The following is a 276,502-nucleotide window of genomic DNA, read 5'->3' on the forward strand; positions in this document are numbered from 1 at the left end:
ATGGATGGAATCATTAATTGTTAATCCTGTATATTTTCAATAGTAAATTGCCGAAAAAAAAATGACATTGGACATTCTCTGGTTTTCTGGTAAAATTGCGGTCAACGGCCGGATACACCACAGTGGTGTGCTCATTGGCCTGGAACAGCATCTTAGTACCGTTTGTATTTATTTACGTATGTTCGTATGTTCGAAATTCCATGAAGGAAGGGGAACATGGTTGAGAACTAACGATTAAATTAGTTAAAATGAACAATTTATAATTACAAGATAATGTCAATAATGGCAGACGAATACATTTTTATGAGCTGTACGGATGGCAAAGTGTTAATTAAACCGTCCTCACAGAAATATTTATGTATCGTTGGCTTATTTTCTTTTGTTTATTTAATTTGGTTGAGTAGGATAAGAAGCAATCATCTTTCAGTGCTTTCTTAATCTTAAGTTTAAATGGCTGGGTTGTCTGTGGTGGGTTGTAATAATTATATTGCCAAGTGATACAGATTAGACCGTGAGTGTTTCTTTGTGAGGTTTGTGAGGCTCCTGTAGTAAACTGGTTCCAACGAGTGCTGCTTATTTATAGGGAAAGGAAAAGGGTATGGCAAGTGAATTTGGGGAAGTGTAGTTGGCTAAATAAAATCATAAATACTTTTCAGGAAGACGTATATAGAGAACATAAACTAAAGGTTACATCTAGCTCTGATATTGCCAACTGTATGTGTGCCCTTTCGAACCTCTCAATCAGCAGCCAGTTCAGTTGTTTCATTGCAGCATTTCTACATTTCGTAGGTAAACTACGCACTCATTATCATGATATCTTTCACATAATTCGATAATAGCAAGACCTACATGATAGAGATATGCACTGTGCACGAAATTATTTTTTTTTATTAATCCGATTATTTTTACAGGCTCAGTTACATAAGTTTAATGGAGCCAAACTCTTAACTATATTTCAACTGACATATATCAACATGTTGTTTCCTTAATTCTATGGTTAATGAAATAGGAAACCGATTACTCGCGGTCGACTCGAGTTTAGAAGGGTGACACATTTTCATTAGGAAAAGTATGGGATGTAAGGAGATGTGTGTTTACACTCGCACTCACATTCACATTCACATTCACATTCTCATTCACACTGACACTTCACACTCAATTCTTAAAACTATCCTTACATTTAATATGTGTTTACAATTTAACTTATTCTAATATAGTAGGAAGGGAACCGATAGCTCGCGAAGGACGAAAAGGAGGGGAAAAGGATGTATGAACAATCACACTCGAAGATCGATAGCTTTACGGAAAACATATATTTGGGCCATGTAATCAAGGTCTAACCGAGCCAACACATCTCTCACCGGCACATTGGACTGCTTTCCTCCAGCCCGAAGGGAGTTTTCTAAATTCGATCTGGCGACAAGATACAACTCGCACGACCAAACAACGTGTTCGATGTCGTGGTAACCATGGCCACAACCGCAGAGATTGCTGTCGGCAAGATTAAAACGAAAAAGCAGCGCGTCTAACGAACAGTGATTGGACATGAGTCGGGAGAAGGTGCGAATAAAGTCCCGACTCAAGTCCAGACTTTTGAACCACGGATTGAGGCTAACCTTAGGGATAATTGAGTGGAGCCACCGGCCCAATTCATCTTCGTTCCATTTGCGTTGCCAGTTAACGATGGTATTTTTACGAACTAAAGAATAAAATTCATTGAAGGCGATTTGACGCTGATAAATTTCGCCTTCAATTGCACCTACCTTTGCTAATGAGTCAGCCCTCTCATTACCCGGAGTTGAGCAATGTGAAGGGACCCAGACAAAGGTAATGACATAACAGCGTCTGGATAAAGCACTCAAAATTTCTCGTATTCTCTCAAGGAAGTACGGCGAGTGCTTTTCCGGCCTCACTAAACGGATAGCTTCGACAGAGCTCAGACTATCCGTTACAATGTAATAGTGTTCAACAGGTCGTGAGGCGACGCTGTCCAGCGCCCAGTGTATTGCTGCCAATTCAGCAATATACACTGATCAAGGATACTGAAGACTGTGTGAGGTGCTAAAAAATTTGTTGAACACTCCAAATCCTGTGGACTCATTCATAGAGGACCCATCAGTAAAGTACATATTATCACAATTGACACGCCCATACTTTGCTTCGAAAATCGTAGGAACGATCCCCGATCGATGATAATCTGGAATTCCATGGATATCCTGCTTCATGGACAGATCAAAATGCACAGAGGAATTGATGTAGTCAGGAAAACAAACACGGTTGGGAATATACGAAGAAGGATCAACCTGCATGGAGACGAATTCATGATATGAGCTCATGAATCCAGAATGAAAATTTAGCTCGATCAGCTGCTCAAAATTTCCGATCACCAATGGGTTCATAACCTTACACCGGATGAGGAACCGAAGAGATAATAAATTGAAGCGATCTTTTAGTGGGAGTAGGCCTGCCAAAACCTCGAGACTCATGGTATGCGTTGAGGGCATACATCCCAACGCGATACGGAGACAAACATACTGAATTCGCTCGAGTTTAATGAGGTGTGTTTTGGCAGCTGATTGAAAACAGAAACTGCCATACTCCATCACTGAGAGAATAGTTGTTCGATACAACATTATAAGATCTTCGGGATGGGCTCCCCACCAGGTGCCGGTAATTGTACGGAGAAAGTTTATTCTTTGTTTGCATTTTTTACTCAGATACCTAATATGGGCCCCCCAAGTACATTTGGAGTCGAACCAGACCCCAAGATACTTGAATGACATAGCATGAGTGATCGGTTTACCCGAAAGTTGAAGCTTTGGTTTTGCTGGTCTACACGAAATTAATAGACAACAATAATTCCAATGAAATCTCTATCGATATTTGATCATTTAAACAAGACTCTCGTCGAAACTCATCTCCTCTTCTTTGATTCTGTCAACTGAAGAGTGCTTGCTGTCGGAAAATGTAGAATAATTCTTTATATGCATCGATTCGCCCTGTTCGCCACAAAAACATGTAACAACGAATAAGAAAACCAGACCTTGTGGGCTATCGCTCGAATTGTCTGCAAACATGTTGTTTGTGGCTAACGTAAGCAGCGAGTAAATTTCAAAAAAATATTCCTATTTTATTCCCTTAATTGTTTACTTGTTTTACTATCTTCTTTTTATTTAAAGGTGAATAGCACATAACGTAGTTAAACTTTATTTCTGCTACGCGCGAAGGACAACATAAACAAACTGCAGCGCGCCAAGCGGCTGCCATAATAATTATGTGGACAAACCAACATCAATACATCGGACAAACCATGGTCAAAATTGAGGTCATCGAGATGCATTAATTACGTGATCGAGAACTCTGATACAAATGGTGTGCAAGCATGACGTTTACAATATTCTTAAGTGTTATAATCGAGAAAAGGTCTGAATACGTACCAAATAATCATCTGATGGTCGATTGACAGTTAGTTCAGATGAAGCTCATACAGTTGACACGAATTGAAGGTGGACTTTATAAATCGTTAAAACATGTGAATCCGTGAAAAAAAACAGGAAGTGTGTTATATCTATGGTTTAACCGCAAAGGTGACGTAGGACTATCGTTGATTTAGTGATAATTTATTTGAAGTCCATTCTGAATGAATGAATAAATGAATATTTGGGGGACTTCGAAAACGAGAGCGTTACGTTGGAGGCACAAGGTTTTATGCATCCAATAATAATCTCCAGAAGCTTTCCTGCTAACTGCACTTGATTGACAAATCACAAAACCAATTTTATTTGGTCGCAGTATTGTATGGATAGAAAACATTAAAATAAACTCTTTCGCTTGAATGTAATTTTCAATTCCAAAGGGAACTGGCAGATAATTTTGCAGCAACGATCACATCTTTCTGGATTCTGCTCGATAACCAGCAAACGAAAAGAGTTGCGCGCGTATATGTGTGTGGCGGCTGCTCCGATGCCTCAACCAACCAATTTTCGATGCCGTTACTCTCTTGGTCGCCTTCTTCACAAAACAAAATGTATTCGGTCACAGTATTATATGAATAGAAAACATTAAAATAAACTCTTTCGTTTGAATGTAATTTTCAATTCCAAGTGGAACTGCCGTGATGAACGGGCATGCAAAATCGTTTGCATGAGAATGCACCCAAGAGGTAGAATATGATTTCGCACACACTCGGGCAATTAACTAGGTGTTCCCGTGATATTTTTTATTCACGGAAAAGATATTTCGGATGGAGGATTGAATAAGCTTGTCTTGATGATTTGAATGTCGAACATAAAAAAGAGACCTCAAACGAAAGAATATTATTTCGTATATGTTCAAATGAACAGACCGCAAGTCAATTCCAAGGGAAAACAAAATATCCATTCATACATTTATTGAGAATTTGTTTAGATGCGACTTCCAACAAATGATTACTATGCCAATGGTAGTCCTACGTTAACCTTGCGGTTGAATCACAGATATAACGCGCTCCTAGTTGTTTCGTTTTAGGTGGGAAAAGCTGCAGATTTAAATAACGACATACTTCAACAACTGGAAGGTCAGGATTTAATTTTCATGAAGTCCCATTTGCAGACTATCGACATCGCCAACCACCTCAGGATTAAATGAAGCAGTTCAGGTTTTGTTAAGAAAGCAAAACAAAAAAGCCATGTCCATAGAGTATGTAGACAACTCTTTGAGCTTATGAGGACAACATGATTTCGCGAAGAATCTACTTCGAAGAAAGCACTGGTAATTCTTCTCACTGTTGAGAGGAACAGTCTAGTCGGAATTGCCATCAAAAAGGTTGTATTAAATCCATTGACTGAAAATTTGCTACTGGAAGGAGAATTCCCAAGATGCTTCTAGATAAGAAAACAAAATGAGCAAACCAGGCGAAATATCTTCCGGACCCGGTCCAACGATGGAAGAGGGATTGTCGGAGTGCATTGGTCATTGTTATTACAAGAACGGTCGAAAAGGTCGCCTAAAGAAGAAGCCGACATTTTTGAAGCATTTCAGGCTCGACACATGTTATAAGCACCTGACAGTGAACTGAAAATGTCGATTTGACAAACTGGTAACTACGAAGTTTCGGAAGCTTAAGCAAGAAGCTTAACGAACTTAACGGGAAGCACTTGTATAATATCTCAGCTCCTAAAGATATTTATTTGATAAGATATATTTGAGTCACATTTCGACATCCAAAAATAAACCTTATTTTTGTGATTTCTTGTTCGTCCTATCTAATATTTTATACAAAACGTTTCATGTTCAGATAAGTTTGGAGGTTTGGAGTTAGTGACCCGTCTCTGGTGTCACCCAGTCACGCTACGCCACTGACGAGAACAGTCATTTTTTCATTAAAAAGTTTACCCTAAAATGGAAAACTACTGTTGGATCGATGTTTCAAATAACAAATAGTCCGCAGTGCTGCCAAGTTTGGCCATCCCTATAATAGAGAAACACGTTTATACATATTAAAGAAAATGCGGGTTTGCGTCATTATTGCCCTTCATTTCATGTTTGGTGTGCAAGTTGGAATTGTCGTTTTTTTGGAGAAAACACAATTTTCAAAAGAACCCTAAAATATTTTTATTCATAGTAATCCCCGTTTGATTTCACACATTTTTCCCATCTCTCAGGTGATTTGTGGATTCCCTTCAAATGAACTTTTCTTGTTTCGACGAAAACCTTACGCCAACCCATTTTTCGTCATCTTTATGTTTGGCGAAGTTCTGTTCTGCAAGTGCATTTCCCATTGAAGCAAAAAGGTGATAATCCGACGGGACCATGTCTGGAAAATACGGCGGGTGCGATAACGATCCTCAATTAGGGGTTTTAGGGGTTAGCTTTGTGCTCCGGTGCGTTGTCATGTTGTAATATCACATCATCTTATCTTTGAGCTCATTCGGCTCTGCAGTGAATGAGCCAGCTTCACCAGATGCAAGCCATTATATTTTGACGTAGGACTACGTCTTTCATTTCTATACCGGGGTGTAAAACCAAGGTTTCGAGAACGAAAGCGTTACGCCGGAGACCGAGATTTTGAGCGTTAATAGCTCTTAAACAGCTGAACGAAATGGTATGATAAACACTTCATTTGAAAGATAAAATGTCTACGCGTCATATACTTGTTACTTTTTCATCCAAAAACTTGTTTCAATAGTCTTAAAATTGCTTTCAAAACAGGCTATTGAAATCAAAAATCGGTATATAAGCGAGCGCCGCTCGTAAACCCACTCAGTTATGATTGAACAGCGATTGGAGCATGTTGTCGCTGTTGTTGTGAAGCTAATTTCGTTTATCATGAAAGCGCTGATGAACGGTGTCACCAAGAGCCTGTTTGTGCACCTAAGGCCAAAAAGGGAATCCATCAGGAGGAGAGTGATGCCACGGTTCCGCTTGAAACATCGGAGCAGCCACCACACACACACACACACACATACACGCGCGGAATTCTCGTTGCTATCATCGTTGCTGAAAAATAATCTGCCAGTTCCCCTGGGAATTGAAAAATACATTCATGCGAAATAGTTTATTTTAATGTTTTCTATCCATATAACACTGCAACCAAATACATTTGGTTTTGTTATTTTTCAATCAATCGCAATTAACAGGAAAGCTTCTGAATATTTTTTTCCCCATCAGTGGAAATTTTCGTATCCAAAATTGGATGCATAACATGAAAAACGGAAAATGTTTCACATCGCGAAAATCAAGTCATTTTCGAGCGATTATTTGCTTTCTACTCATATAATGCTGCGACCAAATACATTTCGATTTTGATTTTTTCAATCAAGTGCGATCAACGTAAGACCACGTCTTTCGGCAATTTATTAGAGGTGCAATTAATCTTTAGGAATTCCCGCTCTACGCGCACTGACAAACAATGTTTACTCAACAATTTCTCAAACTAGAAATGGGTGTTGTGAGAAAGGATTAGCGAACGCGAAAACGACAAACGGGAGAAAGATACGTTTGGAGGTTGAAGGAAATTGGCAGAAAACTTCTTCATTCTATCATTCAAATAATGTGATTCATACCACATCGTTTTGCCAGAAAGAGATTATTAATGCTCAAAGGAGGAATCGAGTCCTCCGAGGAAATTACCCAGCGCAAATTAGAGTCGACTATCGATTGCGGCATTCGTACACAAATAATTTTATAATGCAGTTTCACCAAAGTGATTTCTTCGATATGGGGATATATTCACTACATCATGTCATGTATTTCATATTCTTCATTAAGAAATCCATATCCATGGCACCTACCGGTAACGAATTATTATCGAAACCACGATTTTCGCTAAATGCTCCTTTCAGTTCGACCTGTAAAAAACTTTTCTGTACTCTAATCCATCAAATTTGGAGCCCTGAAAAGGGCCGTTGATTATATGCTAAGCTAATATAGCACGCTCTCCTCGGATACGATGGGCCAGCTGGATGTCCTTGGGCATGATGTGACGCGTTTTGCATGGATAGCACACAAATTGGTATCTTCGAATAAGCCTCCTGCAGCGTCATAGCCGCGGAACTTTGGAAGCGCAAGTCGGTTTTGAAGTCCTGAGCAATTCCACGAACCAAATGCTGCAAAGGTAGCTTGCGGATCAGCAATTCGGTCGACTTCCGATAGCGATGAATTTCACGCAAAGTTACCGGTCGATAGCGATGTGGCTTCTCTACCTATCCTGCTACTGGTGCGCTTATCCGAGCTGACTTCGTGTGTCTTACCACCGAATGACTAACGAGCTGTCTGCGAAAGACTAACGAGCTGGAGTCCTCACGGTGCGAGAGTAGAGTAAGGAATGGACGAAAGCAAAGGAAGCGTCATTTTATAAACCATAAAAGTATAGAATCTAAATCCCACCCTTATTATATTCGTGAGTATACAGTAAGCTTATACAATAAAGAGGGTGGGGTTTACATTCGATTCTTTTATGTTTTATAAAATGACACTTCCCTTGCTTTCGTTCATTTCTTACTCTACTCTCGCACCGTGAGGACTCGTTTCATCGGGACTAAGCAAACAGCTCGTTAGTCTTTCGGTGGTAAGGCACCACGAAAGCAGCTCGGATAAGCGCATCAGCCGCAGGAAGCGTGAAGAAGCCACATCGCTATCGACCGGGAACTTCGCATGAAATTCGTCGCTATCAGAAGTCGACCGAATTGCTGATCCGTAAGCTACCTTTGCAGCATTTGGTTCGTGGAATTGCTCAGGACTTCAAAACCGACTTGCGCTTCCAAAGTTCCGCGGCTATGACGCTGCAGGAGGCTTATTCGAAGATACCAATTTGTGTGCTATCCATGCAAAACGCGTCACATCATGCCCAAGGACATCCAACTGGCCCATCGTATCCGAGGAGAGCGTGCTATATTAGCTTAGCATATAATCAACAGCCCTTTTCAGGGCTCTAAATTTGATGGATTAGAGTTCAGAAAAGTTTTTTACAGGCCGAACTGAAAGGAGCATTTAGCGAAAATCGTAGTGTCGATGATAATTCGATACCGATAGGTGCCATGGATATGAATTTCATAATGAAAAATATGAAATATATGACATGATGTAGTGAATATATCCCCATATCGAAGAAATCACTTTGATGAAACTGTTTACCGTTTGTCGTTTTTAATTGTTGGGAAAGGGCATTATTTCTGCTGACTAAATTCCAAGAAAAAATCCATTCCTTCTTTAAGCGTGATTCATTCTGCTTCGGATCAACGGAACAGTATGATAATTATTTCATACAAAAGATAAAATGTCCAAGAGTTATATGATTGCTATTTATTGAGTCGAAAAATTGTTTCAATAGCTTAATGATAGCTTCGAAAACAGGTTATTGAAATCATTCGTATCCGTATGTAGCGCGCCCACTTGGAAACCCATTAATCTTATTGGAATATGAGATGGGGAAGCTCATACTTACGTCTATGCATTATGCTGTACACTTCAATTAGAGCCCCCGCACACTATAGACTTTTTTTCAGCCGACAGTTTGGTCGGATCGGCCTACCGGTGCAAAAACCGACGCAACTGAATCGGTGTAATTTGCGCACGTGCATACCTCTCCGTACTGATTAAGAAGCCGACCGAACTATCGGTCGACAAGTCAGTCTGCAGTCGGCGGGGGCTCTTAATTTCGTTTTTGCAGGCCGAACCGAAAAAATTTCAGTCGAGTTAACTCTTTTTTACAGTAATGCTTTTGAATCCGGACACTTTGCATTACATTCAATATCATACCACAGCCATAACATTTTTTTCATGTTGAATTTATGCGATTAATAGTTGCTAATATAGTTACTGATAGTTTCTTGATAGTTACTAATCAATCGCATTAATTCAACATGCAGAAAATGTTGTGGCTGCGGTATGGTATTAAATGTAACGCAAAGTGCCCGGATTCAAATACATACTATACTTTTATGGTTTATAAAATGACGCTTCCTTTGCTTTCGTTCATTTCTTACTCTACTCTCGCACCGTGACGACTCGTTTGTTTGGGACCAAGCAGATAGCTAGTTAGTCTTTCAGTGGTAAGGCACACGAAAGCAGCTCGGATAAGCGCACCAGCCGCAGGATAGGTGAAGAAGCCACATCGCTATCGACCGGGAACTTTGCGTGAAATTCATCGCTATCGGAAGTCGACCGAATTGCTAATCCGCAAGCTACCTTTGCAGCTTTTGGATCGTGGAATTGCTCAGGACTTCAAGACCGACTTGCGCTTCCAAAGTTCCGCTGTTATGACGCTGCAGGAGGCTTATTCGAAGATACAAATTTGTGTGCTATCCACGCAAAACGTGAAACGTGATGTGACGACATCATGCCCAAGGACATTCAGCTGGCCCATCGAATCCAAGGAGAGGGTGCTATATTAGCTTAGCATATAATCAACGGCCCTTTTCAGGGCTCCAAATTTGATGGATTAGAGTTTAGAAAAGTTTTTACAGGCCAAACTGAAACGAGAATTTTCGTGTGGATGCCATACAGCATTGAGAAAATTCCGGAAAGATCTAATCGTTGCTGAAAAATAATCTGCCAGTTCCGTGGGAATTGAAGAATACATCCATGCGAAAGAGTTTATTTTAATGTTTTCTAATTATATGGCGAACACAGCGACCAAATACATTTGATTTCGTAATTTTTCAATCAAGTGTAATTAGCTGGAAAGCTTCTGAAGATTATTCTTTCCCATCAGTAGGATATTTTCGTATCCAATATTGGATGCATAACATGAAAAACGGAAAATGTTTCGTATCGCGAATATTATATAATTTTCAATCGATTATTGCTCAGTCGCCGAAATTTTCATACTCAGAGAGTTCATTCTCCTCTAGTTTGCCTTCCAAATTGCCATCGTAAACCACACCTTCTCTCGATTCAATCACGCACGAAAAGCATGCTAAAATGATATTGTGGTGGTGAAACCGATTCATTTTTCGTGAGGCGTCGTGCACAAATTACGTAACGTGATAAGGGGGGAGGGGGTAGATGTTGCGTTACTTTCTGTTTATTAGAGATAGGAAATTGCGTTACGAAAGGGGGGGGGGAGAGGTGGTTCAGAATTCGGATTTTTAGCGTTACGTAATTTGTGCACGACGCCTGAGGACATCGACAAGACAACATCGTTACTGAACGAGCTGAACGGCGAGGGATCGAGGGATTCATTACCTGGCCTGACCTGACCTGAAATGCAATCAGTTTGTTTTAACTGTGAGGGAGCGCAGAAAAGCCGATGCTGATACTCTCGTGACCAAGAGAGTATCAGCATCGAAAAACGGTTCCTCGGGAAGACATAGAAGCAGCCGCCACACACACACATACACGTGCGCAACTTTTTTCGTTTGCTGGTTATCGAGAGGAAACCTGGAAAGAAATGATCGTTGCTGAAAAATAATCTGCCAGTTCCCCTTGGAATTGAAAATTACATTCAAGCGAGTTTATTTTAATGTTTTCTATCCATATAATACTGCGACCACATACATTTGGTTTTGTGATTTGTCAATCAAGTGCAGTTAGCAGGAAAGCTTCTGAAGATTATTCTTCAGAACAAGGTTTTTTGTATCCAATATTGGATGCATAAAACCTTGAGTCTCCAACGTAACACTCTCGTTTTTGAAGTCACCCAAATATTTATTTATTCATTCATTCAGGATGGATTTAGATTCAACTTCAAACAAATGATCTCTAAATCAACGATAGTCCTACGTCACCCTTGCGGTTATACCATAGATATAACCCACTTCCTGTTTTTTTTAGCTCAGTTTTCCCGAAATAACGTTAAAACAAGCAAACGATGTGCTTCGACCGCTTTTGTATTCAAATAGAAAATGAGATTAATGTCAAATTTGAAAATTGACCTGTTTAACTGTTAAAACTATTTCACAAAAACGTGAAATGTTTTTTATTCTGACACCCTGAAGGATAGACTTAATCGAGAAAAAAGGCAAACTATGTAAGTATAACAAACATGTAGTGGGCTGTATTGTTATATTCTTATATCATCCAAGAGTATATCATATTCGAGCTTTTTCCGTTCAATGCGTATCAAATCTATCACAATCCCCGCACTGTTCCCTCAGGTGGGAAGCGGAAAATTGAAATCAATCATTCTTTGTCCACAGGAAAAAGAAAGGAACATCCATTCAAAGGTACTAATCCTTGAATGCTTCGAACGACGAATATCGTTCCGATTTCCGGACAATCAGCTCTAGCGAAACACAAATCACAGCCCCACCAAATGATTGATGTTTCTGTCATTAGCATAAGAGTGGATCGATGCATAGCCCCGGGGTCCCGGACGGTGCTGAAATTCCTACCAACGAAAATTCCTCATCGGGCGGCTGAACGGTGGACGCAGGACCAGCTCGAGCAGATCCTTCGTACTCCAGCCTCAATCATGAAAATCGAACAGATTGCCTTCGGAACGACACGACTTTGACGAACGTATCCCATCGCAACGTATCACTCACTCGCATATTTATCATACTTTCCTCGGTAAATATTGTTTCATTTTCATTGCCTCAAAATGTATTTACTTTCTAGATCCGATATTCGAGGGCTTTGGGTTTCCCACCCAGGACGAACGAAATCAAACGCTGGCAAACCAGCGAATGTGAATCGGAGTCGGTCGGTACGAAGTTTATTATCTTGATCCTACGAATAACCTCTTCTATATTGGAATTGTTAATGAAAATTTCTCCAGGCTCTTGAGAATTTTAGCAACTCCACTCTGAGGTCCAATTTGGGTGAGGGATGCAGACAGGAGGCATTTCGTCCGAAAGGGAGGGGGAGTGAGAAAACGAATTACCATGCAGAAAATTTTGGATGATAGATGAAGACAACAAATAATGTTGGTTCTTAGTAATATATTCTGCTGTTGTCGGTATATTTTTCTCTGCCGCACCGCCCCACTCTCTCTGTATGGCACACGCTCGAATGATGACGAGGAGGAAGGAGGTTGGGATGGAGATGAAGTACACAAGAAAAATACTCCAGCGCTTGGCAGGAGAAGAGTGATTATTTATAGCACCCAAGAATAACACCGTGCCTACGGAGGCGTGTTGACCTGGTGAAAATTATCCTCCGCAAAAGGCTTGAACATCGGAATGATATATTGAAATGTGGAGGTGACTTTGCTTCCCAACGTGGAACTTTGTCGTCTCGCGCGTGATATTACATGTTTAATTCTTCCGGTATTTGTAGACATGATTTTTTTCCCAGTCTAGAACTAAGGCCGTTGTTGATTCACACCTATATGCTCTAAGCTACGGGAGTTCCACCCTAACAGACGATGAATCGAGTTAATTCTATTCTTAACAATCTTAATGCACTGACAAGGACGAATTGGGACGATTGATGATTAAGCAGATAATAGGATTTCGGGACACACTTTTTCATATCCTGCTTGTTTAACTAGTCGTCAATCAAAACGTTTGAGTGATAAGATGTCTTATTGTGAAACATCTCAAGTGGGTTCGGTAAATCGGAACAAGCACCCATCGTCATGCCAATTATGAATTCCCTCTAGAAGAGCGACGGTAACCGAGTAATGTGTGATTGAATCATTCCAGAGCTGTGTGTGATCATCAACAACTCAGTTTTGGTTATTGAAATTTTGGAGAAACAAAATTTGGATTTAGAAGCCAAACAATGGCTACCAAAAAACATGTTTTAAAACAGAACACTTTTCAACGTAATCAAATTTTTACGTAACGTAGGGTTTCTCAGCTCTAAAACATTATTTCAGAATGCTGCGTCCCGGGAAGGAAACCTTGATGTATAACTGAATTTGGCATTTAGCAGAATTTCGTCAGCTATCAACTACCACCAGTAGAGATGATGCCTACACCGGCTATTTTCGGAACATGGTCGTGGCCCACAATGGGACATGAACCAAGCTGGCCAACGCAAAGTTTATATGGTGTCTAACGCTTGTTGCGTCCGTTTGCGGTGTTCAAAGCTCGCTGTTAATTAAATATGCAGTGACACGAACTTTTGGAAGGTTTCTTTGTACCCGACAACTGGAATGTGATTTTCGCGTAGGAACGCATACCCTATCATGTATTTCATTATCGAGCACATTACAGTATCGTTCCGAGTCTTATTTCGGACACTTTGTAATAATATCTTGAAATGCTGAATGCCCTGATGATATAGCTATGAAATTAATATCACAATTGATTCTTTAGTGTTACTCTTTGGTTTCACTATCATTTTATGAGAATTACATTTGAATTATAACATAATAGGCAAAAATCTAATAGTAGTAATCATTATCGCTTGTGTTTGACGTTCGCTTAGAATGAGCATGTAGAATAGAGAGATAACCACCTCCTTGAATATTGGGTGCGATTGCGTGCATCTGAGTATTTTTGAGTTCTGAGGGAAATAGTTGAAGAAAAATGAAAACGTTATTAACCATAGATTATTGACAAATAATAAAATTATTCATGACAAAAAATAAAAAAGTTGGAGATGTAAACGATAATTAAAAATAAAAGAAAAAATTGTAAGGGGTTGTATCTAGAACAAGACCACATATTTTCGACGTAGAACAACGCAATTATATTATGCAATCCACTTGTTTACCACTTCAAATTTTATTTTAGAATACATCGAAATTTATGTAACAGATTATGTTCTTCGTTACAAACAAATTTGATGAACGTCCTTTTGCGTTTGATATGATGCCTAGGACTACCAAAATATGTGAACGGAAAAATTGTTAAACGATCATTGTATTTTACGTTTCCCTCTGAGATTATTGCGCATCTCATGTTTACGTAGTTCTCGAGCCGTGAAAGTTCATTCACCTCTCATTCATCTGAAATGACGATTTTCCCAGGCTTCTCAGTTTGAAAGTATGTTTTAGGGAAACATATTCCGGTCTGCACAACGACAAGCGAGTACAAAAGTACTCAACATCAAAAAATACCCCCGACTTTTACCCCCGTATTTACAAAGCGAATTTCCCCAAACAAATTAATTTTGAAGCCCGTGTTAGGAAAACACAGCTCGGTGGGAACTTTACAGTTGTTCAATTGAGGGGCTTAGAATGAAAGAGGTGTAAGTGATTTGATCGATTTCTCTACATCGACTTTCTCTTTTGGTCATAATTTAGCTGCAAATATATTCCCAGCTGTATATGATAATATGGAAGATAGGTCAGAACCTCATCGATCGGATTCAATCGCAAACTTAAATTGGAACGTTTTTGCAGTTGAGTTATTAAATAAATAAAAAGTTGATGAAGAGAAATCGATCAAATCACTTACACCCCTTGCATTCTGAGCCCCTCAATTGTTCATCTCATGGAAAATAACATTTTATTAATTGTGATAGACGCGTAGAAATATTTCCTATCAATCGATGCAAACATCTTTCCGATCTGTTAAGAAATATTAAGAAAGGAAGTTTCTCCAGTTTCCATGAATTTAAACCGTTTAGAGATTAGTGAATTGTAATGTATATCAAACAAATCTTAGAGAATTTCCGATTCGATTGATATGCGAATCATGAGAATTCGTTCACAGTGAAAATAGTTATTAACGTTAACTTTATTTCATAAAAACGTGACCTGCATCGAGATTACGAGTAGCCAGAACGTCGCGGATCGAAACATAGAGTGGCATTCCCTTTTTGCGAAAATTGTCTATTAAAGATAACCCGTTATTTTGAAATTCAGAGCAATACCACACAATGTGATCAATATCGTGGTAACCTGTACCACAAATACATAGGTTGTTAGTTCGAAAAAGATGTACATTCGAGGAATAATGATTAGACATGAGTCTGCCCACTACCCGAATGAAATCACGAGAATAATTATATCCTCTGAACCATGGTTTGAGGAAAACTTTAGGAATGATAGAATACAGCCACCGACCTTTATCACTACCATTCCTGCTTGTCTGCCAAGATTGAAGTGCACATTCACGAGACGAGGAAAATGGAGATATTCATCAAAAGTAATGGGCCTATGAAATAAGAGTCCTTCCATAGCGCCCTTATTAGCAAGAAGATCTGCTTTTTCATTTCCTGGTATCGAACAATGAGAGGAAATCCATAAAAAAGACGAGTGGGTAATGTCGGGGACATAACCGGAGTGACGTAGGACTATACAAAGGGGACAGCTTTTGTTAAATATATATTTTAAATATATTGTTTTATTTTCTTCTCCTACGTGAATACCTACCTATCTACCTGAAAAATGGATTAGTTTACTGTTTACTCTTTATGAATATGTTGATGGTTCTGAAAAGAACCTTTGGTGTTTTTGTTATCACTCGATATTCCCATCTTGTTCTTGTTCGGTTAAACCTTCCTGTTTAGCTATTGCGTTTGCCACTCGCCACAGCTTTCACAGTTGGAAAATTTCTTCCCATACAGCTTGTGACATATTTTACAGTAAATTACATTCAATGGCACGTCGCATTACCACAACTCAGTATCGGATTGGAGGTAATTTTAACCTGTTATTGAACATTTGCGATGACAGTGGTACAGTGTCGACTTTCAATGTGGGGTCATAGTTTGGACCCCGAACTCTATGTTTACAAAAATGTCCAACTAAATATGTCGCACTGCAGGTCCGTCCAATTAGCTAAATGTCGAGATAAGTGTAAATTACTGTACTTTCAATCTAGAAGCAATTTAAGAATTGGTGAAAATCAATAAGCTCAGAACAACTGCCAAATTCACATACTCATCAGATCCTGGCAAACAAATGATGAAAAAATCAATTTGTGTTTTATTATTATTTTGGATAATGTTTTAGAAAGCATTGAACTGTATTTCCTAAACTCTTTTTTGGAAGGTTTAATGGCCCTGAAAAGCGCCTTGTTTTATGGAATGGTTCCAATTTAGAAAACTTAGTACTCGTGGTTTTGAAAAAAACCATTTCGAACGCCCTCGATGCCGCCTTGTTCTGGATTTGCCACCAAAGCAGTTTGTATAAAGAACAAACTTTTTTCTTCTGCTACCTGATGCCGTTTTGCGATTGCGTTTGCCACTCGCCACTCACTGCGACTGCCTGTTGTTGTATTGATGTCCACCGAACCGAATGTGTTCTGTTCCGAATGCGGGTTTTCTTATCGTCGCGAGCAGCTTTGCCAGCTAACTCGATCACTTCGGCGGCCGAAACTATATAACGCCGGCTAGGTGGACTGTTGCACTGGTACTAACGCGCTCGGCCTAGCTACCCTTGCGGAGAATTCCAGATCAACACGGTTCGAGCGGGATTTTGCCTTTCCCTTCACTTTTCCTCCTTTACCATGTCCAGACATGGCTGCTTGGGTTGGTTTGTTGATGTGTTGTGATGCGAACCGATGTGGTGTACGGTTTGGATGAGAATGATCGTTACGGCAGCGGAGCGGGGATTTTTAAGCTGACTGGCTGGCTCGAGAATTACGCATGTGTGAGACTGCGACCAATGTTTCGTTCATTTTTTTTTCTTTTTCCTTTCCAATCGTGCTTCATTCTATTTCGCTGCTGCTCTGGTTGCCCGTTTTGGTCGGTACGATTTGAGTAGCACAAACTGGACCAATCAAAAATGGGCACATAGTGCATTTCGACAATGCTTGATATTTCACAATTATTCAATTATTTATCTCAAGAAAAATGAAATGTTATTCGTTATGATAGATGCGTAGATATATTTCCTATCAATTGATGCAAAAACCTTTGCGATCTATTGAGAAATGCTCGAGTTATAAGCGTTCCAAAACTTGCATTTTTTCCTGCTTGTTCAGTGCCTAGATTTTCATTTCACCCCCTATATCTTCCGGTTAGACGTAGTCCTACGTCAAAAGTGATATCAAAAGATCTACTAATCAAAACACTTAAAAGCTGTTGGATTCCAGACAAGAAATACGAAGAATATCTAGACCTTACCAAACGAAGTGCCTCTAATGAGCTGAGACTATCAGAAAAAATGTAAAAATGTTCAGGTGACAAGTTCTGAATATGTTGTAAAGCAGTGTAGAATTGCAGCCAATTGCGCAACAAACACCGAACAGGGTAAACTAAGCTTACGGAATATGGAGAAGCCCATTCACAAAATTACGCCAACAGCCTCTCTTGTTGGCTTTTATCAAACTTTTGAATTTACGCTCCAGATAAATGCAATTGTCGTAACGTTCGCAGGAGCCCGATTTACGCCAATCCTTGAAAGCATTCGATTTTTCTTTGTGAAGATTTGTACAATCTTGATCCCACCACTGATTAGGAGGACGTCTGCGGAACGAATTTCCAGGAAAACGCTTCGTCTGAACATCAATAGCACTGTCATGAATTAAACCAGCTAGAAAATTATATTCTTCTAACGGGGGTAACTCATTAAATAATGCCACTGATTCTGAAATAATTGAAGAATATCTCTTCCAATCAATGTTTCTAGATAAATCATGCTGAACATTTATAGTTCCAGACGATTTAGAATAATTTGAAATAGAAACGGTGATCGACAATTGATCACTTCCATGTGGATCTTGGATAACCTTCCAATAACAATCTAATGATAAAGAGGAAGAACAAAGGGATAAATCTAAGCGACTTGCGCGGCCTGATGAAGGAGCAATTATTGTTATATCACCTGTATTTAAAACTGTCATGTTGAATTCATAAATAGAATTAGCTCTTCGATCATCAAAAGATTCACCCCAGCCAATGCCATGTGAGTTGAAATCTCCCAAAATAAGATGAGGTTGTGGTAGAAGCTCAATTATATTCACAAGGTTTCGATAATTAAGCATTGTACTTGGTGGGATATAAATAGAAGCAATGCACAAATCTCTACCCCTGATGCGTGCCTGACACGCAAGAATTTCAATTCCTGTGACTAAAGGCAGGGGAATCCTGTAAAATGGATAACATTTTCTAATACCTATAAGAACTCCTCCATAGGAATCATCACGGTCTAAACGAATAATATTCAAATCATGGATGTTTAATGCATTGTCCGAACGAAGCCATGTTTCAGATAGAGCAAACACATTTTTTATCCCTTTTGTTTATTTTAGGCTCATTAGCATTTTAGCTGTAAAAGAGTCGATTTTTAATCGTGTACATGTCACATGTTTATCATATCTATGATTAGCACATTACTCAGTTGCCATTTTTCGTCGTTATAGTATTCCCTTCTATACCATTGCATATGGTACATATTTACACAGTAGCCATTTAGGCGTAAGAGTTTTCCTTCTGTTCTTCCATTATCCAGTTAGACCGGATAGCGGAGACAGTTGGTTGATCATTGTTGAGTTATTTATAGAACAGCAGCCCGATGTGTCTTGCAGAGCAGAGCAGTTGTATGGATGAATCGATCTTATTTCGACCGTGGATCGATCTTCATCGCTGATGATTGTTGCGTGAACGTGGTTATTCTGTAACAATACGAAGATGGTCAATGAGGGCCCTGAGTTTTGAACTCACGATCGATCGCTTACTAAGCGAACGCGCAACCAATGTGGCTACGGAAACCCCCAGAGCAAACACATCACAATTCAAAAAATGGAGCATTTGCTTGAAAGAGTCAAGTTTTGGTAGAAGACTTCTACAATTCCACTATAAAATAGTAGATTTCACTGACTCATCCAATAAATTAGGCATTTAAATTAATGAAGGAGAGGAGGGGCCACTTTGAAACCATTTGCTCAACTAACTGACTGATAGTAGGAAGCCAAGCAGAAATGAGACATTTCAATGAATCTGAAATTCCGAATATATCAAAGATACATCCAACAATTGAAGAAAAACAAATACCTCCTGAAAATGATTGGGGTTCAGGAACCGATCGAGAAGCAAATCTGGAATGACTTGACAATTCAGGGCAAGGAACGTCATAGTTAGAGGATCCCCAACCAGGAGGGTTACTGTTGAGAGGAGCAGAAAAATGAGAAGAAGCTTCTGGATGATTAGAGGATAATCCTCTTTTTTAGCAGGCTTGGAGGAGGAAGTATTTTTTCTCTTCCTGGCTCTTCCCGCGATTATTGGATCGAAAGCAGTATCCGATTCATCATTCTCTGATAAAACAGAGAAATGATTTTCTGAAATCTCGGATACCTGAGGTGAAGCTGCCTTGAGTATATCAGCAAATGATCGCTTAGAACGATCCTTAAGAGACTGTTTAAGTTCAATTGAACGGGATTTGTATTTTGGACAGTCCTTAACTGTGTGAGGAACACCTCCACAAAGAATGCTTTTATCAGCATCCTTATTGCAAATACTTTCATCATGAAAGTATTTTATTCATTTGTTATCAAAGAATTCAGGGATCGAACTTCCAAAATTTTCACATGAGCATGTTTTACATCATGAAAAATACCCTCTGCTTTTTCGAAATCTGCTAGTTGGAGAGATTTTTCCGAAACCAAACCATCAATTTCAACAATGTGTGCCGGAATATACACTCGATATTCATCAGTGAACAAAGAATTATTAACAATTTTTTTAGCGTCTTTGCAATCCGAGAGCACAACACGAAGTTTGTCTTTATTCACTTTTGTAATCTCCAAGACACTTGAGTACTTAGACCTCAAGTCTTTACAAATTTGGGTCACTCTTAACGGTTCGGGAGAATACCACCCAACGATTTTTCGATGAACCCGAAACGTTCTGGTATTGTCGTATTCGAGAAAGATTCTTAGGAGGAACATTCTCAATGATTGGATGTTGAGGAGAATTAATTGGATTTTGAACCGAACTGAGTGAAACAGAATCAATTGTTGGTTGTGTCGAATTTAACTGTGATTGATTTTTATTTTTCTTCGAAGGACGAGCTTCAGAAAAACTGTTACTAGGAGAAACTACGATGTTCATATCAACATCGGAGGGTTCGTTCCCCTCCATTTAGATAGAATTGTGTAATAAAAATGGGAGCAGAAAAAGCATAAAATGGCTAACACTCACAGAAGATAAAACTATTATATTTGTATATATAAAAAAATTAATTAATTAAGTAACACAAAACAAAACTTAGCTGTTTTATATTTTCCAGAGGCAGGGGATTTTCAGAAATCCTGCTCCAAGGTTCAATACAGCGGGAAGCTTCACACACACCGAAAAACACTTGAAAATTCAAAATTCGTATACCTTCTTCGGGGAATTCCACTCGCTAAACAAATGGCTCCAATAACATCACAACTTCTTCGAGAAATAGTCTTCCAAACACTGAAATGGCTTACAAGAAAAAATTACAAAGAAAATCTGCAATATTAGTTATGATGAAAATTATACGTCACCTTTATTCCACGGCTTGCTGTTGTATGAGCAGCCGGACTTGAGTGAGAAATATTTCAGAATCGACTCTTCCATAGTCAACTCTTATTTTTTTAACAAATAAATATTTTAAAATTCCTTGTTATCATAGTGTCCACACCCGTTTACTGTCCCTATAATGCCCAATAAGATTGATTGAACAGCTCTACAGCTCTCAAAACCACTATCCATTATTTTCGTTTAATTATAGGAAGCCAAGATTTTAATTTTCGCGGTTCTCCGGCTGACCATCTAAAAATGTTTGTGTGGCGTTTATGTCAATTACTTATTGTCATCGTCGGTTTATCGCTTTCCAGCAAATTATTTTTTATCAGGTCGCGGAAAAGGATCGACCGAACAAAATGGTGAACATTATTAAAGAATTAAAGACGATATAGGGGATCCCGATTTTGGGCTGAATCGGCGCCATATTTGTCGGGGTAACGGTTACGATTACTGTTATGGAATTTCTTGTAACCAGATCTGTGCCGGCGGAGTTTTAATTCATACGCTCGCGGCGAAAACGAGAGGATATTAAATAACTTGGATAATTGTGATAACGCAACTGGAGCCCTGCCACAAAATGAATGAATGAGCCGCTTTATAGCATACATTCATCTACCCAATTATTGCCGGATGGTAGGCTTCATAAAGCTCTCGTTTTATGAGTGCCGAATGTGAGCGTCGTGTTCCATAAATTGTGTATCCCCCGGGACATTTTGATTGTGATTCCGATGTCGAAGGACTATGCATGTGCGCTCTCTGTTGTTACAAAGCATTCTGATCTCCTATACATCCACCCAGATTGAATTTATCTTCTTACCGACAGCTGCGAGCGCTACTAAGAATATTGTTATCATAATCAAACGCGACAACAGTGTTGACATTGCGGAAAAATTAAAATCATAAACTAGAAGCAACAATCCGTCACAGCAGGGCCGAGCAATAAACGAAAGGCTAATCATAAAATGATTGCGATGACAAACATTTTATTAACACATTATGTACATCTTTGTGTTAATGTGACAATAATTGAACAAAAAATAACATAGCAACAGAAGTATGTTCACTCCTTAAACACGTCAGTCTAACACCTAAGTGTAGGGAAAATTGGCTTACGAAATCCCCGAATTACCCCGAATTAATTACACACCCAATAACCCATTGATACATTCATCACAAATACGACGTGCGTAATTAATAGTTATGTTTCATATTTACAAAAATCAATCAACCACAGAAACACTGATGCCAATTTAATACAAAAAGAATAACAATTAATCGTGAAACGTAAAATATGATGGACAGACTGTCAGATTTTTCTCCCACCATATCAAATCGAATTTATGTGATGCTGTCGACGCTTTGAATAATTTTTCGGCGATTGATTTTGTTCGAAAATTTCAAAAGTTAGTCCCCTTTATTCTGCGTGACGAATGAGGTGAGATGATAAAGTTTCTCGCTTTATTCTGGAGGCCACCTTACTGTGTAGCTCCTATTTGATACCAGAGTCGATAACATATGAGGACACAACTTCAAATCTCACCTAGTGACAAATTATAGTCATCCCATTCGCCTCCAGGAACACCGTGACTTGAGCCATCTCACGTCATTCGCCACGTAGAATAGGGGGGAGTATCCTGAAAACGTAATCAGCGCCGTTTCCTCACTGTTTATTCAAGTCCAAAGTTCTAAACGAACAAGCGTAAGCCTGCCATCATTGATTTAACATTTATTTTTTTACGGCCACGAAGCCATTTCAGAGACACATTTTTTACTAATTCATATATTTATTCGAGACGAGATAGATGAGAGAATTTTCATCCGCAGAAAAATTCAACCGTCATCACCCGAGCGAACACCCAAGAACACTCGTTGGCGGTGTGTTTTTACATCAGGACAATTTCCTTCATAACCGTTGCCGTTTAGGCCATTAAAACGCCACCAAGTGAGGTGAGAAAGCCCACGCAACCGAAAGATATGAATTATTTCGGATAATTAAATAAATCGCTCCCAGGAGGACAAAACACACCGAAAAAAAAGGCAAATGATGGATGGGAAAATTGCTTGCATTGTTTTGGTTTTCGAATATCTTTTTCGCTCGCTTCCAAGGACATGGCCACGGTCAAAGGAAAAACCGCAGACGGAGTCGGACGAAGGGGACGGTGAGAGGTCGAAGCACTCGAGAATTATTAATTTATTCGTCCTGCATGATTCAGTCAGACATGTGCCGACGATTTAATGTTGGCTCATGCTTGCTGGCAGTATTCGGAGAGGACCGGGAAATGGTCTATCTTGCGGGGAAAGAGCGATCAATGTACCCTGCCCGCATGATGACGTACTTGGGATATGGAAGAAATGCTGCGATTACGATGCATAAGTTATCATAAAAAGACCCAGTGGTTTACCTTTAAATCTAGTGAAAATAATCTGATATACAATCCCAATTCCAATTCTATCAGAAACGACCCATAAAAACACAAAATATGAATATTACACTCGCGCCCTCTGCTGTTTTCCCACAGTCACTTGTTGATTAATCCATCCCCAGACGGCACTTTTTCTTCCATTTTAATGATACTTTTCACTTCCACTACAACACCTTAAATTGTCCTGCAATGAGAACTTGTGGCATAATTTAGTCACCTTCTTCTTCTGCATGCCAATGTGGGTCCCCCTTCTCCAGACTACCAAAATTCAGGACAAAAAAAACACCCCCGACATATGTTCCTTTTCACAGTTTAATTTATGCTCGACTCTAAGGTCTCGTTTTTTCTTACCTTCGCATAACATAATCTTTTCATTAGGGTACCACATTTTCAGGAATGTAAAAAGACATATGTGCTTCTGCTAGCGGTATAGAAAATGGGCCACCCCCCAAACACGCCACACACCTTTACCGCGACGAAACGCTGTCAGCCAAGGATTCTTTGGCAGCTTTTACGAGAGAACACGCGAGTAGTTTTGTGACAATAAATATGTCATCCCCTAATGCGGGGAGCCATTTTGTGGAACATATACGTTCACATCCATCTCAAATTGTTATACAAACTCTCAAGCCAATTTCAGCGCCCTTTCGTCGAGCTTCGAGAATCCGACAGCTCCGAGAAAAACGGGTAATATTTTCTCTTCCACACGCTGCCTGGGCGTGAATTTGTTTGGATAACTAATTTTCATGCCAGAGACGAGTTCCTAGGAACGAAAATGCAATTTGGACCGTTGGTTGTCCGACTGATTTCATCATCAGGTAACCTCAAGAAATTTATGGAGTTATATTTAATTCGAAAGCAAGAAAAACAAATGCAAACTCCGGGGAAGGATTGTAATCTTCATCTGTGGCTGATTTGGACGCTGTTCGTGGGCGTTGAAGGCATATTTGAACCTTTACAGCGTTGAATGATTACGCGTCGATAATCATTTTGGATAGAAGCTTTGGTAGGGCATTTTGTACGTGGGACTATGGCTATTCTTTTAATATAGGGGCCAACCTTAAAATTTCGGGTGGAAAAAGTGAAAGATTTTGAACGTTAATATCTCTTTAGTTAATGGATGCATTTCGATTCCGAATACACAAATCAAGAGTAAAGATTCCCACGTATGTTTTTGTCCGGGACATGTATAGTGGAAATAGTCAAACAAGTGAACAATGTAACGATGAAAGAGCTCGATTTTACTCGTACATGCTTTCTAATGCAACAAGCAGCATTTCTCCATTCCATTCAATTCGGGAATAAGCTTACATGGCATGGCTTCTGGGAATGTAGTTGCTATGCCCATTTTCGCGCTGCTCAGAGGATCATGTTGCATCAAAGCGCGATATATATATATAAGAGAAGGGCGCAAGATAACAAGATAACAACATAGAGCCTAATGCACTGCAAAGTTTAAAGTCTCTTAAAAACAAAGAAGAAGAAGATGGAGAAGAAGAACAAGAGCAAGATACAACATTCAGCCAAACCCCGATCAGCATGATGGGTGTTGAGAGTTTGAGCAGCGCACAAATGAACATAACAATAACATTCCCAAATAAACCCTCAACATCGGGGTTTGACTGAATGTTGTAAGGAACGAAGGAAGGTTATGAATTATAGAGACATTAAACTTTTTCAGTTTATTCGTCTCTAGCATTGAGAAAGGCCCTTGGAAGTGTAACCTGCATTACACTTCCACCCTCATTGCCTTAAGAAAGTCACTCGATCCCTCGCCATCTAGCTCGTCAAGCAACGATGTTGTCCAGTCGGTGTCCTCACGAAGGCTGTGAATGGTGTATCTTCCGCCCTTCTCTTATAAATGCATCGCGCTTCAATGCAACATGGTTCTCTGAGCGGCACGAAAATGGGCATAGCAACTACATTCCCATATAAAAAATCACGTTGCTTCGAAGCGCGATGCATATGTGAGAGAAGAGTGGAAGATACAACATTCATTCATGTTCCGACCAGCTTGATGTGTAGACGTTGAGAGTTTATTTGGGAATGTTGTTGCTGTGTCCATTGCTCGCCCCGCTTCGTAAAAGCGTTCTGTACAATGAAGGATGCATTGATAAAATATAATAAGTTGTTCCGAGAGATGTATACATCATCCGTTCTGTGGTTTATATTTTAGTAGCAATTACAATTCAACATTCAAGCAGCAAGCAACGTCTATTTAGACACCAAGAAAATACGTTCTGGAGTTTTTTATGTGATTTGGGGTTTTGCTTGCCAGTAGCAAAACTTTCTCCACTAAGCATGACCGCTGCGCTCGAATATGAAAAAGTAATGCAACTTTTTTTCGAGGACAGTAATATCGACAGAAACCGTTTCTTTTGAGAATAGAGCAAAATGGTGAGAAGTGTTTATATATTTAGTCGCTTCAAGCCTCCGAACGATGTCTAGAGGTACGATTCCAATGAGGGAATACTAAATAACAAATATCACGATACTATCGAGTATTACCATTTTTGTTGTCTCCGTGCAGTGCCAAAGATAGATGTGATACAATCACATGTAGCCGAGTGTTTGCCAGTTGCGAAAAAGACCACCGGAATAACGTTCGAGAAAAATTCTTGACATGAACCAAATTGCGACAAACGATCAGCTTGTGTATTGTTCTACGAGAGCAAAAACGAATCATCAATACATTATCGTCAACTGATTCTACGAATAACCATTTCAGGGCGACCAAACCATTCTACTAAACAGTTATTCCTAACATTTCGCAGCATTCTAAAATAATATCCGAAGTTATAAACAGGCAAATTGAATAAAATAACAGCATAGTCCTTCATTAACAATGCGGTCGTGTCTTAGACATAACCTTTTATATTTTTTTCAGTAACCTCTAGTTTTGAAACACTGTTCGATGTTGTTAATCACTAAGTGATTGTGAGATAAACATAAAGTGATTTTCAATACACCTGTAAGTAACCTAAACAGAAAGGGCACGAAGTATTAGTATGGATGTTTTGACGTAAGACTACGTCTAACAGAAAGATATGGGGAGTAAAATGAATATCCGAACACTGAACATGCAGGAAAGAATATTAGAGGTGTGAACCAGCCCACGAGGCTGAAAGCCTCTCAAATCTATGTATATGAACATGGATTTCTGTCTGAATGTCTGTCTGTCTGATTCTTATGGACTCGAAAACTACTGAACCCATCGTCATGAAAATTGATATGTAGGGGTTTTGGAAGGGGGCGGTCTACTAAAAAAAATGAAGAATAAAGAATAACTCAAGAACTAATCAAGCAAATCTGTATATTTTCTGTATCAAACATTTATTCCATGTAACGGATAAACATGTTATTTGCAAATGATTGAAAAATCTTGAACGAAAATTGTGTCTGAAAGTAATCTGATATTATAATGACGAGTTTAGGTAGAAGTACTAGAATTTTATAGTAAAAAGTAATGTTAAAGGGTAGATTAGAAAATAAATCAATCAATGAACAGTTCTGCGATTGGACCCAAGAACGTGTGCTTAGTAAGAAAACGTTGATGTGATAGCGAAAAATAAATTTTGGGCGGGACGAAGTTTGCCGCGTCAGCTAGTACGGAATAAAAAAGCTAGGAAAAATGCAAAGGACAGGTGGGTAATGTCGTGGACATAACCGGAGAGACGTGGGACCTTCCCACTTCCTTCCTCCACTTTTCATTCGGCGGAAATTAAGATATTGAATGGACATCATCGCTACCGCCGGTGACTGGTTGCTAGCTGACTGACTGTCGAAATGTAATTGATACTAAAAATTTAAACAGAACACAGAACGGACAATGTATGCATCTATTACTCTCGATGCAACATATTCTATTTCTATTTTCCAGGTACATTGATTTTGTAGTCCGTGTTAGCGAAACACAGCTCGGTGAGAACAAAAATACCCCCTACTTGCATGGATATTTGTAAAAAGGATTCCCACAGGTACATTGATTTAGAAGTCTGTGTTAGGGAAATCGTAACTCGGACCAATCAAGACTTGGCAGTTAGGGCGTTTAGATAACGCTTGACATTTTACAGTTATTCAATTGTTTATCTCATGAAAAATAACATTTTATTAATTGTGATAGACGCGTAGAAATATTTCCTATCAATTGATGCAAACATCTTTCCGATCTGTCAAGAAATGTCCGAGTTATAAGCATTCGGAATCTTTCATTTTTTTCCTGCATGTTTTGTGCTTAGGTTTTCATTTCACCCCCATATACTCCGGTTAGACGTAGTCCCACGTCAATAATTATAGATTTTTAATAAACAGCTACGCGTGTTATCGTATACATGATCGCTGCCCAAAACACAACATCAAAATCGTCATCGCTGATTTGAACGCTTAGGTCGGTCAGGAGGAGGAGTTCAGGTCCCTGAACCATGTAAACTTTAAAAATAAATACAATCAATAATAACGAAAACAGATTCAAATTTTGTGCAAGTGTAATATTTTTAAAAGAAGACAAGTTATTGGCTTTGGTTTGATATATCGACCATCTGCATCGGTACAGTAGTTCGAAAGCTATGAAATTATGGAAAACGACGTCATTTTTGGAAAAAGGGGGTTAAATGCATTTTTGGGATCACCCTAAAATAATAAAAAAATACGTGTCTCATATTTTGCGATAGGGAATAAAATACAAATTTTTACGAAAATCTGAGAAGGGTTTGACATGGAAAAGCTGACACAGGAAAAATTCATACGAAGTAAATGTCCAGACGGCAACAAATGAAAAATCATGAAACAACCAAAATTCTAATAGATACCATTAATCGACGTGCTGAAGTTCGATGTCGCCATCTGATACTCTAGACTTTGATAACGATAAAAACCCGGAATGCTTGTTCGCCTGGTCAGAAAGCGTCGTCAATCCCCCCGAGTAATATTTCACATTGAATCAAATTTCTAACGAAGTTATCTAATTCTTTCATCGCCAAAAATTAAAAGTAATGGCCCGTATGATATAGGATAATGCCATCCTTTCATGGCAAAACCCGAAACTCAGTTCAATACCGTCGACTGAGAACTTGCCAAAGTTATAATTTAGCCAACTGACCTTCTTCGGGCAAGCAGGCAGGCAGGAAACTTTTTTCCCTGTCCGTAGTCGCTCTCTCCGTCGTTCTAGCCGCCACCCGGCGAGGATATCACATCCTCAAGAAAAGAACTCCATAACAGTCGGAGAGTCGAGTGTCAGAATGTAGCTTGTTATGCCACCGCTACTCGACTGCTCGGCTACGGCATTTTCTGTGTTCAAACTATTTATAAATGGAAAGAGTTAAAAAGCTTTATCTTGTTATCCGGCAGCAGAATTGATGTTACTTGTGCAAACAAAGTTTAATTTTTATTTTATAGATTATTCCCGAGCGCGCGAGTGTGTGTGTGAGAGTGAGATGGTCCGCACTGCTTCCACAAATGTCCCCCGCGCTGTAACCCTTTCCACATGCAAACAGTTCGACATGATAAATAAATGTGTTTTTCTGTGTTCAAAACCATCATTCCGATTATTGCCTTCTTTTTGCGCAGCCCGTTAAAGTTGCGCTTTTATTGCTCTCCGCTCATAGTTTTCGTTTTGGCTTTTCTCCGGGAAAAAGGGATTACACTTTTCAGCAGCTTTTAGTCTCCATCATATTTGCCCCCGCCGCTGCGGTGGCAACATTCGCTGGGGTAAGACGACAATAAATGGATGGATCGAGAATAAAATATTATTTCATTGAACAAGAAAGGATTGCTGTTCCACCGCTTCCGCACTCGGCGCAGCAGCTGAAGAAAAGTGCAACCACAGAGAGGTTATTTCTGGATTTTCCTTTCAATTGATAGTTTTGTTTTTAAAGGGGGAAACGTGCAAGAAAATACGCATAGAAAAAACGACAGCAGTGGAACGGAGATATGTTTCTGATGGCATGTTGGGAGGATGCAAATTGAATTAGTTTCCAAGTTACAACTTTTCTTTTGCTGTGACCAACGGTCAGATTATATCGCAGTCTATCAATTCGTTCGGCAACTATTTGCGAAGCTTTCCAATAATGTTATTGATATATATTTTTTTCGTAATCAACTTTTCGATCTTCTTTGCAAGAGATATCATTTTACGACTGACCCGATTCAATGGCATTCTTTCCTCGTTCAATCAATGTCGGGTGTGTGATATTAATCACAAAACCATATGGTCAACAAACATATACTTTGCTCATGCGGCTCATGCGAGAAGAGAGTCTCTCAATTGATGACTATACTCGATTGTGTTAATGGTCTTGGTCTAGCCTATACTATTCATATATTTGAACGTTAAATATTTGCCGGACATCAGCCATTGGGTAACTGGCGAACAGAATCATTTCCGACAAATATTGGGCTTCTGTTTTCGGTGTCATAAATTTGGATCATTCCAAGTGTGTGAAGATAGCAGAACTACTATTGATGTCATAATGACAAGTATTAATGGCAGCACTTTGCACTCGGGAAGCCGTTCGACCAGCTGTGACATTTCGCGTATTGCGTTCTATGTACATTTAGATGGATGTTGTGAGGTATCTCCTGATTTCTCTTCATTAGTAACAAAAATGTGTTTTTGATTAGATTAAATCTAAACCCGAAGCTTTAATCGATAGCTTTAAGAAAAACTTATATTTTGGGACATGTAGTCAAGGTCCATATAAATGTCTAGAATAATGAAACCCGGGATTTGAGCTCGAACTGCGCTGTCATAGATCAAACTAATAAGGAAGTTATACTTCTCCAAAGGAGGTTAACTGTCTCTTAATCTGATGGCGATCGCGTCCGCATATTCTTCCCAATCATTCCAAAATCTTGTGAGTCGTATGCCATGTTTATTGATTCAGAAGAATTCAACCCATTGGTTACAGGAATTGTGATTGGCAAGTAATCACTGCCATTGGGATCCTGGATTATGTTCCACTTGCAATCTAACGATAGCAAATTCGAGCAAAGCGAGAGGTCAAGAGCTCTGGGTTTGGCAGAAAAATTAGGTACACGTATTGGTTTCCTCAGTGTTCAAAACAGTAATATTACAAAGGTCATTTATCAACAATTAACGATTGTCGTAGGCTGTTCCTTCCTTATTGATCTCCAATAGCACTCCTCCATATAAGTCATCACGATCCAAGCGTTTAATATTAAAGTAATGGAAAGAGAGATCATTTCACAAAGAAAGGCAAGTTTCGGACAGAGCGAAAACATCACAATTGATGTTTAATTAATTGAATTAAAAAAATTGAACGTATCAATTTTGGGACTAGGACTACGACAATACTATCACCGACCTCTCTATTCAAATAAGCCATGGAAAGAGATAATCATGGCAAGGAGCAGCGGCGTAGTGTAGGGGGGCGGAGGGGGCGGTCCGTCACCCTCAAAGGGGTGACACCCACGACCATAATAATTATATTATTTCGAAAAAAAATGTTCAAAATTTTTAATGAACGTGATTCTTTTTTGTTCATTTCATAGAGGCTTTACACTTCAAAGTTCATTTACCTTTACTTTACTGGTGGTTTTATTTAGTGAGTAAAATTTAGAAATGGAAATATTCATATAAAATAATCATTCTTGGGTTTTTTTCGTTTTGGATGGAAGAAATGTTGTTTGTTACGAGTGAAGACATCTGTTATCAAATGGAGAGTGACGGTTCTGCTTTCATGAAGTGCCTTTCTCAATTTTCAACAACATTCGAATTCAAATGGAGGACAGATTTTGTTGAGAAAGCAAACAAAAAAGCCGTATTCAAGGATTTGTAGACCACTAACTTAGAACTTAGAAGGACAACATGCTTTCGATGAGAACTGATGAAGTAGTTTTCTCGTTTCGTAGTTTCAACTCATAGCATATGCTCCTGAGCCAAGTAAGTGCCTGGTCCTCCTTCAGGCCTTTCTTGTATTATCTGTACTTCTGGTGCGATGTATTACGTGAAGTAGATCTAACGCAGAACTATTTACAAACCCAAAGATTTTCTCTGAGTAACGTTGAAACCAGTCTCAATACACTGGTTATTTTTCCTGTTGCAGAAATACATAGAGAGGTTTTCATTGGGTGAGCGATAAGAGCGATAAAAATCGCCAAAACGAGTAGCCGAAATTTTCAAACAGATTCAAGCAAGGCACAATTAACTGAAAACGTTGACATCCTAACTAACAAATTTTGACGACGAAGTTTCGGACATGGACATTCGAGGGTTATCCTGACCGATGCCAATTATTGGACTGCATTGGAAGTGTTACAGTTCATGGTGAAATGCGGCTTCTAAGAAACGCTTCTAAATTTTACAGTGAGTTTGGCTAACAACGTTGACGTTTGACTAGCGATTACTAACGATTTGCGTTTCTGTGGCACCTAGTGAAAGAATACACGACCTAATTCGAGTCGACACGTGATTTCAACAAGATGGTGTCACATGTTACATAGCACACGGAATGATGAACCTATTCCACAATGAATTTGGCGAGCAAATCATCTCTCGGTTTTAGACCAGTCAGTTGACCACCAAAATCGTACGATTTGACGCCCTTGGATTGTATTTGTGAGGGAATGCCAAATCGCTGGTTTTAGCCGATATATCAACATCAATTCAAACACTTGAAGACAACATCACACGTATTATCGTTAAGATAGCAGCCGATATGTCCCAGAAAGTAAATCGAGATTGGACTTCACGTATGGATCACCTAAAACTTAGTTTTGACCAACATTTACATTAAATATTCTTTAAAAGAAGGCAAGGATTGATTTTTAACCCCAATAGTGTATGTTACATTTCTTACGATTTCCCTCTGTTTGTTCTGTGAATTGAAATCCAAACGCTCTTAAAATAACCTTTTATGATTTTATTCTTAAGTTTGAGATTCTTGGATCGGTGAATTTTCTTTAGAGAAAGAAACGAAAACTTGATAACAAGATTTGGTTGGAGGGGTGACACCCAAGCCACCCGCCCCGGGTGTCACCCAGTCACGCTATGCCACTGGCAAGGAGAAAACAGTAAACATTGAAAAATATTGAAGAACGTGAAGATTTCGTCAGATAACTCTATAAATCCCGATTAGGAAGTTATCTGCATTCATTATCTTAGGCAAGCTAACTGGGGGTCACCAATGGCACTTTTCGTTGAATTTTGAGAGTGGACAAAAAAGACGGAAAAAGTCGGTTTGTCCTCGTTAGCTGTGTCCGCTTCCAATTCGTCAACTGGTAACGGGGCGGGTCAAAAGTGTGCTTCAAGAGCGCTTCTGTTTCCCCAAACGACTCTTGTGAGTTTCACGTGCCGAGAGTACATGTAAAGGCGCGTCCACATTATGCCGAATGATGCCGATCGGCCTGTACCAGGCGGCATATTCGGTTCGTTATGGACGCCACATCGGGTGCACGAAACCGAAGCCCCATCGGATGTACGAAGCCGTCACGAACACACGAAGCACAATGTCGTCAACGCTAATTTACTTCGTTTTGTTTTGGTTCGACTTGCTCGAACCGGACCCACTTGTTTCGGGTTGGGTTCGGTTTGTTTCGAGTCGGTTTTCGGCACGTCGGCAAGCCCGGGCGGTTCGTCCAAATTTAGTCGGCTTTACCGAGCGGCCAAGGTCACTCGACGTAATGTGGACGCGTCTTAAGGCTTCCTGCAATATGGACACCTATGCTCAGTCACACTGCAGGGTTAGCCCACATGATGCTCTCCGCAAGTGGCTCAGCACTTCTTGTTGACGCAATGAGCTGCAGTGTGATCAACTGACTTACATTTTTGACAAGTCATGGGAATTGGCACAAAGACTCGCACCGGTAATCATAATTCACCCACCATAACGTAGTCAGGATGGGTGGAACCAGCAGAAGCAACTCAAAGTAACCTTATCGAGTTGGTGACAATCCAAGACTATGACTTCCATCGAGGGGAGCTTCTTGAACTTGTCTACTTCTTTACTCTGAATAGATTCGCATATCAGACCCGTTTCAATTATCACCCCTCCAATTTCTAAGTTATGGGAGGGAATAAATGTGCGATATTCGAGTGTGAAATGCTTATCAGCAACAATTTTGTTTACGTGCTTCCGGTTAGTCACGACAACTCGCAGTTTGTTCGGTCGAATCCTACGAATTTTAGATACGTAAGCATATCTGTCCAAATCTTTCATAATCTGAATCACGTTAAGGTCGTTTTCCATTTGGTTCTGGCCGGAAGAAAACAACCCACGGGCCAGTTCCAGGTGAATTTTCTGACACTGGGTGCGAAGATAACAGAGGGAGAAGGCCGGGACGAGGGTTGAGTTGGATCGGGATCGGGGAAGGGAAATCGAGAGGGGGAATGGGAGTATTGGAGAGTTGAGGGAGGAGGCTAGCATGAGCAAGTTCGTCCCCAGGAGAAATATCTTCCGTAGCAGGAACTCGTAAGTCATTTTCCAGTCCCTTTTTTGTACGAGCCTTAGTATCTGGATATTCGCAAATTTTCAATAATATTGCATTTCATTATATTGGTATAAATAATTTAGTTGACGGAATATCCAAAGAAGTTACAGTATCGATTTCCTCAGGGCTTATTTTGTCGACTAATCAAACTAGAAATGTGTGTATATGGCAATTCTTGATTTGCCATTCGATCGAATGTATCCAGCAACGTCTGGAACCGAATACGTGTAAGATTGTAATGAAAACCATTAATAACCTCATTTTTTGTTCGAACACATGCCATAATGTCATGACAATGCATTGCCTTTCGACCTGGCCGTAGCAAAGGCTGCGTCGGCGTTGCTCATGGTAGCGTCTCGAGTGAATGAGTTCTCCCTTACATTGCTCCTGTTGATTGTGTCGGAGGAATCGTAGCCGCTCGGTCTTTACCTTCGTGTTGGCTCAGCTTACGATATCGTAGATTGACGTTGTCCTGACCGCGTCGAATGATCATACAATACACATAAAAATCCAACAAACGTACTTTGTTGTTCGGTTCGTATCCTTGAACAATATGTTCATAAACATTGATACAAAATGAGTAATGATGTTCATAACAAAGTACCTGTGGCGGAATCTCATTGTTTGATGTTTATGCAATATACGTCTTGTCTCTTCAGAACGGCCGGGATGTTTTTGGGCAAAGATTTTTCAATTGATGTGTACTGTGGCTACACATATTCTAGAACTTGTCACTCAAAATACATTCAAGGCGTTTTGCGTTTTCTCAACTAAGTACTAATAAAAATGACAAAGAAGTAGAGAGCGTCTTGTGAGCGGTATGTGTCGACGATGAACTCCAGATTCTTGTTTCTTCTTCGAATCATAATATTCTTCATCGCTGTGCAGTCACCTACCATGATTTCAACAACGTCATCAATAACATTGGATCCAAACACATGCTCTCGAGCTGGTGTTTTATGAGGATCGAGAACAATAGCGTGACTGAAATTTTGCAGTCGCGATCAAAAACAGGACAATTTTTTTTAAACTAAGAAAAAAAAATTCAGAATGTTTTTTTTGCATATGACCCCCCTAATCGGTAATCGGTACCCTAGCGGTATCTTATATAGTTTATGGCCTATTTTCATGCCTATCAAGTTTTTTGAGTGTAATTTCATAAGAATGTGTCGAGCCGTTTCGAAGGAGTTCAACCACGAATTTCGTTGCACGAGGTTTTTCTTGTTTTCTTGTCGATTATTCAAAAATTTCCTGGAGTTTATGTTTTTCATTCTTCTGTGTTCGAATTATCCACTTCATTTCCGACGAAATGTTCCAACGCTTGTGATAAATCATGTAAGTTACTATCTCACATAGTACTGAGTTACTCCTCTTCATCATCTGGAATTTTGACAAAATCGAAATTTGACTAACCTGTTTTCGAACCTTCCATGTTATTGTTTGTTGATGATCAGAAGATGACATGATAGAATAGAATAGAATTAAATTATTTTTATTTTTCTAGATTTTTTCATTAGAGTGACAGATCAGAGTACAAAATTATTACTATTCGAAAGTGTTCCTTTATTGAATCATAAACGAAAACTCGCACTTAATATATACTTATGCGAAATTGTTTCGCGAACCGCGAATCCTCTTAGGAACGATAAAAAAAACAAACCTCATTCTTATCTCGGGAAAACCAATGGCAATTTGTTTCCCTCCAAAGTACTTTTTTAACCGACACATTAATGGGGGGACGGAAAAACTAACACCCACTGCGCGGTATGTTTCTTCGCCCGAATAGCGCCACTAAAATTTTATTTGCATCCGAATTTCAAATTTCTAATTCTTTCCAGATCCATAACAATTAAAAGCAAACAAACATTCGGATGGAAATCGCCCTGTGGTGCCGGGCCAGCAGCGCGCGCTATTTGCTGGGACAAAACCAATTTAAAATCACCGCATTTGTCGAATGGTTTCCGCCTCACCGAAGTTATTCCGAAAACAGACAACGAACGAAAGGATCACAAACTATAAGCTCGAAGCAAACAAGGCGCACACTAAGAGCCTTCAATGCGATGGGAGCATATGTGGCCCGGGACATGAGCCACACATTCCGACAGAGCCCCATTATTGCCAGGCTCTCCGAGATTGGGATCGTGTTCCGTGCGGCACTAGAACTCACCGGAGGGAAATTTGTGCTAGCTATAACATATTTTCCACACATTAGCGGAAAGATAGGGCTGTTTGTTGTACACTCGAAATATCCTACCGACAGAAACAAAAAAAAATACACACACAATGATTTTCTTCTTTCATCACATTCAAAGAGCACCCGGAGGTGAGCGGCGGGGGGTTTGGATCCTTCCGAAAAACAAAATGCACGCCGAAGTAGTGAAGGCTGTCTTCCGACGGAAATGATTTTCTCCGACAGTTTTCGGTGGCACACAAAAAACCACCACCCCCCAGCCAAAGCGGCTCTTTCCCGGTTCCGAGCAGCATTTATTTGCAAATAGATTTCGTTATTATATGAAATGTTTGAAAGCCAACTGAGCACAAACAATCGCAAGAAGCACCATCTTCGGTGTGCTCTCGGTGCTTCCTTCCTTCCCCGCGGCCAAGATGAATGAATGGAGAAAAGATGCTCTCGCTGAAAACGGGAGATGTGACGACAAAACTGAAAGGGCGAAACTTGTTTAAAAGATAATAACGGCGGCTGCTAATAAAGGAAGTCCTCTGTCCCCGGCACCGAACGAACGGAACCCAGAGACAGGGCTTCCTTATTTTGAAAGGCAGAAGCGAAATAACAGTTAGGAAGATACTTTGGCTGGGAAATTGTGTGCATTTAAAATAATAATAATGTCGTTCGGGATGAGCTAAGAAGGAGTCCCCCTGGAATGGTCGCTGGTGGCCATTTCTTGTGGTAATCTGATTAGCCTCAAAGTATGGGCGCAAGGGGAGTTAAATGTTTTTCGTTTCTGGCCCAATGCATTCTGAGTGTTTTGATATTTACGTTCGCCGTAGCTTCGGGGTTATACGTGAACTTACGACGTGATTACACTAGGATAGAAAACGTAAAATTTGAATTGATATTGTAAAGAGTGTCCCACATCACGGTAAAAACGCTGTGCAAAATTACCCATTGGGTATTTTCTCTTGAAAATTCGGGTGGAAGTAGTTTAGAGTGTATTGTTTACACTGTATTTTTGACGCTGTCGTTTTTTGAAGAATTGGAATGGCGTCTCCCGAAAGCAACGTCGCGAATTGATTTTGCGCAAGTACTTGGGAAATCCTCAACTCTCATCGGAACTACTCGGACTCGTGCAGTCAACGGTGAGTCATGTGATTGAACGTTACTACGAAACTCTGAGAGTCGAACGGAAAAAAGAAATGCGGTCAGAATGGATGTTCTATTAGTTCTATTAGGATCACAAGCGAGTCGTGAATGTCTTTAAGCAGAATCCCAATGCTTCGGTCAGGGATGTGGTCAAAAAGTTTAACCTGCCCAAGTATTTCGTTCAGTGAGCCAAGGACACGAGTATACGTACAAAGTGCACAAGGTACAAGGTTCCATATCGTGACGAACGGCAAAATACGGTTGGAAAGTGTCGGGCCCGGAAACTGTACACCCAAATGCTGACGAAGCCTCATGGTCTCATCGTGGGTGATGAGACTTACGTCAAGGCGAATTTCCGGAACCTTCCGGGGCTACTGTTCTTCACCGCCCAGCACGAGTTTGATGTTCCGGAGAATGTGAGGGAGTAGGAACTTTCAAAGTTTTCCAAGAAATACATGATTTGGCAAGTGATCTCTCCTTGACTACCGGGACTGTAAACTGGCAAATGTACCTCAAGGAATGTCTACAGAAGCGTCTGTTTCCTCTGTTGAAGCAACATGAGGGCCCTACGATCTTCTGGCCGAATCTATAATCGTTCCACTATTCATAAGATGTCTTGGTTTGATACGAAGCCAACGGAGTCACTTTCGTACCCATGGACATGAACCCCCCAACGCACCGGAACTAAGGCTCATCGAAAAATACTGGGCCATTATGAAGTAGGCACTATGAAACCATCCCAAGGAGGACAAATCTGAGGTAGACATGAAGAAAAAGTGGATTTCCGTGCAGAAGAAGCTGCGGCCAGATGTTGTACAGAACCTTATGAATGGAGTTAAGCGTAAGGTGCGAGCATACGGTTATGGTTTTGAAGTTCAATAAAATACTACATGGGCTGAAAAGTCCCGGAATTTTCCAACAGATGGTGCCACTAAAAATGAACAAGATTCATTCCGAAAGGTTCGAAAGGAAAGTTTATGTTTGAAGTTTCATGACGTTTCGTTTATTTGTTCACAAACTACAGTTGTTTAAGTGTCGCTGCCTGAGTATTCGTGTAGAAAATGGAAAAAAGAGGACTATCGTATTTTAAAACAAACATTTATTTTTGATGGGAAAAACTCCTGAACAATCAATGCAGTGGTTGATGAAATATAGTTCCACTTGCGCTCCTTCGAAAACAACAGTTTATCGGTGGTTTAATGAATTTTAAAAGGGCCGTACAAGCACCGCAGATACACCTCGCTCTGGAAGGCCAAAAAAAGGCTAAGAATCCAGAAATCGTAAAACAAGTGCGTGAAGTGAAGTTACAAGAGTTGGCTGAGGCCCTAGGCATTTCAAAAGAACGAGCGGGATACATTCCGGACAACAGAAAGCTATCCGCGCGATGGGTGCCGCGTTTGCTGATCATCGAGTCAACAGCTGGTTTGGCGTTGTTGAAGCGTAATCTAGTGGACTTCTTTCTACGTTTTGTGACATTGGATGAAATGTGGATCCATTACCACGCTCCTGTGTCCAATAGGCAGTCTTGAGAATAGCTGAAAAGCGTATTTCGAAGACTTAGGCGTTTCTTACTACAGAAAGGGAATCGAAATTTTGGAAATTCGCTATACCAAGTATATTTCCCTCGAAGGAATCTATGTTGAGGAATAAATACAGCTTTGCCCAAAAACCGATTGCTTTCATTGAAAATCCCGGACTTTTCAGCCCATGTAGTAAGTATGTCAAAAGCTCACTAATGGGTTATATTTTATTGGTAATTTTCTACAGCCTTTTTTTCTTGATGCTATTTGATGTGGGACACCCTTTAAATGTTGACAGCTTCTCATCTAACAAATTGTGCCAATTGTGTCATGTTGCCATATTGATTATAGCCCAACACTCCTGAATTACTGCCTTGAGACTGGAAATGTTGTCAAATTGTCATCCGTTTGCATAGACCATCTCGGCCAAGATTCTCCATAGGTTCTATATGGGATTGCAATCGACTGCTAGCAGGTCATTCAAGAAGCGGAATGTCCTTCTCGGCAAACCATGCCTTCGATTGCTTTGAAACGTGGATCTATGCATGATCCTGCTGGAAAAACGACATCCTCGGTAGCGTTATTCTCAATATGGCCAATCAAAACGTCCTTCAGTAATTGAAGATACTTTTCGGAGTTCATTCGGGTAAAAATGAAACAAATGGGAAACTTGCTGTGATAGGAAACGGCTCCCCACACTGTCAAACTTCCGCCCCCAAAGTTTCGCTTCGATCTCACGACATGCCGTTGACTTAAAATGTACCATTAGCAACTGTAACAGTCCGGACCATCCAAATTGAACTTTTTTCGCCGGAAAATACAACATTTCTCCATTCCAGTTTCCATTACATGTATTGCCGGGCGAAAATGAGATGGTTCTGCTTATGGGTGGCGGTCAGTTTCGGCTTCCCTTGAGGTTTCTTCCACATGATGTTTGGTGATTCATTCAAGATGCGCGCAATATGCCTCTTCGTTACTGGAACAACCGATTCTGCCTTAATGTATGAGCAGGACATCGTTTCCTGGTTGCTTCGTGTCTTATTCGACCTTTAAGACACAAAGTAACTTTGGTGTTTCCATTTGTTGGTCGTTATATCCCATATTTCTGGCACTATTTAAAGAAATTCCGTACCACTTCCTCAGATCGACCAACTTTTGTTACGATCGAGCGATTAGAAAACTTTTGTTCACTGAATATCTTTATTATTTCCCGCCCCTCTTCCGTCAATAGAATACCTTTAGCCATTCCTTTAAATTCTACGTAAATCACTAATCTGACCTAATTGAACATTCCCAAGTATTTTTTTCAAAAAACACAGATAAAGGCTTGGTGATTATGCGAAAACTCGATTTTTATGCCCTGCGGCTAAACGTCTCGGGAAAAAAACAATGTTTGAATGTTTATATCCACCAATGCCGCCTTGTGTGTGTGTGATTATGACGCACGTCCTTTCAATAGGATTGACTTAAATATACTACCACTACAGCAAATAAGTATCCCGATAAAAAGAACATTCCTAGTTGTTTTGTAAGTGTTTCAAGTTTTTTTTCAAGTGCGGCTAAACGAATGTCTATCACTGTAGATCAGGAGAATACGAAGGGTGGTCGATGACACAAACCTGTTTTTTCATAACAGTTCACGAACTTACGGAAAAATTCACGAAACAAAATATAACATTTGCTCTTTGTCCCATTGTATTTTTACGACACAAGCACAAAACATACTGTCATTAAAAAGCGCGTAACTTTTTAACTTTTTAACCGATTTACATAAAGTTGGCTGCGTTTGAAAGATGAGACCTTTACCTTTCTAATGTTCATCAGATGGCGTTACGTGTTCCATGATTTAAACAAAAAAGTCCCCTTATTTATTGAACATACTGTGTACAAACTGAACCTACCTCAATTTCCATGTATTCATCGGATTCCAGCTGTATTCCACTTTCACTAGCATCACCGCACATCGCAATCGTTTCATTGCATGAATTTGAATAGACTGCGCTAATTTTGTAGACGGCGACTTTATTGTTTACTGCATTTCGACAATTCAACTTCTCTAGATAGGTTTGAAATTCCGAAACACATCAGGTAACACCAACAGTGTTTACATTTGAAAGTGTATTCATTCAGCCAGGTTCGAACGAAACCAATGATATCTTCTCCGAAGGTGTTCGAATCAGAGCTTTCGAACGCAAGCAGACACGGCCGTTAACAAAAATAAGGGTGGTAATTGTACGTCAAAAAGCATTTATTAGTTGATTGCAGATGGCATCCGAATGCATAGGAGTATCTGGTTCACTTTTGCTGAACCAGAGAAAAATAAGATAGAAACCCTGATGCTGACCACGCAAGCAGGGTTACCATATCTACAGAATAATCTGTATTTATAGAAAATTTTCAGACTTTTTGAAACCAAGAATCTGTAGACACAGATTACAGTTTTTTTTTTGGTTTTCATACAGATTTACAGATGTTTCAAAATAACGATCCAACATTAGTTATAGCTTGATCTCAATAATATTTTTCCCAACTCACCAATTTTATTCATATAGAATTCGAATCAGTCAAAATGAAAGTCATTTTGGCATACATATGTAGCACGTAAACTGCTTTCTCATGTTCAATCTAAGGCGAATAGATAGGATAACTTTATAATAAGTAAATAACACTGTTCCTCTTTTTTCTACTAAAGCACAGTGAACGCGAATTATTGCGTGAATGCCATCAACTTCGTCAAATTCATAATAACTATGCCAACGAATGATACTAAAGCTAAGATTGTGCTTCATAATCTTATATATATAAAACAAGGTTTTTTCCACATACGTATAACTCATCATCACAAGAGAACGAATAATCAGATTTGATTCGTCTATATATCGATGTGTCTGTTCCCCTCAAATTAGAATGATAGAATACTTTGAACAATATTCAAAAAAAGAAAAATTCGAAAAAAGGGGTTTGCATATGTACTGCAGTGAAAAATGAAATCGACAAAAAAAAACTATATCTTTGTTCTACAATGATAAGTTTGTCCGGTTGGAGATAATTTCTTCAATTGTAATTAATTTTGACGACATTGATATTCATGTTTCGTCATTTTGTAAATAATAATGGATTTTCAGGTGAAAAATAAAATGAAACGCCAAATTGTGTAAAGGCGATTCGATTGAAACTGTCTTTATTTTGTTATATCCCTCTCTGAGTAAACCAATGTAACAATAAAAAAAAAGAAAAAATCGGAAAAATTAAATTATCATATTCTCCACAGCAATGAACAATTTGAAATTGCTTTCGAGCTTGGTAGTGTGCTAGAGTTAATTGCTTCTCACCGCCGTGGATGTCAGAATTGTACATACGTCATCGCAAATTCTAGACTTTATTTTCTATCATCGAATGTTAAAACTTCGTTAAAAATTCATTTGACTCTAGCAGTGACAAATGCCAGTTAAAAGATTGATCAATTCATCGCTCTGGAACTGAAGCCACGAACGGGACAAAGTTCACCGGGTCAGCTATTTGAACTTATAAATTCAACCCTTTGCGGTCGTATTAAATTTCGACATGTGTGTCGTACTGGTCGCAATCATTTTTACTTAAAAAAGCAGTGATGTACTTCGTGAGATTATCAAAGATGAACTAGAGTCCTTTATTTTTTTGTAAACTTCTGATAAATTTTCACTAAAACTGTTTTTATGTTTATGTTTAAAAAATATTTGCTATAATTCTTCCTCATGTGATATCTTTCGCATGTATCACGCAAATAATTAGTTTGGCGTCTTTCGCCGTTTTATCGTTCTGTTTGAACATAAAAAACAATGTACTTTACACAGTGCCGCAATACATAAAGTTTTTCATTATCCGTGCTTTCATCGACCACGGATGAAAACTTTTGTTTATACGTTTTGGTTCGTGAATAAATTCACAAGACATTAAAATTCGTTTAGAAAAAGTGTGAAAATCATAATATTATTATATTTCTTTGTTGTGGTGGCTGAGAGCAGGCAAACGACCGCAAAGGGTTAATACAGATTTCGATACAGATTTTCTGAGAAAAAACTCAGATAAAAAGATTTTTTTTGAAACCAACAACACAGATTTTATTATGGCAACCCTGCCCGCAAGGTTCCTTATTTCCATGCGCTTCATTTATATTTGCTGCAAGATCACATATATTTTTTGACGCAAAACTACATCTTTCAGAGAGGGTGCCAAATCAGAAAGCAGGTCACGTTATTATGGAATAAAGTTAACGTTGATAACTGTTTTCACTGTGAACGTATTCTCATGATTTGCATACAAATCGAATCGGAAATTCTCTAAGATTTGTTTGATATACTATACATTACAATTCGCTAATCTCTAAACGGTTGAAATTCATGAAAACTGGAAGAACTTCCTATTTTCCCATACATTCGTTCTGCCTATTTGTGTGCTAACCCTATCTGTATTTCGAATGCTTATACCTCGAACATTCCTTAACAGATCGGAAAGATTTTTGCATCAATTGATAGGAAATGTTTCTACGCGTCTATCACGTTTGATAAAATATTATTTTTCATGTGATGAACAATTTAATAACTGTAAAATGTCAAGCGTTATTTAAACGCCCTAACTGCCAAGTTTTGGTTGGCCCGAGTTACGGTTTCCCCAACACAGACTTCAAAATCGATGTAGCTGTGGAAATCCGCTCTGCAAATGTACATGCAAGTTGGGGGTATTTTTGTTCCCACCGAGCTGTATTTCCCTAACACGGACTTCAAAATCAATGTGCCTAGGGGAATCCGCGTTGCAAACACATGTAAGTCGGTGGTATTTTTTGGTGTTGAGTACATTAGTACTCGCTTGTCGTTGTGCAGACCGGAATGTTACCCTAAAACGTACTTTTAAACTGAGAAGCCTGGAAAAATCGTCATTTCAGATACGTAAACATGAGATATGCAATATTTCCAGAGGAAAATGTAAAATACAATGATCGTTTGACAATTCTTCCGTTCACATATTTTGGTAGTCCTAGGCATCATATCAAACGTAAAAGGACGTTAATCAAATTAATTTGTAACGAAGAACATAATCTATGACAAAACTTTCGATGTATTCTAAAATAACATTCGAAGTGGTATACAGGTGGATTGCATATTATAATTACATAGTTCTAGTAAGTAAGTAAGTTCTAGTAGTTCTAGTAAGATAGTAAGATCCAGTTTTCATGGCAAGTTAGAAGTATACTACGACCACAGCATATGAACAAATATTTCGAAACTGTTCGTGATTGCTTGTGGTTATTTTGACAGGTATCGGACAGCACGTGGTAATTATGATTCGACTCCGTCGAGTTTCCACAACAGCCGATCCGTTTTAATTGATTCCTACCATATGTCAACAATCGACACATTTTGATTGACGATTGAAAATCCTGCCCCGCTGTCGCTGACGTACATAATTGGAAATTTTAACACTGCATAGCTGCAATGCCAATGTGAGCTAATCTATGCATCCGTTCGAATATCATATTTAATATTCACCAGCTGACGCATCTGGTTGGCTGATAGCGAGATTTAAAAACATCAAGTGGTCATTGTACGCTGATCATGACGCCGACAGATTGGAATGGTTTGATTGGAAAGCTTCGTTTATTTTTTCCGCCAGAATTAAATCCTTTCCATCCAGAAAAAAATTCTAATGTTGAATCAACAATCGATACGAGAATGCAGGAGCAGGAATCCCTGTAACGTGTTAAAGCACATATTAGGTGTGCCTGGCTGTTGGAAAATGCATCTCCAGACGACTCAAGCTGCTTCCATTGCTGATTGTTCTTGACATACCGAAGATTACCGTTCGTTTTGCACGAACGTAAATAAATCACCCACCCACCTTCCTTCCGACCCTAACGAATCATAATCCGATCGGCCGCATTTGACGTCCTGCTTGATATAAGGCAAATGCATCTGTCCCCTAGGGATACCACAAAAGTGTTGTTCCTTATTCTGACCATCCCTGTATACTGTGAAATTTTGATCCGACAACAAAAACATTCGCAATTATTTTTTATTGGACCTTTGGAAACCCTCAGTGTGTGTGTGAAGGGAGGAGGGATTTAGCGTCACTAGCGAAATTGAACGAAATGCTCTCACATTCTACGTACACTTTTTTCACATATGCAATACTCCTCCGCATGGCCACCTTCTTGCAGCACTCGCGTCGGTCTGTGATATAGGAGCAACGCCAACGACGATGTTAAAGGCAAATCAGCATGAAAATTTCCTTCCTGCTTCCGGTGTGCGGCTGCCTTGGCTAGCAGGCGCCCCGAGGGGATTTTGTTTGAAGCGTGTTCATAGCTTTTATTCGCTGGTACCAGCCGGGAGCAGAGCTTTCAAGCGGACGTCAATCGCACTTGGAGGTGCGAATACCCCTGTTCGGGGCCAGCAAAGTGTGTCGAGGTTTCCCCAGAATAATCCGAATGAGCCTGCAACGAACAGAAATTCATCAATTCGATCAAACACAGATATGTGTCAGCGAAAGGACATACATACAAATTAGGGAATTTGATTGAGTATTCATCGCCGAGAAGGCAACTCAAAATTGGTATCGGTCGTGAGCAAATTATGCTAATCAGTATAATTCAGTTCACGATCATTTATTCTCCGCTTATTCAACACATAATTTCACGCTCCGTAAATTGGCAAGCTCCTCTCATGGTTGCCAACGTCGAAAGTAAATATTCCCCATTGCTCTAATTGAAATTTACCTCACGGAGGATCCAAAAATCAGACCAAAATCGTTCCCAATCTACTCCCGGCTCTAATTCAAATTCAAATTAGCTTTTTTATCGAGCTCTGTTCTCTATGACCCCACCTCTAACGGATCCCCGAAGGAAACAAGGGAGTTGATGGTGGTAGTGTCCGATTTTGAGCGGGTTTTTTTTTCATTAATTCTCTACATTTCATGAAGGGAGCAAGGATAGACCGGTAGTGTTTTTGGGGGAGCGAAGGTAGCCAGAATAATACACACGCTAATGAAATCCGAATGATGTGCTAACGAATGGAATTTTCCCGATTATTTCAGCAAAAATTATCACCCTCTGGCCGGCACCCTTACCTGGGCGGTCCGCCAAGGTTGTGAAATGAATGAACCAGGCGTGTGATATTGGTCGAATGCTTGATAATCAAGTTTAAAAGAGCTCAAAACCTAGAAAGGCGCATTCAGGGGAGGTGAAAATTTTACATTCGTATAACAAAATTGCTGTTACTAGAGTTGTTTTTTTTTGTTTAGCGTCGGCTCATCCAAACTTTTTTGTCGCGTGTATTGTGTCAACGGATGTCGAAAAAAAAAATTGTTGAGAAATTCTAACTAACTAACTAACTAACTAACTAACTAACTAACTAACTAACTAACTAACTAACTAACTAACTAACTAACTAACTAACTAACTAACTAACTAACTAACTAACTAACTAACTAACCAACTAACTAACTAACTAACTAACTAACTAACTAACTAACTAACTAACTAACTAACTAACTAACTAACTAACTAACTAACTAACTAACTAACTAACTAACTAACTAACTAACTAACTAACTAACTAACTAACTAACTAACTAACTAACTAACTAACTAACTAACTAACTAACTAACTAACTAACTAACTAACTAACTAACTAACTAACTAACTAACTAACTAACTAACTAACTAACTAACTAACTAACTAACTAACTAACTAACTAACTAACTAACTAACTAACTAACTAACTAACTAACTAACTAACTAACTAACTAACTAACTAACTAACTAACTAACTAACTAACTAACTAACTAACTAACTAACTAACTAACTAACTAACTAACTAACTAACTAACTAACTAACTAACTAACTAACTAACTAACTAACTAACTAACTAACTAACTAACTAACTAACTAACTAACTAACTAACTAACTAACTAACTAACTAACTAACTAACTAACTAACTAACTAACTAACTAACTAACTAACTAACTAACTAACTAACTAACTAACTAACTAACTAACTAACTAACTAACTAACTAACTAACTAACTAACTAACTAACTAACTAACTAACTAACTAACTAACTAACTAACTAACTAACTAACTAACTAACTAACTAACTAACTAACTAACTAACTAACTAACTAACTAACTAACTAACTAACTAACTAACTAACTAACTAACTAACTAACTAACTAACTAACTAACTAACTAACTAACTAACTAACTAACTAACTAACTAACTAACTAACTAACTAACTAACTAACTAACTAACTAACTAACTAACTAACTAACTAACTAACTAACTAACTAACTAACTAACTAACTAACTAACTAACTAACTAACTAACTAACTAACTAACTAACTAACTAACTAACTAACTAACTAACTAACTAACTAACTAACTAACTAACTAACTAACTAACTAACTAACTAACTAACTAACTAACTAACTAACTAACTAACTAACTAACTAACTAACTAACTAACTAACTAACTAACTAACTAACTAACTAACTAACTAACTAACTAACTAACTAACTAACTAACTAACTAACTAACTAACTAACTAACTAACTAACTAACTAACTAACTAACTAACTAACTAACTAACTAACTAACTAACTAACTAACTAACTAACTAACTAACTAACTAACTAACTAACTAACTAACTAACTAACTAACTAACTAACTAACTAACTAACTAACTAACTAACTAACTAACTAACTAACTAACTAACTAACTAACTAACTAACTAACTAACTAACTAACTAACTAACTAACTAACTAACTAACTAACTAACTAACTAACTAACTAACTAACTAACTAACTAACTAACTAACTAACTAACTAACTAACTAACTAACTAACTAACTAACTAACTAACTAACTAACTAACTAACTAACTAACTAACTAACTAACTAACTAACTAACTAACTAACTAACTAACTAACTAACTAACTAACTAACTAACTAACTAACTAACTAACTAACTAACTAACTAACTAACTAACTAACTAACTAACTAACTAACTAACTAACTAACTAACTAACTAACTAACTAACTAACTAACTAACTAACTAACTAACTAACTAACTAACTAACTAACTAACTAACTAACTAACTAACTAACTAACTAACTAACTAACTAACTAACTAACTAACTAACTAACTAACTAACTAACTAACTAACTAACTAACTAACTAACTAACTAACTAACTAACTAACTAACTAACTAACTAACTAACTAACTAACTAACTAACTAACTAACTAACTAACTAACTAACTAACTAACTAACTAACTAACTAACTAACTAACTAACTAACTAACTAACTAACTAACTAACTAACTAACTAACTAACTAACTAACTAACTAACTAACTAACTAACTAACTAACTAACTAACTAACTAACTAACTAACTAACTAACTAACTAACTAACTAACTAACTAACTAACTAACTAACTAACTAACTAACTAACTAACTAACTAACTAACTAACTAACTAACTAACTAACTAACTAACTAACTAACTAACTAACTAACTAACTAACTAACTAACTAACTAACTAACTAACTAACTAACTAACTAACTAACTAACTAACTAACTAACTAACTAACTAACTAACTAACTAACTAACTAACTAACTAACTAACTAACTAACTAACTAACTAACTAACTAACTAACTAACTAACTAACTAACTAACTAACTAACTAACTAACTAACTAACTAACTAACTAACTAACTAACTAACTAACTAACTAACTAACTAACTAACTAACTAACTAACTAACTAACTAACTAACTAACTAACTAACTAACTAACTAACTAACTAACTAACTAACTAACTAACTAACTAACTAACTAACTAACTAACTAACTAACTAACTAACTAACTAACTAACTAACTAACTAACTAACTAACTAACTAACTAACTAACTAACTAACTAACTAACTAACTAACTAACTAACTAACTAACTAACTAACTAACTAACTAACTAACTAACTAACTAACTAACTAACTAACTAACTAACTAACTAACTAACTAACTAACTAACTAACTAACTAACTAACTAACTAACTAACTAACTAACTAACTAACTAACTAACTAACTAACTAACTAACTAACTAACTAACTAACTAACTAACTAACTAACTAACTAACTAACTAACTAACTAACTAACTAACTAACTAACTAACTAACTAACTAACTAACTAACTAACTAACTAACTAACTAACTAACTAACTAACTAACTAACTAACTAACTAACTAACTAACTAACTAACTAACTAACTAACTAACTAACTAACTAACTAACTAACTAACTAACTAACTAACTAACTAACTAACTAACTAACTAACTAACTAACTAACTAACTAACTAACTAACTAACTAACTAACTAACTAACTAACTAACTAACTAACTAACTAACTAACTAACTAACTAACTAACTAACTAACTAACTAACTAACTAACTAACTAACTAACTAACTAACTAACTAACTAACTAACTAACTAACTAACTAACTAACTAACTAACTAACTAACTAACTAACTAACTAACTAACTAACTAACTAACTAACTAACTAACTAACTAACTAACTAACTAACTAACTAACTAACTAACTAACTAACTAACTAACTAACTAACTAACTAACTAACTAACTAACTAACTAACTAACTAACTAACTAACTAACTAACTAACTAACTAACTAACTAACTAACTAACTAACTAACTAACTAACTAACTAACTAACTAACTAACTAACTAACTAACTAACTAACTAACTAACTAACTAACTAACTAACTAACTAACTAACTAACTAACTAACTAACTAACTAACTAACTAACTAACTAACTAACTAACTAACTAACTAACTAACTAACTAACTAACTAACTAACTAACTAACTAACTAACTAACTAACTAACTAACTAACTAACTAACTAACTAACTAACTAACTAACTAACTAACTAACTAACTAACTAACTAACTAACTAACTAACTAACTAACTAACTAACTAACTAACTAACTAACTAACTAACTAACTAACTAACTAACTAACTAACTAACTAACTAACTAACTAACTAACTAACTAACTAACTAACTAACTAACTAACTAACTAACTAACTAACTAACTAACTAACTAACTAACTAACTAACTAACTAACTAACTAACTAACTAACTAACTAACTAACTAACTAACTAACTAACTAACTAACTAACTAACTAACTAACTAACTAACTAACTAACTAACTAACTAACTAACTAACTAACTAACTAACTAACTAACTAACTAACTAACTAACTAACTAACTAACTAACTAACTAACTAACTAACTAACTAACTAACTAACTAACTAACTAACTAACTAACTAACTAACTAACTAACTAACTAACTAACAAGCAATGAATCCTATCCTAAACTATGTAGTCATTCCATGACATAAGATCTTGGTCCTGCAATCATCAAATCAGGCGCTAAATCTGACGTACGTAATTATCGTGGAATTGCCATTATCTCTTGCATTCCTAAACTATTCGAAGCAATAGTCAACGAAAAAGTCTTCCAACAAGTAAAGAATAGAATTACGTGTATGCAACATGGCTTCTTCAAAGGCCGTTCAACTGCAACTAATCTGTTGGCTTTTGTGACTTTTATTTTGAATGCAATGGAAAATGGCAAACACGTAGAAACTCTTTACACTGACTTCAGTAAAGCATTTGACCGCATCGACATTCCATTACTACTCTTCAAATTGCAGAAAATAGGAATGAAACAAAGACTCTTAAACTGGCTCAATTCTTATCTAACAAACCGTGAACAAATTGTTCATTTTCAAAATTCTCTTTCAAATCCAGTAAAAGTCACTTCGGGAGTCCCACAAGGCTCTCATATTGGTCCTCTTCTTTTCATTCTGTACGTTAATGACATCTCCTTCGTTCTCAAGCGTATCAATGTACTTGTGTATGCCGACGACATGAAGCTTTTCGCGGAAATTGGAAATGAAAACGACATCGAAGCGTTTCGAAACGAAATACATGTATTCCATACTTGGTGTGATAAAAATCTACTAACACTGAATGTGAAAAAGTGCAACTCTATAACATTTAGCAGAAAAAAACATGTACCAAATATTGTAATATGTCTTGGAAATCAAAATGTAGAAAAATGTGAAATAGTTAGAGATCTAGGCGTCGTCCTGGACTGTAAACTCACATTCATAGAACACTACAACTCTGTAATAAATAAGGCGAATAGTGTGTTAAGTTTTGTCAAACGATTCTCACATAACTTCCAGGCCCCATACACAATAAAGCTTTTATATATTACATATGTAAGGCCTATTCTGGAATACTGTAACATCGTTTGGAACCCGTATATGGTCGTACATGAAGAACGCATTGAGTCAGTCCAGAAACAGTTTCTTCTATTTGCACTTCGTAAACTCAACTGGACCTCATTTCCACTTCCTTCATATGAAGCACGTTGCATGCTCATAAACATCCAAACACTAAAAGAACGCCGTGAATTTGCAATGCTTTCTTTTGTTAATGACCTAATTTCGCAACGAGTACAGTCAGCTGAATTACTAGAAAAACTAAATTTCTATGTACCTGGGCGTCAACTAAGAACGCGAAATTTGTTTCTAACCAAAACATCCAGAACAAATTATGCAAATAACGCCCCTATCAATCGCATGATGCGTATATACAATCAGCACTGCGAAATAATTGACACAACAATGAATAAAAAACAGCTAAAAAGAAACATGTACCGCAAAAATAATATTTAACCTAAGAAAACATTGTAACATTAGTGTATAAGTGTGTAGTCTACATTTGTTTGACGAAATGAATAAATAAATAAATCGATTGGTGAAAGTGTCCGGCGATCCAGGCGATCCGGTACAGAATCGGTCAACGAAACCACGTGCTAGTTCGGAGGACAACAAGCGGTGAGCGGAAGTGGAAGACGAATGCTTTCGACAAGGACCTTTTCGTCGAAGCACTTCGTCTAGCTAGCGGAGCTTCAGATTGGAACGCAGAAAAGTTGACAGATCTACTGGTGAGAGCATGCGACACTACCATGCCGAGGAAAGTTGTATCAAAAAATGGAAGACGCCCAGCTTACTGGTGGAACGACTCTCTTCGCAATGTCGTCTTCAAGCCAGAAGACGCGTTCAGAGAGCACGAAATAGCGCTGATAGAGAGGAACGTAATACGGTGTACCGAGCAGCTAGAGCCGCCTTGAAACGGGGAATTACACTGAGCAAAGCGAACTGTTTCAAGGAGCTGTGCCGAGATGCAGATGCCAACCCATGGGGCAACGCGTATCGAGTCGTGATGGCGAAGATCAGAGGACCTGTGACGCCCGTCGAATCGTGTCCCGAGAAGCTGAAGGTCATTGTGGAGGGTTTATTTCCGATGCATGATCCTACGATATGGCCACCGACACCGTACGCCGAAATAGCTACCGAACGTTCTCAAGTTTCCAGTGAAGAACTGGTAGCAGTGGCGAAGAGACTGCAGGTAAACAAAGCGCCCGGCCCCGACGGAATCCCCAACGCGGCCTTGAAAACGGCGATTCAGGCGTTCCCGGACATTTTCAGGATAGTGCTACAGAAATGCCTGGATGATGGTCACTTTCCTAAGAAATGGAAGATCCAAAAGTTAGTGTTGCTGCCAAAACCAGGAAAGCCCCCGGGGGTACCAACATCCTATAGACCTATATGCCTGCTGGATACTCTTGGGAAACTCTTGGAAAGGATTATCCTCAACAGACTGACGAAATGTACGGAGAGTGACCATGGTCTGTCAAAGATGCAGTTTGGATTCCGGAAAGGTAGGTCCACCGTTGATGCTATCCGGACAGTGGTTGAAAAAGCAGAGAAGGCGTCACAGCAAAAGCGGAGGGGCGACCGACATTGTGCTATAGTAACGATCGACGTGAGGAATGCTTTCAACAGCGCTAGCTGGGAAGCCATTGCCGAGTCCCTACACCGTATGAAGGTTCCTGGATACCTGTGCAGAATTCTAGGAAGCTACTTCCAGAACCGCGTCCTAGTCTACGAGACGAGCACGGGGCAGACAACGTTGAATATAACGGCCGGAGTACCACAAGGCTCTATCCTGGGCCCAACGCTCTGGAACGTAATGTATAACGCAGTACTGAATCTGAAGCTTCCCAAAGGCGTGGAGATCGTGGGCTTCGCGGATGATATCGCTCTCACAGTGGCAGGCGAGACACTCGAAGAGGTGAAGATGCTTGCAACCGAGTCCATCGTCTCAGTAGGGAACTGGATGCAAGCAGCGAAACTGCTGATTGCTCATAATAAAACGGAAGTATTGTTGGTGAGTAACTGCAAAGCCGTGCAGCGAGCGGAAATCACAGTCGGGGAACACGTGATAACTTCTAAGCGTAGGTTGAAATACTTGGGAGTTATGATCGACGACCGGCTGAATTTCAACAACCACGTCGACTACGTCTGCGAGAAAGCAGAGAAGTCCATTAGCGCGATAGCGAGAATAATGCCGATTAACGCAGGACCTTGCAGTAGCAAAAGACGTCTCCTGGCTGCTGTATCCTCGTCCATACTGCGGTACGGAGCACCAGCCTGGTCTGCGGCTCTCGAAACCCACCGGAATCGTAGAAAACTGGACCGTACGTTTCGGCTCATGGCGATGCGAGTTGCGAGCGCGTATAGGACGATCTCGTTGGAGGCAGTCTGCGTTATCGCCGGCATGATCCTCATTGGCATCACTCTGGCGGAAGACAGAGAGTGCTACAGACGAAAGGAAATCAGGGGTATCCGGAAAACAGCGAGAGTAGAATCACTCTTGAAGTGGCAGCAGGAATGGGACACGGCGGAGAAAGGCAGGTGGACGTATGGGCTCATACCGGTACTATCGACCTGGCTGAACAGGAAGCACGGGGAGGTGAATTTTCATCTGACACAGTTCCTGTCTGGACATGGCTGCTTCAGGCAATATTTGCACCGGTTCGGGCACGCAACGTCGCCACTCTGTCCGGAGTGTGAAGATGTGGAGGAAACACCAGAACACGTGGTATTTGTGTGTCCCAGGTTCACCGCAAGACGCGAGGGGCTGCCTGCCCTTCATGCCGGGAACATAATGGAGAAAATGTGTCGCAACGAGGGCACCTGGAACGCTATGAACAGTGTAATCATACACATCATGTCCGAGCTACAGCGGAAGTGGAGGGCCGACCAGCGTAGTAATAACCCCTGACCATAGAAGAGGAACAAATGCGAGGGCTGTTGCAATGTGTAGTACCCCACGAGAGTCGTTGTGACGGAGTGCGCGTTATGTTGGAGGGCACTGCCTAATCGGCGCTCCGTTGGGAAGAGAAATCCTGCGAGGGTGGCTGTGACGGGGCGCGCGTCAAGTTGGAGGGCGCTTCCTAATCAGTTCACGTCTCGACAGGTGAGAAACCCCGCGAGGGTGACTGTGACCGGTTGCGCGTCAAGTTGGAGGGCAATTCCTAATCGGTACACGTCTCGACGGATAAAAGGAAGCCTGTGCAGCGGATGTGCGTGGCGGAGTACAACGGAAGCGTAAATGAGATGTATAGAAAAAAAGGGAAGGATCAACGCTAGTTAGCGTTGAAAACTCGTGAAGTGCAGCCGCCCCCTGAAGTAGTCGCCTAGAAGTGGTCCCGGGGGGAATGAGGCTACGAGTATGTCATGTGGACACATGAAATGAATGAATTCGTGATCCGCGCCTATTACATCTGCACTGCTTTGGAGACGGACATGAGCGGTCGCCCTCGAATACTAACAATGTTCGAGGAAGCGTATCCAGAGTTCGTCGGGAGGCTTGATCAGAACGCGATGAACGCGAGGCGTAGAGCGATAGTACGCAACAACATGCTCTCCCAAACGCAAATCGACGAGATCAAGCAGCAGGTGCAGAGAGAAATAAGCTCCAGGAACAACAGAGCCAGATCAACAACTACTACGCGATCTGGTCTTCCACTACGACGAGGCGATCTCACAGTTCCGCGACACAGACCCATTGTCGCGCCCCAGGATCCCGAAGTTGCAGCATTCCCGCAGGCTGACAAGTGCAGTAAAGCTCATGAACGAGCACGTTCTTCCGCTGCACTTGGTTGATGCTGAGAACATGGAGGAGCTGCAACTGAAAGTTTACTGTGCTGCTGTGGCGACCGCCAAAAGTTTAGGACGAGTTTTCAACGCTAACTAGCGTTGATCCTTATTAGGCCAAGAGGCGGACTGCTCCAACATCTCCGTGAAAGGCGTGAGCCTCCATGGCGAAGGAGATTGGAGCAACGGATCCTAAACAAGCGCGCCGCAATTGGAAGACTGATGGCGTACAAAAGAGGCAGCAGATCGGCGAAATTATGTCGCCAAGTTGCTGTGATCGTGCGGCCTACTGAACTTCGCCAGCTGGGAGCTCACCAGCTGACGGAAAAACTCGACACACTGGTACAGCAATTGAGCGACCTAACTAAACGGCTGAAACGTTACTCTGACTCTGCAAAGCGCCAGGAACAAAATCGGATGTTCAGAGATAACGAAAAAGCGTTCTACGACCACATTAGCGACGAGAAGCCCGACTACCGCGAAGGTTTGCCAGATATTAGCGATGTGACGAACTTCTGGGCTGGTATTTGGGAGACCCCAGTAGAACATCGCGACGGGCAAATGTGGTTAAGACGGGAGGAGGAGAGTTGTGGTGAAATTGGAGAGATGCCAGCTATCATCGTCGAAGAGAACGATGTCCGCGAAGCCTCGCGGTACCTGAGGAACTGGGCAGCACCGGGCCCCGATGGTGTTCAGAACTTCTGGCACAAGAAGCTGACCGTCGCACATCAAAAGATAGCTGAGTGCTTCAACAAGGTGCTACGTGACCCACACAACCTCCCTGAATTCGCCACCCGTGGCGTCACCTTCCTCCTCCCGAAAGACAGCAACACATTGAACCCATCAAAGTACAGACCGATAACGTGCCTATCGAGTCTGTACAAAATACTGAGCAGCATAATTACCGCCAAAGTTTCTGCTCACTGCGAACAGCATCACATCATCGCAGAAGAGCAGAAAGGATGCAGGAAAAATACGCATGGCTGCAAAGACCAGGCCATCATCGACGCAGCCATAGTCGGCCAGGCGGTATATAACCAGCGGAACCTAAGTATGGCCTACATCGATTACAGGAAGGCTTATGACTCCATACCTCACTCGTTTCACGTCCGGGTATTGGAGCTCTACAAAATTGATCCCGTCGTCGTTAGGTTCCTGCAGCATGCGATGAGGCAGTGGAGTACGTGTCTGCACCTCAGTGATGGGGAAAATGTGTTGCAGTCTAGAACGCTGCAGATAAAGAGGGTGATATTCCAAGGCGACTCTTTCAGCCCGCTTTGGTTTTGTCTGGCACTGAACCCCCTCAGTAGGACGCTCAATAGAAACGGTCATGGCTATAAAATAAGGTATGGCGACGGCGCTCACGAAGAAGTGACCCATACCTTCTACATGGATGATCTCAAGGTCTACGCTGATTCACGTCAGCGTCTAGGTGTAGCTATCCGGGTTGTCGAAGAAATAAGCAGGGACATCTGTATGGAGTTCGGCCTCGACAAGTGTCGCTGTGTCCACCTGCTGAAAGGACAACTTACCGAATCCGGAGGCTACGATGTCTATGACGGCGAGTTTATAAGAGACATGGTTCGTGGCGAATCCTATAAATATCTTGGATTCCTACAGCTCACCGGGATTCGCCACTCCGACATCAAGACGGAGCTGCGAGACAAGTTCTTGAGTCGAGTGAACTGTGTCCTGAGGACTTTCCTCAACGCGGGGAACAAGGTACGCGCGATCAACACATTCGCGGTTCCCCTGCTGACCTTCAGTTTTGGTGTAGTCAAATGGAACAAAACTGACCTAGAGGACCTTGAGAGGAGGATGAGGAAAGCATTCAAAGAGGCCGGAATGCACCATCCTCAATCGGCACTGGAGAGAGTTTCACTACCACGCAAAGAAGGGGAACTTGGAATCGTCGACATTTCTGCACTGTGTACAGGTACGACAACTGCGCGAGTACTTCGCAGAACGCTCCAACCAAAACGCGCTATACCGGGCTGTCTGCGCCGCTGACAGAGGATACAGCGCTCTGCACTTGGCGCAAGCGGAGTACCAACTAAACTGCAATCTACAGACAGTGGAGGAGAAGATTGCAGCTTGGAATCAGAAGGCAGTGCATGGTGCCCACCCCCATCAACTGGATCGGCCACACGTCGACAAGGCCGCATCTAATCTGTGGCTAACGCGTGGTGAACTCTCTTCAGTAGTAGAAGCCGACATGATAGCCATCCAGGACAGGATAATGCCGACGAGAAACTGCAGGCGGTACGTCTGGCATCAACACGTTGATGACATTTGCCGGATGTGCCATCAACCAGGTGAAAACATAGAGCACATTATGGGAGGCTGTCCCGTTTTGGCCAACGCAGCCTACACCGAGCGCCACAACAACGTGGCCCGTATTGTTCATCGATAACTGGCGCTCCAATGTGCTCTGCTGGAAGACAACGTACCAAACTACCGGTACCTGCCTGCACCTGTCCTGGAAAATGACCGTTTCAAGCTGTACTGGGATCGCACTGTTCTGACCGACCTCTCGATCCACCAATACCGCCCAGATATAATGGTTTACGACAAGAACGACCGCAAAGTCACCATCATCGATGTCGCTATTCCACTGAACCAGAATCTGGAGGAGACCCACGGTCGCAAAATCTGCAAGTACCAACCATTGGCCGTGGAGCTCAAGGAACTGTGGGGGCTAAGGGAGGTCCCAAGAATTGTTCCAGTCGTTCTCTCTGGAACTGTAATTATCCCGAAGACACTTCTGGAAGCGCTAAAGGTGTTGAACATCGAGAAGGAATTGGCCGGCATCCAAAAGTCGGTCATCCTTAGCACCTGCGCGATTGTCCGACAATTCCTCGGTCAGGACTAAAACAGCACGAGCATGCAGATACGTGCATTCCGCAGAGTCTAGTCCCCCTTTGGCATTCAGAAGCCCGGGGGCAGGTGAAAATTCTGGCTAGGTTCGCCTAGTTAAGAAGTGAGATAAGTCTGCCAAAAAAAAAACTAACTAACTAACTAACAACTAACACTTTGAACTTTGCAACAACTAACTAACTAACTAACTAACTAACTAACTAACTAACTAATTAACTAACTAACTAACTAACTAACAAGCAATGAATCCTCTCCTAAACTATGTAGTCATTCCAGGTCTTGTTCTGTTCCTGCAATCGATTGGTGAATTTGTTCAATTTTTCCATTAACTGTTGTATTTCTCAATTGCGCGGGGTCGTTGATAAAAAAGTGTCTAGTGTATTACAAATCTCATCGAATCGTTTCAACGTAAAATCGGACTTTTTCCGCCTCTACGCATCACATCAAGCCACTAGGTTCCGTACAATATCCTCAGATATGCTGGCGGCGGCGCTTTTTCATCTCCTCTTGAAATAATTAATGCCATTCGCTTTGTTCTTAGTTTCGAATAGTTTTCGATTAATCTGAGCCCAGTACTTTTCCTCTGGGCGAAGTTCTGGACAGTTCGGTGGATTTGCTGTTTTTGACACATATTTTACCTCATGTGCATTATATCATCCCAGGATGGATTTTGCACAGTGACAAGAGGCTAAATCTGGCCAAAACACGACATTCCTTCGCATTGCAGTATAAAAAGCAAGACCCGGAAGCTGTTTGAAGTCCCTTTTTCGCCAAAACTGGGTGTAGAGCACCTTAACACGACCTTTTCCAGTGAAATTTTGCTTATCATCACGATTGGGCACCTTTTTCACTTTGTACGCCTTCAGCCCATGCCTCTGCTTCACTTTTTGTACATATGATTTTGATTTTCCAACCTTTCGATTTTTCAACCAACATTTCTAACTGAAATGTTGGGATGTTTCTCAATAATGGCAACCACCTTTCGGTCCATCTGTCGGGAGTATACTTTTCGATTTGTTCCGCTTCCAACCTTCCGATCCACAGTTAGGCGCTTGTCAAACGATTTGCACACACTAAACACGGTACTCTTCGGCAGTTTTAGCTTTTTGGCGAGATCGCGTACCGACAGTGTTGGATGTTGCTGCCGTTCGCGAAAAATGCCATAGATTCGACGCCATTTTACCAAACTGAAGAAGAATGTAAACATGTTGGACATCGAAATAAATAGGTGGGTTCCTGCCTTCTCGGTTTGATTAGTGAAATATTTGACAAATTACACTGAAAAAAATGTGTCCGAAATTTAACGTGGACAGGCTTCAATAGGTAAAAATGCATGTTTCTGTAAGTGTGAGCCAAACGAAAATAACAACACCGCTAGTAACTCGAATAGTTATGAAAGATATTATTTAATCGTCATATAATTATCATTGCTAACGAATTAATAATATTTGTTATATACACTAATTTTTTCTCTGAGTGTGCCGATAAATCGGTTATGTTGAGAAGATCAATCGTATCGAATAATGAACAGCAGAAAAATATTCTATTAGTTGATGAACGAATTATTTCAAAAATCGGACATCACCTTTAGCAACTAAATTTTTGAGTTTTTTTTCGGGGTCCCCATGCTCTACAACAAACGAGCTCAGAAAGAAATGAGAGAATGTATGTGTTAACCCTCTCATTCTACTTTCTACTGGTATTTTGACGTAGGACTGCGTCCAACCGGAATATATGGGGGTAAAATGCTGAACATTGAACATGTAGAAAAATATAGAAGATTTGGAATGCTTATAAGTCGACCATTTCTTAAAAGATCGCAAAGATGTTTGCATCAATTGATAGGAAATATTTCCACGCACCTATCACAATGAATAACATTTCATTTTTCTTAAGATGAACAATTGAATAATTGTAAATCAAGCATTATCCAAACGCGTTAAGTGTCACGTTTTGATTGGTCCAATTTGTGCTCCTCAAATGGTACCAACCAAAAAGAGCTGCCGGAGTAACAGCGGTCACGGACTTCAAAACCAAGGTGACCCGGCATTGTCGTTTTCGATCGTTTTCTTCGGTGTGGATGAGACGAGAGCGTACCATCGGTAGGCCTTGTAAGATTCTTGGCAGACAAAGGATTTAACCATTTAGCGTAGAAAACACGGGTTATTCCGTGATCCATCCGTAACAGACGGAACGTGAAACACGAGAAAACTCGTGAGAGGTCTGCAACAGATGAGACGCAAAACACGAGAAATTTCGTTAGTGGTCCTTAATATGTTAACACGGACTTCAAAGCCAAGGAGTTTGAGGAAATCATCATTGCAAATACATGCAAGCTGCGGGTACTTTCGTACTCGCTTGCATTTATACAGACCGGAATGTGTTTTCTAAACACGGACTACAAAACCGAGGAGCCTAGGAAAACCGTCATTACAGATGCTAAAGATGAATGAACTTTAAAGTTCGAAGCCTTTATAGTATTAAAAACTGAAGTTGAAGTTATTGATTCACGCAAGCCGGGGGTACTTTTGTATCCATATGCATTTTTGTACTACGGAATGTGTTTTCCTTACACGGACTACAATAGCGGGTACGAACACAACACTCCTTCGATCAATAATTTTACCAATACTCACAAATGATTACTAAATTAACGGTAATCCTACGCCAACCTTGCGGTTTTATCATACATACCTATAACCCACCATTTTTTTAAATTTCACTTGAATCGATGAACTTATTAGGCGTTTCAGGCCCAAACTGAATCGATATGGGTGGATTCAGCTACAGAAAGAATCATAAACTGTTCGTAAGAGATTGTTTCAATAATTTTTTTTGTCTGTATTATAGTGACTTTCAACACTTTTGGCTGGTTCATAATTTTACTTCCACTTCGGAAGAATGTCGGGAGTGAGAATTGAACTCGTGATCTCTAGCATGAGATGGACGGATGTTACCACTACGTCAGATCGCCTCCACGTTCAATGATCTTATCCAAGCTCCCTAAACGAATTTGAGAATCTTATCTGATGAAAATGTTGCATTGTTTAAGACTATTTGCCGAAGAAACTTGATTGGATTGTGTACAGAAGGTGCAAACAATATGATGAAAACAGAAAGTTTACTTGACCATATCTTGGAAAATGCTTGCCGTTTACTTTTCAGCATGATGCATAGATAATATTTTTTAACAAAAAGCGCTAATAATAAAAACGTCGTTTTTTTAAACTTCCCGACAAATCCAGACTTTTTGCAACCATGGCATGACAGCAGAGTAGTTTTGACGTGTTACTTCACCTGATAGTATATTTCTAAGCGCCCTACTTACTGTGCAATTGTCAAAACAAGCAAATACCCTCACGAAACCGTCGCGTCTCATCATTTTGATCGAGCCACCGTAGCGACATTGGAACCACATAATAGCCGCCCCGCTATGTGTGGTTTCTCTAATTCATATTCCATTATCGAGTCCCACAACGGCTTATCATTGAACGATCCGAGAGCCGCCTAGCCTCTTTGTACTGTCAGAAATAAAAACAAAAACAATAACTGAAACTGAATTTTCGATTTTCTGAAATATATGACATTTGCGACGCAGTAAACATCAATCTCTTAGTTCCGTTTTATATTTCTATTTCTATGTGAGAGGTTGCTTTTGCGAATCGACCAATCAGAACGCGGGATTTTCGTTTGAATAATTCTTGAGATTTTTCAGTTGTTCGACAGTTAGTTTATAGAGTATATGGTATTCCTAATTGTACTGAATTGTTATGGAGATTGAATCGATTGATGCGAAAATCTAGAAAAATCATCAGAAAATGACTATCCAATAAGCGTTTAAATTGGCCAATTTTCGCGATGCGGCTGATTTTCGTTTTTTAATCCTTCGTCGAAATAAAAAAAAACACACACACACTCTAACACATTTCCACCTACATCAACAAAACTTCAAACCAATCGTACGTACAACAGCCGAGTCGTATCATTAACAAAAAAACACGAAATCAAAAATACGGAATACACAATTCGTAGTGAGAATCCGTAACATTTTTTCCTGAAAAATGAGAAACTGGTTATCCGTGCGTGTGAGCTAGCAATACGATTTCACTCGATGCATTTTGCTGATAATGAAAAATTCGAGGGGTTGTATCCGAGATACGATCGCCTAGGACGCAGGACTACGCAAACTTTGTTATTTGAAATTTGTTGGTTTATTATTTCGGATATTATTTGCGAATAAGTCGAAATTTCATAAATAACTCTTTAGTAAAAAGTTCCGGGGACCCTGAAAGGGTTTAATGGCTTGCGTCGTTTTGTAGAATTATTTCAAGAAGCAACGATTCTTTCTTGCCTTGGCGAGAACAATACACTAGTTGATCATGTGTCGCAATTTGTTTCTTTATATCAATGCACACATTGCACTGAGTATTTAACGAGAGGCGTGCATCGCCATTCAACAAGCATCAAATATGCGTCTAACAGATGCACACAGTTGCAGCGATAAAAATGAAACCTCGCGACAATAACCGTTTATGAAAAATCGTTTCTCGACTCTCGGTCAGAACCGTCAACAAAGCTAGGAGCTTGTTGTATCAGAACAGAGCCGATGCGCACGAGAGCAAATACGAATGGCAACTAAAAGTATCGAAGGTGTGCTATTCACATGTACAGGAAATGAACAAGTTCTAAGTTTCGCGCAACGAAAACAAACAACACACACAAAGCCAAACACTGAAGGCTAGAAGTGACCTATAATCATTTGCACTCTTCTCTTGCAATGCCAGATGCACTTCAAATGAAATATTCGCTAGCGTTCACAGCTCGAGAGGAAACATAAAACACAAAACGAGCAGAATAAGCGACCTTTGTTGTTTCGGGCACAGAAAGATTCTGAGAATTTTCCTCAGAGGAGATGCAATACTTATACGCTAGCGACAGCTTACTTACTTTGCAAGGGTGAAGTTTAATTCGCAAATATTCTCTTTTCGCTATCCCCTTTCGTTGTTTCTATTCTAGGAACTGCATAAGTTGCCCGTTATTGACAGCTCTGTTCGGGAAAGCACACAAATGGAAAGAACAAATGTATGGGGAAATAGGAATGCTTCCAATTTTCATCATTTTAAACCATATACAGACTATGGGATTGTAATGTATAGCATTTCAAACAAATCTTAGAAAATTTCCAATTCGATTGGTATACAGATCGTTAAAGTCCGTTCGCAGCAAAAATAGTTATTAACGTTAACTTTATTTCATAAAAACGTGACCTGTTTTCTGATTTGGTACCCTCAATGTAAGACGTAGTCCTACGTCAAAAATGGTTTAAAAATAAAATTTTAATTGTATTAAGATTTCCGCTCATAGTGGAATTCAAAACCACGATGTGTACAAGTTTTTTTTTTCGAATCTTGAAGAATTGAAGAATGAAAAAAGAGGCATTATGCAAGGATATTTTTAATAAAACTGTTCAATTATTCGAAATCGCTCCATTCACCGCTGTCGCTAGAAATTGGTGTGGTCTAAACTTTCCGTTAACTCCGAAACAATAGCAAAACCAATAGTGCTGGAATTGACTATCACCGAAAGCAAAGCGTCTGTTTGACAGGGTCTAAACAACGATCCCACCGGATAAGGTATGGTCCCTCCTCTAGTGTACATGACAGCAACACAGAAACTTATTGTATCATTGTGCTACCCAGACGGCTGCCCGGAGGATGAGATGCAAAAGGATCGGGAACACGGCACATTCATCCCCCCTCTAGCCAGTTAATTAAAACCCTGAACAAATAATCCACTTTCAACAACAATTTTGAAATGTGTATTCCAGGCATGTTCGAGCAAAAATATTAACTTAATTGAAATAATTAAAAGTTGGAGGTCCAGCGGTGGTGCGACGATTACAGGTTTGATGGGAGGCACGTTTAAGTTGGCAGAAAAACTCACACACCTGACCGGTCACTTTTTCCGCCTGACATCAGCTATTTGCTTTTCCACTCTCCTCTCCTGTACCTTCTCTAACTTTTTCTTGCATAACTTGTTTGAGTATGGCCATTTAGGTCTATCTACAATGAAGGATAAGCTGGGCAAAACGTATGTATGCACACCTGCTCGAAAAAGGTCAGGAACGTGACATGATCGCAAACATTATTATTACGCTGGCGTGATAATTACAAGGGAGGTGAATTTTTACCTGTTTGTACAACCCAACCGCTGCCAAACGGATATTTTTACCTCGTGTTTAAACGAGAATAAATTGTTTTGATACGTAATCACGGTATTGTGTAAATTCAAACGGGGTTGGAATTTCGACCAAAACTTTTCAAGCAAATCCAACGTATCACCGTCACTGGAGCCGGAAGCTAGTAAATATCCATCTAATTTCTTATCCGCTCTTCTCACACTCGCACAGTCTCAGCGCCATATTATTGTCGCCATCAGCTGCCACTCGGTGTCTGTTTCACACTGTGACTCGCATTAACGTTCACATTTGGGACACATAGGAAGTGGCTCCTGGTCCTTCCCCCGCAAGCGCTAGCGAAAAACATAATCCAATTCAGCCGTATCTGCATCCGACGCGTGCATGCATGATAATACGTTGGCTGCTGTAAGACGTGACTTCCCAAGCTAATGCATACAATTTCCATCCGTTCGTTCGTTTGTCTTTTCCTTACACTCGCAATCACTCAGCGGCAGCATCAGCATCAGCACTAGCAGCAGTCCGTTGTTTCAAACTCCATACTAGAGCCCCAGTCTCCTTTTTTCGCTAAAATTGTGTCACTCTGTTATGTCGGAAATACTGAAGCAAATCCTCGTAAATTGTATTGCTGATGGTGGTACTTATGAATGAAGCTGCAGCAGGATACTTTTCGTTGATTTGTATTGAGGTCGCTGCAGCCGGAGGAGGAGCCGATTACTTATTATTCATAGAGTTTTCTTGCATTCCCATGCGGGTCAAAAAAAATCTGAAATACCGTTCCGAATCATATTTCGGACGCTTAAGGCATATAATGCAGAGAACAGATCTAAACTTTATGCACAGGTATTATTTGGTAGATATTTTCAATAAATTAGTTCAATATGCTTTCAAGCTTTCTACTTTGGTACCTATTTGATTGAAAACATAATAAAATCATCGAATAAAACACTTTTCAAATGAAGCGAATAAGAATCAAACTTCGGACACTAAATCAAATTTCAGACAGATTGAATTCAAATTTCGGACACTTTATTTTGTAATTTTATGGACGAAAATTACATTGCACTTGATTATATCTTATAGTCAACTGCGAAACACTTACCAAGCAATCACAGTAAACTGTTAACGATGATGAGAACTGATGAAACACGGGAGAAATTTAAATATTTATGAACAGGTAAATTCTACGTGCTCACGCTAAACAAACGTCAAACATAATCGATAATGACTGGTGTTGTTGAATGTTTTCCTACTATGTGATAATTCAAATGTTATTCTCAAATGAAGTGATAGTGAAATCGAAGGATCACTCTAAAGAAGCAATTGTGATATTAAATTTATAGTTATATCATTAGTGCATGGAGCATTTCCATATATTAGAACAAAGTGTCCGAAATATGATGTTGTCCGAAATATGATTCAGAACGGTATAGTGCTAGAAGTGAATACCGATTTTTCAATATTTTCGGAATAGTTTATTTCATTTTTTTTAAGTTTTCAGTGTAACTGACATAACTTTCTCTCATGTACACGTCGACTACTTACTACAGCCGCACTCATATTTCACACGTTATTTTGAACCTGGTTTTCTAACTGGACCCCTCGATATAGCTTGAACTTGAGCTTGAGTAGACTGTACACTTCGTAGTCGCTCTCCGTGATTGACCCGAACCAGCGAAATTGCACGAAGAACACACTGAATGACGCTTGGGGTAGCAAACCATTCTAATTGTGCAAGTATCGGTGAATCGCGTCCTTTAAATAGTCAATAAGGACGCCGTCCAGGGTACGTTTATGACAAGATAATCTGGACTCGAAGTGTGTAACGACACGATTCACTTATACACTCTCAATTATGACATCTTAGATTTCATGGAAGGCAGCGATCGCAAAGCAATTCATAACAAGTTTTTTTTGTCGCGAATATTACGTGTTTTGCTACTTTTTTTATTGAAAATACATCCATAATACGTGAGATAGAGGAGTTAGTGAACCATCAAAGTTAAAATGACGGATCTAGTATCCATAATATGTTGTTTCTGTGCTGCTTTTTGAAGCATGTATTTTTATGGCGGCTCGACTGCGAAGGAACACTCTGTCCAACTTCTATAAGACCACCTTGATTCTATCTTGTTGCAACACAAACAGTGAGAATTTCAAACAAGATACATGCATACATTGTTGAATGCTTAGACTAAAGTATATTCAACGACAATTTCGTTCAAAAGAGTTGTTAGTTTATTTTTGGTGCTTAAATATGATAAGTTCAGCTGTCCAGTTTCTATAAGACCACTTCAAAATTCATAAGTATTTTCAATGAAAAATTCAAAACGATCGACTGATTTACATGTCAAAAATTGGTAACCTTGCCATTTCGACTAATAACCTTGGAAATGCGTGTGGTAATACTATTTACCTAATTCTGCTGAACGGATTTCTCGATATTTTGCCATTTTTCGAAAATTGCGACCTTGAGCTCTTCAATCGTGGTGTACCGTTTCCCTCAGCGTAGATTCTGCGTACAAGGATCCCCCCCTAAGATTTTCAACAGGATTCAAGTCTGGAGAGCGAGCCGGCCAGTCCAAAAATTGAGTTTTTGGTCCTTAATATATTGCTTAGTTTACTTGCTGGTATAGTAATAGTAGTAGTAGCATTGTTTTGCTGGAATGTGAATTTTTTGTGACGTTATCCACGCATAAACGGTAGGAGAGAAGATTCCAGAACATGTGTGTAATCCTTGTATGATGTAAAAGCTATCTTGAGCTTTCCGGTTGCACAGAATCCCGCCCAAACCAAGCACGAGCCTCCACCAAAATTCCTGGTTGAAAAATACTGTTTCTTCTTCCGTGAATCACGCCAGTACCCATTGAAACCATCAGGACCATCCAAATGGACCTTTTTTTTCGCCAGTGAAGACATACATTACATACCTATACATTGAAGAACTTTTCGTTATGGTATAAAGCAAAATGTGTTATTTTTGGAACATTCTTTGTCACAACATACCATGCCCCACTGTAGGTTCATGTGAGCTTTGGCAAAACTCAGTCGTCGTCCGATGTGAGATGGTGTAAGATGAGGAGCTTTAACCTTTCAAGCCCTCTTTATGTGAGGGTTTTTTACCAAAACTTGACGAATTGTCACCTGAGTAACATTTAAATTGAAATATTACTTTATTTGCATAAGCGATTTTGAAGTATTCGAAGCTGTTCTAGCTATTTCCCGCTTATCCTGGTCAGAGAGCTTCGATGTACGTGGAGCTCTCTCCTTCTTACCGTATCCTTGAGGATTCGCCAAATAATTGAGCACTACTTGATGGGATCGTCCAATCCGACGAGCAATTTCTCTGATACCAACACTTTCTTGGTGAAATGCATCGATTTGTCTTTTTTCTTTCTCCGTGAGCACTTTTCCCTTTCGGCATTTTCCAGATTTATTGATCAAAACAACTAAAACAACGGAAAACGTAACTAGTCTTATAGAAACTTGACACTTGAAAAATACAAAAACATTCGTTTACGCTCAGCGCTTGCACATACACATATAAAAATCACGTAGTGTATGGTAGTCACCAATACCTACATACTAGAATATAAATTGAAGCATTGTTTGTTTCCAATGACACGAAGCAGCAAGATTATCACCTGGTCTTATAGAAGTTGGACAGAGTGTATTTCGCTTTTCGGTTAATTTGGCATGAAATTACTCTATAACAGATTTTAAATGATGAAACTCGATAATTTTAATGCTCGTGTTAGTGTAACCGTTATTAATCCTAATAACTACAACTATTCAAATAATAAAACTAACAAACCAATGATCCCGCTCGAAGCTCTCTAACCAGTAGAATCGCAACGCTTTCGCATTTCCAAATCAAACATTAAAATCCAATCAATAAGCGCTCGCCAGAGTAGAAAGCACACAAAAAACGCCAATAACGTCTGATTATACAACATATTGAAGCAATAAAACACCCATAAAATCCAATCCGAGCGCGATTTCCCTTCAGTTATTTCCATAATTAATACACAGCTCGATTCCTGGTGAGCTCATCCTGCCTCCCAACCTCCCGAAGAACGCGTCAATCGGCAACAGCTGACGCGGAATGTTGGAATGCCAAAACCAGAGAAGGAGCAAAAAATATATATAAAGTGGAAAGCACTTACCGCTGGTTCTTCGTTTCTCTACTTATGCAACTTTTTTTCCTCCACCTCTGTTCCTCAATCTGTTTTCCATTTTCCAAAGACTCGAATTAAAAAATTAAACTTTCAACAGAAGAAGCATTTAAGAAGTGGGTGGGATAAAATATTCCCACACCGTACGAGATTTCGAAAGCTGAGATGCAATAGCAGTGCTTGATCCAATGCAGCAACATTGTTTCAATGTATGTCAGTTGATTATAAGTTTTCCTTTCATTTAATTTCCAATTCAAAACCTCAAGCAAACGCGTGACAACCATTCCACAGTGTCGGTGTTGCTTGTGAACTCTGTTCATTTTCTGGGCTTCTTTGCTCCCACCCCCGAAAGCTCCTAACTAAACACAGCGAACCATAACTAACGTAACAACTATGCTAAATCTTGTTTATTATTCCTACTTCTAATGTAAATTAAAACTTATTTCGCCGATCGCCGGAGCAAAACTGGCAGAAAACATAATCCCTTCATTAGCGCACAGTCCTGGAAAACAAGAGTAACATTAGGAGACAGAGAGTACGCGGGAAACGGTCCCACCATCCAAACTCCTTGTTATGGATCTTTATGGCAGCGGTCGGTAGCCGGAGTGTGCCACGCATCGCATCCTTTCCCGGCCTCTCTCCGGCCATTGTCACCATAAGCTGCTGTTGCTGTTAAAAACCAGCGGGAAAAGACGGCAGTCTCCGTGTCGGATGCTCCTGCTGTTGCTGCGGTGTTTACTGGCCTTGCAAAGATCAACATCAACAGCGAGGGTGGGACTTGTGAAAGTAGTGGACCTTGGTGGAGAGCAGGATGGAACAGTAAACAGCGAACGATGGGATTCAACCCTGGAAAGGGCATCAGGCGGGGGATGACCGCGAAGCAGCGCAAAGAGCAAATGAATACACAAAGTATTCGAAACGGGTGACGTTTCCAAGCACAGGATTTAGCTCTGAAAAGAAGAAATAGCAAAGTGTGTACTGCCATAAGCGGATTGCTTATTGCGAGCGCAAAGCGGCAAATCGAGCATCCTTCTTTGACCAAATCGAGGAGGATCGGGTCCAAGAAATAGGTGTTTTCTCCTCCTTGCTCGCCGGTGACCGTAAAAAAAGTGCTTGCATAATGCAGAATAAACTCAGCAGGTTTATGAACACCGCAAAATACTGCACGCGGTCGACATCGTGGCTATCCGGGGAACTTGTGGTGGCGTTCCATGAATCGGAATAAAATATGACGGGTACGAATTCAGGCCAATGTGTCGGCCAACAATCCTTTTCAGCGCTTCGAGCATGAGAGTAGAAACACAGCTGTGTTTAGCTTAAGAGCACTTTGCAACTGCAAAATGATTGTAGCTCCTACACGAATTCATCATGAAATTGAAAACTCAACTACGATTATGTACATTGTTTGCTTTTCCATTTTGACCAACAAGGTAGTATAAGTTAGTATACGTTAGTTAGTCCCCCTTCCCTTATCCATCTGGCTAGCGAAAGTAAACGAGAATGAAATCTATCGAATGTTTGGAGAGAATGTATATGAGTGTGCTTGGAACAAATCCCAAGTAAGTCGCGGGTAATCGGTGTCTCAAAACTAACCTTTTTTAAAATTTAAGTTAAGTTTTTACTATAATTGATGGATGGCCAAAATTTGCCCTATCGGACAATTGTGCCTTATCTATGTCATCAAAGGAAAAAAACTGCAAAATGAATAAATTATCATTTGTTCAATTTTTTCTGTTTCCATGGCTCCAACTTAGGGAACATGTTGGAGGGTAGGCTCATATCTGGGCTGTACGTAGGATGCGTGGAGCATGAATCTTCAGTTTCATTGCACATAGCATCATAGTACTTTGCACCAGTGAATCATTCCCGGTTTCAGTCCTCACTTTTTCCCAAATATACATGTGCAAAGAGCAATGTGGACTATAAAAATTGCATACTCTAGATGGTCGGCCCAATTTTTCTTTTGAACAAGTATGACGTCTAAATGTCATCAGCGAATCAAATGACTTCGTATCCCAAATTAGTCAGGTCGACAACTAGAGACTACAACAAAGAAGACAGAATTGCTTCTTGAAAGCAACCTCTTGTTGGTTACATTGATAGAGATCCTACTAATTTGACTGTTATTAATCAGTTGGTTAGCATGTTGGAAATACACATATCAAGCCATATTTTGACGCATGACTTCGTCTTTCTGTAAGGATGCCAAATCGAAACACGTTTTTATGAAATAATGTCAATGTTAATAGCTATTTTTGCTGCGAACAGATTTTTGTGATTCGCATTTGGAATCGAATCGCAAATTCTTTTAGATTCGTTTGATATGTTATACATTACAATCCTCCAGTCTGTAAATAGCATACTAGTAGCATTCTCATTTCCCCATACACTTGATCTATCTATTTGTGTGCTTTCCCGAACAGAGCTGTCAATAACGGGCAACTTATGCAACCGCTAGAATATAAACAACGAAGAGGAATAGCGAAAAGAGAATATTTGCGAAATAAACATCACCCTTGCATAGTAAGTAAGCTGTCGCTAGCGTATAACTTTTGCATCTCCTCTGAGGAAAATTCTCAGAATCTTTCTGTGCCCGAAACAACAAAGGTCGCTTATTCTGCTCGTGTTGTGTTTTTTTTTCCTCTCGAGCTGTGAACGCTAGCGAATATTTAACTTGAAGTGCATCTGGCACTGCAATTAAAACAACGATCCGAGCCATGGCAAAGCAGACGAAAAAAGAGAAGAGTGCAAATGATTAATGGTCGCTTCTAGCCATCAGTATTTGGCTTTGTGTGTGTTGCTTGTTTTCGCTGCGCAAAACTTAGAACTTGTTCATTTCCTGTAGGGTAGCACGGGGTGAGTTGGACATATGGGGTTATTCGAACCACCCCATTATCTCAAAAAGTACGGCTCAACTTGGATTTTTTATAATGTCATCTTCATTCATTAATGAATCGTATGTAACTAACGTATAAATACTATGGTAAAATTCTACAGGTGGAAGGAAATGGTAGCATGAACACAGCAAGCACTTTGATTGTCAAAAAATGTGAATTTTCCGATCGTGCTTTTAAGGTTTTTCCGCTGATTAAACTAACATGTCATGTATCGTGCAGTAAAGTTCTATTCGCCTACAGAAGAGGAACAATTTGATGCAGCTAAACTGTAAGTTTGATACAAATAAATAAAATAATTTGAATTTTAATTTTTGCATGTTGTGTGGGGTGACATGAACACGTTTTTGTGGGGTGAATTGATGAGGTTCTTCTTTGTTCTAATTGATTACAGATGCCACTGAATTACAAAAAGAGGATGGGCAGACTACGTTGGAAGAAGGAGGAGCTTGAAAGAGCAACGCAGGCCATCAAGAACGGATTTTCTTTGACCAAGCATCGAAAGTGTTTAAAAATGCTCGAACAACAGTGAAAAAATCCATGCAGAATTCGAGATGGTCTCAATCCAATTTTTCTGGTCTGGAATCTGGCCAAGACACCTGTTATCGATCCCAGAACACTGTTATTGATTGTAAAATTATTCCAAAATACTTTACATAGACGTAAGTATGTTTTTTTTCGATGAAACACACACTGGACCGAATCACCCCACAGATGGTCCAAATCACCCCGCATCAAATTTTAATATCCAAAAATCATTATTACATTATCAATCATTACTTTATATATAAAAGACGGATATTTTATAATAAAAAGGGAAAATTCGGAAATAAGAGATACGCATATGTATGTTTCGCAGTGAAAATCATCATTTGGATCAATTTTACAGATCTGAACGATTACATACAAAGACTTTTGAAATATATTCGTTATTTCTTGCTAACGAAAAATATTCTCCAGAAATAAATTATATGGCAGAACAGCGTTTGCCGGGTCAGCTAGTATACTATAGATAAGAATAGCGTTTTTTCCTTCGTTACCACGTTGTCTGGAACAGTGTTTGTAGGGGGTTGTAAAAACTTTATAGCCAGGTAATATATTAGGCTGTCAAAAAAGTCCTGCGGTATTTCCGCGAGGTGTCGTTGTAAGCGCGTAGTTCTAGTTGTATTCATTATATCGAGTCATACTATAGTCCTTGACAGTGTTTTGTTTGGTTAAGTCGTTCGTGAGTTATAGTATCGCAAATATGGAGCAAAATAAAGAGAAAATCCGACATATTTTACAGTACTACTATGACAAAGGCAAAAATGCATCTCAAGCTGCCAATAAAATTTGTGCAGTTTATGGACCCGATACAGTTTCCATTTCCACCGCACAACGATGGTTTCAACGTTTTCGTTCTGGTGTAGAGGTCGTCGAAGATGCGCCACGCTCCGGAAGGCCTGTCGTCGAAAATTGCGACAAAATCGCTGAATTAGCCGAGAAAGACCGGCATAGTAGCAGCCGTAGCATCGGCCAAGAGCTGGGGATAAGTCATCAAACCGTTATTAACCATTCGAAGAAGCTTGGATTCACAAAGAAGCTCGATGCATGGGTGCCACACACGTTGACGCAAAAGAACATCTTTGACCGTATCGACGCATGTGACTGGCGATGAAAAGTGGGTCACTTACGACAACGTGAAGCGCAAACGGTCGTGGTCGAAGCCCGCTGAAGCGGCTCAGACGGTGGCCAAGCCCTCATTAACGGCCAGGAAGGTTCTGCTGTGTGTTTGGTGGGATTGTCAAGGAATAATCTATTATGAGCTGCTTCCCTATGGCCAAACGCTCAATTCGGACCTGTACTGCCATCAACTGGACCGCTTGAAGGTAGCACTCATGAAGAAGAGGCCATCTTTGATAAACAGAGGCCGCATTGTCTTCCATCAGGACAACGCCAGGCCACACACTTCTTTGGTGACGCGCCAGAAGCTCCGGGAGCTCGGATGGGAGGTTATTTTGCATCCGCCGTATAGTCCGGACCTTGCACCAAGTGACTACCACCTGTTTTTGTCCATGGCGAACGAGCTAGGTAGTCAGAAGTTAGCCACAAAAGTGGCCTGTGAAAATTGGCTATCCGAGTTTTTTGCCAATAAGGAAGCGAGCTTCTACAACAGGGGTATTATGTAGTTGGCATCTCGTTGGGAACAAGTCATCGAACAAAACGGCACATATTTGACTTAAAACAGATGATTGTAACTAATTTTATGAACAAATGAAAATTCAAAAAAAATACCGCAGGACTTTTTTGACAGCCTAATATATTGAGTATCCTATGGCCATGAGTGGGAAGTTCGGGAAGTTCGTGTAGCTGTTGTAGTGAACTGATTTCATTGGCTTCTAAGTTCTGCTTATGTATAGGAAAGGAGAAGGAGAATGGGCAAGTGCATTCGATCAAGTAAAGCGAGCTTCTAAGGAAGACATATATGAGGAAAATAAGATTAAGATCGCGACAACTCAAGCTATCATAATCTGATATGGGTGAGTATACCTTTTCGAACTTCTAAATCAGCGCCCAGTTAAGTTTAATACCTGCATTTTTTACATGCTCGACAAGCAAAAACATGCTCGATATTATGACATCCTGGACCACAATTACATAAATTGTTAGCAGCAAAACCTACACGATAAGGACGTGAATTGTGCCCGAATTGATTAAGGTGAAGGTGGAAGCTAGTCACAAATGGCTGCCACAATGGCGCTCATTTCTTTCATCTCCGTCCCTCACCCCTCGCCCGAAAATCGAAGGAAATTATCGTTTTCGCACACTTCCCATGAAGTAATATCAACCAAAATCTAATCGATTACTCACAAGATATTAAATTTTCATCTGCTGTCGCACTGCATAGTGAAAAACGTCGGAAAACTCGAGCAAGTGCTCTGAAAGTTAAATTTTCATTTTTCAATCTTCGGCAATGGTTTTGTTTGTATTGGTGAAAGCATCGTTATTTTTTCGACACTGATGCCAGACAACATCATCGAAACAGCTATCAAAACCACTCAATAAAATGTTATTCCTGAGTCATAGCCTTTCATGTCATGAAAATCAATAGAATAAAATAGTATTGATATCAATACAATCATTATTTTTACGTTTAATGGGTCTATAATGTAAGTTTTAGCAACTTTAATATTGGGTAAGAAAATTGTATTGCAGAGCTCGGAACACTGCCACGGCTGCCTATGCTTTCAAAAACAATAAACGGAAAAGTATTACATTCAATCAAAATGTCTCAGCCAACGAAGAGAAGGGTTAAGGTTCTCCAACGTGAATATGTGAAAACGAAGGAAAATATTGGGGAATTATCAGCATCGAGTTACTATGCGGTTGAACTTGTTAATATCAAAAGAGCCCCAATTCGCATGTGTTATAAATTTGTTCATGTTACGCTCGCGTATAATCAGAATTTTACTTCATATGCAAAAATACCCCTTCTATATATTTATGTTTGCAATTGGCTTGGTTCATCGGAACATATCGTTCATACATTTAACTTCAGTATTGAATTGTTATTTTTTTTTTTTTTCAAATGTATTCAAAGACTCGTGTCAATGAAGCGCCACACAGTCTGATAAGTGAATTGATCTATTTACATGTGCTTTGCTCTTCTCTCACAAACACTATTACCCCATTTTTACACGTGGTTTTACCTATACTACTACAATGGCTAGCTTCCACCTTCACCTTAAACTTTGGGGATAATAGAGCAAAACCATTTTCCAATTAAATCCTTCCATTGATTCTGTCAACTTAAAAATGCCTAGCTGTCCGAAAAATGGAGAGTAACTCGTGATATGCACCGACTTACATTGTGAGCTAACGCCGAATTGTAGGCAAAAGGCAAAGACATAGCACTTGTCAAAACAAAAATCAGCCACCGATTAGTTTCTCTAACGCAGTTATAGTTTACAATTCTTCCACAAGTGCTAATTTATTTTACAAGTGTGTAAAGTTTATGTATGACCATTGTATACAGCGAGTATACGAAAGTCAAACATATATGAGGGGCTTAGAATGCAAAGGGTGTATGTGACTTGCTCGATTTCTCTTCATCAACTTTTTCTTTAGTTAATAACTCAACTGCAAAAACGTTCCAATTTAAGTTGGCTATAGTATCCGATAGATGAGGTTCTGACCTATCTTCCACATTGTCAATACAGCTGGGAATGTATTTGCAGCTAAGTTATGACACAAAGAGAGAGTCGATGTAGAGAAATCGATCAAATCACTTACACCCCTTTCATTCTAAGCCCCTCATATATATTTCGATTTTGCACGTATGAAACTAACGATGTCCTTATTCTTTCTTCATTCCTTCCAGTGACAAAAAGGACTAAAATATAATAAGAATAGTCCTATGATAATGTTATGCATTTTACCCAATAAATACTCCACGCCACTAAAATGAATTTATACACTTCTTTGAACAATATTCTAAAACTGAAAAAAAAGTCACTTGTCAAATAAGTAACTCCGCGTTGGTCTAACAGACCGATCATAGTAAAAAAGTGCCACACGTCTCCTTCGTACCAAAAGTTGCGATACGCAAAACAATGACGAACTGTGCCATAGTTTATGGCAACATTTATTCACGTTTTCCCCAGTGTCGGATAAATTCTCTTCTGTCGAAACACAGCATCATATCTGTCATAATTATTATACCACAAGAGCTCATTTCAATCATGTCAATGACGCGTGACCTTTGGTCAGTATATTGAGTGGATTTAGAAGCAGCACGAATGATTTTCGAAAACAAAATGCATTCAGACATCCTGCTTACTGCCAATAATTTCATGTGAGTGTCACGAAAGTAGAGTGGAACTTCATCGCTTGCAGTGCATTTCTATTGAAAATGAATTTTATTCCCATATTTAGAAGAATGATTGGACCTGGGATCCGAAAATTGCAACATGAGCGTTGAGCATTGAGCGTTTAGCATTCAACGTTGAGCGTTTAGCACTGAACGTTGACGTTTAAAGTTGACCGTTGAGTGTTGAGCGTTGAGCGTTGAACGTTGAACGTTGAACGTTGAATGTTGAACGTTGAGCGTTGAGCGTTGGGCGTTTCCGTTCCAGTTCCCGTTCCCGTTCCCGTTCCCGTTCCCGTTCCCGTTCCCGTTCCCGTTCCCGTTCCCGTTTCCGTTCCCCGTTCCCCATTCCCGTTCCCAAATTTTATGTGATGAATGGCGTTCCCTTACCACTGATCGATTTCACTCTCAATTAGATGACGTTTAATGTTTATGCTTTGTTGTCTAACTCGCGATGATCTTCAATTTCGACGTTTCGAATATCAAGATGAAAATGAAGATGGAAACTGAATTCATGTTCATTCCACTGGCGTTCATTGGTAGTTTTGTTTCATCTTTATCGAGTCTCGCTTCAGCAATAGGTAATCAATACAAGATAAGCTGAAATTCACCGTATTTGAATGTCGTGAAAGTGAATATTCTCGGCACTGATGCCGAACAACGAATGAGGAAGCTACCGAGAATCGCAAAGTCATAGTGTTGATATTTTCTTCGAAAACAGCAAATTTTCGCTTTTTCGGTCTGTGAGATCGGTGCGCGAGAAAAGAAAGATTAACTAAGTTATTTATCAAAATAATAACAGCGTGGAGGCGATCTGGCGTAGTGGTAACATCCATGCCTCTCACGCTGAAGGTCACGAGTTCAATTCTCACTCCCGACATTCTTCCAAAAATGGAAGTAAAAGTGACGAACCAGCCAAATGAGTTGAAAATCACTAATAATACAGATAAAAAAAAATAATAACAGCAAATACCTCCTTGGATTAACATGTCTGAAGAAATCTCTAGTACACATCATACGGCCCTTGGAGTTCTCTACGGAATGATAATTGAATCGTTTGTTTAAGATACCACATAAACGCCATTTTCATCAAAATTCACTTTTTGACAGATTTTGAGTCCTTGAGCGTCCTACATCGACTATCAATCTTTCAGAAAAAGTTAGTTCTACGAACCCCCTTAAATTGGGGCTGCAAATATTCGCTTGTTTGAGAAACCCCATGAGTCCATGTTTCTGACTATCACCATAGGCAACGCTGCAATAGATATACAATTTCGTTCATTGTTTACATCCGATGTCACAAGAAACATACGCAACTCAACATAATCGGAATGCTTTCTGATTTGGATTGTGACCCAGACATGACCGCGAAATGTAAGCGTGGTGTTCAGCTGTTCGGCTGTCAATGGAAAGGATGTTCCAGCTGTGACATTACTCAAACGATTAGAAAGACAAATCATCCCTCGGAAACCCCAAGCTGAGAATTGTGTTTACCTTGTAATACAACACATTTCGTCATCTCCCGTAAACGTATCCCCCGATACCATCGTCGAGCAAACTACCAGAAACTATCAGAAAATCCACATCAAGTTTTCGTTCATCCAGTTTTCTCATTCGAAAAACTTCAAGGACTAGACGGTGGAAAAGAATCTCATACGTGATCCTCTATCTCCCTCCAGAACGTATTTTTTGTAATTCTTATTCATTAAGAGTAAAACAAATGATACATATCCGACCCACCTTACCTATCTCTCCTTTAGTGCTGAACAATACTTATAAACAGCCCCATTTCTACTTGGTATGAGTATTATGCACATTAGAAGTACATAAAATTGAATTGAATCACTTCAAAACCGCCTAATATACCGCCGATTTCTCGTTTGTTTGAGAAAACTCGTAAGTCCCCCAACTTTGAAGCGTTATATGTATTTTGAACTTAACCTGTTTACATATCAAATCAAAAAAAATTAATAATATGTTTTGGGTCTAATATTTAAGCCTCATACCAACAAATCGGAGGACCAGGCCAAAATTTTGAGAAAAACAGTTTTTGTCGTTTTCTCGCAAGTGCGTCAAACAAACGATTCAATTATCTCTTCAAAAACGACAACGACAAATTTTATATAAAGCCATTCATTTGAAGTGTTTTCTCGTCTTCTCTGCTAAACTTGCGTATTTCAACACACATTCCCAACCACAAAGTGAATTCATAGCTGTGTTTACGAGCATGGCGAAAAGTTCCACGAAAACACACTGCACACTTATTCGCTCCCCCAAATCTCCATAACCATCCAGGTCGAACAAATGAAAAACTTTAACTTACCGATCCGACGATGCGCATCCAAATAGAGGTGCATTATCCGAATGTTGCAGAAAGATAAGTGCATCTTTGGCTCCCATCGCTCCCCCGCAGGGGCCGCAAATCTAGAGCAAAATTGATGCCAATTCCTTCGCCGTGCGCACACAGATGAAATGTTGAATTTTATTTGTCTAATGACGGCTTCAGAAAACGGGCGAAGCTTTGGAAGGAAAAAGTTGCTCAACCTTGTCGAGTTTTTGCTTCCTGCTCATTCCGATGAATACCAAATGGATAATGTTTCTCAACAGAACAAACCACCTCCCCCCTCCCTCTTATCGCCACAGCGGACAAGTTTTTAAAAGCTTTTCTGCTGCTTTTAAAAGGGATTATAAACAGGAGGTTTTAGAGTGATAGCAAAAATCGGGCGAGAAATTAGCCTCTACATACTACTCGCTAAGCTGCTCATTTCTCATCGAGGTGGTTGGGAATATAATTGAACATGCAAAAATATTGGGTAGATTTAATTGTAATGCTTCAATGAGTGAGTCCACCTTAGAGTCGGTGTTGCGAACACTCACAGGACACAGTGCTGTAGAAATTTAATATCCTCTACACTGCTAACTCAAGTATCGCATTTTTGTAGACGATCAAAATGCAAAGAATCTGCACAGATCATAAAATACCACCTGAAAATTTCTGACTCGTAAGCAGGAGTGCTAACAATGTATTAAACAAATTTTATGGCATTGGTAAAGTAGTAGAGTATGGCATGTGCTGATCCAGTATCGAAGTATCCTTCTTGATAATATCAATGTTTGTGGATTAGCGCATCAAAACACAAAAGTTACTCTAATTCACATTTCGTTTATGCTAATGATGTATGATCCACTGCAAGATGTTTCCACTTCAGGGAAACTATTATTATTATTACCAAGTAGCTTAGTCTGACTGCTATTGCCAGCACCGGACGCATTCTTCGTCCTGCTTCAGTGGAATATTTACAGGATAGCGAAGGCTAATCCAAATCAAATCATCTATTGCACGAACAGATTAGGGCATTCTTTTCGTCTGGTGGTCTTCTCCGCTGGTGCAAGCAAAAAATGGAACCATAAAGCAGGATAATCGACCAGAAACATTTAACCTTCTCACGTTACCCATTTCACGTGGCTGGATGATAGTTGAACGAATGGTGGAAAGGATTACATTCCATATTCGCCAGCTCGGTCCAGCAACACCATTCCATTCGCTCCGTCCGGTACTTACCAGTTGAACACCTAATATCACTCTTCCATAATAGTTTGTATGTATATGTGTGGATGTGTGTGTGTGTGTGGGTGCGTTATAAAGGTTATCACGTCCGATATCGTTTACGCTGGAGTTTTAATTCCACATTTTATTGTTCGGCTGGAGCTGCTCTGCTCGTAGGATTATCGCATGCTGTACCCAGCTTGACTGCGATCCAGAGATGTGCATAACCTATTCCTTCGTACTGAGCCAATACAGCAGAAGCAAGCTAGCCCCAAAACGTCGTTCACCCAGGCGAGGAAATGGCGGACACGTTTTTCATTTTAACACGCAGCGCAGCATCCACCAGATAAGGTAACGATTTAATTGCTTTTAAATGTCTGTTCTAACAACTTTTAATTGAGTTTGATGGTAATTGGTGATATCAAATCGGAGGAATGTATTCGCAAATAATTGGTCCAAGTAGAGCGTCCTGCCTGCTGTACTCAAGGAAAAGGATCCAACGGTGGATAGGAGGATAACGATAGTTTACGGCATTCCTAGCGCTTACAAATTGTTCCGTGATTGCTAATGCTTTATGGGACTTTGTGGAAGGATTTACGAATCGTTCTCGATATCGATGGATGCGAAGTGATTAGTTGGGAATTTGTAATTTCAAATCATCCCGCTGATCATTTTTAATTTTCATTTATTTTCGTTAAGTTGGTCAGTGGTCAATTTTGAGCGCGATCTGTCATTTTGTTTGTTTACAGTCTCGTTAAGAACAAGTTAACTTTTTTTGCTCGTCGATTTTTGACATATTGTTGTTCAGTCGGAATTCCTTCAGGAATGCTCAACGGTCAACAATGATGTCCATATTCTCTGTGTAGTGAAGATAAATTTAAATTCACCCACTTACTCCGTCTTCCTCCACGAGAGCACTCCTCTTTGGTCCATAGTTCACTCTAGTCGCCATAGTTCAAGATATGTGCGAGCGCCTGATGATGGAAGGTCAGGTCAGGACTACAACTTCCATTTCTATACGGATGTAAGTTCAAAGCTTCGAAAACGAGAGCGTTACGCCGGGGCAACAAGATTTTGAGAGATAATACCTCGTAAACAACCAGACAAAATATGATAAATACTTCATTCGAAAGATAAAATGTCTACGCGTTGTTTATTCTTGATCCAAAAGCTTGTTCAAACGCTTTAAATTTTCCTTCAAAACAAGCATATTATCACTGTTGTGGCGAAACTTCGTTCATTATGAAAGTGCTGATGAGTGCGCCGAGTTGCTGACAAATAATCTTCCTGTTTTGCTTTTAACAAAGAATTGTGTTGAAGCGAAAGAGTTTATTTTGTTTTCTATTTAGAATATAACACACACAATAATACTGCAAGCAAATACATTTTTAACGTAGTACTACGTCTTTCATTTTTATACTGGGGTGTAAGTTTAAAGTTTCGAAAATGAACCATGGAGCCAGGGGAAATTGGCACAGTAAATTAGATGCAAGCTGTGGGTACTTTTGTACTCGCTTGCTTTTTTGCAAGCCGGAATGTGTTTTCCCAATACAGATTCCGAAACCAAGAGGCTGGGAATACGGCATTGCAAATACGTGCAAGTCGGCAGTACTTTTATACCCCCATGCATTTTTACACTCCGGAATTAATTTTGTTAACACGGTCTACAAAAGCGGGTACAAATGCAACGCTTTGGCTCAGTTATGCAAGACTGCATTGGAAGATATCCCTTCATGTCGCAAGCTCACTGAATTTCTACTCATACCATTCGATGATTAGGCAAAGTGTTGATAACTATTTGCTGCGATAACTACTACCATAATGCATGAATTGACCTAAATTTGTATGCAGTTGAATACGTAAATTGTTTCATTCATCCACTAGTTTAATCAATACACACAAAAGATAGCTCTACGCAGCGGTGATATCGTACTCAATGAGAAACATCCGAGAGCGATTATTGCTTATTGAAGAAACCCAAATGATTACTAAGCCAATGGCAGTCCTACGTCAACCTTGCGGTTATACCATAGGTATAACCCATTCATAGTTTGAGAATTAGTGATAAACAATGTATTGTTTATTATGTATAGGGCAAACATAAGAAAGCGGAATGATAAATTTTACGGGATTGCTTCTTTTGCTGAATATTTTGCCTTCACTACATACAAGTTGTTCAACGACGAATATTGCTTTGCTAGCCTTGCCATGCAACACCCACGTATTAATCATCACTGAGATGAAATCTCAAGCAGGCCTATATTTATAGATTTTTTGTGATTTCAATAATTTGTCGCTGTCTAGAGTTATAGAGACTTGAAACTTCTTCAGTTCATTCGATTCTATCAAAAGTATGCTTGCAAGGTATACAACTCGTGAACATTTTACATTTTAAAAAGAGGTAATAATCATGTTACTTCGTCCAGTCGACGAAGATGTATTGAGGCTCGAAACCGCTCTCGTTTTCGAATTCCACGAAATATTCATTCATCTATTAATTGAAGAATTGATTCAGATTCAACTTTAAACAAATGGTCACTAAACCATAGAGATGGACACTTCTAAAGGGAACAAGTTTTCCTACCAATACGTTTTTCATGTTTTGACGTGGGACTAGGTCTTACGGGAATATATGGAGGATGAAATGAAAACCTAAACAACGAACATGCTGGAAAAAAATAAGATTTCGAATGCTTATAACTCGAACATTTCTTAATAGATCGGAAAGATGTTTGCAATTGGTTGATAAGAAATATTCATACGCATCTATCACAAAGAATTAAATATTATTTTTCATGAGATAAACAATTGAATAACTGTGAAATGTCAAACGTTATTTAACGCCATAACTGCCACGTTTTGATTGACCCGATTCACGATTTCCCCAACACAGACTTCGAAATCAATATGCATGGGGGAATCCGCTTTACAAATACATGCAAGTTAGGAGTATTTTTGTTCACACCGAAATGTGTTGCCCCAACACGGACTTCAAAATCAATGTGCCTGGAGGAATCCGCTTTGCAAATACATGCAAGTCGGGGATATTTTGCTCACACCGAATTGTGTTTTCCAAACACGGACTTCAAAACCAAGGTGCCTCTGGAAATCGGCATTGCAAATACATGCAAGTGCACGGATGATTTGTTGTCAAGTAGATTACCTTCAGTTTTACAACATCTAGAGCAATTCCTGAAATGACAATTTGTTTGAATCGACCTGGTTTTTAGAATATAATTTTTTCAGTGTAATATAATCTAAATAATAATTTGAAATATATTTTTTAAAATATTTTTTTTTTAATCCAAAATATATATTTTATTAAGGCTTATATGGCGTCAGCCTAACGGGGCCGGGAGTTCAATATTTTGACAATGTTTGCTCAGACTATGTTAATAATATGTAACCGATTACTCGCCGTTGACTCGAGGTTAGTATTACAAGTGTTCTCATAATTGGTATGTCGCAGTCTTCGATGCTCTGTACGTGTGCCCGACACGGGATACTTCCTATTGGGATGCAGCTGACCATTAATCAGCAACGCCCCCCTAGTATGTACCCCATATCTAGCGTGGTGCGTCTTTCTCGACTCGAGGAATCCAGGATAGAATGGTCACTAGCCGGCGCAATCATCAGCTCGTGTAGAGTTATCATGAGCGGTACAACCTTTGGCTCTTGTTGAATAATCAGTGGACTGCACAACCTTCGGCCCGTGCATCTGTAAAGAGTGTGTGTATGTATTGCCGCGACTAAGTAAAAGTTTATCGATCGGATAGGAGGGATATGAAACGGGGACACAACGAAGGAAACATCATTAAACGTTGACATCGGCGTTTCTGAGGAACAGGTATAGATGAAACAGAAGATCAGGATCCCGGCTACCTAAGATATCCCGGACGGGGATATCCGATTGTCTGCCTTGTGCTCTCAGTGCTCTAGAGAGTTGAGAGCGAGCAGCATGGAACCGGATACACGACCAGACAACATGCTCGATGTCGTGGTAGCCATCGTCACAATCACAAAGATTGTTTGCTGCGAGCCCAATGCGATAGAGATGCGCGTTTAGGTTGTAGTGATTGGACATAAGCCGAGATATCACGCGAATGAAATCACGACCTACATTCAATCCCTTGAACCATGCACTCGTCGAGACCTTAGGGATAATCGTGTGTAACCAACGACCGAACTCATCTCCACTCCACATGCGCTGCCAACTTACGAGCGTATACTGGACGAGGAATGTGCAAAAATTCATTATAAGCAATTTGCCTTTCAAAAAGTGTGCCTTCTAAAGCGCCCACCTTAGCTAGCGAGTCCGCTTTGTCATTCCCCGGAATCGAGCAATGAGAGGGAACCCATGCTAAGGTAATCTTGAATAATTTTTCGACCAAAACACTCAATAGTTGTCTTATTCTAGTTAGGAAATAAGATAAGCGTTTATCAACTTTCATTGAGCGGATTGCCTCTATTGAGTTGAGACTGTCTGAAAAAATAACATAGTGGTCGATGGGCAATGTTTCAATGATCCCTAATGCGTAATATATCGCACCCAGTTCAGCGACATACACGGAACAAGGATCTTTGAGTTTGAAAGAGGCACTGGAATTTTCATTGAAGATGCCGAAGCCAGTGGACCCGTTTATGAATGAACCGTCAGTAAAGAACATTTTATCAGATCTAACTTTCCCATATTCTGCCGAAAATATCGGCGGAATAGAATCGGAGCGTAGGTGATCTGGGATTCCATGGATTTTTTGTCGCATGGACAGATCAAAAATGGCAGAGGAATTGCAGAAGTATGGGGAGCAAACTTGGTTGGAGATGCCTGGTGAAGGGTGCACGTCGTGTGTAAGGTACTCATGGTATAAAGACATAAAACTTGACTGAGGAGTCAGTTGGAGTAGATTTTCGAAGTTATCAATTACCAATGGATTCATGATCTTGCAACGGATGAGAAATTTGTAGGATAGTTCTGTGAACCGAAGAGTAAGCGGGGGTACTCCTGCCAAAACTTCGAGACTCATCGTATGTGTCGAATGCAAACACCCCATTGCTATACGCAAGCAACGATATTGTATTCTCTCCAGCTTGAGAATATGAATCCTGGCAGCTGATCGGAAGCAAAAACTGCCATATTCTAACACTGATAATATCGTTGTTTTGTACAACTGAATGAGGTCTCCTGGATGGGCACCCCACCATGTTCCGGTAATTGTTTGGAGAAAATTGATTCTTTGCTGGCATTTCTGTTTCAAATACGCAATGTGTCTCCCCCAGGTACACTTAGAATCAAAATATACACCCAGGTATTTGAAAAACATAGAGTGTTGGATCGTTTTGCCGGATAGGTGAAGCTGGAATTGGGCGGGTTCGTGCTTCCTAGAAAAAACGACCATTTCAGTTTTCTCCGTAGAGAATTCGATACCCAGCTTGAGGGCCCACGTGAACAGATTGTTCAGGGTATCTTGCAACGACTTTTGCAGAACGACGGGATTAGTACCCGTGATGGAAATAACTCCACCGTCTGCAAGTTGTCTCAGCGTGCAGTCTCTAGTTAGACAATCATCCATATCATTGACGTAAAAACTGTACAAGAGGGGGCTTAGGCAGGAGCCTTGTGGTAGGCCCATAAAACTGTAACGAGAAGATTTCGAGCTGCCATGAGAGAAAATCATGTGCTTTTCTGACAGTAAATTATACAGGAAATTGTTAAGAATTGGTGAAAGTCCACGATTATGAAGCTTCTCTGAGAGAATTTCCATGGAAACTGAATCAAATGCCCCTTTGATATCGAGAAAAACGGAAGCCATTTGTTCTTTGCGAGCAAATGCGATTTGGATTTCAGAAGATAGCAGCGCGAGACAATCATTTGTCCCTCTACCTCGGCGGAAGCCAAACTGCGTATTTGACAGCAAATTGTTCGTTTCGACCCACTTGTCCAAACGAAGTAGAATCATTTTCTCTAACAATTTACGAATACAGGATAACATTGCAATCAGCCTATACGAGTTGTGATCGAAAGCCGGCTTGTTGGGTTTCCGTATGGCTATCACTCTCACTTGTCTCCAGTCATGCGGGACAATATTCAGCTCCAGAAACTTGTTGAACAAGTTCAGCAAACGCTGTTTTGCCAAGTCGGGAAGATTCTTCAACAAGTTGAATTTAATCTTGTCCGACCCCGGAGCTGAATTGTTACATGAGAGAAGTGCAATTGAGAATTCCACCATCGAAAAATTCTCATAATCGTATTTTTAAATATTTACTTTAAACCATTTTCTATGAGTCATTAATAGAACACATTCCACAAGTTAACGATTCCTCCTGAACCCTTTTTGTTGAGATGTACAATTGAAATGTCGCCGAATGAACTGCTCAACCGTATTCCAAAATATTGCTAAATTTTGCCTGTTTTAAGATCGACCGGCAAGAGTTCTTTAATGAAGGCTTTTTGTTGATTCACACGATTTGCCATCGAATACAACGATTCCCAACGCGTTTCCCCATCGAAAATGAACATTTCTATTTCGTTTTGTCTCTTCTAAAAGAATTTACATAAGTCTGAGATCGTCTTTTTTTACCAGCTTCCGGACATTAGTCAAAGAAATTGACACAGTTCTCCTTTTGAAAACATCGCACACCGACAATTGAATGTCATGGGCTGCATAGCGAACTCCTGTTAAATTTGGTTGCTTAATTAGTGGAAGATCATCTTCGGGCGTTTGACCATAGTTCTTCGTGAGATAAATCCAGCATTTCATGCTTGTCATCGTGATCTTCAAAATCGGTACCCGGTTGTCTATTGAGTCAAAGAAATTTAATTAAGCTAACTTGCACTTACAAGTGTAATGGAATGAGTTCAAACTCGTATAGAATTATTCGAAAAAACTAATAATTAACATTTATTATCAATGGTTGAACTCATTAATTATACATACATTTTCCTCACAACCACTTATCTATTTAACAACATTGAATGCGGAATATATTCCTCAAATTCAAAATACTTTTTATACAAACATTATCTTGAACGGCATTAACCACCTATACCTTTATTTGCTTCACCGGGTTTCGAACCTAGACCCTATGCTTGCATCTTAACCAGGCTTCCCTTTATACCGATGGGCATGTGCTCACTATCGGTATTGTTCTATTCAGAACACGCTTCTACTTGTGTGCATAATGTGTGACATTCGTTAGTGTGTGGCTTCCTATTTATTCCTACATGCGTATTAATTTGTTTGGACAAAAAAGGTCTCTATTCACGATCTAGGTTTAACGTGATCTGCTTTACCGCCGTGCGAGGTTAACGATGAACGGCGGTAAAGTTCGGTATTGTTCTATTCAGAACACGCTTCTACTTGTGTGCATAATGTGTGGCATTCGTTAGTGTGTGGCTTCCTATTTATTCCTACATGCGTATTAATTTGTTTGGACAAAAAAGTTCTATTCACGATCTTGGTTTAATGTGATCTGCTTTACCGCGGTGCGAGGTTAACGATGAACGGAACAATAAACAAAATACTTTGCTTTCGATTCTATTATATTTACAGTTGTCTTCCGCTTGCTGGACTTTCTTTAACTTTCTTAATCTTTGACAGGGCGTGGGCTCACAAAATTAGAGATTATATATATAACCGGGTCCGCCTTTATGTTTTAATTTAAACGCTAATTGATGAAAAAACTACCACCGCTGTTATATTCATATTATAATTAATTCAAGAAATACCTTTTTTTGAACAAGATTAGTGTAAAAGTAATTTATTTACCTCTTATTTCCGTCAATATGACTTTTCGGTTCAACATCATCTTCGTCATCGTTCTCAATATTGGAGTTTTCCTCTTATGAGGTCTCGTTCATTTCAGTTTTAGTGTTCCAACCATTGCCAGTGTTACTACGACGATGTTCCCGTTCAAAGCCAACTGGCTGTTGATACTTCAAACTGTACATCTGTATTTTTAGCCAAAAAATCTGTATAAAAAATCTGTATTGGAATGTAAAGGAAAAAAAATGAAAGTTTATTTTCACTTTGAACTTATTTTTCCTATTTATGGGTTATGAAAGTCGTGTCAATACAATAAAAAAATCATAGAAAAGTTTTTCGTCTCAGAATTGCATGATGTTTTTACATGGTTTCATTGAACTTTGCCTTCGAATTTTCCTTCAACTTCATCTTTGACGCTCCTCCTTGAGCCGATACATAGTTCTTCGCTCTCAAAACAGAGTCCATAATTGTGGGAACCAACCGATCTCCGGATTTTGTATTGATGGCCCTGTAACACAAAAATATGACGTAATATATAATAATATATTATAATATTCGACTTGAGTAGCCTGAATTCGTAATCCAAGCTTTGTCTATTACCTGTTTCAACGAATTGAGGAAATTGTCGCATCATTAACGTTTGGTAGCTTTACGAAATTTTGACGGTTTATTAAGGCTGCAGCTATGTTTCACCAGTTCAATATAGAAGTCACGACAGATCGATTTAAAGATCAACTTCCTAGCTGCATCCAATCCTTTTCCAGCTTCTTCTGCATCGATACCAACGCAAACATCCTCAAGCTTCTTCAGAAAAATGTTTCACATCAAAGCCAGCATCACGTAGCTTTCCAAACATAGGTTATCCAACATGATCAACAATAACACTCTTCTATCATTACAAAGTTCGCAAAATTCAGAACTTTATGATTGAAAGGAGCGATTGGCGTTATTGATGAGCGGTAGAACAAAGTTCAGGAACAGTATAATTGGTTTAGCCATAGAATCGTCTAATTGAGTCAATATACGATTGGCGGATTGATTATGCACATACATAACTTGGAACGAAAAAAATAGTTTAAACTTTTGAAATAAATAATATTTCGCCGTTAATATTACGTGTTCTCCAGTTGATAATTTATCTGGATTGATGACAATAGCGTGATTAACATCTTGCTATCCGAGCATGTATGATCTGAAGGAATTCAATAATTCATTGAACTTATTCGATAACGTTTCCAGTACCTCGTCGATGCCCCTAGCTTTAGACGAATTGAGGTTACTTCCGCATGTGTGAGTGAAAGCTTGATGAAGCATACGTAGCGCCATTTGTCATTCAACACCGTAAATAAATTCGTCCTGTTGGAAAATTGAGCGGCGGTTTTTTTTTTTTTTTAAATTTAGATTCTAATGTTTTTTTCTGAAACCAAATTGTAAAAAAATACACAAAAAAATTATTCTATTTATTCAGAAAAATTGATTTTTTTTTGCATAATGTCACCCTAATCAGTATTAACTATACGGTAATCGTTATCCTAGCAGTATGTGATATAGTTTGCGACCTATGCTCATGACTAACAAACGTTTTGTGCATAATTTCATTAAAATCGATCGAGCCGTTTCGGAGGAGTTCGGCCACGAACATCGTGACACTAGATATTTATATATACAGGGTTTTCCATTTCGGGCTTCCGAAAGTATGCAGTCCTGCGCTGACAACCGTTTGACATAGCTGTCAACCAAAGCGTCATATCGTTAGTTGAATGTCTGCCATTTTACAATATGGATCGTTTTAGCATCGCACAACGTGTTAATTTTGTTAAATTATACTATAAAAATGATGAAAAACCGGCAAATGTTTTTCGAGTATTACGGACGGATTTTGGTCGTCATGGACGGCCTACAGAGCACACAATCGCTAATGTAGTGCGTAAATTCGAACAAACTGGATCCGTTGCGGATATTGTGAAACCTGTGCATCATCGTAATGTGCGTTCGGCCGAAAATATTGCTGCTGTTGCTGCCAGTGTGGAGGATGACCCGAATGTTTCGATTCCACGGCGTGCTCAGCAATTGGGCTTGTCAAACACATCATTGTGGCGAATTTTGCATTTGGACTTGCACCTAAATCCATATAAAGTCCAACTGGTACAAAAATTAGAGTGTGGTGACCATGGAATGCGTCGGGCATACGTCGATTGGGTGAACGAACAACAGCAGCAAAATGCGGAAGTTTCGCATCAAATTTTATTCAGCGATGAGGCACATTTCGAGCTCGGTGGCTATGTGAACACCCAAAATTTCCGTATATGGGGCTCAGAAAATCTACACGTGATTGTTGAGAGGCCATTGCATCCGCCAAAAGTCACTGTTTGGTGCGCATTATGGTCTGGTGGAGTCATCGGGCCGTATTTCTTTGAAAATAAGGACGGCGAGACGGTAAATGTGAATGGTGAGCGCTATGGCCGCATGTTAACCGATTTTTTTTGCCACAAATTGAAGATATGGATACGGATGACATGTGGTTTCAGCAGGACGGCGCCACGTGTCACACAACACGACCGAACATGAATATGGCCATGTTCGAACGAAATTTGAGGGACGCATAATTTCGCGTTTTGGTGATGCCAATTGGCCGTCCAGATCATGCGATTTGAACCCGCTAGACTTTTTTTTGTGGGGTTATGCGAATAACCATGTCTATGCCAACTCTCCGCAAACTCTTGAACATTTGAAAGACAACATTCGTAAAGTTATGACCGAGATACTGCCCCATATGTGCCGAAAAGTCATCGAAAATTACCTGTTCCGGATCAAGGTGTGCGAGGAAGCCCTAGGTGGACATTTGAATGATGTTGTATTTCACACATAATGGCTTTGTTTTCTGCCGGTTTTTAACAGCAACCAACCATATCGGCGAAACAGCAGTCAATGTTTAGTGTTGTTGTGTTGCTTAGATACGTTCTATGTTTGTAAACAAATTTGATCTATACGTGACCGGCTGAACGGCAATTTTGACATATTTTTTTTCTTCTACTTAGCTCCCTTTGGTTAGGAGCAGATCAGTTGAATTTCCACCGCTAAAGCAAATCCCTATATGACATCCAGGGATGCCTGGTTTGAGGACATGTCTTCATTTTGAAGACATTTGATCTACTGTGAAGACATTTGATTTGTGAAGACATTTTGAAGACAATGGGACTGATTCTCGAATACACTTCACGGTGGAAACGGAATGAAACGTATCCGCGATGACAACGGTACGGTGTCGACATCTGGATACGATATTAGTTTCCCACTAAACTTATCATTATAATATCAAATTATCTTCAGATGAAATTTTTATATGAGATTATTATATCACATGAAGAAAACAAAGTTTTCCACTCACATTGAATACCAGTTTGATACGAAGAAGTTAATTTTCATTAATGATTTTTTATTTGAAAAGTGCTCAATCTGCCTGAAAACTCATTATTATCTTGGACACTTCACTAACTCGTAAAACGTAGTTCAATGACGTGCCGTTTATTTCGTTTCCACCGTGAACTGTATTCGAGAATCAGGCCCAATATGAAATTTGTGAAGACCTTCAGTATGATAACGTATGTGGGTTTTTTGAGAGATATTATTTCCTAAAATTATATCTTATTAGTTTTATGGTTACTAAAACTTCAAAGCTGAAATAAACAAATTGAGTTACCACTGTTCCGTTTTTGTGGATGAACTGGGGCTATATTAACACAATCAACGATTTGTAAAGAAAATTATCATTTCTAAACTCATCAAATTTAGTTCGCAGTTGCGCAATATATTCTATGTTCATGGTTATTGAAATAAACTTCAAAATCTCAAAAAAAGTTTAACCCTTTCTCGTACAATATCGAGTCTCACTCGTGGTGTACTCGCATAGTATAGGGCGCTAAAACGCTCAGCAGTGTAGTGTAGTAACTTGATGAGTGACATATTAAATAATACGGGAAGGGGTTAATAAAAAGGGCTATACCAATACCAATTAGAATAAACATTGAACAAGCTATTAAGCTTTTTTCAAAAGAAAGTTATGAATTTTAGTTTCATCCGACATGATTGTGAAGACATTTGAAGATATTTTTCCGTATCATGTGAAGACATTTGAAAAAATCACCTGGCATCCCTGATGACATCCCTCAGCTGAATCCCGCCTCTGCCAGTCAACTAGCATTCCGTCACTGACGAAGTGCTGCTTTGTTTTGACATTTCTCATGTTGATCTGTGTATGAGTTTATTTTTCCGATTTTTCCAGAGTTTTACTGTTTCCCACTGACGAATGCGCTGCACAGAGCGCAATGACAACTAGTTGGTGAAAGTTACGACGGCTAGCAGAAGGAAATTTTCCACCACAGTTCTGACAACAAGTGTTTTCTAGTGCGTTCGACGTTTAGCTGCGAATCGTCGGAAATGGTGCTTTCCAGTAACAGTGGAAACAACGTTCGATGAATTAGATTTACGAACAGCTAGTTTTATATTCGCAGCTGGAACGGCCATCGTCAGTGATTTACTGTTTGTAGTGAGAATAAAAAAACAGTGTATCCACAGCATTCCAACACTATTCGTTTACAGCCGCCGTCGTATTTGTTGTATATTACTGAGATTAAGAGCAATGATGAACTCATCGCACTGGGAGGACTTCTACGCGACCCATCTGCCGCCAAATTGCTTCGAGGACAACCGATCCCTGCTGAAGGAATTCTGTGATCGGCACTTCAAACTCAAGAGCAACATTGTGCTCGTTACGGTAATTGACCTGAATAATGAACATCGTGGTGGAGGGGGGTGGGGTTGGGTCTGGCTTGGGGTCAGGTTTTGCGGTGGCGTGAGAACCAGCGGGGTGGCTGAACGCGATAATGTGTATTCTTCTCGTGAGAGTGGAATGGGTTTGTTTTATTGTCGAGGTGCTTACCGGTGCACAGCATTGCCACTGCGTGGTGTACCATACATCAAATGTTGCATTTAAGTTCGCTGGTAAAGCTGCTTATGTTGTCATTTGCTGCGAATGACTTCGAAGAATGTCTCGGCAAGACGTGACCTTTCCTTAATTCAGTCAATTCCCTTGTTTATGTATGTCCGCTTTCTGTATTTTATGCTAATTGGAGGAATATTTTATTACACCACTATACTGTGGCATTACATCCGAAAGGAACCAGGAGAGTCGTAGGGAAATAACGATAGTTTATGGCGACATTCACGTGAATTGTGATTATGCATTTGCCCCGATAAAGCTGTTCCTGCCAACCATCGATCATTTGCTCATTTATCCTCTTTTCTTTAGTCCGGTGGCACAACGGTTCCTCTGGAACATAATACGGTTCGATTCGTGGATAACTTCAGCGCGGGAAATCGCGGTTCTGCTTCGGCGGAATATTTCCTAGACCATGGGTATGCCGTCATCTTTATGTATCGCACAAAATCATTGGAACCATTCACGAGGCATTTCAGCGGCCAGCAGCTGCTCGATATGCTGGAGTTGCATGAGGAGGGAATGAGCACAACGATAACGGGTAAGTTTTACTACGAGCAACCAACTTCGCCTTACTTCATTCAAAATTCGCTATTTTCCAGTGAAACCCGATTCGGTGGACGTTCTCGCCCCCATTTTGGACAAATACAAAAATGCACAGGAAACTAATCGGATGCTGTACCTAACCTTCACCAGCGTCATGGACTACATGTGGCTGCTGCGGGCGGCATGCGAGTGTTTGGCCGCTTTCGAGCGGAACGCGGTGCTCTATCTCGCTGCCGCCGTGTCGGATTTTTACGTTCCCCAGGACGAGATGCCAACGCATAAAATTCAATCCGGTCATGGTGCCCCGACGATTTCGCTGCAGCTGGTGCCAAAGATGTTGGCCCCGCTGGTGAGCCTGTGGGTCCCACTGGCCTACGTTGTCTCGTTCAAGCTGGAAACGGACGAAAGCCTGCTCATCGCAAAGTCCCGGGAAAGTTTGAACAAGTACAAGCACAAGCTGGTGATTGCCAACATTCTCCAAACTCGCAAGAATCGGGTGGTGTTCGTTACGCCCAACAAGGCGTACGATGTGCTGCTGTCGAGGGAGCAGGCCCACAAAGGTCAGGAGATCGAGGAGCAGATCGTGGCCGATGTGGTCGATCGGCACCAGGAATTTGTCCACGAGGGAGAAAAACAGGAGCTCCACCACCAGCAGCAGCAGCAGCAATGACCCATGCGCTCGCCGAGAGCACACAGTGGACAACAGTTCCAACAGCAACAGCAGCAGCAGCAACATCAATTTCAGCAACAGCAGCAGTCCCAAGTGGACTGCCGGGTTACGATGCCGCATTTTTGCAAGATATTGAATCCAGGGAGAAAATACTGAGCGTATGGATGTTGTTGGATTGTTTTGTTTGTTAAGACGTGATCACGCGAGTGGTATAAAAATGGTTAAATTATATAGATTTTAATAGGTGTACAGAACGCGGGACAGTCGCAGGACATAATGGTATCGATTGTGTGTAAGTCAAGGCGCTCAAATTATGCAAGGTCAACGTATTGGTTTGATAACTATATATCGATGTTCATGTAACTGTAGGGATAGCAGTAGTGAGTGGCAGTAATCTATAATCATGTTCTGGACAAAGGGAACCTTAACTGTGGGTAAGAACGTAGATAAGAGGAATAACGTCCGATCTGACTGATCAATGCCCTAAAAGTGGCTTTCATATTCAAACTCAATTCAATCTCTATGAATTCCGATATTAAGGGATTAACACATTATATCATTTTAAGGATATCTGCAAAACAAAATCTTAAAGGAAATTTCGATTACAGTGTTCTTTCGATTTTGTCACGGTCGAAAAAAAAATCACAGAAGGGTTGTGTCCAAAACACGACCACATAGTTGACGTTGGATTCTGTTAGGCTATCTGTTGCATGTTGATTTTTGATATGTTTGAAAAATTACATCTTCGATAATGAGATTGGTGGCCCTGAAAAAGGCCGTTTTGTTTGGTTGTTGGGTATGTTAACTCCACCAGTGTTACAACCGAATGATGATGGCAGGAAGATGGTGATGCCGAAGTGGAATGAGCAAGCAAACCATTTGTCATGACAATTGTCATGCGTAAATGCGAAAACAGAATAGAAACATACGGTATGAGGCATGTTGTCGACGCCAACCTCTCTCAGTTTCTATTCTGTTTTCGCATTTTCGCATGACAATTGTCATGACAAATGGTTTGCTTGGGAATGAGGAATTATGAACCTCGCCCTCTGTGGCCTTGAACCAATTGGCTTCTGAATTCTGTATGGATGAAATATGGATGAATAAACTCACCTATGTTATATGGGATAATTATCGTAATCGAGCTGAATTATGAATTTTTCTCACCAAGAAAACATGTTACTTCATTATATAGAACACATATGGTATGTGTAACAGTTATGGAGGACACATGTCACCAATTTGCAGAAATTGGCGAATAAATACTCTATTTTAGTGCAAAAGTATACTTTTTCTAGCAGTTTGAACTCTGTTTCTGAAGATTCTCACTGATATTTCGATGATTAACTCACTTCCATGTACCCATTATGGTAATAGTGTTCCTGGAGTTTCATAATAAGTGTAACTATTATGGTAATAGTCGGTGTCACATGGGAAAAAAAGTTATTAGTATTCAAATAATACTTCAATAATAATTTTTAAATAAAACCATGTATCTAAATATTATTCCTAGTATGTAATACAATGTCGTTGGTTCTACACTCAACAAAAATTATGGAAACGGAGCGCGATGTCGAAGTTTTTAAGTGATTTTAGAAACGCTGAAACTTTGTGACAAACCAACGCATGAAGATGGGATATACATCATTTTAAAGCTTCATGTTTTGAGATGTAATACTTGAATGATCTATATTTTTGTGTAGGCGTAGTAAATAACAATACTGGAAAGAAAAAAATCGTTTTCTTCCGTATTTTTCAAGATTTTGTAGATTAACACAGTGTTTTTTTTTAACCAAGTCAATAGCAAATCCAATCAACCTTACCAATCAGCATTCATTTGATTTCAAGAACACTCCTGTAGGTCATTTTACTACAGGAAAAAGTTTTGATAGCATGAAAAATTTCCCTTTTTCTAATGAATACTTTTTCAATAATGCGATTATTCCCAAATCAGAAGGCAGTTTTGAAAAATACAACAAATTCAATTGTACAAGACTCATTATTTATTATTCATTATTCGGTAGTTTTTACCTAATTGTTGCTTTTGCTTTGATTGATTCTCTTAATAGATTTTCTCTTACGATGACCATAGCCTTCCAGACAGATTTTAACGTAGGACTACGTCTAACCGGAAGATGTGGGGGGGGGGGAGTAAAATGAAAATCTAGGCACTGAACAAGTGGGAAAAAAATGAAAAGTTCTGAACGCTTATTTCTCTAGCATTTCTTGATAAATCGCAAGGTATTTGCTTCATTTGATAGGAAATATTTCTACGCGTCTATCACAATGAATAATATTTAATTTTTCTTGAGATAAACAATTGAATAATAGTGAAATGTCAAGCATTGTCCAAACGCATTGTGTGCCTCGTTTTGATTGGTCCGATTTGTGCTCCTCAAATGGCTCCGACCAAAACGAGCCACCAGAGTAATAGCGGAATATAATTTGGGTACAAATGAAGAATCATATTGTAAGCCACTCCCACTTGTGATTCTACCGCAAATCTTTCTTTTCTAACCAAGTAGCAGAACGGTTGTGCTAATCGTTTTATCATAGAGCGGCAGCAAAGACAGGAAAGGCTGAAGCAGTGTCATGAGCGGCAGGAGCGTATCGATGGCAACGGCGAAAGCGGGCAACGAGTTTTAATTGTGTGGTGCTCATACTCTAAGAGACTCCGCAGACTGCAGACATTTCATCGGCCGGTAGTGTTGTACGGTTTGAACATTAGTTAAAACCGACCCAATGTGCAAAGTACGTAGAATAGGAAGGTAGTCTTCTCCCTGCTTTGTTCAAGTAGTGGTAGGCAAAGAAAAAAAGCAAAAATTGTAATAAACCTTCGACCGAATCCATATAAATTTATACATTTTAAAATTTTTAAATTATAACACAAGAACTGTCTCAAAATATGTTTCGAAATGATGAAATAGCAGTTTACTTAATTATTTTAAAAATTAAAACAGTAGAATTATCGCACCTGTACTATAAAAAAAATGCAAAACCGACAAACAAATGTGTGTAAAGGTTTTATCGAAAGGAGTGTCGTTCCGGTTCCCGATCCAAAGAGCGCATGCATGGGATAGCTGAAAACATCTCCGATTAGTTTATCTCATTCGAAATTATTCTGTTCCGGCATCGCGGGACGTGGTACTTCAACATTTTGCTGAAGTAAACAAAAACTGTTCAGTATGAAATCGATAAGTGTGTAACACATGCGCTCTCTGTGTGTATACACAGGAAATATCCCTTACCTTCTATTCTACGTACTTTGCCCAATGCGTGCACGTATGGATATCTCTCCGTACTGATCAAGAAGCCGATCAAACTATTCGACGATAAAAAGTCTGCAGTTTGTGAGGACTTCAAGGTCATTGTTCCACGAATATCAGCAGCAACAACCACCGCGTTTTCATCAAATGGACAACCGTTATCCGTCGCTTTCGTGGATGGATCCAGCACAACAGTGCATGTGACTGCATTCAATCACAGGCGAGAAAAGTGCTTCTGCAACATGAGGACAAAACTTTCGGCATCGTGAGAACGATACGAAATCTATTTGCGCTTTTCAGGGCCATCAAATCATTTACAAAAAAATTAAAAGTTATTTTCAAAATACGGTGGCTTCTAAAGTGATATCCGAATAAAAAAGCAAAACATATAAACTGCTTTTTGTTTGCGAGAGCCTGTGTTCATTTAGACGTATCTTTCAGCTTGTTGGTGGTTGGAATTATTTAGATAGATCATTCAGTTTTTACAAATTTTGAATAAAAAAAGTACAAGCAATTGTTTAACACCTTGAGCCCCGAATTTTTCTTGCTGCGCTTCCATTCAGCCCGCATCAAGAGAAGAAGAAAATAAAACAATATATTTAAACATTAAGAACCGCACGTTTTGGGGCAAACTTGAACGCTTTATTTGTTCGGATTCCACGAATGCGATCGTTTGCTTCGATGTAGATAAGACGAAGGCGACCCATCGGTAGGTCTTGTTAGATTCTTGGTAAACCAAGAATATAACCTTTAAGTGTAGAAAACACAGGTTATTTCGTAATCCATCCGTAACAGACGGAACGTGAAACACGAGAAAACTCTTCAGCAATCCGCAAAGTGTTAACAAAAGTTGCCCCCTTTGTATGTCCCCGATATTACCCATTGGGGCCGGAAAAAGGCTTTTTTGAAATGCCTACGGCCTCAGCTAACTCGCGTAACTCCACTTTACGATCGTTCAAAACGAGTCGTTGCACTCGTTTTACGATTTTTGGATTCGTAGCCTCTTTTGGCCTTCCAGAGCGAGATGCATCTGCGGTGCTTCTAAATTCACTAAACTAACGAAAAACTGTTGTTCTCGAAGGAGCAGAAGTAGAAACAAATTTCGTCAACCACTGCGTTGATTGTTCAAGAGTTTTTCCCATTGAAAAACAATGTTTGATCAAAATGCGATATTCTTCTTTTCCCGTTTTCTATACAAATGCTCAAGTAGTGACACTTAAACAACTGTAGTTTGTGAACAAATAAACGAATTTCGCGAAACTTCACACATAAGCTAAAATCCCGGGACTTTTCGTATTTGAAATAGAAAATATAATTTTCTTTCATAATTTTTACTTTTAAGTGTGTTTATTCAACCCATTGCCACCAACGGAGCACAATACTATATGCTTCAATGCGAATTTCAATTGAACCAACAACACCTAATAGGATATGTATAACATATGGAAAATCACTTTGACATATTTGACCCGAATCGGCCAATCCTAAAGATCTCACACAACATTTTGAATTTACCCAAAAAAAAATTATAATTTTTCCCCAACCTAATATTTATCCTTCATGTCATTAGAGCTGGGATTTTTTGTCGCAAAACAAGTTGTTTCAATAATTCGAATAAGTTTTATTCTCATTTAAAACATTAAACAGAAAAAAGAAGTGTGCACAAATTTACTTAATCATAATGCTTTTCTCCATAACGATTTTCCGCACCTTTCACAAACTACGCATAAGCACGCAAGATCGATAGTGTGTGAACGTGAACAAGGGTATCCCTTGGAAGCATCTTGAAGAGCAAACCGGACATATCACAATTGTAAACTTGATGTAGTGTCAGCTGTTTTTCCTTCACTCTAGAGAAAAAGCTCAACTTAAAGTCTTCCTCTGCCTCTGCCTCTGCTGAAAGTCTACAAAGGTTTACTTTTCGAATAGTGAATCTCTTCTTGAATTTTAAACATCATGTGTCTATTTTATTTTGAACGAAAACACATTTTTTTTAAATTTTCTAGCTAATGATGGCTTTTTGAACATCAAGAGAGTAACAAAAAAATCAATGCACTTTAGCGCTCAGTTTACAGTTCTTTGCAATGTACCTATTCAAAAATTATATTTTATAGAATTTGACATTGAAATATTTAAGAGAAAACACAATATAAATTTGTTTAAAGCAATTAGGAGTGTTAATGCTGGATCTATAACGTTTTGGGAAAAGCGTGATAAAATCGAAACGATAAACGTGACACTGAATTGAGCGTGAATTTGGCGAACAGTGATTTAACGACCAGTAACAAAATCGAAGCAACACTGTATTACTTTTTTTTTCACGTAGAACATTTTAAATGTTCTAAAACTGAAACCGAAAGAGGATTTCGAACTGGAACACGTTTCTTATTTACTCGAGAAAGCTACCAGGTTTATTTCTATATTCATTGAAATATAATAAGAGGTTCAGAAGGCAAAAATAATCACTTCAACAATACGTATCTCTATTCGTTAGTTTATTATCTTCCCCCTCAGAAACAATGTATGTAATAAAAACCACTCAGCAGCGTATCGCAGACCAAAATGGAATACCCGAAGAACATGTTGACTTCATTATTGAACAATTGGAATACCGTAAAATCTATGCACGATGGATACCACACCTTCTGACAGACAAGAATCGACGAGTGTCGATTGGAGAGCTGTGGACAATTTTTTAAGCGCCACTGTGACGAAGGAGACACAACCGGCCGCGAAAAAGAACATTCGACTGTGTTTCGGGATTCTCGTCGATGAAGTGCCAGATTATCTGGAACCAGGGGTGAATGGTAATTTTCGGTCAGTATATAGAGGCTTTGAAACACCTCTGACGTCGAGTTTGTCGTGTTAAAGGAACCCTGGCGCCAGTAATCTTGCAACACGACAGCGCTCATCCACACACTTTGCGTACAACTGAAGAGGCTACTGAAGTTTGAACCAATTCCATACCCTCCGCATTCTACATACCTTTCACATTGCTTTTTCTTCCTCTACTCAAGAGAGGCCTTAAGGGTAACTAATGGTGATATCGCGCCCTGGGTCGAAGACTCCCAGACTGTAGCTCTTCATCTGAAGTTTAGTGTTGAAATAAGTCTTGTAGTGCATAAGAAGTTTGTCGAAAATAAGCTGTAAACACATTTTTAATCCTCAAAACCCTTTTTTATTGATCAATCAAACAAGGAGATCGTTCGGCTATGTTTTATGAACACTCTTCTTACAGTGTGTGAAAAATGAATTTTGGAAATATGCTCTGATCTTCGACTTACCGTCTTTCATTGGGGTTTGTACAGTAGATCGATCTTTCTGTCCAATTTTTTCCACCTCAATTGACTTCTTATGGTCACTTACATCCTCAGCAGTGGTGCAAAATTCGATGATACACCCTCCGGGCTCTGGTTTTCGCTCGTGGTTTTTGTTCAGCACTTTGTTTTGATAGTTTTTGCTCCTTCTATGGTTTCAGGTTGTTCCGGTTTTTAATCCGGTGCACCATTCCGACCGTCGTCCCAGCTTTTTTCACCAAATCACGTATTGAAATCGATTTATTCCGAATGATGATCACTTTCCGGTTCAGATTATCTTCCTCTTTTCTGATAAATCATCGAATGAACACTTGCCGAATGAATACCGAACCGTTTTGCCACTTTATTCATTGTAATATCCTTCTATAGCATCCATGTGTCCAAGACTTGTACTTTAGTCTTCTTTTTGATACGCGACATTTCGGAAGGAATGAAAAACCCACGCGTAAACAAACCCTCGGTGGATTCTTGACAGATCAAGATACTAAACACAGGTGAGCACAACTGCCTTCGCTTGCACTTAAAATGTTTATAGCTTATTTTCGATACACCCTTTAGTGCCAAACTAAGCTGTTCTCCTTGGTGCTTACTCGGTCTTGGTCTTCGTTGTTACCATCAGTTTTGAGTTTGATGATTTCTATAGCATTTTCTTTCTCGAGGCTTGGGTTTTTGTTTTTATTCCAATCCAGTTCCATGTCATTAGGTGCCCATTCCGGGCATTCCGGCTTTACCAGGGTGGGAGTAAGAGGTAACAAAATATAACATAAAAGAAGCATGATTTCCCATAGCAAAACAAAGTAAACAACAAATTTAACGAGAAAGTCTTCTACAGAGTCACAGGAAGATTCAAGAAGGAAAGAACTCTGCTGCTGCGTTGCGCAGCAGAGTTCCGTAATTCTCATTAGTGGGTATCTTTGTGCAAACAACAATAAACGATAGATTGAAAATATCGTTCCTAGCGAACATTACTGTGTGTAAAATATATTGGTTAAATCTAAGAGAGTTAGTCATTCCACCGGAGCGATAGTAATGCAATGATTTGCTTTAATTCAGAGCAACTGTAGCCGATTTTATTGTCGCCTAGAAAAAAAAAATGATTAGGGTAGTGAAAATTTTTCGATGCAATGTAGAATTGATGTGTAAACTGTTTATAATCGCGAGAGATTAGATGATTTTAGGGAACCTACTACGATTATCCACCAAAACCAAAATCCCACCCAACTGAGTCTGCCGGAATAGATAATCATTTACCCGTAACCAGTCAGAGGAAATATTGCGCTAGAGACGAGTAATGCAAGAAAGAAAGCTTAATTCTAGATTTTTATAATATTCTTTCGATCGGCACAACCTATTCGGATGAGACAAAAAGGGAACATTCCTGTTTCGGTTACATATCATATTCGACCAAGTTGTTATAACGGTGTTACTCCCACGGGGATGATCGACTCGAACAACGCTGACAAACATACAACAATGATAGAGGATTTTTGATGCAGCTCCTACTTCCGGAAACCCAATGAACAACCAGTTGATAGAATAGCGTTCATAAACACTAACAACAAGAATCAAATCTGTAGAAGCGGAAGCGCTAGAGTAGAAAACAATAACCGATTATATTTGTGACGACCATTTAGAAAGAGAGGAATAAATACAACTGTTACAAGACGGTCCTATACACCAGAGAATAAAAATGATATATAAATTAGAAAAAAACTAAGGCTTTCGAATAGATGCAGGAATACTTTTGGGGCACGGGCAAACAATTGTGGGGAATTATGGAACCAACCTACCAACAAAAAAAATAAGTAAGGAAGGGTGGCAAGAAATGCAAATATTTTTGATGAAGCTAAACAATAAATCTACACAACCGAAAGATTAAAATCGAAATGAGAAACGTTGGGAAAGTCTTCTAGAGGATCATCCCAATTCACGTGAAAGATCGAAAGTCACCACACAGGAGACAGAAAAATTCCGCATCTATAGTGTGAGTGTAATTATAACCCGGTAGATAACAAAAAAAAACACTAAAATTGAAACTAACTACAACTGAACTAATAAAACCTAGTGTCGATAATCATGAGTAAACTGTCACCCATAAAGGTGTAGATGTACGCTTTAGATACCATTTTAGGAAACAGAAAACATAAACAAACACAATCGAGAACAGTACGGGGCGAATAGATTATTATAAACAATGTTCACCCCTCTTTGGCGGGATGGGATGCTTTAAACATGACCGGAAATGAAAAATGGAAAATGGCAAATAGATGCGAGTGGAAATATATAGACATATGCAATCCAGTTGAGGATAAATTCTGGTTTTCTTTCGCCGAACACAAGCAGGCTTCGAAGCCCTCGAATTCACTGTCAAAAATTCCATCGAAGACTTGCTATCAAAATTGGCTCCCTCTAGCCCAGGCCGGTATTTAAAAATTGCATTTCTTGCGCCAAATTCAGTGGGGTGGATTTTTCTACCAATCGTCTGTAGTTTGCGTAAAATGAACGACTTTCTGCAGAATATTTTGGTGAGTAGGTTTCCCTCTGTTGGTTTTGTCAGATTGGTTTGCTGAATCTCTACTTGTTAGAATAGTGACATCAAGGAGCTGAAGGAAGACTTCTCGCTGCACGAGCTGTATACAGTGGAAGTACCGAGTAACGAGTCTTCACAAACTGAAGCAGGGCTGTCGGGTGCCTTAGTAGCTAGCTCTGCAGCTATCCGCGATCTCAACGTGGTACAACTGAAGCCTATATCAATTAGGGTGAGTTTTCGGCATCGAAAATGGTGTTGATGCATGCAATGGCGATACCTTCTATCGTTTTCCGCAATTTTATCAGTGTTTATGTTCTCGTTATAATCTGGTTCTCTGACTTCTCGTAACTTTTCGATTTTACACTTCACAATATTTCCCAAATTCCTCCTTTCAGCCGCAGAAGAAAAATCCCCAGATCGTGAACGTAAAGCAAACGTTCCGTTTCCCTAACAACTTCATCACGAACAAAGACTCGTACCCCGGTGGTACGCGCCGTCCGCTGGCACCCCGCAACATGTACAGCCAAACCAGCAAAACCATCATGGAGATTTACGAGACCCAAAAGCGAGGCAACGAAATGCGGAGCTTTCTGTCAACCCATGCCGACTCACCTTGTCCTGATAGCGATTCAGAACCGCAGCTGCAGTCGAATGATACGAACATTTTTCGCAACCGTTGCAATGTATCCTACACGGTCATGGATACCACAGACAAGAATGATTATCACCTTGGACGCGGTGCGAAACCTGTAGAAATGGTGTTGATCAAACCAAAAAGTCATCGCTCGGTGGTCACTCAAGCAACACCATATTTCATTCAGAAGAAGAAAAGGCCCGGTTCAAAGCGGAAGTATACGCGGAACGCCAGATCCAGAGATTACTACTCGACTGTTCTACGCTCACCGAAGAGGAAAACCAAATATCCCGCATCAAAAATGGATGGTGTCGTTTTGGAAGTGAACACCACCAAGGATTGTTACCAAGATGACACATGCAACACAACCACGGAGAGCACGAGCAGTCCGTCTAACGACTCAATAGATGACGACTGTTCAATATACGGGTCCATCCAGTTGAACAAAATTATCGACAAAATGCAAGATAACATATGGGAGGTCAACCTACATGGCATCTATGAGTTGATGGAGGTCGCCGGTCAGGTGAATTGGAAGAAGTATGAGAAGCACATGACCATTATCAACAGAAAAATGATCGACTTCTTGAAGAGTCCACGATCTTCACTGTGCCGATCGGCTTGTCAGGCTACCGGAGAGCTATTCCGAGAGGCAAAGTCCACCAAACGGCCAGAATTTGACGAAATCGTAGACATTCTGTTGTGTAAAACGGCTGATCTGAACCGGTTCATCCAGAAGGATGCCAACGTTGCATTAGACAAACTGGTAACATACATTCCAATATCGCACACGGTGAGAGCCTTGTCCGCCAAGGGTCCCAGGTAAGTTCGAATGGCCCGTTAAACCGGTTTTAGACTTTATTCATTTTCGATTGCGCTAGTCATAAGAATCCACTGGTAAGGACAGCAACAGCAAGACTGCTCGTTTGCATATGTGCTCTATCAGGATTGGATCCGATTCTGGGGACTAGTGCGAATCCAAGAACAAGAAAGGCGATTCTCGTTATTCTTGCTATATTCCTCACAGACAAGAATCTGGAAACCAGGTAACTGAATGCTGGCAGTGTTCAGAATATTTCTTGAAGTTCATTTTATTTTCTTCTTCTGTGCAACAGAAAATATGGCGAACGCCTCTATAGGATGCTGCGGAAGCACAAGTTCTTCAACGAATATTTTTACAAGGATATGGATAGCAACTGTAAAGCCAATCTGAAGCGAATTCTCAAAGATGTTTGATGACAATTAGAAAATGGAAGAATGGAACAATTATTAAATTATATATTTATTGTACATCGATTCGTAACGTTTTTTTTCCAACCTTTGCTAACGACTAGGCGTTTCCATCGGCCACGTGTTTATGTCCAACATTTCATTCAACGATAAGATTTTCCCTCTCTCACGACACCGATAGAATTATTTGAGAGCTTCATTCATTCTTTTTTGCGCATTCATCTCACCGTTGTTTATGAATGAATACGTGACGTCATGCTGTTTGACGGCGAGAGCGTACGAGACAGTATGTGTGTTAGAACTAACACCCATTAAGGTGCTCATACACTGTTTGGCCGAAGTCAAATGTTTGACTCTTTTTAACAGATAAGATCGATTTCGGTTTCCCTGGGGTCGACACAAACGAAAAATGTTTTTGGGGGTCGACGAGGTCTGAAAATCGAACCCTATAAAAAAAACAAAAATTCTTATTAGAAATAAAGGGTGTGTCACATCAAATTGCATCACGGAAAAAACGCTGTAGAAATTCGCCCAGTAGACCGATCCTTTTGAAAATTTTAGACAGTAAAATAAAAACTATTAAACAACTTTTGGCATTTTCTTTTTATTCATACTTCGAGCCCAAGCCCGTATGCTCGCACCTTCCTCTTTACCCCGTCCATAAGGTTCTGTACAACGTCAGGTTGTAGTTTTTTTTTAAACAGAAATCCATTTTCTCTTGAAGTCCGCCTCCGATTTGACAACTTTTGGGTTCTTCCGGAGGGCCTGCTTCATAATCGCCCAATATTTCTCTATTGGGTGAAGCTCCGGCGCGTTGGGCGGGTTCATTTCCTTTGGCACGAAGGTGACCCCGTTGGCTTCGTACCACTCCAACACGTCCTTTGAATAGTGGCACGAAGCGAGATCCGGCCAGAAGATGGTCAGGCCCTCGTGCTGCTTCAATAGTGGTAGTAAGCGCTTCTGTCGGCACTCCTTAAGGTAAACCTGCCCGTTTACCGTGCCGGTCATCACGAAGGGGGCGCTCCGCTTTCCGCAAGGGCAGATCGCTTGCCACACCATGTACTTTTTGGCAAACTTGGATAGTTTCTGCTTGCGAATCTCCTCCGGAACGCTGAATTTGTCCTCTGCAGAGAAGAACAACAGGCAGCTGACGAAAGTCCGCTTTGACGTAGGTTTCGTCGTCCATTACCAGGCAATGCGGCTTCGTCAGCATTTCGGTGTACAGCTTCCGGGCTCGCGTCTTCCCCACCATGTTTTGCCTTTCGTCGCGGTTAGGAGCCTTCTGAACCTTGTATGTACGCAGGCCCTCCCGCTGCTTGGTCCGCTGGACGAATGAACTTGACAAATTCAGCTTATTGGCGACATCCCGGACCGAACTTCTCGGATCACGTCTAAACTGCTTAACTACGCGCTTGTGATCTTTTTCACTGACGGAGCATCCATTTTTGCCGTTCTTCACCTTCCGGTCGATGGTTAGGTTCTCGAAGTATCGTTTTAGTACTCTGCTGACCGTGGATTGGACGATTCCCAGCATCTTACCGATGTACCGATGTGACAACTCCGGATTCTCGAAATGAGTGCACAGGATTAATTCACGACGCTCTTTTTCGTTCGACGACATTTTTCCAAATTTACGAAAAATTGACAGTGAAGCATGGCCAACGTGATCTATACACTCTTATCTGATTATAAGCGAAAGCTGAAGATATAATTCCAAAAAATTAAATTTCTACAGCGTTTTCTCCGTGATGCAATTTGATGTGACACACCCTTTATTTAAGATGCTGCTTAAGTTGTGTTACCCTGTTATAAGAATGACTAATATTTTAGTAGAAAGTATTATTGCTGTAAATTTTAAAAACTCAACATGATGATGAGCGTGTGGAAAATGAAAAGAAAAATATATAAAAAGTACAAGAAACTCGGCAAGTAAAAAAACGTTCGCACAGGTTCGCGCAAGATAATGTGTTTGAACGTACAAGTCCGTCAGGTACGTTTAAAATTCCTCTGTATTTTAAACATATACGCGATTTAACACGAAAGAAGTCATCATCAACTTCATGTCCAAACATGCTCCTGATATTTTTCTGTATAACAAGCTTGCCCTTAGGTTGCAAGTCCATTTGCGTTCTGAAATACGTTGGACCTTGAATGATAATACATTCATCTACTAGTTTAATTCAAGACATTACAACGCGTTTACATTACTAAATAAAGTTAACTTGAATAAAGTGATTGAAAAAGAATTTACAAAATGCTTTATTACCTATGTGAAAGGCGTAACTTTTTTTTAAAATTATTTCAGGAAACTTGCAAATGTTATTCAATTTATTATAGACTTACAGATTTTCTTTCCAACTGGACGAGTCTACATTACCCAGCAATGTCTGACTGACTGACTGACTGGGACTGACAGTTACAAGATAAGAAAATAAAAATATATACGGTTTGTTTTCGGATGTTTTACAAAATGTGACTACTTTCAAGTCGAATCTCTGACTATTTTCTCTCTATACAATAAGTATCTTTGGGAGGTGGGACCGACACTGATATTGTGCAAAACGCTCTCGATGCGGGCTGAATGGAAAGCGCAGCAAAACAAATTCGGGGCTCAACGTGTCGAAGATGAGAATATGTGGCGAAAAATGACTTTCATTTCATTTGACTGATACCAGAGGAGAATCGATTTTTCAGTCCGTGTAACGGTTTTTTTTTCATACCGACAAAGCTATTCCATCGAACTGTTGGCTATACCATGGTGACCATGCACCATCTATGATTGGTCATCATCGTGATTTAACATCTCACTCAAAGTTGCAACTGCGTGAGGCACTGGTCATTCACAAATCTGAGCCCTAGATCGCATCAGTTTTTACAATATGTTATAAGTGCTATCAATAAGCTTCACAGTATCCTGCGTTGTGGGACATTGCCGAAAAATATCTTTTCGTTTTTTCAGCATCATACTTTATCAAAAAAAAAAGGCTTCAGTGTGGTTACAAACAACCCCAAACCGAATCAACGAACGCGGAGATTTAAGGCTTTAACTAACCAAAACTGAACCGTATTTTAATATTTTGCTAGTTGCGGATAGATTGGTTTGTTCCTTGAATGTTTTTATAGTTTATGAGTAATTGTTATTAATAATTACAGTAGTTTACATGTAACGCGACATGCCGAGGCACCACTCAGTGTCGCATTGGAGGCGATTTTGACCTGTAATTGGACATTTTCGATGAGAATGGTAAACGTCCGGTGGCGACTTCCAATGTGGGGTCATAATTTGGGTCCCGAACTTACAAAAATGTCCAATTGGAGGTCAAAATGTACAATTAAACGTGTCGCATTACAGGTCTGTCCAATTACCAAACGTCGTATTGAATGTAAATTATTGTATTAATTACATTTGATATTTACTAAATTTTGGGGGTCTCCGTAGCCACATTGGTTGCGCGTTCGCTTAGTAAGCGATCGATCGTGAGTTCAAAACTCAGGACCCTCATTGACCATCTTTGTGTTGTTACAGAATAGCTTCGTCCACGCAACAATCATCAGCGATGGAGATCGATCCACGGTCGAAATAAGATCGATTCATCCATACAACTGCTCTGCTCTGCAAGACATATCGGGCTGCTGTTCTATAAATAACTCAACAATGATCAATCAATTGTCTCTGCTGTCCGGTGGTCCAACTGGATAATGGAAGAACAGACAGAATACTCTTACGCCCAAATGGCTACTGTGTGAATGTACCATATGTAATGGTATAGAAGTTGTTTTACGACTAAACTAGAATTGCATAAGCAGTGTATCTTTTTTTTTTATCCCATTTATTTATTTAAGGCTCATTAGCATTTCAGCTGTAACAGAGCCGAATTTTAATTGTGTACATGTCACATGGTTATCATATCTATAATTAGCACATTACACAGTTGCCGTTCGCCAGTATTCCTTCTATACCATTACATATGGTACATTCACACAGTAGCCATTTAGGCGTAAGAGTATTCTGTCTGTTCTTCCATTAACCAGTTAGACCGGACAGCGGAGACAGTTGATTGATCATTGTTGAGTTATTTATAGAACAGCAGTCCGATGTGTCTTGCAGAGCAGAGCAGTTGTATGGATGAATCGATCTTATTTCGACCGTGGATCGATCTCCATCGCTGATGATTGTTGCTATTCTGTAACAACACAAAGATAGTCAATGAGGGTCCTGAGTTTTGAACTCACGATCGATCGCTTACTAAGCGAACGCGCAACCAATGTGGCTACGGAGACCCCCAGTGTATCTTTTTAGCCGCAACCATAAAATTTGATGCAGATTCAAAACTTTTCTCTATAAATCGTTGATTAGGTGAATAAACATTGGCCCCAATAAATCCATAATAACGAAACGTCTGAGTGATCAATCCATATACTGGTAGAAAAATATCAATAAAACAGAAATATATATGAAACTTATTCCTCCTTGTTATGATTTAAGGATTTTGGCACTGAGAAAGGAGACTCGTTTGATTAATTTTAGAAATGTTTGTTCTATGTTTGTTGTTTTTGTCAAAATGAAAACCCAGAAAAAGTGGCAGAAGTCTTTCCAGTTTACCGCATGAAACATTTCAATGGAACTCGTGCACTGGAATAAGATATTTTTCTCATCTCGACAGTGACTGGAGCCAAGACGAGACGAATTGCTCGTCTCGTTTTCTGGAATAGGGCCCATTGTTTCGGTCTGTTCGCCAACCTGTCGGTACATGGTTAGGTTAGCTTAAATATATCAGTCGATTTTTTCCACGTGTAGACTCTAAACATTGATAATTGATGAGTGGAAAACAAAATAGTGTTTGTACAAATTTCAAACCAAACTTTATCTGTCAAAAAGTGTCAAATATTTGACCTACGGACAAACAGTGTACGGCCACCTTTAATGCTCTCCTTCCTTCCTTATTTGTATCAGGGTGTCGACTACCTTGAAAATCAGGGAATATCAGGGAATTAAAATAATGTCAGGAAAAATCAGGGAATATCGTGGTATTTCGACATCAATCTGGAAAAAATAAATTCCGTCATTTAGAATTTTTATTATTGCAGTAATTAAAAAAAATGGATAACACCACAAAAGCTGAGAAGGTATAGCTAGGGCTTGATAAAATAAGCTTCATGATGATGTCAGACTTTGCCACGAATACTAAAGCTGAGAATTCTGAGCTCGATGAAACTTCGTAAGCTATATTTAGTCGTTGGTTTCGACGAGTCTTTGAACAAGACTACAAAGAGGCTAGTTGCATCCGAATATCAGATTTTGGGCTGAAGAATAAATGGAGGTGGTAAATCGTTACATGACATCAATGTTCTTGGAACGCTCTCAAGCATCAGAGATTAACTTGCAGCTTTTAAAGAAGGTCTGGGGATTATACATTTGAACAAACCTACCAACTTGAGATGGTCATATTACGCGAACTGCAACTGGGCTTTTACAAAAGAGAAGAAAACTCTTGAGTTTGGGTAGCTTCGGATTCATCAATAGATTGAAGGATTGAAAAAACTCGCCAAAATTTACGAGAGACAAATCTTGAAATTTCGTCTGGGATGCGGAGCTCTGGTTTTAAAGCTTACGAAGCATTGATATATCCTTGATTTTGCCGTCATTGATTTCGATTAAAAAAAATAACTGGAAAACGATTCGAGAAGCTTTTGACTGTTGACCCTAGTGACCATTTCAATATTTGACGGATTTTGGACGTATCAGTGGAGCTCCAGCAGACTTAGCACTGAAACAATATTGATAGCAAAAACAGCAACAAATTTGCTGAATATGAATCGGAAAATAAACGACTGGAGCATTTTTGGAAATTATATGTTTACGGAACTTTTTGACTAAAATGGTCTTCTGTCTCTCGTGTGGAAACTCTAACGTTGATAGAGCTTTTCCATTAATAACGAATGAATGCAAAAACAGCAACAAATTTGCTGAATATGAATCGGAAAATAAACGACTGGAGTATTTTTGGAAATTATATGTTTACGGAACTTTTTGACTAAAATGGTCTTCTGTCTCTCGTGTGGAAACTCTAACGTTGATAGAGCTTTTCCATTAATAACGAATGTTTTAAGAAAACTTTTGTGAGGAAACGGTTATGATATGCGACAAGTTTACGATTGTATGCTGAACTTCATTTTAGCTTGGCGAACGTTGTGTATGCTACACATAGAATGCCCTGTCTCCGTTCCGTCAAATACTACATGGGCTGAAAAGTCCCGGGATTGTTCAACAAATGGCGCCACTAAAATGAACAAGATTTATTTTGAGAGGTTCATCTGTCTCTAGCTTATGTGCGAAGTTTCATGATATTTCGTTTATTTGTTCACAACCTACAGTTGTTAATGTGTCACTTCCTAAGCATTCGTATAGAAAATGGAAAAAATATGATTTTTTTTTATTTCCTTCTGCCATCAAGAGGAAAATTTCGGCGAATCCAGGTTTGGGTTCAATGAGATGAAGGAACACGGGATCAGTGACTTTACGGCATGGAAGATAGTGAAGCAAGATTTCGGGGCGAAGTCGATGGCACGGGAAAAAAAATACATGATTACCAACCTAGAACTTCCTCAAGTGTAAACATTCGGTAATTCTGGTCACCGACGAAAGCAGTTTACTGTCGATCCTATATCAACCATGACCGATCGCTATACTAGTTCTCTCCCGGTTAAAGACGTGGCCAACGAGCATAGAAACGTGCATCTGACCAAGCAACCTGCTAGCGATATGGTGTTTTAATTGGTGGCTTCCGATGGTAAAAAATGAACCCGGTTTTCGTCCCAGAAGGTGACAAAAAGAAAGCACGGAGGTATACATCAAGATTTATGGTAAGTTTGTTATTCCGTGGATCTAAGAACAGTACGACCCGAAGTCAAATGGTTCATTTCAACAAGATGGGGCTCCGTGGCACACCTTCAACCGCACTCAGAAGTGGTTGCAGGAACATCTGCCGTTCTGGGCGAAGAATATGTGGCCGCCATCCAGCCCCGATCTCAATTCGCTGGATTTCTCAGGATGGCGCGTCATGGAAGCCAAGGCCAGTTCTAAATGTCACCTGAGTACAGCAAGCCTCAGACAAAGATCGACCCGTATCACGAGAGAATTGGGTTCAAGCTACTACGACCTGCCGTGCGTTCCGGATGCGTGTGGAGGCCGTAATAGCAGCATTGGAAACTCGATCGCTTAAGACTCTCAGAAACATCCATATCTAGAATCGTCTTATCAGTTCAATTGTTATTTATTATTGTTTATTTGTTTCAATTGATCTATCTCGAATGTCGAACGTGTGTCGGGCACACGTACAGAGCATCGAAGACTGCGACATACCAATTATGAGAACACTTGTAATACTAACCTCGAGTCAACCGCGAGTAATCGGTTACATATTACTAACATAGTTGTAAGCAAACATTGCCAAAATATTGAACTCCCAGCCCCGTTAGGCTGACGCCATATGAGCCTTAATAAAAATATATATTTTGGATAAAAAAAAATCTATCTCGAATGTTCTTGTAGAAACCATTATGTTCGTATCGTTATGTATGAAGCATAATCTAACAATATTCATATTGATGCAAGAAATTGTTCCTGATGAAAAAGGTAAGTGGTGATTATGGATTATGGTATGGTGTGTACAATGCACGTTTTGATCTTTTTTTTTCAGGTGCGGATCCAGGATATTCGCTGCAGATTTCAACGTGTGAAATGTATATTTCTTGTGTAATTTTTTAGTTTTAGTATGAATAAAGTAGTTTAAAAAAAAATGACATGAGTTTTCTTTTTTTATCCGATTCTTCTTCTGGGCTGTAACATCCCGTCCCTCCTCGCCATGGACGAGCGTGGACGATCGTTGACATTATATTCGACCCAACCATGGCTGTCTCAACTGAATTTAGGTATTGGTTGCACAGGAATCATTCGATTAATAATCGATAAGTATTCGATTAATCGAACAATTACGAGATATCGCTAATTTTGTCACTTCGGAGGGTTGGGGCCGACTCGATTCCTTATCTTCGTTGGATGAGGACTTCGCGTCCAATCCATTGACCTCGGAATGAATTTCACGATGTAAAAAGTGTGTAGAGGTGTAGAGTAGAGGGACGAATTTGGGATCATAATGATTTGGTTTTAATGTCTCTGTTAGAGAACACATTTCCCCCCCATACTTTCATGTATTTGCAATACCGATTTCTCCCAGGTAACTTAGTTTTGATGTCTCTGTTAGGGAACACATTTCGGTAGGAACAAAACTCCTTCCTACTTTCATGTATTTGCAATGCCGATTTCCCCCAGGTAGCTTGGTTTTGATGTCTCTGTTAGGGAACCGCCGCATGTGTCGTCAATTTCGACCAATTAGAAGTGGGTATTTCCGTTAGGATAGGGGTTGAGATTTTTCATTTGTTCGATAGTTAGTTTCATGACATATATTATTTTCTTATGGAGTGTTATGGAGTGCCGAAATCGATTGACGCAAAAATTTTATCAATCCATCATGAAATGACTGAGCAATAAGCGTTCGAAAATGGACAATTTTCACGATGTGCTCGATTCTCGATTTTCAATTTGTAACCCAATATGTTCCCGAAATACGTAATCCTACGTCAAAACTATGGATGAGTTATACCTATGATATAACCGCAAGGTTAACGCAGGACTACCGTTGGCTAAGTAATCAATTGTGTTTCTTAAATTAGCAATAATCGTACCACGGATTTTCCTCATTGTGTACGATATCGCCACTGCGCAGAACTATCTTTTGTGTGGATTGATTAAATTATTGATTAAACTGTGAATGAAAGAAACAATTTACGAATTCAATTGCAAACAAATCCCAATTTGTCAATTCATGCATTATGGTAGTAGTTAATACAGCAAATAATTATCAACATTTTGCCTAATCATCAAACGGTATGCGTAGAACTTCAGTGAATTGGCGACATTAAGGGATATCGTCCAATGCAGTCTTGAATAACCGAACCAATGCGTCGCATTGGTGTGCCCGCTTTTGTAGACTGTGTTAGCAAATAGAATTCCGGAGTGTAGAAATGCATGGGGGTATAAAAGTACTGACGACTTGGATGTATCTGCAATGCCGATTTCCCCAACTGCTTGGTTTCGGAATCTATTCGCGTTGACGGCAGAATGGTGTCGACATCTGGATACGACATTAGTTTGTATGAGGCGAACTATTCTCTATCAGATTAGTCGGCCCTAAGGCAGTTTTAAGTTGCTAAAATTTGTATGAAAATTTTTTCTCGACGTTATTTTTACCTACTAGAAGTACATCGTTCTGACCCTAATTCAAACTATTTTCTATGAACTTTCAGATATTCTCACCAAAATTTACCATTATAATATAAAATTTCATTTAGACACAATTTTTGTATGATATTTTTACACTAGCAAAAGTGATTTTCATTTACACAGAATACTAATTTGATTTGGGAAAAATAATTTTCATTGATAATTTTTATTTTGAAAGCGTGTTCATTTCTTCTGGAAATCCATATTATCATGCCTACTCCCCCATTTCGTGATACGAAGCTCAATGCCGTCAATGCGGATGTTAGGGAAACATTCCGATTTGCAGAAACGCAAGCGAGTACAAAAGAACCCGCAGCTTGCATCTATTTTGCAATGCCGATTTCCCAGGCTCCATGGTTTTAAAGTCTGTGTTAGGAAAACATTCTGATTTGCAAAAACGCAAGCGAGCACAAAAGTACCCGATTTTTTTTTATTTATAATGATACTACATCCCATTGAGAGATTAGATCTTCTTCACAATTTTTCGCCAATAGTCCCGATCCATGGCTGCAGTTCTCCAACTCCCGGCTGCACCGATTCTTGCCAAGTCCTGCTCCACCTGGTCCAACCACCTCGCTCGCTGGGCTCCTCTCCTTCTTGTTCCTACCGGATTCGATGCGAACACCATCTTTGCAGGGCTGCTGTCCGGCAATCTTGCAACATGCCCTGCCCATCGCACTCGTCCAGCCTTGGCGACTTTCTGAATGCTGGGTTCGCCGTAGAGTTGCGCCAGTTCGTGGTTCATTCTCCTTCTCCATACTCCGCTTTCCTGTACACCACCGTATATTGTTCTGAGCACTCGGCGTTCGAAAACTCCAAGCGCTTGTGAGTCCTCTTCAAGCATCGTCCATGCTTCGTGCCCATAGAGAACAACCGGTCGAATTAGGGATTTGTACATGGTACACTTCGTACGGGGTCGGAGATTGTTGGACCTCAAGGATTTGCGGAGCCCATAGTAGGCACGACTTCCATTGACAATGCGTCTTCGAATTTCACGGCTGTTGTTGTTGTCAGTTGTTATCAACGAGCCAAGGTAGACAAATTCCTCTACCACCTCGAGCTCGTCGCCGTCGATCACAACACTACTACCAAGAAGAACTCTGTTGCGATCAGTCCCTCCAGCTAGCATGTATTTAGACTTAGACGCATTGATCCCAAGCCCAATCAGCCCTGCTTCGTGTTTCAGTCGGGTATACAAGTCGGCTACCGTCGCATGTGTTCTTCCGATTATGTCCACGTTGTCGGCGAAGCAGATAAACTGACTAGACTTGTTGAAAATCGTGCCCCGCATGTTGAAGCCCGCTCTCCGCATAACACCTTCCAGCGCCACGTTGAAGAGCAGACAGGAGATTCCATCGCCTTGTCGAAGTCCCCTGTGAGTCTCAAATGATTCCAACAGCTCACCTGAGATCCGCACACTGCACCGCACACCGTTCATCGTTGCCTGAATCAGTCTTGTCAGCTTTCGGGGAAAGCCGTGTTCGTCCATGATCCTCCATAGCTGTCGTCGGTCGATTGTATCATATGCGGCCTTGAAGTCGACGAAGATGTGGTGTGTAGGGACCTGATACTCGCGGCACTTTTGGAGGATCTGCCGCAGTGTAAAAATCTGGTCCGTCGTCGAGCAACCGGGCATGAATCCCGCCTGATAACTTCCCACAAATCTACTTACTATTGGCGATAGGCGGCGGAAGAGGATCTGAGACAAAATTTTGTAGACACCATTCAGGATTGTGATGGCACGATAGTTCCCACAATCCAACTTGTCGCCTTTTTTATAGATGGGGCAGATTACCCCGTCCTTCCACTCCTCCGGTAGCTGTTCTGTGTCCCAGATCTTTACTATCAACCGGTGCATACACTCTACAAGTTTTCTCGGACCTCCCTTGAAGAGCTCCGCTACGAGGCCATCCTTACCAGCTGCTTTGTGGTTCTTGAGCTGATTAATGGCCTCCTTAACTTCACCCATCGTCGGGGGTGGTACGTCGTCGTTGTTCATTGCACCGGTGTAGTCCTCCTCAACGCCGTCTAGGTCTCCTGTCTGCGCGCTGTTCAGGTGTTCATCGTAGTGCTGCCTCCACCTTTCGATCACCTCGCGTTCGTTCGTAAAGATGCCTCCTTCCTTGTTTCTACACATTTCGGCCCGCGGCACAAAGCCTTTGTGCGAGGCGTTTAGTTTCTTGAAGAACTTCCGCGATTCTCGAGAACGATAAAGCAGCTCCATCTCTTCACACTCTTTCTCTTCCAGGCGGCGCTTTTTTTCCCGAAAGAGATGTGTTTGCTGCCTTCGTTTCAGTCTGTATCGTTCCACGTTTTGTCGAGTCGCTCGTTGCAGCATGGCTGCGCGTGCTGCATCCTTCTCGTTCAGGAGCGCTCGGCACTCGTCGTCAAACCATTCGTTCCGTTGTCCTCGTTGTTCATACCCGATGATGGTCTAATTGCTAATTGCTGATTTTAAGGAGTTCCAGCATTCATCGAGGGGAACAGCATCCAGTTCGTCTACCCCCGGTAACGCAGCTTCAAGACGCTGCGAATATGTTGCAGCAACGTTCGTCTCCTGTAGTCGTCGTAGGTGGTACCGTGGTGAGCGCTGGTGTCTTATGTTATTGACGACTGACAGTTTAGAACGCAGTTTGACCATCACCAGGTAGTGGTCTGAATCGATGTTAGCGCCACGATAGGTTCTGACGTCGATGATATCCGAGAAGTGCCGACCGTCGATCAAAACGTGGTCAATTTGTGTTTCTGTTTGCTGTGGTGATCTTCAGGTGTAACGGTATTGGAGGCTGTGTTGGAAGAAGGTGCTACGTATGGCCATGTTCTTGGAGGCAGCGAAGTCGATAAGTCTTAGGCCGTTTTCGTTGGTTCGCTGATGGGCGCTGAACCTACCAATTACCGGTCTGAATTCCTCCTCCTGGCCGACCTGAGCGTTCAAATCACCGATGACGATATTGATGTCGTGTTTTGGGCAGCGATCGTATTCACGCTCTAGCTGCGCGTAGAATTCTTCTTTATCGTCATCGGTGCTAGCTAGATGGGGGCTGTGGACGTTGATAATGCTGATATTGAAGAAGTGGCCTCTCATCCTCAATCTGCACATTCTTTCATTGATCGGCCACCAACCAATCACCCGTTTTTGCATCTCCCCCATCACGATGAAAGCTGTACCCAGCTCGTGTGTGTTGCCGCAGCTCTGATAGATGGTATATCCACCATGGAACGATCGCACCATCGAACCTTTCCAGCACACCTCCTGCAGCGCTACGATGTTGAAATTGCGGGCTCTCAATATTTCCGAAAGAATTCGGGTACTCGCAAGAAAATTGAGAGACTTGCAGTTCCATGTTCCGACAAAAGTACCCGATGTTTGCATCTATTTTGCAATGCCGATTTCCCCTGGCTCCATGGTATTGAAGTCTGTGTTAGGGGAACATCCTTTCATTCCAGCGATCTTACCTCAAGCAATCATGCGCAATCATAACTGAGAGGATTTCCGAGCGACACTTGCTTATACCGATTGGTGTTATTTCAATAGCCTGTTCTGTAATTTTAGGGCTATTGAAACAAGTTTTTGGATCAAGAAGTAATAAGCATATAACGTGTAGACATTTTATCTTCTGAATGAAGTGTTTATCATACCATTTCGTTCAGTTGTTTAGGAGGTATTAACGCTCAAAATATCGTTGCTCCGGCGTAACGCTTTCGTTTTCGAAACTTTCAACTTACACCCCAGTATAGAAATGAAAGACGTAGTCCGTAGACCACTTGCAAATAATATGTTTCTTCGTTACATGGAATAAATGTTTGATAAATAAAATATGATAAAATAAAAAAAGAGCTCCAAATCGGACAATTCCTTTCTCGAGTTTGGCTCTTATCAACACTTTTGGCGATCCATATTTATTTATATAGATAGAAGGTGATATAGGAATGCGTTTTATCACATTAACATCCATTTCCAATTTCGAACGAAGATCAATTTTTTTAGCGCAAACATAAAATGGCATCAAATGGATTTCCGAAAATTTTCAATTGTCATGTTTGGTTGGAATGTGTTTGGTTGAAATATGTGTGTTATTTTTATGAGACCCCTCTCCATTCCAGAGGAGGGAGGGATGTCATACCATCACAGAAACACTTCTCTTACCCAAAAATCCTCACATCCCAAATTTGGCTCAATTTGCTTGATTCCCATTTCCAATGTATGGGAAAATCGGAATGCTTCCAGTTTTCATTAATTTGAACTGTTTAGGGATTAGGTAATCATAATGTATAGCATTTCAGACAAATCTTAGAGAATTTCCGATTCGATTGGTATTCGAATAATCAGAATCCACTCGTTGTGAAAATAGTTATTAACATGAACTTTATTTCATAAAAAACGTTACCTGTTTTCTGATTTGGCAACCTTCCTGAAAGACACGGTTCTATGTCAAAAGCCGTTTAAAACGTTTTTTCTACGTTTCTCGATTTTGAAAAATAGTAAAATTTAAAAATATATAATTTGTTTATTGGCTCATGCGATAGAGAGATGCATACAGATTGTATTCATATAAATTCGACATAAATCGGTTCAGTGGACCTGGGGATATCGTGTACACCAGTTTAAAAAAATCAGTTGCGAGAAAAACGCATTTAAATTGTTATCAATTGTTATGGCCATAATAGATAAGATACCGCATCACTAAAATGGCTGTAGCTCGGCAAATAATGGGATTTTCAAAAAATCCTTTCTAGGGTATATGCCTAAAGTTCAGAAAAATGAATAACTTTTATTGGATTCTTTCAAATTTCTAGACTAGAATATTTGCTTGATACGTGAGTACCTTTGCCCCCATGGTACGCGTTGACAAATTCAAGTATAAATATTTGTTGAAAATTTTAATTCCACGGTTCACCCGCTGAATATCACCCTGCGTGGTATCTTGTAATGCTTGTTTTGATTTCTCATTCGTTCATTCATACATTTTCTCTCAACACACACATAAGCCCTACTGCGACCGCTCTCCGAAAACACCTTTCTTGTGGTCCCTTGTTGGAATGCGAATTCGCTTTCTCTCCGTTTCATCTCACCACACAGTTCAACGCAGAATCATTCGTGTGGTGAACTTGGTACCGTGCGGACGCGTGTACTTTCGTATCTCGTACTTTCGGTTTCGAGCTGTGTGTCACATTTCGATATTTGTCGCGGTGTTTCTTGGTAGTCTGTAGTGAAGTTTTGTTTTGTCTTCTTCGGTGTGCCGTGTGATTTGAGTGCGAGAGTAGTGGGCGGAGGAGCAATACGAAAAAAGGTTTGTGTTTATCTTCCATGCGACGCCTGGTACAGCAGCGAGTTGCGAACGACACTAGAAATACGGCACGGTATCCTACTGCAGGAGACACCACAGCCAGTAAACACCAAATCGTCTACGGTGTCTCACTCGCGACCGACCCGTGTCCGGTTTTTTCTCTTTATTTTTTATTATTTTCTTAAATTTCTTCTGTTTATGCTCTGGGGAGGTATAGGTGTGCGCGTGTTTGTGTGTGTTTTGCCCCACACGCAAACACACGTTCGAAGGTGTGTGAGAAAGGTTTAAAGCACTTTCCACCCAATGCCCCCCTTTTCGGTTGTTTTCCCTTGATCACACAAATGTTGATCAGCGATCCACTCTTTTCTCCCCTCGGTTGCCCTTTTTTTTGGGATGAATGATCAATCAGTACTAAATTTCACCCGATTTTGATCTTTGAAGAAGTGGATCGAGCGATCCACTCTTAAGGGATTGGTTGTCAACGTTCGCATCCATCGACTTGAACCTATTTCTGAGTAGACTGGATCGCGCGGTAAGCGCCACCAAAGCAAGAGAAGAGTGTTACGTTTTAAATTTAGAAGTAAACAAAAAAGTGTCAGTGTCAGTGAAAAAAAATGGGGTACACAACGTGCGCGTGTTTATTTGTGGCAATGATTCAATATGAATATTTCTGCTGTATTTCATCATCGCCTCATAAAACGCGGAGAACAACACTCTAACAGCAGTAGCCGCACTCGTTAGATGATTTAGTTGTTATTGGGCCGTTTTATCATCCGCGATTGTCATCCCTAAGATTTTGAACGGCTGACCACAAATGCCCTCCTCAACTGCACAGCTTCATAGCGAGCGAGGGAGAAAGAAAGCATATTGTGGATAATAGAACTCATCGTTTTTGTTTTGTTTTGAGGAAGAGTCCATAAGTGGTTCAAGATTGCACCCAAGTCAAGGGATAAAAGCAGCGAAAAATAACCATCCCCGCTTGAGGGAACAAGTACTCCGAAGTTTGGACAGGTCGAGGTGCACGTCCCACCGTGGAAGCGGCGGGGTAAGATAAATTTAAAGTGTTCAACCATATGGTTGTGGATGTGAATGTATATGTGTGTGCGTGTGTTTGTGTTAGTGTGAAACGAACAAAAAGAAGTCGAAGTGAACCGCGACCAGAACCTGATTGACTTGATTTCCATACTTGCCACACACATATACCCTTGGGCGCAGGGTATCAGGAGGGAGGACTTGGAGTTCCCGCAGAACAACTTGCCAACTGATCAACCAAGACACGGCGCTGTCGAAGTCGATCCCTCCCCGGAAGGCTGCGCCGTAGGGAAGAGGGCGCAGGGTTTGCGTAGAATTCGATGGCGGTGGTCGCCGTTGTCGTCGTCGGAGTTTTGGTCAAAACAAAAGCGGATCCCGATTGCTGTATCGGTAATATGTCATTATTATTATTGATTCCGAAGAAAGTGGTAGAAACCGGCCATAATTGCATAATTTGATGACCAGAGAAGTAGGTCACGGCGCATAGCAGTGTCATTTAAAAAATTATAGAGTCGACGAGGAAATCACGCGAGATTCGTGAACAATGTCAACCTTCGAGGTTGGAATGAAAGATATGAACATATCATTACATCAACGTCAGTAAACCATAACTTAGTAATACAGTCAACTCTCCCTAACTCGATATCCAAAGGGACCATCGAGTTAGGGAGGTATCGAGATACAGAACATTTTTTCCTAATTTTTTTTTATGTCTCAAATTGTCATATATTAGGGTAAGTGTCCCAATTATGGTATGAATTTGAATTTTTGATTCATTCCCTTAAAGTGAAAAAACACCTTTCTCATATAAAAAAAATATTTTTTCCAGAATCTTTCAGGAGGTGATAGACGGTTATATTTCACGAAAAAAATCCTTCTACGCATATGTTAGAATTTCAACGATGACAGACTTATAGAACTTTTTCTTTGTTTCGGATTCTGTTGGCTCAAACTGACTCTACATTGAAAAGTATGCTACGTAATCCGATTTTGTTGCTTTCATTTGAAAGATGAGAAAATTTAGTACAGGATATAGTAGTGGAACATCTAAATTAGTGGATTAAACATTTTTGAAGTGGAAAATTTAAAAGTTTTTTTTAATTTGTAATTTTATTTGTAATTTATCCTAAAAATTCATACTAAACTTGATTGTTTCTATCAATTAAATTAAAGCTCTCTAACCTCTATGGAGGTTAATTTGTTCTTTGACGCCCAACTTCTATCTCTCTTAATTTCGCTGCAATATCGATATAAACAATTCCTGATGAAGATTCAATCGAAATCTTCAAAAATCGCGATTTTTAACCCATTGTACTTATAAAAGCCACTTAAATTTCACCTTAATGCTGAAAGGTTATTTTTTTTTCTTGAAATTATTCATATTTGAATTATAAAAAAAAACTTTTTTTTTCAAACTGTATACAATCGAGTCCTAAATTTTACATAATCGAATCATATATAATCGAGTTTGTATATCATCGAGTTTGTATATAATCGAGTCCGACTTGCACGAGGCACTAGGTTAACAAAGAAAATATTGATTAAGTATGTTACTCAAACTGAATTGTAACGATCACGCAGGAACTGTTCAATCACAAAGAAATGTTCGAATAGTTTCACAGGAACATTTTCAGTTGATTTCAATATTCCGGACATATTCTTCAGGTTTGATTTAACGTTCGAATTAACATCTCAATAGAACTACTATCTTCAGCGTTTTTCTCAGGTTTTTCAACACTTTCTAGTATATCGGTATCTGGCATCAGATCACAACAAATCACGTTTTGGTCCTTTTTGCACTAAGTATTAAAAGACATTGAGCAATCGAACGGTATTGTACCGTCGACATCGCTCACGACACATTAATTATGCCAGCGGAATATCACTCCCGTCCATGTTGGTTGTGCTTTAAAGTTAGGATTTCCCAGTTTCTGGACAAATTCTCAAGCCATATTCCGAAGAATAGAAGAGGGGTAAATTGTTTTGTCTAGCTTGACAAGACAAAAATTCATTGACCGCTCCAGCTTCTCGATTCTGACCAACCTTATATGCTAGATACAATTTTCCATTCCGATTCCATTTTTACTTTAGTTTGAGTAGTGTTGATACCGCACTTTGTGCAATACTGAAATTATTTGCAGCTTCAGACCCCTTCCGTCCATATTTTTCGACCTGCTCGATGATGCTCAAACCTTGCGCAATGGTTAGCGTTTTGATTGTTCGCTTGAAAGGTTTCTCGTGGTTTTCCATACTTGAAAAGAAATTGTTTGATGACACGAACACTCCGTCTTCACGCACAAAAACATGTACGCGAAAATCAATCGAGTTAGGGAGGTGAAAATCCATGGAAAAATGAATCAAAACACATCGAGTAAGAGAGGCATCGAGTTATGGAGAGAAGAATGCTTGTAAAATCGAATGTGCCATGAAATCCATCGAGTTAGGGAAAATATCGAGATACAGAACATCGAATTAGGGAGAGTTGAATGTCTATAGTCGACCCTACAAACATTAAATAGTATAAATTGGCATATTCTAAATCTTTATATGCGATATGGGATCGAATAACAATCCTATATGGTCGGTGTTAAGTCAGAGAGGACCAAGTAGCAAAATTGAAAATTTCGAGTTATTGATGACATTAGGTTGAGCATTTTGTTATCTACATACCACATTTATCAGATTGGGAAAATCACGCGTACAGCACGAATAACGTATCGAAATTGTTTTGAACGCTAAATGAAAACCCTTTATAACACCAAACTTCAAACTCGTTTTTCTCGAAGTCATTAAAATGTCACATGGTCCGGTCTGACATAACACCGACTATATAATGTTTGCAATTTATGTAATCGTATAAAATGCGAAAACTCCAATTTTCTTCATTACTACAGATTAAATCGTAATTCGGCAGAACAATCATCGATTTTGTGATATACACTATCGTAAAATCGGTCTGAACGACATCATATCATATCAGGTCGATGGAGTTAGTGGGTCGCATAAGGTTATAATTTTAATCAATTCAGTATTGCTAAAAATCCCATTACATCCTGTGGAAAATCGTTCAAATCACATTCAACCGTGATTGAGGACATATTACATCATATATGAAATTGGGGTCTTCAAAGTTTTTTTTGATAACAAATGTCTTCAAATTGCATGAAATGTCGAGATCTACTATCACCTCGAATATTTTTTGTGTCAAAAATTGGTCGTTTTTTCGGAATACGAGGCAAAACTTATGGGTGCCAATGGAACTGGTCATCTTGATTTTTCAGACGGGACTTCTTGCGATATTTTGATTTGCACGATAAAATACCCTATCCAAGATATTAGCTCAATCGGACTTCATTTACTATTGTCGCAGACGTCAAAATGTGTTTTTTTGAAAACCGAAAATCACCCAAGCGGGAAGTTTATTAATTTCTGCAGAATAGAAAGTATGAATTCTTCTACAACCAACGACGGGATATCCATGACTTGATAATGGAATCAGCCGATACCTCGTACCAAGTCTTGGTTACTCAAAACATAGCATCCCTAATGTTGATTTCCTTAACCATGTCATCGAATTCTCCTTGGCTCTTGGATGCCAAGCTTTAGCTCACGCATAACCGTTTGCTTGGCATTTTGTTCTTAAATTTGAAGAAAAAATTTGCAGTGTCTGAGCTTAGAGGCACGGACGGAAATTTGACGTAGGACTTTAAGTAGATTTTGTAACTGTTCAGAAATCCGTAGATTCAACTCATTCAATACTCCAAATGGTGGTTCTAAAACAGGGGTTTTCAGATTTTTTTTTATGGCTGAGCACTTTGCATAGCAAAAATATTTGACAGAACACCTGCATTTCTTCAATGATAGAAATAAATCCTATTTGCACTCTATTGGGAACAGTTCTGTTACGGTTTCGCGTCGCAGTTGCACGACATCTGGACCGGAGTGAACAAGAAAATTTGCTATCCTAGTTAAATTAAATTAAAGATTTCTTTTCAATGTTGGTTTCCAAGTGGTTGCATTTCCTCTAACTTCGCGAGCCCCAATTTTCCACGGAGCACCATTTGAAAACCCCTGCTTTGGAACAACCATTTGTTATATGTACCGAACTGAACTTCAAACGGATTGAACAAGTTGCAATGGAATTCGGAATCATTAATTATTAATCCTGTCTATTTTTGATAGTAAACAGTTGAAAAAATCAGATTAAAAGATATTCCAACATCGACATTTTTTGGTTTTTGTGTATCAATTCGTCGATTCATAAATTTACATAAAAAATCTTCATCAATAAAGCCGTCCCTACGTAAGTTGAAATAGCCAGCCTGCCTCGGCGATATTATCCTTGCCTGTGGAGACTCGTAATAATTATATTGACAGGTGAGGCATATTGATGCATATCTCATAACCATGAGTGCTCCCTTGTGAAGTTTGTGAGGATTCTGTAGTGAACTGATCGCAACGGGTGTTGTTTCTTCTCAGGGAAGGGGAAGGGGAATGAACAAGTGGATTTGTGGAAGTCATCTCTTCTCCTTGGATTCTGATAAGTGAACCGGCTCTTTTGAACCATTTTTAAACATTGAGTGTTAGCTGGAACCCAATATGAGGCTACCTCAGAGCTATTCATGTCCTAGTATTGATAGAGTTAGATTAGATAGGACATTCTCTAATTTGTATGAAACTAATTTTTTATAATTATTGGGAAAAGAATGGGTGCTTCTTCTTTAACAATCGTAAATTGTATGTTGAAATATGTTCCTCACCCAACAATGCTGTATGTTATAATTTGTTCCGTGAAATTTTTCGTATTTTCTGATGGGGCTAAACCAGTGCCAAATGGTCCAGGAGATGTATTTAAGTGGAAATTAGCATTTAGAGCTCGACAGTTATTCTCTAGACAAAAACAGTCTTCGACAACGTTGTTGCATATGATAGAGCGCTCATTTTTATGTTCTCAAAAAAAAAGGGTAACCAATAAGAAACTATGACTTTATCTAAATAGAATGTTCCAAAAGCTTGTTTTCGACTTTCAGAAGAAGAGAAAAGAGATCTGCATGGTGGGTGTTCGAATTCGAGTTTGTATCACTGTTTTCAAATCGAACCCTGTTAGCAACATCCAAAACATCAACCAAGCAATTTCAACTTGCAGAACTGGCAAAAAAGAGTGCGATTGACTCTTAGTGGTTTTTTTCTGGATGAATTTTCATATTACAAACAAATCCAACAGTTCATTCATAAAAAAAGGCAAGCTGCCTGATCTATTCCAACAATACCAACAACAACAAAACAAAAATGAGTCAATCTTTCCGCACCAGTGGATAACATAAACAAATCCCATCATTCGCTATTTCTCCGAACGTGTGTCGGGCAGACACACACACTCCGTCCACGCTGCCACAAGCCTGCAACTCTCACACATGCAAGGTAGAAATAGGCCGAATCTCGGCCTCAACACACCTCCTCTACCACTAATCCGACCCGTTTCTGACACAGGTCCTGGTAATTGTTATTTTAATCGTTTTTAGTGTAATTTTATTATATGCTAAATTCACCACCGATCACAATTGGGGTGTATTTCAAGCAATTGCACCGCTGGCGAAGGTGGTTCCGAAGAGCCCACTGTGGGTGTGTGGGTGTGTTAGTCAAGCGAATCCCACCATGTGCGGAGGTATGGTGCTCTGCAGGTGAGGTGAGGGTTTATTATGCTCCTCGTACCTTTCGTTCCCTTCTAATCCGGTTCCTTGCGTACCTGTGTGTTATGGATGGGTTGGTGGAATAATGTTTTTATTGCTGTGCTTTTTTCCCTTTTCTTTCCTTTTTACGTGGCTTTGTTTACCAGCGAGATCCCGTATTCTGCCAGCATCCAGCCATATTAATGCCCAGCAACGAGCGTGAGGAAAAGACTTTCGTGTGGCGCAAAATACTCGTCGTATGTGCGCGGTATATGCATCAGACGGTGACGGATGGTACGCTGGAACATGAATTAGGCGATCCCACAGGCTAACTAAATTGACGCCAAGAGGGCATTCAAATTTAATATTTTGTCGCTGATGGAAATGAACCTTGCAGCAAATTGAAACTCGTCAGCATGCCATCGCCGTCAATGACTTCCAGAGGAGCAATAACTCACGACTCTAACAAATGTTAATTGCTTTATTACCCTTCAGCACATACTTTGCTCGATTTTTTTTTTCTTCGCTTCGATCTGTGTGCGTCTCTCGTTCAGAGAGCCCTCCCTCCATCCATTCGTCCGCGTTTCGGCAGAAGTGTCGAAAAGTGATCCACACCCTTAGCAGCAACACAATAAAATATTTAATTGACTCGAAAATAACTTCCTCCATTTCATCGATTTGGAGATATAACATTTCACAGCTACAAGTTTTTTTTTGCTTGTCCACTTCTTGGGCAATCATGTCTGAGATCGTGTTCGCATTCATTCCTATTCGATGAGTGCTTCCTTGTAATGGATTTTATTTAGTGAATGGAACATGTTTTCCCTCGATGTTGACTGGTCGGAGATTCGGATTCTCATCCACGTGGGCAAGTGGCGTGGATGAAAATCTAAAACAGATCAAAGGGAAAGTGGATCTATCCTGTTTCGTTTGTTATTGCCCATTATCATCGATATCAGTTGATTTATATCTATACGAGTTGCGAGAATTTCTACTGTGTAGATTCAAAAGTTTTCCGTTTTTAATTTCATCGAACCATTTCCAGCAATTGCTTTTCACTGAATCATTCAAAGCAGAAGCGACTCTTTCCGACACTTTTATATTCGGAAATTCCATGGAAAAAGGACGCAATAAAGAAATAAAAATGATCCGAAACCATTATGGAATTGTTTTAGATCCGTATTCTTTTTATTTGGCATTTCATTGGGGGGCGGTTTTGAAAAATAGGTCTCTTTGCCAAATCTGTCCGTTTTTTACATTTGTGAGTTGTGAGCTTTTTCGCCAAAGGATGATTTTTTTGTGTGGTTCTCTCGAAATTACTCGATTTTGTATGCGATTTACTCGAAATTACACGATTTTCGCGTTAGAAAAGAATTCAAAGTACAACTATTTGTGTCTTGCTTGTAAGAATGAAATGAGTAGCATATATTTGGGTAATAAATAAATTAAAATATTAAGTAATATGTTTTGTATTTTATTATTGGAGGATAAATACGAATTCTACAATTTGATCCTAAGATGTCAATGCAAAGGAAGTACAGTAGAACCCCGATTATTCGCGAAAGCGAGTTCCGTAGTATGTTTTATAGGCCTTTCCGAAATTTGTCAGTGAGTGGTAGGCTCATGTGTTTTTCATTTTGCTCATGCCATTCACATTATCTGGCCAATGATTTAAACGACATTACAGATTGGTAGTTAAATGATTTTTGTGTTAATAGAATAGAGTTTTCATGCTGAAATACACCTGATATAAAAAAATAGAGAAACAGTGTGCGAAGTCTGAAATTTTAAGTGTTTTGACATGACGTTTTGAAGCTACAAGCTGCAGGTATTAGTATATTCAACGTACATATTTTTATCTTAACGTGTGAGTGTAGTGGACAACAATATCGAGAAGAAATGAAACCACGATTTTTCTCTGTCTTTTCAAAGATTTTCTGGACTAACACATTTTTTTGCTAACCAACTCAATAGTAAATCCTATGAACCTTATCAATCAGATTTCAGATTTCAACCATCGCAACGCAAATCGAAAAGCAGTTTTGAAAGTTGATTGGCAAAAAATTGTGTTAGTCTAGAAAATCTTTGAAAAAAACAGGGAAAATTCGATGTTTCATTTCTTCCTGATATTGCTGCCCACTACACCTACACACCATGATAAAAATATGTACCTAAAATATTCTAATACCTGAAAGTTATAGCTTGTTGATGTTGATTATTAAGAAAATTGTCGAGATATTAAAATCGATGATTGTCAAAAAATTCAACAAGATGTTAGACCTTGAAAATCTGTATACCGTTATTCACAGGAACAAGAAATGAGGAGTATAGAAGATAAAACTTCATCAAATTCAATTACAATTTTTAATCAGTCAATTTGGGTATTGCGAAGAAATATAAAACAATAAACATTTGTTTTACACGTAAGAAATATGTTCGTGGAAAATGTTAACAGCAGAAGCCTTTTTATATGTTAAAATGTGTGACAACGAATGAATTTTCTAAACACTGAACATATAGAAAAAAAATGAAAGATTTCGAAAGCTTATTACTCGAACGTTTTTTTAATAGATCGCAAAGGAGTTTGCATCAATTGGTAGGAAATATTTCTACGCATCTATCATAATGAATAACATTTAATTTTTCTTGAGATAAACCATTAAATAATGGTGAAATGTCAAGCGTTATCCGCGCTATGTGCCTAGTTTCAATTGGTCCAATTTGTGCTCCTCAAATGGTTCCGACCAAAAGGTTCAACCAGAATAACAGCGAAATATAATATGAATAAAAGCGAAACATTGAATCGTAAGCCCCTCTCCTTGTAATTCTACCGTCAATCGAATCAAATAAATTTGGCAGTTGCCTCCAGGTGATAACCATTATCCAGCGCTTTCGTGTAATCGATCCAACACACAGTGAGGACACTGATGCGAAATTGCCTGTGGCTGCATTCAGAGTTCGTCTAGAAGAGTGCATTAGCAAAATAAGGACACAAATTTCAACATATAGCAGTTTGTTCTCGTGAATCCATCGGCGCGTTTTCAGGGCCACCAAACCTTTCACAGAAGAGTTATTACAATACAATTCAATGCAACAGCTCGGTGCATTTTAAAATGACATCCGAAATAGTAAAAACAGTAAACTAGTTTTTGTTTGCTTGTTCGCAGGCTCTCCCTTGTGTGAATTTTGGAGTTTTTTTTGCTTATTGGTCGTTGGAGATTCAATTCCAATCGATCATGAAATTTATATGACCTTTGTGCCGGAAACTATAGTTAGAAGTTGCGTCGTTGGAGATGTAAATTTGCTAATAGATTATTTTTATCGACAGCCCATAGTGTAGTCCTACGTCCCTTTGTTTATGTTCCCCACAATAACCTACCCGTTTTTTTATTTTCATGGAAACGATCATTTTATTGTATTTATGTGTTTAAATTTGTAAGACTGAAAATGTGGACATCTGATGTATGTGTAAAATCATCCTGAAAAAAGAGAGAAGGAAAGAGATAGAGAAAGAGAAAAAGAGGGAGGAGAGAAAGAGAGAGAGAGAGAGAGAGAGAGAGAGAGCGGACAGCTGTACAAGCCTCATTACTAGAGACTAGATATACCTAGATCGAAGTATATTATGAGTAATATCACAAAAACACAATCATGCGAGTAAATTAAGAAAAAAAACAAATTTAGAAATGCAAAAAAATACGGTCACAACGAATACATTATGCATTCATAGATTTTCGGGAAAAATTTAAAAAAAATTGCGAACAATAAAAACACTGTGACGCGCAAAACTTTTGAATTTTGAAAATTTTTGTACTGGATCTCTAAATCCCAAAAAAAGAGCAAGATTTTTTTTGCTACTTTAATTCGTGATCAACAAAAATTTTGATGATATTTCTAGATGCACCGTAATAAGATGTACTTTCAGGTTTTTTTCTATTTTTTTCTCGAAGCTTTTGAGAATGACCCGCACAAAATTGAACAGTACGTTTCCTCCTATATTGAACCACATCTTCTTCTTCTTGGATGGCACTAACGTTCCAGTGGAACTTTTGCCTTCTCAACGTAGCATTACTTTCGTCATTTTTATTAGTAGTATTTGGTTGAGATTTCTACGCCGAATAAAACGCCTCGCATGTACTCTGGAGTGGCAAGCTCTAGAATACGCGTGACCACAGTGCAAACCGGAAGAATTTTCTTTGACGCAAAATCCCCCAGCCAGAACGGGAATCGAACCTGAACATGATAGTGTGGGACGCTAACCACTCGGCCACGGAAGCACAACCATATGGGTTTCATAAAATAGCCAAAATTTCATATTTGATACCTTATACTATATTTTCCATAGAGCTGGTGATTTGGTTTGGAGGTACTTTTTACTTCCTTACTGTGCCAAAACCTTTGCCGATAAAACTTTTTTTTAATTTGTAAACTTTAAACCGGTTGAGCAATTTTTTATTGATCTACAGCAAATAATAGGTAGTTGGATGAACTATCTGGGAATATCAGAATCTTGCTGGATGATGTAGTAAAAGTGACCCTAACCAAATTACCAGCCATATTGGAAATATTCTATATGGTACCAAATAGGAAGTTTTGTTTTTTTTTAATCCCTACATGGTGCACCATACGTTCTATGGTGGAATTTTTATTGTTTTCCTTGCCATTCTCAATAGCTTTTAGATAGAAATTTGAAAAAAAATCTGGAAGTGTATCTTACTGTCAAGAAATATAGTCAATAAACTTGAAAAAATTCAAGTACCAAATTTTGTTTTCAGTTTTTTTTTATTTCGACATCCAAAATGGTTATATTATAGTTACATCCAAATTGGTTATGTTATCCTAGAACTAAGCGTTATGTATAGTTTATCATGTAGAATCGCATGTAGATTCCATTTTTTACGTTGTTTTCTCTTAACTCTCTGCATGTCTGCATGTGAAATAAATCAAGGTTCGGACACTACCAACTTAAGATTAACTTGTTCTTTTATATAATTTAGAAAATAATTTATTGATTTTCTTTGCTTATTAGAATTTGTAGTACTTACTCTTACTCGACTAGTGTTAAAACTATTTCAATATATCCACAAAAATCTCATCATCATTCATCATAGGAAACCCATAACAGAAAAAAAAGATCTGTTCTATATTTCTTGCAGAAAACTAGAGAATATTCATTCTATACGGAAAATTTAATCATAGTTCATTATTTTTATGTAAAAATGCGTTTACTCCCTGAAATGTAAACCTTTATTTGCTCCATGCGCACATGCAGTTTCTGGCCACCAGGCTTCAAAACGTTTCCCAAAGCAAATAATCAAGAATGCAACATGCGAACCAAACAGCTCGAAAAATTATGCTGACAGCTTTCACCCAACTGTATAACAGCAAAATAAGGCTAACGAGTGAAATTCTGTTCAATTAGAACTACATAATGGGGCCAAACTTCAATTTTAGATATTTCTCATTCATCACTGCATCACTTCTTGAAGGAAATCTTATCATACTTTTAAAATAATAATAACAATACTTCATTTAAAATCGCATTCGTAGTCTTCAAAGGCGAAGTTCTCTCCAAAAGTATTTTTTTCTTGATTCTCTAAACCTTATGCCGGATGTTTCCAGCATTTTCAATTGGTCATTTAACAAATGATATGCCCGGGGAAAACATTGTTGAAATTATTTCTAGTGACAATTTTCTGCTTTATTACAAGTTATGGTTGAACAACTGGATGTGTTAATTTAAAATAACTAACAATCTGAAAGAAAATATTGAAACGGAAACTTTGATGAAGGAATATCTACTCTTACAACTAATATGTTTTATTGAGGTTAGCATAAAAACTATAGAAAATGATCACGGAAAAAGGTTGATGGATATTTAATCCATTGCGTTTGGAGATGACAATATCCTAAACCTAGGAATACCTACGAGGGTGACCGGTAGATCGCTGACTACCGTTTGGCCATCCCTGCTCTATATGGTTCCCTATAAGAGCTATGGTGAAAAACGTAGTTTTCTTTTTTTGCACGTCATTCTTGGAAATGAAAATTTGAAAAAAATACTTAAAGTGCATCTTACTATGATGTACCGCGACATATCATAAAAAGTATATAAACAATTAATATTTTTTGGACTTTTTTTTAATTTTCCAAGTTTTTGAATTTTCAGATTCATCAAAACATAATTTTCATTCAAATGTACTTGTTTTTGATATGTGTTTTTCTCAGAATTTTGAAACATCGTTTGGCCCATTTTTTTAGGTAATTAGTAATCCTCTCCCCCTATATAGAAATCAAATACGTTGTCCTAAATCAAAAGTTTCGAGAACACAAAAGACGGCGTTTAATATTGAAATATCTTCGAAAACTCCGCATAAAATCGAAGTATCGTGAGTAGACATTTTATTCCATCATCTATCCTTTCCGTTGCTGCTCGAGTCACCCTGCCATTCTTCAACTGTTCACTGTCAAAAATCGATTCTTCAATCAACCCTCTCCTTAATATGGGTTGTTGACAATATTGCTAATTTGTGCTGTGAGAAACTGGACCATCTGATATCCCAGTTCTAACAGCAACATCACGCTTATAACCATTGAGTTTAGGTACCACTTTCAAAAAGCTTAAATCCAATCGAGATGGTAACCTGCGGATGGTCTTGACAAAGAAAAACAGCTTACGCCACGGTACGATTTCTGAGAATCCGGGGGGACATAACCGGATTGAATCAATTTATCGGCAATACGACCATAACTTGTTGGACGGTTCGCGAAGAGGAACCCGATTGACTTGATCATGACATTGTTGCATATGCGTGGAAATTACACATGATTCAATATCCCGTAGAACTAGTCCGGGAGTTCATAATCACGATGCAGCTGTGGGAGTCCATAAATTATCATTAAAAGGAGTCAATGCAAGTGCACACACGAAACAATGATAAATTTCTTTTTCGAAGTAGTTATTCAACACTAAATAAACTGCTAATCTGGTTCTGTTTTCTCGGAAGGATCTCAGTTCTTTCCGCTACCTCCCGAAGATCCCCCCGTGACCATCCGAGAGCCATCCGATGCGATGATTGCTGGGCTTCTTTATGCTCTCGCTGACTAGTTCATTCCCACTCCGCATCACCACAGCAGCGCCTCCAGGATATTAACCCCAACATGTTGCTGAGGCCGGTCTCGAGCGGGTTTTGTGCGTTTTCTAAGAATAATAAAACAAGACCATTACGGTCACCACCGCCACCGCTGCCGTCGTCGCCACCATCATCATCGTCACCATCGGCAGCAACATTGGTTGTATGTTTCTCGTCACCCCCACCACCTTCGTCGTTGTCGTCGTCTAGCTTCTACCCTCTCGAGATCCATTCTTGCGAGCAACAACGCCCAACTTTGTTCCCCATACTGTTGCGCCTCCACCGGTGTGTGGTTCTGCTACTGCTGCCGTTCTCACTGACTTGTGCTGAAATATTTTTATTTTTGTTTTTTTTTTGGTTCGTAATTTATCCCTCCGTGGCTTCTCCAACCCGGTTTCATCAACGAACAACAAGTACACGAGACGTCGTGTGACGTCGTTTTGTTGAGTTTATTTATGACAGCGCTAGTTTATCGATGAATAAAGTTATCCAAACAGTGTCTATGTAAACAACAGTTTCGGTTATTGGAATTTGTCCTTCACAGGCCCGCATCAGTGCCAATAAAGCTATAGAGAACTTCTCCTTCCGTATAACTGTAATCAACATAATATTGTTACACTTGGGGATTCGGAGAAAAAAGTTATTCTGCATATTTTTGCGCCCAGAAAGGGAACCTTTTCCCTGTCTTCAGAGAATTTTTCCGTCAAAGCAAATAGCTTCAGGTGAAGTAATAGATGCCACCGGTTCGGATGCCCCATGTGTTGCTTGGCTCGCCAACAATTATGAAGAAATATAGAATTTGCCAACGAAAGTTTAGTTTCCATGTTTTCCACCACTACAAGTCGTCAGAATTCGACAATTTGCGGTGGGCAATGATCAACTATGCAGTCGTATAGAAAGCTTCCTTCCCTCAGCAGAAGGTTCGCCAGTTTTATTCGACGTTCCGTAACATCAGCTATATTTTGCATTTCATTACATGCCAAGAAGGAGTGCTTCGATGGAAACAAGAAGGTTAATTTTAATAAAAGCTATTTGAGATATTTTGGAAACTGTTTAATCTAGACATAAAGCTGTAGGGGGAGGTTGCCCTAATCGGACAGGTGGCCCTGAACCGATTACCCCTTGGATCACGAGAATGGTGCTATCTACCGAGTTTTAGTAGTGTCAAATGAAAGGTGTTACTACGCTGGCAATTTGGTTGCACGGTGACCTTTTGCTGTTTCCTTCATTCTAGCGTTTCGGTGCCGTTTTGAGTTTTCAATGCTTAAAAATAGGAAAAGATATATTTTTGACCTGTACGGAGAATGAGTTAAATGTTCTTGTATATGTCGAAAGACTTCAAACATTGTTGATTATATGCAGGGTTGCCACTTTAAATTCTGTAAAATTTTCCGAAAAAATCGTTATATCTGTATTTTTAGCAAAAAAAATCTGTATAAAAAATAAAATGAAGGTTTTTTTGAATTCATTTTTCTTATTTATGGGTTGTCGTATCAATACAACAATATAAATCATGAAAAGGTTTTCTCATAATCCTTTGGACTGCATGATGCTTATACGTGGTTTTGTTGATCTTTGCCTTCAAAATTTTCGGGTCACTCAATTCGTTATCCAAGCCAGACAACTCAGAGGATTATTATTACCTGCTTCAACGAATTGTGGAAATTGGCACATCAAATCAGCTTGACGAAATTTTTAGGATTTATGAAGGCCGTGGTTTTGATAATCGAATCGCTGAAATCAAATCGCTTTGAAATCTGTTTCATGAATTCAATATAGAAATCGCGACAAATCGATTTGAAGGTCAGCTTCATAGCCGCATCCAATCCTTTTTCGGCTTCTTCCGCATCGATACCAACGTAAAAATCCTCTTCAAAATCTTTCACATCAATGTCAGCATCAGCGTATCACTGCACGTAGCTCGCCAAACATACTACCTTGATCAAAAAGTTCCCGGAATCATACACGGTGGTCATCTGTTTTTTTATCTTTTTTTTGTAGGTTGGCACATCTATCATTAACATTATACAAACTTTGTAGTGTAATAGTTTTACATTTCTAAAAGTTACGCTGTATTGAGTACATCTGCTATTGTGCGTGCCTCACTTTTGTACAATTTGCAAATGCATACAATGCCATCGTTATTCGTGAACTTTTGGCTAAAAACGAAACGAGTACCATTCAACAACCACCGAATTCACCTGACTTGGCTCCCTACGATTTTTTGCTATTCAAACGACTCCGGAAACCACGTTTCAGCACTCGATATGAGATAATAGAAAAATCGAAGATGGCGCTGATGTCCATACCGCAAATCGAATATAATGAATGTTCCGAGGATTGGATCAAGCGCTAGCATAAGTGCGCTGCAGTCAATGGGGAAAACTTTGAAGGGCACAATATTGATATCGATGTATAATCTTGTATTTTTCATTTCCTGAATAAATTTCAGGAGCTTTTTGATCAAGGTAGTAAGTTACCCAACATGATCAGCAACGTTTGTTTAATTAAAAAGTTCGCAAAATTGAGAACTTTCTGATTGAAAAGTGTAATTGACGTTATTGATTAGCGGTAGAACAACGTTTAGGAACAGCATAATCGGTTTAGTCATAGGATCGTTTAAATGAGTCAATATATGATTGGCGAATTGTTTATGGTCATACCTAACTTGGAACAAAAAGAATAGTTTAAGCAAGGCGCCTAGAAGTACATCCCAAGGTGTGCCAATGTGCAAAAACCACTCTGCAGCCATCTTGGATGTCTACTCCACATCTCCATCTCCATTCCACATCCATGTGAAAACGTTTTTTACAGCAAGTTTTTTATCAATTAAAACAGATTTTTTTTGGAGTGCTCACTGAATATAAGTATAAAGTGACAGTATGCAGTGGTTATTTATGAAATGGTGTCGGAGAAGATGAATAAAAATGATATTTTTGTGTCATATTTACTCTCTCACCTTCATAGAAGCGAACAAATTTTCGTTATTTTTGCGATGATATGATGATGTTTCCAAGGGTGCCAGTGTCGGTGCATGTGCTTTGAGAAAAAATAGTTTACAATTAAGCAACATTTCATTTAAAATGCTGCTATTCCCAAGGAATAAGAATTCGACTGTTCCCTGAACCATTTTGCTTCTTCAATTATGGAACTAAGTCGCAATAAAATTGTCATTTATTAAAAAACAATCAGTTAAAACATTTCATGAGCAATTTGGCTCATAAAATCATGAATCCGTGAGGTTTTAACTTTCTTTTGTTTCCTCCATATACACTTCATATTGAATGTATAAAATGACACCATATTTTGTTTACCAATCCAAATATACTCTACCTACTGCCCCACCTCATATGTACCTCATTGAAATCAAGGTATTTATGTATGCACTGAAATAAATTCGTTATATAAAAATGAGATTAAAAAAAATACCTGTAAATTATGCGTATTTGCTGAAAATCTGTAATACTGTATATACAGATTCTGTATCTAAAATTTGGCGAAAAATCTGTAAAATACAGAATATTCTGTATATGTGGCAACCTTGATTAGATGATTTGCTCATCAAAACGAGCTATATAAATTGAATTTGCCTGTTACCTGTAGTGCACAGCATGCCGTTAATTGAAAAAATGGGTGGTTCTAAAGCGACCCTTTGCGACCCGTGCAATTTGAAGACATTTGGCATCATCATATTTTTGTAAACTCCGATTTCATGGAGCCATTCTGTGGAATTTCTGACTGTTTGTTGAAGAGTGAGCTGAAAAAATGGGCAGAACAAGAAGGGATAGCCAACTGGATGGCTGTACAACTTAACCAGTCAAACAAAATTATCACGCCGAGTATTAAAATTACTAAAAAATTGCTAAGTCTTAATAAGAAAGACCTCGGTACATTCACTGGGGTTATAACAGGACACTGTCCGAGCAAGTACCATTGAGTACAAGATGGTATTTGACGCTTTTGTACTGCCGAAAGCAGAATCTCGAAACATTGGCTCTGCAATTGCGGAGCTCTAATAAAACGCAGACTACAACAGTTTGATACGGCTATACTGGAGCCTAAAAAAAGTTTGGTCTGTGTCGCCGATCAGAATTGTAAATTTTATCAAACAGATTATTCCTGATTGCCATCTTTCTCGCTATAGGTTTTAGTCCACTCCTTCATCAATAAGCAGGAGATGAGCTTGAAGCATAGTAGAAAAAATGAAGCATCCGCAATAGTTCAAAATAATGGACGCAGTGGTTCGCACCCAACAGAGGGAAAAACCCATGTGGTACTTATTTTTTTCGTTCTGGATTTTTCCCGTTACGTGTGAATGTTTGCAAACAGCTGATTTCAAAATTTCTGCTGCGTTTCCAAGTTCTTCCAACGTTTGAGCTGGGGGGTCTTCGTAGCCACTTGGTTACGCGTTCGCTTATCAAGCGATCGATCGTGAGTTCAAACTCAGGGCCCTCAATTGACCATCTTTGTGTTGTTATAGAATAACTACGTCCACGCAACCATCATCAGCGATGGAAATCGATCCACGGTGGAACAAAGATCGATTCATCCATACAACTGCTCTGCTCTGCAAGAAACATCGGGCTGCTGTTCTATAAATAACTCAACAATGATCAATATCAACTGTCTCCGCTGTCCGGTCTGCTGAACAATGGATGAACAGAAAGAATACCCTTACGCCTAAATGGCTACTACTGTGTAATTTACCATAATGTAATGGAACAGAAAACTTAACGCCTAAATGGCTACTACCAACTACTGTATAATTCACAATTCATAGAAACATAAACATATGTACATGTACACGATTAAACCCGGCTCTGTTACAGCTAAATGATAATGAGCCTAATAAATAAATGGGATAAAAAAAAACGTTTGAGCTGAGTTTTCATGCAATGATGCTAGCAATTTATTGTCTTCGATTTTTTTACTGTTCTGAGTATGAATTATCATTGTCATGCAATGCAATGTCATGTTATGCAATGACCTTGGTGACCGCGAATGCCTTCTTCAGGTAATCGTTGAACTTCATCTTTTTTTTTTACAGTCAACTTTGCGGTTATATCATAGCTATAACCCGCCCATTATGTTTAATTAGTGTAACAGATCATGCCTAAAAACATATTTCTACGTTTCAGTTTTTGAAGTATCAGGTGCGTTAGTAACGACTACCAGAACTGTTTACATTACAATCGAACATTTGCGGGCGGTATTCAAGTTCAGGTCCTAGTATGTTATGGAGTATCCAAAAGAAAAGTTCGCGATTTACCTTTTTATTCTCAACATTCCATCCCCCGAAACGAACTTGTTCCATCTCCAGTTGAATAAATGATGAATACAGAAAACTGAACACAGCATACGAAATTGAAAAGAAAAAAAAACATTAGCAAAAACACGTGAAACAGACCGACAACTGTGCGCTGCTGCTATTGATAGTATTAGAGGATGCCTGTATTTTTTGTACAATTCTATCACAACCTAGCAAACTTGTCACGGAGACAACACTATGATATTTTAGCTAATGTTTATGCTAATTTTTAATGATTTTTTTTTCCTAATTTTTTGGCAGGTCCCTCACAAACGTCAACACCACATCTGTTCGGAGCGGGACGAATGCTAGCCGTAACGGATCACTCAGAAGAAGACCACGCGAATGCGTATGCGTGTGTGTGTGTGTGTGTGTCGGTGTGTCTGTGGATGAGCGTTGTTTGAGCGTGATGGGAAAATAAAACCAACTGTTGAGGGAAGAAAAAAGATCAGAAAGAAAAAAAGAAAACAAAATGCAATTTGTCGTTCGCTAGATGTGACAGGAATTACCGATGACCAAAAGCAGGGGAGTGCGCTTCGCGAATAATATCACGGAATAAAGAAGTGACAGAAAATGCCGTTTTTCGAGGTGCCAATCGGACAAGAAGAGTAACAGTGAAAAGTGAAAGACCGCGACGCGCTTTCACTAGCCTGTAGTGTGTGAGTTTACTTCTTTTTTCCTTGAGGTTCAGTGTATTACTTCACTACTGTTCACCCGCGGGTTTGTGTATGCGGTGGTTTTGTGATCATAATACCTTGGGGCTGTTAAATGTCAAAACAGACCAAGAAGAAGAAGAGTGAAGGGCGGAACTACGCCGAAATATTCAAATCTACCCAGTGACGACGACTCGATCGCGGCTCATTGCAACACCTATCTCCGCCGCCGTGGCACAAGTGAAGTGACGTAACGATTAAAAGTGAAATAATACCGAATAAGCCAGGAAGAAGAATCCCAAAATCGGTGCGGTGCATAGAGACCCCGCGCAGTGAAGAGGTTTGTTGGCAATTGTGGCGATCGAAAACGTGTAACATTTTGTGAATGTAAGTGAGACAGGAGGTATCGGCTCAAATGGGGTTCTCTTCGGCGCTGCAGGGAAGGGCGGCGCACGAAGCGCTGCTCAACCGCCAGGAAGCGGAGCTGAAGCTGCTGGAAACGATGAAACGTTGCCTGATTCAGAAGAGCAAATGCGACAAGGAGTACGCGGCTTCGCTGACCTCCGTGACCCAACAGGGGCTCAAAATCGATCGCACCGATGATTTACACGGTAAGAGTTTCTTGTTCCTTTTGTTGCTTATTTTATCTGTGCTGGCGCAAAATAAGAGAACACTCACGAGATCGGGGTTCGTTTAGGAAGGTCAAGTGTTTTCGGGGGGTGGCAATTAGTGTTTGCATACGCAGATTCATCTGTGTCTAGTGCTAGGTTACATTCGCCATCGTCGACATGAAATTTGCAAATTCTTGGCAACCGATCATACGAAATAGTCGCTGATGCTGGTTCACACCAAGCCTCACAACGAACTTTGATCATCATTGAAAGCCGCTAGAAATAGTCGCAGTAAAAGAGGTACCCCCCTCTTATATTGTCATTGGGATGATCTCAGAATTTTGAACTCAAGGAAACTAGCTTTCAAGGTGAAACTTACAAAATAACAGACCGTACGTTTCCTCCGTTTTGATCTCGTGTATGGACCAAGCAATCATCCGATTCTCTATATTTTAGACTCTATAGACTCTTAAGCAATATTCTAGCGACGGAATATTTTCAATTGTGATTTGAAACTTCTCAACCATATGCCCCAATCAGCCTTGGGTTTGCTTAGATCTCTAGCTGGAAAACAGAACAGAAGACTTTTGAAAGTATACAATGCTTCGGTGTTCCTTATTCGATAAAGATCCAATAGATCCCGTTGTCATCGGAATGATTTTTTTTAGTCGATTCAGCGGCATATACAGGATGTTAAATAGCTGACCCAGAGCCTTTCTGGAGGTGATAAGAAATTATTTTTCATTGTTTACAATTGTTTCACACATATGGACAAACGTAGTGAACACTTCTTGTTGTGGACTCTAAATAGTTAGCTTAATCATGCATTTTTACTAACTTGCCTATGAAATCACTACATTTAATTGCTCCTTTATTTTTGAAAGCCAAATTAAGGCAACTAGAGGCCAAAATAAAATATCTCAGTCACAACTTAGATTTGCCTATATGCGTTGAAGTGTTTCTTCATCAAATATGAAAAAAAACTGTTGCAAAACAAACTTTCAACTTTCAACAAAATTGTACAGCTGGTTGCTTTTTCTTCCATTTTTCCTATGTACCGTGCAAAACCTCTCAACATCAGGAAAGAATGTTGTCCCCTCGCTAGCTGAATTGAGACTGTGATTTGCAATCGCAAATGGGTTATTTATACTGTCATTTCATGCCACACCGATATGGAGGTTCTCAGATTTTCTTGAAAATTACTAATTTTGTTCCTTGTTGCAAAATATAGGGTCTTTCAGATTTAACGCTCACGCAAAAAAATCGAATAGATCCTTATAATTTTTTTTTGCCTCATCGATGATAACACTGCATTCCCCACTTCGGGACGATAATATTCAGCTACTCGTTCGTGTTAGTGTTAAGATGTACAATTTACGAACGTGTATTTTTAGTGAAGTCGTATTACTCGAGCAATCGAAGTCTTAATGAAACTTTGTCCTCTTATGGTAAGAATTCCAACACTTCTCGTCATCGATCACTTCATCTGGGGGTACGTGAAGGACCGTTGCTATGATAATAAGCCACAAAACTTAGAGGAACTTAAAGTAGAAATACACCCGGGTTTTTTTACGCGGGGGATACGTACCTCGTAAAAAAACCGCGTTAATTGAAAAATCCACGCAAAAATAACCGCATTAGTTGTAAAATCCGCGTTAAAAAAAACCGCGTTAATTGGAAAATCCGCGTAAAAAAAACGCACTAATTGGAAAATCCGCGTAAAAAAACGTGCTAATTGGAAAATTCGCGTAAAAAAACCTCGTAAACAAACCGCGTAAAAAAACCTTTGTGTCACTCGGATTTTCAACAGCATCGAAGTTGTAATGTTAGAGTTGTGCATGAATAATTTTGTACGCCGTTTATAACGCGTTATCGAAAAAAGGGGTGGTCACATCGAAAATGTTCTAAAATAAGCTTTTTTTTTCTTTTTTCAAAAATAAAAATCGGTTCACTTTTGTAGAAGCTATTAAAATTTGTTGCGTGAGCGTTTAATCTAAAAGACCCTGTATTAGACCTGTATTTGAATTTTTTCGTTAGAGTGTCCATTTCCAATTAAAGGGTGGTCCGAAACATCAATGTTTTACAATTTTTTTTTCAGAACTGACCTTTTTTTCAAAAAATCATACCTTTGAATTACTCGACCGATTCAAAAGATCGGCGTATCAAATTGTATAGTAAACCGAGTAAACTATATAAAAAAAAACAAATACAATCAATAATTACGAAAACGATTACGAAATTTTTTTCAAAAAAGACCAGCTTGGCTTTCGTTTGATATGTCGATCATCTCAAACCGTCAAGTAGTTCAAAAGTTATGATTTTTTTTAGAATTCGTTTTTGGGAAAATGTGGAAAAAAATGATTTTTTGGACCACCTCAAAATGGAAATGTGCACTATAATAAAAAGAAAAATATAAAAAAATGGGTCCAATATTTTGCGATTAAGAACAGATTTACCACTTTCCACGTTAATCTGAGAATCACTATATCGGTTTGGCATGGAATAGCTGTATACTCAGTTGGAAACAGGTGGAGTTCACATTACAATATTTTCTTTCTCAACATTGCCCTAGAACGAACGCTTCATTTGATTCGCAGTGTTATGTAAACATTGTAACTCACAGATGCATTAGTACAACCTTATTAAAAGCAAAGGTATGGAAGCACACAAAATGGGTAGAACAATGTATTGGAGAATCACTATGCTTCCAATTGTATTTAATTTAAACGGGTACAGATTGAGGAATCATAATGCATAGTATGTCAAACAAATCATAGAGAATTTCCTATTCGATTGGTGTACAAATCACTGATTCTCTAGTTCGTCCCTTCGTGTAATTTAACTATATTGATTTCCTTCTTCCGTTACACTTTTTTCATTCAGAAATTTTTATTCCGATTCCTATTGCCGCAACTACAGATCTCTTGCCAAATCATTATCTTATCGGTAAACACATATTCATAAGTTAAATCATTATTAGAATTTGACATTAATCTTGCCCTCAGCAGAAGCTTTGTAAAATATATGTCCCGGGATTTGTCTGAAAATCATTTTGTACGACACGACACTCTTGAAATTAATAGGATATGCAATTAAGATCTGTTAAGAAACTAAGGAACAAATACCATCAAAAGGTTCCAATTTCAACAGTTGCAGATACTCAGTTGCCAAATGTTGGTTTACCATCTCTAAATGATCCTAACTTTTAATGATGATATACGGAACACCTTCCTTCGTTTTCCGCTTTGATGTCTCATAATTTTGTTCATTTGTGTTCAATTGTGTTCAATTCATACTGTGTTTTTTCGTTATATATCATAAACTATATTTTCTATGTTTTTTTGTTTGTCATTCTTTTTATCAACTACTATGTTATTGATTCTACTGGATTCTACTGATTTTCATTTTATTTTTTATCGTTATTCGCTTCAAATTTCTATGGTGATATGATTGATTGATATACGAGATACTTTTATTCGATTGCTACTCTAATTACCCGTTTTTACCTACTATAAGATGATGAACGGAACTCTTGCATTGCTTTTTCTTTGATGTTTCTAATTTTGTTTACGTGTCTCTTATGTTGATTTTACTTTTGTATTTTTATCAATACTGTAGTCTCACTGTACCTTTTCTTTCTACGTTTTTTTCTTGCTGTCATATCTTTTATCGCTCACGAGATCGTGGTGTTCGTGGTTCATTGTGACCACCTTCCCGGTCCAACAGTAACATGAGCACACATGACCACAGGACAGTGCAAGTTGGAATAAATTTAATTGACGAAAAATCCTCCGGTCAGAACAGATATTTTTTCTCGGCGCGGAATCGTTTCGGTGGGATTGTTGTGAATGAGAGATGTCAAAGCACATTGCGATTCTGATCTTTTATCAAATTTTTGTTCTCAAATACGAGATGGAGACTAGATGAAAGAATACTTCGCATGGTGATGGTACTTCGCATGGTATAATAAAATAACATGTAATTATGACGGTGACATTGGTTTTAGCGTTGTCAGCGGTGATGGTGTTACAAATATACAATCGTCTGTGGCTGCAACGTGTGCCTATAACAAGAGACGCATAAAGTGAATTGACTATTAGAATACAAATATCGACAAACGGTCAGCTTGTATATTGTTCTCGCGAGAACAATAATGGATCATGAATCAACAATTTTCAGCTGCTTCCATAAAACCAAACTAAGGGCCACCTGAACTTTCCGCTAAAGAGTTATTTCAGAATAATTAATGCATTCCAAATTGCCGGAAACAAGCTTGGATTCGCTCCTTTTCAATGCTACCAAATATTTGTACCAAAGCGTTTCGATCCGGAACAAATTTTCGATTTCTTTAATGTTTGTTCTTACCGACAATACTTTTGTAGTCCTACGTTAACAATGCGATCGTGTCGTGGTGTCGCCACGCTTCTAATTGTTTTTTTGTCATTTATTTGTACCATTTTTTTTTACTTTTTTTTACTTTTTGTTTCGCGAAATTATTCCAAATAAGTCTCGTTTCGAACTGTTTGTTCATCTTTGTCGTAGAATAATTTTCCTTTCCCTTCTTATTCTTCCATGTAAAGATACGTTCAACTCTCCCTCCACTTTCTCGTTTCTTTGTTGCTTTCGAATCCATTGCTGTATTTGTCATAGTGTGTCCTTTTGTATGGTATTCTCTCTACCATGACAACTACTTCTGTTCGTGTTCGTTTTATATTTTTCGATTCCTCTGGTTCTTCTATAGTCATAGTTTATTCAGTTTCAGCGACTTGTGCTCCCTTGGCCGAGTGGTTAGCGTCATAACTAACATGCCGGGTGTTCGGGTTCGATTCCCGTTCTGGTCGGGGGATTTTTTCGTCAAAGAAATTTCCTCCGACTTGCACTGTGATCACGCGTATTCTAGAGCTTGCCACTCAGAATGCATTCAAGGCGTGTTATTTGGCATAGAAATCTCAACTAAGTATGTGCTAATAAAAAAAATGACGCAAGTAATACTACGTTGAGAGGGCGAAGTTCCTCTAGGAACGTTAGTGCCATTAAAGAAGAAGAAGAAGACTTAATTCAGCAACTGATTTTTATGTTTTCTCAAAAAAAAAGTGATTATGATCAACATAAATACAAAAGGTCGCCGTCACAAAATGGTCGACTATGTATTTTTTACAACCCCTCAATATCGATATCAAATGAAGTGATATGACTAATAGAATTAATCACATTATGAAAACATTCCGAAAAAAATAAATAGGAAATAAAAATTTAAAAAAAGGAATTATTTCATTGTAGAGGAATAGAATACATACAACATGACACAGATAATGTACTACAAATTAGAGAAATAGAATGAGTAAAGAAACTTGTTAAGTTATAATTTTATTTTAGTCACATCAATGCCCTAGAATGATGAAGGAAGGGGTGTGATAACAGGTTCTTTTCAACTAGCAATAATCGCACCTCGGTAAAACCTCATTGGTTACGATATCGCCACTGCGCAAAGCTTGACAGCTACTTGTCTAATTATTTTTTTAGCTTTTAGTGTATTATCTGTATTACTATTATGTTTAATCACAAAGAAAACGTTTAACTTCAAAAGTGTTTTACTTATTTTGTTTGAAGCAACGTCTGCTCGGACTGTGTCCGATCAATAAGCTTTGATTTGTTGGGAGAACTGCGTGTCATTCTGTTGATACAGCCCTCCAGGTGGTATCAATCATCGATATTTCCCCGGTTTTGAGGTCTGATTTGTGTGTTAGAGTGTTTGTATGATGTAACCTGCATTTAAACCATTCTCCTTTTCTTGTAGATATTTCGATTTTTGTTTACATTTTTTATTTGTTTTTGTCTGATAATATACAAATTTGTTTTGAATTTCACACGTTTTGATCGTTTGTCTATTCAACCAAACAACACAATTGAAGAACAAGGATAATTGAAGATTTTTACGAGCAGAATAATTGCCAAACAAATGTTCGACATGGTGTAGCGACAAAACCCGCGGAATTTTCCATGATACAATCAGTATAATCCACCACCAAAAAAAAAACAAACATCCAGCAGTTCCGGTTCGGCTGCATGTGATATGGGCCAGATAATAATCGTTGCGGTGTTTTCACGCCGTTTACTTCTTGTGTTCATTATTATTTTCTCCGCCGGCGCGATGCCATCCTTCATGGCCAGTCGAGCGCGTTGAATTGGTACCGATGCTCTTGGGGAACCATAGTCTTGGCGGATGCCGATCGAGACGAGGTTGGGGTGTTGTTTTTTTTAATTGTGGCAATGTTTACGCCGAATTACTAAGTGAGTCATTTCACCACCAACAAATCACCGGAACGGAACCAGCGACAGCGGGAATGACTTTTCATGAAGTATGTTTATAATTTATACACAAAATTGTTCGATCAAATCAATCATCTGGTTACTGGAACGTAAACTCGTTGAGCTTGCTTTCAATAAAATTCAGATTTGTCGCCTCTGTTGGCATCAATATTCGCCAGCGTGAAACGCCAATCAGTGATGCGTCGGTCTTACATATTGACGCGTTGCAAAGTCCGCGCTTCTCGCACGAGACATGGACGCAAAAGGTCAATTAAATGAAGAAAAATGTCAGCGCCAATCAGCAGCGCGAGAAGAAACCCGAACGCGCACTGAATTCTGCGAAGTGCTAATGCACTCAGTTATCCGAATTTGAACTTTCGCGTGCATCGCGCGACCGCGACAATTTGAATCTCCCCCGCGTATTTCTGATATTACCACATTTCATCACCACTCGCGAGCGCTTTGGGTGTAAATTACTCTACGATAGTCAAAGACGGACGCCAAACGGGTTTTCGACTTGTTTTGGTTTCCGATGGGTGTTTTTTTTTTTTTTTTGATTTTTCATCATTCACTTCAGCGGTTTTTTATGATTTCAGTTCCCACTTTGTGATAACTGGTTAATCCTGCTTGGTGGTTCGATTCGTGTTGACAAAACAGACGGAACAGCAATTGCAGGCTATTTTTTTTGTTATCTTTGTGTAACTCTTGTATGACATAACAGTGACATAAAGCGCGTGCGAAAAGTATGACAACTAGTTTGAAAGTATTAGGCTGTCAAAAAAGTCCTGCGGTATTTTTTTTGAATTTTCATTTGTTCATAAAATTAGTTACAATCATCTGTTTTAAGTCAAATATGCGCCGTTTTGTTCGATGACTTGTTCCCAACGAGATGCCAACTTCATAATACCCCTGTTATAGAAGCTCGCTTCCTTATTGGCAAAAAACTCGGATAGCCAATTTTCACAGACCTCTTTTGTGGCTAACTTCTGACTACCTAGCTCGTTCGCCATGGACAAAAACAGGTGGTAGTCACTTGGAGCAAGGTCCGGACTATACGGCGGATGCAAAAGAACCTCCCATCCGAGCTCCCGGAGCTTCTGGCGCGTCACCAAAGAAGTGTGTGGCCTGGCGTTGTCCTGATGGAAGACAATGCGGCCTCTGTTTATCAAAGATGGCCTCTTCTTCATGAGTGCTACCTTCAAGCGGTCCAGTTGTTGGCAGTACAGGTCCGAATTGAGCGTTTGCCCATAGGGAAGCAGCTCATAATAGATTATTCCTTGTCAATCCCACACAGCAGGACCTTCCTGGCCGTTAATGAGGGCTTGGCCACCGTCTGAGCCGCTTCAGTGGGCTTCGACCACGACCGTTTGCGCTTCACGTTGTCGTAAGTGACCCACTTTTCATCGCCAGTCACCATCCGCTTCAGAAACGGGTCGATTTTGTTGCGATTCAGCAGCGAGTCACATGCGTCGTTACGGTCAAAGATGTTTTTTTGCGTCAACGTGTGTGGCACCCATACATCGAGCTTCTTTGTGAATCCAAGCTTCTTCAAATGGTTAATAACGGTTTGATGACTTATCCCCAGCTCTTGGCCGATGCTACGGCTGCTACTATGCCGGTCTTTCTCGGCTAATTCAGCGATTTTGTCGCAATTTTCGAACACAGGCCTTCCGGAGCGTGGCGCATCTTCGACGACCTCTACACCAGAACGAAAACGTTGAAACCATCGTTGTGCGGTGGAAATGGAAACTGTATCGGGTCCATAAACTGCACAAATTTTATTGGCAGCTTGAGATGCATTTTTGCCTTTGTCATAGTAGTACTATAAAATATGTCGGATTTTCTCTTTATTTAGCTCCATATTTGCGACACTATAACTCACGAACGACTTAACCAAACAAAACAATGTCAAGGACTAAATTATAGCGCGCAAAAATACCTTTCCAACAAGCTATAGTATGACTCGATACAATGAATACAACTAGAACTACGCGCTTACAACGACACCTCGCGGAAATACCGCAGGACTTTTTTGACAGCCTAATATATAAATCCTGTCCAAAGAAATGTAGATTACAAATTATGATTAATGGAATGCAAACTTCTTTTTGTTTTTACTGGTAGATATGCATAACATTCACGTCAATATGTTTTCTCGTTCTTTTGTTATTTCATCGGTTTTTATTTGTCTTTTGCTTTTTCATATTTCTATCTATCAATTTGCATTTCACTTTTTTTTCTCCTTTTTTAACAGGGTGACATTTTGCTCGAATTATCCCCAATGCGAAGTCGAAATTTCTAGCCCCATCCCATTATGCTTCGATCCATGATGGTACAACACATTTTTCGAAAACGACTAACCGAGCGATATTCCCTTTCTTCGGTCTTAATTCCAGGAAGCCACGTGACGCGGGCCTGGCGGGCGTTCATGGAGGAGCTGGAGCACACCGCCAAGCAGATCAAAACCAACGCCGAACAGCTGGAGGCCGTCTGCCTGGACAAGCTCGCCCACTTATATCAGGACAAACGTCGCGTGCGGAAGCAGTATCAGGAGGAGCACACCAAGATTGCGACGAAATTCAGCCATGTAAGTGCTTCACTCTTTTATATGTATCTTATTCTCGGTGTGTTGTGGTGGTGGGGAAAACCTCCCACGCAAATTAATTGATAAGATATCACCAATCGTACGTCATAATGGTTAGTTGCATGCTGCTAGGGTGATAAAACCCCACGGTGGAATGAGACACATGCACTCAAATCTCCGCATCCACAATAGTCTCTCATCAATAAACTTCACTGCGCACTTTGTGTATACTACATCTCAACTAAAAACAGTTGTTATAAAGCGCTCGAAATAATGGCACTGCTGAAGAAATGGAATAAAAAAGTGCCACACTTTTAGTCTTGTCGGATGACTAAAGCAGTGTCAGACCATTCGAGTGGATTTTTTTATTTGTTTCGTGCGAAATTTATTGCTTATTTGATTTCACATCAACTAAAATAACCCGTACAATGAATGTGGATCGTGTGGATAATAATCTTATCTTTTTCTAATTACGTACAGAAGCCGCGACAGTCATGTGCTTTCTTTTCCCAAGGTAATTTGATTTCTAGCCGTTCATTCTTCCACCACAAATGTAACGTAACAGTTAAAAACGCTATCATTCGAAAACAAATTTTCGTTTATTCGTGAGGACTACGTCTTGGAGGACCATATGAGGGGTAGAATGAAAATCTAAACGGTGATCATGTAGGAAACCATGAAAGATTCCGATCGCTTACAACTCGATCATTTCTTTATAGATCGCAAAGATGTTTGCATCAATCGATTGCAAATACGTATCTATCAAATAAAGAAAATAATATATATTTTGTAGATAAGTAATTGAATAATTGTTAAATGTTAAGCATTATCTAAAACTTCACGACCAATCAACCAATTAGTGCTCTTCAAATTGTACCGGCCGAAGCAGGCAATTAGAGTAACAGCGAAATGCAATTTGAATACAGTAAAACCTGTTTTTGTGCGGTTTTTTTTGTGCGATTTTTTTGTGCGGTTTTCTGTTCTTGTGCGGGTTTTTTTGCGCGATTTTTTTTCATGCGGTGTATGAAAAGAAGCATATTTGACGAAGTTCTCGTCCATTTAATTTTTTTTCGATGGTTAATATGCATTTCAGTGCGAAAAAAAGCATATTTGCGTCTCAATTATCCACTTCTGAAATCATTCCCCTCCTCTCATCAAATGCTCAAAGTTTTTCTAAGTTATTGCATGACATGATTTCTAACAGCAACACGTTTCGACATGCAGCTAAAAGCACAAAACAGCCACGCTCAACCGAAAAGGCAAAGTGTCCAAAGTGAAACATTTTTTTATACGGTCCCTATCTACCGCACAAAAAAAATTCAAAATGTGAACCGAACACGATTTTTTATGCGACTTTTTTGTGCAGTCCCTATTCCCCGCACAAAAAATGGTTTGCCTGTACTTCAATGTAACGGCGAAACCAACATAGCTAGACATTGTGCATATCATTCTTTTAAAGCCAACCAGCTGTTGCTTGCTATCCTTTTCTTTCCCAATCCTGCTTGTACATACATCGAATTTGCTCAATACAATGGAAGCTTGACGAGAAGTGAAACATTACATCAAAAGCCCCACCCATCGGTGTGATTCAACAGCCAGGCAATTCGGATAAATTTCACTCGCTCCGTTTCGAATCGATCATTAATTTTCTAACCTGAAAATCAAAGTAGACCAGAAGGAGCGATAACAAAGCCACAACGCCAATATCGTCAGCAGAGTTAGCAAAAGCAGCAGCAAACGAGTTTCAATTTTCCTTCAATCAAACCGATCCGATCCTACACAAAGTGGTGTAATGATGCTGAGGATACAGAAGTGAAATCGCCTGTGGTTTTTCTAGAAAAGGAGAGGAGATGCATTACGCGTGCATTGGCAATAAGGACACAACTTTCGACATATGATCACCTTGTTCTCGCATGAATTCACTGCATGAAAACATGGCACTTTTCAGAGCCATAGAATGTTTCAATACAATTCAATGCAACGGTTCGAGGCATTCTGAAATAATGTCAATAATTATTATAATTAGAACAAATTCACTTTAATTGTACAGAGTGCGTCACTTACCTCTATGGGATTTTCATTCGCAGGAAAACTGTAACTTATCAATTGAGAGATTATTGTATAGGTTTGGTGCCTCAAGTAGAAAACATTTTCAATTCCAAATTCCAAATTTTTCGGAATCCAAATTCAAATTCGAAATTTGTGGCTAATATTTAAAATTTAAAATTCGGTATACTTCAATCATCTAAATTTTTGTTCATAGCTGAACAGTCCGTCTCTGGGCAGTTGGAAAATGGATTTCAAAATGACCAAACTATGAAATTTATTACATGACCTTTCCAGGGTAACCATATCATTCTTCTAAATAATTATTAGGAACTTTCGATGCATTCTGAAATAATATCCGGAGTGATAAACAACCGAATTGAATAAAAAAAATCGTAGTCTTACATCAACAACGCGGTCATGTCTTGAACATATTTTTTTTTGTAAATGCCTGTAAAATCTGAATGAAATTTGCCATGTATAGTAAAATAAATCAGAAGAATTTGTAACAAAAATCACATATTTGCCCATATACAAACATTTACTCTTGAATGCAGCTATCCGCCTATACAACTTCTCTACTTTTTAATATTTTTTCTTGAAAGCTGAGCTTCTTTTACTTAACATACCCAAAAATCAAAAAGGAAATTAATTTCGTGTTTGAGTTACGATTTTTCAATATTAACCGATGGTCCAAAAATCATTCGTCCTTTTTCATCCAAAAATGTCTTTTTTCTGAAAATCATAACATTTGAATTACTGAGCCGATTTAGATGATTTAAGCCAATAACCTAACCTTCTTTGAAAAAAATATCACACTTGCGGGAAGATGGGATTCTAGTCGCGTAGATCTAATCTAGTCACATAGGAATATTGAACGAAAACTTTAAACATGTTGAATTGGAAAAATAATAACTCAAAAACGAAAAATAACATCTCTCTGACTTTCGGATTATGTAAAAAAAACACAGCTTTCCAGATAAAAAAATAGTTTACTGTCTCATTAGCCCACTTAGTATATTTCGTTTGTGTCTAGTAGAACCGCATCAATTGAATGATTTTTCCATGATGAACAATATGTGGACAATGGAAAAGTCACGACTAAATATTGAAATCATAAATAATTGTCAAAAAGGACTTTTATTTGGACGATGACAAAATTTATGAGAAAATTTCCAAAAATCATAATTATCTAAATATTCTTTTCATATACAGCCATACCAGGCCAGAACGATATAGTGGTTCTCAGATATTCGTTAAAATTGGTAGTTTTGTTCCTTATCGCAATATATTAGTAGACCCGTATATATTTTTTTTTCATTAGGGTGGTACACAAAAACGATTTTTTCCTCTTTTACCCAAAAAATTTCGCGTCCAATATTTCGCGATAAGGAACAAAAAAAACTACCAATTTCAACGAAATCTGAGAACCACTATATCAATTTGGCATAGAATGACTGTATAAGAATGTTTAATTGTTTGGCTTAATTTTCGGTTTCATTCACTCAATGAAATTCTTAAAAAAAATGGGTTTTTGGTTTGTTTTTGCTTACGCGCTTCTTTTGTAGTCTGGAACTGTTTGGTCAGCCTGTTAAAGATATTGTGTGAAGTTTTGTGTTGCAAACAATATTTTTTTGTGCCGAAACGTTCAAAATGTTGCAGAATGCATTCGGTGACTCAACTATGTCGAAAACACGGGTGTATGAATGGTATAACGGTCTAGAAGAGATGAACGATTTGACACGGACAACCCCTCCATCTGATGATAACATCGATAAAATAAATAGAATGGTGCTTCGAAGTCATCATTTAAGTTAGATAGAATTATCCCTTTGCGGTAGGAATTATTTTCCTTTGAAAGAGATTCTCTTATCTTTCCACGCTAATATTATTTTTTTTATATCGAGTACCGTTACGTATTATTCATAGAAACTCCGTAAGCATTCGTGAAAAAGTTCACCAGACATTAAAATTTGTTTAGAAAAAATGTAAGCTATTACATCGTTGAATAAAGTATTTATTATGATACTTTGCGTTGGTGGCTGAGGACAGGCAAACGACAGCAAAGAGTTAAATATCTATTACGAGACCGTTCGTCATGTTTTGCATGATGTTTTGGGAACGAGAAAAGTTGCAGTACGACTAGTGGCAATCAAGTTACTATAAAAAAACGTAACACATCTTATTGAATTACGTAATCTTAACGCAAATGACCTCGAGTTTCAGTTGAAGTCTTGAAGATTCAGCACGCATTTTTTAATTACATAATCTTTGTGATTTTTGATAAGCAAGCGATAGAAATGATAACGGCGGATGTTGCCGGTTCTGTTACAGTTGAAGAACCCTTCAAATGAGTTTCCTACCCAGGTTCAGAGTCCTCAACACACGATTCTTTAATCACAATCGAAACTGTAAACGGAAGCAAACAATTTTTAGACATATTTATTGAATGACTCAGATGACATTTTTTTATACGATGATATGTTAAGGTTTCACATCTTATGAGTTATGTTATCCATCGACTCCGTGGCGCAACGGTAGCGCGTCTGACTCCAGATCAGAAGGTTGCGTGTTCAAATCACGTCGGGGTCAAGACCAGAAAATATTTTTATGTTGAACTAGCAGAATCGTTCGTTCTGAGAGTCGCGGAGGATTTTGTACTTCTGGTACGATTTGAGATTGAATGCTCCCCAATTCACTCCAAACTTTGAAGAATCGGCTAGAAAAAACTGCTGAACGTATCAACATGAAACGTTCACAGATGTTTAGGGAAGGGCTTAAAATTTGCCTGCAACATTAGAACTCACTGCGATGTTTGCAGAATTACAGTGGATTCTGTAAAGCACTATAAAAACAGTTTTTGGCACTTTTTTTAAACCGATGCAAAAAATTTAAATAACTTTTTTTTATCAAAGTAATTTTTTCTTTGTGCAGAATTTATTGGAGTTTTCAAAACTGCGGTGCGTTGATTGTTCATTGAATTATTCATCATCAAAGACGAAGGGATTATTTTTCATTCAAACTTAAATATCTCTCTATGGGAAGGTTCTACAGGAACGTTCTGGGAACCAAATAAAAGCTGATTGATGAGGTTAATTGGATTTGCCATTGAGTTGGTTAACAAAAAAATGTCCAGAAAATCTTTGAGAAAACAGAGGAAAATTGATTTTTAATTTCTTCCAAATATTGTTGCCCACTACACCCACACACTCCAAGATAACAATATGTACGTAAAATATTATAATACTCAGAGTTGTAGCTTCAAAATAATGTATTGCATCGATATGTGTTGATTTTTCACAAAGTTACAGCATGTCAAAAATCACTTAAAATTCCCGACTTCGCACTCTGTTCCTCTATTTTTTTTTGTAGAGTGTAGATGAACAAGATTGGGTGAATAAATAACCTTTTATTTTCATATGTTCTCCATATTTTCCTACTGATTTTCATAACACTTTTGCCATATAAACCTGACACATATCAAGACGCATCGAACCTAGAAATAATTCTTCAAATCGGATTATCCGTTCTTGAGTTGAAGCGTGACATACGGACATTGAATTATTTTCATTTATATAGAATTTATATTTATCCATAACAATGGTGAAACAAAATAAGGATAGTTATATATACTAGTGCATGAATTATCATCACAAACGATAAAAAGACGACTTTTAAAAGTTTGACCCCGACGTGATTTGAACACGCAACCTTCTGATCTGGAGTCAGACGCGCTACCGTTGCGCCACGGAGTCCATTGATGAACCTGTTCCGTAAAAATTTTGTTTTCAATATCATATTGTTACGAGCGAAACACTTATTACCTCAACCGCATGCCATTTTTACACGATTTTCGACTTAAAAAACTCCAAAATGATGCATTCATTTGTTGCTACCAATATACACCAAAGAGGCATATGAAACTAAAACTTTCATCACAACTTATTTTCATATGAATATGCAGGAATGTTTGTTTTTATACCAAGTAATTTTAATAACAAAATACTAGCATTTAGTTGATTTAAATGCTATATTGGAAAAAAATAAACTTTACAAAATGCTGTTTTCAACAGACTCCGTGGCGCAACGGTAGCGCGTCTGACTCCAGATCAGAAGGTTGCGTGTTCAAATCACGTCGGGGTCAACATGACCAGTCTTTTTTTCTTGAATTGCGTAATGAGTAGATAAGAAAAAATAACAATCTGTAATTTAAATGAATTTTGACTGCCTTCGTTCTGTCTACGATTGTAATGGATGAAATACAAAATTCATCATGGAAAAAATCACTTTTTATGTTGATCCTGACGTGTTTGGAACACACAGCACCAAGGAGTCCATTCAAAACATTATTTCACAACGATTTTTTTCTTAAATCCAGAAGATATTTATTTAATAAAAAAGATATCTCTTTGCACTAGCATTTCGAAGCATACCATTTGATGCGATCGTTCCGTACAACAGCAAAACAACAACTGACGGTTTGCCGCAACAAAGGCAGTATTCAGAGCGATTACTTCTCATTCTTATACCGTTTAAGTATGATCATACACAATGCTTAGCTATGATTCGGCTCGAAATGGAATTGATTCATACAAATTGTGCCTCATCGCTACGTTAGGTGCTCGTTTATAGCTGAGCACAGATTGCTCGTGCCAATGGGCAAATCATAACACGGGTTTAGTGATTAGATAATGCCAGAATTTCCTCAATTTCTCATTTGTTGATTCAAATAATTAGAATCATCGTAAAAATTTAAGATTTTCTTTAATGCGAAATATTTGGTAGCCCTGACAAGGGCCGATAAATGAGTGCTTGCACTGAGAGGCGCGGACGATTCCCAAAGTAATGAAGAGCAAATCGTCAAATTAACCTTCAACATTAAAATGTACTGTTTATTATTGCTTGATTAGAACGGGACTGAAACACCAAATTTATCAAACACTCAAGTAATTTTTCAACTTTTCAGTATTTCTTACGCTCCCGAAAACACAGTTTCCACATATTCTGCTATGCAGCATTTTTTTGCAGAATGGGAACAGAAATTCCGAATCGAATCGATTCAGAACTCATTGTCACCATCAGTCTTCCACCCAAGAACCCCCAAGCACACACCGCTGTAAAACGCCTTTTTTACATCTGGTTGGAAATGCGCTGCACGTTGATGTGATGTTTAGCCCGGAAATAATGCTTGAATTCACGAAAAGTCATGAATAAGTCCGAACACACGCTTGAGATTACACAAGCAAATAATCGAAATGCATCGAAATTTTTAAAATTAACTATTGATTTGAAAATAGAAACTATTGGTGGCCCTGAGAATGGAAACAGCTGAAGATGATAGATTCATGACTCATTCCTGTTCTCGCGTGAACAATACACAAGCTGGCCATATGTCGAAATTTTTGTGTTTAGAATTACTATTTTAAAAGTTCAAATTCACAATTCAAATACATTAAAATCTACAAGTAAACATTTATATTTCCAATCCTAATTCATGGTAATTTTCATGATTGCAGATTACGTAGTCGATTTCTGGATTCAGATCCAGACCAAACGGCCAAAAAACGACCGAGTGCCAAAAAGCAAATTTTTGAAAAAAAATATTTTATCAAGATAATAGTAAATCTCGACGTTTAATTTTTTTGAAAACTCCTATTTCGATATTCGAAAATCTATACTGCTGCTGGACATAACGACTAAGCTTTCGACATCATATACAAATTTCACTAACATTTTTTTTACTTTAAACCATTCCATGCCAAACCGATATAGTGGATCCCAAATTTTTGTGAAAATTGGTGGTTTTGTTCTTTATCGCAAAACATTTGACTTGTATTTTTATTTTTTTTATTAGGGTGACCATTTCTATTTCAGGGTTGTCCAAAAATGACTTTTTTCAAAAATTCATAACTTTTGAACTACTAGACCGATTCAAATGATCGACATATCAACTTAAAGCCAATCACCTGGTTTTTTTTTAAATACTATACCTGTAGAAAATTTGAATTCTGCTCTCGTTATTAATGATTGTATTCGTTTTTTATTGTTTTCATAGTCTCGGGACCAAAGGCGCTATATTTTTTTATATTTTTTCTGGTAAGCTGAGGATTTTTCACATAACATATGTCAAAACGAAAGAGGCGTTTTTTTTCATTTTCGAGTTATGATTTTTCAAAGTAAACCGATGGTTCGAAAAATCAATTTTTTTCTTCTTTTTTCCAACACAAAAAATTCATAACTTTTTATCTACTGGACCGATTATCCGACTTCCGACCGACTTCAGATTATCGACACATAAAATTACAGCCAAATAGATAATCTTTTTTGAAAAATATTAGACTTGCGAAAAAAAAATGGATTTTGATTTCGTAATTATTGTTTGTATTAATTTTTTATAGTTTAAATGGTTTCGGGACCAAGTATGCTATATTTTTTATATGTTTTCTTGAAAGCTGAGTTTTTTTTACATAACATATCCGAAAATCAGAGATATGTTATTTTTCGTTTTTAAGTTATGATTTTTCAAAGTTAACATGTTTTCAGTCTTCGTTCAATATTTCTATGCGACTAGACGGGATGTATGCGACTAGAATTCAGATAATTGGCAAATGTGTCAAAGATTAGCTAATTGGCTTTAATTTAAAATAAAATTAATACCGATCACCTGAATTGGTCCAGTAGTTCAAAAGTAATAAATTTTTGAAAAAAAAGTCATTTTTAGAATGAAAGTGAAAAATGGTATTTTGGACCAACGGTTAACTTTGAAAAATTATAACACAAAAACGAAAAAAACGCCTGTCTGGTTTCGACATATGTTATGTGAAAAATCCTCAGCTTTTCAGAAAAAAATATAAAAAAATATAGCGCCTTTGCTCCCGAGACCATGAAAACAATAAAAAACGAATACAATCAATAATAATGAGAACAGAATTCGAGAATTTTCTACAGGTGTATTAACAGGTGATTAGCTTTAATTTGATATGTCGATCATCTGAATCGGTCCAGTAGTTCAAAAGTTATGAATTTTTGAAAAAAGAGGAAAAAGTGGATTTTTCGGACAACCCTAAATTGTAATTTGGTGAGTTTACCACGGCACCACTGTACGTCGAACTTTGTTAAACTGGAAGGGCTTTCTAATAAAAAATTCCAAAATATGCCGAATGGGGAGTGTTTGGAGATGAAAAAGTTTTTAATATTAAATTCAATTTGTAAATGATATTTTTCCTAAATGGTTCATTTTTTCCCAACAACTTCGTCAAATATCATATTTTAATCAGACATCTGGATTTTGAGTTACCATTTCTGAAAGAAAGATCAATGATTTTGAATACGCCCTTTTAAAAAATCAGTCGTAATTCAATTTGGTCATATGATAACAAAAATTGTGATTTTGGGTAGCTTCCATCGTGTGTACCAAGTTTCAAAAAAATCGAATAGGGTCGAATAGGGTCGGGTCGGGTCGAGCACGCATTAATGCTTTTCGCATATATTGCCACATACACGGCCCCGACCGAAAAGGATATAGATTAACGTTTATGCTCTCCTTTTTACTTTTAGAAAACACCTTCTAACTTCATTTCATAATGAGGTACACATTATCTCGCATCTACCCAAACAGCACCAGTGGCTGTGTGGATAGCCTAGATAGTCGTGTAAAACAGTCATGCATTCCAGTCGGTCTTGGTTCGATCCCCGTTGACATCCCTTTGACTTTTTTTTTGGGTACAATCCCAAGCTGGCGTTCAGTCTGAGAGAAAGAGATGTCTGGTGAAAAAGGTGCTTTTATTTGTTCATTGCACCCTTCAGCACACGAAAAAACTTTTTTTTTCTGCCGAAGATGAAATGTTTTCAGCCAACGCTAGTTTGGGTGTGGATAAATTTCTAGTGACAAATTCGGGCTTAGGATTCGGAATTTCAGAAGCATATTTTAGATCTGGATTGTAGAAGAACCCCCTCCTGATCTGGTTCATAGACAAAAGATTTTGGTTTCGTGTCTTTAATGCTGAGTCTAATCAATAGTATACAGATCCTCGCCAGACCTCTTATTCTTAGTCGACTAAACGGATTTAATTTCAGATTATCGATACTGATTTATGGTCCAAATGCCGGATATCAAACTGAAATTCAATTCAAATTGAAGCTGATTTAGAATGCTCAATCGCAGATGATTATTCGAAGTATAATTTACCGAAACGTTCATAATGAAAACTTCCCAGTGTGAAATTTCGCCGGCTCAGCTCAATCGTGGACAGCAAATACTAAATAACTAACTAAACCATTGAAATTAGTGTTCAAACGAATGCATTACTATGTCCTATATTGATTGTATACATCATCTCTTGAATAACTTTACCCACTGAACAGCATCAAGGAGAGACTCCTGTTCTGCATCAAAATTTTCCTGGCAGCCTACGTGCGAAAGTCAATCCGTACGCCATAAGTTATTCCAAATGAAGGAAAATATCCTATGACGGTGCCGACCCGTTTTAGCGTCGCCGGCTCGAAACAGTTCGACACAGCGGTGGATTAGTTAAGCTTACACTTGCTCGAACGAATATAGATTCACTCGATAAGACAGTGAGGAATGCTGAAAGGGGCGCCCCAAGCAGTGTAATTGTCCCCCGATTTGCGGCGCCGGAAACCGCTGGCCTCTACACGGCTGCCACTGATGAGAGGGCACACAGTTTCTTGGCTACTTGGTGAGGTAGGTCGACAGTTTTCTTGGCTCGGGAAAATAGGCGCATCGCTCTGTTACTACCGAGAGCTTGTTTTTGTTTTGCCACCTTGCTGCATCCAATACATGGAGAGAAATGGACCGAGAGGTCGTTTGGTTATTCTCCGGGAGATTTATGAACAATTGGTTTTGCAGTTTGAGTCTGTTTTGGAATATTAATACCAAGGCAGGAGATCCTGGCTTTACTCAGTGAAGAGATAACTGATATTAAATCAAACAGACTTTCGGTCAACATCACTATCGTCGTATGCACACAGTGACTTCAAACCCAACATCCCTATGAACCAGATCCAATCCGCCAGATGGTAATTTGTGACTGTTCGATATCCGCATGAACATAGACAGAATCGATAATTAATTAACATACAAATGGAAGCCAAAAATAAAGCCGATACCATGTTTGTGTCATTTCGTTCCGTTAGATGTAATCGAAAATGATTTATCGCGAAACCATTTGTTGTCGGTTTCGGGGAGGGTTGGGGCAAATTAACCCGTCACAAAAATACATCCCCAGAGTCAGCACCATCGGGAGCATGTACAGTGTCGGACATAAAAAATGATGCACCCAACGAGTTTGTTGTTTAGAATTTAGTTTTCTCTTTCTGCAATATCTCAAGAGAAAATCTCAATGATTATGTTGTATATCAATACTGACCTTTTGAACAATGGCGTAAGGCAGAACAATTGTACCGACCAATTGACATTTTGAACAATTCTTGTTCGATTATACTGAACAGACATTTCACAAACACAAATAATACCAATAGGTTGAGAACTGTCAAAGCTATCCAATAATTTTATCATCTAGCTACTAATCTTATCAGCTACCTACGGTATTCAATGTACAAAATAAATTATGGACGTGACTTTGTGCATTTTTTCTGTCAGACACTGTATCCATTATGTTTTTTTTTTTGTTGTTTCTCTCGGAACAGTCCCGTGCGCATAGCGCAAGAAGTTTTCTAAAGTTAGAGCGCACAAATGAAAACATATGGTTGAATTTATTAGCGACAAATAGGTCACACAATATGTGCATTTTCACACTGCCTCCCTTCAACAGCGAACGGCTCCCGACCCAGAACCAACATTGCGGTTCGATCGGATCGAGGAATCGGTTGAAGAAACACACACACACACGTGTTGTTCTGTTATTTTTTTGTATGTTGACTGCGTCCTCACCATCGTATCTCCCGGCAGCAGCGACTTTTCCGCGGCTTTCCGCGGTTTTATGATTATTGCGAGCAAAACGCGGGGAAAAAAGGTGAGTCGTAAAAATTTCACACAAAATTGCAGATGCCGCCGGCGCAGTTGCCGGCTACGACGCAACAACAGCAACAATGGTGACAAACAAATGAAAATTGTGACTTTTGTTTTTATTATTGTTGCTCTTGATGTAAGCAAAGGAAAAACGCTGGAGGTAGTAAAGGGGTATTTGTTGTTTTGTAGAAATTTTATGGAGGCTCATCAACGATGCGATGCGCTGCGGACCATTTTGGTAGCTGCTGTGACGGGCAATTGATGCTGTAAAAGCAATATCCGCTGTAAAATCGGCGAATAACCGTCAAGGAAATGAAGGGATTAATGCGAGGAAATAAAAACAATTTAAATATTTAGTGGATCGGACACCCCGCGTCCTGTAGTTTATCTGTGTAATCAAAGTGTACTCGGCTGCGAATGGTAAACGGGTGTACTAATTTGACGGATTGCGAGGGCAGATTCAAAACGACAGCAACCCGAAAACAATTACCGACAATTAACTGTTGATTGTTATTAATCAAACTCGCAGCAACATTCCTCCACTATTGATATGATCTCTCTATATTTTGCTTCGCATTTGCGTGCATTATTATTGTGCGGAGAATATTCAATTAACGCGATGCCAGTCGTTCGCCATCTTCTGAGTTCTGACAGAGTTGTTCAGCAAGATATGGAGAATTACCCTTGACGATGAAGTTAGCAACTCTTGATGTCCGGCATTAGGTTACGGTGGAAGTCATCATCGATTCCAGGAACAACTCAAGAAGTTTGTTGAGAATATTTTTGTATGATAACCATGATTGACAGCAACCTTTATCATAAAAAAATCCGTGAAATTTCACGTAGAAACTCATAAGGTAAATAAAACTTATATATCGCACGTATAACTTATCATCATAAGAGAACGGATGGTCAAATTTGAGCTGTCTTTATTTCATTGTGTTCGCCTTCGCCAAAAGTAGAATTATGGAAAGAATAACAATTGAATTTAATTGAAATAGAGAAATTCGAAAAAATTGATTACCGATTTGCAAAGTGGTTCGACATTTAATATACTTTCGTTTTACGCATAGTTGTCCTATGTTACTTTTTGATAATTTTCACTTTTCTTCAGAAAACGATGTGTTTATCCATAATCTTCCGGAAAAACTCAAAAACATATTGTTTGTTTCCAGTGTTTAAAAATCAACATCAAGCTCAATTGTCCCATGTTGATATTCTAGGCATAACTGTCCCAACATGAATTTTAAGCCCGTAATAAAGCTTGATTGATTCAAGTGAGGGGATCATGAAATGTTTAAAAATTCTACACCCAAACTAACGTTGGCTGAAAACATTTAATCTTTGGCAGGAATAATGCCATTTCGTGTGCTGGAGGGTCAAATGCGCAAATAATGAGCTGTTTTAAAAGCTTTGTATGTATGCGAACAGACATCTCTCTCTCTGTTTTCTTTTCTCATTTCATTTGGGATTGTGCCAAAAAAAGTCCATACGACGTCAATGGGGATCGAACCAAGGCCGGCTGGAATGCAAAGCTATTCCACACGTCCATACTATCCATATAGCTGCCAGTGCTGTTATATACAAGCGTGATAATATTACACCTCATCATAAAATGAAGTTGGAAAGTGTTTTCTAAGAGGATAAAGAAGAACATGAACAAGAACATATCTTTCTCTGTCTGTGCCGTGTATATGGCAAACTATACGAAAAGCTTTCATATGCTTTCATTTAAATGTGTCTCCTGTTTCGCTCGCTCATATTAGCTCTAGCGTATATATTATACAAATGATATAAACGTATTGGGGAGTAGAACATGTTCTGTTATTTTTCGTAATAAATCGGGATGCCATAACATGTGCAAAAAATAAATTTTTAGTTCAGTAGACATATGTGGAAGAAAGCTTTGAATGCGTTTTTTCCCAGTTGCTGATTTTAGAACATGGGACAACTGCGTAGAACGTATGCGTATATGTAGTATGCGTAAAATTTGGTATCATCTTCAATTCTGCGTTTCATCGAGTTCAATTCTGCAAGAAAACACAGTCAGAAAATCTATTCAAATTATAAAATTTACAAAAGTGTTACAAATTATTAACAAAACATCGTAGTCCAGCGCACTATCTTATTTGTGTGAGTAATTTTGTGTATGATACTAGAAACCTAGCACATCTATAGTAGCTGTTAAACCACTTTGATCTACATTTTCTACAGTAAAAAGTTTGTCTGTTGGAATTCATGTCTTCAATTGGAATTTGTGTTACGAATCGAAAATGATAAGTGGAATGAACACATTTTTAAAATTAAAATGGTGAATGAAAATCAACTTTTCTATAAGCGATATGTATTCTATGCAGTGTTGAAAAAAATCATCTTCACTAAGCTCAAATGCATAGATTTTCGGGCTAGGTTGCATCGAAAACCTATATATTCCAAACGAAAATCAAAATGACACATCCAGACAACCAGTGAATATGAGCAAATGAACTTTTGTTCTTCAATATGTTTTGAAGTTCATTTTTGCACCCAGTGTCATTTTCATATTGATTATTCAAGATGACAGAATTGAATTTCATTTTAGCCAAATGAATATCAGCTGTTGTTTACTTTTAACATGTGGCAGCTGTGTACGGTTGGTTTTCATTTATGCCGTTGTTATTGCCTCGTTAAACAAAATCTGCGCGATTTCCTGCAAAGTTCGTTTCTTCGAACTCTGGCGTTTTTGTTCTCTAAATGGTCCAGCCTGACTATTTTTTTTGTTTTTGAATTTTGACTCAAAATCAATGCCACAACGAATATCGTTTCGAATGTGATGAATATCAATTTCTTGCTTTTGATATTCAAAGTATAAATAACAGCGAAGTTATAAACCCCACTCAACGCCGCATTCATTCATTATAACAAATTTGATCATGCATCAGCGATATGAACAAAATGAACTCGTTTGTTATTGTCATCAATATAATGAGGGCAGTGTGTTTCAAGCCGAAAACAGTCATTTACACTGAAATAAAATCATATTCATTACTCGTGAATATTTGTTGATATTCTGAGACACTGTTTCTATGTAAGAATCTACACATTTTCTGCAAGCAGGAAGAAAATCTTGTTGGATAACGATTGCATTTTTGAAAAATTTCATAAAAAAAATTACAGGAGATTATATCCTAGATACGCCCGCATTGTTAACGTAGTATTACACAATCTTTTTCGTTTTGTTTTTTTTTTACGCGATTGATACGCAAAAAAACGCTTAGAAAATCGTGTACTTTGAACCCAATCGACTGAAAAAACTATAAGTCGGTTATACCTAAAATATAACCGCAAAGTTGACGTAGGACTACCGTTGGCTTAGTAATCATTTGAGTAATCATCGTGGACTTCCAAAATATGTGAACGGGAGAATGGCTTAACGATCAAAATATTTAAATTTCCCTCTGAAGTTATTGCCTCTCCCAAGGGTACGTACTTCTCAAACCGCAAATTTGCTTGATTTGATGAACTTCAGGCACTCAGTTTTGATTTTTATTTTTTAAGTTGTACGCATATTGTTTAATCGATGTGTTATCAACATTTTGCCAAACGGTATACGAAGATGTTCGGTGAGCTGTAGACATGAAAGGATATCTTCCAATGCAGCCTTGAATAACCGAGCCAAAGCGTTGTGTTCATTACGCTTTTGAAATCCGCACACATGCAAAATTGCAAAATGCATGCAAGTACAAAAGTACCCGCACCATGCATATATTTGCAATGTCAATTTCCTCAGACTCCTTGGTTTTGAAGTCTGTGTTAGGGAAACACACAGATTCCAGCGATTGTACATCAATCGCTGCGCAATCATAACTGAGTGGAACGAGCGGGCATTCGCTGTATACCGATTTGTGTGATTTCAATTCACGCTCTCGTTTTAGAAACTTTGAACTTATACTTCTGTATAGAATTTGAAGACGTAGTCCTACGTTATAAGATCACTCAGTCACAGCCGCACTCTTCCTAATGAGTTGCCTTCCTAACGATACAAATTTAAAGTTTCGCGCAAATATCCTGAACAACCAACATGATATGCACATAAATCCAAACACTGATGGCTTGAAGCGACTAAATGTACACAAATGTATCTCACCATTTTATACTCTTCTTAAAGTGAACTCTTCTGTTAATGTTTGTTGACCAAGGAAAGAGAAGATTGATTGGTGAGGTGCAGTTGCAGTTGTATTGCATAGATGTCATCTTTGGTGAAGTTTTGCATCTGGTATGCGAAACAGATTCACACATAACATTCCAGCAGGAAACTCATGTTCCCTGTGAGCCTAACTTGATTTTTCCCCACATAAAATGGGGCAAAATCTTATGATTACGCCATGATGTCTGTTCGATGTACTGATCGCAATGTCAGAGGCACAGCGAGTGTGATATTCGTTCGCGTCCACTCGCTCGAGCTTATGCAAATAGAACAAGCGATGTTCGCTGCTTTTAGTATAGAAAGATACTGAAAATTTGCTTCTTGTTTTTCTTCTTTGTTTTAAGAGGCTTTAAATTTTGCAGTTCATTCGCCTCTAAAATTTGCCTAAGATAAGATGCTTATTCATGCACTAGTAACAGCGTACTCATTTTACAATAGGGGAGCTCAAGTCGCTAATATTCACTTCTCGTTTTGTTCTTCTTCTTGTGCAAGGGAGGAATTTTGGTCGCTAATATTCTCTCCTCGTTTTCTTATTCTTTTTGTTTTTAGTTTTGAGAAGCTTCAAACTTTTCAGTTCATTCGCCTTTTATTTTCGTTCACTTTTTTTTCTGTATTATATTGACTTTCAACACTTTTGGCCAGTTCGTCACTTTTACCTTCCATTCCAGAAGAATGCCGAGAGTGCGAATTGAACTCATGACCTTTAGAGGTGTGGTATGAGAGGTATGAATGTTACCACTACGCCAGATTGCCTCCTTCTTTTTTTTACCACCTTCGGTGTTTATATCTTGTTATTGATAGCACGGTAGGTAAGCACACAAATGGACAGAACAAATGTATGGGGAAACAGGAGTACTTTCAATTTTCATTAATCATTCACAGACAAGAAGATTATTATGTATAAAATATCAAACAAATCCTAAAGAATTTCCGATTCGATTGGTATGCAAATTGTAAAAATCTGTTCGCAGCAAAAACAGGTAATCATGTTAACTTTATTTCATAAAAAACGTTACCTGTTATCTGGTACCCTTACTGGAAGAGGAAGTTCTACGTTAAAAAAATAGTTAAGTAAGGGTCAACATTACGTGAAATAATGTTCTTTGAAATTTTCAACAATTCAAAACTAACCTCAGGCCTATAGAGAATACAGGCAAACCTGTTTTTGTGCGTGGGATAGGCACGCACTGAAGAATCGAACAAGACTTCAACAGTACCTTTTAAAAATAGTGTACACTATACAATTCGGATATTTTTGATACGGTGGATGGGGATCGAATAAAAAAAGTTCATCTGAGAAAATAACTTAATTGCTCGTCCTTTTACCGGAGGTTTCTGTTGCATCAATGGTTGCGCGCGATTGACGTAGGTTCAATTCCAGGTCCCTCCATTGGTTGATCTTCTAATAGGCCTTTTTCAAGGCTAGAGGCGAATGAACTTCGTAATTCAAAGTCTGTATAGACGAGATTCATGCCAACTCGTCTTAGGAGTTGGCCGCACCATTTCAGATAGCAGCAAAACGTTGTGGGTGTAAAAACATGGGTCTTTTAATCAACTTTGCATACTTGAACATTTCGCTGAAAAAAAATTATTTCAAAAACTCAAATTCATTTTTCTTAAAAACGTCTTTTTTTTAAATTCTCAAAAAAATATATATGAATAGCTCTCACAATTTCCAACAAGTCGTCCATACATCGGAAGATGGGTACTTCGACAGGGAAAAAGTTTTTCCAACAACAACTTTTTCATGTTTTCGAGAAAAATTAATTTTAATTTTTCAAAATATTTTTTTCAATGATTTTTTTTTCAAAAAATTACTTGATATTTTTTAATGAAAACATAAATAATTTCCCACAATTCATTCTGTGACTGATAGAATAGATATGAATATGTTCCTGAGATGTTTCTGAATGGAAAAAAAAATTAGCAGAGCATGTAAATCGCGATAATTTATACATATAAATGTTACGAATTAAACATTAATAGTAATTTTTCAAAGAAAAACATGAAAAAGTTATTGTTAGCAAAACTTTTTCTCTGTAAAAGTGGCCATCTTCCGATGTATAGATGACTTGTTGGAAATTTTAAGAGCTATTCATATCATTTTCTGGAGAGTTTTAGAAAATTACTTTTTTGATAAAAATGAATTTTAATTTTTTAAATATTGTTTTTCAGCGAATTTTTTTTTTCAAACGAATTTTGGTATTTTTTTATGAAAATTTAATCAATTTTCTATATTTCATTCTTTGACTCGAATTATATAGGTATCATAGTTTTTGAGTTATAATTTTTGTAAATAATCAAGAAAAAAAATTGTCCCTTTCAAAAAAACAGTCTAATTCTTTTTTTGAATTTTTCAAGCATGCAAAGTTGCTTAAAAGACTCATGCGCTTACACCCACAACGTTTCGCTGCTATATGAGATGGTGCTGCCAACGACCAGTCGAGTTGGCGTGAAATTCATCTATAATAGAAAAAAATAATTTAAAAAAATGTACGTTCTGTTTTCGGTTGTGCGTCGTTGCGTGTGCATAAAATTTGCTATGTTTTTTTTTTGCATGTCGGAATTGTTTTTATAAGAAATCATGACATGCACGCCATATTACAGTAATGCTTTTGAATCCGGACACTTTTCCATTATATTCAATATCATACCATAACATCTGTTGCATGTTGAATTAATGTGACTGATAGTTACTTTTTTATTGATCTAGTGTAGTATCAAACTAGGTACTAGAGCCAAAAAAATTGTAAAAATCAAAACAAATATAAACTATTCTTTTATATAAGCTAATAATAAGATTTAATGATATTTGGAACCAAAATGTTTTTTCGATTTGATTTTCAATAGATGAAAAATGTATTGTGATTTTTTTTAATTATTGATGTTTCAAAATGCAAACTGCAGATTTAATCTTAGTGTTTGTGAGCGGTATGTTTATCATTGTAATCTTCCTGGCTGAAAATTTGTTCCTGAGATGAATGTGTTAATGTGTAAGTATATATTTGACAGAATGTATATAATCGAGTATACTGAATAAACGTAGTTTGCCAATATCCCCCCAAAAAAACGAATAACTCGAACAAAACCTTACCAAATGACAGTGCGGAATAAATAAATAAACACGGTGCAATGTGCAGAGTTCTTGACAGTTTTCGTTTGCTCACATGTTGCTTGTTTTGTTTTTTGCTTATACTTTTAGTCGTTTTGGAAACCAAGGCGGAAGCTTGCCGCCAGCGTAAAGAGTTGGCACCCCCTTTTTGCCCGTGCATACATACATATATTGCAAGGTAAACATTTGACCATTCTCGGCAAATAGTCACTCGGAGAGTCACGGCAGAAACTTTGCAGTAGGTGGGACATACCTACTATAACATATATTCGCCGTGCAAATAATGCCCAAAAGAAAACAGCATTAAATTTAGTTCACTCACTTGAACTTTACCGCTTGGGGAGGGAAATTGTTGTTTGATCGATACTTATTGTTTGTTTCCCTCCTGTCCGTGATGGTCTCTATTTGACCTTCGTCACGGAAATGCGCACGGAAGCAACTGTTGACAGATGATAAACGGAAGCAGGTTTCCTCCAGGCGCCGGGGAAATGTATCTACTTTAATACTTTCTGAATGAATCGATTGAATCCACTTGAAAATGCACCCATATCGATCAAGTGGCGTTGATGTTAATGGAACCAAATATTTGATATTCATGGTAGCTGTCGACAAAAGCACAAAAGGGAAGGGACAACGCATTCAGAGATTTATCACGATTAGATCTGTTCCGAATAAACTCCAATTTAGAAAACGTATGGGACGTTTTGAACATTTCCCGATCACACAAATGTCACTGAACTGTAATTGCTCCTACTGCAGGCAATAAAATCCACCACTACTGCACCATATCGGTTGATTAAGCATTCCATTCGTCCGGGAAATGCAAGAAGGGTCAGCCAGAACAAAGGGAAAAAATGAGGAACTCCCTGCTGACAGCAGTCCTCTCTGTTGCTGTTGTCCTTCCGGGCATATTTTATTGTTACCACCGTCGGCTACCCATTGTTCCTCTCTTGTAGGCCTCCGACGGCCTTTTGGCCGGACTGTTTGGCACCAGTGGCACTCATGAATTTCGCGTGTTGTTTACATCACCAGTGCCGGCGAATATCACTGGCAACTCATGGAATGGGGGTCGACCGACGTCAATTTATGTCATCGCCAGCGTCACCGTTTACGAACTTAAACTTTGCTGCTAAGCTGTATGGCAAGTGGTCGTATTGTTGCCAGGGAAGGGCCTATTGGAAACAGCCCGAAAGCGTCGAATGGCGAAGGATGACGTGAGTAGCGGTTTCACCCTATTCAGTCTCAGGGCGGAGACAGTGGCCGGCGTTTATGAATAACTGTGAGTGTGAGTGTTGTAGAAATCTTTTTACCGGTGAATGTTGAATATATCCAACGTCTATAATAACAAGAGAGGGAGAGAACACAATGTTGGCGCTGGGTTACCTTTAAGTTAAGAACACCGCCCAAAAACACTGATTCTGTTCGCGGAGACAGTGCCAAGTGTATGGCAATGTTACCCGATAGTGCTCCGTGGTGACAACAGTATTCTGTTTTATGATATGCAGTCATTCTCTAGACAAAAACTATCTTCCACAAAGTTGTTACATATGATGAAGCGTTCATTTCCATGTTGTCAAAAATAGAGTAGGGGGTCTTCGTAGCCACTTGGTTACGCGTTCGCTTATCAAGCGATCGATCGTGAGTTCAAACTCAAGGCCCTCAATTGATCTTTGTGTTGTTATAGAATAACTACGTTGACGCAACCATCATCAGCGATGGAAATCGATCCACGGTCGAAATAGGATCGATTCATCCATACAACTGCTCTGCTCTGCAAGAAACATCGGGCTGCTGTTCTATAAATAACTCAACAATGATCAATATCAACTGTCTCCGCTGTCCGGTCTGTTGAACAATGGATGAACAGAAAGAATACCCTTACGCCTAAATGGCTACTACTGTGTAATTTACCATAATGTAATGGAACAGAAAACTTAACGCCTAAATGGCTACTACTAACTACTGTGTAACTCACAATTCATAGAAACATAAACATATGTACATGTACACGATTAAACCCGGCTCTGTTACAGCTAAATGCTAATGAGCCTAATAAATAAATGGGATAAAAAAAAATAGAGTGGCCAAAATTTTAGATGAAATCAATCCAACTTTCTTATCTTGATAGGTAATGGTGAACAAAGTTCGACAATATTATAGCCCCAGTTGTTTTCATCAACATTGTCAAAAATTTATATTTATATAACTGATTTAGCGCTTTTTCTATGTTGCATTAGGGTTGCCATGAACATGCATTTTGCGATGCAGAACTTGTCAATATCTTAATCCTAATCAAAGATATTGATGCTTTTTGCTCCAAAAACTCATGATTTCAAAATTAGTTCACATGTATTTTTACGTGAAATAACATGTTTTTGAAACTTTTTCTTCATGTAGAGTCAAAAACGCCTTTTGAATGACATTGAATGACATTTGACGACATTTGAAATACTTTTTTTTTTGCACCAGAAAGAACGACACACATATGAAAAGGGGGTATTTTTGAAGAAAAAACATCAATAACTTTGTTTATTTATTTATTTATTTATTCGTCCTCGATTTAAACGTACAGACTACTAATTACTCCTAAAAATCTTAATTCTATTTTTAAACACGCATCGATTGATTTCATATTCAAAACAGTCATTAATATCGTTGAAAGCACGGAGAGCTGTGTCGAAAGGGTTAAAGTAACCGTAACCGGTCCGGTGTGCGGAGACAGCGACAATTTGTGAGTTCCTCAGTTGTCGTGGGGGCACGTATAGAGGAATATCCTGCAAGAGTTGAGGACAGTCAATGTTGCCACGTAGAATGTCAAAATCATTAGTTGCTGAATTGCTCTGTGCCTGGCATTTAATGTTTCCATTTCGATTAACATGCAGCGGGCAGAGTAATCAGGCAGATTTGACGAGTCATTCCATGGTAGGTTTCGTAAAGCGAATCGAATAAAGCGCTTCTGTATTCTTTCAATTCTGACGACCATGGATACGTGATAAGGTGTCCAAACAGGGGCCGTGTATTCTAAGCCACTTCGAATCAGGCTGCAGAATACAGGTAAACTTCGATATAACGTACCCTCGATATAACGTCACTCGATATAACGTACATTTTACCTCGATATAACGTACACATGATTGAGGTCAAAAAAAAAATTTTTTTTTAATTTTTTTTTCTGAAAGAACAATAAATTATCTGTATTTTGATACTAAAGCTTGTGTTGTAACATTAATCAATCCCGAAATACTACTGTTTTGTGATTCCGGATTCTAAAAGAATCAAACTTCAATCAACTGAACAAAGGGAAACATCATGAGAAAAGTTGGCTTCGTCTTCTTATTGATTTTATTCATCAACCTTACTCAAACAGCAACACAATGAAGTAATATAAGCTACGTTTCAGAGTTCTTTATTATGCTTCGATATAACGTACATTTCGATACAACGTACAATTTTGAAAGCAAAATGTACGTTATATCGAAGTTAACCTGTAATGCTTTCTGTGTTCTTAGTAGTATGTATTCTAGTATGCTAGAAGTATGTTTGTATGTAGTATACTTTCTGTGTGAGTAGAATCAAGATATTAATATGTTCAGCATTGCAAAATGCTTGTCTTCCTAAGCCATAAAAGTCGATCGAAGACAATTATCATCTAGAATTTGAAATATTAAATTAGAGAAAAATGCGTTTTTTTAATGCAACTTAGAAATATAATAGGTAAAATTTTTTTTATTTAAACGGGTTCATTGTGATTGAACATAATAATAATACCGATAATGTACTGAAAGCTAAAAAATAAAAAAGCGAGTTCAAGTAAGCATTTATCACATTCTTTTCTTTATTAATCTATGGCATTGATGAGACTAAAATGAAATCGTGGGACATATGGTGAAACCACTAACTGTAGGTAATGGAAATCCAACGTGTCCCACGATTTTATTTTAGTCTCATCAATGCCCTAGAATAATGAAGAAAGGGGTGTGATAACTGTTAACTGCTATTTGATCAATTATTTTTTAGCTTTTAGTACATTATCCGTATTATTATTGTGTGAAATCACAACGAATCAGCCATTTGATAGCGGCGGCCAAATTGATTTTTTCGAGATCATGGAATACGCAGTTTTTTATTGACAGCAGAGATGAAGTGTGTTCCAAATTTCAGATCCATCAGCCAACAGCAACGGGCTCAATTCTCTATTACCGGTTTTACCCCGACAGGGTGTCGATCTCACTCGCACTCTCATGTATTTCATAAAAACATCAGATTTTGTATTCTATCAAAATTCGAAATTCAAAAAATTATCAACCGATACTGTAGAATGGCTCATGAATAGTTGAAGAGAGGTTCTGTAACGTTTTGTTGTCGAAGAAACTTGAGAGGTCTAGGAAATATGTGGAAACCCTTATGGTGTCGGTTTACCCTGATATCTTATGTTTACCCTGATCTACCCTATCGCCATTTTGTGGTGGCATCAATTTGGATTTTTATTTTGCATAAATAACTGTATTCTACCAGTCAAACCCTTTAATCCCATAGTAAACCCATAGTGATGTGGTTTTGAAAAAAATTTACATGTGGCACCATCTTGTGGTGGAAGCCATTTTGAATTTGAATTTTTCATAAATAACCGTAGCCAAGCCCTTTCATTTGATACCCATATATTGATGGGGTTTTGAGAAAATACGCTACAAATTGGCGGATTACAGATTGTATTTTCAATTTAATGGAAAACGCAGTTTTATAATGCCTACAGAGAAGAAAGTGTGTTTCAAATGTCGGATCAATCGGCTTACAGGAAGGGAATCAAATTTCTATTAATATGGGACAACGCTATAGACAAACACGTTACAAACAGGACGAGCTTAATTAAACCGTTCAATAAAAAGCGCTAAATAGATTTTATCAAAAGATAGAAATAAACTTTGTTCTACAAAGTTGATTTAAATAACTGGATTTACAATATTGTCAAGCTACTTTTACCTCTATCTTTTGAGATGAGAAAGCTAGGTTTTTTTAATTAATCTTAATGTTGGTCACCCTTAGAAATGTTGGAGTACAGATTGTTCGTACTGATGGACCAATCAAAACATAGGATTTTGGTTTAGATATTGGTTGACATTTTTTTTTCAATTATTAAATAGAATGTTTTGGGAAAATATTTTCTTATTTTTATTAGTGAAAATGAAACGCCACAGGTGTTGCTAAGCGCGAAACCCGAGGGAAGAATCGTTCGATTTGAGCTGTCTTTATTTTGCTGTATTCGTCTCTGTCCGTAGATCAATGTTATGGAGAGAAAAATCGGAAAATTTTCAGAAATCACTGAAAGAAAGTCAATTCGTTCCATCCATTTTGTAATACAACGTTTGCGCTATAGAAATTGATCTAACGCACTTCTATATCTTCGGGCTATATAAACAAAAATGGAACACCCAATGTGTTGCTAAATGCGAAACCCGAGGAATGAATCGTCCGATTTGAGTCGTCTTTATTTTGTTGTATTCATCTCTGCCCGTGGATCAATGTTATGGTGAGAAAAAAAATTAAAATTAAAAAAAAAAACTTTGAGAGAAAGTTCAAAGAATAAAACTCATATGTTCTACAATGACATCGTTGTTAATCCAATTCGCATTAGCGGAGTTCAAGTTGGTGTTCCGTTGGTGTAAACCGAAAATAGCAAAGATTCTCAGGTGGAATAACGCGCTTTGAAAATAAAAAAATGCATTCCATGAAACGGGGAATCATGTTATTTAAAGGTGAATCAAGAATGTTCAGCGAAAATTGCGTTTGGAAATAAATTTATATTATTATGACGAGTTTTGGTAGAAGTAACAAGAAATTTATATTAAAATTTATATCAAAAATTTTGATCGGCCAATTAGAAGATCAATCAATAAGGAGTTCTGAGATTAAACCCACGAACGTTTGCTTAGTAAGAAAACGTGAATGTTCGGAAGAATTTCTATCAAAAACCCATTTTGGGTGGGACGAGGTTCGCCGAGTCAACTAGTTACTCATAGATGCGTAGACATATTTCCAATCAATTGGCACACTCATCTCTGCGATCTATCAAAAAATGGTCGCGTTAGAAGCGTCCGAAATCTTTCATTTTTTCGCTGAATGCTCACTTTTTGGATTTTTATTTTAAATTCTATAACTTCCTGTTATCATTATTTTGAAAAGTTGAACGAATTGTTGTTATTCATAGTGCTCTTCCAAATGATTTGTAATTAAATGTAAAACATCATCCCTCTGACCAACAGTATCGATGAAATGTTTTCACAAACATTTGCACAATGAAATTTTCCTTAAACATATCTCCTTCCACTCGTTATCATTTACTCATTCGAGAAAAAAAAAACATTGTTTCGCCCCCGGGTGGACTCGAACCACCAACCTTTCGGTTAACAGCCGAACGCGCTAACCGATTGCGCCACGAAGGCAGATGACAACGCCGAGAAAATAAAAATTGGTTAGGTTTTGTTTCCATAAAACATTTTGTATGATTCCAGTACGCCAAAATCTTCTTCCATTGAGTTTTGGTACAAAAAATAATCCGTGAATGTTCGTTAACCGCATTTGGGGAATAGAAAATAAACTTTGCTAATCAAATTCGTTACATTCATCAGTCATAACATTCTTATTTAATATTAGAAAAAATAGAAAAAAGCGTAGCATTACGCCTTTTTATACAGGAAAATCACACTTTGAAATTGTAAATAGTATGTGTAACGAAAAATTTATGAGATTTTTAACAAATATTATGCAAAATCATTCTTACGATATATGTTATAATATATAACAGATCGGTAGAAAAGTTCATAAAGTTGACGTCTAGATGGCACCTCTTGCAAAAATCTACTTGACTATCACAAAGCACCATCTTTCAGTGGATACGTGTCAAAATTTGACAGCAATCGGTCGATTGGTTCGTGAGTTACAGCATTGAGAGTGAAGCAACTTTTGTTATTGTGAAAAAATGGAAGACAATGCACCGTGTCACAAATCGATGAGAACGATGGCAAAATTGCATGAATTGGGCTTCGAACTGTTACCATTAGACGGCAAATTTTTCCGGCATTCATTCGCTTAAAGCACTAAGAGTAGAGTGACATGTAGACAAATTAAGAAATAAAAAAAGGGTTTATTTCGAGAACCCTAAGCAAAAAAAATCACCTGCTTCCACCTGCTGGAGCCGGCCCATTTACTGCAAAGTCAAATCGTTTCGGTTGAAAAACGATGCTCTGTGTGTGTAAAGGATGTGTGTAAAGCTATTAAACCTGGTGAAACGGTGAATAAAGATCACTATCGACCATGAATGATAAATTTCAACTTAGCATTAATGAAAAAAATGTCGGAATGGGCCCGAGACTACAGTGGAGTGATACTACGGTGTAACAACGTACCAGCACATACCGCTAAAGCCGCAAGGACCCAAAAATCATAACTGGAAAACGTTATCGCACCCGCTGTATTCTCTAGACCTGGTCCCATCCGATTATATCCTTTTTGTTTCCGATGGGACATGCACTTACCGAGCAACACTTCACCGAATATAAAGAAGTAAAAAAAAGAGTCGGCGAATGGTTTTCGTCGTAACAAACAAACATTGACAAACAAACAAACATTGGCTGAGAGATGGGTGAAACGTGTAAAATTAAACGGGGGCTAATTCGAATAAAAATATGTGGAGATACTCTTGAAAATTATGTGTTTTCTTCAGCTCACACATATGATAAAATCAATTTCTGGGTCGGTCCGGTAACACCCCTAAATTCACAGAAGCTCTCTTCCGCCGCAAAAAACGAACAGTGAGAAATTTGGACAGTTTACTTTGTGCATATTCTAATAATGCATTCTGGTGAAACCAAATTTTGGAGCTTTTCTAGAAAATCCATTGACTGTCCAACAACTCTGTCGGGTATTATATTTCGATCAGACACCTGATGTTCGAGATGGAATTTTTGGGTGCTTGAAACACTGTAAAAAATTAAATACGAAAAAACATCTGATGTTAAAATGAAAAGTAAAAATAGTACCCTTTTGTGTCTCTTGCGGTTCCGAAACTTTCGATAACAATCGTACATTATAACAAATTTGTAAAAATTTTGCTTGATTGCTTGACTAACGTACATGAATACGGAGACCTTTAAATGCATTACGTAATACACGAGGCTTCGTCGGATGAAGCAAAAACATTCTGAAGCACAACAACTGCCTTCATCAGCGTTTGTGCTTCCCATACCCAATCAAATTGCTAAAAACTTTGTAATAAACGTCTCCACAAAGGGAGTTCACTTGGCAAAATGTTCACCCATCGCACTCGAACTCGATGACGCACATCGTGCCATTTCAAGTCGCAGACCTATTTGCGGTTAGCGAGACGGTAAAGGCAGAAACTAGCTCCACTCCATGACACAGCAATAATAATGGTAGTTTGGTAACCTCTTTGGTGTAGTTGAGACGACGCATGGTGAAGAACCGAGCAATTACCACAAAAGACAAATTTCTGCGCCCCCCCCCCCCCTACTCAAGTTCTTGTGCCACAACTCATGCGGACGTGAGAATAATCAGACTAATCGATTCCCGTATTCAAGTTGTTCCGATGTCCCGTTCATGTGGAAAGCGAAAAACGTTCAAGAAATGGGTGAAAGACCATCAATTTTACAGCACAAGTGCGAACGCTGGCACTGGTCATCATCATTCTCCCAGCTCCACCTACCGCCTGTGGAAAATTGCACGAACTCTTCATCCGCCCACACAATGCCATCGGACGCAATGCACTCCAGTATTCTCTTCCGTCTGGATCGGTGAATTTTTTTATTCCTTTGTCGATTTGAATTTTTACAGCCTTCCCTCTCCTGATTGCTCGTTTTCCTACCCACCCAAATCAGCCGAGTCACGTGTGGTGTTGCGCACCGAGGGGTCGTTCAATTAACTGTCAGCGATCACACAAGTGAAGAATAAAACAACACTGTACTGTACATAGACGTTTGGGCTGTCAGATTGGATCCAAGGATCCACTTTTTGATACCCCTAGTAACGAAATTTATAACTTCGTCGAGACTTACAACCCATAAAACTCCCCCATGCCAGCCGGACTCTCGTCCGTTGTATCCGACGTATGGCGCTCGTGAGCGAAGAAAATCTTCCGTACAGTTCAGGAAGAGCTGTTTTTCATTCTCGTGAGGAAAATCTATTCGAGGCGAAGAATGGCAGCGTAGCAGATTATCATTCCTCGCCGTCTGGATTGTGAGTCGTTCCCCTTTTTTTCGGGGTACAATTTCCCAGGTGTGAGGAAGAGTGGGGGGGAGGGCACATCTATCTGGGGCTGATGAAACTTACACAATTCCCAAGAGAGAAGATATTTCCTAATTCCGGCGGAATGACTCCGTTCCAAGATAGTCCCACCAATCCCACCGCCCCTGATGATGATGCTGCTGCCGCCAGAGAGCTGATGCAATTTCCCCTCACTAGACAAAGACCAGATGCGAGACGAGACGAGGAGTTTTTCCAACGACACTTCCGTTTAGATTATCTCAGACTTGCGCTAGTAGCAGCAGTCTACGATATAAGCGAATGGCCATATGGTCCGACAGCCAAGCTAGAATGATCCGTCCGTCTGGTTTCAAAACAGAAAACATCGAGAGAGATAAAAACAAAAGTAAACGCCGGTTGGACACAAGTCACCGGAAGAAATTGAGTAAGACCCACCAGTGACGCGTTCAGCGTTCAGATAAGTGAATCATAACATATGCTTGTGGTTTAACGGGAAACCAATCCAGTGGTGTGGGGACACTTCGGTTGGGTTGTTTTGCTTCGGTATTGGAAGCGACACAACAAAAAAGGCAATCAAGAGTTACTTCCTTGGATCTTATTGGGAAAGCAGCAGGTCGTTACCTCACCACAGCATGGCAGATTTCTCTGAACGGCGCGGTACTGTGGCCAATGAGCCGTGTGAATCATTGGGATTGACTCTTTACAAACTGTCTATCTGAAAATTATGCGCCTTTTTCATATTGCACTCAGCAAAATCATGGTTCCTTAACAACAGGTTTCTTAAATGAAACAAATAACTCATTTCAATCCATCAAATTTTATATGAATTTTATATGAATTTACATGAAATACAGTTTATATTATATACTTTAACTAGACGAAAACATAAAAAATGTACACATCATGACTGTCAAGACGTGACGGTAGCGTGACGGGGTGACACCCAGGGCGGTTGTCTAAGGTGTCATCCCTCCTATCAGTTGTTATCAAATCTTTGTTTCGTTTTTCAATGAGAAATCAAATTTATCGAACGTGGAAACTCATTTATTCCAGTATTGAATGTAACGAAAAAAGCACAATATCTTAAAGCATCTCGTCTTAACAGCACCAAATTTTCTGGACACAAAATCAATATCAATAGACATTAATACATTCACTTTCAATTGACTACAAATTCAATTCATTCATTCACGTTTAGTCTCGCGTTGGTCCATGTGGACTCCAACTGAGTTTTCCGTTTGATTCGCGCCGGTCTCATAGGTTCGACATCTACAAAATGAATCATCTATCGTTACATCGGACCTATCTATCAACCTATCCATCAGCTAGACGGAATATTTTTTGTTGGACCCCTAGATCGGTCGGAGATCAACGTGTCAAGTATGTCTAACCCATCGTTGACTTGAAATTTCGTTCCATACAAATGAAACACAAATGTCTGTATTACTCGAGAATTAATCAAGCAAATGGAACGAAATTTGGCATGTGAAAGTTTTAGGGTGCAATGAATGTTTCTATGGTGGTTAAACACTCCATCCCTTCTCTTAGGGGGAGGGGTGGGGGCTATGTCGGTCTGCCATACAAATGAAACACAATTTTCTGCATAACTCGAGAATGAATCAAGTAAATGAAACCAAATTTGGCATGTGGAGGTTTTAGGGGGCACAAAATGTTTCTATGGTGGTTAGACACTCCACCCCCCTCTCTAAGGGGGGGCTGCCATACAAATTAAACACAAATTTCTACATTACTCGAGAATTAATCAAGCAAATGGAACCGAATTAGGCATATAGAGGTTTTAGGGTGCAATAAATGTTTCTATAGTGGTTAGATACTCCTCCCCCTTCTCTTAGGGGGGGCTGCCATACGAATGAAAAACAAATTTCTTCATAACTCGAAATCTAATCAAGCAAATGGAGCCAAATTTGGCATTTGAGGATTTTGGGGGCCCGAAACGTTTCTATGGTGAATGGACACTCCTCCACCCTCTCTAAGGGGAGAAGAGGGGAGAGGTCTGTCTTTTTTCTATCATATTTTCTGTATCAAACTTTTATTCCATGTAATGGAGAAGCATGTTATTTGCAAGTGTTTGAAAAATATTGAGCGAGAATTGTGTCTGAAAATAATCTGATGTTATAATGATGAGGTAGAAGTACTAGGAATTTCAAATTTAATTTAAATTCAACTAGGAGGTAAATTCAATGGGGTCGATTAGAAAATCAATCAATGAACAGTTCTGCTTACAGATACACAGGTCGAAGGTTGTGCAGGCCACTGAACATTCAACAAGAGCCAATGGTTGTACCGCTCATGACAACTCTACACGATCTGAAGATTGTACCGCCCAGTGACTATTCTAAAGGGTGTGTCACATCAAATTGCATCACGGAAAAAACGCTGTAGAAATTTAATTTTTAGGAATTATATCTTCAGCTTTCGCTTATAATCAGATAAGAGTGTATAGATCACGTTGACCATGCTTCACTGTCAATTTTTCGTAAATTTGGAAAAATGTCGTCGAACGAAAAAGAGCGTCGTGAATTAATCCTGCGCACTCATTTCGAGAATCCGGAGTTGTCACATCGGGACATCGGTAAGATGCTGGGAATCGTCCAATCCACGGTCAGCAGAGTACTAAAACGATACTTCGAGAACCTAACCATCGACCGGAAGGTGAAGAACGGCAAAAATGGATGCTCCGCCAGTGAAAAAGATCACAAGCGCGTAGTTAAGCAGTTTAGACGTGAACCGAGAAGTTCGGTCCGGGATGTCGCCAATAAGCTGAATTTGTCAAGTTCATTCGTCCAGCGGACCAAGCAGCGGGAGGGCCTGCGTACATACAAGGTTCAGAAGGCTCCTAACCGCGACGAAAGGCAAAACATGGTGGGGAAGACGCGAGCCCGGAAGCTGTACACCGAAATGCTGACGAAGCCGCATTGCCTGGTGATGGACGACGAAACCTACGTCAAAGCGGACTTTCGTCAGCTGCCGGGCCTGTTGTTCTTTTCCGCAGAGGACAAATTCAGCATTCCGGAGGAGATTCGCAAGCAGAAACTATCCAAGTTTGCCAAAAAGTACATGGTGTGGCAAGCGATCTGCTCTTCCGGAAAGCGGAGCGCCCCCTTCGTGATGACCGGCACGGTAAACGGGCAGGTTTACCTTAAGGAGTGCCTACAAAAGCGCTTACTACCACTATTGAAGCAGCACGAGGGCCCGACCATCTTCTGGCCGGATCTCGCTTCGTGCCACTATTCAAAGGACGTGTTGGAGTGGTACGAAGCCAACGGGGTCACCTTCGTGCCAAAGGAAATGAACCCGCCCAACGCGCCGGAGCTTCGCCCAATAGAGAAATATTGGGCGATTATGAAGCAGGCCCTCCGGAAGAACCCAAAAGTTGTCAAATCGAAGGCGGACTTCAAGAGAAAATGGATTTCTGTTCAAAAAAAAACTACAACCTGACGTTGTACAGAACCTTATGGACGGGGTAAAGAGGAAGGTGCGAGCATACGGGCTTGGGCTCGAAGTATGAATAAAAAGAAAATGCCAAAAGTTGTTTAATAGTTTTTATTTTACTGTCTAAAATTTTCAAAAGGATCGGTCTACCGGGAGAATTTCTACAGCGTTTTTCCGTGATGCAATTTGATGTGACACACCCTTTACCCTGGATTCTTCGAGTCAAGAGATATGCACCACGATTGATATGAGGTACAGACTAGGGGGGCGTCGCTGATTAATGATCAGTTGTACCCCAATAGGAAGTATCCCATGTCGGCCACACATACATAGTACTGGAGACTGCGACATCCCAATTATGAGAATCTTTGTAATACTAACCTCGAGCCAACCGCGAGTAATCGATTACATATTACTAACATAGTCGTAAGACAAAAATTGTCAAAATATTGAACTCCCGGCCCCGTCAGGCTAATATGTGCCTTAATAAAATATATATTTCGGAACAGTTCTGCGATTGGACTCATGAACTTGCGCTTAGTAAGAAAACGTGAATGTTTGAAGGTATTGATTTTTTTTATTGCTATTGATATCAAAATACAAATTTTGGGCGGGACGAAGATTGCCGGATCAGCTAGTTCAATATAAAAAATATGTATAACTCAAAACATGTCCCCTTCGGTGTTTTGTAGAATATTTTTATTAGAACTAGCTGACCCGACGAACTTCGTCCCGCCCAAAATTGTTTTTTTATATGAATACTTCCAAACAGTCACGTTTTCTTACTAAGCGAACATTCGTGGGTCCAATCGTAGAACTCTTCATTGATTGATTACCCTTTGACCCTTCACAATTTCCTATTATTATGAATCTCCTAGTACGTCATTATAATATAAAATTATCTTCAATTTTTGATAGAAGAGAATTGTGCATGAATTCTCTTCTATCAAAATTGAAGATTCATCAATCACTTTCAAATAGCATGTTTCTCCGTTGCATGGAATACATGTTTGATACAGAGAATATTACAAAATATAGACAGCTCGAATCGGACAATTCTTTCCTCGAGTTTTGCGCTTACCAACACATTTGGTGATCCATTTTCATTTAGATGGATATAAGATGTAGGAGTGCCTTTTTCCACAAGAAAATGCGTTTCTACTTTCGAACAAAGATCAATTTCGTTAGCGCAAACATCGAATGGACTAACAACGTTTATCATGATGTAATTGTAGAGCATATGGGAACTCAATTTTTCGGATATCCCGACCTACATTTGAGTTTTCCAAAAACTTTCCGATTTTCCTCTCCGCTATATTGAACTTCTTGGAGAGGCGAATACAACAAAATGAAGACAACTCAAATCGGACCGTTCCTTCCTCGGGTTTTGCGCTTACCAACAGATTTGGCATTCCATTTTTATTTATATAGATAGATAGATCCGTATCAATTGACCAAAGTGTGGCCTAAGATTGTGTCGCATTCATCCGAACGACAGTTACCCGAACAACAGCTTCGCTCTCATGACATTGATCTTAGCATAAATTACATTACGAACAAATCAACTCATAATTAAAATTGCGCTGTGGTGGCGTTAATACGTAAGTACCATTTTTTCACATTTCTAAGAAATTTATGCTTAATATTTTTCATGTTAAAGTTACCTGTTTCATTGTCGAAAAATATTCCCACAATAATTTCTGAATTCCTTATTTCTGTAAATGAATCAGCGAGGTCTCCCGCATAATTTTCAAATTTCCACATGACAATTTTTTACTGCGTATTTTTGTTGCTCTTTCTTGTTTTATGATAGAATCATATTTATTATCAAGAGATTGGACAAAACTCATAAACTGATTTGTCGGGATTTTTCATTCTTTTTTCATTCGGTTAAATGTTACATTCGGGTAAATGTCGCATTCGGATATTGGTTGCATTCGGATAAATGTTCATTCGGGTGAATGTTGCATTCGGGTGAATGTCATTCGGGTAAATGTACTTCGGGTAATAGTGTTTTGGGTGAATGGTATTCGGGCAAATGTTACACAACTGACGTATATAGGTACCGTGTCGGATGTAGGACTGGGCGATCTTTATTAAAAGATCGATCTTGAAGAATCGATTCTCTAATCGGCGTAGGGATCGATTCACTGATTAAATCGGCACAAAAGAATCGATCTTTGCCGAATCGATCTTCAAAAAATCGAAAGCATTTTTTCCAATTCATCTACTCATTTTATCTGAGTATCATCTTTTCTTTAAACATGGAATAAAAATTACATGGTTCTATTTGAAAATCAAAAACAATTTGTTTTGCTTATAAACATAAAGACCACAAAAAATTAGATCTCCGAAAAAAATGATTTCCTGAGCATTCAACATGTACCATCATAGAATCATTCAATTAAATAATTAATTGGAAAGGCATCAACAACAACCCTTAGTAGCTGTCGCTAGCTCTGGTCCTGTTAGAATCTGTACGGAATCAAATCGAAGAATGGTCAAACTGACTTTATTAAGAAGCCAAATGGAGTGCTTCAAAGCGGTCAAACGTTGCCATTATGTATACTGAATGTATACTGAAAAACAAATTTACAAAAAGTTTGTCTCAGATCGAAAACAAATTTAAAAAAACGATCTTCTAAATATCGATTCGAAAAAATCCAAAGGACAAAGATCGATCTTCTCGATTTTTTCGGGTACGAAGAATCGATCCAAAAAATCGGAAATCGAAATGGGAAAGATCGATCTTCTGAAAATCGATCCAAGATCGCCCAATCCTAGAGTCGGATGCACCAAAATAAAGATATAATGTTTTTTTTAATTTTAATGTAATGCTGCCGGATATCACGACTGAGGTACCGACATCGTATAAAAATTTGACGAACATTATTTTCATGATATAAAATTGGTTATATTTCGAGAACGGTAAGTCCTTCAATGCAGTGTTTTTTTATTTAGTTTACCATGAAAATCGCATGTAGATTCATTTTTATGCTACTTATCTTAAATGGTAACGATTTCGTAAATTGTTGATTTTTTAAAAATATTTTCCTGAAAATCGAAGAGAGACATGTTTGAGCTATAAATACTGTTAATATTAAATTCAATTTTTGAGTAATATTTTCAACGGTTTTCAAGATGTTATTTTTCTAAATAATTCATGTTTTTTATAACAGCTTTGCTGTCTTTCATATTTTAATCGGACAAATGTATTTTAAATTAAGATTTTTTGAGAAAAAGGGTAATGATTCGCCCTTATAAAAATCGGTTGTAATATATTAAAAATGTTGATTTTAGGCAGCTGCCAGTATATGTACTAGGTTTAAAAAAAATCGGCGAGAGTCGAGTCAGCGGCCAGCTGATTTGACGTGGAATTCCTCTACAAAAAATCACCTAACTTATTTATTCACTGAACAACCTAAAAATTATATTATATCAAATATATACCGGGAATTTATGTTTTTAATGAAAATGTTTTATTTATCATCTAAATTTATATTATCGCCTTCAAAATAGGCTCAGGATCAGAATTTGATCGTTCAACCATGTCTTTGTCACTTGATTGCGATGAAAACAAGTATAATTGAAGAAAATTGAGCTCTTTTGACACTAGTCGTGCTGCGACTTTTATTATGCCCAAAACATCAACGAAAATATGACGAACGGTCTCGTGAAAGATATTTAAATATATATAATAATTCACGGACTAGCTTTCTCAAACTTAAATGACGTTTTCCGATCACCATTTCTTTCATGTTGTCGTGTTTTCATCAGTTGAAGAGGTGAATGTTCGCCTTTGATCAAATCGCAAATCATTCATCTCTTCTCGGTCGTCTTTAAATGCCGTATAATCGAGTCACCAAATGTATTCTGCAACATTTTCTACGTTTCGGCACAACAAATTTTGTTTGCAACAAAAAAAATCACACAAAATCTTTGACCAATAGAATTATTTATATCAAGAATCGCCGAGCAAGTTAACTTGTTCTGAATGACGCTGCAAGCAAACTAAATGATAGACCGCACTTAAAATTGTCATTTCATTTATTTAAGAAAATTAAAAAATGTTCAGCGGGGAGATTTAAAATAACAAATTCCCGATATATATTTGGGAGAATGTACATTTCATTCTTTGACCAAAATTTTGTAGGTCTTATAGTTTTCTAGTTAGAAATTTTTGTAATTTTCTGCTTTCTCTTACTTTTTTACAACAAAAGAATATGAGTAGCCCATAAAATAACCATCAGGTCATCCATGTATCAGAAGATGGGGACTTCTACAGGAAAGAAGTTTTTCTAACAACAAACTTTTTAATGTTTCCATTGGAAAATTCCTACTAATGTTTTACTCGTAACATTTGTGTAAATGTGTGTAAATTTTCGTAATTGACATTTTCTGTAAACTTTTTGGTGCAGGACTACGTCTTTCAGTAAGGGTACACCCAAACTAATATAGGTGTACCGGTAAGTTTTTCGGTTTTACAACAGATGGCGTAACTTGATTATTATTCCAGTGAATCAAATTTCCGGCTATTCGTTGGAAATCTTCTGTCATTGCGCGTCTTCTTCATAGTTTTTTGCCACTTCGAATATGTCGAATTTCGTACCAACGAGAGTGTAAGGGTATTTTTTGCATCGAATCGTTTTTTTTTTATCCCATTTATTTATTTAAGGCTCATTAGCATTTCAGCTGTAACAGAGCCGAATTTTAATCGTGTACATGTCACATGGTTATCATATCTATAATTAGCACATTACACAGTTGCCGTTCGCCAGTATTCCTTCTATACCATTACATATGGTACATTCACACAGTAGCCATTTAGGCGTAAGAGTATTCTGTCTGTTCTTCCATTATCCAGTTGGACCACCGGACAGCGGAGACAGTTGATTGATCATTGTTGAGTTATTTATAGAACAGCAGCCCGATGTGTCTTGCAGAGCAGAGCAGTTGTATGGATGAATCGATCTTATTTCGACCGTGGATCGATCTCCATCGCTGATGATTGTTGCGTGGACGAAGCTATTCTGTAACAACACAAAGATGGTCAATGAGGGTCCTGAGTTTTGAACTCACGATCGATCGCTTACTAAGCGAACGCGCAACCAATGTGGCTACGGAGACCCCCATATCGAATCGTTACTGGCGATGAAAAGTGGGTCCATTACGACAACCATAAACGTCGGGCAATGTATAAATACCCTAGCCATGCATCAACATCGACGGCCGCGCGGAATATTCACGACCAGAAGGTTATGCTGTCTATTTGGTGGGACCAGCTGGGTGTGGTGTACTATGAGTTGCTAAAACCGAATGAAACCATTACGGGGGACCTCAACCGACAACTAATTTGAGCCGTGCACTGAAGGAAAAACGGCCACAATACGAGCAAAGACACGATAAAGTTATTTTGTAGCACGACAATGCTCGGCCGCATGTCGCGAAACCGCCAAAACATACTTGGAAACGCGGAAATGGGAGGTCCTATCCCACCCGCCGTATTCTCTAGACATTGCTCCGTCCGATTACTACCTTTTTCGATCGATGCAACATGGCCTGCTTGACCAGCACTAGATAGATAGCAGGAAGATAAATAGCATGTAACACTGCATCAGGCGAGAGGTCAAAATTATTTAACCCATTGACTGGCAGTGACAGTGACTTGTGACTCGTTGCACTCTAGACAGCGATCAGTCAATGCCGAATACTGAGACTGATACTAATAAGAAAATTAGAATCTTTGTCTTAGCCTTCAATAAGATGAAATTACAACAAAATCACGTATCAGGGTCACCAAAAAATTCTACTAAAGGGTTAGTTACAAAATTTCGTTCTATCCAAAATTAATATCGAGTGTGATAATTGAAATGAAGACAATAAGTTATGCAATGAGCAATAAGCTTGTAGTACTACGTTTAAAATGCGGTTATGTCTTGGACACCACCCAAATAATTTTCGAGTGTAATTTTGTTTCGAAATTTTTAATGAAAATTTAATCTTTAGCAAAAATTTTGAAGGCCTTCTGCTTTTTTGAGTTGGATATTCTTGTGAAAATTTGAGGAAAAAAACCTATGGACTCTTCAGAAACTCGTCTATATTTTTAAGCACACAAAGTTGCTTAAATGATTGCAATTGTGCAATAATTCAGTTGAATTTCAGCTCGTTTTCGGAATTTTGATCAATTAATTTGTTGTTATTTTGTCAAATGCATACATCATGTTTATGATCAGTTTTTTTATGTAATTTGATATCAAATTCATGTGGACACACAAAATGAATCGAATAGATTGTTTACGCGGAATATAACATTTTTTTCGGTACTACTCGATACTCTAGTCACTCGATTTTGACATTATTCGTTCTTGGTAGCACGGAATTCTCGATGTCACAGTTCGAATTCGGCTACATTGAGTATTTTTACGTATCGCCAACGAGTAGTGTATTGTGAAAAATATTTGTGGGTCCAATAATTCAAGTAATAAATATTTGATCAATTAAGTTTTGGAAAACAAGAGTTCCTAGCTCTGCAATCGATGTTTGTTTTACACTCATTCCCCTTGTCGTATCAAGGACGGTTTTTATCACCAATGGAAGGGGTCGAAGGGGGACAATAACTGCTATATCATCCAGAAATCGGAAACAACGGCAGCATATAAAGTTTCCCACATGCTGCCTCTTCATGCCTGCCATATTTTCTTTTCACATTGACAATGGCAAAGGCAATAAAGCTATGTTGTGTGAGACAAATCGGATCATTCCTGACCTCCTCTTGGAACTCAAATCGGTTGGAAGCCGAGTCGTCGAGTCCTGTCGAGCGTATGGGAGCAGAAGATACGCGCGAAATCTCCGCCCCGAACGACCAAGCACAAAGAGGGCTTATTACACGAGGAGCAATAAAAATGTTACACGCTGCAGAGCAGCAGGTTTCATGAGCTTAAAGTTTATGACAACGCAAAGGAAAATTTTGAAAGTGAAATTTTCCCGCGCTCCCAGCTGGATGTGTGTGAATTATTAAACCGTTAAATTCCAGCGGGATTAGAATTTGTTTCCACAGGCGGAAAACGACACCACGAAGTCACGCCACCGAAAAGCAATTTTTCAAAGTTATCTTAATTTTCACGGTTCGCCGAGCGGTCCTCGGGAAGCCACTGACTGCTGTGAACAGATAATGGAGCATCCGAGCCGGGTGTACACACATTCGAGTCATTAGGTGGTTATTGGAGCACTCGAGTGTGTGCGAAAGTTCTAAGCCTTTTGAGTTATTTGTGCGGCTGCGGTTTGTTTCGGACGTTTCTCAGGAAGTGTTAGCCCACACTAATGGAAATATGCATAATCTGCTCCAGATATCGATTATTGCGTTTGCACAAGGCACAGCACTAAGAGCCACGTGTGCTCCAGAGAGGATGCAGAACGCATCTATAGAGCATGCAATGCTTCGCAGTAGATGCACGATTGCGTGCATAATGCAAGCATGGGCCCGATCTGGATCCGATACTAGTTTCCCCCCTTCAAACCCCATCCTTGATCCTCCCAAGGGTGCTCCTGTCCAGCGAGTTGCCTATTGTTGTCGACTACAGACTACAATGAGACACGGCAACAGACCGACACTAGTCTGTTGGCCCAAGGACTTAATCTACTGATCCCTGCTCAAGACACAGCCATTATCTTCAGCTAATCTCCTCCTCGTACGGTCGACAAATCCATAATTTTATGAGCAAAAATTACCACAGAGCATCAGGCGAACCATGAAAACATCCCCCGAAAAGTTGATGTTGATGTGTATGAGTTTAGTATGCCTCTTGCCCTCCACGATGTTCCTAGCTGCAGGACAGAGCAACTAAAAGCCATAAATCAGCATATTATGTCATTTGGTCTTCGGTATCGTCCACAAAACGCGCGTTCATTGCGCATTTGTGTCTCTGCAGTGGAAGCAAAGCTCTCCCTGTTTCGCGGCGCAAAGGGAACTCGGAATACAATCAGTGGTTCATGGGATCAACATGAAGCGGGGGTGTTATGCGTTGTTGAGATAGTATCGGAGGACGAAATAAATGACTTTTTTTCGATTTTATATTTTACTTACTTCGTCTCGCCCAAAATTGATTTTTTGCTATCAATACTTTCAACAATTCACGCTTTCTTACTAAGCGAACGTCCATGGGTCCAATCGCAGAACTGTTTATTGATTGATCTTCTAATTGACCCTTTACAAATTGTTTTTACTATATATTCCCTATTACCAACACTCGTCATTATAATATAAATTATTTAGAGACACAATTCTCGTTCAAGATTTAAATCACTTGCAAATAACATGTTCCTCCGTTACACAGAATACATGTTTGATACAGAAAATATAATAAAAAGAAGACAGCTCAAATCGGACTATTCCATTCTTAAGTTTTGTGCTTACAATTTGGCGATTTATTTTTATTTATATAGTTGAAAGATATAGGAATGCGTTTGTTCACCTGAAAATCCATTTCTACTTTCGTACAAAGATCAAATTCGTTAGCGCAAACATCAAATGGACTAAAAGCGTTTATTACGATGTAATTGTAGAACATGTGGGAACTCAATTTTTCAAATTTTCCTCTTTTCCTTCAGAGTTTTCCGAAAACTTTAAATTTTCATGTTTGGTTGGAATATTGTTTGAAAGAAGTGATGCATGTCAAATCAATAATTTCTCGTACCCTAAAACCCTCACATGCTAAGTGCGGCCCCATTTGCTTGATTAGTTATGCAACCCCTTTCAGAGAGAGGGGAGAACTGTCGAATCATCATAGAAACATTTATTTATCAGCCCCCCCTTCCCTACCTCCAAAAAACCATCATGTGTAAAATGTGGTTCTATTCGCTTGATTAGTTTTCGAGTTATGCAGAAATGGTGTTTCATTTGTATGATAGGCCGAGGGCAATCTTTTACACGGTTTTCCTGACATTACTTTCGATCCGGAAGTGTCCACAGCTTGATACAATCTCCAGCAGTTCAGTTTCGTCGTTAATCTTAGGCGTCGTGCACAAATTACGTAACGCGAGTCGAGGTTGCGTTACTTACTGTGTATTAGAGATAGGAAATTGCGTTACGTAGGGGGGGAGGGGGGTCCAAAATTTGGATTTTAAACGTTAGGTAATTTGTGCACGACGCCTTACGAGTTCATAACGATCATTGGGTACACGAGTGGATTTCGTACGACCCGAAGGAATTTGGTTTAATTTTTTTTTCAACACCAAATTGGATTTCCGGTATTGCTACAAGATCTCCTACTCGCAACTTCTTAACTGGCTCCCTATGAAGATTATAATACTTTCTATAATACTGTAATACTTCTCCTCACCTTACGGTATCGGGTTTAATTCTCCTTCCACCGTCTTTGTCATGAGTGTCGTCGTCAAAAGCATCGTCTCCATCATCGTTTCTTCGTTTGTGATGCTATGTTCCATCTCACCGTTAATGAAGATATAGGAGTGCGTTTCATCACATTAAAATCCATTTCCAGTTTTGAATAAAGATAAATTTCGCTAGCGCAAACATCAAATGGACTAACAGCGCTTGTCACTATGTAATTGTAGAACATATGGGAATTTAATTTTCCGAATTTTCCCTTTTTCCTTCAAAGTTTTCCGAAAATTTTCAATTGTCATGTTTTTTTAACACACTGATAGATATTTTTCATTATCTTTTCCTACACTTTAAGCATATTCTATTTTGGTCCACTGCTTCGTTTTTTTTATTTTGTTTTTCTGGTATGGGACGTTTCATATATCACATGGACACTGACCGATTTTAGGTAATTTGATTTCTTCATAACTACATTGTGTCAGCCAGACCACTGTTGGCCGAATCGTGTCCACATTCACCTGCGGGAGCTGTTGGGGGAGGACCGATAAGCAACAATCGTCACGTGCTTCACGGCAGGAATCTCCCTAGTTCCTCACTACTGGTGTCAAACCACCATAAAAACATTGATTGCACTCTCAAACCTCCACACGCCAAACTTGGTTCCATTTGCTTGATTAGTTCTCGAGTTCTGCAGAAATTTGTGTTTCATTTGTATGGCAGCCCCACCCCTTAGAGAGGGGGGTGGAGAGTCTAACCATCATAGAAACATTTGTTGCACCCTAAAACGTCATTATGCCTAATTTGGTTTCATTTGCTTGATTAATTCTCGAATAATGCAGAAATTTGTGTTTCATTTGTATTGCAGTCCCCTCTAAGTAAGGGGGAGGAGTATCTAACCACCGTAAAAATATTTATTGCACCCTAAAACCTCCACATGCTATATTTGGTTTCATTTGCTCGATTAGTTCTCGAGTAATGCAGAAATTTGTGTTTCTCATATATGGCAGATTTCGATCAGCATGAATACAGGCATCATCAATGAGTTAGATTGTTATGATTTCATTAGCTTGTTTTATCATTTGAACGAAGTGTTTATTATACCGCTCCGTTCAACCGGCAAAGAGATAACAACGCTGAAAATCTTGTCATTATCATACCGCGTGTTCGGGCTCGATTCCCGTTCTGGATTTTTCGTCAGAGAAATTTCCTTCGACTTGCACTGTGGTTACGCATATTCTAGAGCTTGCCCATCGGAATATATTCAATATTTGGCTTAAGAAATCTCAACTATTTATTAATAAATGACGCTAGAGTTGAGACGGCAAAAGTTCCACAGGGGATGTTAGCGCCATTCAAGAAGAAGAACTACGTCAAAAAAGTTAACTTGACGCCGTGAACAAACTCAATGATAAATCGCGCTCAAAATTGACATTAAAACCACTGCCAATAGTATAAACTGACCAGACGTCCCGCGTTACGCGGGACAGTCCCGCATTTCAACAAAATGTCCCGCGTAAGATTCCGTACCGCGAAACGTCCCGCATTTGGCAAAAGAAACGAAAATGTCCCGCGATATCAATATATTTCAATATCACAATTTGATCATGTTGATTTTCTTAAATGGATGCACCTCAAAAAAAACTTTCATTTGGCAGACTGTTCAAGAGCGCTTCTAATGCATCCAAAGATTAATACGTTGAGCTGGTTTCATCACACCGACATTGGGCTTTTTGTTTAGAGAGTGTCAACTGGAAGCGAAAGCAACAAAATTGAAAAATTATTTTTTATAAAAGTCCCCTATTGATCCGCAGGGACCAACGTGAGTCAGACGAAAAGTTCGTTTTTGGTCCCCTAGCTCGGTTGGGGCTTAACGTTTTAAATAAATCGAAAGATCTAGTGTATACTCGACAGGAAGAAGCAAAGTTGTTTGATGAAGTATCGTAAATGAAGCGCTGGGCGGCCTTACGGAAGTTTGCCGGAACCTGAACCATGGCCGAAGAAAAGATGTATATCGGCGTGTTATTTTACCTTTTCGTGGCTTTGGTGGTCGTCTGTGTCTCTATTTTGGCCATTCGCCCAAAAGTTTTCTATCGGGCGCAGCTGGGGAATGTTGGGATGGTTGGTGGTCTTCGCGACAATGTTTATCTCCAGCCGATCCATCCTCCAGAGATCTTTTGGCATAATGGGCTGATCCCAGGTTCGGCATTAAGACCACATCACCTTCCCAACTCCGGCAAGCACTTCGTACTATATATTTCCCCGTTCACCATATGATTCGAAAGAGAGCGGCTTGGACATTCCCTGTCAGAGAAGGACCTTCTTCGAGAACTTGATGTGAATGATATATTTGACGTCATCGCTTACCTGGGGAACGTAAAGTACCCGGTCCCCTGCCATTCGTTGAATTCTAGCATCAAGTACGCCTCGTCTTTCATTATGAGTACGAAAAGAAGTTTTCACCAGCACCTCAAGTTACTCCTTCTGGGTGATTGCCTGCTGCTCAGATACGGCCGGTCTCATCTGACGCTTCCGCATAAAAATGCCCATTTTTGCCAGATTCTTCCCCACCGTTTGGCCGGTTGCTTCGATCTCGCGGCTTAAGGAGCGACAAAAAGATGATATTGTAAATACCAGATCGGCTATATCTGGCGGACACAAATTGCCTCAGGATGTCCAACTCCTTCGCTGTGGGGTGGAGCTTGCAGTATGGAAAAATCATCAAGTTGCTTGACAGTGATGTTACTTAATAAACGTAAGATTTAAAGAAAATTTGTTCCTATAAATTATCTTTCATCGCCATCCGAAATTAGTCCATTTATTTTGATTGCATACGTTAACACAAAAATCGATGAAAAATGAATTAGAATTTTCGAGCATTCCATTCGGTAATTTGAAGAAAACCGTAGAATTTGAATCGCGCTTGCCAGGCGTAAATGCTCTGATTGAGCGACTGATTTTCGGGCGCAAACAAAATCTAAACCACCGAAAATCACAACTGAGTGCCGATACTCAGAAAGAAATAATACTGATCAGTTTAGACTCGCTAATCTATGGTTTATGTTCACATAACGTATATACATAACGTTTTGTTTTTTGTGTCCCGCGTTAGACCTCTGACCATCTGGCCACTTTACAATAGTACATAAAAGGAAAATGAAAAATGTTCAGCGGGAAGATTCAAAATTACACATACCCGATACATATTTGACAGATTAAACAATTTTTGAGCGCGACCTTTGGTCACTAGATTTAGCTTCAGCGACCTGTTAGGTGCTCCCGTAGCCGAGTGGTTAGCGTCCCACACTATCATGCCGGGGGTTCGGGTTCGATTCCCGTTCTGGCCGGGGGATTTTGCGTCAAAGATAATTCTTCCGGCTTGCACTGTGGTCACGCGTATTCTAGAGCTTGCCACTCCAGAGTTGAATCAAGGCGTGTTATTCGGCATAGAAATCTCAACCAAGTACTACTAACAAAAATGACGCAAGTAATGCTATGTCACCATATTTTCGAGTCGATTGCGAGTAATCGGTTACCTACCTTATTAACCTTAGAGTTAAAGAAAAATGTTCAGATTTACTAGAAAAAATAAAGTTTAGAATTTGGCTCCTTTAAAGTCATGTAGCTGAGCATTTCACTACAATAGATCAAACTAAAGGTGCCAGTAATTCGAGGCTCCTACAGAAGAACTGAGGGTTTAAAAATGAATGAATTTGAATAAAATTTAGAATGCTCGTGAAAACAGAATTGCTTCAACCAAATCTTCCTTCATTGAGGCTCGAAGATCTGACTTCAGAATTTTAAAATCAAAGAACAGTCTTTCTACGCTAACTTGAGTTGGCAGTGGCAGTAGTCCTTCGTGATACATCCACGAAGGGTTCAGCAAACTCTGAAATCACTTCATGTACTGCACGATCGATCACATTTTTCAATCTCTGACAAACAAGCTAGGATTTCACTTCAAAAGATGTACAGCAGCAGATTTTCTGATGAGGATGAAGACTCAGCATTATCGCTGCAAGATTCGCCGACAGGTTCATCATCCTGCTTTGTCAACAACAAACCTTTCATCCGTTCCGATGTTTCACATAGCCGATTAACGATGTTCCTTGACCATCGTTAATTGGCTCTCGTTAAGTGAAACTCTGCTCTTTGAATCGATGTAAATGGCTGCCAACAATATAGGGATGGCCTTTCTCTTCTCTCCATGGACCGTACAACTCCATCTGCAATTGGTCATTCTATCTTACTAAGGCGGAAAATCTGACTTCTACATTCCAGCAATAAACTTTCCAGGTGTCAGTTCTTCAAGCTGAAGTTTTATAGTCAAGTTAAACGGTTGAAACAGCAGCTTCTCGAGATCGACCGCGTTGTCCCACTGATTCTCGGTTAGGGTAGAATTGTCATCATCCAGATCAATGATAAAACTTCTAAGTTCAATCAATCGCTGAATCGTGAGATATGTACTTCTTTAGCAAGTGGCCTGATCTAAAAATGCTTCTTTTCCTGCTCTTCTTTTAAGAATTGCATCCGTTTTTGGGGTTCTAGCATGTATAGTAACGGTTTTCTTGCCATTTTCCCGTTTAAAGCCATAGAAGCTGGTTGTCACAAAATATCAGCGAGATCTCGTTTTTCACAACCAATGATCTTCTTGGACATTTCAGCAGTCATGCTAACCGTTATCACCGCTTATAAAGAAAGTAACTAACTGTGGTTGACCAACACACAAACAAACGGTTTGGACGTGAATAAGACATTTTTAAAATTTGTTTAATGAGCTAAATATATTTATTTAATTGGGTCACTTAACTGGAAGTCGGAATCAAAGTCGGTTAAATTTCTCCGACTCCGACTTCGACTCCTGATACATGGAATTTTATTCCGGCTCCGACTCCATAGCCCGGAAAATGAACAGTGATTCCGAATTCTAGCTGTCAAAATATGAAATCAAATAGTTCACCCAGACGCATATCCTTTCTACCCAAAGCTTCGCCCCTCTACAGAACATTGCGAATGTTGATTGATTGAATGAAACTGACAATCCCCTCCCCTCAGCTTTAAACTCATTCCCACAGATAGCACCGGCGAGTCCGATTATCGCGAGTATCGCGCCGATCTGTGATTGAAAATTAATAATGCATCCTCGCGTCCGGATTCGCCACCGGCGCAAAATTTGCATATTTTATTCATCGCAGCCCCTCTCTTCAGTCAGTCGGTTCGCTCACACAGCGCGCGCCTGACGATGCAATTTTCGTGTTCCACATTTCGCTGCCACTCAGAGCAGTGGCGGAGGAAAACTGGAAAAATTGACACAAATCCCCCACACCGGCCGTTCGGCTCTCCGTACAAAGATTAGCGCTATCGAGCCGAGCCGATTCCCACCTCAAATATGCATAGGAACCAGTTTACCATCCATCCCAGGAGAAAAAGTGGCGATGGGAAACAAATTTGCCCGAAACAGGTTGTCGTGGTGGAAAATTTGAAATTTATCATCATGTCTCCTTCCGGGTCCATTTGGCCTACCCGACGAACGGTACGATGCACTTCGAATAGATTGGATATATTGTAGCCATCTTCAAATGGGAATGCTGTGCAATCCGGTTGGAATTTTCTCGTTTGCCACCGATGGTGGCTGGAAATGAAGAGAACTGCTTGTCTTGGAGGGAGTCCTAAATCTCATTCAGCTCTGTGGAAACTGTGTTGTGAGTGAGACTACAACATTGCACCACAATAGAAAGTGGTTCGAAATGATGTATCGGACCAGTCCTTATTACATTGAGCGACTGGTTTTTAATTATATCACATGAATGCCACCATCGGCATTCCACCCAGATGAGCATCAGTTTCCCCAGTTTTCAATTAATTACCAATGGTGATGGTCCTTACCATGGGTATGAAAAAGCACGCTTCGAAACTATTCAAATGGGGGAAAAAACTCCCCAGCAACATTTCTTGGGTGACTCGACGCAATGTTATTCGCTTCCGCGAATAAATTTGTACGCTGAGTTTGAAGAAAATGATGACAAATGCGGAAGAGCAAGAAAGCTTGATGGACAAGGCCTTGGCGTCAGAAAAAAATGCTATGAGCAATTGCATATATCCGCAACATTACACTTTTTTCTTGAACTTGCGTAAATTTTAGTTTTAAACTGGCATAATTGAAGGAACGCTCATTGACATTTAAATCCAACCGAATCCAAAATCTAGATTTGAAATTAAATTACATTTTTTTTAATTCATAACTAGCTGACCCGGCAAACTTGGTCCCGCCCAAAAATTTGTTTTTGTTATCAATACCTTCAAACATTCACGTTTTCTTATTAAGCCCAAGTTCATGAGTCCAATCGCAGAACTGTTCATTGATTGATCTTCTAAACGACCCCGTTGAATTTACCTTTTACTAAAAAAATTGCTAGTACTTCTACCGAAACACATCATTATAATATCAGATTATTTTCAGACCCAATTCTCGTTCAAGATTTTTCAACCACTTTCAAATAACATATTTCTCCGTTACATGGAATAATCTCAATATATTTAATTTGGTTTCAATTACTTGATTAGTTCTCGAGTAATACAAAAATTGGTGTTTCATTTGGAAGGCAGCCCCCCCCCCTCTCCTAAAAGAGGGGGAAGGAATATCTTACCACCGTAAAAACATTTATTGTACCCTAAAACCTCCAGATGTCTAATTTGGTTTCATTTGCTTGATTAATTCTCGAGTAATGTAGAAATTTGTGTTTCATTCGTATGGCTGAACCCCCCCCCCTAAGAGAGGGGGAGGAGTGTCTAACCACCATAGAAACATTTATTGCACCCTAAAACCTCTAGATGCTTAATTTGGTTGCATTTGCTTGAATAATTCTCTAGTAATGTAGAAATTAGTGATTCATTTGTATGGCAGCCCCCCCTTAGAGAGGAGGGAGGAGTCTCAAACTATCACGAAAACCTTCCCCGGCCCCAAAAACCCCTACATACAAATTTTCATGTCGATCGGTTCAGTAGTTTCCGAGTTCATAAGAATCAGACAGACAGACAGAAATCCATTTATATATATATAGATAAACAGATTAAAAATCACTATCCTATTCCATCTATCTTGAAAAGTAGAATGGTGTATAGATTTTTCCTGTCACATTCAAATTTAAGCCGCTAAGATATAAATGTCGTATACATAGACGTATACGCAGTTCTACGAAAAAAGAGAAGTATTTTGACCCCGACGTGATTTGAACACGCAACCTTCTGATCTGGAGTCAGACGCGCTACCGTTGCGCCACGGAGTCTGCTGAAAAGCTAGAAACAATACCATAACACCTTCCACTTTTCATTTAAATTACCTTTTTGATTGATCCCAGCTGATACAAAAATATGAGTTTCCATATTCTTATTTTCCTTGCCATAAATACTCTCGAAATTCCCCCTACAGGGCTAGGTGACGGAAGCTGTTCGTTATCCGCACGAACACTTCTCAACGTTTCGTCACGATCAGCGCTACAGGTCCATCTTCGACATCCACTCAACTTCTGTCCGCATCAGCTCCGCGCGTTGTCTCAATTAATCGTGCACAATTATGCTAATTTTTAATCGCATTATTCATGGCACAATGTCCCATTGGAAGGAACATTGTACGGGACGAAAAAAAAATACTAAAGAAAGAAAGGTACATTGGATAGGCGCGCACGTACGATCGCATCAATCAAAGGCCCCCATGAGATTGCGCCTGAGTCCACTCAATTTGTATACATCATAAAAAGTATAAACATCTAACACAACAATTATGGTCAACGATCTGATCGAAAGTAATTGTTCCCGTCAATCGAACCCGTCTTTGTCAGAGCGCGAGACGAGGTCTGACGGAGGAGCGGGCTAACAGCCATCAATTGACGCGTATCCCACACGAAAGAGCCGCGAGTCGAGCGGTAATTAAGACTAACCGTCTGTGATGTCAGGTTAAACACAGTTCACTTTAATTACACACCACAGCTGCTCAGGTTGCTTCGAGGCACATTGGAGCGGTCCGTCCGTGGGGTACTCCCTGGCGGCTAAGAGACTAGTGTCAACCTGAGCGGTGCCTGACGTTCATGTGAAGGGTTCTGGATAGATTTTACACGATGGGTTGAGGGTGGTGGGCTAGCAGATTAGCAGCACATCTCCTTGTTGTGTTTTGTTCTCTCGTGTGTTCTGTTAGTAGTGACAGCACAATCAAGCCTTTGCTTTGAAGCTGCAAATTAAGCTTTGCGCATAGAAGAAGACTGAATGACTAGTTTCCCACGGTTTACTAAATTAGCACCTGGAAACTTTGATTGGAAGAATCTTGGTTTATCTTGGTATTCAGAAACTCGTCAATGTCTCTGATGAAGACATCAATGATTTCGATTCGAACTATGATTGTAACGTTGTACTAAAAAAAAATATTGTTGGCTCCAGAGAGGATCGAACTCACGACCTTCGCGTTATTAGCACGACGCTCTAACCAACTGAGCTATGGAGCCTTCTGAAATAAGACATGCCAATTTGTCGTTCACACAACTTCCTAATATTTAGAGAATATCAACCACCAATCGATACATATCCGTATATTATTAGTAATATTATTTCAGTAGTTCTAGTTCATATAACTATTCCAATTATTAAAAGTTATCACACTCTGTGAAGTCATCAATATTTTTGATATAATCCGCTATCAGTTATGACTCATAAAATTGCTAGTTGAATAAGTCAAACATGTTTTTATGCACCCCTTTTCTTTGCATTTTTTCAATTTTCTATGTTTTCATAATCATAAATTCTAATTTTTTCGGAAACAAGTTTCCATAATTTTTTATCAAATTTAAAATTTTCTCATCATTTATTTTCTCAATTTAGAGAATTAAATAAATAAAATTGATGAAATACATAATTAAGTCGACAAAATTAAAAAACGAGTTTAAAATTTGAAAAATTGAAATAGGGAAATAGAATATTGAAAAAATCAAATATCGTAGTTTTTACAAAGTTGGAATAAAAAAAAATTAATAATTTGAGGCTTAAAAAAAGGAAAATTGAAGATTGAAAACAACCTAAAAATTAGAGAAATCAAACCTAAAATTTAGAGACAACCTAAAAATTAGAGAAATAAAAAAAATTGAAAATTAAACAGAAAGAAGTTTGAGAGAAAGAAAGATTAAGAAAATTGAAAAAAAATTAAGGTCAGAAAATCATTTTCGTTATTCTTAATCATGAATTTCTTCCAAAACAACTTCCATCAAATTTTCATCAATTTATTATTTAATATTTATTAAATTTTTATTATTTTGTCAAATCGGGTTTGAAAAAAATCAAATTAAATGTTTGATGATAATTGAAATTGATTAATTTTATATTCATCAATAAATATTCAAGATTGAAAAACGTTTGAAAATTGTGAAAATTTAGAAAATTAATAAAATTGAGAATTAAGAAAATTGAGAATTAAGAAAATTGAAGAATGAGGAAATCGAAAATTGAGTTTGAAAATTGTGAAAATTTAGAAATGAATACATTAATAAAATTGAGAATTAAGAAAATTGAAGAATGAGGAAATCGAAAATTGAGTTTGAAATTTTGTAAACTAAACAAAATTGCAACTGAAGGATTTTGAAATTTAGAATCGAAAAAATATTCAAACTTCGTAAAAATTTGGAAAAAAAACATTATTTCAAATCGAGAAAATTTCAAATTTTGAAAAAAAAGAAAATTGACAATTTCAATATATTTTGAATAAAAATTTAAAATTGCAAAAAATGAAAAAATGGTTAACTGACAAAATTGAAGAGATTCAGAAAGTTGAGAAAATGGAAGATTTAAAACATTGAAGATTCAGAAAACTGAAAACATAAAACTAAAAATTGACGAAATTGAAAATTGAGGAAATTTTAAATCGACAAATATATATATTTGATGAAAAAAATTCTCTTGGCTCTACATCAAAAGTACGCTACGGAAGACGATTCTGATGCTATCAATTGAAAGATAAGAAAATTTAGTACAGGATATGGTTGGTGTTAAGTCAGGCTGGACCACGTGACATTTTTATGATTTCGAGAAAAACGAACATAAAGTTTAATGCTCTGTAATTTTCAAAGCTGTTAATTTTATCGTTCATTATTGTTCTCAGAAATATAAGCTACTCTCTGGCAATACTTTGACGTATGATAGTTGTAAAAAATATCAAGTATCATGCCAAAAAATGCAGTTATTTGGCTGCCTATACGTACATGGTCCATTCTGACTGAACCAAATGAAGCATTTTTTAAGAGTTGGTTCACTATGACTGAATAATTTCGAAATATTTCTCAATCAATTAACATTTGTGAGTCAAAGTGTGCCATTCTGCTATGAAAATTAGAGCGAGAAGGATTGTGAGTTTGGAACTGCATAAACCTTTGGAAAAAAATTTTGAAATTAGGAATATTTTAAATTGAGACATTTAGAGAAAAAGCAAATTGAAAATTGTGAAAATTGATAAAATTTAAAATTGATCAAAAAAGAAATATTTAAATTTTAGAAAAGTAAAAGTTAATAAAATCTGAAATTTTGAGGATATAAAATTGATAAATGAATATTGAGAAAATTAAAATCGAGAAAACTGAAAAATGAGAAGGTTGAAAATTGATAAAATTGTAATTGAAAAATAAGAGTAAATAGTAAAGTAAATTATGGCTGGATTTTTAGAATTTTTTTTTTCTATTGAATCTACAAAATGAAAAAAAAAAAAGTAAATTGAGAAAATTGAAGGATGAGGAAATTTGAAATCGATAAAATTGAAAATTGATTGAAAAAGAATATAAAAAATGAAAAAAATAAAAATCACAACTTTTTGCAATATTCAATGTGATAATTTTTCAAATTCCAATTCATACATACCGTAATAGGATACAATCATTCTATTCCATTCATTTTTTAATTTTCAAATTCCAGTTGAAGGGACATATCCTGAAGTCGCTAATTGTGGATAATGGAAATCCAACGTGCCCCACGATTTTATTTTAGTCTTCTCAATGCCCTAGACTAATGAAGGAGAGGTGTGTTAACTGCTAACTGCTACTTGCCTAATTATTTTCTAGCTTTTAGTACATTTTTATGTTTAATCACAATTAAACCGTTTAACTTAAAAAGTTTTATTTTCTAGTTTTTAGTACATTATCTGTTTCATTAGAATATTTCTCTACAATAAAACCATTGTACTGTATTCTATCAGTCAAATAATTTCATTTGATACCGAAATTGAGTGGATTGCAGAAAATACATAGTGTGTTCTCCAAGTCAAGTTCGTTCGTTTGATACACATATCTCAATCAACCTTTTTTTGAGATGATTGAGTTGAGTTGGATTTTTCAAGATAAGCGGTTTTAAAATGGCAGCAGAGATAAAGGTGTTTTATAAATTCGGTCAGTTCCTATTGGTCAAATTTCTATGGGACAACCCTACAGACATACAAACATACATACAAACAGTTCAAGCTAAACAAAACCGTTTAATAAAGTAATTTGCTATTTTGTGATTGCGGCCATCTTGGATTTGGTTTTTGCATGATCTACTGTGACCTGCATACATTCAAGTCTTTTCATTTGATACCCATATTAATCGGGTTTTGAGAAAATATGTAGTCTGTCATTTTGTAGTGGCAGCCATCTTCGATTTACATTTTTCATAAATAACCGTATTCTACTAGTCAAGCCCTTTCATTTGATACCCATATTAATGAAGTTTTGAGAAAGCATACAGTCCGCCATTTTGTAGTGTCAGCCATATTGGATTTGCATTTTTCATAAATACAGGTAAACTTCGATATAACGTACACATGATCAAAGTCTAAAAAATATTTTTTTTCTGAAAGAACAATAGATTATCTGTATTTTGATACTAAAGCTTGTGCTGTAACTTTAACCAATCCCGAAATACTACTGTTTTGTGATTCCGGATTCTAAATGAATCAAACTTCAATCAACAGAACGAAGGGAAACATCATGAGAAAAGTTGGCTTCGTCTTCCTATTGATTTTATTCATCAACCTTACTCAAACAGCAACACAATAAAGTAATATAAGTTACGTTTCAGAGTTCTTTATTATGCTTCGATATAACGTACATTTCGATACAACGTACAATTTTGAAAGTAAAATGTACGTTATATCGAAGTTACCCTGTAACTATGTTCTACTAGTCAAGCCCTTTCATTTGATATCCATATTGATGGAGTTTTGAAATAATATATATATGACGCCATTTTATGGTAGCGGCCATTTAGGATTTGCATTTTCCATAAAAAACTGTATTCTACTAGTCAAGGCCTTTCATTTGATACCCATATTGATGGGGTTTTGGAAAACCCATATCGATGAGGTTTTGAGAAAATATGTGATTCGCCATTTTGTAGCGGCCATGAAATACACAGTTTTATAATGACCACAGAGATAAAGGTGTGTTCCAAATCTCAGATCAATCGGTCAACAGAAAGGGGGTCAAATTTCTATTATTGTGGGTCAGCGCTACAGACAAACATACAAACATTGGTACACATACAACATACAAACAAACAAACAGATTAAAAACAAACAAACACATACAAACAGATTACAGGGCAAGCTAAATAAAACCGTTCAAAAAAGAAAAATTGAAATTAAAGAATAATTGAAGATTGTAAAAATTTATATAATTGAAAATGTGAGAGAATTTAAAAATTGAGGAAAATTTGAAATTTCAAAAAGCTGAAAATTTAAAATTTAAAAAAAGTTTTGAAGTTACAGTTCAAAAGAAAGATGAAAAGTCAATCAAAAATCTTAAGATGACTAATTTCATTTAAATTTAAATTTAAATGTTTTCATTGACATTTTCTCAGCTAATTGAATTGGACCAGTTGAAACAAACAGAGCTTCGAACAAGAAAAGTTTAATAACTCTGACATAATTCAGATTAAACCGTATACGTAGAAGCGTTTTTTCATCAAATGTGATCTTCTATCGCCCCCTGGTTACGAGTCAACTACTTAACACCCTGTATAGATTATGCGTTTTACAAGTTCACATTTTCGAATGAATCTTTTCGTCATTTGCAGAAAAAAAAACAGAGGCAGGCTATTTATCACGATCTGATGGAAGAAACAAATACTTTTGAAGGTTGAAAAAGTTTTTCACTAACGCAAAAGAAATGATTATATAACTAGGAACTGTAAATCTTAAGCATAAGCTTCTCTATTCAATCATTTTTCATGGATTCTCAGAATAAATTACAGAAGAATGAATAAGTATTGAATCTTTTCCACATTCACTACATATGTTCTTCCGTTCGTTTCATTTGCGACGTGTTCGATTCCGTTAACGATTTCTACTAAATCAGCAGCGTTCGTATCGTTATGTTCCAAAAAACTCATCTAAGAACTCGCTACCATTGCAGAACGATGAAAATAACAACGGTCGGTAGAGAACTTTTGCTAACGTTCATATCCGATTACGTCAGTCCTGTTATCACATAAGCCAGACCATCATCAAGTTAACGCTCACGGCACCCTGTCAAAGTGTAGATCACCTACAACCGGTGCCGACGTGCAAACGACGACGTCTCACCCAGCATCCAACATTCTTGGTGTCGTTCCGCCAAACCTGGGCGAACAACGCTCATAAAAGCATGAAACCCCGAGCTGCGGACATAGAGGCATCATCTCCATCATCACGTTCACGCACCCAAAAGTTCATATTAATTGACCTATTTGGAAACATCTTGCTGACGCGCGGGCGAAGCAGAGCCGTATGTTCCCGTTTCAGCTAATCACGTCTCGCGTACCAAATGAACATGGCCCTGCGGGAGAGCACAGCAGGTTCAAACAGTGGAAAATGCATTACTTGCACCTTCATAAGCCTAGCTTGTAAAGAAAGCATATTTTTAGCATGGAATGAACGCGCGGCAACAGATTAACTCATGCAGCGTGGTTTTTAGGTGATTTTCCTTCAGACACAGTGGGTCTGAGTGATTACGACAAAATGGAGATTAGGACTTTTCCCAGCATTGAAATTGAAAGATGCATTAAGAGAATCGAGACGAGAAAAATATGACTAATAATAAGCTATGCATTAACTAACAGAAAAAATATAACAAACCCATGTCGGGTATCCATTTTGCAACAGTTGTGCAGCTATCTGCACGCACCGCATTTATTGTTGTTTCTATTTGCGCACATTATCTCCACCCACCAGAAATTCAGATCGACCGTACATCATCTCATCATCGGTGCAGCAGCAGCAGCAATCTGCAACGTTGTTCATTACTTTTTGCAAACCGCCAAGGTGCATCGCCTTGCAAAACCGCGCAACGGAGCGATGCAATTGTTATTGACTATCGTCGCCGTGACATAACTAATGAGTATCTTACCGTAATAGGATCTTAAACAGATGCACGCAGATGAATGTGGTTGCGCAAGATGTGCAGAGTGCGACCCGTCTGCGTATACTTCCCACCGACAGATGGTGCTACGCAAGCTAAACATGTGTTTTATCGTTTGCGAAACGTGAGACTAATCGCTTATCTTCGCGTAATTGGGTCATCGAAGAATCTCGCATCTCGCAATCGTGATTCGTCGTAAATCAGTTTAAGTTGGAGAAAAGAACTCGTTCTGATACGAATCTAATTTTTGATTTTTCTTTCTTTACAGATAACAGAGGATGTCGCAAGAAAAAAAAGTGAATATCAGAAGCATTTGGAATACTACAAACTGTTGAGGGGGCGATTCGAGGAAATTATCAAATGTGAGTATTTTCCAATGGCATGACTCATGAAACCAAGTAGAAATAGTCATGTATGATGCTAAGAACTGCAAATTAGATTTTAGATCTGCACATAAATTGTGTTTACAGAGCTTTTAGTTCCTTCCATCGGACATACATTCTGTCAAATATATACCGGGAATTTGAATTTATGTTCTCAAAGAAATTGCTTTATCTTTCTTCTAAATTTATATTATCGCCTTCAAAATAATTGGCGGTTTATTCCATACGCCCGCTTCATGAAAGCCAAGGCTTATGCTAAGCGTCACTCGATCACGACTTTTCTCAAGCGAACTTTAAAACGAACCTAGAGGGAAATTGATTCGAAGAATTGTAACAGAACTTGTGGCTCGTTCCGGAAGCGTATTGAAACGATTACTGCTATTAACAGGAACCCAATCGACTATTAATTATGTTTCAAGTACAAAACTAAGTGTGCTAGAGGAATATATAAGTTTGTTTTGCTATAAAATATGCTAAATGTTTTCAACCCATCAACCACCAAGCTGAACAATTATTTTTTTGGTGAAAGTCATTGATGTAATTTCGATGATTGACGCTAAAGAAACCCCAATGCTCAGGAATTATTTTTTTCCATCTTCCATTTTCCGGGAAATGACTGTTCGAAAAATCGAACATTAGCCGAAACCCGCACTTTTTAGCAAGTGCAAACTGCGAACTGATAGTCACTTCAATTAGCAAATATACGGTTATCATAAATGCCTCAGTTTCCCATTCCGGGACGAACAAGCACAGGAGAATGGAGGTCTCTAAGTATAAAACCAAATTAATCCATCTGAGGTGAGATGTGACATTTCTTATTTCATGTTATTTTAACTTATTACTGGCAGGCATTTTCTTCCAAACGAAAGCATATGCCGTTATGTTTGTTGTTGGCTGTGGCGAAATGTCTAAGAATTATTTCTTCCCAATTATCCATTTCCCGAAAAATCGATCATTTTCCTAAACCTGCAAAAAGCTGCGATAAAACAATAGCATAGAGCGTTGGGAGGTTTTTATTCGACCGGCGGAAGAATATTCATACCAACAATCGCATTAGAATCCTCGTTACATGTACTGATCATTCCCTCCAGCTCCTCCACACACGAAATTCTACGGGCCGCCACACAGTGTTCCCTGAGAAAATTTAGGCGGCCAGAAAAAATGAAGTTGCATAAAAACACAAAAATCCTACAGTCCCTTATTCTAGGTGCCACTATTTCGGGTGTGTTTTTCTAACATGTGTTTTGGTGAATTTTCTAAACGAATTTTTTTGGCTCATTATGTTTCTTGAAGCATTTTTAACGGAGAATTTACATTGGTTGTCAGTTTCAAAATTCGGTTGGTTTTAACTCCACAAAAGTATTTAATATTTCGGAAGTTCAATTTGCTTCAGAGGGACTTATTAAACTTGCCCCGCATTTCCCCGCAAAACTTTTTTAATGAAAGTGTACCTCAAAGTGTCTTTTATCACTCAGTACTCAGTACTTTAATGAAAGTGTACCTCAAAGTGTCTTTTATCACTCAGTACTTGAGTTTTTTACCCGGAATCCCCCCTTTTGGATTTTTTCTCAATATTAACCCGAAACCAGCCATTCCATGCCAAACCGATATAGTGGTTCTCAGATTTTCGTGACAAGTGATAGTTTTGTTCTTTATTACAAAACATTAGACACGTATTTTTTTACTTTTTCAGTGGGGTGACCATTTCCATTTTAGGGATGTCCGAATAAACAACTTTTTCCTCTTTTTTTTTTCAAAAATGACTTTTTTAAAAATTCATAACTTATTAACTTAAATTATTAAACCGATTCAGATGATCGACATATCAAATTAAAGCCAATTACTCTTCCAATGGTCTTTATGAAAAAATACTACACCTGCTGAAAAATCGAAATCTGCTCTCGTTATTATTGATTGTATTCGTTTTTTATTGTTTTCATAGTCTCGGGACCAAGGGCGCTATATCTTTTCATATTTTTTTCTGAAAGACTGAGGATTTTTCACATAACATATGTTGAAACCAGAGAGGCGTTTTTTTAGTTTTTGAGTTATGATTTTTCAAAGTTAACTGATGGTTCGAAAAAACAATTTTTTCCTCTTTTTTTTTTGGTTTGTTGGTGAAAACGAGTTGAAAACTGAACTCTGCGTATCCGAAAACATACGTTTTATTACCAAACACGATAAAAACTGAAAATTTTTAACTTTGCTTGTAAATTTGTTTGTAAAATATTACGAAACTCGAGAATTATAAAATAACTAGCTGACCCGGCAAACTTCGTCCCACCCAAAATTAATTTTTTGTTAGGCGTCGTGCACAAATTACGTAACGTGTGAAGGGGGAGAGGGACTCCAAAATCTGGATTTTTAGCGTTAGGTAATTTGTGCACGATGCCTTATCAATACCTTCAAACAATCACGTTTTCTTACTAAGCGCAGAACTGTTCATTGAATGATCTTCTAATCTACCATTTAAAATTACCTTTTTCTATAAATTTCGTAGCTCTACCAAAGCTCTTCATTATAATATCAGATTATTTTCAGACACAATTCTCGTAGATTTTTCAACCACTTGCAAATAACACGTTTCTCCGTTACATGGAATGAATGTTTGATACAGAAAATATGGTAGAAAAAAGACAGTCCTAAATCGAACAATTCCTTTCTCGAGTTTTGCTATTATCAACACATTCGGTGATCCATTTTTTATATAGAAATCGATTCCGTTAGCGAAAACATCAAATGGACTAACAATATTTGTCACTATGTAATTGTAGAACATATGCGAATTTGAATTTTTCTAATATTCTCATTTTCCTTCATAGTTTTTCGAAAATTTTCAATTGTCATGTTTGGTTGGAATATGTTTGGTGGAAATATGTGAATTATTTTTACTGGACTCCCTCTCCATTTCAGAGGAGAGAGGGATGTCATACCATCATAGAAGCATTTCTCGTATCCAAAAACCCTCACGTTCCAAATTTGGCTCCATTTGCTTGATTAGTTCTCGATTTATGTAGATGTTTATGTTTTATTTGTATGGCAGCCCTCTTGCCTTTAGAGAGGGGGAAGGATTGTCAAACCACCGTATAAACAATTATTGTCCCCCAAATTCTCCACCTTATCAATCAGCATTCATTTGATTCCAAGAACACTACTGTAGGTCATTTAAATTTGTTTCAGTTTGCTTGATTAGTTCATGAGTTATGCAGAATCGTTTTCATTTGTATGGTAGCCCTCCACTTAGAGAGGAGGGAAGGGGTATGTAAACACCATAGAAACATTTATTGCACCCTAAAACCTCCATATGTCAAATTTGGTTCCATTTGCTTGATTAGTTTTCGAGTTATACAGAAATTTGCGTTACATTTGTATGGCAGCCTCCCCTTAGAGAGGGGGAGGAGTGTCGAACCACCATAGAAACGTTCCTCGATCCCTTAAACCTTTATATGCCAAGTTTGATTCCATTTGCTTGATAAGTTCTGGAATTATTCAATCCCCCCCCCCCTCTTTAGAGAGGGGGAGGAGTGTCAAGCCACCATAGAAACATTTATTGCCTCCTAAAACCTCCACATGGCAAATTTGGCTCAGTTCGCTTGATTAGTTCTTGAGTTATGCAGAAATTTATGCTTCATTTGTATGGCAGCCCTTAGAGAGGGGGGAAGGGTCTCAAACTATCATAAGAACCTTCCCCGACCCCAAAAACCCCTACATACTAATTTCCATGTCGATCGGTTCAGTAGTTTCCGCGTCCATAAGAATCAGACAGATAGACATAAATCCATTTTTATACTGTTATGAGCTGTTTCAAGCGCTATTCGGTATGATAATAAAATTAACATCCGTCACATAAATGTGCACAGCACAATTGCGCGTAATTTTTCTGAGTTTCAAAATACCTTCTTCAATGTCAAAGTATTCGATCGAGTTTCCACGCTTAACTCCTAAAAAGCTTCCATATAAATTTGGTTTCTTTCGGTCTGCCACTAACTTGATTAAATCATACTTTTGCCGATATATATTTGACAGAATGTATGTTTTCCAGTTTACCTAGCATATACTTTCTAAAGAAATTAAATAGCCCTCCAAAACCATCCGTCTTCCCGCTCATTTCGATTACACAAATATTTAACTAATTCCAGTTATAATCAGCCAAGCTGTGCCTTCTCACTAAAGGAAACCAATCCTTTTTATTTGTAATTCTCTTTCATGTTTCCGCTACCGAAATACACCAAATCATTGGCGCCATCGGCACCGTCATCCGACGCGCGCACACACACACATCATGCAGCGGGCAGATCGGGTCGTAAGTTGGACGACGTCATCGATAAATACCAGAAAGCCTGCCGGAAGCTGCACCTGGCCCACAACGAGTACGTCCTGCTGCTAAGTGAGGCGGCCGAAATCGAGAAGGATATCCGGACGATACTGCTGCCAGGCCTGCTGGAACACCAGCAATCACAGCAGGAGGGATTCATTCTAACTTGGTGAGTATAATGAGTGGTGCCTCGCGGCTAGCTGGCCTTGCGCCACTTCTCGCGGTCGTGAGTGTAAAGGAAGAAATTTGCCTTTTCCCCCTACATTTTACATTCGTTGCTATCTTCGCCGCACTAAATCCTAGAGAACATAGCCATTAGCAATAGCAGAAGCTAGTTGCGTTACTCAGCGAAAATGCCGGCTCTAACACAAACAACGATGACGAGCAAGAGTAATTTTGAATAATAATATCCGGCCCGAAAATTTAGTTCAGTCATGCAAGCTCTCAGGTCTCGAATTTATTTATGTTTCTCGTTTTCCGATCTGCAGGCGTAATCTGCTGCAGGAAATTTCCAAACTCGGCGACACCACGTCGGACAAGTTCGGCGAAATCCAGCAGCGGATAGAATCCAACGTCACCAGTATCAGTCCGGCCGAGGAATACCGAGAGTTCACGGAGAAGCACAAGACGACACCCACCGCACCGGTGCTGTTCCAGTTCGACGAGGCACTGGTCGAGGACAGTCTGGGGAAGTTGCAGGCCAACACCCTGACTGTGGACAACCTGACGGTGGATTGGCTCAAGGCGCGACAGACCGAACTCGAGGGCTCGATCAAAGAGCTGCAGGAAGTGCAGGGCAAGCTGTGCCAGGAAAACGGAGGCGTGAACGGGTCGACGGTTACGAACGGAAACGGCGGCAGCGGGGGAACCAAACCGTCCACTCCAATCCTGAATGGGTCCAATGGAGCTACTGTTAAGGATAGTAATAATAAGTAGGTCGCAATACAATGAGTGATTGGGCGAGAATAAATAGTTCCAACTTGGTTTTTCATCGGTAGGAATTCCAAGGAACTGATTGCGTTACGCTGCCAGGAGCGCCAAATGCAGAAGCAAGTAGAGATGATTCGAGCTGCGCTGAACGATGTCGGTTGCGAGGAGCTGCCCTCCGGCTGTGACGACATTTCTTCGATGGAGCATCTGATTGAGAACAAGAAATCAGTCAGCCAGGATCTATCGGTAAGTTTCGGCGCATTCCGTTTCTTGAGTTGTTCAAAAGAAACAGAGCTGAACCTCGATAGAAACTTTGCGAAAACATTCGGAAACAGATCGGTTACTTTCCAAATGACACTCAATCATTTTTAATTTGGATGAAACATTGCACACGGTTTCAGTATAACAGGCTAATCGGACTAATGATCAATTTTTGGGAAGAGCTTATGTATTCCAGAACAAACCTACAATAAGAATTTGAATCTCAAGAGCCGATTGTTGTATAAAACATAACATTAACTCTGATTTCCAAACTGCAACTCTTTTCCTAATTTGTTATGCGTGGGAGTAAAGAAACAACATGATATGAAGACCTTACTCAAAGGTCGAGTTTGGTAAACATTAACAAATCGCAGGAGTGAACGTATTCTGATGATGTTACATGATTCTGGTGGTTATTTCAAATCAAAAAGTCAAGAAGTTTGTAATGATTAAAAATAATTTTAAAAAATCTTTTTAAGTTTCATTGTGATTAAACATTTTTCATCTATGCCCTAGATTAATGAAGAAAGGGGTGTAATAACTGCTAACTGTTACTAGCCTAATTATTTCTTAGCTTTCAGTACATTATCTGTATTATTATTTTTAATCACAATGAAATGTTTAAGCTTAAAACGTTTTTTTACTTATTTTTTATTATTACAAGCTTCTTGACTTTTTCATTTGAAATAACTACTAGAATCATGTTACATCATCAGAATACGTTCGTTCTACACAAATTTTGATTTTGTTTCCTTAATTGAGCCATTCCATGGCAAACCGATAAAGTGGTTCTCAGATTTTCGTCAAAAGTGGTAGTTTTGTTCTTTATAGCAAATTATTCGACCCGTATTTTTTTTTTGTTAGGGTGACCATTTCCATTTTAAGGTGGTTCGAAAAATCAATTTTTTTGCATTTTTCCCAAAAATGACTTTTTTCAAACATTTATTACTTTTGAGCTACTTGACCTATTCAGATGATCGACGAATAAAATTGAAGCCTACTAGCTAGCCTTTCTTGTGCACCCGTGGCCGAGTGGTTAGCGTCTCACATTATCATGCCGGGTGTTCGGGTTCGAAATTTCCTCCGACTTGCACTGTAGTCACGCGTATTCTACAGTTTGCCCCGCAGAATACATTTAAGGCGTGTTATTCGGCTTAAGAAATCTCAACTAAGTATTAATAAATGACGCTAATTAATGCCTACGTTGAGACGGCAAAAGTTTCACAGGGAACGTTAACGCCATTCAAGAAGAAGAAGCTAGCCTTTCTTGAAAAAATAACACACTTGCCAATTAATTGGATTATAATCACATACATCCAGTCTAGTCGCATTGAAATATTGAACGAAAACTGAAAACATGGTAACTTTGAAAAATCATAACTTAAAAACGAAAAATAACACCTCTCTGGTATTCGGATATATTATGTAAAAAAAAAACAGCTTTCAGGAAAAAAATTTAAAAAGATACGGCGCCCGTGGTCCCGAAGCGATGTAAGCTATAAAAAACAAATATGATCAATAATTATATGATTAAAATTCAAGCAAGACTAGCTCATTGGCTTTATTTTGATATATCGATCACCTAAATCGGTCCAGTAGATCAAAAGTTATTTTATGATTGTAGTGGAAAAAATGGGAAAAAATGATTTTTCGAACCATCGGTTAACTTTAAAAAATCATAACTCAAAATCGAAAAAAAAGCCTCCCTGATTATGTGAAAAATCCTCAGCTTTCCAGAAAAAATATTAACAATAAAGCGCCTTTGGTCCCGAGACCATGAAAATTATAAAAAACAAATACAATCAATATTAACGAAAACATGATTCAAATTTTCTGCAACTGTACTATTTTTCCAAAAAGGACCAGTTAATTGGCTTTAATTTAACATGTAGAAAATCTGAATTGGTCCACAGTGGTTCGAATGTGAATTTTTGAAAAAAGTAATTTTTGGCAAAAATGCGATAAAATGGATTTTTTGGACAACCCTAAAATGGAAATGGTCACCCTAACGAAAAAAAAATACAGGTCTAATAATTTGCGACAAAAAACAAAACTACCACTTTTGACGAAAATCTGAGAACCACTATATCAGTTTGGCATGGAATGACTGAAGTATTATTTGTATTTTTTTATAATTTTCTTGAAAGTTGAGGATATCTGGTTGAGGGTGAATGAACAAGAGAGTGGAGGGAGCTTGAAGATTTTCATGTGTACCGTTTGATGATTCTATGCGGCCAGGAAAACGTCATTCTACGATATCGTGAGCAGTACCTACAATTAATGAACGACATGAACCTGAAGATAGAGAGCAAACGGCTACGATAGAGCGCGATACACATACAATGTCACCGTCACCGCTCCGTCAACTATTCTGTTGGAATTATCTTGCCGAAGTCGAAGTTGCCGTTGATGTGAATATGACCATACGATTTCCATGAGAAAATGTTTGATGAATACGTTATATGTGTAGTGCACTTAAACAGGAGCGCCGTGAGGAAGAATACATTTACTTGCAAGACTCTATCATGAGCAATGCCGACACAGCCTGTTTCCAGAACAAATGCAATGCACATGTAAGCGCGTACGTTCAAACAAAAAATGAAGTCTTTTATAAGCATTACTACAGCATTACACGTGTTCAGTCCCACACGTTGCTTGATAGAACTATTACAGATTCCTTCCACACCACAGGCAAATGCCCAGTTAGTAAAGATGTATTAAGGTGAAGGTGGAAGCTAGTCATTGTAGTAGTATAGGTAAACCCACGTGTAAAAATGGGGTAATAGTGTTTGTGAAAGGAGAGAAAAGCACACGTGAATAAATTAATTCACTTATCAGACTGTGTGGCGCTTCATTGACACGAGTCTTTGAATACATTTGAATAAAAACATAACAATTCAATACTAAACTAAAATGTATGAACGATATGTTCCGATGAACAATTGCAAATATAAATATATATAGAAGGTGGATTTGCATATGAAGTAAAATTCTGATTATACGCGAGCGTAACATGAGTGAATGTAATATTTTTCCGTTTACTGTTTTTGAAAGCATAGGCAGCCGTGGCAAAGTTCCGAGCTCTAGAATACAATTTTCTTACTCAATGTTAAAGTTCCTAAAACTTATATTATAGACCCATTAAACGTAAAAATAATAATTGTATTGATATCAACACAATTTTATTCTATTGATTTTCATGACATGAAACGCTATGACTCAGGAATAACATTTTATTGAGTGATTTTTATAGCTGTTTCGATGATGTTGTCTGGCAACAGTATCGAAAAAATAACAATGCTTTCACCAACACAAACAAAACCATTGCAGAAGGTTGAAAAATGAAAATTTAACTTTCAGAGCACTTGCTCGAGTTTTCCGACGTTTTTCACTATACAGTGCGACAGCAGATGAAAATTTAATATCTTGTGAGTAATCGATTAGAGTTTGGTTGATATTACTTGAAGGGAAGTGTGTGAAAACGGTCATTTTCTTCACACTGTTTCGCAAAATTATTGATTTTCGGGCGAGGGGTGAGGGAGGGAGATGAAAGAAATGAGCGCCATTGTGGCAGCCATTTGTGGCTAGCTTCCACCTTCACCTTACTAAGGCCCAACAAAATAAGATCGATGACACGAAAACAATCTTGAATAACTCTAGCTTTAACATTATCCACACCAGCCGTTTTCCCTAAAGAAAAGCAAATAGTTCTAAGGTTGTTTCTCGTAAATAGTTCGGGTGTTTTCTAAAATTTCAGCAAAACGCTGGTCGCTTGAGCTGGGATTATGATACAAAACACCAAAATTTACCCATTTTCATGCCACGTTCAACTGTAATGCCCAAGAACCAAATGACCAATGGGTTTACACTCACAACGTTTCACTGCCATCTGAGATGGAACTGACATAAAATTCGTCTCTATTCTGTTATCTGTATAAGCCTGTGCAAAGTTTCATCCAAACCAAAAATGATCGAGTGAAATTTCTAATATTTCATTGGAAGTGCGGAATTCGCACTTTACCGAATGTTTGCGAAAAGTTTCACCGAAATCGAATTTGCCCATTTGTGAAAAAGGAAACGCTCACAGGTGCTCCACAAACGGTAATATCCGTTCTGTACCCGGTTTTAGTAACTCCTTACAAACATATAAGCTTTCATCAATCGCAAATAGTTTCCATTCGGTGCTGGGTTTCATCTGGTGATGGTTAAAGTTTATTTTTTCTCTATTTCTTCTTCTCGCTACGTGAAAAATAACACCATGCCATGTCAAATTCATTCTCCCCATCAAACACAAAAAAAAACAAACAAACAAAAAGGAGGATTCCCACAACACATCCACCACCCCATTTTTTTCCTCCAAGAGCACAGCTGGCGGCGTGATGTCGCTAATCAGGGACCAATTCCGGCTGAAATCAAGCTCCATCGTGGGCGGCTCACTTCTCCCGATCAAAGACACGCCAACGACGCCCGCATCGACTCCCCGAGCCGGTCATCGGCTGACGACGACCCTGCAGAAGAACGGTACCACCTGCACCGCTCAGAACGGTCCCAGCCAGGGTTCATCAACGGTAAATGAGTTTTGTGAGCCACTGAGTGAGGAAAATGTGTTGCGCGTTGAGAGTGCTGTGTCCAAACTAGTTACGACTGGGAATGGTGGTGTTGTTGTTGAAGATGATGTTGTTGATACTACTAACCAAGAGCAGCAAAACCGTGTGTCTACTAATACCTATGTCGATATGGAGGCTAACCTGCTGCAGACTGCTGAGTTCGAATGTGCTTCTACTAATGGCGGGGGGTTTGGGTTTGACGATAGCTTTACTAATCACAAACCGATGGATAGTGAGGACACCAGCGGAAGCTACCGACGGCTGAAGGGAAGCGAGACGAGTGAACTGATGCTACTGAACTCGTTCAACTCCCCAGAGGACCAGTCCACATCGGATGAGCTGTACGTGAACGATATAAACGATTCGAAGAACAATTTGCTGCAGGACGATACGTACGAAGAGCCCCGGGTGACGCTGAAATCGTCCATCGATGCTCATTTAGACAGTATCGACGAGTTGAACTCGAAGCTCGATCACAAGCTGTTCATGAAGACGGCGGTGGTGGAACAGAACGACTATACGAATGTGCTCTCGAGTCCGGACGAATCGCAATCGTTCATCACGCCCCCCAAAGTTCAGAAGGGTTCCGAGAAAGCCAGCTTCCGGGACAAGCTGAGGAGAAAAATTAAAATCAAAAGCTCCAGCTCGGAAACGGATAGGGACGTCAAACTGGATGAACTGGAGGAACCGACTAATAGCTTTGCCGAAAGATTTCGCAACAAAGTATCCCACCTCAAGAAAAACGATAACGATCAGTTCAAACTGATGAAAAACGAGTCCAGCTTCTCGGAGGCGTCGAAGGAAACGGAGGAGCGGAAGAAAAAGAAGAAAAAAAAGCGAAGCAAAAATCGTAGCCAGACTTTTTCCGAGGACGAACTGCTGGCTGATGACGGAGATGAGAACAAACTGAACGATACCACCACGTGTGGTAGTACCGTTCAAGAAGAGGATGGGCCTAAAGGGAGCTCATTTTCGAACACGGTCATGTCCACTTTCCGCGAGATAATGCACTCCACCAATAAAGTGAAAGATTCGTCCCTAAACATGGCACTCCGCCAGCCACTGGCGGGTCAGGAAGAGAAGGCGGATTTAATTAGCGACAAAGATACCAATCAGCTAACGACAATAAAATTCATTTTCTTCGATAACCGCCAGGGATCTGAACCGGATGTGGGCTCGCCAGCCAAGCAGCAATCCGACCTGCAGCAGCATCACAACTCCAACACCTATTCGGCAATTAGTGAGCCAAACGAATCCCATTATTGCCTCCCCACGAATGATGCTGCGACAGACTGCGAAAGCTTCGCTCAGACGGAGCTCGGCACAGATTGCAGCAATAAAGGCGCCTCCGAACAGAATGCGACCTCAAAGCTTTCCTCACTGCTTAAATATAACCTTAAAACTCGCTTCACTAAGCTCCATCAGAAAATTCCTAAGCTGCTGGTATCTTCCGGCACCACCACGATGGTGTCAAAGGTGGAAGATGTTCGTCTGTGCCGGGCCTGCACCCGTGGCTTCCAGCGGCTCCATCCCAGCAAAACTGTCCTAGATTTCACGAAAGAGTTTCCCAACGGAGGCCGTTTCTGTCGCAATCACGGCGGTGATTATGATCCGGAGGATGAGTGGCGGAGTGAACCAGACGGTGAGATGCTAAATCTTGATTACGAGGATATTGACGTTATTACCATTAAGATCCATAAGCAAACTGCAAGCACTGGTGAGGATGACGATGGTGATGATGACAATGGCGATGGTGTGAGTATTGATTTTTGCTTGTCTGTGTTTCGGTCTTGCATACCGCTTCCCCTAACAGCCGCCGACATATTATTTATGCATGAGTAGAATAGTGGTAGATTCTCCGTTTGACTTAATTACTACAATCAGCATTCGAACGAAATATATATCCTTCCATTAGCAGCATACACAATCTTGGCGCATCTCTGACCGACAGACGGAGATAGACATTTAATAAAACACGAGACACGCATAACACGCACTGTTTTCTCTATCTCGATTAATCCTCTGCGAGCATAGTTCTAATTACTCCCCATCAAACGACTCTCCTCCCACTGGGGAGGCACCCCAGTAGTACGTGAGATGAAATTTTAATAGCCCCACTCTCGATTATAAGTAACTGAACGAACAAATTTCGTCCGTGTCGTGTCGCTCTCATCAGCTGGGCATCCGAATTCAGAAGATGCTGTGTATATTCAATCAGCTGTACCAAGAGAGCCGAGGCTAAGACCGTAGCGTGGAGCATTGCATTTTGGCTGCTCTCATTTCACCGAGCATGCGTTACGATGTCATTTCGACGAGAGAAATATTTTGGATCACGTTTCGACGGAGGGATGCAATTCGTAGCGTCTTCGAAAATTCTTTCATGATCGCGCTCCAGCACATTAAAAAAAACTGGCAATTTGCCATCAGAATTCAAACGGAAGTCTCTTTCGAAGCCGCTAGCTAGATATTTTTTATTTATGTATTTATTTATTTTTTAATTTTGTTATTTTAGCCGGATAACGATAATCAAAATGCATTTGATATTTGGTATTTTTAATCTTCTACGATCAGATTTTGTATTTTCAGCAGTTTGTCTTGTAAATAAATCGCACTTTTCATTTATTTTCATTGAGATTATTGAGCAGCGACCACTTATTTGGTTTATTATTTTGAAAATTTATCCCACCAAAATTTTTATTTGAGGTATAGTTTCGGCCACCTTCTGTGTTGGAATGTAACCTAAAATCCAAATATGGAATCTGTAATCTGAACACGAATATAAATCTGGAATTTGGATTATAAAATCAGATCAGAGAGTTTTGAAACTGTGTATGGAATTTTATGCCGAAATTATGACTGGTATATGGGATTAGAATACGCAATAATCTGAGACTGAAATCCTTTCCCATCCTAATATCATAAGTTTCAAAATCTAAAATCTGAAACCTGAGGACTGAGATTTGAAATCTAAAATCTAAAATCTAAAATCTAAAATCTAAAATCTAAAATCTAAAATCTAAAATCTAAAATCTAAAATCTAAAATCTAAAATCTAAAATCTAAAATCTAAAATCTAAAATCTAAAATCTAAAATCTAAAATCTAAAATCTAAAATCTAAAATCTAAAATCTAAAATCTAAAATCTAAAATCTAAAATCTAAAATCTAAAATCTAAAATCTAAAATCTAAAATCTAAAATCTAAAATCTAAAATCTAAAATCTAAAATCTAAAATCTAAAATCTAAAATCTAAAATCTAAAATCTAAAATCTAAAATCTAAAATCTAAAATCTAAAATCTAAAATCTAAAATCTAAAATCTAAAATCTAAAATCTAAAATCTAAAATCTAAAATCTAAAATCTAAAATCTAAAATCTAAAATCTAAAATCTAAAATCTAAAATCTAAAATCTAAAATCTAAAATCTAAAATCTAAAATCTAAAATCTAAAATCTAAAATCTAAAATCTAAAATCTAAAATCTAAAATCTAAAATCTAAAATCTAAAATCTAAAATCTGAAATCTGAAATCTAAAATCTAAAATCTAAAATCTAAAATCTGAAATCTAAAATCTAAAATCTAAAATCTAAAATCTAAAAAATCTAAAATCTAAAATCTGAAATCTAAAATCTAAAATCTGAAATCTAAAATCTAAAATCTAAAATCTGAAATCCGAAATCTGAAATTTGAAATCTGAAGTCTAAACATCTAGAACCTGAAATCTGAAGTCTGAAATCTGAAATCAAAAATCAAAAATCAGAAATCTGAATTTGAAGCTTGAGGAAACCAGACTCGAATTCCGTAATCTTGGGCCTTGGATCTGAATCTGCACTCATTGCTGGAAACCCAAATCCAAAATTTAATCTTAAGAACCGAATGCTGCCGAATCTGGAATCTAAAGTCCGAACCGGAATCTAAGTCTGGAATCTGAACCTGGAATTTTCAATTCTGAATCTGAATCTGTTTCTGATCTATAATCTGACTTCACTGTCAGAATTTGAAATCTGGAATGCAAATTTGGAAACTGAGACCAGAACTTTTATTCTATAACTTTGTACTGAAATTCAAAACGGGAATGTAAGTCGGTTATCGGATATCTGAAATCTGAAGTAATTATCTGAGATTAAAATTTTAATCTGGGATCTGAGTTTGAAATTTGATTCAAGGATCAGAGTCTGGGAATCTATCTGAAATCTAAGACCTGAATCATAAATTTTGAAATTTGATACTTTACTATGAATCTGAAATATAAATTGAAATCGCAAGTCTAATCACCTTCAACATTCTCCTCATAATTGCCAGTATTTTTCAATTACCTTGAACTGGTGACAATTAGGGTAGTTGAGGTATTTCGGTGCAAACTTCAACCGATCGTTCCCTCAATATCGTTTTTGTTCCAATTTTAGATCTACACTTCAGATTAACGATATCGTGTTACCGACTTACATTTCAGATTCGGAATCAGATTCCTTGAAAAAGAATGAGGTATTCTTCTTCTTCCTCAATGGCACTAACGTTCCTAGAAGAAGTTCGCCGTCTCAAGTATTACTTGCGTCATTTTTAATTAGTAATTAGTTGAGATTTCTATGCCGAATAACACGCCTTGAATGAATTCTGAGTTACAAGCTCTAGAACACGCGTTACCACAGTGCAAGTCGGAAGAAAATTCCTTTGACGAAAAACTCCCCCGGCATGTTAGGTTTGACTGATACTAGAATACGGAGATCTGGGGTCTGGATCAGGAATCAGAGTTAGAAGTTCTAATCTGTTTATAAATTGGAATATAGAATCCGTAGTCTGAACATGAGCCTTGAGCCTGAATTGTGATGTTTGAGTATGGAACCAGAATCCAAAATCTGGAATCAAAACCTGGGACCAGAATATAGAATTTAAATCTGGAGCCTGAGTCTTGAATCTGGATCAGAATCATGAATCTGAATCATGGATCCGAATCTGTAATCAGAATCTGGAATCTGAAAATTGAATCAATATCTTGAACTGAATCAATATCTGAATCCGGTATCTGAGTTAGGAATCTTAAACCTGATTCTGGATCTGAAACATAGATATGAATCTGAATTTTGAGTCTGAAACCTAAATTCAAAACTAAGTCATGGATCTGAATTTGGAACCTTGAATTCATTTCTGTGATTTGAAATCTGAATCTGTGTCCGAAATATTGAATTTTGAATCTGAAATCTGAAACCAGAATCTAGATTTAAATCTAAGTCTAAATCCGTTATCTGAAAATTCTGAAATCTGGATCTGTATCTTGAGTCTGAATCCGATACCTAGATCAGAAATCTGAATCTGCAGCTTGAAACCAGAATCTAAATTAGAAAACTAAACCTTCTATCTCAATTTTGCATCTGAATCATAGATCTAAATCTGAAATCTGACTTCAGGTCTGAAACTTCGAATCGAATTCATAGTTCTGGAATCAGATTCTGAGATCCGAATGTGGAAAGTGAGTATAGAATCTGAAGAAAAGATCTGAATTGAAATTTTACCTTGGGACCTGCATTTGAATGTTGACTCTGGAATCAATATCTAGAACCCGGAACAGTTATCTGAATTCAAAGACCTGCATCTCGATACTGAAATCTAGAACTTGATACGGAATTCTTAACCTGACATTTTAGATTGAAATCTGAAATCCAGTTCTTTACACTGAATCTGAAATCTAAATGTAAAAGCAATATTGTATAATCTGGAGTTATCTGGAGATGGATAAGAAGTTATGAATCTAACATCAATATTAGGATTTTCTACTGAGCTTCTGAATCTAAAATTTTGGATCCATGTCTGAAATCCGAAATCGAAGACCTTAATATTGGTTTTAACGCCTTAGGGATCTAGATCCAGAAATTGAATATGAAATCTGATTTTGGAATCTGAATATGAAATCGAAGGTTTTGGACCCTCTGCTCTGGTTCTCAATAGTTTCAGGTTCTTTTTTGGACATGTTACTATAGAGTTCCATCATTCGCAGGCAGTTCTGAAACAGTATTTAAGATATAATTCTTATCCTTAAATCTTCACCTCAAAATCTGCCAAATATGGAATCTGGAATCTGAATAAGATTAAAAATATAGAAATTCGATCTAGAATCTGATTCTTTACTTGTACATCAGATTTGGAACCTGAGTCAAGATCTGCACTCTGAGTCTGTAAACCAAAATACGCAAATTTTAGTCTAAATAGTAAATGTGGAAATTGATTAACAAATCTAAATTTGAATCATTTAGGAATCTTTATATGAGTGTGAGTATTGATCCTGTAATCTTGATCTGGAATGACGTCTGGAATCTTGGATTTTAATCTGAATTCCAAACGCCAATTTTGCATTTTTAATACGAATATATATTCTTGGTTAGATTCGGAATGAATTACTATCAAAACCATCAATCCCATTAATCCAAATCAGAATAGAATATCTGAATCTGAAAATCCCAAACCATTTGTCAACCTTTCCACATAACTTTGGTGTAAAACGCTCCTCAATAACGAGCAGCAACACGCACGTTATGTTGCGAAGCATTCCTGACATACCTCAACCCTTACGCTGCGTCGCTCATATCTGTCAGAGACAGACAATGTCAAAGTCATGCGTGTGTGACATAAACTCCCACCGGCCGAGAAAAGCAGAAAATTTCGACATAACGCGGACTGCATCATAGCGACATAGCGTCCTCGGCATTATTGGACCCAAATAATTTCGAGAGGGAAAAATAAACCGAAAATAAGCGTCAAACTCAAACATCTCTACCACCGTCTGGTTGAATGCTCTCTTTTTCTGAAAATGTACCCAAGAAGAACCTAGGGAAATTTCGGCCGCTCTCGCGGAGATTTTTCCTATTCCGTTATAGAGCTACTCTCGTACGCTGTCAGCGAATTTTCTACTCGCGCTACCGATCGTTCCAATTCAGATTTAAACGCTGGTTTTCCTTCGAAGTGTGCGCTGAGCACAATCCGTTTTTCTTGTTCACCCATCATCCGTACATCTCCCTCAACAATATTGAGGGATTCTTGTTATTCCCAACCTTGAAATTGACTCCCGGTGCAAAGCGGATATTCGATCCACGTCGGGGGTGTTAATAATGTACGTCAAACTCGTAGTGTAGTGAACGGTAGATCTCCAAGTGATCGATCCTGCAGTGCTGCAGTGTGGTTTAATTGGAAGAAAACTTATCCCTCGCCCCAACTAAGAGTACGCCAGTTTTCACAAGTGGGTGTTAGTGGTCAAGAGGAAAAAAATTACCACCCGTGCGTAATTTGGCCACCGAAAAGAAGTAGAAAGAAAAAACAGTGAAAAGTGTGAAAATAGGAATCCGCGAGGCATCACGATGAGCACCACAGAGATTAGCACCACGGCGTCAACTTCTTCGTACGATACGGACTGCCACTACAGCAACTATCAGCCGAGGGCACCCGTTAGGAAAAAACGAGTGATGACGATGCTGTTGGTAAAGAACAAACATCTGCAATCGCACTTTTGACGAGTTTTCGCTTTTGTGTTTTTAAAAAGAGCAGCACGATGGGAATTGTCGGGAGAAAGTGGTTCGAATTTGCGAAAAGTAATTTCGGACCCCCAATTTCTTCCGGTATATTGCTCTAGGCTTCACTGCGCGCGCTCAGCAATTATGGCTACTCTACTATGAGTATACCGTTTTTCCTTTTCTTTTTATCTTACTACTCTCACTGAATGACATACGTCGATAAAAAAGAAAATAAGCCAGACTACCAAAGCGTGGGTAAGCTTCACGCCGGCTCCCGTTTTCGTGTTTTAGTCACTCATCAAAGCATCATTTATGAGTCGCAAAGTTCATCGTTCCTTTCCCAATATCAAGCATACAGAACATTGTCTTTTGCGATTGCTTCATACCGGCTCTGGAAACAATACACGAAGTAGCATTGGTGCCCCATTAGTAAAAAATACGCTGATGTTAAAATCATCAGAAATACTCAACTTTTTTGCTAATGATCAAAAGTTTATCCCGCATCGCGGTGAATGTCCACTAATCACCTTCTTATTTCCTATTTTGACTGATTGGTCCTGGATCTGAAACATCAAACAACATCGTTTATCCCACATTCTGATAAGCTAATCTGATCAAATGTTGGAATGGATAATGACTTTATCAGGCTCCGTTGTTAGGCTTTAACTTTATAGGTTCTTCTGACTTTGAAGTGGATAGAATATCAGACCTTTGCACAAAAGAGATGCCCCATCATGCTCCACATCTACGTACTGGAATCAGTGCAAACTTCGGACTCAATTTGCGGATATGGGCCAAACAGTCATGACCATCCAGCAAACATTAAATCGTATAACTTGCATACTCTAAATCGTACATAAAGTGGGATCGAAACATAATCCTATATAATATCGTATATCTAAAATCGTATAAAATTCGAAAACCCAGCTTTTATTCATCACGACAGATTAAGTCGTAAGTCGATTAACCCATTACTGCCCAGGTGTAGGTTATGTTTACTTTGCTACTTTTGCGGGAAACTCGAACTTTGCAAGCTTCAATACACAACAAAACAACAAAAATGACAGATAAAATGACACTGACACAAAAAACACTCTTAAATTGTCATGTGGTATCATTTAATATGCGCTTAACACTTTAGTTTCATCCAAAACAGTTTTTCAAAAATGGACATTTTTGCGTATTAAATTTCATAAGCTGGGCACTAATGGGTTAAGTCGGGGAAATTGATCTCTACCAGATCAGCAGGCCGAAATGCAGCTTTGAATTGTCAAATTTTGAACGAATTTTTTTTACTTCGTATTATCTGATTGCTTAAAATACGCGTAGTTCTGAACCTTACTTTGACATTTTTATATGAATTTACTGATATCTTCACTAAAATACACTCGATAACCAGGAATGACGTATCCAATTACATCTCTTTCGTATTACACTTAAGAATTTTAAATGCTTTAGAATCATTTTAAATAGCCGTGCGAGATAGTCACTGCTTCATAATCTGAATAACACGAGCTCGAATCCCAATTTTTTTTCTTGAAAGCTCAGTTTTTTACATAATCTAAAAATGCCTTTTTTTTCAAAAATTCATAAATTTTTAACTATTGGACCTATTCAGATGATCGACAAAATTGGATTTCCAATGTTCCTACTTTCTATCCATTAAGCTACCGCAACCCAAAACGTCTTATCTTGGAAAAATCATAACTCAAAAATGAAAAAAAAAACACCTTGCTGATTTTTGGATACGTTGTTTAAAAAAAACTCAGCGCTCAACAGAAAATATAAAAAATATAGCGCCTTTGGTCCAAAGACCATGTGCACTATAACAGGGTGTCGACTACCTGGAAAAACCTTGTAAATCAGGGGATATCAGGGAATTCATAAAATGTCAGGGAAAATCAGGGAATATCAGGGAATTTCGTCACCAATCTGGAAGAAATGCAATTCTGACGATTATAATTTTGATTACTGCAGTAATCAGAAAGACAATGATACAAAAAAAATTGTATTTGGCTAGTTTGACTCTCTGTAGGGTTTCCAGTATGTAGTTTGGTTTTGTCAGTAGGTGAAGATAGTCCTTCAGAAGGCTTCTACATTCGCGCTGTTTCTGCTGGCAATTGGCAGATATGTATGCGTAAGCAGAAAGTTACGTTAGAGTCATAAATTTTTCTGGCATTTCTTCCCAACTGTTAACTGAAGCGAACGTATGGATTTTTGGCATTTTTCATAGTCAATTTTCAAGCTATACATTATCGTTTGTTTCGACGAGTCTTTGAACAAGTCTACAAAGAGGTTACAAATAGATCTGAATGTCAGATTTTGTGATGAAGAGGAGAAGGGAAGGCTGGACTTTCAAAATGGAGAAGAAAAGCTTTTGAATTTAGGTGCAATCCACAATAATTCACATGGTGCAACCAATAATAGATGGATACAAAAAACTCGTTAACATTTTATGACAGCCAAATCCTATAATTTCGGCGAAGGGATGTTATTGGTTTCCGTCATTGATTCCGATCAAAAATTGGCTGGAAAACGATTCGAGAAGCTTTCGCCTGTGGCACTGAAACGGTTGTGCTATGCGACAAGTTTATGATGCTATGTTTCACTTTGAAGTTCAATATAAATGTCGATCTCGAAATTTTCATTCTTCTTATCTTAAAATTTAAATTTTATTCTTTAAAACAAGGAAAGTTGGAGAAAAGAAAGTTTTGCAGTCTCGTGGAATTGATCCGATAGACCTTCGAAAATTTCATCGTTTAAGCTGACAAAATGTTTTAAAAACTATAAGTACAGAACTAGTAGAAAATTTGATTGCTGGTATACATCTGGGTTTATTTCTGAAAAATTACTGGAAAATCAGGGAATATCAGGTTTTTTTTTTAGTTTTGAGTCGACACGCTGTCTAAGAAACAAATACAATCAATAATTAAAAAAAGGAGATTGTTTTTTTCTGTAAATGTAATATTATTTCAAAGAAGACTAACTCATTGGCTTTAATTTGAGATGTTGATCGGTCCGGTAGTTCAAAAGTTATGAATTTATCATTTCTGGAAAAAGGGGAAAATTGATTTTTCGGACCATCAATTAACTTTCATAACTAATAACTCAAAAACGAAAAAAAACACCTCGCTGTTCTTTGGATTTGTTATGTTAAAAACCTCAACCTTCAAGAAGAAATATAAGAATATTGGTCCCTTGGTCCCTAGACCATGTAAACTGCAATGGACAAATACAATTAATAATTACCAAAAAAAAACAAGCAAGAGCTCTGTTTGAACATGTACTTTAGATCTTTTAATTCGGCAGTGAAACGTGACCTGTGATTTATGCTATGCATGGAGAGTACTTTCCGGGATTCCTTGATATTTTGCTCTACCCGTCGTTTTGAAATATTTATTCTTGTCATTTCCATGGCCAGAAAAAGGCTGTTGATGGGAAAACGCAAATTTTAAGTAGGTCAGTAGTAGGTCACTTACGACAACGTGAAGTGCAAACGGTCGTGGTCGAAGCCCGTTGAAGGGACTCAGACGGTGGCCAAGCCCTCATTAACGGCCAGGAAGGTTCTGCTGTGTGTTTGGTGGGATTGTCAAGGAATAATCTATTATGAGCTGCTTCCCTATGGCCAAACGCTCAATTCGGACCTGTACTGCCAACAACTGGACCGCTTGAAGGTAGCACTCATGAAGAAGAGGCCATCTTTGATAAACAGAGGCCGCATTGTCTTCCATCAAGACAACGCCAGGCCACACACTTCTTTGGTGACGTGCCAGAAGCTCCGGGAGCTCGGATGGGAGGTTCTTTTGCATCCGCCGTATAGTCCGGACCTTGCACCAAGTGACTACCACCTGTTTTTGTCCATGGCGAACGAGCTAGGTAGTCAGAAGTTAGCCACAAAGAGGCCTGTGAAAAATGGCTATCCGAGATTTTTTCCAATAAGGAAGCGAGCTTCTATAACAGGGGTATTATGAAGTTGGCATCTCGTTGGGAACAAGTCATCGAACAAAACGGCGCATATTTGACTTAAAACAGATGATTGTAACTAATTTTATGAACAAATGAAAATTCAAAAAAAATACCGCAGGACATTTTTGACAGCCTAATATTTAACAGTATAAATACGCACAACCTATAGTCAATTGGTGTGTTTAGTCTGAAAAAAAGTTATGGGTTGTATCTAGGACACGACCGCAGCTTTCGACGTAGAACTACGAAATTATATTTTTCAATCCACTTGTTTATCACTTCGGATATTATTTTAGAATGCATCGAAATTTTTGTAATATCTTTTTAGCTATTTAATTTTGTATTACTTCAGTAGACTCGAAAGCTATCAGCACTTCTCGTTTATTTGGTTCAACTCGCATCAGACTTTCTTCTTCCCACTCAGATATCGATCACAGACTACGAACCCTGTTGCTCCTATATTCCGCTTGAGATGTGATAGAACCCCACAACGTGCAACAGTAAGGTTACCCTGCTGGAATTTGAAAGCATATTTTCACGAAATGTATGTTTATCTAAATAAATGCAGTGTATATCTATATTCCAAAATTTTGGATACTCTTCCATATCCGCACTAGCACAAAAAATTTTCGTATGCTGCTCTTGTTTATCGTAGCACACCTCGATACAGAAGGCTTCCTCTCCTTGTATCGAGATGTGTGTTTATGTGTGTGAAATCAGCATTAGGCATGAATGGTATCCGCTCATTGTGTTATGCTAACTCACTCGCATCTGTGTTTCCATTCTATTCTATTTTTGGTTTCCGCCTCTAGCCCTTGTGGCCCTTATTTAAACCAAATACAGTGGAACCTCGATTATCCGCGAGCGGATGATCCGCGGAAGCGAGCTCCATAGTAATGCTGTGGACTTTCCCGGAATTTATCAGTGAGTGGTAGGATTTTGCTTTTCTTTCTTTGGTCATGGCTTTCACATTATTTGACTTCTGGTGTACACGAGCTAATAGATAGATAGTTTAATGATTCCTGTATTGATAAAACATAGTTATCACGCTGAAATATCTTTTTTTTTGTGCTTGCATCTCTGTTTTAGTCATTTATTGCGTTATCCGCGATTTTCGTGAACCGCGGTGACCTAGCCAGACTATTCCGCGGATAATCGGGGTTCTAATGTATGTTGAAAACGGGCAGAAACGAATATATCAGTTGCTCGTTATTGACAGCTCTGTTCGGGAGTGCATACAAATCGGCAGAACAAATGTATGGGAAAATAAGAATGCTTCCAGTTTTATTCAATTTGCAATTTGCATTTGTGGATTGCACTGTATAGTATATCAAACGAATCTTAGAGAATTACCGATTCCATTGGTCTGCAAATTATAAGAATTTGTCCGCTGTGAAAATAGTTATTAACGTTAACTTTATTTCACAAAAACGTGACCTGTTTTCTGATTTAGCACCCTTCCTTTTGTCTGTATTATAGTGATTTTCAACACTTTTAGCTGGTTCGTCACTTTTAAGACTGTCGGGAGTGAGAATTGAACTCGTGACCTTTAGCGTGAGAGGCATGAATGTTACCACTACGCGAAATCGCCTCCTGGCACCCTTCCTAAAAGACATAGTTCTACATCAAAACACGAAAGTGCGCAGAATTAGGTGGAGTTACGGTATTTGTTCTCTGTGGATTCATACCTCCAACTAGGTGTACTGAGTGCTTGGGTTCCTGAATAGTTTGCTATGATAGGATAATCAAAAAATAGTATCATGATGGATACATAAGGATATAGAATGGATTTCGTTGGAATCGAATCTATTATCAGGACATAACTCACCATGCCTAACGTTTGACAAGTATACTCCAAAAAAGTTTCTTCGTGGACTGGGTTATCAAAACATTTTGATTGTCTTTTGATGTGGGTCGATACGATTTCCATAAAAAATCCATCAGTTTCGTGATAATTTGTCAATGAGCCGAAATACTGTTTTGTCAAAACATTTCCTAGTTTCTAACAACGACTTTTGAAAAAAAAAATCTATTCATTCAAATTTGCAATTTATTTTACCCCAAACCGTCACACATAGAAATGTAGACCAATATTACGAAACAACGTCCCCCTCCTTTACGTAGGCCTAGGTAGTGCATGTGTAATGGGTAGTAAATTTAGCTTCGTTCGCACGCGGAATGACGCCATTTGGCCCTCCTCCACCACACACAACACCCCCAGTATCCCTTTTCATTCTGTAGCTTACTCACTCACTCAGCTGTTGCTACATCTGTGCATTCTCTAACAGCTTTTGCTTGGAAGAGCGCACGAAAGCGCATCCTCCTCTACATCCCGTGCCGTTTAGCAACATTTCGATCATCGTTTGATGTACGCCTGCAACTTTTAACTCGAACATTCATTGACGTTTACTTTGACTAATGTTATTTGTATTTCTTCTATTTTTTGGTCGGTTATTTTTGTTTTCTTTTCCCCCTCAAATTGGCACGCGACATTTCGATGGACGATCTACAAAAATCGCTGAAACAGATGACGCTCTCCACCAATCGACCCCTGTACGAGGAGGAGTGGTTCCACGGGGTACTGCCCCGTGAGGAAGTGGTACGGCTGCTGCGCAACGAGGGCGACTTCCTGGTTCGCGAGACGACCAGAAACGACGAAAGCCAAACCGTGCTCAGTGTCTGCTGGAACGGACACAAGCACTTCATCGTGCAGACGACCGCCGAGGTGAGTAGCGTTCGCAAATGATAAGTGTTTTTATCTTTCGAAATATTTTCCGCAGTGTTAGGAACAAGTAGAAGCTTAAATCGAACAGAATCAGACATTTCCATTACTGCACAAAATTGGCAGCTTCTGTTGTTGCCAAATTCACTGCCAATTTCAGTTTTCGATGGCATGGCGGAATGTAGATATAGTTCACGTTTTTCTTTCTCACTGTCATGCTTTGAACCGTTTGTTGACTGGATTGGAAGTTTTGCGGAATTCAGTTGGAGTAACTCATTAGATTGGGGTAGGTCATCAGGAACGCCGAGACGGCTAGATTTCGCAAGCTGCCGTTCACCCGAATTCAGTTAACACTCCTTCGTAACCAACTCTATCCTTATTTTATCCCTAAAACTCTAGAACTGTCGATCCATCAACCTCTCGTAAAATCTAATATATTATGAAGTTCCGAGCTGGAACTTTCGAAGTATGGAACTCTCGAACTTATGATATATCTTTTAAACCCTCGAACCTCTGAACCATATCGAAAACTTCCCAAACCTTCGAAGTTGCATACTCTCGGGTTCTCGATTTTCAAAATTACCAACCTCTAAAACACTCTACATTCGATCTTTCGATCCCTCAAACTTTCCAATTTTCGATCTTTCTAGCTTCCGATTTCTAAAACTTTCAATTTTCAAACTACACCCATACCTCGCTTGATGACCTAGATACGTTACACAAAGCCGAGTCAAAGCGAAAAGCCGTATAAAGAATCAATCACTTTTCAAAAAACTTTTTTTTTCGATTTACTAAAAACTCAAGCTTTGACGGCTGGGTGACACAAGTAAATGAAGTCCGATTGAGCTGATATTTTGCATATGGTAGTTTTTCGTTAGAATCAACATTTTTGAGAAAGTTTCGTTTGGAAATTCGAGATGGTCATTTTCATTAGCACTCTCATATAAAGCTACCTAGATATATCGACATCGAAAAAAAAGCTTTTTTTGCCGTTATAAGGGAACATTTTAGGCCTTAAACGAAAACGTACCTTAATTGAAGAGAGCCGTTTTAGCGAAATGCCGTATAAAGAGCGGCCGTCAAGCAAGGCATGGGTGTACTCAGCTTTTGTGATCACAATCCGCAACTTTTCGAACTCTCGAGCCTTCGAGTTTCCCGAATACTCAGCCCGTTAGCTGTGAATTTTAGACTTTCCATATCCTCAAAACTTGATTCCGCAAATAACCTTTCGAACTCTCGAATTCTCGAACCTCGACCGTCCAAAACCCCGCTCTCCAACTTTCAACTTTAGAGCTTTTGGTCTCTTTCGGAATTTCGGGATGTGGCATTTCTGAGGTCCAGATTTTTCAAACTATTGAACATTCCACATTCTATCCTTAAAGCTTTTAAACTTTTGTTAAACTTTATGTCCCTCGAACTATCAATATATCAAACTTTTCTAATGCCTTCAATTCATCAATCCAATCTCATGAAACAGTGAAATTGCAAGAAAATCACACTGAATAGCGCTCGAGAGACGCAATCCATTCTCATTGTGCATATTTCGGAGATTCTAACTTCAGGTAGTCAATAACGACGCCATTCATTCTACAGTCAGCAGGGGAAGGGCAGAAATGTTAGCAAGATATTCGAGGCATGAAGGATTGCCTCTGTATCATGGTTCCCGGTGGTCAACATGAGTATTAGAATGGGGTTCACGGTGGTAAGTGATGTGATTATCGAGAACGTGGATTGGACGAAACTACATGACAAAATATTAATTTACGACGGGTGAATCAACGATATATTTCGTGACTCGATGTATCGCGAACTTTCTAATCTTAGACATATTTAAATCCCCTGTGGTGGAGGATCTGTATGGACAGCCTGAGAAGACAACCACGAGAACATCTCTTCAACAAAATCACCGACATTCTTTCTGCGAACTTTCTCATTTTCCACATACCTTAACTCACGGCGGTGGAGGATCTCTACAGACCAAACTACGAACTGTGGTACTCTCGAACTCTAGACAGTTCGAATTCTCAGGCTTCTAATTCTTCAACTCAACCTCTTTTTATTGATTATCAAGATCCCAAATTTCGCTTGAACTTCGAATTCTGAAACATCGACCATCCAAGACATGTCTCCCACCCCTCAAATTCTTGAATTACCTTTCGAACTTACGAACTTCGACTTGTTGATCTCTTGAACTTCCAGCTCTCATGCTCTTGAAATTCCGAATACTTAACTTCCAAACTCTGAAACTTCTATCATTGGAATGTCCTAGTTTTCTACGTCTCTGCCTTGAAATTATTGAACAACTTTTCGAACGCTGCTCTTGAACCTCAACTATTTGAACTTCCGGGATCCCGAACTGCTCAAGCCCTCGACTCCCCAAACTTTCGAAACTATCTAACTCTAGAGTTTTCGTACTTTCAAATTGGAAGCCCTCCAATTCTCGAACCGAGGTACTCACGAGCTCTCAGACTCTTAACCTTTCGAATTCCCAGGTTTCCCATTTATCAAACTTTCGAACTCTCAAATTCTCAAGTCTCATCTTTCCGAACTTTGACCGCCTTAAACTCCCAACCAGTGTTTGCCGATCGAACGTTTCACTGAATAACTCACTTTCGATTGTTCCGTAATGAACATGCGGAAATCTTTTCCCCCAATGGAATTCGTTTGTTGTGGCAAGAACGAGAAAACCCTTTTTCGTTAGTACTTCATGATACACAAGCATGCGAACCAAAACGTCATGATTGCTTTCAGTGCTGCTATTCTTTTTTGCCTCTCATCCGCTACATATCGAAATCCTCTCACTCACTTTGAAGCAACAGAATGGTACGCACTATGCGAGGTGAGTGATTCATACTCTGTTACCACAACTGAACGAACGGTGAACGAACAGATAGCTAGATACTCAGGGAAGAATAGTCAAATTAAATTTTAATTTCTAATGCTACTATATGAGGGGCTTAGAATGGAAGGGGTGTAAATGATTTGATCGATTTCTCTAAAAAATGGTATCGAAAAGTTGCAAGATCGCTATAATCGCTTATGTTGAATAATAAAACTGAATTTTGCAAAAAAAAATAGTTTTACTGTATTACCTTATAAACTTTTTTTCCAGTTAAATGACCTAATAAAATCAATATATTTAGCTCATTAAACCAAATTTTGTTTAATGACCTTATCATTTTCCTATTCACGTCCGAACCGTTCAGTCAACCACAGCTATTTACTTTCTTTATAAGCAACAAAATAACGGTTAGCATGACTGCTGATATGCTCAAGAAGAGCATTCTGGATATGGTCGTGAAAACAGGATCCCGCTGATATTTTTGTCTCGACCAGCTGTCACGGGGCTTTAAACGGGCAAGAAAATTTGGAATTTTGAAATTTGGAAGAAGCAAGCACTAAAAAAGTGGACTTGTGCAATCCCGTTAAGAACCGATTTGAATTCATTGAAATTTATTTGATAACGTAATAGAGGAAATTGTGGATATGTTCAAGATCTTCCACATGCGTTGCGCAGTTCACACACACCGGTTGACGACTCACGACAGACTAGGCTGAGGTAAGTTACCATAGCTGCTAGAACCCCGAAAACGGATGCAATTCTTGAAGGAAGAGCAGCAATTTATTTATTTTATATATTTATTTATTTTATTTATTTATTTATTTTCTTTATTTGCTCAGATTCATTGTGACGTAAGACAACGTCTTTTTTAATGCCACAAAATGAATTCATTTGGCTTATTTGATTCAATTAAAAACTAAACTAAACTAGTTCCTGAAGGTCCCAACTATTTATTGTCCTAATTCATGCTATCAAATCTAGCAAGGAGTTCTCGCTTAAATCCTGAAGCGGATTCATTTCAGATCAGGCCACTCGCTAAAGGAGTACATAAAAGGTGTGTCACATCAAATTGCATCACGGAAAAAACGCTGTAGAAATTCGCCCAGTAGACCGATCCTTTTGAAAATTTTATACAGTAAAATAAAAACTATTAAACAACTTTTAGCATTTTCTTTTTATTCATACTTCGAGCCCAAGCCCGTATGCTCGCACCTTCCTCTTTACCCCGTCCATAAGGTTCTGTACAACGTCAGGTTGTAGTTTTTTTTGAACAGAAATCCATTTTCTCTAGAATTCCGCCTCCGATTTGACAACTTTTAGGTTCTTCCGGAGAGCCTGCTTCATAATCGCCCAATATTTCTCTATTGGGCGAAGCTCCGGCGCGTTGGGCGGGTTCATTTCCTTTGGCACGAAGGTGACCCCGTTGGCTTCGTACCACTCCAACACGTCCTTTGAATGGTGGCACGAAGCGAGATCCGGCCAGAAGACGGGTCGGGCCCTCGTGCTGCTTCAATAGTGGTAGTAAGCGCTTCTGTAGGCACTCCTTAAGGTAAACCTGCCCGTTTACCGTGCCGGTCATCACGAAGGGGGCGCTCCGCTTTCCGCAAGAGCAGATCGCTTGCCACACCATGTACTTTTTGGCAAACTTAGATAGTTTCTGCTTGCGAATCTCCTCCGGAACGCTGAATTTGTCCTCTGCGGAGAAGAACAACAGGCCCGGCAGCTGACGAAAGTCCGCTTTGACGTAGGTTTCGTCGTCCATCACCAGGCAATGCGGCTTCGTCAGCATTTCGGTGTACAGCTTCCGGGCTCGCGTCTTCCCCACCATGTTTTGCCTTTCGTCGCGGTTAGGAGCCTTCTGAACCTTGTATGTACGCAGGCCCTCCCGCTGCTTGGAACTTGACAAATTCAGCTTATTGGCGACATCCCGGACCGAACTTCTCGGATCACGTCTAAACTGCTTAACTACGCGCTTGTGATCTTTTTCACTGACGGAGCATCCATTTTTGCCGTTCTTCACCTTCCGGTCGATGGTTAGGTTCTCGAAGTATCGTTTTAGTACTCTGCTAACCGTGGATTGGACGATTCCCAGCATCTTACCGATGTCCCGATGTGGCAACTCCGGATTCTCGAAATGAGTGCGCAGGATTAATTCACGACGCTCTTTTTCGTTCGACGACATTTTTCCAAATTTACGAAAAATTGACAGTGAAGCATGGCCAACGTGATCTATACACTCTTATCTGATTATAAGCGAAAGCTGAAGATATAATTCCTAAAAATTAAATTTCTACAGCGTTTTTTCCGTGATGCAATTTGATGTGACACACCCTTTATCTCACGGTTCATCGACTGATTGAACTTAGAAGTTTCATCAATGATCTGGATGATGAGAATACTTCCCGAACCGAAATCAGTGGAACAAAGCGATCGATCTGGAGAAGCTGCTTCAACCGTTCAATCTAACTAAAATACTTCATCTTGAATAACTGACACCTGGAAAGTTTATTTCTGCAATGAAGAAGTCTGATTTTCCGCCTCAGTAAGATAGAAGAACCAATTGCAGATGGAATTGTACGGTTCATGGAGAGAAGAGAAAGTACATTTCTGGCAGCAATTTCACTTAACGAGAAACAATTAACGATAGCCAAGGAAGTCCTATGTGAAACATCGGAGAGGATGAAAGGTTTCGATGTTTGCCTGAAAAACAAAAAAGCAAGACGATGCCACTTCGGAAAGGAAAATCTGCCGCTGAACATCTTTTGAAGTGAAATCGTAGCTTGTTCGCCAGAGATTGAAAAATATGACCGAACGTGCAAGATGACGGTACATGAAGTGATTTTAGATTTTCCAGATCCCATCGTGGATGTTGCACAAACGATTACTGCCATGCCTCCAACTCAAGTTAGCGTAGGAAGGCTGTTCATTGATTTGAAAATTGTGAAGTCTTCGAGCCTCAATGAAGGAAGATTTGACTGAAGCAATTCTAAAACCGCAACCGATTACTCGCAGTCGACTCGAGTTTTGAAGGATGACATATTTTCTTTAGGAAAAGGAATTCTAAATTTTGATGTTTATTTTTATTATTCACACAAAAAAATGGCAAAATTAAACGTTCCAATGAAAAACCTGATTTCGAATTATTTTATTTTTTTAGTAAGAGTCGGAGTCGGTATTAATATTTATGAAAAGTCGGAGTCGGAGTCGGGACAATTTTCTCTGACACACAGTCCTTCTCATTAACTCACAAACTTGCAAACTTTTCAACTTTCCAAGCTCCATTTTTAGAGCTCTCGCATTCCTAAGTTTCCAACTGTGTACAACCTGAAAATGAAACTGTTATCATAATGAAGTTGCCGATCCGTTGACGTGTTTTTCCTAGTTCATGATGATTACCCCAGTCCATCATCTGAGGTCTGGATTGCGTTTTGTACTCATAAACCCACATCCAGTCTTCAGTAACGAATGATACGTTTCATGAATACTCAATCTGGTTCTCATTTGTAAATTTTGATCTTGTTTGAATTTTTCGGACTCTGAAGCAGATAATTGACAAAAAAAAATCCCAATTTTTCTTAATATGCCTATTACGTTTTGCTAATGCAGGGACTCTCAAACTGTTTTGGACAAGTGGTACCATCGACCCCCATATCCAAATTTCTTAAAAAATTTAGTCTCTATCCTATTCATACAAAATACAATTCAAAAACTTGATTTCATTTTTTCACCAATAAAAAAACATAAAATTCAGAAAATATCAAGTGTAATTAATAATTAATAATACAAATTTCAACAATCAGCCATTCCATGCTGATGATCCGCGGTGAAAATATATTGGCCTTCCCAGAATTTATCAGTGAATGAAAGGCTCATGCATTTTTGTTTTGGTCATGGCTTTCACATTATCTGACCCCTGGTGGACACAACCTTGTAGATTGATAGTTTAATAATTTATGTACTGATAACACACAGTTCTCATGCTGAAATATCTTTTTTTGGAGTTTGGAACTCATTTTTAGTCCTTTATTGTGTTATCCGCAATTTTCGTTATTCGCGGTGACCTAGCCCGTCTATTCCGCGGATAATTGGGGTTCTACTATATATAGTTTTTTTTTTGCTGAGAAACTGTTTGTCTCTCTGTGCTCGTGCATTCAAGTTGCCCTTCCTAGGCACATTACAAACTTACATTACTTTTTTTTCGCTCAATTTGGTTTTTATCGATGGTGTATTGGATCTGAATGTTTACTTGAACATCCTGAAGGAAAATATGAAGCAAAATGTGAACAAAATAGGATGGAATCGATGATTCAAGTTTTGCCAAGACAATGACCCAGAGCTCAAGGCATATAAAGTTCGCACATGGTCACATTACAATTGCTCAAAAGTTATTGACATTCTTCCACAATCTCCCGACATCAATCCCAGTAAAAAAAACTAAGGAAGTTATCTGTGTAGAAAATTTAGAAACCAATCAATTTAAATAATAACGATTACGATTTTAAAAACCACTGATGAAAAAAATGATAAATATACCTTCCGAATACACCAAAAAAGTCGTAAATCAGTCTAAAGACAGCTAAAGATAGTTGCAATGAACAAGGGATACCATACTAAGGATGGAATTTGGAAATTGGTCAACGCCTTCGAAATCGAGTTGAGATTTCAAACAGCGTACGAATATGAGTAAATTTTCATGCATTAGCACATACATTCGCCATTTTTAGACAAATAAAAAACATTATTCTGAAAACAGATAGCAATCCTTTTAACTCTCATATGACACTATGACTTTTTCTAAATAGAAAGCTTGTTTCCGACTTTCAAAACAAGGGAAAAGAGATCTGCATGGTGGAGTACGATTACGAGTTTGAGCCACTGTATATATTTATTTTACTTTAAATATTGTCATTGAGTTGGCAATAACAAAAACAAAATAATAATGGGAGCCTAAATTGTACTTTACTCCAGGGTCACTATCGCTTCGAAGGTCCAGCATTTCCCAGCATTCAGGAGCTGATCATACACCAGTACCAGTCGGAGCTGCCCGTCACCGGTCGTTCCGGGGCTGTTCTACGCAAACCAGTATTAAGGGAACGGTGGGAACTAAGCAACGACGATGTGATACTGCTGGATAAGATCGGCAGGGTAAGTCCCAATTACCCTCAGAATAACATTTGGATTTCATCACCCCGCTGTGTTCATACTCATTCAGGGAAACTTCGGTGACGTGTACAAGGCCAAGCTCAAATCCTCCAAGAACACACTGGTGGCCGTCAAAACCTGCCGGATGACACTGCCCGAGGAGCAGAAGCGAAAGTTTCTCCAGGAGGGCCGGATCCTCAAACAGTACGACCATCCGAACATCGTGAAACTTATCGGCATTTGCGTCCAGAAGCAGCCGATAATGATCGTGATGGAACTCGTGTCCGGTGGGTCGCTGTTGATGTTCCTGCGCAAGAACTCGGCGACGCTCGGTCAGAAGCAGCTGATGGCGATGTGTCGGGATGCGGCGGCAGGTTCGTATTCGTATTCGTTTTCAACCGCAATTGACTCATGGCATCATTAATCTTTCATTGATAGGAATGCGCTATTTGGAATCCAAAAACTGCATCCACCGGGATTTGGCCGCCAGGAATTGTCTCATCGGCAATGAAAACATTGTGAAGATCTCCGATTTCGGAATGTCCCGAGAGGAAGAGGAGTATATTGGTATGTTTCAGCATTTCAGGATATTCATTCGATGCTAACGGCGCTCCCAAATTCCAGTGTCCGGTGGCATGAAGCAGATTCCCATCAAGTGGACCGCACCGGAGGCACTCAACTTCGGCAAGTATACATCGCTGTGCGACGTGTGGTCATACGGCATCCTGGTGTGGGAAATCTTCAGCCGAGGAGATACCCCCTACTCGGGACTCAGCAACTCGCGGGCCCGCGAGCGTATCGACGAGGGCTACCGCATGCCGGCGCCGGAAAACACCCCACCGGAGATGTACCGGCTGATGCTGAAATGTTGGTCCTACGAGTCGGAGAATCGACCCCACTTCGATGAGATCTACACCGTGGTGGATGCGCTGATGCTGTGTGCGAAGGACTAGCGAAAAACCCAGCGGCCGTGCTCGGGTCGTTTGAAGAAGCAACAGTGTCTTTCCTGTAAGCAGGTGGCGCCCCTCGGTGGCAGGAAACGTCGACGCCACAAAACACCGCCGACTGGAGGCGGAGGAGGCACGGCGTACCTCTGCTCTTCGGTGGTGATGTTTGCCGCTAAAGCTTGATTCACGCTTTACGCCTGGATTTGTGTTTTTATTTTCCTCTTCAAATTCTAAATCATTTCTTATCGATTGTCGATTCGCATAGTTTAATGCTCGTTGATTTAATTTATTTGATAAGTTTTGTGTACGACGGTTATTCAATTGAACGTTAGAGATTTTAGTTGCGATAACTTTACAACGAATATTTGATGAGCAAGTGTGTAACAGCGGAGCGCGCTTGGTTGAAACGAGATTCGAGATTGATAGCTTGTTATTAGAAAGAGATTAGATTTATTTGTGAGCAGACGACGATAGAAGACGAAGGCAGTGTTTTTGTGATGTCAGAAGATTTTATCACTAAGTTAACGCGTTAGTTAAGGTAGATTATTAAATTTTTCGACCGAACGACAGCTCAAAAAAATTATCACGCGCTTAAGCTAGGCCAGCGTTAGGATTCCAGCGCTAAGAAAAGAAATCCGTACAGAATAGTTATCAAGAAGACGCACACATACATCCACTTTTTATACGCAGCTTATATTGTCCACTACTGTAATGTCGTAAGGTTTCCTCGATAGCGGCCCATATGGAATTGTCGCAAACATCGATAGTATATTTAATCCTCAAGCCAGAACACATTGAACGGCTCTATCGAACTCCCCTGTCTCGCGCACATAGTTTATTGTGGAAACAGGGGAAACACCAAACAATATGCCACAGCAAACGTGGAGAGCACATGGAATTTGCTCTTACTGAAAATCAAAATAATTGTAATGTTATTTACATGCATTATTATTAAAAGTAACAGTGAATATTTTATATAAGCGGACTAAAAAATTGATTCCCGTGTGTGATAGTCTCACAAGTCCTTCTTTCAATCGAAAATTTATATGTCACTAGCTGATCCGGCAAACTTCGTCCTGCTCACCTGAAAATCAATTTCCACTTACGAACAAAGATCGATTTCGTTATCGGAAACATCAAATGGACCAAAAACGCTTATCAAGATGTAATTGTAGAACATTTGGGATTTAAATTTTCCTATTTTTCTTCAAAGTTTAACGAAAATTTTCAATCTAGGTCATGTATTCCACGGCCCATGTTTAGTTGTTAATATGGTAGGTAGAAATAAGTTGAATATTTTCATGAGACCCTTCTTCGCCTTCCAGAAATTCACATTACATTTCTTGTACTCTTAAATCCCCACATTCCAGTTTTGGTTCCTTGTACTCTATTAATTCTCGAGTTATGCAGAGATTTGTGTTTTGTTTGTATGGGACCCCCCTCTTTCAGTCAAACCATCAATGAAATATTTCTCGTACCTAAAAATCCTCACATGCAAGTTTGGCCCCATTTGCTTGATTAATTCTCGAGTTATGCAGAAATTTGTGTTTCATTTGTATGGCAACCACCTCTTGGAGAGAGGGGAGGAGTGTCAAAACACCATATAAATATTTCTTGCTCCCTTATACCTCCACATGCCAAGCTTGGTTCCATTCACTTGATTAGTTCTCGAGTTATGCAACCCATCCCTCCTTAGAGAGGAGACGGAGTGTCGAACCACCATAGAAATATTTTTTGTCCCCTAAAATCTCCACATGCCAGAATTGGTTCCATTTGCTTGATTAAATCTCGAATTATGCAGAAATTTGTGTTTCTTTTGTATGGTAGGGAGAGGAGCAGTGTCGAACCACCATAGAATTATTTCTTGTCTCCTAAAACCTTCACTTGCCATATTTGGCTCCATTCGCTCAATTAGTTCTCGAGTTATGCAGAAATTTCTGTTTTTTTTTTTTGTATGGCAGCCCTTCTTAGAAAGGGGGGAGGGGTCTCGAGCCTTCCCCGGTCCCAAAAACCCCTACACACAATTTTTCACGTTCATCGGTTGAAGGAAAGAAGGTATTGTATTATAGAGACTTTAAACTTTTGCAGTTCATTCGTCTCTAGCCTTGAGAAAGGCCCTTTGAAAACTCTACTCTATTCTACTCCAGCGCTGCCACCTCCGCCCTCTTGCCTTGAGAAAGGCACTCGATCCCTCGCCGTCCAGCCCGTCCAGCAACGATGTTGTCCAGTCGGTGTCCACACAAAGAATGCCATCGGTTGAGTAATTTCCAAGTCTATAAGAATCAGACAGAAAGACGGAGAAACATAACTCCATTTTTATATATAGTAATTTACATTTAAGGTGAAGGGGGAAAAAAGCCAAAAATGGCACCCACTTCTTTCATCTTGCTCCCTCCCCCCTCGCCCGATATTCAATAATTTTGCGAAACGGCGTGTAGGAAGTGATCGTTTTCGCACACTTCCCATCATGTAAAATCTACCAAACTCTAATCGATTACTGACTAGATATTAAATTTTCATCTGCCGTCGCAATGTATATTGAAAAAGGTCGGAAAACTCAAGCTAGTGCTCTGAAAGTACATTTTTTCAATTTTCCGCAATGGTTTTGTTTTTTTTTCGACACTGAGCCAAACAACATCATCGAAGCAGTTATAAAAACCACTCAACAAAAGGTTATTCCTCCATCATTTTTTGTGTGGACACCGACTGGACAATATCGTTGCTGGGCGAGCTGGACGACGAGGGATCGAGTGCCATGAGGGTGGAAGTGTAATGCAGGACTAGACTAAAGATTTCCAAGGGCCTTTCTCAAAGCTAGAGACGAATGAACTGAAAAAGTTTAAAGTCTCTATAATACAAAACCTTACCTTACCGTTCTTAGTGAGTCAAAGCGTTTCATGTCATGAAAATTGGTATCAATACAATTATTATTTTCACGTTTAATGGGTCTATAATGTAGGTTTTAGTAACTTCAAAGTGAAGGTGGAAACTAGCCACAAATGGCTGCCACAATGGCGCTCATTTCTTTGATCTCCCTCCCTCACCCCTCGCCCGAAAATTAGTAATTTTGCGAAACAGTGTGAAGAAAATTATCGTTTTCGCACACTTCCCATCAAGTAATATCAACCAAACTTTAATCGATTACTGACAAGATATAAAATTTTCGTCTGCTGTCGCACTGTACAGTGAAAAACGTAGGAAAACTCGAGCTTGTGCTTTGAAAGTTAAATTTTCATTTTTAAATTTTCGGCAATGGTTTTGTTTGTATTGGTGAAAGCATTGTTATTTTTTCGACACTGATGCCAGACAACATCATCGAAACAGCTATAAAAACCACTCAAAAGAATGTTATTCCTGAGTCATAGCGTTTCGTGTCATGAAAATCAACAGAATAAAATTGAGTTGATATCAATACAATTATTATTTTTACGTTTAATGGGTCTATAATGTAAGTTTTAGCAACTCTAACATTGGTTAAGCAAATTGTATTGTAGAGCTCGGAACACTGCCACGGCTGCCTATGCTTTCAAAAACAGTAAACGGAAAAGTATTACATTCAATCAAAATGCCTCGGCCAACGAAGAGAAGGGTTAAGGCTCTCCAACGTGAATATGTGAAAACAATACGATCAACGAAGGAAAATATTAAGGAAATATCAGCATCGAGTTACTGAAGAACTTGTTATTACCAAAAGAGCCACAATTCGCATGTGTTATAAATTTGCTCATGTTACGCTCGTGTATAATCAGAATTTTATTTCATATGCAAATGCATATATATATTTATATTTGCAATTGTTCATCGTAACATATCGTACATGAGGTGCTCAGAATAGAGATGGGCAAAACGGTTCATTTCAGTGAGCGGCTCAGAGCCGTGCGCTCAATGAAAAGAGCCGGTTCATTTGAGCGGCTCGACGGCTCTTTTCAAGAACTGGTTTATTCGGATATGTGAAGAACGGAAGACGTAAAAAATAAGGTTCAAAACAATAATCAGTGCAGAGAAAAGTAAAAATATTACTTTACTAAAAATATTACTTTACTATTTTTTTTAATTTATAAACATTATCTTTTCAATGTTAGCATGAAAGTCTACTACATCTTTCACAGCAAACTTGTCCTGCTTTCGGAAAAACTTGCTCATGGTACATATTACTGAAGTCGCCGGAATACATAATATTTAAAAAAAAAATAGAGCCGCGGAGCGATAGATTTCCTTTCATTCCACCAAAACGAAGAATCGCTTAGTCTCAGCAAATGTGGTTCCGCTGAATATTTATCTACACTAGATGTTGCAGCAGCTTTTGGATCATGTGAGGATCGAAGATTACCAACCAACGACACAGTTTTCTCCCCGTCTTTATCCCTAACGTTTTTAAAATATTTCGAATGGAATGTTTTCATGATTAACTGTATTATATTAGTCAAATCATTTCATTCGATACCCATATGTGGGTTGGATTTATCATAACTGTGATTTACTAGTCAAGCCCGTTCATCTGATACCCATATGATGGGGTTTTCAGAAGAAATGTAGTGTGCCATTTCGTAACGGTCGCCATTTTGGATTTACATTGTTCATGAATAACTGTGTTCTACTAGTCAAGTCCTTTCATTTGATACCCATATTGAGGGGGGTTTGAAAAAAATACATATTTCGCCAATTTGGGGAGGCGGCCATTTTTGATTTGCATTTTTTATAAATAACTGTGATCTACTAGGCAAGCCCTTTCATTTGATACCCATATTGATGGGGTTTTGACGAAATTAGTAGTCTGTCATTTTATAATGGCCGCCATCTTGAATTTCTATTTCACATAAATAACTGTGTCCTACTAGTCAAGTACTTTTATTAGATACCCATATTGAGGGGGTTTTGAAAAAAATACATATTTCGCCATTTTGGGGTGGCGGCCATTTTGGATTTTCATTTTTCATAAATAACTGTATTCTACTACCCAGTTTCATATATTTTCGAGCGGTTATGGACCCGATGTGGACCGAATGTCACAAAGTACTATAAAAGTACTGGATTAAAGCTCCTCTCTCACCCCCGCATGAAGGACTGTCTATAGTTTGAACTATAAAAGTACGCGATAACTGGTGCTGAGCGAAATGGCATCACTGCAGCGATTGCCTTCCCTCTCTCGCATTGAACTGCCATTCAGATAAACAAAAACGAGAGAAGTGAATGGATTAAACAATTTGCTTGAGTAAGTATGTTTTTCTTTAATTAATGTTTAATTTTGATGTCTTTTTCTTTGAATTGCAGCTAACAGAAATTCGAGGAATAAAATAATGGGTTGATTTTAAGGATAATAGTACCATGTACTATTCCTACGCAATAGTCCGGAATAAGTTCCAGTTGTGTTTCCTTGTGTATAGAACCCGCGATTAAGTGTGTGTCAATAGCAACTTGGTATGTATATCTATTGAATATGTGCAATAAATTATTAAATGAAATGCATCTCATTTCAGAGCACGCCCCAGTTGTGGAAAAGCTTCTGTTGCTATTGGTCCAATTACCGAACCTCAAATTTGCCGGAGTAGAACCCGTATCTGTATTCAACGATTGTATTAAACACACTCTTCGCTAATGCTATCAACATCCAGGATATGAACAGGAATAAATAGGAATGTTCAGGTAAAACTCACTTGCACAATTTATAATAATCAATACATTTATGTCTACATTTACTTTTTAGTGAAAACTTGATTCACCGGTGTGAACCAAAATGTTCTCTCTAAACGGTGTAGCATATAATTTGTTCAAAAGAAAATTTTTGTTCGCTCATTATATAGTGCTTTTATCTATTATAACTGTAGTACAGCCTTGTATTAGTATTGATGTAAATAAACCAGCATTGTAAATAAATTAAATAATTTCCATCGCCGGTTTTTTAAATGTTTGTTTCAACTTTCATGAAAACAAATACCACCATAATGAGGGTTGAGCAGTTTTTCAATCGGTCGACGCGGTGCCAGATTGGCACAGGTTTGGCTCGAAATTGGTTGTCGAATACGAAGGGTAGGTCGACAAAATCGTTGCAAAATGGCACGATATCGGTACCGTTGTCGACACCATTTGTTGGGACCAATCTGGCACAACAATGTAGAGTGGGTAGTCAAGCTTTTTCATTTGATACCCATATTGATGGGGTTTTGACGAAATTAGTTGTCTGCCTTTTTGTAACGGCCACCATCTTGGATTTCCATTTTACATAAATAACTATGTTCTACTAGTCAAGTCCTTTCATTAGATACCCATATGTTTTATTGAAACCGCTTAAAAGCAGCATGGGAAACATATATTTCTTCCGCACTGCCGCAAGCCACGGTTCGTCAGAACGAGCGTACGATTCACGATTCTTTATCAATAAGCCGGCTCTTAAGAGAAACACGGTTCTTTTATGAACCGCGGTTCTCAAATGAACGGCTCTTAAACGCAAAACGAGCCACGGCACATAAAAGAACCGTGGGTCTTTTTTGAACCGTGGTTCATTCAAGAGCCGTACAAATAAGAGCCGTTCATTTGAGAGCCGCGGCTCATTTTTAAAGAACCGTGGATCGTACGCTCTTTCTGACGTACCGGCTCAAATGAGCGGCTCGTGAGCGCTCGCCCACCTCTAGCTCAGAATGCAAGGGGTGTAAGTGGCTTGATCGATTTCTCTTCATCAACTTTTTATTTAGTTAATAACTCAACTGCAAAAACGTTACAATTCAAGTTTGCTATAGAATACGATAGATGAGGCTCTGGCCTATCTTCCACATTGTCAAATACAGCTGGGAATGTATTTGCAGCTAAGTTATGACCAAAAGAGAGAGTTGATGAAGAGAAATCGATTAAATCACTTACACCCCTTTCATTCTAAGCCCCTCACATGCTAAACAACTCGAGAACTAATCAAACAAATGGAATCAAACTTAGCATATAGAGGTTTTGGGAATCGACAAACGTTTCTATGGTAGTTCGACACTTCTCCTTCCTCTCTAAAGGGGGGTTCCCATACAAATGAAACACAAATTTCTGCATAACTTGAGAACTAATCAAGCAAATGGAGCTAAATTTGGGATGTGAGGGTTTTTGGGTACGAGGAATGTTTCTATGATGGTATGACACCCCTTCCTCCTCTGGAAAGGAGAGGGGTCCCATAAAAATAATGCACATATTTCAACCAATCATGACAATTGAAAATTTTCGGGAAACTCTGAAGGAAAATGGAAAAATTCGAAGAATTCAATTCGCATGTGTTCTACAATTACATATTGACAAGCGTTGTTAGTCCATTTGATGTTTGCGGTAACGAAATTGATCTTCGTTCGAAAGTGGAAATGTATTTCAATGTGATAAAACGCACTCCTATATCGTCTTCTATCTATATAAATAAAAATGGATCGCCGAATGTGTTGAGAAGGACAAAACTCGAGAAAGGAACGTCGATCTAGGGCTGTCTTCATTCTATCATATTTTCTGAATCGAACATTTATTCCGTGTAACGGAGAAACACGTTGTTTGCAAGGGGATGAAAAATCTTGCACGAGAATTGTGTCTTAAAAATAATCTGATATTATAAAATCGAGTTTTGGTAGAAGTACTTAAATTTTATAGTAAAAAATAATTTAAAAGAGTCGATTAGAAGGTCAATCAATAAACAGTTCTGCAATTGGACCCATGAAAAAAGAAGAAAACGTAGATGTGGTAACAAAAAATAAATTTTGAGCGGGACGAAGTTTGCCGGGTTGCTCATGTTGCGCACACGATAATCAGAATTTTACATCATATGCAAATACACCTTCTATATATATTTATATTTGCAAAACAAACGGTGTGCTTTGCTCTTCTCTCACAAACACTATTACCCCATAAAGAACACGTGGTTTTATCTATACTACTACAATGGCTTCGTTCCACCACGCTTCTAGCCTTGAAAAAAATAAACTAAACAACTCGACCTTGAGAAATACATTTGGAAAGTCTTGATGCCATCCAATCGCTAGTTGGATGACTGATAAATCGTGAATAATCTATTTGTGATTTGTTATCAATCGATCATTAAATTTTCGTGATCTCAATTATTGTTTCCGGGTTAAAAGTGACGTAAGGTATTTTTCAGCGTTGAGAGTGATGTTCTTCAGTGGAAAATAAAAGGTGACAATTTGTTTCGATAATAGATTCGGTTTCTATTTTCTGTTATCGTTCTAAGTCTTCTAAGATGTTTAGTGCTGCGTTGAAGATGTAATTTTGCAAGAGAGGCTGAAAAACTATTTAGATACTCAAGAAGTTCAGAATTTATGTGTCAGTGCTCTAGACAGCGAGCAATCAACAGTGTATGTTAATGCTTAGAACTAATTTGACAATCAACTCAAATTGCTTCGCGTTCGCGCTCACTCTGTGAAGGCATTCATTTATCGACCCTTGTGATTGCTATGAAATATTTGTATCAAAAAGTTTTATTATTAAATTTATTTAATGTTTTCTCTCGTTGGCAATAATTTTGTAGTTTTTGCGGGCCTGCGACACCATGACTGACACGCGTTTGTGGCCTATTTGAAAAAAAAAAGGTTGAATACCGCTGATATAAAGTTTCCGTTAACAAAGAAAAAAAGATGGTTTATTGCTTATAGATAAAGTTTAATCAGTTCATCACTGACAGCTGACGGTGTCAAAATTCCCAAGTCGGTGAAAAGCAGCGTTATATAAACTGGTGGCGTGTAATCGACCAGAGGGTGCGCCTTGGAGGTGTCGCTCATACTGCTCTTGGGATACTGCAAATAATTCAATTTTGAGATGTTAATATCGCCTATCCCACATTGACAAACAAACCTTGTAATCATTGGGTAAATCTCGCTGATTCAGTGGATACAATCGGCTAAACTTGAAGCTTTCTACCAGCACGTAGAACGGCTTCTTCATTTCCCGGGCGCACATTGCCATCGTGAAAGTTCCAACACGATTGATGATTCCACCGCTCTCTACAACCCCCTCCGCCCCCACGAACACCAGATCGACGGTTTCCATGACATAACCGACCGTGGAATCCAAAATGATGGTGCACTCGATACCTTCGGCCTCCAGTTCTCTCTGCATATGTTCTCTAAAATTGCAGTTATCATCAAATCAAATATTCAAATCTCTCTTTCGAAGAAAAATTCACCCCTGTTTATCGGGATAACTTTGGGTGCAATACACCTGAAATCGTTTGTTCATCTTAGCAGCCAAAATTAGCGTGTCCCGCACAGTTCGGGATCTTGCGTGGGTCAAAATGCGACACCCGTCCCTGATGAAATTGGTCGCCTGTTTCGCCACCACATTTCTACCCTCCAGCAGTTTGTCCAGAAAGATCTTTCCCCGGGCGAGCATAATCAGCCGCACCTCGTCCATCGTTTTGTCATCGAATTTGGCCAGCGTGATGAATCGCGAGAATAATTCACTCCCGGACACGACCGACGTTATCGATTTTTCTGTGTTCCGCATCGTCTGCACCGCAGCTTGGATTGTGGAGTGCAGCTCTTGGACGGTATCAACTGAAAAGATCAATGCATGAAGGCATTATCATCAAGCGCCCAAAACTGCAAAATGCTCAGTTAACTCACATTTAGTTTTTTCCAGCACCATCAACAGTGTTTTGATTGCTGCAATGCCCGACGACAGACTGTCGTCCTTCTCGAGGATATCGAGAAAGTATTTTTCCACATCTGCAAACAAGAATAACCCTTAATATCTTCGCTCTCGTCAATCGTCAATGGGAATAGACTAAACATTTACCGAATTGACCGCTTGTCTGCTTCATCAGGGAAGGCAAAATATTAGGAGAAACAATCGTACAAAAAAGATTTCTTGCAAATGCGTGGAAGTAGTGAATGTATTGCATTTGGGATCGGACGCACCTGACGTTTCGAGCTTTGTTTTTGTTTACGATTCGAGCAAGTGTGCGTGTACCGGACAGGTTCGCTCAATTTATGCTCTGGTGGTTTTGCTGTATGGGCACAAGAATACAACTGTACAGACGTTAAATAAAGGCTGATTTAGACGATGCCAGTCAGCGCTCCAGTTGAAGTATCCAGTGAATAGAGAACACACTCTGTTCAAGTTAGAGGCCAATTACTTGTTCGATACTGGTACAAGTAACTTGGACAGAGTGTCTGTTCTCTGTTCACTGGATACCTCAACTAGAGCGCTGACTGGCATCGTCTAAATCAGCCTTAAGTATCAATGTTAGTGATTATCACGTTTATTCTAGAACCCGATCGAGTCAAATCTACCCGAACGGAAACAAATTATGCATTCTAAAACCCGTTCGACTAAAATCCAATCGAGTTGATCAAATGAGGTAACCTCGACACACAATTCAACATTGACGACATTGAGTTACGTGTTTCAATTTCTGCGGAGCGAAATTGGAATTGGATTTTCGAATAGAACAAACATTAATGATAGAAATTATGAACGAAAATTAACTTTTCCGTATCAATTACGTGTTTTATGTAATAGAATTACACATTTCTGCAAATGTTGGAAACATCTTGAACTGAAATTGTGTCTGATAATGATTTCATATTTATATAAACAGCTCATACAGTTCATGCATGCACTTGAGGAAGATTTTAGACAGGTGATTCAATGGATGGTCAAAATGTTGTAATGTAAATGTTAAATATTTATCAAAAAAAAAGTTGATTTTAGATATTTCCTCCGAATTTCGTAAACGTGTTGCCCTAAATTTACCGCTCAGAATGCAATCAAAATGTGTTATTTGACACAGAAAACTCAACCAAAATACTAGAAACAAAAATATGCTAGTAATATTATATTGATACAGCGATATTCCTTTGGAATGTCATTGAAGAAGAAAAATAAACGCATGTGTACACAGGAGAGTTGTGTCATAGACACGACCGCATAATTGAGGTAGTATTCCGTTAGGCTATCTGTTACATGCTGGTTTTGGATACGTTTCAAAAATTACATCGTTAAACTCTTCGATAATGATTTGGTGGCTCTGAAAAGAGCCGTTATGATTGTTGGGTATTGTTTGTTCACTTCATCAGTGATTACAACCGAGTGATGATGACAGAAGGATGGTGATTAATCGTTGGATTATTCATATCACGATAGAAGATTCTGAAGAGGAATGAGATATAATGGAAACGAGATGGCTCCTGTTTTCTGTATGGATAAAATAAAAAAATTGTAAGGAGTTGTATCTAGGACACGACCGCATATTTTCTACGTAAAACTACGCAATTACATTATGCAATCCACTTGTTTACCACTTCGAATTTTATTATATTTAGTATCTGAAATGACGTTTTGGGGAAAAATATTCCGGTCTGCACAACGACAAGCGGTTACAAAAGTACTCAACACCAAAAAATACCCCAGACTTGCATGTATTTGCAAAGCGGATTCACCAAGACACATTAATTTTGAAGTCCGTGTTAGGGAAACACAGCTCAGTGGGAAAAAATACCCCCGACTTGCATGTTTTGACAAAGCGGACTTCCCCAGGCACATTGATTTTGAAGTCCGTGTTAGGGAAACACAGCTGAGTGGGAACAAAAATACTCCCGACTTGAACTCTTTGTTAGGGAACCGTAAATCGGGCCAATCAAAACTTGCCAGTTAGGGCGTTTAAATAACGCTTGACATTTTACAGTTATTCAATTGTTCATCTCATGAAAAATAACATTTTATTAATTGTGATAGTCGCGTAGAAATATTTCCTTTCAATTGATGTTTATCTTTCAAAAAAATTCACCAATGATAACCAATGATAATTATTGAACAAAATTATCAATTTTTCTCACCACAAAAAAATACATGTTACTTTATATTAGAGAAAACAAGATATTGGTTCGTATTATTATTCGAAATGGTAAAGATTCTTTTATTATAATTTATTATAATTACTTTCTGTGTGTTTATTCAACCCATTTTCATTTCCGCTTCAAACCCAACGGAACACGATGCTGTATGCCTCAATGCGAATTTCAATTGGACTAACAGCACCTAGTCTGCTTCCGTGGCTGAGAAGTTAGCGTCCCATACTATCATATCAAGGGTTCAGGTTCAATTCCCGTTCTGGTCCGGGGATTTTTGTCAAAGAATTTTTTTTTTGACACACTGTGATCACGCGTATTCTAGAGCTTGCCACTCCATAATACATTCAAGGTGTGTTATCCGGCATAGAAATTTCAAGTAGGTACTATTAATCAAAAGTACGCAAGTAATACCTACGTTGAGGAGGTAAAAGTTCCACTGAGTACATTAGTGCCATCCAAGAAGAAGAACAGCACCTAATACGATACATAGAGCATATGGGAAATCACTTTTTCGAACATTCCATCGCGGTAGGGGGTCTCCGTAGCCACATTGGCTGCGCGTTCGCTTAGTAAGCGATCGATCGTGAGTTCAAAACTCAGGACCCTCATTGACCATCTTTGTGTTGTTACAGAATAGCTACGTCCACGCAACAAACATCAGCGATGGAGATCGATCCACGGTCGAAATTAGATCGATTCATCCATACAACTGCTCTGCTCTGCAAGACACATCGGGCTGCTGTTCTATAAATAGCTCAACAATGATCAATCAACTTCCTCCGCTGTCCGGTGGTCTAACTGGATAATGGAAGAAAAATACAATACAGAATACTCTTACGCCTAAATGGCTACTGTGTAAATGTACCATATGCAATGGTATAGAAGGAATACTGGCGAATGGCAACTGTGTAATGTAATGTGCTATAATTATAGATATGATAACCATGTGACATGTACACGATTAAAATTCGGCTCTGTTACAGCTAAAATGCTAATGAGCCTGAAATAAATAAATGGGATATAAAAAAAAAAACATTCCATCGCTTTTCCATTTTTTCTTGTCACATGAACATTCCTTGGGTAAAGATGAACACAACGGGCCTGATCACGAACATCACTGTCAGTTCATTCGCCTCTAACGAATTTTTATGAATAATAATATCTTCTATATATCAGAATAAATCCAAATTTATCCATCATCATCAGTATAATCTGAGCTAATTCCATATGGGATCCTTAAGTTTATTCCTCTTATCCTTCCCGTTCTCGTGTAATTTGATATACGGGACATGAGGTTTGATATAATTATTTAAACAGAAACTGGTCAGTAACGTCGGTCAGAAGCATAATTTTCATATGAAACATGTGATGAGTTTCAAGGAATTTGCCAAAAACAGAAAATAATTCAGATTTTCTTTAGACGGATATCAAAATTATGAAAAATATAATAATTTATAAATTATTAATTTAAAAGCTTTGCAATGATAGATTAATTTTTTCCTTATTTGAAACTTAAATATTCTTTCATTCAAAGTATGTCTTCAAAACAATATCCTTGAAAAAATCTATTACGTAAAACAAAAGATCAATGGCCTTATTCGATGTAGTTATCGTCCTGATTCGGGTCTTGTCCGCCAATTGCGAATGTTTGAATTACAAAAACCAGCTCTGCAATGTTGGAAAAACATTACAGTTATTATTTTATATTCAAAATATCAACAAATCAATATTATACATAATCAATCATAATGATCGTTTTGGGTCAGTGGCCTCCATTGCCATTTTATGGGGTTGCAACTCTCTGTTAGTCTAATCCTCAAAATAGAAACAAAAAATTCTATTCATTTAGGACAATCGAAATTAGACCTTTCACCATGTTTCAATCGGTCTACGGGAGCTACATTTTTAGTATCAATTACATCCGATAGTGTATTTATCGAATCCAAATAAACAAATTTATGTTCTCTGGATACGTCAGGATTTCGTTCTAAAAAAAGCCACCAAGCGGGTAAATTGTTGTTTGTTTATCTTTCCTTTCTTAAAAAGCAAGACAAGATTCAAAATGTTAGCAAAAAAGCTAAATAAATCCGAAATTAAACTTACTCCATTCCGCCTGACTACCCAGCAAACATTAAATCAAGATTATATATAGCATCATATGCCCTAAACTTTGGTTGGCATATAATGCGCCTAATTGGCATATGCATGCAAAAGTGGAGGCCATATATGTACATGGCAAATGCTTACCGAATTAGTTTGGATGAATATGCAACTTTGACCGACTATAATAGCGATTATGTTGAAATTGAATTGCGATCTAATATGAATATATTCATGAATCGTCAGCGCACCTAATACGACCTTTGCCATACTCATATACGATTTATTACAGACATAGAAAAAAAAACAAATGGCGCAAAATATTTTCGTAAAATGTTTATTATAGCCTTACGAATCGCCATTTTTATATATGAATATTTATATTTGTGAAAATAATAATTATTAAATTTACTTGTGTTGAGAGTGAATTATAAATGTTTAAAATGGCACAGATTGATGTTTGGTGAAAACTGATCCGATGTGGGTTCGAATTCCGGTCGTCTGTATTATCGTTTTGCTGCATGTTTCATTAGAAGGGATGTTTGCCGTTGTTACTTTCATCGAACATCAGCAATTTCGAGTGCTGATATTTAGAAGCCCATTTTTGTAAATCCATAAAAAATCTATGGTTTCCTGTAATAGATTGAAATTAAACACGTTTTATGAAATCATTAAAAATTAAAAATAAATTACCATAATCAATGAAGTCATTGAATTGCTCTTTTCCTGCAATGAAATCAAAATCCAAATTGATTCATTCAATATTCCATTTTCGTCTGTTAATTTGTTATGAGTTTCGCTCATATTTGTTTCGAACCGTTTAGCTTCTCTCCAGCGGTTGCGATGTTTTGTGAGTAATCGACTATTAGAGCCACTTTTTTCAAATTTAATTATGTTATTCTTCCGTATGTGTTCAGACATTGCTGTTACGAAATGAAACTTGTCAATGTTAAAGCATTCCATTGACATTTCAATATGATGTAATATGTTCTTTATTAGGATCTAATATGATTTACTGTTTCATGATTTTCTTCAGCATACAACACAATTTACTGCAGTACTGAATCGATTTAAATTATACGCTTATACGACATACAAACTGCATCAGCGTAATACACGCATATGATATGGAATCAATATATTTTATGACAATGTACATCATAAAACTGATGTTTATTATATCGAATTGCGACTTAATTTGATAATGATATATAAAATCGAGTTTTTACATTTTATGCGATTTCAAATATACACGATACATACTTTTATCGATATTATATGCGATTATGATTTATTCTGATTTCATGTAAGACTTAGCACGTGCAAAATTATACGATTTAATGTTTGCTGGGTAGCTTTCACCATCTAAAACACAAGTGACAAATATACCTCTTTTTTTCCCGTGACGTGACAGTACCGTGATATTCATAATAACACCGAGTTCATCAAAGTTGTCACGACGGATGAACTCTTCCAGATTCTACACACACGGTGGCAGCCGTAATAACGTTTTATACAATTCACTTCGTTTTCACCGTGAAGTGACATTCGTGATCAGGCCCAACAAAACAAACAACTTAAATCGGACGATCCGTTCTCGAGCGGGAACACACATCGGTTTTATTTATGAAAATTGAAGAATTTTTTAAATTTTTTTCGATAGACACGGCCTTGCAAGCAGATTTTGCGTCAGTTTTATCCATATATTTTAATAAACGAGGTCTTCCTCTACACTCCTGATTGTTTATAAGGGCAACCGCACCAATGTGTTACTATTCAAGGTTTCTAGTCTCGAGTTTTAGCCGTTACCAATTTATTAACTCGTCGATTTACACACCCGTCGTTGCTATAGTATCACTTCTTTTTCGCACCGTAGGTTGCTAAATACGATTGCTATTACTAGAAGAAATGATATGTGTCAGTTAATTCCCCTTTCGTCGCATTCATTTTTTGATAGATAAATGTAATATATACACTTCCGAAATAATATTTCAGAGCAAAATCACAAAAAACGAACACAAGACGAATGAAAACCACAACAGATGTTTGACATTTGTTGAAAATAGCAACACATGGTTCGGTTGCTATCGCGTTGCCAAATTTGTTAACTTACTATTCACCGAGAGGCAGATTACTATTCCCCACACCTGAACCGCAACCACCAGTGGGGTTGCTGCGTTATGGTGAGGGTTGTCAAAATGCGAGAAGGAAAATGAAAGGTGGGAAGATTTTTTAAATCTGTGACGTCACAGATTTTGTTTATGAATGTTACTTTTCTTATAATAGAAACTGGAATTTCAGTATTGTTGAGGTGTTCTAAACTTTATTTCAATCTTATTTTACTTCTCGTTACATCGACCAAAAACGTAAATGAACAAAGTCAGAGTTACAAAATCGTTTTTTCCTTTGGCGGAAAACATTTTACAGCGCATGAGAAAAAAGTAGCATTTTTTTTCCGCGTAAAATGCACTTGAAAAATAAATTGAATAGACTCCATATGACCTAAATTGTTATGCCTGATATGTGAACTTCTTATCTTCCTGGCTACTAATACAATCAAAGTTTAACACAAGCAAAACCCGTGAATCTTCCCACCTTCTATTTTTCATCTCGGTCAAAATGTCTGTAACAACGCATTGGTGCGGATGCCCTAATGTTTGTACAAATTTCAAACCAAACTTTATCTGTAAGGCTGATGTCACATTAGGCGGATTCGTCGCCGCGGATTGCGCGAGTAAAGCCGCAGCGGAGGATCTACAGTGTATTGTGAATGAGCCATGTCACACAGAGCGGGGCGGTTTTGGAAGCGAATTCATATCGAGAAAAAAAATCGTGTCAAATATTTTACCTCCGGACAGTGTAAGCCCACCTTAACTCGAATACTCGCGCACGGTATCACCTACTTATACAAGATGTTTTTCCTGCGTCACAATATCTCTAAAGGCTGATTTAGACGATGCCAGTCAGCGCTCTAGTTGAAGTATCCAGTGAACAGAGAACAGACACTCTGTTCAAGTTATTTGTACCAGTATCGAACAAGTAATTGGCCTCTAACTGGAACAGAGTGTCTGTTCTCTATTCATTGGATACTTCAACTAGAGCGCTGACTGGCATCGTCTCAATCAGCCTTAACCTACTACACTTTTGACGTAGGATTACGTCTTTCGGGAACATATTGGGGTACAAATTGAAAAACGAATATCGATCGCATCGTGAAGAATGTCCAATTTTAAACGCGTATTGCTCAGTCATTTCATGACGGATTGATGAGATTTTTACATCAAAACATTGCGGCACTCTATAACAATTTTTCACCTTGAATAAAATAATATATATCATGTAATTAACTATCGAACAATTGAAAAATCTCAACCCCTATCTAAACGGTACTGATTGGCCGAAATTGACGTCATTTCTTTTTCGCCTGCTTCGCTTCTTTCGTTCCCCGATAAGTCAAATATTAGCATGTCGAGCGAGTGGGGGGCGCCTATTTCTCACATACCAACTGATATAAAAGGACGGTAGCATTTTTGGATTTCTCATTCTCGTTCAACGCTCAGATCGGCAAACATCTGGGCTTCTAGTGTGCAGTGCTCTACAAATCATCCAAAACCATACGGTGCGGCAAAGGAGAGGAAGCCATCGGCAACCAACGATGGATGCGGTGCGGCAAAGGGAGCAAAGAAGAGGAAGCAGCGGAGAGCAACGAATTAAATCTTGTGTGCATTGCTGGTGCGCTCCTCTTCACATCAACAATTGGATGCGGCAAAGGAGGCAGAGGAGCGAAGTGCATTGCATCGCATCGTATCACACCCGCTATCCGTCGTTTAGCTCGTCGTGGTTGTGCCAATCAAACCCTCGCAAATCGACACACAGAAGCCGATAGCGCCAAAGTCAAGGAAAGCATCAGCGAATCCGTAAAAGCTACCGCTCCCAAAACTAAACTGCTACATCCGACTGAAACGCAGCAGATTCCGTACAACCCATTAAACCATTCCAGTCCTTCTCAGGACTATCAATTTGTTTTGAAACAAAAGAGTTTATTTTACTGTTTTCCACTTACCACAAAAACTATATAAAACCGATCAAAAATACTGTTTATTTTTAACATTTTCTACTAACAACTAACATGGAACGTATCATGTCAAAAACATACGTTTCATCAACCACCTTTTATTGGATTTGGCAAAAGAAGCGAAGGACATATGCATGCATGTATATAACGGAACGCTCCAGTCATACACAGCCCGTTAGGGACGAATGACCTTTGAGTTAAAGTCCCTTCAAAAACAAGAACGAACGATACACAGCTCGTATCAGACAAATGCATGAAGAAATTCTATAAAATAAAAATAATATTTTTGTGGTGCCTTTGCGCCAACTACACGGGCGTGTAGCACCATAGTAGTAAAAAATGTCGAAGTTCGTGACATCTGGTAGCAATATTTTTCTTCTTTTGAATTATAGAGACTTTAAACTTTACGTTCATTCGTCTCTAGCCCGGCTCATGTACTTACAATTATTGGTCAGTTATTACGAGATAATTGCATCAATCGATCTGAGCACTCCATAACAATCCATCACAATTGATAAAATAATATATCATATGAAACTAACTAGCAAACAATCAAAAAATTTTCAAACGGAAATACCTCGTTCTGATTGGTCGAAATTGAATATACGGAGAAATCGGCTCATCAAAGTAGAGCGAACTTTTGCTCCCAGTGTGTATTCCCTAACAAGTGTATTCCCTAACAGAGACATTAAAACGAAGTGTATTCCCTAACAGAGACATTAAAACGAAGTGTATTCCCTAACAGAGACATTAAAACCAAGCTGCCTGGGGGAAATCGGAATACATGAAAGCAGGGGGGCTTTTGTTTCCACCGACATGTATTCCCTAACAGAGATTTCAAATCCAAGGTGTCTGGGGGAAATCAGCATGTAAATACCTTCGTGGTTGATAGTTTAACTAACGACGCGCACAAATGGATAGTGCTTATTGTAACTAGCGTGGGCATTGCTGATTGCATACTTGCTGGCGAATTAGTAGGGAGCGATGAATGAGTGTTTTTTTATGTTCGTTCCAATAAGAATCTTTCGATGGATTAATTGAAGAATGATATTTCAATGAACTGAATAGAACCTATGTGTGATAGAATATAAATAAACTTTAAATTTGGAACTTTTATGTTGGTTGCTTCGTGAAATTTCATATCAATGACCGATATTATTGTCCAATTGAAATTCGCATTGAGGCATGTAGCATCGTGTTCCGTTGGGTTTAAAGCGAAAATGCCATTTCCATTTCAAATATATTTTCTCTATAATAAAACAACACTTTTTTTTCTGGTGAGAAAACTTGATAATTGTGTTCGATAATGATAATTATCTTATATTACATTGATGAGTTTTTTTCTTTATTTCATCCATACATAACACAGGAGCCATCTCGTCCAATGCCACAGAGCGCGGCTTTCATCATATCTCATTCCACTTAGGCATCTCCTATCGTGATACGCACCATCAAATGACTAATCACCATCTTTCTATCATTATCACACGGTTATGGACATTGGTGGAGTGAACCAAGAATACCTAACAACCAGACAAAACGGCCGCCAAGAGATTAACAATGTAATTCTTCAAACATATCCAAAGTCAGCATGTAACAGATAACCCAACGGAATCCTACGTCAACTATGCGGTCGTGTCTCGGACACAACCCTCCTGTGACTTTTTGGAACGGTTGTTTCTGTTGAAGTTGTTTTCTGGTGCGATCTATTCCGGGAACTCACACTAGCTTCAATTTTCCTCGCACCTACCTTCCATCAACGTTGACGAAATCTTTGCTGCTGTCATCGGACGACCAATTTTTGCTACGAAAATCTCACTTGAATGCCCGATAAAAACTATGCACAACTATGATGGTACGTAACACCACTTCTCCCACGTAACTGTCCAAAAGGGAACCGAGCTAAATGCACAATTAAACAATAATACTTCAAACACAAGCCACGAACTCTCGCTTCACAAAAAAAATGTTTATCTGCACTATCTAACGACACATGTGTAGACAGAAAAACGCCTAATGGCCACAAGTAAAACACAAAATTTGAAGAAACACTGGTTACAAAAAAATCACATTCTGTTTGATAAAACTAAGTGATCGAGACTGTAGAAATCACAAACTTTCTATGAAAATTTACCGAGAAACACCTCGCACGTGGAAAAATGAACCGCATGCATCGCTGACATCGATTGACTTGCTGAACTGGGGGTGATCAATGATACATATGAGGTGAAGCAGTAGACAGAGTATATTGGTATTAGTAAACAAAATATGATGTCGTCATTATTTGCATTCAATATGGAATGTATATGGAAGAAAGGAAACAATATTTAAATAACTCACAATTTGATGATGTCATGAGCTAAAATGCTCATGAAATCTTGCAACTGATTGTTTTTTAATAGATTATAATTGCAAAAACGTCCAGAGAACAGTCGTATTCTTAGTCCTCGGAAATAGTAGAATTTTCAATAAAATGTTGCTTAATTGTAAACTATTTTTATCAAATTACATGCATCGGTACTGGGAGTCTTCAAAATATCATCATATCATCGCGAAAATAACGAAAATTTGTTTGTTTCTATGAAGGTGAGAGAGTGAAAATGGTACACAAACATATCACTTTTTTCATCTTTTCCGACATCATTTCACGAATATCCGAAAAGATCTGTTTTTAATTGATAAAAAACTTGCCGAAAAAAGCGTTCCCACATGGACGTGGAAGGCAATTGAATGTTAACCCATTCCCGTACAACATCGAGTCTCACTCATAGGTACTTGAATAACATAGGGCGCTAGAACGCTCAGCAGGCTAGTGAAATCACTTGATGTGTGACTTACTAAATAATACAGGAAGGGGTGACTTACTAAATAATAACTCTTGACGTCACAATGTGAAAAGTAGCTACACTAGAAGAAATCTTTCGTAACTGGAGCTACCAAATCTTTAGTAGTCGATACATTGGTAGAATGCACACATTATTAGTACATTTTACCAAAATTTCGTAAAGCAAATGTCAGATGTAATATACATTCTTACGAGAGATTAGTACATTTTACTTGATAGCGTTAGTTAGTGTTGTCATATCTGAGCAATTGTGTAGAGCAAAGCTTGCAGTCGCCATTTCCCTCATGAAAGTAATACAATTCGGAGGTAAGCAGTTTGTTTTAAATAAAATATAATCATACATTTATATTTCTTCTCGGTCGCGAAGCTATTTTCGCCGAAAGGAAATGAAGGGCCACACCGAATATCTATCTCGACGGCACCGGCAACAAAATACTAACGCAGATATCCATTACCAACATGCCAATCATCCAGCAGCAAAATGCTCCGAGCGTGGAAGTATACCCGTTTGCAAGTTGTGCAAGCGTAAACTTGTGCCCATACAAGTGCTTAAGTGTTCAGTTTTTTATGTTGGAATTTTATTCGATGGAAATAAATGAACAAAATATAACCTCTATATCGTCATTATTGTATTGTATAATAAACGAATGCAACCCGATATCAATAAATTGGGCGTTGGCACGAAATCCCGTAAGAAGGATCGAAGTTGGCGCGATATTCTGGTACATGTTTTGACACTTGTATTTACTAATTTACTCGCGTAAAATATACGAATTAATAGTACGGTAGAAAATGACTAACGAATTGGTATTAATTACTAAAGAATTTGTAATATATACTAATTATTCCTCTCAGTGTATGGTAGCGCATGCTATCACGCCCACTACGCTCGCAAATTCTGCCATTTGCTCCACCTATTAATCCTGTTCATGGCCAACAACTCTGGCTCTAACCATGATTCGTTCATCTGGAATAGAAATCCTTTAGATGTAATGCTTAATGAAAGGTTCCAGAATGGCAAAAGAAATACGTAGCTTTTAGGTGAGAATTTGTATTTTCAAACGACTTTTTTGTACAAACAAATACTTGATTACAGGAGATGCAGGGTATCCTTTGAAACCTTACTTAGTGATACCCTTTCGCACATCGCACAAGGCAAACAAAGTTTAATGAGATCCATTCGAAAACTGAAAAACGGTCGAAATTAGATCGATTCATCCATACAACTGCTCTGCTCTGCAAGACACATCGGGCTGCTGTTCTATAAATAGGTCAACAATGATCAATCAACTTTCTCCGCTGTCCGATGGTCTAACTGGATAATGGAAGAAAAATACAATACAGAATACTCTTACGCCTAAATGGCTGCTGTGTAAATGTACCATATGCAATGGTATAGAAGGAATACTGGTGAATGGCAACTGTGTAATGTAATGTGCTATAATTATAGATATGATAACCATGTGACATGTACACGATTAAAATTCGGCTCTGTTACAGCTAAAATGCTAATGAGCCTGAAATAAATAAATGGGATAAAAAAAAACATTTTTTTTCGTATATCGGGCGATTTCTGCAGAATTTGAAGCCATTTGCCTCAGAAGCTTTGTTGGTTCTACGAGCATATAAAGACGGTTGTCTGCATCCTATAGATTACGATGTGATGTACGTTTTCGTTTGTTTTGGCTGTCGTTGCTGCTCCCTAAATTCTCAATGTCGTTTAATTCCTGTTCTGGTACTGGCTCGATCACCAGCCCCTTTATTTCGCGCGGCGAATGAGGTGAGATGGCTCAAGTCACTGTGTTCCCGTAGGCGAATGGCGTGACTATAGTTTGTCATTAAGTGAGATTTGAAGTCGTGTCCTCATATGTTATCGACTCGGGTATTGAAAGGAAGTTGAAAAGCAAGGTAGCTTCCACAATGGAGCGAGAAACTTTGCTATCTCACGTCACTCGCCGCGTGGAATAAGGGGGCAGGCCTTCTAGAGTTTTGTTCCATCGATGTTAAAAGCATGGTTTGGTTGGGCCCTTCACCAGTCGCTTCTTTCTCGCGCTTATCATGGGTGAGCTTCACCTGAAGGTCTGACAGCTTGAAATTTGTCCGAGACTGCAAAATGCCAATAAAAATGGATTAATTACTAAGAGTTCTTCTACTTGTGCTTAACTACTTTTCGACAGCTTACTTTTTGCCATTCATGGATCGACCGCATTGGAGGACCGAGACTATTCAAGCCGGTGGGCAGATCCCTCCAAATTATCGCATAACGCTCCTTGATTAGGCGTGAGGCTTTACAAAACTTAATCCACCTTGCCACCGCAGGATGTGCTTCCATCCGGGCCACAAGAAGTTCAAACTACTTGCAGTTAGTCACATGCACTCTGGAATTTGAAAATAAATTGAATTTATTAATACATACCGTACCAGAACTATCTATTCTCTACGAACGATGCTCACTGCATACTGTGGGGATACAGTGAGAGTTCATTTTTGTTCATTCAAGTGAGGTTTCGCACATATATGCCTTGAAGAATATCGTGACCTAAATGACAATTGTCATCACATCTCATACGCTACGCAGAATCAGGCCGAGTGATTGTATCGGCTTTTCGATTCGATTTATATAATAGGGGCCAGGGGCCAGGAGCCAACATGCAAAATAGCAATTTGTTTTTTTTTCAAACGGCCACCATTTTCTCAAAAAAAAATTTCTAACTTGTACGAAGTTCATACGATAGCGTATGATGCATCTTTACTGATTTAGAATCTGTTCGATTTCTTTTTTTGTTCAGGATAATCAGAAGGGTTGGAATCTCGTACGCTATGGCACAACTTTTTTTAACTTTTTTAGCGCTTTTGCTTAACTTTTTTTTTTAAATTTTTTTTATTTTTAATTTCGTTGGGAACAGATTGCACATAAAATTATCACATAAATATCGGACGTAAAAATTAAACACATATAAATCCTTTTGCGAAACATAACTTAACGAGGAACTTGCTGTTCGCTTCTTGGACAAGATGGCAAGGATGTCCTTGACCCATGGCTCCAGCCCAGTGGAGAGGAAGCCGTGCCGTTGAAAGACGCCGAAGTGTTCTTATTCCCCTTCATCGTGGAGGCGAAGGAACAAGGATCTTCTTGTCTGATCCATTGTTCAGACGCTAGATCTTAAAAAATAGTTCGGCATCTTTTAGGTAGCAGACAAGCGCTGCTACTCTTGCTGGATCGTCCCTCAAGATGTCTATTACACTCCTGCTGATTCCATGAAGGTTTCGCAGATCATCAAATTTCGGGCAACCACACAAGAAGTGCTCGACGGAGTTGTGGATTTGGCAGAGGTCGCAGAGTAGATGGAAGGGTCCTCTATTGATTCCGTGTGAGACCGAGCAGTGACCGGTGGACAGTCTGGACAGGATTCGTTGTTCTCTCATTCCTTTAACATCGTCAAACCTGGCAAACGTGCCCTTGACTTTTCTGAGGAACTGCCCCCTCTCTGCGAACCACCTTTCGTTCCAACAGGTGCGGAAAGAGTTGATGATCCACAACTTCACATCGTCAAGCGGCACATCCCGAGTGAAGAACGGTCTGGTGTGACCGAATCCGGCAAACCGGTCGGCCGCTTCATTCCCTGCGATGCCGTTGTGTCCGGGGACCCACATGAGCACAGTGTCGGGCAATATGTACTTCCTGATGGCCTGTGCCCATGGATTTTTGGACCTGGTCGCACCGATGGCATCAATGGCGCTTGCCGAATCGGAGACGACCAACAACGGCTTGGAAGATGAAGTTGTAGTTGCCTCGAAGATGCCGGCCACTTCAGCCGAGAAGACCTGGCAGATGTCCGCGAGTTTCTTGCTGGAAATCAGACTATTATTATTATCGCTTACCCCAAATCCAACTCCCGATGGTCCTTTTGAGCCGTCCGAGTATCTGATCTCGTGAAGACGGTATTTTTCTGCTATGATGGCCTTGAAATATTCTAGCAGACCGATCAAGCTCGCCCCGGCTTGAAAGTTGTCCCTAATACCGTTCTTGAATTGCTTGACAATTGCCAAATATCTCTCAATTCGAAAGTAATGGAGGCAATTGGATAGGTTGAAACTTTTCGGCCTGAAAACTGCCCAAAACTCATATTTACTTACATTTTGTTGTCCTTGAGCAAGCATCATTGAAACTCCGTTCTGGGTGCATGTTTTGGCCACTAGATTCTGCTTCAGCTGCTAATTTGATTGCTAGTACGGAAACATCGGAAAACTTCTCTCAAACGGATTCTCCGGAATGTTTCATTCATGAAAATGTTTGAAGGCGTCGGTGTTACTATCCATTTCCACCGATTTAGTGATTTTTGTATCTGACCAAGAACTACCCTCTGGTCACGTTAGGAAGAAGGAAGGAAAAGAAGTCGCAAGTAAACCTATCCAGAAATTCAAAGACTGTTTGATGGTTTGTGTTTTTTGTTGGTCATTATTCGCGTTATGTGGCATCAGATTCTGTACAGCCAACTCATCCACTTAGTTCGACACAGAATGCCAATGAACAGCGTCTCGCTTCTAGCGGATTTTTTTGGGTTTTCTTCAGGTTCTATTTGCGAAAACCCATTATTTCTCGATTGGGTGGAACTCTGACGTATTGGTAGAGTTCTTAAGCATCATCTATACGTCGTTGGAACAAAGGTCATACCACTCCGTGACCTTCGTTTCGCAATTTTCGAAACAGACAAAGAGGGTTGGGTTCCGCATGGAGACACTAGTCACATGCGGCTTCCAATCGAGACTTCCCACTGGAAGAGGATAGCCTTCCACACAATTTTCTGTGAAAACAAAACCAAACAAAACCGTTTTGCTACTTGGATGTTTTCGGAATGCTTCAGCGAGACATGACTGCACACAACACCCGATTATTTTTATTGTATGGGTATATTTTTTATTTGAATAAATTCAATTGATTTAAAAACAATAATCGTGTAATTGAACGAAAATTATAGCTATAAGTTTGCTGTTCTTTCTTCGTGTTTTCCAACAGTGTAGTTTGCTTTTCTCCCTTTCATTTTTGTTTGTTTGCTTGTTTAACTCTCGCTTTCATTGTCAAAATATGTTGTGTTAATTAGTAGCTTGTTCTTTTCTCTCTTGTCTTAATTTCATTCCCCCCACTTCACACAGATTGGCGACTGACTTCGATTAATATAATAAAAACTTGCATTTTTCACACAGGATGCCTTCCAACTACAGAACTACAATTGTTTTTTTGTTTCTTTTTCATTTGAATTTTGCCCGTTTCCAAACAGCAGCCGATTGTGTGTGTATGTGTGTGATTAGACCACAACACATGTTACTTTTTTGTGCTTTTGTTTGCCAATCATTTTTCGAGACCAACCGGGGAGTGTGTGTGTGTGTGTGTGTGTGTGATTCTAGTGTTTCCTGTGGAACAACGAAAACGCAAAAGACTACACATTAATATAGCAATCCAATCCGGTTATTTTCATTTCCATCTCCGCTGCAGAGCTAAGGTACGCGCAATCTGTTCCTCCCATCCGCTCCACGCAAAAATGGATGTGTGTGTGTGGGTTTTCATTTTCCATTTTGTTCGCTTAGAGAGATAGTAATTCGTTTGTTTTGTTTTGTTTATACACATGAATTGGTTTTTTTTTCACTTTCTTTTTCTTTAGCAAATATAGCTTACTAGAGTTGTGTTTTACCCTTTTGCGTTTAAATGTAATAAGGTTATAAATTGAAAGTCACATTATATCTCGTTTCATTTTCTCTTTCTTTCGTCTTGGTGATAATATATCAATATAATTGGAATAAAATCCACATCCAGAAATTTAAAGCTATAATTAAAATCAATCAAGAGAAAACGTGTTCTTGCGTCGATTTTTGTTGGATTTGTTATTCACACTCTTTTTTTTTGCCGGAAAGGTGTCACCGCAGCGGAAAAAAGCATATGTATTTTGATTTACTTATGTTATTAACGTGTATATAAGAGTGCATGGATGACTCTTTTTTCCACTAAACAGCACAAAATCAAGAATTGCAACTATACAAGAATGTTAAAAAATCAACTCTTCTAGAAAAGAAAAAAAAATATATAAAGAACCTGAGGTGCCACCAACTACTAAAAGCTAAAAAAGTACGAACAGGATATACATTTTCAATCGCTTCATTTTTCTTTCAAACAGGATCTCCAATGATCTAAACGAGGGGTGTAGGAAAACAACGAACAAAATAATAGTGGAACAGATTAAAACAAAAACATCACGCGTAGCTATCTTTTTTTTTCTTTCTCTCTAAGGTTTTCACGAATTCTAGTAGTATAGCTCACATTTAATAAACGGTTTGCATTGTTAAACACTTAAAACATGTTTCTACCTTCCGCCCGTATTTTAATGTGTGAAAAGGATACATGTTACACTCGCAGTAGTTGTTTCTCTTCGACCTATTGTTCTTTCTTTAATTTAAATAATATATTTATATCTGTACAAAGCGCTTCATCTACACCTCCTCTCAGGTCCTCTCGCAGGAGTGCGCGAAATAAGAGCTGCAATATGTTGAACGAACGAGGAGCAGTGATGGAGTTTGCGATGGGGTGAAGGGTATTTTTGAACCCACGATTGTTACGTAAACGGTTTTAGAAAACGAAAATGTGGACAGTACAGATCGGATTCTCTCTCACTCTCTCGAGCCGGGGAGCGGACAGAATGGTAAAAATTGGGAGGAGCAGCACGAAAGAATAACACTAATGCGGGTAAAACTTATTATGATTGCACTGAAATTTCATTTTTGCTTTCTTCGACCGCACCTCCTTCCCCCTTCTCTGAATGAACTCAAAATTTGTAAAATCAAGACCAAGTGACTTAGGCTGTGTGTATGTGTATTCTAACCATTTTAGCAAACAATTCGATTGAAATCATTGTTTGTGTGCGTGTGTTCGTGGTAACAAACGAATGTAAATGCCGAAACCAATTTGTTTGCATTAAACGACGGACTAGAAAAAGTTGCATTTTTTGTAGCATTATTTTGTCTATTCTGCTTCAACCGGCAATAGAAGAGATACGAAGGCCAGTCTGTATTGTACACTTCTCTGTTTTGAAGATGAGTTATGAAAATGGCAAACTTGTATCGATTTTCCTCTAATATGAAGCGGAAGGTTTCACACGACATATAAAGTCTGTTTCCTTCTTCTACTATCAATATAAAGAAGGAAATAGTGATTGCATCGTATCTATTTCGAATCTATCTTTTCTTTGGTTTGGATAAACACAATCCAAACTCTGCGCCCTACCAAGACTTTATATAGAAAATATTCTGAAAAAAACTGCGGTTACACACTATTTTTATACTTCCTTAAGGTTCATAAAATTCCATTCCGTGTAGCATACTTAAAAAATTAAATTAATTTCAAGAAAAAAATATCATTTCTCATACCTAGTTTCTTTCATCCTCTTTTTACAACTGAACTTACTTTTCATCGCATCAGAAGTTTTCGTGTGTGTATGTTTCTTTATTCTTTCTCTCATTTGTTTTTCTTTTTTTGCATGATTTTCTTCATTTTGTTACTAAAATATACTTTTTTGTTTGCGTCCTACGTCCAGAAACACAAGTGATTCCTTCCTTACTAGTTTAGGTTTAGTTTTATGCTCTCGCTGTTCCTTCCGGCTGGACTGATTTTACTCACTTATTATTTGCCTGCGTTCTACCTATACTTATCATTTTAACGACCATGCATAATGTTCCCTTCCTACTGCAAAAAAAAACCTTAACCCGCTAGAGCCACATTAGTACAACTCAATACTCACTAAAAAAAGTTCCACTCGCTTCTCTTTCTGCGCTCACTTTTATTCTATAATTAGCAATAGGTAGTAATAGCGTGCTGTGCCTTGTTTGAATTTTGTTTCTTACGTTTTCATCCATCATCCTAAACGTTTGAACTCTCAGAGACGAGACGAGGTGTTATGCAATAGATTTCTGTTTACAAAATAGGAGAGAATACAAAGAAACACTGTCACTACTAGTTTACCTCCAATAAGCAGTCCACGCACACGCACACAGATTAAAGCAGGAACACATGGCTAAGCGTCTGCACACACACACACACACACACACACGAACATTCATTTGACCACTTCCCTAACAGGTTTGCAATCAATCAACAAAATCCCTATTTATGTGGGTGGGTGGGTGTGTGTGTGTGGGTTTGCTCTGCTGCATGTGTTTCGTCGTGTTTGTGTGAGGTGGTTTCTATTGTTTCCATCAACATCTCGAAATTATATTTCCAGCTTTATTCCCCTTTCACTTCACTAAATTTATGAAAAGTAATAATAATTACTAGCTTTAATTTTTTTGTTTGTTTCGTTCCTCTCTCTCTTTCGTTCGCGTGGTTGTTCTCTAATTATCCATTATTGTAATAATATGTATAAGGATTCTGTTCTTAAACGCTTGCTTGTTTTGCTTGCTCTGTGTGGTTTTCTCTGTTGTGTTTTACCATATCTGCATTCTTGTGTTTTTTTCTCTTTTATTATTTATATTTCATTAAGATTAAATTGAATTATATATGTATATTAATAGATATTAGATGGCACGAGTGTTCAAATTTTTTGAATTTTCTCTCCAACCACGACCGGATTATTACGTCTAATTTCCGCAGCGCCGAGCTCCCGATAGTCGAACGAGCAATCGTGCTTATCGCTGTATCGATGTATCGCGCAGAAGAGACCACCACATCGGCACTCGAAGCCTGGAGGAAGAAGAACACAACAAGAGTTCAAGTTCGATGAGGCACAACGCGTTGAAGCAAATCAACAAAATAAGAGTACATTTAAACACAACACAATCATAACCTACCTGTCAGTCCAACTTTTTTGCGGCAGGTTACGCATCGGTTCTTCTTCTTCTTGCTATCTTTATCGCCATCCTTGTCGTCGCTGCCATCGGCGGCTATCGCGGGGTTAGTGCTGGAGGAGCCACTGCTATCATCGTCGATTTTCTGCAAGCAAAAATTGTCGTCATGAGTTTATTATTCATCCAAGTAATGGACTGAGAGTCAAATTAGAATTCCTTTCTATTATGAGAAACATACAACACCCCACTTTTTTCACGGTTTTCTACACCTCAGTTTCCTGATACTGCTCTGTATAAACCATAGATCATTGCATAATTTGAAACAAACATAAACTTGCGCTTGAGTAAACTTAATTGATTATCATTTTTATAAAAAACTTTTTCACAGGTTTACGAGAAAGAATCCCAAAACGGCGAAGTCAACCGTTATTCAAAATTTCGTTGTATTCGGAGACGAGTTCTAACAGCGTTTTAAATTTTTCCTTATGTTCCAAATTTTGAATTTCTTACGCGGATTTATAGATTTACATCCCATATTCTCACAGCAGATTCCTGATTTCAGATTCCAGATACTAATTTCAGACCTGCTTTTCAAAGTCCAAATGCAGACTCAGTATTTTGAATATAGAATATAGAAGATTCACCGAGACAGATCGATAAAATTGATTTCAGGTTTTGATTACAACTTACTGATTCGAATTTGTTACAGACTCCAGCAAATGGAAAGACTTATTTGATAGTATGTCTGTATTCTTCGGAGGTTGGAACAATACTTAATACTGAAAATTATGCTGTCAACCAGCTTGATTATCCATGGGCTTCTAGGATGATCGTCTAATGTGGTTTCTATGGAACATCTACCCCTTAAAAGAGATCGTACGGTGCAAGCCATGCTGGAAGCCTTCGGTTACGAACGGGTTGATTGAAGCACTATGGTTCAATGACTTCAACAACGGCTTCAGGGACTGGAACCTCTTCTTGATCCAATGTTGGTTCGGTAGGAGGTAGTACTTCAGGTGGTTGTTGACCTGAGGGTGGCATCTCGGGCAGTACTTCGGGTGGTTGTTAAGCTTTTTCCAAATCAGGATCGGCAGTTTCATTGGGGCATGGGGTACACAAATCTTGCATACCAAATTCCTCAAGCAGCATAGTCCATGGCAAACTTGTCTCAGTAGCATCACTAGTGGATTCCAGATGACGCTGTCGTAGCTGATTCGTCTGAGAACGGATAAGACGACCGGATTCCAGGAGGACAGCATACATGACGGAACCTTTCTTCTCGATCACCTTGCCAGGAGGACTGCGATGATGCCAGGATTGCGATGATGAACCTCTGCATACACCAAATCATTAGTGCAGAACCCTCTCTTGACGGTGCCATGGTGTCGATTGAACTGGTTATTTTGCTTACTGTTTACAGCTGGTGTCGGTGTCTTCCGGGGTTTGAGCAGATCCAGAGTAGTAGTGATGGGTCTACCAAGGAAAAGCTCTGCAGGAGACTTATGATCAGGAGCACTTCGATTGGGCGTGGATCGATAAACGGAAAGGAAAGTTTGAAGATGTCGGAAAGTTGCTGGATGATTTCCTCCGTCTCGTAACTTCTTGAGTCCTCTCTTGAGTGTGTCCACAAAGCGCTCAGCCTGTCCATTAGACTGTGGATGGTAGAACGCAATCGTTAAGTGGGTGATTCCAGCTTCTTCACAGAATTGCTTGAATCTGGCGCTAACAAATTGCGATCCATTATCCGAGACGAGAGTTTTGGGATTGCCGCATCTTGCAAATATCTCGTCTAGTATCTCCAGTGTCTTTGTTGTACTTGTGCTTCGAGTGCGATAGATTTCTGGCCATTTTGAATATGCGTCGATTACCAGAAAGTAGTAGTATCCATTGATTGGGCCAGCATAATCAATATGGACTCGTTCCCACGGCTTCGATGGAATGGGCCACGACTCCAGGTCCGTCTTGCGTGGTGACTTAGCAGCTTCAGCACAGGATCTACAGCAGCGGACGTAGTCTTCGACGACATCATCGATGTTGGGCCAGTACACGAAACTCCTCACTAGGGATTTCATCCGCTCCATTCCTGGATGGCCTCGATGCAGTTGGTGGAGAATGCGTTTGCGAAAACGGTCTGGCACAACGACTCTATCGCCGAACATGATGCAACCTTGAACGATCTGCAGACTGTCTCGGCGAGTGAAGAATTGTTGAACAACTGGATCATCAATTTCCTTGGAATACTTGGGCCATCCTTCATTGATATGGAACACCACCGATTGGAGAACAGGATCTCTTGACGTTTCAGCAGCGATAATTTCAGACGTCACGGGAAGACTAGATGTAGAATCACTGAGAACGGCGTTGATATCGGCTTCCATTTGTACAGAAGCAATGACATATTCTTCATCGGCTGTTGCATGGCATTTCATCAGTCTTGAAAGGAGGTCCGCGTGTCCAAATTCTTCAGTGCGCACGAACTGGATGTCGAAATCGTACAGCATCAGCGTAAGCGCCCAGCGTTGAAGTCGGTTGGCCGTGTATACCGGAATTCCTTTTTTGCTTCCGAACACCTTGAGAAGTGGTTGGTGATCAGTCTGCAAGGTACATTTCCGGCCGAACAACATCTTATGAAATCGTGTCACAGCAAAAATCAGCGCCAAAGCTTCTTTCTCGATCTGGCCGTAATTTTTCTCTGCAGGAGTCAGTGATCTTGAAATGTGCGAAATTGCCTTCACTGATCCATCCGGGAAGCGATGCATAATAACAGCGCCCAAGCCGTCTTTGGATGCATCACCTGCTACGATGATTTCCTTGTTCGGGTCGAAGTGCGTCAGCAACAAGTCGGAAGTGAGAAGCGTTTTGAACTTGTCGAATGACTTCTGGCAGCTTGCAGTCCATTCCCAATTGACGTTTTGTTTCAGCAAGTAGTCCATGGGTGCTCTCAGCTCCTTCATCTGCTTGACGAAACGCCCATAATAATTGATAGCTCCAAGATACGATCGAAGCTGTGATACGTTCATTGGAGCTGGCATCTGCGAAATTGCGGTAGTCTTCGGTTTCACTCCAGGAATACCAGCGACCATGCCGATATCGATATCGATTATCGATAATCCTTTGGAACGCACCAGGAGCGGACTTGATTCCAGGCGGCAGACGGTTGTATTTGAACAGTCCACGATGAGTGTTGATCGTTAGATACTTCTGAGATTCCTCCTCAACCTCGACTTGCAGGTACGCATCAGATAGATCGAGTTGGGAGAAATACCGCAACCAACCAGATCAGCAAAAAACATCATCTGGATGCGGAAGCGGATGGGCATCGTAAACGTTGTCTGACTTCCGGACCACGACTATCGAGGTTGCCCAGTCGGAAAACTTCACTGGTGAGATTATTCCCTTGTCTTGAAGACGTTGAAGTTCGGCATCCACCTTTGGAAGGGCAGCGTATGCAACTGGTCTCTTTGGACAGTACACTGGACGGACGTCGGGCTTCAGGTAGAGTTTAACCTTCGCTTTGGTGCACCGGCCTAGTGTACTCTGGAACACTTCAGAAAACTTCGCACGCAGCTTTTGCTCAGTGTCTTCCGGTCTATGATGGATAGCATTAACCAGCGATCTGAATGGAATTGACCACAGATCGAATAGGTCGATTGTTTCAATTCCGAGGACATCCAAGTCGGAGCTTGATGACACGTAGACAATGCCTGCTTTCGTCACGCTTTGGATGGTTAATTCAGCAAGGAACTCACCAGTCATGTCGATCTTATTTCCGGAAGCGCTGATGGCGGTGATTTCGGTTTCGCTGATGGCTGGTTTTCCGATCGCCTTCCAGGTTTGCGTAGAAATGATCGTGATATCGGAAACGCAATCCAACTGGAGAACAGAATCGTTGCCATTGATTCCGACGGTAACGTATTTCCTCTTCCCTTGGAGATCGATGCGTTTCACCGAAATTCCTTTGGACTTCACATATTCCTTGGACTTCGGTTTTTCGAATTTCTTTGCAGACTTCGGTTTTGATTCCACGGATGAGCAGTAACCTTCTTTATGCCCCTTCCATTTGCACTTGCTACAGCTGTGGTCTTGATAGGGGCATTCCTTCACAAAGTGTAAATCACCGCAGAACCAGCACGGGAATTTCGGTTGCTTCTTCTTAGCAGGCTTGGTAGAAACGGCGTTGACGACGGATTTTTCCGGAACGGGCTTCTCTACCATCTTGGTGTCCGGGGCTGGTTGCCATTGGGAATCATGTTATACACAACAACATATTGCATTTGACGGAAGGATGGAAATGATTTACGGAGTGGAAAATTTGGATGCAGAATGAAAATTTCATTCACTGAAAAATAAATAAAAATTCTCACCCATACATCGGAAGATACGCACTTTTACAGGGAAGAAGTTTTTCTAACAACAACTTCTTCATGTTTTCTGTGGAACAATCACAACTAATCTTAATTTTGTTTGAAGTCAAGTAGCGATATATAGTAAAACCTGTTTTGGGCGAATTTTTTTTGCGCGGTTTTTGTGCGATTTTTTTTTTGTGTGGTGTATGAAAAGAAGCATATTCGACGAAGTTATCGTCCATTTAGTTTTTTTCGATGGTTTATATGCATTTCAGTGCGAAAAAAGTATATTTGGGTCTCAATTATCCACTTCTGAAATTATCCCCTCCTCTCATCAAATGCTCTAATTTTTTCCAAGTTTTTGTTTAACATGATTTCTAACAGAAACACGTTTCGACATGCAACTAAAAGTACAAAACAGCCACGCACAACCACAAAGCAGGGAAACAAAAGGAAATTGAAAGTTGAATGGCGTGGATTTAAGTTATTTTTTTGGGGGGAACTTTTTTATGCACAAAAAAAGTTTTTTTTTTCAAAATGTGTACCGAACACGATTTTTTAATGCTGCTGGTGAGGTTTTGCACGATTTTTTTAATGCGACTTTTTGTGCGATCCTTATCCCCCTCACAAAAAAAGGTTTGCTTGTAGTGTATTTGACAAAATTTTAGATTTCATTAAAATGTGAGCTTTTGTCGAAGACATCAAACTTTCTATCTTTAAGGCAGTATTCTAGTCTAGAAATTTGAAAAAATCAAATGTTTTTTTTTCATATTTCTGTAGTTTAGGAATTGAAAAATATACCATAGAAAGGACTTATCGAAAATACCATTATTTACCGAGTTAAAGCTATTTTTGTGATGCGATATCTAACCTGGTACGGCCGAAGCAATGAACTTCAAACGCGTTTTTCTCGAAACTAGTTTTTTTTCAAACTGGCGTACACGATATCTCAAATTCTACCGAACCGATTCAAATTTATATGGATACAATCTGCAGGCATCTCTCTATCGCATGAACCTCTAAAAAATGATATTTTTTAAGTTTTACTATTTTTAAAGAATCAGGAAACGTGAGAAAAAAAGGTTTTGAACCGCATTTTGTTTTTCAAACGGCTGCTATTTTTGTCAAAAAAGATGTTTTCGACTTGTCCGAGGTTCATGCGATAGCGGCATCTTTACTGATTCAGAATATCTCCGATTTTTTTTGTTCTAGATGACCAGAAGGGTTGGAATCGTGTACGCCATGGCACCACTTTTGTGTGAATCCTCTCACTTCATCAACTCTTAACTATTTTAGTTATGAATATTTTTTCTCCGTTCAATGTTTGTTTTATGGTTAAAAAATAGATGAACAAATAATGATATAAGGGATCGTAAAAATACTCTTTGTTTTATTTTTACGGAGCTCGAAAAAGCGTCCGAAATTCGTGTCTCTACACCCCTTTAATAGTTTCTAGAATCTATGACATTTGAGTATGGAGAATTCCGAAAGAATAATGTTTTACTGGTAACATCTTTGTGTGAAAATTTTCGCGTTTGACATGTGTCTAGTATGTTTCTAAATAGCAAAAAAGTTGGCAGAACATGTCAATCGCGACAATTTACACACAAAAATGTTACGAGTTGAACATTAGCGGTAATATTTCAAACAAAACATAAAAAAGTAACCCGATTATTGACTTGCTAATATTTTCATAGACTATTCAAATATTTTTTTTCAGAATTTAAAAAATACGTTTTAAGAAAAATGAATTTTAATTTACTTTTTTCTTTGAACGGTTTTTTTCATATTGTTCGATATTTTTTAAAGAAGACCTAAACATATTCATTCTTTTCATTCTCTGACCTAAGATTTGTAGGTATAGTTTTTGAGTGTTTTTTTTGAAATTTTTGTTTTTTCGGAAAAATTTCAACTCAAAACCCCTTTTGGTTGAAGAATGAAATGTAAACAATTAGTTATGTTTTCATTTAAAAATAAAAAAAATTGAAGAGTTACATTGAAAAAAAATACTTTGAAAATTAAAATTCACTTTTCTCAAAACAATGTTTCTTTAACACTAGGTTTTCGGGTCACGTTGTTTTTGCGCATTTCGAATTTTATGAGTAAAATTTCAAAATCGTCTGCATTTTTATTCCATCTCTAGTAATGACTTTTATGCATTGATCGAGGTGAATATTGATGTCTATTTTCTTCAAAAGCGTTGAAATATTGAAACTATGTGGTATACCCATCTCTACGGATATGCGTCATTTTGACGCGATCGTAATGTAAACAAAATTTTGCAAACATCACAACAATAACAAATAGGAATGTACCGACAATGGTTCGATCCGTTATCTTCGTTATCCGATATCGTTATCTCAAATGAAACAAGCGATAAACAACTGTTGCAAACACAGAATATCAATTGATGTCAGAGTGCGAAGAGATTTTGAAAATTTCAGTTGCTTAGTTCGAGTATTGAAAAATGAAATACTAAAATATTTTTTGAATCAGTATCAATTATTATGTTATTGTGAGCAACAAATTACACATTTTATTGACGTCAAATTGACGCGTGTTCGTAGAGATAGATATATAGGAAACGTCCGTGGACCTAGTGTATAAATTTTGAACAAAAAAATTATGAATAGCTATACAATTCACCCATACATTGGAAGAGGAGACAAATACGTTTTTGAGAAAAATGAATTCAATTTCGAAAATGTTTTTCGATAGTCTAGGTTTCTTCTCATAACAAAAATTGCTTTTGAGGCAGAAATTTTGCAAAATTAATGTGTCCGGCATCTTTGAAAAAATGAAAAAGAGTCGGGGAAAACGGATACTTGAAGGGAAAGATGGACATTAACTGAAAATTCAAGTTTATGTACTCGAGATGTTTTGAAGATGTTCAAATAGGCCTAAAATAGCTTCCGGCATTCGGAGTGACAGATTCGGATTACGTTCTGAAAACCGCTCTGCTGATATCTGGTTGCTCTTGCAAACATAGGCATCTGTTAAAAAAGGAGGATTTAAACAAACTGTTTTGAAAACAAAATGTTCGCCCTTTAATTCGGTGAAGTGTCCGTCTGACCCGACTTGATTAGTATTCTTTTAACATCAATATTTCTGGAGTAAAAATAAGAAAATTTACCGCTGATTCGAGGAAATGGAAGGAAAGTGAATCTAAAACACTCACGTAACGAAAAACATCAAAAAAAAAACTTGTTAGCAATGAGAACCTTATTTTCTGCAGAAGAAAATTTACATTGAACTTTTCAGGTGACTTATGTTTTTATTCACAATTTTGACAATTTTGATCAGCTAGGTGTGCACAGTGAGTGTAAAATCAATTGATACACTGTATTGCAAGTTTGTACATCATTCATGATGTACAACAACAGAAACGATCTTGTTGGTTGCAATATGACAAGAATTTCGCACACGGCTGTGAAATTACAACCATACTCTTTTTTTTCGATTCATCAGTTCCATATTTCTCCTCTTCCTCAATATCATCATCATAGTCATCAGCGTCTTCAACGTCTTTAGCATCTTCAGAGGAATCTGGTTGGGCTGAAGATTCATCGCTCGAATGGAAAGCCGCTGACGACGGCCCACCTTTATTCTTATCTTCGCTAGGCAAATCTTCTTCCGTGCAAACATCTTCCCACTCATTTGCACTTTCTGTACCTTCAGAACCTTCATCCTGCGTGGGGTGGATTGAACATAATACTATATTTTTAGCACCTATCGATTTACCCCGTTGAGAGAAAAGAAAAACAACAGAAATCCTACAACAAAACGATCTTTAGTGAGACGCAGGAGACAAAAAAAACTTACGTCCTTATTTTCGGAACTAAAGAGCGCACTATGGACTGTGGGTTGTGCTGTGTTTGTCACTGTTGCCGATGAGATTGAGGTGGCGGTGGCGACGGCAGAGGCTGTAGCGGCTGCTACCGCTGTGCTGGTGAAGCTCTGCGATGTGATAACTGTGCCTATGTTGGTGGAGGAAGCGGCGGCCGACGGAGGCGGGGGCCCATTGGAAGATACTGGTGTGCTACTGACTGGCGGTTGCTGCTTTTTTCTTAGCGAGTCCTGTGTCCAACGGATGGGGCAGTGGATGAGTCGGCACGCATGAAAAGTAATGAAGAGAGAAAGGAAAATAATATAAATTAGTAACTGTTATGATTGAGAGAGAGGTTTCTTTTCGGTAAAACTGTTTCATTTAGTTCATTCTAACGATTGGATATTTTGTAGAGAAATGGTTTAACCGAATCCATCTGGTTTTATAAGTACTAACCTATATGGCCTATATGGTAATTTTAAAGCTTTGCATTGCTTTGACAAGTCGTTCTTACTTTCAGAGGTAAATAAACATAAATTTCTTCAATTTCAAAAATAAGTAGAAAACAGAACTGGCTTTATTTTTTATTTATTTTTATTTTTGATGCGGATCTTCCAATTAACGCGTTTTTTACGCGGATTATTAAATTATCGAGGCTTTTACCTCTGAGATATCTCACCTTTAGACTTCTTTATATTTAGTTCTAGTGCCATTAGAGAACTAACGGCACGATTGCTTCCATATTGGCTATTTTAAAGTTTTGCATTGCTTTGATAAGTCGTTCTTAATTTCAGAGGTAAATAAAAATATTTTTTTTCAATTTCGAAAATAAGTAGAAAAAGAAACTGGCTTAATTTTTTTATGCGGATCTTCCAATTAACGCGTTCTTACGCGGATTATCAAATTATCGAGGCTTTTACCTCTGGGACATCTCACCTTTAGGCTTATCTATATTTAGTTCTAGTCCCATTAGAGAACTAACTGCACGATTACTTTCATATTGGCTATTTTTAAGTTTTGCATTATTATGATAAGCCGTTTTCAATTTCAGAGGTAAATAAAAATAAATTTATTCAATTTCGAAAATAAGTAGAAAAACGTGTGGGATTGTAAAAACCCACGTTGATAGGAAAATCCGAGTAAAAAAACCGCGTTAATAGCAGAATCTGCTTTAAATGGAAATTCCGC

The 276,502-nt window shown here is 38.7% G+C and overlaps 5 protein-coding genes, 1 long non-coding RNA gene, 6 other non-coding genes and 1 pseudogene across 24 annotated transcripts in view; 6 read left to right on the plus strand and 7 right to left on the minus strand.

Annotated features, from left to right (window-relative positions):
- The first annotated feature begins 91,188 nt into the window (after positions 1-91,188).
- Positions 91,189-96,712, plus strand: LOC129761992 (phosphopantothenate--cysteine ligase). 4 transcript variants are annotated; one of them, XM_055759914.1, is made up of 4 exons: positions 91,189-91,487; positions 91,541-91,715; positions 92,250-92,478; positions 92,540-96,712. In XM_055759914.1, the coding sequence occupies exons 2-4, from the start codon at positions 91,581-91,583 to the stop codon at positions 93,151-93,153; spliced, it is 978 nt and encodes a 325-aa protein (XP_055615889.1). In that variant the 5' UTR covers positions 91,189-91,487; positions 91,541-91,580; the 3' UTR covers positions 93,154-96,712. The 4 variants fall into 4 exon arrangements, with proteins under 4 accessions (XP_055615889.1, XP_055615887.1, XP_055615888.1 ...); XM_055759912.1 differs by having other exon boundaries at positions 91,189-91,484; XM_055759913.1 differs by having other exon boundaries at positions 91,189-91,480.
- Positions 96,713-96,851: 139 nt separating this feature from the next.
- On the plus strand, positions 96,852-104,154 carry LOC129761990 (uncharacterized). Its single transcript, XM_055759908.1, has 5 exons — positions 96,852-102,261; positions 102,322-102,495; positions 102,662-103,722; positions 103,782-103,946; positions 104,016-104,154. Exons 1-5 carry the CDS (start codon positions 102,235-102,237, stop codon positions 104,134-104,136), a joined length of 1,548 nt encoding a protein of 515 aa, XP_055615883.1. The 5' UTR covers positions 96,852-102,234; the 3' UTR covers positions 104,137-104,154.
- Positions 104,155-118,581: 14,427 nt separating this feature from the next.
- Positions 118,582-238,451, plus strand: LOC129761989 (tyrosine-protein kinase Fer). Of its 9 annotated transcripts, none has more exons than XM_055759900.1 (14): positions 118,582-118,764; positions 138,162-138,214; positions 138,394-139,164; positions 147,870-148,060; positions 204,129-204,222; positions 208,532-208,727; positions 209,047-209,490; positions 209,557-209,734; positions 214,066-216,111; positions 228,346-228,543; positions 236,351-236,527; positions 236,595-236,898; positions 236,963-237,091; positions 237,149-238,451. In XM_055759900.1, the coding sequence occupies exons 3-14, from the start codon at positions 138,969-138,971 to the stop codon at positions 237,475-237,477; spliced, it is 4,482 nt and encodes a 1,493-aa protein (XP_055615875.1). In that variant the 5' UTR covers positions 118,582-118,764; positions 138,162-138,214; positions 138,394-138,968; the 3' UTR covers positions 237,478-238,451. The 9 variants fall into 9 exon arrangements, with proteins under 9 accessions (XP_055615875.1, XP_055615879.1, XP_055615874.1 ...); XM_055759901.1 differs by lacking the exon at positions 118,582-118,764 and adding an exon at positions 119,539-119,806; XM_055759904.1 differs by having other exon boundaries at positions 138,162-139,164; positions 214,066-214,317.
- On the minus strand, positions 144,527-144,657 carry LOC129763896 (U4 spliceosomal RNA; annotated as a pseudogene).
- Positions 152,624-152,695, plus strand: Trnaw-cca (transfer RNA tryptophan (anticodon CCA)). Its single transcript has one exon. It is a non-coding gene; the product is annotated as a tRNA-Trp (tRNA).
- On the minus strand, positions 153,787-153,858 carry Trnaw-cca (transfer RNA tryptophan (anticodon CCA)). Its single transcript has one exon. It is a non-coding gene; the product is annotated as a tRNA-Trp (tRNA).
- On the plus strand, positions 154,176-154,247 carry Trnaw-cca (transfer RNA tryptophan (anticodon CCA)). The gene has a single exon. It is a non-coding gene; the product is annotated as a tRNA-Trp (tRNA).
- Positions 173,759-173,832, minus strand: Trnan-guu (transfer RNA asparagine (anticodon GUU)). The gene has a single exon. It is a non-coding gene; the product is annotated as a tRNA-Asn (tRNA).
- On the minus strand, positions 196,676-196,747 carry Trnaw-cca (transfer RNA tryptophan (anticodon CCA)). The gene has a single exon. It is a non-coding gene; the product is annotated as a tRNA-Trp (tRNA).
- Positions 197,883-197,956, minus strand: Trnai-aau (transfer RNA isoleucine (anticodon AAU)). The gene has a single exon. It is a non-coding gene; the product is annotated as a tRNA-Ile (tRNA).
- Positions 238,452-242,549: 4,098 nt separating the features above from the next.
- LOC129761995 (uncharacterized) lies at positions 242,550-243,352 on the plus strand. The gene is made up of 4 exons (XR_008740520.1): positions 242,550-242,683; positions 242,743-242,889; positions 242,949-243,114; positions 243,176-243,352. It is a non-coding gene; the product is annotated as an uncharacterized LOC129761995 (long non-coding RNA).
- A 2,708-nt stretch (positions 243,353-246,060) lies between these two features.
- LOC129761991 (translation initiation factor eIF-2B subunit alpha) lies at positions 246,061-257,657 on the minus strand. Of its 2 annotated transcripts, none has more exons than XM_055759910.1 (5): positions 257,219-257,657; positions 247,065-247,166; positions 246,626-246,995; positions 246,295-246,565; positions 246,061-246,236 (listed from the first exon to the last, which is right to left on the minus strand). In XM_055759910.1, exons 1-5 carry the CDS (start codon positions 257,253-257,255, stop codon positions 246,090-246,092), a joined length of 927 nt encoding a protein of 308 aa, XP_055615885.1. In that variant the 5' UTR covers positions 257,256-257,657; the 3' UTR covers positions 246,061-246,089. The 2 variants fall into 2 exon arrangements, with proteins under 2 accessions (XP_055615885.1, XP_055615884.1); XM_055759909.1 differs by lacking the exon at positions 257,219-257,657 and adding an exon at positions 247,237-247,383.
- Positions 257,658-263,205: 5,548 nt separating this feature from the next.
- Positions 263,206-276,502, minus strand: part of LOC129780316 (AN1-type zinc finger protein 6-like) — a 41,766-nt gene continuing 28,469 nt past the window's right edge. Inside the window, exons 4-6 of the mRNA XM_055788434.1 lie at positions 275,311-275,565; positions 267,146-267,287; positions 263,206-267,038 (exon numbers count right to left, since the gene is read on the minus strand). Coding sequence (XP_055644409.1) covers positions 266,890-267,038; positions 267,146-267,287; positions 275,311-275,565 — 546 coding nt within the window. The 3' untranslated portion in view covers positions 263,206-266,889. The remainder of the gene's footprint in view (positions 267,039-267,145; positions 267,288-275,310; positions 275,566-276,502) is intronic.

This window comes from Toxorhynchites rutilus, chromosome 1, assembly GCF_029784135.1.
Source record: "Toxorhynchites rutilus septentrionalis strain SRP chromosome 1, ASM2978413v1, whole genome shotgun sequence".
Classification (NCBI taxonomy): domain Eukaryota; kingdom Metazoa; phylum Arthropoda; class Insecta; order Diptera; family Culicidae; genus Toxorhynchites; species Toxorhynchites rutilus.

Excerpts from the sequence above, each read along its gene's own strand:
- LOC129761991 (XM_055759909.1), bottom strand. The coding sequence starts at position 247,342 with ATGCAATACATTCACTACTTCCACGCATTTGCAAGAAATCTTTTTTGT. Across the intron at positions 246,996-247,064 it reads GGTGCTGGAAAAAACTAAAT|TTGATACCGTCCAAGAGCTG; the intron begins GTGAGTTAACTG and ends TGATCTTTTCAG. Across the intron at positions 246,566-246,625 it reads AGTTATCCCGATAAACAGGG|AGAACATATGCAGAGAGAAC; the intron begins GTGAATTTTTCT and ends CTGCAATTTTAG.
- LOC129761990 (XM_055759908.1), top strand. The coding sequence starts at position 102,235 with ATGAACGACTTTCTGCAGAATATTTTG. Across the intron at positions 102,262-102,321 it reads ACTTTCTGCAGAATATTTTG|AATAGTGACATCAAGGAGCT; the intron begins GTGAGTAGGTTT and ends TCTACTTGTTAG. Across the intron at positions 103,723-103,781 it reads TTGTCCGCCAAGGGTCCCAG|TCATAAGAATCCACTGGTAA; the intron begins GTAAGTTCGAAT and ends CGATTGCGCTAG.
- LOC129761989 (XM_055759900.1), top strand. The coding sequence starts at position 138,969 with ATGGGGTTCTCTTCGGCGCTGCAGGGAAGGGCGGCGCACGAAGCGCTG. Across the intron at positions 148,061-204,128 it reads TTGCGACGAAATTCAGCCAT|ATAACAGAGGATGTCGCAAG; the intron begins GTAAGTGCTTCA and ends CTTTCTTTACAG. Across the intron at positions 237,092-237,148 it reads AGAGGAAGAGGAGTATATTG|TGTCCGGTGGCATGAAGCAG; the intron begins GTATGTTTCAGC and ends CCCAAATTCCAG.
- LOC129761992 (XM_055759914.1), top strand. The coding sequence starts at position 91,581 with ATGATGAACTCATCGCACTGGGAGGACTTCTACGCGACCCATCTGCCG. Across the intron at positions 91,716-92,249 it reads GCAACATTGTGCTCGTTACG|TCCGGTGGCACAACGGTTCC; the intron begins GTAATTGACCTG and ends TCTTTTCTTTAG. Across the intron at positions 92,479-92,539 it reads AATGAGCACAACGATAACGG|TGAAACCCGATTCGGTGGAC; the intron begins GTAAGTTTTACT and ends GCTATTTTCCAG.